The sequence below is a fragment of the Pleurodeles waltl genome, chromosome 3_1 (genome assembly GCF_031143425.1).
Source record: "Pleurodeles waltl isolate 20211129_DDA chromosome 3_1, aPleWal1.hap1.20221129, whole genome shotgun sequence".
Lineage (NCBI taxonomy): Eukaryota > Metazoa > Chordata > Amphibia > Caudata > Salamandridae > Pleurodeles > Pleurodeles waltl.
In genome coordinates, this window is record NC_090440.1 from 318,768,750 (window position 1) to 319,012,542 (window position 243,793).

Below are 243,793 nucleotides of genomic sequence, written 5' to 3' on the forward strand. Positions count from 1 at the left end.
GGCAATGTGCCAGCAGGAACTGGGTACTCCATTTCATATTGAAGAAATTCTTGAGTCTGCAGTTTAGGGTCAAATATGTAATCTACATCAGTGGCTGTCAAAGACGTAACCCATTGTATCCATCGCGGGTGTAAAGCTTTCGAATTAGGGACACTCGCTTTTGTAACAGCCTCTAAGGCCGGAATCGGGGAAACAACAATAATGCGTTGGCCTTGGGCAAGAGGTCTTTCTTTAATCACAGCCATCTGTACGGCAGTGAGTATTTTCTCAGTTTGCGCAAATCGTTGTTCTGCAGCAGAATACAAGTGGGAATTGTATGCAATCGGGACTGTCTCACCCTCATTAAAGGTGACATATGTAAACCCAACAGCCCCAGGTATCACCCTGATGACTAAATGTGTCTTATTGTCCCGTGTGTGTAAGTGTTTAACTGCTAAGGGATCAGTCTGCAAATCTCGTAGGATATGTGTATGCTCAATCGTCCAAAATCTACTCGAAAAATTCGGACGAATCAACTCGTATAAGGGTTTTATACGCGTAGCATATTCAGGAATGTAAGTTCTGCCAAAATTCAGAAACCCCAACAATGACTGGAGCTTCCGAGCCGTATTAGGAGGCTGCAATTGAGCACATTTCTCCAAAAAATGTGGCGCCAAGCTCCTGCCCTCTCTTGACAACTCATATCCCAGGAAAATGACGCTGAGGAAGGCAATCTTCGATTTCTTAAAATTAAACTTATAGCCAATTTCAGCAAACCCCACAACAATGCGTGATACACGCCTTAGATGTTGCAGAATCTCATTGTCTGTCAGATATATGTCATCAACATATGATAACGCTTCAGGGTCCAACTCGTACAGAATTTCAGCCGAAAACAGTCCTGGGCTATTCTTATACCCCTGAGGCAAACGACAAAACTTTTTCTGAGAGCCAAACGCACTGAAACTGGTATAGTACCGACTTTCGGGTGCTATATTTTGCCAGAAAAATTCTTTTGAGATATCTAAAGTTGTGTTGTATTTTTTACGCACTATATTATTCATAAGCGCTGCGCTATGTGAATTCTGTATTGCACATGTGCATGTATGACCATTTAAATGTCTGTAATCCACCACTATCCTATATGAATGGTCCGGTTTAGCAACCGGAAATAAGGGATTATTCATCGGCGAGACACAGGGCTCAATTACACCCTGGTACTCCAATTGTGTAAGAATATTCCTAACCGATGACCTTGCTTCAAATTTGATAGGATACTGCGGCTGCGGCTGAGGTTCGCCCTTTATTGGAATTACATGATAAGGTGATTGTCTATCCCACCCCACATTATTTCTATATAGAACGGGGGCCTGTGCAATAGTCTATAATTTACTATAGGACTCCGCTAGTTCTCTCGGAACAAGTGGTGAGAAGGAAGGTGCAATAACCTCTTCCCCCACTGGACAGTTGCGAACAAAGTCAGGCAGCCAATCTTGTTCGGCCAGCAGAACATCATATGATTTTACCACATGGTCCCAAAAGATGGCGTGTACAATGCGGTCAATGTCCCCTTCTAATTTCAGAGTCACTTTATATACTCTATCAGGATCCGAGACTCGCATATCCGCCGTTTCGACTTGCATGAAGTCATCAGTTGCTTTCACCTCCAGATGCTCTAGAAGACTCCGGCGAACTATTGTGACCTCTGCCGTGCTGTTTAACAGTGCCAACACCCATGTCTTGTTCGTCAAGAGAACTCTCTTCTTGAGCGGCATGACTAACTGAGACTGCTGCCACTTTCTTCTTTTTAAATTGCTGTTTTTGTTGCAGCGGTTTCTCTTCTTGTTTAATAGAAACCTCAGTTGAGCGTTGTGAATCCTGTCTTGGTTTCATGTACTCCGTTCTCCGCTCTGACCGCCCAACTCTCTCACTTCTCTTCTCTGAGGAGTCCTGAAAGGAACGAGATTGGCGTGTATCAGTATATTGATATCTTTCAGGCGTCTTCAAATTATCCCTATTCCTGAGATTATACCTATTCTGCGGGGTCTCCGGTTGCGGAGACTGTCCCCAATCTTTCTTAGGTGTTTGCTGTTTCTTTTCCCAGCGCTTTTTAGTACCCTCAGGTTGCTGTTGTTTAGCATTATCTTTATTATTTTTACCCTGTAATTGGGGTTTTTGCGGTCTAGCCCCTAGGCTATCGCGACCAATACTGGAATATGTCTCAGCTATTATTCTCGGAAGTTCCCGCTCCTGATTAATCTGCAGAACGTCCCGAAGACGCATTCGCACTGCTAGTGCTACTGCCTCTCCCTTGAGATTACTCAAAATAATAGAAGAAACTGCGGCAAAATTGCCCCTCAACTGCATGCCCAAATCTAAGACAGGGGCAGCCCCATATTCATCTTGAATTTGTTTAAGCACTTCCGGTAAATTAGCTAATGTCGGTGTACCGTGTGCCGTAGTGTAGAGCGCGGCAAACACCTATGCCCCAGGTATTACAAAGATCCACCGTTGGAACCATCCCATACGGCAAACACATCGTCAATATTCTATGTTTATCCTGAGGTCCCATCTGGGGAAATACTGCTTCCAGCGTATACATTTTTTGCGCCAGCCAAAATGGAGTTTCCTCACGTTTAGCCGGTACCTTACCCATAACTGAGTGTACAGTGGCCGGATTGATACCCAGAACCACCGCCTGTGGGTGCGCCGGAGCAGCACGCGCTGCATTAGTATTTAATGCATGCATTACAAACTAAACCAGTCTTCTGTATGTAGTTGCCAAGTCTATATATAAACGACGAACGTCAGCCACTGCCAAGTTAGCAACCGCAGGATATGGTGTGTAAGTAGCCAATAAAGGCCAGGTCGGACCATCATTACTCAGTGGACCTAACCTTACCTGTGCTACTGTGTGTGGGAGGGCGCCATCAAGCCAATTATGGTGTTCTTGATAAGATAAAAGTATCTCTAAGTATGCATATGCCCTGTACTGTCCAGGGACATTCGCAACAGTGTATTCGTGAAAAGTGTTTGTACCCCCATCAACTGCTGGAAATACGACCCAAGAATTAAAAAAGTTCTGTTCTATAGGCTGCATGGGCGTCCACCACAAAAGTGACCGGACACCCCTGGACCGTCAGGCCATGTGCCACCAGATGTCCTGTGAGCGGTTGTCGCATATTGATTGCTATATTCACTACATTAGGATTCGTCATTTGTAAAAAACAGCACTAGATTAGGGAAGGCACACCAATATCGGGTTTTCCTTTTAAAGTTCAAGCTTGAACAACCAACCACTAAGTAATAGGATGTACCTATCCCGTGGTGGCGGAAACCCTCAGCCCCACGGACGTCTCCGCTTATGGAACCGAGGAGTCAAAATATATATGAGACCGAGAGAGTCAGCCGGACCTAAACATTAGAGCCAGACCAATCGTTGGCGGCGCCATGTCGCGTGGGCTCTCATTATCCTAAATGAGACTACTGGATTTCTAGGCAGCATGATCGATCACGGTGTGGGGGACTGAGTCGGACCCATGTGTAAGGAACTCTGTCACCCTAAATCCTGTTTTTGCTCCGGCTAACTAGCAGTGCCTCATTTCTCCCAAGGGGAAGAGATGATTGGGCAGCCGAGCGCATGACATCTTTAGAACTTCTCAGGGAAGTCGTGGTCACTCAGATCCAAACCAACTCTCTCATTTACAGTATGATCTCATATACAAATGACAAAGGCAGTATACATTTTATATAATGTTTTAATAAAACGACTGCATTTTAGATAATAAGGCGTGAGCCGCAATAACCAGAACCATACAACACAGTAGGATTGAAATAGTCACCAGGAGAGTAAAACATAAGAACAAAGCTATCATGGTGTCTAATAGTTTCTACTCTCCCTCTGCTTGGTCTATTTCGAGCACAACATGTTAAGCTTCTAACTTGCCTTTCTGAATCCCTGGGGAGACATCAGTCCTCATACCTGAGCAAAGGCCTGTGATCTTGGTTCAGCATCTGCAACGAGGCAGTCAGCGTCTAGTTGTGGTTCCCTGGTCGGAATCTCCCTCCTGCGTGTATTGGGACAAGGAAGTGATTGTATAACTAACATGTCAGCGTGATCACAAAATGTCCCTACGCAGGAATGCCAAAGACTAAACTCCTACCACGTCTATCAGCAATGTACCAGACTGTGTCCTTGACTGAAGCACAGAGTCAACAGGAATGTGTTATGGAGAACTCCAGTGCTGAAGTAGGCTAAACAGTGTGATATGAATAAAAAACAAGACCGTAGAATTGGCTATTTGAAAAATAACAGTACGAAGCCTAAATAAAAAGCATTTAGAGCAAAGTGCACAGAGGCTCTAAGCTTCAAGCAAATGAATAAAATACATCCAGGGCAAAGTGCACAAAGGCCTAAAGCCTGAAGCTAATGCGCAAAGGATACGTAAAACTAACCACACTACACTCCTTCCTCGCCGAAAGAACCCAAAGAGTTTGCCTCCCTCCCTTCTGGTCTCCAGCCACCAAGATCATCTGCGGAGTCCCCCAAGGATCCTCCCTCAGCCCCACCTTCTTCAAAATCCACATGGCCCCTCTCGCCAACATCCTCCGCCCCCACAGAATCACCATCATCTCATACGCAGATGACACCCAGCTCATCATCTCCCTCACCAGGAACCCAGCCACCGCCAAGATAAACCTGCACGCCGGACTCCTCGACATCGCCAAATAGATGACAGCAAGCCACCTCAAACTTAACTCAAACAAAACAAAAATCATCATCTTCAGCCCCAACAAGACGGCATGGAACGACTCCTGGTGGCCCACCACACTCGGACCACCCCCAACACCCATCGCCCACACACGCAACCTTGGCATCATTCTAGACTCATCTCTCCCCATGGCCCAGCAAATCAACACCATATCATCCTCCTGCTTCAACACCCTTCACATGCTATGCAAGTCTTTCAAATGAATTCCTTTAGAAACAAGAAGAACGGTCACCCACGCCCTCATCAGCAGCAGACTGGACTACGGCAACGTCCTCTACGCAGGGACCACAGCCAAGCTTCAAAGAAAACTCCAGCGAATTCAAAACTTAGCCGCACGTCTCATCCTCAACCTCCCTCGCCACGAACACATATCCACCCACCTCAAATCCGTACACTGGCTGCCCATCAACAAAAGGATCATTTTCAAAGTCCTCGTGCACGTTCACAAAGCCCTCCATGACATTGGATCGGCCTACCTCAACGAACGGGTAAACTTCCACATACCAACTCGACAGCTCCGCCGACCTCGTCTGTGCTACAGTCCCTGCATCCAACCCACCCCCTTCGGCGGCAGATTGTTCTCCCACCTCACCCCCAAGACCTGGAACTCCCTCCCCACCAACCTATGCAAGACCCAGGACCTCCTAACCTTCAGAAAGCACCTCAAGACATGTCTTTTTGAGCAGTAACCGGCAACCCCCCCAAACACACACAGCCCTACTGGGTGAGTAGTGTGCTTAAGAAATTATTTGATTGATTGATTAATTGATCCAAGAACAAGGGACATCAGAAAGAGGTGGAACGACCTAAAGGGGAAGGTACATTCCATGGCAGCAAGGCACCAGCTTGCCATATGGAGGACTGGCGATGGACCCCAAACTCCTCCCACACAGCTCACAGCATGGGAGGAACAAGTCTTGGCATTACTGCAGCCTGAAGGACTCTCTGGAGTAGCCGGAGGACTGGACACTGGTAAGTCAGCATTTAACACTTATCACCCCCATACCTGCATGCCATCTCACACCCTCACCCTCACTCCACTCCATCCCACACACAGCACCTACACATATGACTAACCCCAATGCCAAGCCCTGCATGCCATACCAATACATGGACAGCCCTCCCAACCCTGCATTGACACCAATCACCAAAGCATGCACAGCATGGAGAACAAACAAGCACACAATACATAACCATGCACAAACAAAGGTGGCAGGGCAACAGCAACGATAGAGGGGAAGATAGGGATCTACAACATGTCACATGAATGAAGCATAACACATAACTTACATCCCCACAGGTGCCCCACACAATCTCAGTGGAGAGGAGGAGCCACGACTATCCAGTTCCCCAACAGAAGATGCCCCCAGTGATGACAGTAACTCTAGACTCCAGGATCTGGATCAACAACCTAGCCCATCAGGGACCACTGGTCAGTTGGTCACCCCAGCCCACTCCCAGTCCACCACAGAGCCTCCCCTATTAGTTACCAACACCACAGCACCCACCCAGCATCCCCACACCTCTGTCCCCAGGACACGTCAATTAGCAGTGTGCACACCTGTACAGGGACCCCAGTCCACACCTCATACCCAAGACAATCAGGGACCTGGGGTCAGTGGCAGTGGGCACACCGTTCAGGGGACAGGGGTACAGGGCAACAGGGACGCTGGGAGGACCTCCATGCACCAGGGGTAGGACAGGCCCAGGGAACCAACTCTTCAGGAGGCACTCACTAATGTCCTGGGTGCCTACCAACAATCGCAGGACATGGAGGACCAGATCCTGAACAACATGCAGGAAAACAAGCAGCTGCAGGATGAACACCATCAGGAGATCAGGGAGGACTTGCAGGCCCTCAACACCATCATGATCTCCATAGAAGGGATGCTGGTAGACACGGTCAACATCATGAGGGAATGCACTGCACACCAGTGGGCCCCTTCCACTAGCCAGTCTATTGACCAGCCCACCACATCTGCTGCAGCTAGTGGACAGGAGGCCCCACCACAGGACCCACAGGCCACTAGCACCTCTCCCCCTGCAGAAGGTGAACCACCCCACTAATGTTCCCTGTGAACCAGACAGAATCCAGAGACACTTGCCAAGACCAAGACCATTGCCAGGAAATGAGACTCTCCTGATTGGCCCCCCTGTCTCCCATTCTGTCACCTTGTCCACTTTGAACTGCCTTTGCTCCACTTCCTATGGCCCCTTGGTCACTGGACCTGTGGAACAATACCCTGGACTTTCCTCCACCCACCCCATTCCATTGCACTTTACCCTCAATTTGATAGCACTGCAATAAACACCCTCGAAGAGAGTTTGAGTAACACTGTTTTATGTGTCTTAAATGTGCATTTGTGGGAACAATCACATCGAGTGCAAATGATCTGAACACAGTGGTAGCTAGCAAATTATGACCTGTAACTGTCTGTAATGATCACATCAGGACAATGTTGCCATATCACCAACATCTGGAAAATGAGAAGCCATAGGTGACAGTAAGTTGAGATGCAAAGGAAGTGAATGCCAATATGCTACAGGCACAATCAATAGTCAGAGTAATGGTCAGCTCCACTGTCTCACCTGTGTGTCATTGGAAGTATTGTCGTCTAACTGATGTTCTGTTGTCCTTATCCTCATCCTCTGCCTCCTCATCCTCACTGTCCTCAGGGTCCACTGCTGCCACAGGGTCATCTCCTACCCCAGTACAGACTGCTGTATGGGCCTCCAGATCAACAGGTGAGTACACCATGGGCACGATGCATGTGGGAAGGATGCATGGAGATGTGTGTGCAAGCATTGTGTCATGGGGGGGAGATGTCATGTGGTGGTGTACATTGTGTGCACCGGGCGATGTTTGTGCCAATGGTGAAGGAAACAGGATTTATGGGCCATATGTGTGACATGCTGGATTGTATGTGTAACAGTGTCCTCCCGTCTGTATCGCCTATGCAGGTCAGCGGCCATCAAAAGAAGGGATTATCGCGTGCCATCGCCAAGGACATGTGGACCCTGGTGGTCTATGGCAGACGAAGCACCCACTGTTGGAAACTGTGGGAGGACCTGAGACGCTGGGAATGAAAGACTGCGGAGGCCCAGCTGGGGATGGCCTCCCAATGAGGAAGGGGTGCCCGTCGGAACCTGACCCCCCTGATGGCCTGCATACTGGCGGTGGCCTACCCACAGCTGGATGGGCGCTTGAGGGCATCACAGCAGGCACAAGGAGCTGAGTACAGTGGCCATTACAACAATAATTTGTAGGTGGCATGGGATCCGGGTGGTGTGTGTTAGTTAGTGGGTGCCCCTTAATGCCAGGCCACACATTGGAGCGTGATCAAGCTCCAGGGTAATGGTTGAAAGGGAAAACAAGGTAACATAGCAAGGTTGCATTCCATGTCAGACAGGGCTTAGTGGGTCCCAGTGTGTGCATTAGCATCATCGGCCGGAGGAGCAGGGGCACCGGTGACAGAGGGAGCTGCATCCCACAGGACCAAGGAAGCAGAGTCCACTGATGCCGAAGGAAGTAGTGGGACGGAGGGTGAGGGAAGCACCACGGCGGAGACAGGAGGTGACAACACAGACTCAGATACCTCCTCCGTTGGAAGTTCCCTGGTGGTGGGGACACCCCTGTGACCACCCCAGCTGCAGGTAAAGCCGCCACCCACTGTATCAGCACAGCCCTCCCAGTTGCCCCTCAGCTAGTTGCCCCTGCCCGCTCATCCAGTAGGGTGGGCATCTCCTTTGCTCCACGCACCTCAGGCCCTGCCCCAGTGAGCCCTACTGCCCTGAGTGAGGAGGCTATTGACCTCCTGAGATCCATCTCTGTAGGGCAGACAACCACTGTGAATGCTATCCAGGGGCTGGCATCTCAGTTGCAGCAATGTATTTTTGGAGGGCATCCACGTGAATTGGCGGCCCGACAGAGATCGATTCAGGCTCTGGCCTCCTCTCCAATGGCAGCCATTGTCCCTGTACCTACCGTCCCCCCTCCAACTACCACTCCCCAGTCCCAGTCTCCTCAACCCCAACCCATCCTATGAACACATACAAACGAGCATGCACACAAGACATCACACAAAAGTGGCACAGTCAAACACAGGCACCACACTTCAGCCCACAAGCCCCCATGCAAACACCAGACAGTTGCAGACACAATCACATCAACTGCCTCCACTGTCTCCTCCTCCTCCTTCTCCTCCTTCTCCACCTCCCTCACAGTCACATCCACACTCACACCTGCGTGCACTGAATCAATATCCACCACCAGCAACACCACACCAAGAAGCACAGACACCTCACTGTCTGCCCCCCCTCCTAAAGGACACAAACGCAAGCACTCACACACCCAACAGCCATCCACCTCACATCAGCACACTGCTCATGCACCTGCACCCAAGTACAGCAGACATACACCTCCAACAACGACTCCCTCAACCTCCAATCCCATATCTCCTCCCTCATCCTGCACCACTGTCCCTAAGAAGCTTTTCCTTGTCCAACTTGACCGCTTCTCTACCTCCTCCCCTGTCCTGCCCGTAAGAGCAGGGTCCCAAAGAACCAGCCCAGCACCTCAGCCAAACAGTCCACACGGACAGTGGTGGCACCACCTAGTCGTGGTGGCAAGTCAGTGAAGGATCCCACTCCACCAACCAGGAAGGTTTAGGATCCCACACCTCCTGCAAGAAGGGAAGGAGCCCACCCCTCCTGCCATGAAGGGGAAGAAGCCCTCAACCCATGCCAGGAAGGGTCAGGATCCAACGCCTCCTGCCAGGAAGGGGAAGAAGATCTTTACTTCAGTGGAGGCTATCAGGGTGGCACCACCACCACTAGTGGTCACTGGGCCCTCAACGCCAGCCAAGGAAGAGCAGCCTACTCCTCCTCCTGCAGAGGCTGCACAGGAGGCACATTCACCTTCTAACATAGTGCAGCCCTCACCTCCAGCAGAGGCTGTCAGGGTGACACCATCACCGCCACCACCAGTGGTCACGGGGCCCTCCCCACCAGCTGAGGAAGTGCAGCCTATCCCTCCTGAAGAGGCTGCCTAGGATGCACCTTCACCTGCTGATACTGTACAGCCCTCGCCTCCAGCAGAGGCTGCCTAGGAGGCACCTTCACCTGCTGACACAGTGCAGCCCTCAACTCCAGATGACAGTGCAGCCATCACCACCAACGGAAGCCATGTAGGCCACCCTCAAGGGACTGCTGTACAAGGGGCCCCCTCCAGAAGCAGTGGGCATGTTCCCCACCTGAGAGACTGTGGCCTTGCACTCCCCAGCAGAGAGAAATGGGCACGGAGCCCCCTCCAGAACCAGTAGACAAGTCACCCACTCCAGAGTCTGTGGCTGTGCACTCCCCAGCGGAGAGAAATGGGCATGGAGCCCCCTCCAGAACCAGTGATAGGTCACCAGCCCCTCCAGAACCAGTGATAGGTCACCCACCTGAGAGACTGTGGCCTTGCACTCCCCAGTAGAGAGAAATGGGCATGGAGCCCCCTCCAGAACCAGTGGGCTTGTTCCCATATTCGGCTGAGGTGCCCCCCATTCCCTTGAGGTACCTGCTGACTTGCAAACTGATGTCCCTGCAGAGTTCTATCCGGATGAAGTCAGGATTCGAGTTGGGCCTTGGACTGTGCCCTGTGGCTATGTGGGCCCTTAGTACTTTGGATTGGGCATTGGCCCTTTGTGTATATTTGTCCATATCCATTTTTCGTACAATTGTTTCTTTTGGTAGCTGTTTACAATCAATACATTCTAATTATTGCATTCTTGTTGCCCTTGCATTATTCTGCCTTGTATCGTGTCCCATTGTTTTTCGTCTGTAGCTGGTTGTGTGTATGGTGTGTGTGTGTGTGTCGGCTGTGTGTCATGCGCGTGTGTCTCACTCTCGTTTTCCTCTGTCCCTCCCTTGGGTGCTAGACAGCTGTACTCACCGTCGTCATTTTTGTCAGCGTTGGTGTTCAAGGTGGAGCATGACGTAGATGAACATCGGGAAGACTTGCAGTTCCGGTTCCATGGCGGTGTTGTTCTTCCCTGTGTCTCCGATGGTGAGTTTTTGCTCTTCTGTGTTCTGTTTTCACCAGGCTTTTGATGGCGTTGGTACCACCCCGGAAATCCTGGTGGATTGCACGGTCAAAATATGGTGGCCGTTACTTTGTCTTCCGTCTGGCTATTGTTGGCTACCGACGTGGTCAGGGGTGTTTACGCCCTGGCGGTTGGTGTGGTACATTGGCTGTCTATGCGAGTTATCGCCACCATGGTCATAATTTGATGGTAATTTCCGCCACTTTATCACTCACCCCCAGGGTCATTATAAGGGCCATAGTAAGCAGGGGAAATCAGCAATGGTCCAGATAGATTGATGGCGTTCCTGCAATTCATAGTGAATTCTAAATTATCCCTGTTAACTCTTCCAGCAGAGAAAATAAAGCAGGTAAGGCGAGAGTTGAAGAAAATTCTGATTAAAGATTTTTTCCCATTGAAAGATTTGGCTCTTATCATTGGTTTGTCATCAACACATCAAGCTATTTACCTGGGTTCCTTGCATTATTGGTCATTACAGAGGTTAAAAAGAGAATATTTGCGGAAAGGTTGGTGGTATTATCATCATGTAAGCTTGAATGCCGAGGCTAGAGAAGACTTTTTTTAGTGGTTGAGGAACGTGGAAGCCTGAAATGGAAAAGCTATTTTTGGAGCCAAGGTAGAGCTTTTAATAGATTTAGATGGAAGTCAGGCAGGTTGGGGAGGCAAAGATGGGATCTCGTTTTACAGTTGAAAAGTGGACAAGGGAGGAGGAATGGTTGCATATTAGTTGTTTGGAACTGGTGGTTGGTTCTTTTGCAGTGTGGGAGGAACAAAAAGGTCAACTCTTTTGGGAATGGCCAGTGTCTTGGCAGTCAGATATGTCAAGGAACAAAGTCAAGCAAATTATGCCATTACTGCACAAAACATCAGATTTCTATGAGAGTAGCTGAGAATCCAGGGAAGCCATTACTGCATAAAACATCAGATTTCTATGACAGAACAGGTTCAAGGGAGGCAAAACGTAGCTACAGATCAGAATTCAAGATATTAGGCAGGTTTCAAATGGAAATTAAATAGAAAGATGGTTCTGAGATTACTGGAGAGGAGGGGTCCTCTGGTTTTAGATTTTTCTTGCTGAGTGATAGGGTCTTAATTTGTTGCTCATTTTTCATGATAAGAGTTTCATTGGTTTCCTTTCAGATGGAGAGTGACCAGTTTTGTCATAGTTGGGGGCATATTTAAGAGCCCCTAGTGCCATTCCAGCACTACATTAGCATTATTTGTTGACGCTAATGTAGAAGGCCAAAAATGCAGCACCATATTTACAAAGTGGCGCAACACATGCATTGCACCACTTTGTAATCCTTTGTGCTACAATATGCCTGCTCCAGGCATAACGAATGCAAAGGGGGTGTTCCCACATTAGGGGGGCCAAATATTGGCACAAGGAAATCAAAGAGATTTCCTTGCACCATTTTATCAGCAATTTTAACCCCTGCTCGGAGCAGGCGTTAAAAGGAGGCTTCCATTGTTTACAATGGGCCTCTGAGTGCTTTGCAGGATTAGCGACAACATTTTTTATGTTAATCTTGCAAAGCACCGAACTAGCATCAGAAATTTAGACACTAGTCCCCTAACTACCACCATTGTGTGCCGTATTTGAAATACGGCACACACATGGTAGCGTTAGGGGGCGCAAGAAGAGTGCCGCTTTCTTAAATATGACGCCTCGTTTCCTACAGTGGTGACATTGTGCATTCTTCTCCCCATTGTTGATTCCGTGTGTTTCCTATCCTTTTGAGAAATGATCAAGGAGAGTAGATCACTGTCATAATACTGGAATCAACAATATTGTGTAAAAGAAATATAGGGGGTCATTATGAACGTGGCGGTCTGGACCACCACGCAGGTGATGATGGTCATTACCACCAACGGCATGGCGGTCCAGGATCACCATATTCTGAACATAGTAGTGAACTGGCTGCAAAGCAGCCAGTCCACCACCACCCACTGCAAGGCCAGATTCGACTGCCGGGCCGACTGTGAGCACATTCGACCCGGCGGTGGAGGCCAGACAGGCGGTTGGATTTTGATCCCCTTTCCACCAGGGAGTCCCTGGCGAGCTACCCCACCAGGTAATCCCTGGCAGAAAGCATACGGGTGACAGAAATAATAATTCCTGTCACCTGTATGTGACATGCCAGGCCTCTTCCCCCATTTCCACAATCCCTACCCATCCCAATCCCATAGAAACTCCCCCAACACCTGAACCTCACAAACTGACCCCCCAACTCCCCACCCCCAAGACCCCATGTAGGCCCCCCAACCCCGGCCCTCACCATCCCCCACCTCCCACCCCTACATACAAGTCCCCCAAAACCCCAACCCCCCACATCCACATGCACCCACTCAGTTACATGCACACACACATACATGCACTCAGGCACACATCCCCACCACATACACCCACGCACACCCCCATGCACTCACACACTGACACACACACTCCTCTCCCCCCTTTCCTCTCGGACAGCACTTACCTTTTCCGTCGCGCTGCTCCTGGAGGGAACGGGCTTCATGGATGCTGCTCCGCTGCCATTGTCGCCTCTCCATACACCGCCACACCTATAACTGCCTCATTATAGGCATGGCGGTGTATGGAGTGACGTGGCGGTGAGGATGGAGAAGCATCCACCCCCGCCACCGACCGCCAGCATGGCGGCCCTCACCGTATCAATGTCGGTGAGGCACCATGCGTCATTATTTGGCGGGATGCTGACCGCCAACACTGGCGGCCTTTTATTGACCGCAGGCACAGTTGGCGGCGGGGCATCCCGCCAAGTACATAATGACCCCCTAGAGTCAAAAATATTGTTTTACAATCTTTACAATGGAAAGTAAAAAAATATTGTAACTAAAATATCATGTCCCACTATTATCATTAAAAACATGAAAAAATATAGTTTCTCATGTATATATATATATGTACATACAGTATATATTTTTCACAGTAGTAAATCTTAAATACTCTGTTATATACCATCAATATAACGTTAATTAGTTAATTCTCACTAATATTTAATACTACATATATACACTCATATATATATATATATATATATATATATATTCATGTGTGTATGTTTCTATATATGTATATGCTCACACATATATAATTTAACATATATTTTACATTATATATTTTTTGTTTAATTATTTAAATGTACTGCTACATTTGACATATAGTTATATGTATATATATATATATATATATATATATATATATATATATATATATATATATATATATATATAGAGAGAGAGAGAGAGAGACTTTGGAGTGGTAGGATTTACTATTCTCATTCCAGTCTGTGCAACAGTAGAGAAAGCGTTGGACTTGGGAGGGGTAAGATTTACTATTCCCACTCCAGTCTGCGCAACAGTAGGGAAAGCATTGGACTTTGGAGGGGTTCAAATTACTATTCCCACTCCAGTCTATGCAACAGTAAGGACAGCTTTGGACTTCGGAGAGGTAAGATCTACTATTCCGACTCCCATCCGTGCAACAGTAGTGAAAGCATTGGAATTCGGAGTGGTTAAATTTACTATTCACACTCCAGTCTGTGCAACAATAGGGAAAGAGCTGGACTTTGGAGGGGTAAGATTTACTATTCCTACTCCACTCAGTATAACAGTAGTGAAAGCCTTGGACTTCAGTGGGGTTTAGTTTACTATTCCGACTCCATTCTGTGCAACAGTAGGGAAAGCATTGGACTTCAGAGGAGTTCAATGTAATATTCCCACTCCAGCCTATGCAACAGTAGGGAAAGCGTTGGACTTCGGAGGGGTAAAATTTACTATTCCCACTCTGGTGTGTGCAACAGCAGAAAAACTTTGGACTTTGGAAAGGTTAAATTTACTATTCACATTCCAGTCTGTGGAAGCGAAGAGAAAGCGTTTAAACTTTGGAAGGGTTACATTTACTATTCCCACTCTAGCCTGTGCAGTTGCAGGGAAAACATTGGACTTCGGAGAGGTTGAAATTACTCTCCCACGCTAGTCAGTGCAGCAGTAGAGAAAGCATTGTACTTTTGAGGGGTACGATTTACTATTCCCATTCCACTCTGCGCAACAGTAGGGAAGGTATTGGACTTTGGAGGAGTAAGTTTACTATTCCCACTCCAATCTGTGCAATGGTAGAGAAAGCGCTGGACTTCGAACGGGTTCAAATTACTATTACTACTCCGGCCTATGCAACAGTAAGGACAGCCTTGGACTTCGGAGGGGTCAGATCTTCTATTCTGACTTTCATCTGGGCAACAGTAGGAAAAGTATTGGAATTCGGAGTGGTTAAATTTACTATTCCCACTCCAGCCTAGGCAACAGTAGGGAAAGCGTTCAACTTCGGAGGAGTAAGATTTGCTATACTCACTTGAGTCTGTACAACAGTAGGTAAGGCATTGGACTATGGAAGGGGTATATTTACTTCCCACTCCACTATATGCAACAGTAGGGAAAGCGTTGGACTTCAGAGGGGTAAAATTTACTATTCTCACTCTGGTGTGTGCAACAGCAGAAAAAACGTTGGACTTTGGAAGGGTTACATTTACTATTCACACTCCAGTCTGTGGAAGGGTATGGAAAGCGCTAAACTTCGGAAGGGTTACATTTACTATTCCCACTCTAACCTGTGCAGTTTTACAGAAAACATTGGAATTTGGAGGGGTTGAAATTATTCTCCAACGCTAGTCTGTGCAGCAGTAGAGAAAGTATTGTACTTTTGAGGGGTACGATTTACTATTCCCACTCCACTCTGTGCAACAGTAGGGAAAGTATTGCACTTTGGAGGAGTAAGTTTACTATTCCCACTCCAGTCTGTGCAATGGTAGGGAAAGCGCTGGACTTCGAATGGGTTCAAATTACTATTACCACTCCGGGCTATGCAACAGTAAGTTAATTGATCCACTAATATTAGTTCTGGTAGCACTTGGTTATTCACTTGCCCTCAGCCTTGGACTTCGGAGGGGTCAGATCCTGCTGTCAATTATTTTAGCTAGTATTTTGGCATTACAGTTTATTAGATATGGACCTATATGAATCACAAGCTCAGCTCATTTACACAGTTTTTGAATAGTTACCAAAACTCGCGTATAAGGTTAGTAGGTCTGCATACAGTTCATAAAATGTGGATGGAAGCCCATCTTCTCCTGGAGCCTTTCATTTAGTAACCCTCATTTTACCTCCTTGATTTCCCCTGGCATTGGGGGCTGTGTCCTAAACTCATTGTGACCATCACCCAGTGAGTATTGTCTAATTGTTCCCTGATTCGTGCAGGCTCATTTGAGTATTGGGACAAATATTCTATATTTTGTTTCATATTTGTGGGTTTCATCCGCATTTATGCTACAGGCGGCATCATTAGCTGCCGGCTGCCTTTTTATAATGTTGGCTAGTGTGTTGCCGGGTCTTTCCCCCTCCTCGACTGCTTATGCTCTTGCATATTTACCTAGATAATTGACATCTCTTTCTTCAATATCTTTATATTCTAGTTCTTTACTTCTTATTTCCTCCCTACTGTTCGCATCTTCCTCAAGGGCTAGCGAGGGCTGTGTCTAGCTGTTTAATTCCTCATTGCAGTTTTGACAGGTGGCTCCGCAGTATTCTGAGGACACCGTTCTGTTTCGCAATACACTGTGCCCTCAACACTAACTTGAAGGCTGTCTCTTTTATTCACCCTTTATTACTTTCAGAAACAGTTCATTATTTCAGTGCGTATTTCTTATCTGAACACTTCGTCCAACAATATATCCTTAGGGATCACCTCCAAAGTGTCCTGGCTTGGGTCGTAAACAAGTTTTTTTATTTGTTAAGATAATCGACGAGTGGTCACATAACATGTTGTAGATGATATTCAATAAACGAAAAATATTATTTGGTAGTTTATATTTTTTCAGTAAATGCAATACAACCTGGAGCATTTGGATATACTTCATCTGAGAAAAGTTACTGCTTTTTTGTTTTAACCCCTTCGCTTCCAGGCCTTTTCCCCTCCTGTGCCGAGCCTTTTTTTGGCTATTTGGGGCAGTTCGCACTTAGACCCTCATAACATTTTGCCCACATAAGCTACTCACACCAAATTTGGGTTCTTTTTTTCCAACATCCTATGGATTCTAGAGGTACCCAGACTTTGTGGGTTCCCCTGAAGGAGACCAAGTAATTAGCCAAAATACAGAGAATGTTTTTTTTGTTTTTTTTTTAAAAGGGGAAAAATGGGCTTTAGCAGAAGGCTTGTGGTTTTATTACCTGAAAATGGCATCAACAAAGGTTTTGTGGCGCTAAAATCATCTTCCCAGCTTTCAGGAACAGGCAGACTTGAATCAGAAAACCCAATATTTCAATACAATTTTGGCATTTTACTGGGACATACCCCATTTTTACGATTTTTTTAAGCTTTCAGACTCCTTCCAGTTAGTGACAGAAATGGGAGTGAAACCAATGGAGGATCCCAGAAAGCTAAACATTTATGAAAATTAGACAACATCTTGAATTCAGCAATGGGTAATTTTTGTAGATCCTACAAGGGTTTCCTACAGAAAATAACAGCAGAAATAAAAAAAGAAATTGAAATTGAGGTGAAAAAAACAGCCATTTTCTCCACTTTATAATCTGTAAGTATTTCCTGCCAAAATGTCAGATTTTTGAAAGCAATATACTGTTACGTCTGCTGGACTCTTCTGGTTGCAGGGATATATAGGGCTTGTAGGTTCATCAAGATCCCTAGGTACCTAGAGCCAATAAATGAGCTGCACCTTGCAGTGGGTTTTCATTCTATACCGGGTATACAGCAATTCATTGCTGAAATATAAAGAGTGAAAATAGGTATCAAGAAAACCTTTGTATTTCCAAAATGGGCACAAGATAAGGTGTTGAGCAGAAGTGGTTATTTGCACATCTCTGAATTCCGGGGTGCCCATACTAGCATGTGAATTACAGAGCATTTCTCAAATAGATGTCTTTTTTTACACACTGTCTTAGGAAAAAATGTAGAGAAAGACAACGGGCAAGAACACTTGTTTTGCTATTCTATGTTTCCCCAAGTCTCCCTATAAAAATGGTACCTCACTTGTGTGGGTAGGCCTAGCACCAGTGACAGGAAATGTACCAAAACACAACGTGGACACATCACATTTTCCCAAAGAAAACAGAGTTGTTTTTTTTTTTTTACAAAGTGCCTACCTGTGGATTTTGGCCTCTAGCTCAGTCAGCACCTAGGGAAACCTACCCAACCTGTGCATTTCTGAAAACTAGAGACCTAGGGGAATCCAGGATGGGGTGACTTGTGGGACTCTCACCAGGTTCTGTTACCCAGAATCATTTGCAAATCGCAAAATTTGGCTAAAAAAAACACTTTTTCCTCACATTTCAGTGACAGAAAGTTCTGGAATCTGAGAGGAGCCACAAACTTCCACCCAGCGTTCCCCTAGGTCTTCCGATAAAAATGATACCTCACTTGTGTGGGTAGGCCTAGTGCCTGCGACAGGAAATGCCCCAAAACAGAACGTGGACACACCACATTTTTCCAAAGAAAACAGAGGTGTTTTTTGCAAAGTGCCTACCTGTGGATTTTGGCCTCTAGCTCAGTCGGCACCTAGGGAAACCTACCAAACCTGTGCATTTTTGAAAACTAGAGACCTAGGGGAATCCAAGATGGGGTGACTTCTGGGTCTCACCAGGTTCTGTTACACAGATTCCTTTGCAAACCACAAATGTGGCTAAAAAACACTTTTTCCTCACATTTCGGTGACAGAAAGTTCTGGAATCTGAGAGGAGCCACAAATTCTCTTCCCCCAGCATTCCTCCAAGTCTCCAGATAAAAATGGTACCTCACTTGTGTGGGTAGACCTTGTGCTCCCAACAGGAAATACCCCAAAACACTATATGGACACATCAAAATTATCAAATACAAAACTACCTGTTTTTGCAGGGGCACCTGCGTTTTTTGTTCTGGGCTCAGCAGCCATCTAGGGAAATCTACCAAACCCAGACCTTTCTGAATACTAGACACCCGAGGGAGTCCAGGGAGGTGTGACTTGTGTGGATCCCCCAATGTTTTCTTACCCAGAATCCCCAGCAAACCTCAAATTTAGCAAAAGAAAATCAAATTTTTCCCACATTTCTGTGTGAGATCACCGCACTGGGACAAATTTCCTACCACCCATTCTTCCCCTCATCCTCCCAGTAAAAATGATACCTCACTTGTATAGGTGGGCCAAGTGCTTGTAACAGGGAAGAGCCAAAAACATGTCGAAATTGAGGAGGGAACCAAAGTGGGTCCAAAAGGGCAGTTTGGAAAAAAAAAAATTTCGGCTGACAAGTGCAGCAGAATTTTTATCGGTATAGATGAGACAATGCTCGGTGGTAGGAATTTTGCAGATTCCTGCAGATTCCCAAAGTTTCCATCACAAAAATGGCGAAAAATGTTTGATTTCCAGCAAAGTTGGAGGTTTGCAGGGCATTGTGGGTAAGAAAATGGTGCGGGCTGCATGTGAAGCACACCACCTTGGACTCACCCAGATGTTTAGCTTTCAGATGTGTTTAGGTCTTGTGGATTTTTCTACATGGCAGCATCCCAAAGTCCAAAAAGTGCAGCCCTCACCATTCCAAGTGGGATGATTTTGAGAGTTAGCCAAGCTCTCATGGCCCAAATGTAAAACCAAAACCCCAAATAATCAAATGACTACTTGCTTGCTCTGGGATAAGATGTTTTAGTATGCGGAGGGAGCTGAAAGACTGTTACCCCCTTCAGTTGGGGTGGGGGCATAACCATGCCCATACTGGTTAGTAGCCACCACCACACAATTATTTTTATTTTTGTTTATTCCCTGGCAATAAGTGGACTTTCTGCCCCCCCCCCGCCGCCGGGTGTGGATCGGAGGTAATTGCCCCATCTGCCCATGGGTGGGCAGAACAACTTTGGCCCCATTTTTTGGGGGTGGGGGTATGGTCATACCCTGTATTGCTACATGCACTACGTGCATGTGGCAGCACTACGTGCAAGGTAAACAGTGGTGCAGAGTGTGGACCATTGGCCTCTGCTTTCATTGGCCTTCGCTTCCATTTTGGTTCACGACTCCATTTTGTCGAGTCTGGTTCGGTGCGTAAGGCACTGTTCTGTGTTTTTCCACAAGCTTCGGCAAGCTGAAGGGTGGGGTGTTTTTCTGCTCAACTTCGCTCCATCTGCCTGGTACGAAGGGCGCTATTTACATTCCACGAGCTATCAGTTAGAACAACAGGGGGATGCGCCTGTACACAAGGAGGAATGCAAGCTGCCTGTACACAAGGAGGAATGCAAGCTTCACCTTGGAGTCCTCTCCTGGGAACTTGGCCCGTTCTGAGGAGACGTCTCGAAGGGTGAACAAGGTACCGCCGATTGCACAATTTGTAAAGGAGGGGGTCTTTTTCTAGAAAAGACTCCTGGGAGTTAGTAAATACTATAAAAGTTGGGGGCCTGGATGGGCTGGTTTAGGAACTCTCTTCTGGGTTGGACGCAACGCCAGGAGGACTGATTGTCCCGAACAGAGGCTCCCTGTGCTAGCTGATTTGGGTTCCCCAGCTTTGTGTACGGCGGAGGGATGCAGACGCTCTTTTCGGTGAAGCTTTTCAATGTGTTAAGTGTATTGTGTGTGCGCGCGTAATATGTACTTATTCTTGCAGTCATTTTCATGCTATTGAGCATTGAAGTATATTGTGTGTGCGCGCGTAATATGCACTTATTCTTGCAGTCATTTTCATGCTATTGAGCATTGAGGCATATTGTGTGTGCTTGTATTATATGCACTTACTCTTGCAATTATTCACAGAGTGCTTATATCTTTATCATTATTCTCATGTTATTCTCCTGATGTATATATATATATATATATATTAGTGTGGTTTAGTTTTGCTAGCTGAGAACTGGCCCCTTAAATAAACTTGATTATTCTACTTACGAAGGTGTTTGAGAGTGATTGCTTTACATTGTGCCTTAAAATATCCTGAAGTGCATAGTTTTGATATTCTGAAGAGTAAAGCAGCACAAATTGGCGTAGTCGTTTGCAGGATTTGAAAAAAAAAAAAAAAGGGAAAATGCTTAATAAGATCAAAGTGAGCTCAAAAGCAGGTTCTCATGTAGCAAATCCAGACATAGAAATACCGGGGTGGGAAACTGCCCCGTATAAACTTTTAGCTCAGGAATGGTCACGTTGTGCTGGTTTGTGTGAAAATTGGAATGCGTGTATGTTGAATGTAGAACCTGAAGATCTTCTTATATGTTTACAGAAAGTTTCAATTGACAAGGGAAGGGAGATTTGTGCGTTGGGGAGGCGAGGCTGGATCTTGCTTTCTGCGTACCGAAAGTTGTATGAAAAATTTTTACAGTTACAAAAAGACCACGAGCAGCTGGGGAAGGAGTTAGTAGAAGCCCGAAATTCCTCTACCATGCTAGCTTGTCAAAATAAATTATTAAGTGATAAGTTGGAAATGTACCAACTGGTTGCAGAGAGAACGGCTGTTAGCGTAGCTAAATATAAACACAAGAAACGAAGAGGGAAAGTTAATAAAAAGAAGGTGCATTTAGCTATCTCTCAGGCAGGATTAGCCTTTGACCCTGAATTTTGGGATGGAAACATCTGGGATACATCTGATTTTTCAGATGGGTCCGGGGGCGATGACTGCCAAGATGTTAGACAGGAGAAGACAGAGCGCAGGAATGTTGTCCGTGCGCAGCCCATATATCGGCGAAAGTTACAGCATAGCCCAGCTAATCCTGGAGGGGTGATGTTGGATGCCCTGGAGGATTATACACAGCAAGAACTAAGTGATGTGATAGACAGATTTCGACAGAGGTCTGGGGAAACATTGCTTACGTGGTTGGTGCGGGTGCACGATATGGGGGGCCAGGGGGTCCAATTGGATCACGGCGACGCCCCGAGGCTTTGTATGTTAAGTACAGACCCGGTTATTCAAAATGAGTTTAGAACCTATCCAGGGAATGGTCCCATGACCAATTTGTTAGAGCTAGCTGCGCAAGGGTGTGCTCAGAAGTATCCGACAGAGTCAGACTGGCCGCCTAATGATAAAACTTGGTATACTTTGAGAGATGCAGTACAGAGATTGAAGGAAGAAGGGATGAAAACAGCTATCTTTATGGGTAATGCCCATGATTTGATGAATGGAATTTTAAGTGTGTCTGTGCGAAACCGGCTGATTAGGGCCGCTCCTCCTGCATATAAGCATGTCATCATGACTTTGTTAATTAATCAGACGGGTAACCCATTGTCTCAGGTGGTAGAAGCGGTGCGTGAGTTAAGTGATTTAGGAGAATGGGCTAAGCCAGAGAGGAATTCACGGTCTGAGAATCGTACTGATAACAACAGGGTGACAAGGCGAGACATATTTCAGGCCTTGCTGCGAGATGGGGTGACCAGGAATTAAATTGATGGGATAAGCACCAAGGACATGTGGGAAATGTACCGCAAACGCGGTTTGGATAAAAAGGAGGGGAGCAGGAAAGGGAACAAGAAGGATAACAAAGTGGTGAACCAGAGAAAGGCAGGAGGGGAGGAGCGTGAGGGTGAAAAGGGAGAGAGAGGGAGAGAACCCCACAGTAGAGAGAGATCCCCAGAGGACGGAAATTGGGAGGAAGAGCACCGAAGCGCAGAGGGAACCCGGAGCAGGGAGAGAGACCGGGAACTGACAGGTTCTGGGAAAACTCGAGGAAGAGAGTGGGAGAGGGAGCTGGTAAGCTCAGAGAGGTTGCGAAGCAGAGACAGGGAGGAGGAGTTCCCTGAGAATTACCGCAAACTGTATCCAGATTTGACTTGGGCAGACTCTGATGTGCGCAGAGTGAAAATAGATTAGGAAACAGGCCAAACTCCGGTGCAGGGATGGGCTCGCAAAGATAACAGACCTCATGTCAAAGTAGAAATTTATTGGAAACGTGGAAATGTTCAAAAAGTTCGAGCCCTCGTTGACACCGGAGCGGAGGCCACTTTGATTCATGGCAATCCAAGAAAATTCAGGGGACAGTACTTCACCATTACGGGATTGGGCGGAAAAGAAACCCCGGCAGTGCAGATAGTGGTTCCCATGAAAATAGGGGCACTTCCAAAGAGAGAATACACTGTCCTGATTGCGCCCATTCCCGAATACATTATTGGAATTGACATTTTGAAAGGGATGACCCTACATTTGGAAGATGGATGTTATGAATTTGGTTCCAAAAGATTTATATCAATAGCCGCCGCAAGGGTGGGGCTGTTGAAGATTCCTCTGGTAACACTTCCCCAAGCTACTAAGGTGATTCAAATGAAACAGTACAGAATACCGGGAGGACATGAGGAGATTAGCCAGACTATACATGATTTACTAGAGGCCGGGGTAATAGTTCCCATCACCACTGCGTGGAATAATGCCCTCTGGCCTGTTCGTAAAAGTGATAACAGTTGGAGGATTTGCATTGATTATCGCCAATTGAATAAACATACACCTCCTCTGACTGCAGCGGTCCCAGACACCATTACCTTGATTGAGAACATACAGAAACACAGTGGGACTTGGTATGCAACCATCGACATTGCCAATGCCTTCTTTACGATACCAATAGCTACTGAGAGCCAGCCTCAGCTGGCATTCCAGTGGGCGGGGCGTCAGTACACCTTCTGTAGATTACCCATGGGGTATTTACATAGCCCCACTATCTGCCACCGGCTGGTGGCAGAGCATTTGGATGAAGTACCAGTGGTTCCTGGAGTGCAAATTTCTCACTATATAGATGACGTGATGATGCAGGGAGAGACGCAAGAACAGGTGCAAATTCAGCTAGACAGGGTGGTGGAACATTTGCAGAATAAAGGGTGGGAGATTAACCCCGAGAAAGTGCAGGGACCGTCTCAGAGCGTGAAATTTTTGGGCATTCAGTGGAATCAGGGACACAGAGAAGTGTTGCCAAAAGTGAAACAAAAGATTAAGGAATTCGCAGTACCGCGAAATCGGAAGGAAGCCCAGAGTTTTATTGGACTATTCGGGTATTGGAGACAACATATACCCCATTTGTCTCAGATTTTGGCCCCATTGTACAAAGTTACACAAAAGAAAAATGCGTTTGAATGGGGAGAGCAGGAGCAGCGCGCGTTTGAATTGGCGAAAGACGCCATTCAGCATGCTTTGGATTTGTGGCCGATTCGAGAGGGAGACATTGAGTTGAATGTGACAGTCCAGGGGCAGTATGCCAATTGGAGTTTATGGCAAAAACAAGGAAGAAAGAGGGTGCCCCTGGGATTTTGGACAAAGAAGTTACCTGAGGCAGGAGAGCGGTATACTCCCTTTGAGAAGCAGCTGCTGGCCTGCTATTGGGCCCTGGTTGATACTGAGCAAATTACACTGGGACAATGTGATTTTAAGGCCTGAAATTCCCATCATGCAGTGGGTGATGAGTTCCCCAAAAACTCATAGAATTGGACATGCGCAAGAAGCCAGCATTATAAAATGGAAATGGTATGTCCAGGACAGGGCACGAGCGGGTCCAAAAGGGACCGCCGTTTTGCATGAGCAGGTAGCGCAGGCTCCAGTGGAGAATTCCGAAATGTTGCATGATGTACCTTCAGTGTGTGAATCCCCAGTAGGGTGGGGCCAGCCGTTCGCAGACTTGTCTGCAGATGACAAAAAACATGTGTGGTTCACAGATGGTTCAGCAAAATATGTTGGAGCGAAAAGGCACTGGAAGGCAGTGTCCTATAATCCTGTTACCAAGAAGCTTTTGACAACTACAGGACAGGGAAAAAGTAGCCAGTATGCAGAGCTTTATGCCGTGTATCAGGCTTTAAAACAGGAGCTACCCGGAAAATGTCACATTTATACAGATTCCTGGTCTACCGCCAATGGGTTAGCTACTTGGCTTCCCACGTGGCATGCACATCAGTACAAAATCCATAACAAAGAGGTATGGGGGAAGGAGTTATGGCAGGAGATCTGGGAAATGTTACCTCAAAGCACCGTGACTGTCTATCATGTGGACGCTCACTGTCCAACTGATTCATTAGACCGATGGTTCAATTGTCTTGCAGACGATCGAGCCAAGATTCAAGAGGCTGAAGTGGAGGCGCAGAGTTCTGATTTGGTGGGAATGGCTAAATGGGCACACCAGAAATGCGGACATCTTGGAGAAAAGGCTACTCACAGGTGGGCTGAGATTAGAGGGATGCATCTTCCCCTAGATTTGATTAAAACAGCGATCATTGAATGTCCCATTTGTCAGCATGCACAGCACAGTCCGGTCCCACAGGTGGTGAGAGGCCAGCTAGGTAGAGGTAAATTGCCAGGACAGATTTGGCAGATTGATTACATTGGACCAATGCCAGTGAGCAGAGGGTGTCAGTATGCCTGCACTGTGGTAGACACTTACTCTGGTTATCTCATAGCCTTTCCCTGCAAGCGCGCAACTCAGCAGAGCACCCTGAAAACATTAGATCTGTTGATTCTGTACTATGGAGTGCCACTCCAGATTCAAAGTGATAACGCCAGCCACTTCAAGGGCAGACTAGTGCAGGACTATTGTGCACAACACAATATTGAGTGGATTTTTCACATACCTTACTACCCACAAGCAGCGGGACTGATTGAGAGAATGAATGGGTTGCTGAAAGAACAATTGCGTAAACTGAATGATGGGACACTGAAGGGGTGGAGGGATAATTTGTATGATGCTTTGCAAATTTTGAACAACCGACCCCTAACAAATGCCGAGACACCTCTCATGAGAATGCTAACACCTGCTTTACAGATTAATCCGTTTACAACGAGCAATACCATTGTGTATTGGGAAACAGCTCCAGGAGCTTTGGCCCCATATCGAGCTACACCAGAATCTGCAGGACTTGACTTACATGCTTTACACATGCATCGATTGAAACCTAGAGACATCACTCTGATTGAAACTGGGGTGGGAATTCAGATTCCCCCTGAGCATTACGGTCTGATCGCCCCTTGATCTGGGCTTGCCTTGAGGGGCATCCAAGTTTTAGGAGGCGTGATAGATGCAGACTACCAAGGCGAGTTGAAAGTCATTCTCTTGAACAGTGGTGACACAGACCTAGTGGTGCAACCTGGTGATCGCGTTGTCCAAATTGTCATTATGCCGGTTTATGGAGGTGTTGTTAAGAAGGGGAGCGCCCCAGCTCTTCTCACTGTGAGAGGCAAAGGAGGGTTCGGATCTACTGACAAGAACCCAGGGGCCAAAGTGTGGATTGAATCCCCAAATAACCCTCCTCAACCCGCTGATGTCATCGCCACTGGACCAGACAATGTCCTGGTAGTTATGCGACCTGGTCAAGACAAATGGGAACATGTTCCCGCTGACAAATGCTATCTTCGAGAATGATAATACGTGTTTTGTCCTTTGTTCTTTTCAGATCATCCTGTGGAGTGCCTGTGCCATGAGTGTGGTGTATGGAGCCCGTTCGGGAGACTCCACCGGGGAGCGGGAGGGGCTCATAGCCCAAAAATTCAACCGTCAGCCGCAGATGCCAACGCTGCTGCATCAACCGAACAATGTTTGGATTCATCTAGCGCAGGAAGTGCTGAATATATCTCACTTCTGTATGAGTAACATGCAAAGCGTTCAAGATTTGATTACCACTTGTCTAGTGGCAGTGCCCACTCCTGCTGCTGTATTATTACACATCTTTAACAATACAAACCAGGATGGAATGGTGGATGTGAGTGACGTTCGCTCCCATCTGTCACTCTATGAGTACTGCCGTCATTGCCCGGAGGTGGGAAGGCGGTTGTGGAGGAACATGACATCTATACTTACGTTTAACATCTCAAATGGGGATGTGTGCTATTCATTGACCTGTGATCCTATGAAAATAGGTAAATGTGCTCAGCTCAAATTGGAGAAAAGAGACAAAAACTTAACTGCTGCACAACGGACGTTGTGCCACTCACGGAATGACCTAACCTGTTTGAATGTAAATAATTCGATGTTTTGCCAACATGTGGTGCCTGCTGCCAGCCACATTCAAAATGTTAAGTTGCCTAAAGGTTGGCTCTTTTCTTGTGGTAATCTTTCTTTTACTTATATTCCAGCCAATCTAACCGGAGGGCCTTGTGCCTGGTCACGCTTAGGCTTTCTCATGTTTCCTATGGATACTGCTCTACACCCTCGCTATACCAGAGACACTATTCAATTACCTACGGACTGTGATTCTGAAATTTCATTGCTGTCCAAAACAGAATATGTTAGTTTAGCTGGTTCTATCGTAGGGGTGCCAGGACTTGCAGTATATAATACCAGAGTTATTAATAAACTTGCATGTTTAGTAGTCAAGAATATTAACTATACATCAGCTGCCTTAGCTGAGCTGTTATTAGATGTACAGGGAATTAGAAGAGCTGCTTTGCAGAATCGCGCTGCTATTGATCATTTACTGCTTAAACACAACCATGGCTGCAGTGATTTTGAAGGATTATGTTGCTTCAATTTATCCGACCACTCCATATCAATCAACTCCCACATAGAGGCCCTGCATAAGTTGGTGAAGGGGGTGCAGCAGGATGTTGACAAGGGGTGGTGGGATTGGGCTTTTGGATGGCTGCCTAATTTAGGCCAACTGCGTTATATCTTTGGTGTAATCATTATCATAACAGTTATTTTAATTTCATTATGTTGTTGTATTCAGTGTGTGCCTAACCTTCTATCTCAGTGTCGCCCAAGAGCATTGCCATTTCAGCTTATAGGATATACTTAGTTGTAAGTTGGCCAAATGGTCCAAGGGTGGAAATGTATTGCTACATGCACTACGTGCATGTGGCAGCACTACGTGCAAGGTAAACAGTGGTGCAGAGTGTGGACCATTGGCCTCTGCTTTCATTGGCCTTCGCTTCCATTTTGGTTCACGACTCCATTTTGTCGAGTCTGGTTCGGTGCGTAAGGCACTGTTCTGTGTTTTTCCACAAGCTTCGGCAAGCTGAAGGGTGGGGTGTTTTTCTGCTCAACTTCGCTCCATCTGCCTGGTACGAAGGGCGCTATTTACATTCCACGAGCTATCAGTTAGAACAACAGGGGGATGCGCCTGTACACAAGGAGGAATGCAAGCTGCCTGTGCACAAGGAGGAATGCAAGCTTCACCTTGGAGTCCTCTCCTGGGAACTTGGCCCGTTCTGAGGAGACGTCTCGAAGGGTGAACAAGGTACCGCCGATTGCACAATTTGTAAAGGAGGGGGTCTTTTTCTAGAAAAGACTCCTGGGAGTTAGTAAATACTATAAAAGTTGGGGGCCTGGATGGGCTGGTTTAGGAACTCTCTTCTGGGTTGGACGCAACGCCAGGAGGACTGATTGTCCCGAACAGAGGCTCCCTGTGCTAGCTGATTTGGGTTCCCCAGCTTTGCGTACGGCGGAGGGATGCAGACGCTCTTTTCGGTGAAGCTTTTCAATGTATTAAGTGTATTGTGTGTGCGCGCGTAATATGTACTTATTCTTGCAGTCATTTTCATGCTATTGAGCATTGAAGTATATTGTGTGTGCGCGCGTAATATGCACTTATTCTTGCAGTCATTTTCATGCTATTGAGCATTGAGGCATATTGTGTGTGCTTGTATTATATGCACTTACTCTTGCAATTATTCACAGAGTGCTTATATCTTTATCATTATTCTCATGTTATTCTCCTGATGTATATATATATATATATATTAGTGTGGTTTAGTTTTGCTAGCTGAGAACTTGCCCCTTAAATAAACTTGATTATTCTACTTACGAAGGTGTTTGAGAGTGATTGCTTTACATTGTGCCTTAAAATATCCTGAAGTGCATAGTTTTGATATTCTGAAGAGTAAAGCAGCACATACCCCCACCCTCTTATTTTGAAAAAAAAATCTTCCCTGATCTCTGGTGGGCTTTCTGCCCCCCTTAGGCCCATCTGCCCCCAAGGGGGGGGTGGGCGGGGGCAGATATGGCCAACAGTAATGTGCCCCCATGGGGAACGACCCTTGCCCAAGGGGCTGCCCCCCCCCAAAATAAAACTCTCACACACACACCAATCCCTGGTGCCTAAGTGGTTTCTGCCCCCCTGGGCAGATCGTCCTAATAGAAATAGGCTGATCTGCCCCCAAGGCAAGCACAAATGGTCTAAAATAAATTTGCCCCCCAAGGGGAGCAACCCTTGCCAACCCTTGCTCCTCTTGCGTGAATTTGACACAAAAAAATCACTGGTGCCTAGTAGTTTCTGCCCCCCTTGGGGACAGATTGGCCTAATAAAAATAGGCCGACCTGCCCACAAGGGGGGCAGAAATGGCCTAAAATAAATTTTCTCCCCAGGGGAATGACTCTTGCCTAAGGGGTCGCTCCCCTCGCGTGAAATTGATGCAAAAAATTAAAATCCCTAGTGTCCAGTGGTTTCTGCCTCCCTTGGGGGCAGATTGGCCTAGTTACAACAGGCTGATCTGCCCCCAAAGGGGCAGAAATGGCATAAAACAAATTTGCCGCCCGCCGGGGTGTGACCCGTGTCTAGTGGTTTCTGCCCCCCCTGGGGGCAGATGAATAAGTTACTTACCTTAGGTAACGCTTTTTCTGGTGGATACAGTAACTACCTGTGGATTCCTCACCTAAAGAATTCTCCCCTCGCGCCAGCCTCGACTGAAATTTCTTAAGCTCTGCACGTCGACGATGACATCACAATCGCCCGACTCCACGCAACGCCGTATGACATCATCTAGGCAATAAGAAGCCCTCGTCGACGTGCAGACGCCAGTTATCACCATTTTTTACGTGCCTAAGAGGTGAACAGGTGAACAGTGACCTTAAAGGGAACATAGTCACAACAAATGGCATGAAATTACAACATTTATTATAATAAAGATAAAGATAAAGTCAGGTAACAGCAATAATTGCTCTATATGAAAGGAAAATATGTCAAACAAGTCCAAACATGTGTTCCTTGAACCATATATACATGCCCCAACTATTTACATAAGCCAGGTATATACATATATACAAGACAAAGGATGCTCACCCATGGATTTCATGGTATGACCAGTCAGGCAACGGGGAAGCGGGTGGGACCATGAGGAATCCACAGGTAGTTACTGTATCCACCAGAAAAAGCATTACCGAAGGTAAGTAACTTATTCTTCTGATGGATACACCTACCTGTGGATTCCTCACCTAAAGAATAGAGTCCCAAAGCAGTACTACCTCCGGAGGTGGGTGCCCGAATGGTCAAACCAAGAAATCCTGCAGCACCGAGCGAGCAAAATGGCCATCCCTCCTAACCTCAGATTCCAAACAGTAATGTTGACAAAAGTATGGGGGGACGCCCAAGTGGCCGCCCTGCAGATGTCAGCCACAGGAACACCCCTAGCCAAAGCCGAAGAAGCAGCCTTAGCTCTGGTGGAATGGGCACGAAGCCCCACAGGTGGTTCTTTCTTCGCCAAAGAATAACAAATTTTAATACATAGAATGACCCACCTGGATAGCGTTCTCTTGTGGACAGCTCTACCTTTCCTCTTCCCCACGTATCCAACGAAGAGCTGATCATCTTGCCTGAACTCCTTCGTCCTGTCGACATAGAAGCTCAGCGCTCTTCGTGGATCCAGACGGTGGAGCCTCTCTTCCTCCTTGGATGGATGAGGTGGAGGGTAAAAGGAAGAGAGAGTAATAGACTGCCACAAGTGAAAGGGTGTAACAACCTTTGGGAGGAAAGCCGCCTTGGTCCTTAACACCACTTTGTCTCTATAGAAAGAAAGGTATGGGGGCTCTACACTAAGAGCCTGAAAGCTCACTGACCCTTCTGGCCGATGTTATGGCCACCAGGAACACAGTCTTGAGAACTAGCAACCGCAAAGAGCAAGAATGCATCGGCTCAAATGGGGACCCCATTAAAAATGTTGATACCAAATTAAGGTCCCACTGAGGCATAACAAATGGTGATGGTGGAAATTTGTTAGTAAGCCCCTTAACAAACCTTAAAACAATAGGAGACTTAAATAAGGAAGGCTGATCAGGAAGGCACAGAAAAGCCGACAGTGCAGATAAATAACTCTTGACTGTGGCAACCGCACAACCTTTCTGCGACAGGAAAAGAGCAAATGACAATATGTCAGACAAACGAGCCTTTAAGGGATCAATTCTGTTCTCTCCACACCAACATACAAATTTAGCCCAACGACTTGCATAGATCGATTTGGTGGAGTGTCACCTGGCCAATAAAATAACATCCGCCACTTCTGGTGGGAGAGAAAAAGCACTCAGATTGCCCCGTTCAATCTCCAGACATGAAGGTGCAGGCTCTGGAGGTGGGGGTGTAGAATCTGCCCCTGCGACTGCGAGAGGAGGTCCACCCTGTAAGGGAGACGGAGCGGTGGGCACAGAGAGTTGGAGAAGGTTTGAATACCACACCCTTCTTGGCTATTAAGATGACCTGGGCTCGGTCTTGGCGGATCTTCCTCAGAATTCGAGGAATCAAGGGTATGGGAGGAAACGTGTAAAGCAACTGACTCTTCCAGGACATCTGAAACGCGTCCCCCAAAGCTCCTTGCACCGGATACTGGAGGCTGCAAAATAACGGGCACTGCGCATTCTCCTGAGTTGCAAACAGATCTCTCTGTGGATATCCCCACATCTGGAAGATGTACAGCACCAGATCTGGATGAAGACGTCACTCATGGTCGACCGAGTTGCGTCGACTGAGAACGTCCGCACGCATGTTCAGAGCCAAATGATGTGCTACCAAGCAGATCTTGTGATCCTGAAGCCAGGACCAGAGTCGAAGAGCTTCTCTGCAGAGAAGATACGGTCCCACTCCTCCCTGCTTTTTTATATACCACATCGCTGTAGTATTGTCCGTTAGGATCTGGACTGACTGACTGCGAATGGAAGGGAGGAAGGCATTGAGAGCCAGATGTACTGCCCGCAATTCCAACAGATTGATGTGAAATCTCTGTTCCACTGGAGGCCAAAGGCCTTTGACCTCCAGGTCCCCCAGATGAGCTCCCCACCCTAGAGTGGAAGCATCCATTACCACTGTGGCCACTGGTGGCGGTAGCGAGAACGGCCTTCCTTGTGACAGGTTGTCGACCGCTGCACACCACTCAAGATCCACTGCAGTGTCTCTGGAGATATTTATTGATTCCTCGAGATCTCCTTTGTGCTGAAACCACTGCCTGCGGACGCACCACTGAAGAGCCCTCATGTGCCAGCGTGCATGAGTGACCAGCAGTATGCAAGAAGCAAACAGACCAAGCAGACAAAGGACCTTGAGGACTGGAACTACCGCTCCATTTTGAAACATTGGACTCAACGCCTGTATGTCCTGAACCCGCTGGGGCGGAGGAAAGGCCCGATTCAATGTCGTGTCCAATACTGCCCCTATGAACAGGAGGCGTTGAGAGGGCTCCAGGTGAGATTTGGGCACATTGATTGAAAAACCCAGGTCGTACAACAATTGAGTTGTCGACTGGAGATGACGCTGCATGAGCTCCGGAGTCTTGGCTTTGATCAACCAATCGTCCAGATAGGGAAACACCGCTATCCCCCTTCTTCTGAGCTCTGCCGCTACCACCGCCATCACCTTTGTGAAGACTCGAGGTGCTGAAGTAAAACCAAACAGGAGGACTGCAAACTGATAATGCTGTGATCCCACCACAAACCGGAGATACTTCCTGTGCGATTTGAGGATCGGAATATGGAAATATGCGTCCTGCAAATCAACAGACACCATCCAATCTCCTTCGTTCAACGCCAAAAGAACATGTGAAAGGGTCAGAATTTTGAACTTTTCCTGCCTGAGGAACCAATTCAAAATCCTCAAGTCCAGAATTGGTCTTAACCGACCATCCTTTTTCGGGATCAGGAAGTACCTTGAATAACAGCCCTGACCCCTCTCCTGCTCGGGAACCAACTCTACTGCGCCTTTTGCCAATAGGGATAACACCTCCTGTTGTAGTAACAGAAGATGGTCTTCCGAACAGAAGGATGGGCGGGGAGGGAAGGGAGGAGGAAACTCCCGAAAGGGAAGAGCATACCCCCTCTTCACAATGTCGATGAACCAAGAGTCTGTTGTTATAAACTTCCACTTCGGAAGAAAATGTTCAAGTCTCCCCCTACCGGAGACAAGTGGACAGGGAGTGGTGGAGGACTAAGGTTGCTTTCCCTGCTGCACCCCTCCAGCGGAAGAGGCAGAGTGATGCTGGGTGGCTCTTCTTGTACGGAGTCTGCCCCTGCCCCTGAAGGATCTGTATGGCAGGGAGCTTGCAGTTTGTTGTGGTCCTTGGAATCTGCCACGAAAGGAGGTGCCACATCCAAAACCCCTAAACCTCCTATAAGACCTAAAGGAGGAGGAGGCAGTTGACTGAAGTCCTAGCGACCTTGCTGTGGCTCTGCTCTCTTTAAATCGTTCAAGAGCAGAATCTGCCTTTGTTCCAAAGAGTTTTTCACCATCAAAGGGCAGATCCAGGAGAGTGGCCTGCACATCCGATGAAAAGCCAGACGAACGCAGCCAAGATTGTCGTCTGGAAACTATGGACGTGCCCATCGCTCTTGCCACTGAGTCCGAAGTGTCTAACCCAGACTGGATCACCTGGGTCGCCGTCGCCTGAGCGTCCGTCAGCAATTGTAACACTTCCTGTGACAAGTTTGGATGGCCTTTTGGTTCCTCCACAAGGGCATGAATATAACGGACCAAAATGCAGGTTGCGTTGGTTGACTTTAAGGCCATACTACATGAAGAAAAGGCCTTTTTGGCAGAATGGTCCATTTTCTTCGATTCCCTGTCCACAGGGGTTCTGGGAAACGAGCCAGGAGAGGACCTGGAAGAACAGTAGACCTGAACTACTAAGCTCTCCGGTGTCGGGTGCTTGCGGAGGAAGACAGGGTCACCTGGTGCCGCCCGATAGCGTCGTGCTACCGCTCTGTTGACAGCTGCTGAAGACACAGGTTTCTTCCAAATGTCTTTGATAGGGTCTAGAAGAGCCTCATTAAAAGGCAAGAGAGGCTCTGCCGATACAGAAGTTGGATGTAACACCTCCGTCAAAAGGTTCCTCTTCACCTCTGCAGCAGGAAGAGGAAGATCAAAGAAGTCTGCAGCCTTCCGTATTACTGCATGAAAAGATGCAGCTTCCTCAGTGTACTCCCCAGGGGAAGCCAGATCCCACTCATGGGAAGTATTGATGCCACTTGCAGTATCCAGTCCTTGAAAGTCACCGGAAGGCTCCAAGATTTCACCCTCTTCCAGGTGTTGTCTGCTGTACTTTTCCTCCTCCAGAAGGCGCAAAGCTAGACGTCTGGATCAAAGTCTAGATTCGAGACCCGGCGTCAATAAGGCGTCGGCCGAAGATCTTCGTTGGTGCTGAACCTCGGATCCATCCGACGCCGGACCCTCCGGCTCCACAGGAACCTTGACTGTGGACTGGATCCGAGGCAAATCCATCGGCGCCGTAGAAGGTGTTGCAGGTCTCCTGGGCGACGTCAAGGGCATTGGCGCCACTTCGACTGCAGCAGACAAAAATGGCATAAAAGGCGTCGACTTATAAGACGTCGGACCTGCTTGTCCTCCACCCGGCACCATGGTGGAAAAAATGTTAAACATGGCATTCAAAAAAGCTGCAGGATCCGTACCCGGCGCCGGGAAAGCCGGATATTGCTGTTGCACCGGCACCGGCATAGACGTCGAAGATGGGCCAGGCAACTCCTGGCTAGGAGAACCCTCCGGCCCCTGAAGAGGCTCTACCTCGAAAACCGACCCAGGTGAAGTTGGGGTCATAGGAGGTGGAGGAGTGACGGTCGGGCTTATATCCCACATCGGACAGCGCCGAGCTGACGGAGATGCCGTTCTGGACCTGGACCGTCCTTTACTCGATCGGCACCGGGAGTCGTGACGGCGCCGAGAGTCTCCATGGCGATGATGAGCCCTTGAAGATCTTGAAGAGGACTCTCTCCGATGACGCCTCTCCTTTTTCTTGGAACAGGCCAAGAATAATTTAGCCTCTCTTTCCTTAAGCACCTTAGGGTTCATGCGCTGACAGGAGCTGCATGACTCGACCTCATGGTCGGAGCTAAGGCACCAGAGGCAATTCTCATGGGGATCAGTAACCGACATTAGACCCCCGCACTGGTTACAAGGCTTAAAACCGGGTTTTCTTGGTTGTGACATTTTAACCGTCGATACGCAACTGTAGCTCCCTGTGAGCCTCAAAGAAAAAACGTTACTTGGAGGCACGGAAAAAAGGGAACTGACGTCTGCACGTCGACGAGGCCTTCTTATTGGCTAGATGACGTCATACGTCGTCGCGTGGAGTCGGGCGATTGTGACGTCATCGTCGACGTACAGAGCTAGAAGAAATATTCGTCGAGGCTGGCGCGAGGGGAGAATTCTTTAGGTGAGGAATCCACAGGTAGGTGTATCCATCAGAATGGCCTAATAAAAATAGGCCGTTCTGTCCCCAAGGGGGTCAGAAATGGCCTAGAATTAATTTTGCCCCAGGGGAGCGACCCTTGCCTAAGGGGTCGCTCCCCACATATAAAAAAAAATAAAACAAAAAACAAAAAAAAAACTGGTGTCTATGGGTTTCTAATTATAATAGGCCGATCTGCCCCCAGAGGGCGGCAGAAATAGCCTAGAAATAAATTGACCCCCTGAGGAGCAGCCCTTGCCCAAGGGGCTGCTCCCCTTATTTCATAAACACAAAAAAATAGAAAAATTCCCTGGTGTCTAGTGGCATTTCTGCTGCCCGATCGCATCATGATCGGGCAGCAGACAATGCTCAGAGAGACATGAAAGGAGAGGAAATGCCTTTTCTCTCCTTTCATACCTCTCTGCCCCCTCCACGTGATCGGAGGAGAAATGCTTTTGCATTTCTCCTTCGATCGGCGCAGGAAGCTGAGCTTCCAGCACGGAGGCGAAGGCCTCTGATCCGCGCTGATGTCAAACGCTATGGGAGGGGCCAGTGTGGGGTGGAAGGGGAAGCGATTCCCCTTCCATCTCTGCCCAGGGGAGGGTGGTGCTTGGACATCTGGGGGAGCACTACCACTGCTGAGGGCGAGACCAGCTCTTCCTGTGCACCCTAATGGTTAAAAAAAGAACAAAGAAGACTTTTTCACATAAAATGGTAGCCCCCAGGTCAAAACGTAAGGAAGATGTAAAGTAAATGTATTGAAGAGGTGACATAGCACTGACTATCACTTGACCAGTCAATTGTAGCTATGCATGCAATGCTGCTTCAGCAATGCCGCAACCCCTATCATCACCTTTGTTGAGACACCGAAGCTGAGCTCAGGTTGAAAGGCAGGAAGTCTGCAGCCTATCACAGATCAAGGACACTTTTCTGTGAGGCTGCTGGATATTGAAATAGGCGTTCTTGAGACCTAAAAGGCTCAACCAGTATTCACAAGTACCTGGGTTGGAGAGACAGCTTGGTCACGAGACTGTGGACAAGAGTGAAACATTTCCTTGCCACAAAAAAATAGCGGGAAAAATAAACAACCAGATCTCTTTTGAAGAACTAATTTAATTATTTCCATTCCTATTTTAATATTCCATCAAAAGTTATTCTTATTTTGAGTGAAGAACGAGAGATGGGTGGCAGACAGGAAAGTGCAAATCATTGAGAACACCCAAGGGTCTTAAGACTTCCCGAGGCCATAAGAAGGCAGAACAAGGAAGGTGTATTTCTGCTCACCAATAAACTATGATCCCATTCTGTTTCCAGCATGCATTGCTGGTAGAGAGAAAGAAACAGAGGGCCAGTGAAGCTTCTTCCTGAATAGGCTAAAGAGCTGTACATGACATGGAGACCAATCAGAGAAGATGTGAAAATCCTAAGACACCCTACTAGCAATTAGATAGCAGTTAGATAGCACAGGACGCTGAGGCATAGTATGATAAGATGATTTTGCCTGTGCTTCTGAGGAAACACGCAAACAGGACGTGCCCCTCCTGTTATGTATGGATTCAGGACTTCACTGCTGAATATAAAAATAGCCCCATAGCATGCAATTGTTTTTCTAACTTAATAACTTTTGCTGAAATTAATGCAGGCGCACATTTTTATGTGCCTGGAACTATATCCATAAGTACTATGCCAGCTTCATCACTGGAACAGCTCAACATGTATAAGGCTACTCACAGCTTTAGCCTCAGTGCACAAAGAAGATAATCCATGCTCTTTCGCATTTGACACCTGCAACCTACCAAGATGGCACCTATATTTAAGAGTTACAGAAGAAAGGGGAGATCATACTTTCACATGGAGTTAATAAAAAAAGGCCTTTTTTGCTTGGAGGTGGGAATACACCGGATGTTGGGTATCTGTTCCTGACAGGCTGAACACAGTATGTTCAACTTCGGTGAAGTGGAAGACATGGAAAGGGACTCAGATATTGGACCTTTTATATGTTGCCCTCATATCTGGAGACTACGAGCTCAGAGTAAGTTTCCTGGCAATGTACACACCCGAACTTTGAAGGTTCCTTTGTAGGCAATAGCCCATCATAAAACAATCCTGTGGATGAAATTGGATAAAACTGTATCTTCCACGGGAGGTATCAAGCTGCTTTAAAATAAGGGAATAATGGTATTGATTAGGAGGGAAAATGGCCTTATTTCATGGAGACAGCACAGACTTTATTCTCTTTGTTATGAGTATGTGTCAAGGGCAATTTTCAAAGTAAGGTCTGCATACGGATCCAATTTAGGAGGACCAAACTGTCTGAGACTGTCCAATGAGGTGTAGTCATAATCAGCCCTGATTGGTAGGGTGCAGTCAATTACAAACTTCTTAAAAACATCACTCAGTTTGATCTTGAGGTGGTCCTTCCAATTTACCAGTCAATGGTTGATTTTCAGAACAGTTGGAAAACATCCTACTGTGATATATGACAATTCCATCCAAGATGTGTATTGGTAGGACATGGAGATATAAACTGCAAACATGTCAACAATCAATGCACATGCATAGACTCAACCATCTTGATTATTTTTAAATTTTCCTCTTGAAAAGCAGCTATGTTTCTCTTGCCCAGTATATTCACATCCATGTTTGAAGGCATTTTAAAAATAACACATTTTCTGTGCTAAAGCAATGCTGGATTGCACATTTCAGAGAAGATAGCTTAGTTTTCCCTTCTTTCGTATTGTGGATTCCACACATTCTCGATGGAACTACTACTAGAGCATGTGTTTTAATAAAAATATTTATGAATATTCATGTATTCTGAGTAATTGATTTGCGTAGAAAATTTAATAACATAGAGAAAAATAACGCACGCATTTGAAAATGTGTCCACGTGAGTGGCCGTCAATGTTCACGAAGTATACATATTAATGGCTTATTAATATGAAATATGGAGCTTATGTTCGATTAATGTAATAGTACATCATATTAAGGGCTATGCATTATGTCTTATCTATATTAATTGTAGGCCTTAACTTAGCGGAGGTTTTGGCCTAGTTGCATGGCCGCACGTCAAGCTGTATTTCTTAGGATTTAATAAAATGTCTGCTTAGAGAATTAAAATTGTAATTCTCCACTGTACTGGCCAAATGTGGTCATAGCTAAAAGTCTTTCTCATGAGAACCGCTTGCTGGAAGATGCTGTTCTTGCTCAATGTAACAATGTAAGTATTATGGGTGTAATGGGTGTAATACTGACTTTCTCAGGAGGAGAACAATGGAGACACTGACTGGAGTATAAGCTGCAACAATATTGTTACCTGACAAGCCGGGCGATGAGTACTTTACAAGAGAAGCCAATCAGTAACATCTGAACCGAGTACTATACAATTGTTTTTACTCTTGCTGATGGGAGATGAGCAACGCCCTACCAGTTGTACATAAGAATTTATTTCTTTATCGACTGCATGGTGACTCGGTCTCTCGTTATTACCATGGTATGTTTCTGCACATTCTGTTAGAGCAACTCTAACAGTCCCCATATGTCTGAAAACGCACATCGGAAACATCCCAAAGGAACCTGGACTTGTAGCTTAGTGATGGCAAATAAATGATAGGAAACAAATAAACCTTAGAAAACTTAAGAGAGGAGGACCTATTTCACAGAGAAGGGGAGGACAAGAACTCTATTTTCATCCAGAATGAAACAGACATTTCTATCTATGAATAACTACAATTATGTGTAGACCATGTTATAAAAATGATAGGGCTGCAGCAGTAGGATACCAATCATATTAACACATGGGGCCCGGCAGAACATGCAGCTGAACTTTACCTTGCGACTCCAGGCTCCCTGTGTGTAGTCCCTAGGGACTTGGATGGTGGAGCCCTAGGGACGTGCGGGCAGGTGGGGTGAGCCCCTGACTGGTGCCACCTATCCAGAGTATCCAGTGTGATCATTTTCTATCAGCCTGCACATGGGCAGTGTATCCTAACCTGCTGTCTCTTGCCCTGCTACATAGGACAGGCTCATGTGCCGTTTACTGTGTGATTACCATGGGGAGGGCTGACCATAAGCAGGCAAACCTTTTATTTGACACTCGTAAGAAGAGAGGAGCCTCCAGTAGACAATATGGGGATGACAGCGATGTGAAACCGTCTTCTAAGGAAGTGACCCAATCTGAGTCGATTTAAGACATGTTCTTTGAATTGAAGCAAAGTCTGTTGGGAATAGACTCCAAGCTTGTTCAGCTTACTGATTGGATGGACCATCTCATGGACAAGGCCGAGTACCATGATTCAAAGCTCAATCAACTGGAACGTTGCACAATAGATCTCGATGATGGTCAACATACTTCTGATGATCGACACCTTCAGATGGAGAAGGTACTCGAAGTTGTTCGGAACAAGAACAAAAACTTAGCGGCCCGCTCCAGAAGAAATAACCTCTGAATTGTGGGGGAGTCCTGAATTCATCTCCATGGGGCGAATGGAGGACTTGTGGTGGAGCGCGTGCATCGCTCTCTGGGTCCGTGCCCTCCAGCCGGTGCCCCGGCTCGTCCAATTATGGCTAAATTACTCAATTATAGAGATCGGGACACTGTTCTGTGCCTGACTCGAGAACAGCGCCCAATTATGTACCGAAACAACACGCTCACCATCTTTCCTGACTATACCCCCGCGGTCCAGGCCACATGCAGAGAATTTTTGCCGGTGAAGAGATCCTTGCATCAAACGGCTGCCACATACTCCTTTATTTACCCAGCGACGCTGCTGAATTTATGAAAACACTCCCAAAAAAACGCTGTAACTTCGCTGTTGAGAGAGGCTGATGACCCTGACTGAACATGAGAGGAGGCGGATTCCTGAGAGGGCTGACGGCGGCTGCTACTGGTTCTGGTCGGCCCACTGATCCATATCTTTTTTCTCCCTGCCCCCCAACCAACTTCTCCTTAGAGGGGGTTGGGAATCTATGGTCATCTGCCCGCCCCATGGGATGAGTCCACGATTGCTCTCTTACTCCCTTCTATATGGGAAAAGTTTCTGGGTGTTGTATGGGTGGGATCGACAAATCTGACATGATGGGGGGGTCAGAGTGGGTGGTGGGAGGTAGGTTGTGTTTCTGGTTGTTACCTGATGTTTCTGTGTTTTATATCACGTTTCCTTTCTTTTTTCTGCAGGGCACTCACATCCTCCATATACATGTCACTACAACTATAAGTGAACATGGTTAATACACGTCTTCATGCTGCCGCATAACACCCTTAACATACTGAAAAGCCTGTCATGGAGTATCCGCAGGCTGAATGATATGCGAAAGGTGCATCAGGTTTCGGCATACTTACATGATTGGCATATGCATGTTACAGGAGGTACACCTCACAGCTGATACCAAATTGTGGGCTGGGTGGATTGGAAAATGTCATGTAGCCACCTACTACCTAAAGGGCTCCTGTGGTGCTCTGGGGCAGTGTTGTGTGATCCACTGGGGTGCTACATAGTGGTGTCGGGTGTGCTGTTTGATCACCTGTTCCGCATGTTGTCGATATATGGTCTGAATGTGGATAATTCTAAATTCTTTACAGAGGTGTGGCACCTTGTAAAGGCATTAAGAACTCTCACCCTCCTATGGGGGTGATTTTAATGCTGTATTAGACCCATGGCTGGATCACGGAAGTGAAGCGAGGCCCCCACATTTGGCTGCAACCACGGCACTGTGCTCCATTATCTCAGGAAATAATCTGGTAGACTTGTGGCGTGTCTAAAAAAGACATGATAAGGAGGGTACATGCATCAACATCACAAACGACAGCTGGTGCCGCATAGACATGTGACTTGCCACCAGGGATGTAGACTCCTGGACCACAGAGGTGACGCACTGCCCACATACACTCTCGGACCATATTCCTGTGCTCTTGGAGATGCAGGTCCAGGGTGGTGTACAGCATACATTTCCGTGGTGACTCACAGCATGAGCCTTGCATGACCAGGCTTTTAGGATCAAGGTATGGGAGACCAAAGTAGACTATTTGGAAAGACGCTAATATGCCTGGGGCGACTTCACACTCCTGGATGAGGCAAGAGTGTGCCTTGACCAGTACAGAGATGCAGCGCAGCGTGAGGATTCCTGGGGAAGTCTACACAGGCTAGACGATATGGGGAAGGCGACAGACCATAGGTCAGTGACTTCATAGTGGCGTTGGAGGATGAGCAAATGGGACTACAGGTGGGAACGGCGGCAGTTCATCAGACAATGAAGTCCTTCTATGCCACTTTGTACTCCTCCATTTCTCCTTCCTGTGACGAAGCGTACACTGACCATTTTGATGCGCTCCAATTAGTATGGCTGGAAGATGGCTACAGACAATTCCTTGACTCCCCCTTTACTGAAGATGACATAGTTCAGATTATCCAGTGACTTCCTGGAGATAAGGCGCCGGGTGTGGGTGGCCTGACAGCAGCGTTTTACAAGGAGTATGCGAAACCATTGGCGCCGCGTAGAGATGTGAGCAGATTCACTAGAGCGGGCCTTCTCCTGCCCTCACTTCATGAGGTGCTAATGGTAACTATCCTCAAGCCTGGTAAGGACCTGGTTAAATGTGATCCCTATTGCCCATTGTCCTTAATTAATGTGGACAATAAAATCCTGGATAAATTGATTACATCCAGATTGCTCCCTCTGCTGTCGACCATCGTCAGACCAGACCAATCTCTGTTTATCTCTGGCAGGCCTACTGCTCATAATCTGCAGACTTATTTTTCAGTGGCACAGTCGGTTGAACCTGAAAGCCATGTGGTGACAATATTCCTGGACGCTACCAAAGCGTTCAGTAGATTGGCCATTCCTTTATGCACTATTTGCCCAACTCGTTTTCAGAGGCACCCGTCAAGGATGCCCTCTTTCACCGCTGTTATTTGCGGTGGTGATGGAGCCATTGGCTTCGCGACTCAAACAGCACCACACACAGAGGTTTAGCCTTCACACCCCAAACCATTCTGGTATCAATGTACGCATACGATGTGGCACTTTATCTTCGAGATCCGCAGACCAATCTAGATCCTATTATACATGAATTTCCCTGCTTCAGAGAACTCTTTGGTATGAAAATTAATTGGGCAAAGTCTGTGGTGCTACCACTGACGGAGGCCACTGCACGCCTCAGAGTGTCCCCTGTGTTGAGCGACAGAGCCCGTACGGTACTTATGGATCTGGCTATGAAGAGGGTTGGACGAGCTGTGGGGAGAAAATTACGGCGGGATTTCATGGTTGGAGAACAAAGTTAACTGCTGGAGTTCCCTGCCACTATCGCTCACTGATCTGATCGCCATCACTAAGATGCTGGTCCTCCCAAAATGTCTTTATTTATTCACTAATCTCCAGATACCGCTTACTCGGTGTTTCAGGAGGAGATTGCACTCACTATTGATCTCTCTCGTGTGGGGGGCAGACAGCCGCAAGTGCCATGGGAATTACTCATGTTACCTTTCGAGCATGGTGGGCTTGTGGTGCCGGATATGGACCTGTACTACGACTGTTTCCAGGCACAGTTTGCACACTCCTGGATACGCCCAATACAGTTATTACCTTACACGGCCCCGGAGCATGACTTGGTGCGGCCCTGCCGAGTGTCGAGAGTCCTCTATTTACCTCTGCGGAGGCCACGGGCTAGACTAGATACAGTTGCATGCACTGTACTGGCATGGCACGACCTACGTTGCAGAACAGGAGCGGCTATTCTCTATGCAACTTCTATGCCGCTTCTGGATCAGATCATGATCCCCATAACTAGTGACGCTGGCACACATTTAAGGCTCCTGACTAGGTGTTACAGGGAACATTAAATACCCCCCTTTGTGGGCACACTTATTTTCAGCTTCGGGCTGTGCTTCGAGCCCAGTACCTTGATTTCCCAACAGCGCCGAAGGTGTTTCAGGCTTTGGAAACACTTTACACCTTGTCGAAATCACACTGACTGGTCACTAGACTATACAAGGTTACACACTCAATGGCACCGGCAACTTGCCCTGGCTCATGGTTGATGTGGGAACGTGATCTGGGTACGCCTTTATCGGATGCTAGCTGGAACTACTGGTGTGCGCACATTTGCGCCCTTTCCATGAACTACTGACTCCGACTGATTCACTTCAAGTTTCTTCACCAGGTTTATTACACACGGGTTCAGCTGCACCACATGGGAATCCGTAATGATTTCTGCTGTTGACGATGCTCTGCTGTGAACGTGGACTTTTTTCATTCAGCATGGGAGTGTCCTGGGGTGAGCAGCTTCTGGCAGGAAGTATTTGGGCCCATATTTATACTTTTTGACGCAAAACTGCGCTAACGCAGTTTTGCGTCAAAAAAATTAGCGCCGGTGTAAGGAAATGCCTCCTTGGCATGGTTGCCCCCTGACTTTTTGCCTTTGCTGATGCTATGTTTACAATTGAAAGTGTGCTGAGGCCTGCTAACCAGGCCCCAGCACCAGTGTTCTTTCCCTAACCTGTACTTTTGTATCCACAATTGGCAGACCCTGGCATCCAGATAAGTCCCTTGTAACTGGTACTCCTAGTACCAAGGGCCCTGATGCCAAGGAAGGTCTCTAAGGGCTGCAGCATGTCTTATGCCACCCTGGAGACCTCTCACTCAGCACAGACACACTGCTTGCCAGCTTGTGTGTGCTAGTGAGGACAAAACGAGTAAGTCGACATGGCACTCCCCTCAGGGTGCCATGCCAGCCTCTCACTGCCTATGCAGTATAGGTAAGACACCCCTCTAGCAGGCCTTACAGCCCTAAGGCAGGGTGCACTATACCATAGGTGAGGGTACCAGTGCATGAGCATGGTACCCCTACAGTGTCTAAACAAAACCTTAGACATTGTAAGTGCAGGGTAGCCATAAGAGTATATGGTCTGGGAGTCTGTCAAACACGAACTCCACAGCACCATAATGGCTACACTGAAAACTGGGAAGTTTGGTATCAAACTTCTCAGCACAATAAATGCACACTGATGCCAGTGTACATTTTATTGCAAAATACACCCCAGAGGGCACCTTAGAGGTGCCCCCTGAAACTTAACCGACTGTCTGTGTAGGCTGACTAGTTCCAGCAGCCTGCCACACTAGAGACATGTTGCTGGCCCCATGGGGAGAGTGCCTTTGTCACTCTGAGGCCAGTAACAAAGCCTGCACTGGGTGGAGATGCTAACACCTCCCCCAGGCAGGAGCTGTGACACCTGGCGGTGAGCCTCAAAGGCTCACCCCTTTGTCACAGCCCAGCAGGGCACTCCAGCTTAGTGGAGTTGCCCGCCCCCTCCGGCCACGGCCCCCACTTTTGGCGGCAAGGCTGGAGGGAACAAAGAAAGCAACAAGGAGGAGTCACTGGCCAGTCAGGACAGCCCCTAAGGTGTCCTGAGCTGAGGTGACTCTAACTTTTAGAAATCCTCCATCTTGCAGATGGAGGATTCCCCCAATAGGGTTAGGATTGTGACCCCCTCCCCTTGGGAGGAGGCACAAAGAGGGTGTACCCACCCTCAGGGCTAGTAGCCATTGGCTACTAACCCCCCAGACCTAAACACGCCCTTAAATTTAGTATTTAAGGGCTACCCCGAACCCTAGAAAATTAGATTCCTGCAACTACAAGAAGAAGGACTGCCTAGCTGAAAACCCCCTGCAGAGGAAGACCAGAAGACAACTGCCTTGGCTCCAGAAACTCACCGGCCTGTCTCCTGCCTTCCAAAGAACTCTGCTCCAGCGACGCCTTCCAAAGGGACCAGCGACCTCTGAATCCTCTGAGGACTGCCCTGCTTCGACGACGACAAGAAACTCCCGAGGACAGCGGACCTGCTCCAAAAAGACTGCAACTTTGTTTCAAGAAGCAGCTTTAAAGAACCCTGCAACTCCCCGCAAGAAGCGTGAGACTTGCAACACTGCACCCGGCGACCCCGACTCGGCTGGTGGAGAACCAACACCTCAGGGAGGACCCCCGGACTACTCTCCGACTGTGAGTACCAAAACCTGTCCCCCCTGAGCCCCCACAGCGCCGCCTGCAGAGGGAATCCCGAGGCTTCCCCTGACCGCGACTCTCTGAAACCTAAGTCCCGACGCCTGGAAAAGACCCTGCACCCGCAGCCCCCAGGCCCTGAAGGACCGGACTTTCACTGGAGAAGTGACCCCCAGGAGTCCCTCTCCCTTACCCAAGTGGAGGTTTCCCCGAGGAAGCCCCCCCTTGCCTGCCTGCAGCGCTGAAGAGATCCGTTGATCTCTCATAGACTAACATTGCAAACCCGACGCTTGTTTCTACACTGCACCCGGCCGCCCCCGCGCTGCTGAGGGTGAAATTTCTGTGTGGGCTTGTGTCCCCCCCGGTGCCCTACAAAACCCCCCTGGTCTGCCCTCCGAAGACGCGGGTACTTACCTGCAAGCAGACCGGAACCGGGGCACCCCCTTCTCTCCATTCTAGCCTATGCGTTTTGGGCACCACTTTGAACTCTGCACCTGACCGGCCCTGAGCTGCTGGTGTGGTGACTTTGGGGTTGCTCTGAACCCCCAACGGTGGGCTACCTTGGACCAAGAACTGAACCCTGTAAGTGTCTTACTTACCTGGTAAAACTAACAAAAACTTACCTCCCCCAGGAACTGTGAAAATTGCACTGTGTCCACTTTTGAAATAGCTATTTGTCAATAACTTGAAAAGTATGCATGCAATTGAAATGATTCAAAGTTCCTAATGTACTTACCTGCAATACCTTTCAAACAAGATATTACATGTTAAATTTGAACCTGTGGTTCTTAAAATAAACTAAGAAAATATATTTTTCTATACAAAACCTATTGGCTGGATTTGTCTCTGAGTGTGTGTACCTCATTTATTGTCTATGTGTATGTACAACAAATGCTTAACACTACTCCTTGGATAAGCCTACTGCTCGACCACACTACCACAAAATAGAGCATTAGTATTATCTATTTTTATCACTATTTTACCTCTAAGGGGAACCCCTTGGACTCTGTGCATGCTATTCCTTACTTTGAAATAGCACATACAGAGCCAACTTCCTACATTGGTGGATCAGCGGTGGGGTACAAGACTTTGCATTTGCTGGACTACTCAGCCAATACCTGATCACACAACAAATTCCAAAATTGTCATTAGAAATTGATTTTTGCAATTTGAAAAGTTTTCTAAATTCTTAAAAGACCTGCTAGGGCCTTGTGTTAGATCCTGTTTAGCATTTCATTTAGAGTTTAAAAGTTTGTAAAAGTTTGAATTAGAACCTAGAACTAGTTGTAGATTCTTAAAAAGTATTCCAACTTTTAGAAGCAAAATGTCTAGCACAGATGTGACTGTGGTGGAACTCGACACCACACCTTACCTCCATCTACAGATGAGAGAGCTAAGGTCACTCTGTAAACTAAAGAAAATAACAATAGGCCCCAAACCTACCAAAATACAGCTCCAGGAGCTTTTGGCAGAGTTTGAAAAGGCCAATCCCTCTGAGGGTGGCAACTCAGAGGATGAAGATAGTGACTTGGAGGGAAATTCCCCCCCTCCAGTCCTACTTAGGGAGAGCAGGGCTACTCAAGCCCTGACTCCACAAATAATAGTCAGAGATGCTGGTTCCCTCACAGGAGGGACCAACAACTCTGAAATCACTGAGGATAACTCCAGTGAAGAGGACATCCAGTTAGCCAGGATGGCCAAAAGATTGGCTTTGGAAAGACAGATCCTAGCCATAGAGAGGGAAAGACAAGAGATGGGCCTAGGACCCATCAATGGTGGCAGCAACATAAATAGGGTCAGAGATTCTCCTGACATGTTGAAAATCCCCAAAGGGATTGTAACTAAATATGAAGATGGTGATGACATCACCAAATGGTTCACAGCTTTTGAGAGGGCTTGTGTAACCAGAAAAGTGAACAAATCTCACTGGGGTGCTCTCCTTTGGGAAATGTTCACAGGAAAGTGTAGGGATAGACTCCTCACACTCTCTGGAAAAGATGCAGAATCTTATGACCTCATGAAGGGTACCCTGATTGAGGGCTTTGGATTCTCCACTGAGGAGTATAGGATTAGATTCAGGGGGGCTCAAAAATCCTCGAGCCAGACCTGGGTTGACTTTGTAGACTACTCAGTAAAAACACTAGATGGTTGGATTCAAGGCAGTGGTGTAAGTAATTATGATGGGCTGTACAATTTATTTGTGAAAGAACACCTGTTAAGTAATTGTTTCAATGATAAACTGCATCAGCATCTGGTAGACCTAGGACCAATTTCTCCCCAAGAATTGGGAAAGAAGGCGGACCATTGGGTCAAGACTAGGGTGTCCAAAACTTCCACAGGGGTGACCAAAAGAAAGGGGTCACAAAACCTCCCCAGGGGAAAGGTGGTGAGACAGCCAAAAATAAAAATAGTCAAGAGTCTTCTACAGGCCCCCAAAAACCTGCACAGCAGGGTGGGCCCAGAGCCTCTTCACAAAACAATCCTGGGTACAAGGGTAAAAACTTTGATCCCAAAAAGGCCTGGTGTCGAAACTGTAGTCAGTCTGGACACCAAACTGGAGACAAGGCCTGTCCCAAGAAAAGTTCCACTCCAAACTCCAATCCAGGTAACACTGGAATGGCTAGTCTCCAAGTGGGAGCAACAGTGTGCCCAGAGCAAATCAGGGTCCACACTGAAGCTACTCTAGTCTCTGAGGGTGGGGTGGATTTAGCCACACTAGCTGCCTGGCCTCCTAACATGCAAAAATACAGGCAGCAGCTCTTTATTAATGGGACAAGTGTAGAGGGCCTGAGGGATACAGGTGCCAGTGTCACCATGGTGACAGAGAAACTGGTTTCCCCTGGCCAATACCTGACTGGAAAAACTTATACAGTCACCAATGCTGACAATCAAACTAAAGCACATCCCATGGCAATGGTAACTTTAGAATGGGGAGGGGTCAATGGCCTGAAACAGGTGGTGGTCTCCTCAAACATCCCAGTAGACTGTCTGCTTGGAAATGACCTGGAGTCCTCAGCATGGGCTGAGGTAGAACTAAAAACCCATGCAGCCATGCTGGGTATCCCTGAACTGGTGTGTGTAAAAACAAGAGCACAATGCAAGGCACAGGGTGAAAAAGTAGAGCTGGAGTCTGGAAAAATGGGCCAGCCTACCAAGAGAAAAGGAAAGTCAGTTGGGAAACCAACTGCAACACAGTCAGAAAAAGAGAACCTCTCTTCTCAGGAAGAAGTTCTGCCCTCTGAGGGAACTGAGCCTTTGGAGCTTGAACCTTATCAGGTTGAGCTCTTAGGCCCAGGGGGACCCTCAAGGGAAGAGCTATGTAAGGGACAAGAAACCTGTCCCTCTCTTGAAGGCCTTAGGCAGCAAGCTGCTGAAGAGTCCAAGGGCAAGAAAAATGGAACACATAGGGTCTATTGGGAAGATGGACTCCTGTACACTGAGGCCAGAGACCCCAAACCTGGTGCCACTAGGAGAGTGGTAGTGCCTCAGTCGTTCAGAGAGTTTATTCTGACCTTAGCCCATGATATTCCCCTTGCTGGGCATTTGGGACAAACCAAGACGTGGGAGAGGTTAGTCAACCACTTCTACTGGCCCAATATGTCCCAGAAGGTTAAGGAGTTTTGCCTCTCCTGCCCCACCTGTCAATCCAGTGGTAAGACAGGTGGGCACCCAAAGGCCCCCCTCATTCCACTTCCAGTGGTGGGGGTCCCCTTTGAAAGAGTGGGTGTGGACATAGTTGGTCCACTGGAACCTCCCACAGCCTCAGGAAATATGTACATCCTAGTAGTAGTGGATCATGCTACTAGGTATCCTGAAGCTATTCCCCTTAGGTTGACTACTGCCCCTGCAGTAGCCAAGGCCCTCATTGGTATCTTTACCAGAGTGGGTTTCCCTAAGGAGGTGGTGTCTGACAGAGGTACCAACTTCATGTCAGCATACCTAAAACACATGTGGAATGAGTGTGGAGTGACTTACAAATTCACTACACCATACCATCCACAAACTAATGGCTTAGTTGAGAGATTCAACAAGACATTAAAAGGCATGATCATGGGGCTCCCAGAAAAACTCAAAAGGAGATGGGATGTCCTCTTGCCATGTCTGCTTTTTGCTTACAGAGAGGTGCCACAGAAGGGAGTAGGATTCTCACCCTTTGAACTTCTGTTTGGTCACCCTGTAAGGGGACCACTTGCTCTTGTTAAAGAAGGCTGGGAGAGACCTCTTCATGAGCCTAAACAAGACATAGTGGACTATGAACTTGGCCTTCGCTCTAGAATGGCAGAGTACATGGAAAAGGCAACCAAAAACCTTGAGGCCAGCCAACAGCTCCAGAAGTTTTGGTATGACCAAAAGGCTGCACTGGTTGAGTTCCAACCAGGGCAGAAAGTCTGGGTTCTGGAGCCTGTGGCTCCCAGGGCACTCCAGGACAAATGGAGTGGCCCTTACCCAGTGCTAGAAAGGAAGAGTCAGGTCACCTACCTGGTGGACCTGGGCACAAGCAGGAGCCCCAAGAGGGTGATCCATGTGAACCGCCTTAAGCTCTTCCATGACAGGGCTGATGTGAATCTGTTGATGGTAACAGATGAGGATCAGGAGGCAGAGAGTGAACCTCTCCCTGATCTTCTATCATCAGACCCAAAAGATGGCTCAGTAGATGGAGTGATCTACTCAGACACCCTCTCTGGCCAACAGCAAGCTGATTGAAGGAGAGTCCTACAACAGTTTCCTGAACTCTTCTCCTTAACCCCTGGTCAGACACACCTGTGTACCCACGATGTGGACACAGGAGACAGCATGCCTGTCAAGAACAAAATCTTTAGACAGTCTGACCATGTTAAGGAAAGCATCAAGGTGGAAGTCCACAAGATGCTGGAATTGGGAGTAATTGAGCGCTCTGACAGCCCCTGGGCTAGCCCAGTGGTCTTAGTCCCCAAACCTCACACCAAAGATGGAAAGAAAGAGATGAGGTTTTGTGTGGACTACAGAGGGCTCAATTCTGTCACCAAGACAGATGCTCATCCAATTCCTAGAGCTGATGAGCTCATAGATAAATTAGGTGCTGCCAAATTCTTAAGTACCTTTGACTTGACAGCAGGGTACTGGCAACTAAAAATGGCACCTGGAGCAAAAGAGAAAACAGCATTCTCCACCCCTGATGGGCATTACCAGTTTACTGTTATGCCCTTTGGTTTAAAGAATGCCCCTGCCACCTTCCAAAGGTTGGTGAATCAAGTCCTTGCTGGTTTGGAGTCCTTTAGCACAGCTTATCTTGATGATATTGTTGTCTTTAGCTCCACCTGGCAGGATCACCTGGTCCACCTGAAGAAGGTTTTGAAGGCTCTGCAATCTGCAGGCCTCTCTATCAAGGCATCCAAATGCCAGATAGGGCAGGGAACTGTGGTTTACTTGGGCCACCTTGTAGGTGGAGGCCAAGTTCAGCCACTCCAACCCAAGATCCAGACTATTCTGGACTGGGTAGCTCCAAAAACCCAGACTCAAGTCAGGGCATTCCTTGGCTTGACTGGGTATTACAGGAGGTTTGTGAAGGGATATGGATCCATTGTGACAGCCCTCACTGAACTCACCTCCAAGAAAATGCCCAAGAAAGTGAACTGGACTGTGGAATGCCAACAGGCCTTTGACACCCTGAAACAAGCAATGTGCTCAGCACCAGTTCTAAAAGCTCCAGATTATTCTAAGCAGTTCATTGTGCAGACAGATGCCTCTGAACATGGGATAGGGGCAGTTTTGTCCCAAACAAATGATGATGGCCTTGACCAGCCTGTTGCTTTCATTAGCAGGAGGTTACTCCCCAGGGAGCAGCGTTGGAGTGCCATTGAGAGGGAGGCCTTTGCTGTGGTTTGGTCCCTGAAGAAGCTGAGACCATACCTCTTTGGGACTCACTTCCTAGTTCAAACTGACCACAGACCTCTCAAATGGCTGATGCAAATGAAAGGTGAAAATCCTAAACTGTTGAGGTGGTCCATCTCCCTACAGGGAATGGACTTTATAGTGGAACACAGACCTGGGACTGCCCATGCCAATGCAGATAGCCTTTCCAGGTTCTTCCACTTAGAAAATGAAGACTCTCTTGGGAAAGGTTAGTCTCATCCTCTTTCGTTTGGGGGGGGGTTGTGTAAGGAAATGCCTCCTTGGCATGGTTGCCCCCTGACTTTTTGCCTTTGCTGATGCTATGTTTACAATTGAAAGTGTGCTGAGGCCTGCTAACCAGGCCCCAGCACCAGTGTTCTTTCCCTAACCTGTACTTTTGTATCAACAATTGGCAGACCCTGGCATCCAGATAAGTCCCTTGTAACTGGTACTCCTAGTACCAAGGGCCCTGATGCCAAGGAAGGTCTCTAAGGGCTGCAGCATGTCTTATGCCACCCTGGAGACCTCTCACTCAGCACAGACACACTGCTTGCCAGCTTGTGTGTGCTAGTGAGGACAAAACGAGTAAGTCGACATGGCACTCCCCTCAGGGTGCCATGCCAGCCTCTCACTGCCTATGCAGTATAGGTAAGACACCCCTCTAGCAGGCCTTACAGCCCTAAGGCAGGGTGCACTATACCATAGGTGAGGGTACCAGTGCATGAGCATGGTACCCCTACAGTGTCTAAACAAAACCTTAGACATTGTAAGTGCAGGGTAGCCATAAGAGTATATGGTCTGGGAGTCTGTCAAACACGAACTCCACAGCACCATAATGGCTACACTGAAAACTGGGAAGTTTGGTATCAAACTTCTCAGCACAATAAATGCACACTGATGCCAGTGTACATTTTATTGCAAAATACACCCCAGAGGGCACCTTAGAGGTGCCCCCTGAAACTTAACCGACTGTCTGTGTAGGCTGACTAGTTCCAGCAGCATGCCACACTAGAGACATGTTGCTGGCCCCATGGGGAGAGTGCCTTTGTCACTCTGAGGCCAGTAACAAAGCCTGCACTGGGTGGAGATGCTAACACCTCCCCCAGGCAGGAGCTGTGACACCTGGCGGTGAGCCTCAAAGGCTCACCCCTTTGTCACAGCCCAGCAGGGCACTCCAGCTTAGTGGAGTTGCCCGCCCCCTCCGGCCACGGCCCCCACTTTTGGCGGCAAGGCTGGAGGGAACAAAGAAAGCAACAAGGAGGAGTCACTGGCCAGTCAGGACAGCCCCTAAGGTGTCCTGAGCTGAGGTGACTCTAACTTTTAGAAATCCTCCATCTTGCAGATGGAGGATTCCCCCAATAGGGTTAGGATTGTGACCCCCTCCCCTTGGGAGGAGGCACAAAGAGGGTGTACCCACCCTCAGGGCTAGTAGCCATTGGCTACTAACCCCCAGACCTAAACACGCCCTTAAATTTAGTATTTAAGGGCTACCCGAACCCTAGAAAATTAGATTCCTGCAACTACAAGAAGAAGGACTGCCTAGCTGAAAACCCCCTGCAGAGGAAGACCAGAAGACAACAACTGCCTTGGCTCCAGAAACTCACCGGCCTGTCTCCTGCCTTCCAAAGAACTCTGCTCCAGCGACACCTTCCAAAGGGACCAGCGACCTCTGAATCCTCTGAGGACTGCCCTGCTTCGACGACGACAAGAAACTCCTGAGGACAGCGGACCTGCTTCAAAAAGACTGCAACTTTGTTTCAAGAAGCAGCTTTAAAGAACCCTGCAACTCCCCGCAAGAAGCGTGAGACTTGCAACACTGCACCCGGCGACCCCGACTCGGCTGGTGGAGAACCAACACCTCAGGGAGGACCCCCGGACTACTCTCCGACTGTGAGTACCAAAACCTGTCCCCCCTGAGCCCCCACAGCGCCGCCTGCAGAGGGAATCCCGAGGCTTCCCCTGACCGCGACTCTCTGAAACCTAAGTCCCGACGCCTGGAAAAGACCCTGCACCCGCAGCCCCCAGGCCCTGAAGGACCGGACTTTCACTGGAGAAGTGACCCCCAGGAGTCCCTCTCCCTTACCCAAGTGGAGGTTTCCCCGAGGAAGCCCCCCCTTGCCTGCCTGCAGCGCTGAAGAGATCCGTTGATCTCTCATAGACTAACATTGCAAACCCGACGCTTGTTTCTACACTGCACCCGGCCGCCCCCGCGCTACTGAGGGTGAAATTTCTGTGTGGGCTTGTGTCCCCCCCGGTGCCCTACAAAACCCCCCTGGTCTGCCCTCCGAAGACGCGGGTACTTACCTGCAAGCAGACCGGAACCGGGGCACCCCCTTCTCTCCATTCTAGCCTATGCGTTTTGGGCACCACTTTGAACTCTGCACCTGACCGGCCCTGAGCTGCTGGTGTGGTGACTTTGGGGTTGCTCTGAACCCCCAACGGTGGGCTACCTTGGACCAAGAACTGAACCCTGTAAGTGTCTTACTTACCTGGTAAAACTAACAAAAACTTACCTCCCCCAGGAACTGTGAAAATTGCACTGTGTCCACTTTTGAAATAGCTATTTGTCAATAACTTGAAAAGTATACATGCAATTGAAATGATTCAAAGTTCCTAATGTACTTACCTGCAATACCTTTCAAACAAGATATTACATGTTAAATTTGAACCTGTGGTTCTTAAAATAAACTAAGAAAAGATATTTTTCTATACAAAACCTATTGGCTGGATTTGTCTCTGAGTGTGTGTACCTCATTTATTGTCTATGTGTATGTACAACAAATGCTTAACACTACTCCTTGGATAAGCCTACTGCTCGACCACACTACCACAAAATAGAGCATTAGTATTATCTATTTTTACCACTATTTTACCTCTAAGGGGAACCCTTGGACTCTGTGCATGCTATTCCTTACTTTGAAATAGCACATACAGAGCCAACTTCCTACAGCCGGCTAACGCCATTCTGAAGCGCCATGCGGGCGCCGTATTTATTGAATGACGTCAGCCGGCGTTAGCCGCCGGCGCCGTCTGGTGTGCGTTAAAAAAAACGACGTACACCAGGCAGCGCCGGCGTAGGGGGAAATGGGGCTTGGGCGTCAAGAAATGGGGCAAGTCAGGTTGAGGCAATTTTTTCGCCTCAACCCGATTTGCGCCATTTTTTTTTCACTCCCAACCCCCATAGAAATGACTCCTGTCTTAGCAAAGACAGGAGTCATGCCCCCTTGCCCAATGGCCATGCCCAGGGGACTTCTGTCCCCTGGGCATGGTCATTGGGCATAGTGGCATGTAGGGGGGCACAAATCAGGCCCCCCTATGCCACAAAAAAAATTCACAAAAAAAAAACACTTACCTGAACTTACCTTAATGTCCCTGGGATGGGTCCCTCCAGCCTTGGGTGTCCTCCTGGGGTGGGCAAGGGTGACAGGGAGGGGTCCCTGGGGTCATGGGAGGGCACCTCTGGGCTCCTTCAGAGCCCACAGGTCCCTTAACGCCTGCCTTTTGCAGGCGCTAAAAAACGGCGCGAAAGCGGCCGTACGTCATTTTTTTTGCCCCGCCCACTCCCGGGCGTGATTTTTGCCCGGGAGTATAAATCCGACGCACATGCCTCGGAGTCGATTTTTTAGACGGGAACGCCTACCTTGCATATAATTAACGCAAAGTAGGTGTCCATGCTAAAAAATGACGCTAACTCCATGGACTTTGGCGCTAGACGCGTCTAACGCCAAAGTATAAATATGGAGTTAGTTTTGCGTCGAAATTGCGTCAAAAAAACGACGCAATTCCGGCGCAAACGGAGTATAAATATGCCCCTTGATGTGGTGATACGGTCTCTGGCGCTGCGATTCCACGCACACCTTTGATTGCCCTCTTAAGGTTTGTAAAAAATCTCCTGACTGGGTGCGAAAACTGGTTGGCATGATGCTCCTAATGGCCAAGCGAGGATAGGCATGAGATGGGGACGCAAGGGACTCACTTGCAAATCTGATTGGCTGAAAGACACTGCACATTGCCAGGAATAGCTCCAATTGTAATGGGATATGATGGCATTGAGGTTGCGGCCCCCAAATATATGGGCTTGCCTGCTTAGCAACTTACAGGTGCATGAGACTGCTACACTTGCGAAGGGGGCAGTACACACAACTAATTCCACCACAATGTAAGCAACAGTACTGTAGTTACATAAGTGTGACATAAATAGATCAACATTTCTTTTGCTTCACATGTTTGTTAATGTGGGTGCTTTTGTTCTTTAATGCTTTTTCTCCCACCCACCGAATGTGATTCCCCCTTTTTCAGTATATTGTACCTATGTCTTGCGTCAGACATTGGAAATGAATTATAATGTGACAAGGAACAGTAGTATGTATTTACACGTTGATCAAAGCAAAAATGCTCTTGTGATGTTCCCAACTAAGTACATTGGTGACGTTTTGTAGAATGTCTTTGGTTCTGTATTATGTATGTTTTGTCTGTTGCTGAAAAGTTAAAAAATATATATATATATAAAAAAAAAAAATAGGAGATAGGGTCAATATAATCGTATACATGTGTTAGGGAGTTTAAAATGGATACTGTATGTGTAAGAGCTTTAATTAACATTATCCACATCGAATGAATAGGCATGAATTATAGTAAGTCACCACGTATGTGTAACAAGGGAGAGACAGTGAACTGGGCTTAGGGGTGGGCAGGCAGGGGGGTCAAGTCTTACATACAAAGTGAGAAGAATAAGACAGTGGAATGGTGGAGGCAGGTAGGTGGACAAAAGGTGGTCGTAATAACTGTGAATGTGGGCGATAAGAGTAGTCTGGGTGGGTAATGGTGGGGAATCCCACTGCTGGCGAAGTGGTCTCGATGTGTCCAGAGGGGGGGGGTTGTAATCATAGAGAAAGGAGATCATTGGGTGCTATCTTCTGTTGAAAGTGCTAGAGGAGAGTTGCCCATTGAGAGGAGATGGGCTGCCTAAGAAGGTGACGCACCTCCGTGTACCGGAGTACATACTCTTCTGCTGTGCCATATTTGCATACTGCTCGGGGGGGGGATTGCCAATGAAGTGTGAGTGTGTGCTTAGCAATCAGGAGCGCCAGGGCCGCAAAACAGGTGCACAGTCTTTAGTGCTTCCTGCGCCTGAAGATACCTATGGAGCATGCTTTCCATGCATTGAAATAGGGCAGCACGATCTCAAATAAGGTGGTATGAGCTGAGTGCCAGTAGCTTTGTAGACCAGGACAAATTCACAGCATGTGTGTCACATTAGCGACTGGGGTGTGGCAGCAGGGGCAGCTGGTATGCACCTCAGGAAAGTAACGATTTAGCTGCATTGGGGTTTAGTACGCCCTGTGGAGTATGAAGAACTGTATGTTGTTAAATCCGTCTGATCCCATCCCTTATCATGAAGTACCCTTCTAAAGTCGTCCACCCATTGTGGCGAAGTGTGGCGAGGGGGGTGACTGAGGTCACGGATGGCTTTATATAGCCATGTGATAAGGTAGTAGCCGTCTCCTATTTCCAGGATCGTCTGTAAGACAGTGTGTGTGGTGGGGTCTTCCTCTGAGACGCCCCAGAGCTTTTGGCAAGTTATGCTAAGTTGTCTATGGAGAAGGAATTGTCCTAGCGGGAGGCCACACTCCTCTGCCACTTGGTTAAAGGAAAGGTATTGGCTGTTGGAGAAAAGGTCACTGAGCATTAGCACAGAGCATTCAGTCCAGGCCCTCAGGTCACTAGCAGTGTAGGAGGACATGAGGGAGGTCCATCAGGGGCAACAGTTGCGTGTACACTGGAGTCACTCTGGAAAGGCGATGTGTCCGGGCCATACAGGTCCGAGTCACCGCCACTGGTAGGGGGCCAAGGAGAGTAGGGCAGAGCCTTTGGGAGGAGAAAACCCCTCATCAGGACGCTTGTAGAGGTCCCCATTCGGTGCAGGCTTTGCCCAGAAACTTCCAACTATCCAGCGGGACAGTCATTGAAGCTGTGCTGCTGGGGAGTAAGCCTCGAAGAAGGGGGGCGCCAAGGCCTTCTCAGTCCTCTGGTAGCTGTTATTTCATGCCAACTCTGTGGCGTTTGGAGCCCCATATAAGCGCAGAAAGGTGACTGTCAAGTTCCTTGAAGAAGGAGTGAGGGAGAATTATTGGGAGATCAGTGAAATAGTACAGGAGGCGGGGTAAGAGGATCATCTTCGCCAAGGCAATTTTACCTATTGGGGCCAGGGGAAGGGCCTGCCAGAAGTGTACCTGGGCTTTGATTCCCTCCAAGGCCTTACGAAGCTTACCCTCACAGAAATCTTGGAGATCATGATTATGTATACCCGCTAGGTACAGGGTTGCTTAAGCGTGCCAGTTCAGGCAAACGTTGCTAAGAAACATTTCCTGAAGGGGCTTGTCAGGACAGCGGGAGTAAATGGCAGATTTCGTCCAGTTAACGTGAAGGGTGACCGGGAAGGGGGCCAAGACAAGCTGACCCAGATGGATTTGAGAGGTCAGTTTACAGTACAGTAGTCTAGTATAGGCTAGAAGCCTGGGCCAAATCCCCATTTGTGCGACTAGCGTGAAAAGATAGTGCCATGTGAGGGTGTCAAATGCCTTCTCCAGATCCAAGACAAGGCAGGCTGCTTGAGGAAACTGTCCTCTCACCTGGCCCTGGACTTGAAAGACAGCAGATGTTCTGGTTAGTACTATGGCCTGGAACAAAGCTGTTTTGGTCAACGTGGACTAGTTCCGGGAGAATTTAGGCATATTTATTCGCTAAAATCCTGCCCAGGATCTTGTAATTGGCCTCAAGAATAGCTATGGGTCTGTAGGATGTTAGTTGTGTGCGGTCTCTGTCCGTCTTGGAGAGGGAGATTAAAAGGGACTCCAGGAGTGAGGAAGCTCGCCCGCTCATAATGTGGTTTCATACATTTTTGCGAGGCGAGCAATCAGGGCAGATATGAAGGTACTGGGGATATTCAAGTGGCATACCATCCAGTTCTGGTGTTTTTATTCTGGGCCAGGTTGCAGATCACTTGCGAAATATCAGTATATGTTATCTTGGCATCCAGGGAGCGTTTAGGAGGGGGTTGAGATGCTCGGCAGGGGGATATCCACCAGAAAGGCTACGGATTAGTACACCAAAGCATCAAATGTGGCCTAGTAAATGGAAGAGTAATAATCATAGAAGGCCTGCAAGATGTTGTATTACATACGGACAGTAACTCCGGTAAGAGCAGTCACTTCAGTGATGGGGCGGGTCGGGGATTCCACCCTGGCCAGCCAGGCCAAAAATCTGCTAAATCTGTCATCCTCCCTATGAACTTTGGGCACATGGGCTGTGAAATTATATTGGCGAAGGCAGTCTAGAAGGGCTACATAAGAAGTTTTTGCTTCTGCTAAATAGGTGTAATGGGTAGGGTCATTGTCCGTTGCCTTACTGTCTTTAGACAAAGTTTCCTCTGCAGCCAGAATGTCTCTGTACAGAATTCTACGGACCACCACTATCTGTTGAATACAGATCCCTCTCATCACCACTTTAAAAGGCATCCCACTACAGCGTCCTTTTGGAGGCCGTGTTGTTATTTTCAGAGAAGTAAAGGCAATTGTGGTCTCCCTGCTCCTTACAACACTCCGGGTCCTCCAAACAGTCACGCAGCAGCTTCCATGTAGAAGTTTGAGGTCGCAGAGGTACTCATCTGAGGTCAATGACATGAGTCTCATGATCCCAGATAACCAGAATGTTGGTCAAGGGGCACCAGGATTGTGGAGCAAAGGAAACGGTTGAGTTGTACGTACATGTTATGGGACATGGAATGTAAAGAGTAGACTCGGGACTGAGGGTTTTGGGACCACCATGCATCTATGAGTGACCAGTGGCGTACCTAGTTTCAGAATCGGTCAGTCTGTGCATGTCTGAGGAGCGGGGCAGTGGGTGGTAGGATCTGTCCAGCGTGAGTTCGAGCACACAGTTGTAGTCTCCCCCCGTACCTAGAGTAGTGTGGTTCTATAAGCAAAGGGCAGCGGGTAGGGTGTACCAGAACATTACTTGCTCTATGTTGGGGTCATATATGCTCCCGATGAATAGGGGGTCGGCCGTCAAGGTAACCCTCAAGTAGCAAAAAATGACCCCCCCCTTATCTACAGTGGAATTGGTTTCTTGGCGTGGGGAACACACACCAAAGTGCCTTGTGCAAAAGCGCATTAAGTAGTACCGTGGATAAAGCCCCTCCAGGCAATCCAGCCCCCGCTGTGATGTGTCTCCTGCAATAGGACAATCTGTGCCTTCTGTCTTTTAATGTATGAATAATCCTCATAGCGCTTTCTGGCAGTGTGCATTCCCCAGAATGAGAAAGCAGCTATCAGTCAGGGGGCCATGGTGATATGGGGACAAAAGGGGCAATGTAGGAGGAGTGGGGCTCCCTAGAATGATGCCACTCTATCATATTGCCCACGTCGCATAGTGTAGACCATAGCAGGCTCACCTGCCAGGGTGAGGCATGTTGGGGAAAGGAAGGAGGTGGTAGAGCAAGGGAAACGGGAAAAGGAACAACTTGTGTGCCCACCACAGCGGGTAGTATGGCCAAACTGAATATTATTCAGAGAACTCTAGGGTAACGAGGTGCTGTGGCTAAGGTCAAAAATAGAGCGTGGGGTCCTCATGCTCTGTGATACTAAGGTAGATGGACCTGGTGTAAGCCACCGGGGTCCTGGGGCCCCGGCTCATGTAGGGTATGATGGAGGATGTATGTATACTGAGGAGGGGGACAAAGGGCAATGTATGATAATGGCTGCTAGGTAGGTGTGGCCCTCTCACATCTTAAAATAACAAGCAACATAAAAATCAGTTGGTTAATACTAAGTCATGAAGTTCCTCCCCAAAGGGGAGAAAGAGGTAGAGAGAGAAATTATTCCAAGAGTGTCTGTGGTTTGAGGGGTTACCAGTGGGGGAGTCTGTGAGTCTATGAGAATCTTCAGAGGAGACAAATTAGCCTTTGGGAGGAGAAGATGTAAGGCCCCATCTCTTCATCTGTGGCCCTGGGAACGGAGTTGAGATGAGCCGCCACCTGCAGAGTCCGCTTCCGGTCCTCTATGATTTACTGAAGGTCCAGGGGATTCCCAAGCGTTTTTGGGACCTCTAAAGAAGATGGAAGTTCCATTCATCATGATCTTAAGACAGGCAAGGAACAGCAGCAAGTATGGAACACCCCCTCTTGGCGAAGGGGACATTTAACCTACAAGAATATGGAGCACCGGCGTTGTACTGCCCAGGTGTGGTCTGGAAACAGCATGATTGTTTAGTCCTCTACCTGGAGTGGGGCAGCTTGAAGGGCAGTCCGCAGTAGCGCATCATGATCTTTGTAACGAAGGAGCTTTGCCATCATAGGTCGGTGGGGTGCCAGGTGGGGGGCGGAGGGACAAGACACAATGTGCCCTTATCAGGAAGAAGACAGGTGTAATATCAGGTGAAGTAGTCAAAGTTTTGAATCAGGTTTTCAAGTAAGCAAATTGGTCTTGATTCCCTCCGGCAGCCCCAGGATTCGCACATTGTTCCCCCTTGCCTGGCCTTCCACGTCCTCCATCTTGTCCTCAAGGTGTCAAAAACATTCCTGTAAGTCACGAATCGCTGCATGATTGTCGTCAGCCAACATTTGCAGAGCAGCCAGGGCCTTTTCACCATCTCTTGGCTGCAAGCTTATGATCATCATTACATAGGAAACCAAATTCGATGACTAAGGATCCAAGCCTGGTTTCCACGGAAACTCTAGAATGTTCAATGGCGGCCAATACTTTGTCCAATTAATTAGACTCAAAAAGTTGTGAAGTAGTATCCAGCATGGGTGTTTCTGAAATGGTTGAGGAAGGGACCGCTGCTGTGCAAGAGTAGCATAGTGCAGCCTTCCTATGGCGCGTGGTATGGCAGGGCCCATTGGCAATGTCAGACAATAAGTTGCGTGGGCCTGTAGGTGCAAGTAGATGTGTAGAATGTCCCCGGGACTAATCAAATGGTCACAGCAGCTTCTCCTGATCATGTGAGAGGCAGTGCATACTCACGCCAGGATGGGCCACCCACTGCGCACCCCGATTTGGGTGTCAAGGCAGAGGGTAACCCAGGCCTCTTATGGGTGCTTTACTGTCCAGCTGCGTGGGTGAGAGAAGTCACTGTGAGCAAAAGAGTCATTGGCCGCTGAGGGCCAGAGAAAGGGAGAGTCCAAGGAAGGGCAGCTTTAGATGGACAATGGCCCTGTGCATGAAGCCATGACTGGTTTCTCCTCGACACCCATGTGGTATCGCCCACGGTGAGGACAAGTGAGTGAGCTGGGGCCTTGTGTGCAATTGCCACTCACTCGGAGGGCCAACCATTGCTCGCAGGGAGGTGAGCACTGTGCTTGGTTGAATGCCAGGCACTAAAGTTCACACACATTCCCGGTGGGGCCCCCTGAGAATATTATGTGCTGCAGGCCAGGCACAAGACAGGTGATGTCAGCAGTTGTGTTGAAGGAGTTGCTTGCCACCTCTGGCAGTATCAGTAGAGTGGCTTCCAGCAGCAGTCCCCCGGGGGAGGGTCAACAATTAAGGGGTGCTCCACTGCACACATTAGTACTGACAGGCTTCTGAGGAGCACTGCGGCCTGGCACCACTCACCTCTGTGTGGGAGTGTGCTGAAAGTCCCCTGGGCCCAGCTCCCTCTTGAAGGATGCAGTAAGGTTGCTGCGTCATGATCCAGGATGAAGTGAAGGTAGGAGGCGATCCGAGGCAGTGACGCAACGCTGGGCTCTCCCACAAGACTCTCCCCACCAGGGTTGGCTTCCTTAAAAGAGCTGCAACCTCGCAGTGTGGGCCCCAACCCAGTCGCTCCGGGCCTGCTCTATCAGCCCCGGGCAGGAGTTCAGTGGATAATATGGGGGCTCAACAATGAGATTCCGTGGACGAATTTTATCCACAGATAGACCCTCCGATGTGTACAGCTCTTTTTTACTGAGAGATCTCCCTTTAGGTCTTAAATCTGTAACTGTGCACGCTTTCTGACTATGGTAGGCTTATGATTAGTGGGTTCTTACACTGCCTCTAGACCACCCTATTTGAATACATCTTTAAAAATTATTTTTTCTATTCTAAACATTTTTTATGTTCCATGATAATCTCACAGGGGTTGCTGTTCCCCTTGAGTAAATTTCTATTGGGCCTTTTTTGTGAGAATCTTCCCTCTCTCACAGCACTTTCTGCATTATACAGACATGTGGTCCTTTTTCAATGTCTACTAATCGGACACCTCCGACTGAAGAGTCCCATTTGAGAGTCCTCTCTCTGTTTTCATGTTTTTCTTCCTTTATTAGGCTCCGCCCTCAAACAAACCCCCATTGTACCGGGAACATTAGGGACATGTAGGTGGTATCGTTACCCGTGGCATCTCCACAAGTAAGTGTTAAAATCCCCTTTTATCTCCCCTTTGTATGGTTTCTCTATTATTATTTTTTTTCTTTTAAGCCTATATGATTACAGGTTCTACCGTTTGGACCCGACTGGCTTTCTGTACCCAGGCCGCGTTCCGCGGCCGCGTCATCTCTGAGATGCACACCGCCTTAGGTGTTTTTGAGGGGCAGCACCTCTTTGACCCTTAAGCCTATGTGACAACGGGCCCGACCGGCTTTCTTTACGCGGACCACGTTTCACGGCCGAACCAGCTTTAAGACGCACACGTCCTTAGCTGTATTTATGAGGCCGTAGTTAGCGCTTCTCCGGTTTTATGTCAAAGGTACTCGACCTAGATTCTAATCTATTACAATCTCTCGGTCCGCCACATAGTCCATGCAGCCCGAACGCGGGCTCATGATGGGGTTAGAAATAGATGTTGCAATCCGTAACTTCTCCTCTTTGTTTAAACCTGGAGCTAGACGATATATATGGCAAATGTCACTTACCCAGTGTATATCTGTTCGTGGCATGGGACGCTGCAGATTCACATGCTGTGCATTATCCTTTAATATAGCAGGTCTGAATACATTTCACTAGCCATCTGGCAATGCCTTGTTTGGATATTGGGTTTCCTGCATGAGGTTTTTGAAAGGCTACAAACAATTGTTTTGTCTTGCGAAATTGTTTTGATCTATCAATGTAATACATTAATGCTCTTTTGATGTCTAGCGTATGTAAGGCTCTTTCGGCTACAAACAATTGTTTTGTCTTGCAAAATTGTTTTGTTCTATCAATGTAATACATTAATGCTCATTTGATGTCTAGCGTATGTAAGGCTCTTTCGGCTACAGAGTCTGGTTGTGGAAAAAAGACTGGGCGTTCAACTGTTTGGTTTAGGTGGAACGGTGATATAACTTTTGGTAAGAACTTTGGATTTGTCCGGAGAACCACTTTATGTTTATGTATTTGTATAAAGGGCTCTTATATAGTGAATGCTTAAATTTCACTTACCCTTCTAAGAGATGTGATAGCTATTAGGAAGGCTCCTTTCCAGGTTAAGTATTGCATTTCACAAGAGTGCATGGTTTAAAATGGTGGACCCATGAGTCGTCTCAATACAATATTGAGGTTCCACGAGGGAACTGGTGGTGTTCTCGGGGGTATGATTCTCTTTAAACCCTCCATAAATGCTTTAATGACTGGGATTCTAAAGAGTGATGTTGAATGTGTAATCTGCAGATAGGCAGATATTGCTGTGAGATGTATTTTAATGGAAGAAAAAGCTAGTTTAGATTTTTGTAAGTGTAGTAAGTAGCTTACAATATTTTTTGCTGAAGCATGTAGCGGTTGAATTTGATTATTATGGCAGTAATAAACAAATATTTTCCATTTGTTTGCGTAACAATGTCTTGTAGTAGGTTTTCTAGCTTGTTTAATGACCTCCATACATTCTTGTGTAAGGTCTAAATGTCCAAATTCTAAGACTTCAGGAGCCAGATTGCTAGATTGAGCGATGCTGGATATGGGTGACTGATCTGTTGTTTGTGTTGAGTTAACAGATCTGGTCTGTTTGGTAGTTTCATATGAGGTACTACTGATAGGTCTAGTAGTGTTGTGTACCACGGTTGGCGAGCCCAGGTTGGGGCTATTAGTATTAGTTTGAGTTTGTTTTGACTCAATTTGTTTACCAGATCCCGAAGGAGTGGGAGAGGGGGAAAAGCGTAAGCAAATATCCCTGACCAGCTCATCCATAAGGCATTGCCCTTGGAGTGTGGGTGTGGATACCTAGACGCGAAGTTTTGGCATTTTGCATTTTCTTTTGATGCGAATAGGTCTATTTCTGGAATTCCCCAGCAGAGAAAGTAATTTTAAGAAACTGGGGATGAATTTCCCATTTGTGTGTTTGTTGGTGATCTCGACTGAGATTGTCGGCTAACTGGTTTTGAATCCCTGGGATATACTGTGCTATTAGGCGAACGTGACTGTGAATCGCCCAATGCCAAATTTTTTGTGCTAAGAGACACAGTTGTGATGAGTGTGTCCCTCCCTGTTTGTTTAGGTAATACGTTGTTGTCATGTTGTCTGTTTTGACAAGAATGTGTTTGTGGGCTATCAGCGGTTGAAATGCTTTCAATGCTAGAAACACTGCTAACAGCTCTAGGTGATTTATATGAAGTTGACTTTGTTGAGTGTCCCATTGTCCCTGTATACTGTGCTGGGTGAGGTGTGCTCCCCACCCTATCATGGAAGCATCTGTTGTGATCACGTATTGAGGCACAGGGTCTTGGAATGGCCGTCCTTGGTTTAAATTTATAGGATTCCACCATTGAAGCGAGGAGTGTGTTTGGTGGTCTATCAACACTAGGGGGGTCATTCTGACCCTGGCGGTCGGTGATAAAGCGACGGCCAACCCCCCAACAGGCTGGCGGTTCCAAAAATGGAATTCTGACCCTGGCGGGAACCGCCAACACAGGCCGCCACATTACCACTCCGACCGCCACGGCGGGACAGAGAAACAGCGCGGCGGTCACCGCCAACAGGCAGGCGGCAGACAAAGTACCGCCCACCCTATCACAACTCACCAATCCGCCACCTCATCCGGGGCGTGAGCCCCGCCGATAAAAACACGGCGGAAACAGACTACGAACGGGAAAACGCTCACCTCTATACACTCCATGAGGACGGAGGACAGCATGGAGCCCGAATTACACATCCTACCCGCTCTTGTCTACCTGCTCATCTACCACGAGTACGAACTCCGGCGCAGACGACAACGGTGAGTACCGCACCTACGACACAGGGGGGGGGGGAGGAAGGGTTACGGGCACACACATACGCATCACACCCACCCCCCCAACTACCTACACACCAATGGAGAGCACCAAGTCAAAGTTACCCCACCCAAACCCCCCGGAATGACGAAAAGATATGATTCAAGTGAGAAACAACATTTATGTACAAAATAGGTTCATTGAAGACATGGCAAAATAGGAAAATGATGGAAAAATTATCTAATGTAAACATTGCGTGACCGAGAAATAGAGGCAGAAAGTCCTGCACAGTCACAGAAATTGCAAATGTCCGTGGGCCGAAGTGTATCAACACATGGGCAAAGCCCACACAGGAGACCTGAGTCCGTTGGAGAGAACACTACAGGGGCATCACATGACAAAACTACAAGCACCTCAGGGGGAAGGGAAGGGGGACACCACAGCCACATGAGTCTACGACGCCAGATCCAAGAAGGGGCCACCATGCCCACCGTCCAATCCTGGGTAGTGCAAAGCCACAGTCTCTCAAGTCCCTACAGTGGGTGCCTTGCCCACTGTCATATCCTGGGGAGTGCAAAGTCACAGTCCATCAAGTGGATAACAGTCTCCACAGGCAATGGAGGAGGCAGGGTGGGCCGAGTGCAGCGTGAACATTAGCACAACACAGAACCGGCACAGTCATTGGCCCAGCGGTGCATGAGACGGCGGGGCCCAGCGGAGCGGTGCTTGAGACGGCGGGGCCCAGCGGAGCGGTGCCTGAGATGAAGGGCCCAGCGGAGCGGTGCTTGACAGGAAGGGCCCAGCGGAGCGGTGCTTGACAGGAAGGGCCCAGCGGAGCGGTGCTTGACAGGAAGGGCCCAGCGGAACCGTGCTTGACAGGAAGGGCCCAGCGGAACCGTGCTTGAGAAAGCGGGGCCCAGCGGAACCGTGCTTGACAGGAAGGGCCCAGCGGAGCGGTGCTTGAGACGGCGGGGCCCAGCGGAGCAGTGCTTGAGACGGCGGGCCCAGCGGAGCGGTGCTTGACAGGAAGGGCCCAGCGGAGCGGTGCTTGACAGGAAGGGCCCAGCGGAGCGGTGCTTGAGACGGCGGGGCCCAGCGGAGCGGTGCTTGACAGGAAGGGCCCAGCGGAGCGGTGCTTGAGACGGCGGGGCCCAGCGGAGCGGTGCCCGAGATGAAGGGGCCAGCGGAGCTGTGCATGACAGGAAGGGCCCAGCGGAGCGGTGCTTGACAGGAAGGGCCCAGCGGAGCGGTGCTTGACAGGAAGGGCCCAGCGGAGCGGTGCTTGAGACGGCAGGGCCCAGCGGAGCGGTGCTTGAGACGGCGGGGCCCAGCGGAGCGGTGCTTGAGACGGCGGGGCCCAGCGGAGCGGTGCCTGAGATGAAGGGCCCAGCGGAGCGGTGCTTGAGACTGCGGGGCCCAGCGGAGCGGTGCCTGAGATGAAGGGCCCAGCGGAGCAGTGCTTGAGACTGCGGGGCCCAGCGGAGCGGTGCTTGACAGGAAGGGCCAAGCGGAGAGGTGCTTGACAGGAAGGGCCCAGCGGAGCGGTGCTTGACAGGAAGGGCCCAGCGGAGCGGTGCTTGAGACGGCGGGGCCTTAGCGGAGCGGTGCCTGAGATGAAGGGCCCAGCGGAGCGGTGCTTGAGACGGCGGGGCCCAGCGGAGCGGGGCCTGTCTTGGCGGGGCCCTCTTCAGCGGTGCCTTTCAGGACGGCGGGGCCCTCTTCAGCGGTGCCTTTCAGGACGGCGGGGCCCTCTTCAGCGGTGCCTTCCTGCACGGCGGGGCCCTCTTCAGCGGTGCCTTCCTGCACGGCGGGGCCCTCTTCAGCGGTGCCCTCTTCAGCGGTGTTTGTCCTGTAATTCCAGGGAGTCTGACCTGGGCAGGACTCCCTGCTCAGTCGCCCTCCGACCGTGCAGTTGCTGGACCCTTCGGTGACGGTGTCCTGAGCCCTTGGGTGTCCTCCCTCACACCCGGGATGGGGCTTGTGGGGCCCTCCTGGTCCGCGCTCCTGCTGCCTGACTTCTCCGCCCTGCTGCCCTTGCCCTCCTTCGCTGTGGCTCTCTGGGCCTTGCCTCCCCTGGATGTTGTGGCAGGTGAAGTGTCCGAACTTTGGTCCTTGGGGGCAGCCGTGGCACTCCTCCCGCGGCGGCCCCTCACTTTCCGGGTCCTCTTTCCAGAGGGGGGGGGGGCTGGCTGTCCCCTTGCTGCTGACCGATGTCTAACTGCTGGCAAAGGGGGGACTCCAAAATCCATGGACTACGCTGACACGTGAACCCGGGCTGGTGGTGGCTGAGGTGCTCTTGGGACTCTTAGCAGATGGAGGGGGTGGGTCAGGTGAGGGAAAGAGGTCAAGATTGGAGAGGTAACACTTTTTAGGACCAAGGTAAAAGGTAGGTGCAGTGGTTATGGGAGTGGAGGAAGAGGAGGTGGTTGTAGGAGAGTCAGGTGTGCTGTCCTTGGGTGAAGGTGCATGGACTGGAGGCTGTCGTGAGGTGGTTGGCTGTTGGGTGGGTGGCTGCCTGCGTTTGTGTGTCTTGGAAGAGGGGTGACAGACACAGTGGGAGAGGACACAGGGGACGTGTAAACGGCAGTGGGGGTGGTGACTGCACGTGTGCGGACTGTACTGGAGGGTGTGCTGGTGATGGGTGTACTGGCTGTTGGTGGTGTGCATGCAGGTGTGAGTGACGACGTCACAGGGAGGGAGGAGGGAGACGAGGAGGTGGGGGACACAGAGGTGGTAGTGGCTGTTGGCATGTCTGCATCTGGGTGTTGCTTGGGTGAATGTTTGTGTGATCTGTGGTGCTTATGTCTAGAAGAGCTGCCCTTGGGTGTTGAGGTGTGTGCAGGCTGGTCTGATGGTGTGGATGGGATAGGCTGAGGAACAGGAGACAGAGACAGGGTGGAGGGAGTTAGAAGAGGGAGGCTGTAAACAGGGACAATGGCTGCCGTCAGTGCTGAGGCCAGAGAATTGAACGATCGTTGATGGGCAGACTGACCCGAATGAATGCCCTCCAGGTATGCATTGCTACGATGCACCTCCCTCTCTACCCCCTGGATGGCATTCAAAAGGGTAGTCTGCCCAACAATGATGGTCCTCAGGAGGTCAATGACCTCCTCACTGAGGGCAGCAGGGGTAACAGTGGCAGGGCCTGAGGTGCCTGGGGCGAAGAAGACGCCCGCCTTCTTGGGCGAGCGGGCACGGAGCGTAGGCTGAGGGGCTGCTGGGAGGGCAGAGCTGGTGCGCTGGGTGGCGGCTGTACCTGTAGAGGCGGGGGGCACGGATGTTGCCACCACCGCTAGGGAGCTCCCTTCCGAGGACGTGTCGGTGTCGCTGGTTTCACCACGGCTCCCCGTTGTGAAGCTCCCCTCGCCCTCCGTATCACTGGTGGCCTCGGTGTCTGTGCCATGGCCCACCGGGGCATTGTGAGTCGCAGCTCCCTCGTGCTCCGGTGCCAAGTCTCCTCCGCCTGATGATGCTGAAGCACACATGCACAAGAAGATAAAGAAAAAGGGTGGGGGGAGACATAATAAAAGGTTGAGTACATGCATTGTCAACACCGTTGGCGGAGAGGACAGACACAGGAGCCTCATGCACTAAGCCGCGCAATCGGGGTACACTACTGAGTACTTGTGACTGGGCCAACAGGTCTAGGGACAACAAACGCGCACATGGGTGATGCAGGACCATGGCTAGCTGTACCTGGCACCGTACAGAGGTTGGGGGCGGGGGCACAGGGCCATGCCTAAAGGAGGGGACTACACTACAGAAAGCGCCCTGGCCTAATGTCACCCACAGCCCTCCTCCCCCACCCATATGCCTCCACTGCGTGTAAAGATAGCTGAATGTGCTGGTACTCACCCCCTTGTGTCTGCTGTGATGTCGTCACGCGCCCATCCAAATCGGGGTAGGCCACCGCCAGGATCCGGGACATCAGGGGGGTCAGGGTACGACTGGCACCCCTCCTAGGTTGGGAGGCCATCCCAAGCAGTGACTCAGCGGTCTTCCTGGTCCCGCGGCGGATGTCCTCCCACCTCTTGCGGCAGTGGGTGCCCCGTCTGTTGTGGACCCCCAGGTTCCGGACTTCCTTGGCGATGGCACGCCAAATGTCGATCTTCTGATGGGCGCTGACCTATTTGACATGGACAGGGTGGAAATTGAAATATCATCAATTTTCCGCATGATAGATGCGATTGGCCCCCCCTCCCCAACCTTGCCATGTGGCACATGCTCTCATCTGTCGTGCCTTGCACTCCTCATTCGCTCCCCACCCCACCATCTTACATCCACCATACACAACCCAGGCATAGCCCATTCAACGTGCACACAGTGTACTTACCTGTTGGTCTGGAGGACCGTAGAGTCGCGCATACTGGGGCAGGACCCCATCCACAAGTTTCTCCAACTCTTCTGTCGTGAAGGCAGGGGCCCTTTCCCCAGTCGCAGCAGCCATTGTATCTCCCAGACCGAGGTCACAGCAGCACTTGCAGTATAGGTCCTCTCCTGTGGATGATCAGGTCTCGAGTGATTAAGCAGATAGAAAATGGCGGTCACGCCCGCGGCGGCGCGTACCGCCGCGGTGCGTTCCGCCGGCGCAGCTAGTCATTGGCCCGTGAAACCCATAGGGTTCGATGTTAACCAATGCGGCTTTGCGCCGCGGTCTTCGACCGCCTACCGCCACGGTGTGTCACACCAGCGCATTGACCTCACATCCCATTGTCACACTTCTCAGGTCAGGCAGCCGCCATTACAAGGGACCACAGGGCTTAATTACTACTGCGTCACACAGGCCTAGGCCTTGCATTGCCACTCATACAAGCCAATCAATGCATTGAGAATCGTGTACTGTGCAAGCTGTAGTTACGTACCTGTGGGTTGTTTGACTCTGTGCTCCATGTTGTCCTTCCTAGGCACCGTCCGCTGGGACTTGCGAGGAGAAGGATGAATCCTCCCGTGTACCAACCGCTGGTGGACCTGTCGACAATGGAGGAACGTCATATAATACTTAGATACCGACTTGACCGAGCCACTATACATGAACTGTGTGCCCAGCTGGAGCCAGCACTGATGTCCCCCATCCGCCAACCCACAGGAATTCCCCCTCTGGTGCAGGTTCTGTCAGTCCTCCATTTCTTGGCAAGTGGGTCTTTTCAGACAACAGTGGCCATGTCATCAGGGATGTCTCAGCCTATGTTTTCAAAGGTTTTGTCCAGAGTGTTGTCTGCCCTGACGAAATACATGCGGAGCTACATTATTTTCCCTGAGGAGGGTGATTTGGCCACTGTGAAGGCTGACTTCTATGCCCTTGGACATATCCCCAACATCATTGGTGCCATTGATGGGACCCATGTGGCCTTAGTACCCCCAAAAGACGATGAGCAGGTGTACAGAAACAGGAAAAGTTACCATTCTATGAATGTCCAGGTGGTCTGTTTGGCTGACCAGTACATCTCCCATGTAAATGCCAAGTTCCCTGGGTCAGTGCATGACGCGTATGTAATGCGAAATAGCAGCATCCCCTATGTGATAGAACAGCTACAGAGACACCGTGTGTGGCTAATTGGTGACTCTGGTTATCCCAACCTGCCGTGGCTACTGACCCCAGTGAGGAATCCCCGGACCAGGGCAGAGGAACGGTACAATGAGGCCCATGGGCGATCTAGGAGGATCATAGAAAGGACCTTCGGCCTCCTGAAGGCCAGATTTAGGTGCCTGCATATGACAGGGGGATCCCTCATGTACTCACCAAAGAAGGTGTGCCAGATCATCGTGGCCTGCTGTATGCTTCACAATCTTGCATTGCGACGCCAGGTGCCTTTTCTGCAGGAGGATGGTCCAGATGGTGGTGTCGTAGCAGCTGTGGAGCCTGTGGAGAGTGAAGAGGAGGAAGACGACGGGGACGACACGGACAACAGGGACACGGTCATACAACAGTATTTTCAGTAGCACCCAGGTAAGAATCCCCCACGTCATTTTACATTTACTTCTGGCCTCCTGCAGCTCTACTTTCTGTGTTTCCCCCCAGTTCCTTTCAACTGAATTGTGACTTTCCCTTGGCTTTTCAGAGCTGTATGACCCACTGCGTGACTTCTGGTTTGTTCGGCAATGGAGTAAAGCAAATTGACATTGGTATGTTGTCATCACAAAGTAACTGCACATTTTTGACCCGTTATGCATAATACATTTGTTAAGAATACAAGCAGACTCCTGAGTGTTTTATGTGCAATAAGTGATTTATTTAAAGTGCTACATATAGGTCCATGATAGTAAAACGGTGATGGGTGGGGGTGGAGTGATGTCCATGGCAGAGTCAAGTTCTCGGTCGCACAGGTGCATTGTCCATATGCCTGTGGAAGGATGGAGCAGGGGCAGTTCAAGGTTGGACAGGGTGACGATGTGGGACAGTGGTATGACATCCAGGGGGATCTTAGGCTGGCGGGGGGATTGGCATCCTACTCTGTCTTCCTTTGTGATCTCAGGGTCCTCTTGCGGGGTGGTTGATCTTCAGCAGGAGGTGGGGTTCTGGTGGCCCGTCGTTGTGTGGGGGCCTCCTGTCCACTAGCGCCAGCGGAGGTGGTAGGCTGTTCCTGGTCCGGGCTGGTGACAGGGGCCCTTTGGGGTGCCACATGGTCCCGCAATGTGGTGACTATTGGGTTCAGGGCCTGGACGATGTTCCTGAGCTCCTCTCTGTACCCCATGTACCGTTCCTCCTGCTGTGCCTGGATCTCCTGGAACCTGGCCATTACCGTCGCCATCGTCTCCTGGGAGCGGTGGTATGCTCCCATGATGGTGGTGAGGGCCTCTTGGAGAGTCGGTTCCCTGGGCCTGTCCTCCCCCCCCCTGTCGCACTGCAGCCCTCCCAGTTGCCCTGTTTCCCCAGGCCTCTGTCCCCTGGACGGTGTGCCTGCTACCACTGCCCCCAGGTCCCTGTTGTTGTTGGGGTGTTGGGTCAGCCTGGGTGCCCTGTAGTGGCGGACACACCGCTGATTGACCTGTCCTGGAGACAGAGGCATGGGCCCGCTGGGTGGAGCGGTGCTGATATTCCCAGAGGGGGTTAGGTCTGCTGTGGCCTGTGTCTGTGTGGGGGGAACCGACTGTCCAGAGGTCCCCGATGGTCCGGGCTGGTCATCAGGTTCCAGGTCGACAGAGCTGCTGTCCTCACTGCGGGCCTGTTCTGGGGGTGGGATGGACATATCTGGACCCTCCTGGCCGGTGTGTTGGCATTCGGGCCCTGCAGGGGTGAAAGAGTATGGTTATTGCTTCTGTGTGTTCCATGGTGTGCGATTTGTGGGTGCCCTTGTCCCCCAGTGCTGGCATCCCCTTGTGGCAGGAGTTGTGAGGGTGGTTTGTGGGGGGGATGGGTATGTGCAGTGGTCATGCATAGGTGATGGGTGTCCATGGTTTGTGTTGGCATTCAGGGTTTGGTTTTGGGTTGGGTGGGTTGTGCTGGTGAGACATTGGCAGGGAGGCTGTGTGCTGGGGGGTTGGGGGTGAGGGTGGGGGTGTGGGTTGGCATGCTGGTGGTTGGGGGGGGGGAGTAGTTGAGACTAGACACACCAGAGTCCATTCCTCCACCTACTCCAGCGAGGCCCGCAGGATGCAGGATGTTAAGGACCTCTTGCTCCCATGCTGTGAATTCGGGAGGGGTGGGTGGGGGTCCGCCGCCAGTCCTCTGCACAGCGATGTTGTGTCTGGAGACCATCGACCGTACCTTCCCCCGTAGGTCGTTCCAGCGCTTTCTGATGTCTTCCCGGTTTCTGGGATGCTGTCCCACAGCGTTGACCCTGTCGACAATCCTCTGCCATAGCTCCGCCTTCCTGGCTATGGTGGTGTGTTGCACCTGTGTGCCGAAGAGCTGGGGCTCTACCCTTATGATTTCCTCCACCATGACCCGGAGTTCCTGGTCCGAAAACCTGGGGTGCCATGGGGTGGTGTGGATGATGTGTGGGGTGGTGTTTGCGGTGATGTGAGTGGTGGTGTGTGGTGATGTGTGCGTAGATGTGGTGTGGTTGATGATGTTGGGTTCCTGTGTGTGTTGGGGTTTTCGATTGCTGTTCTCTCTCTCTCTCTCGTCTTCTCTCCGATTTCCAACTAGTGGGGGTTTGTGGGTGATGTGGGTGTGTGTTTTATAGTTGCTTGGATGTGTGGGGGTGGTGTTTGTATGTGTATCAGGTGTGTGTATTTCAAATTGTCCAATGTGGCTGGGTTTTGGAGCCTGGGTGTGTATTTTGACCGCGGCGGTGTGTACCGCCAATGGAATACCGCGGCTGAAAGACCGCCGCGTGGATTGGTGGGTCGTAATGGCATGGGCGTGTTTGTGTTGGCGTGGCGGTGGAGGTTTGGTCATCTCCAGTTTATCGCTGCCCGCTGATGAGGCGGCCTTCCGTGGATGTCGGGTTTTTGGCGGCTTGGCAGTTGTTGGTCAGAATTACCGTGGCGGGTTTCCGCGGCGGTAGAATGGCGGTCTTCTGACCGGCGGTAAGAGCCTTTTACCGCCGAGGTCAGAATGACCCCCTAGGTCTTGAAGTTGACCCTGTGCTTGTGTCCATTGTGTTGCTAGGCACTGTTGTAAGGGCTGCATGTGTAGTCTTGCGTTTGGGACAATGGCTATGCATGAAGACATCATGCCTAGGAGTTTCATAACAAACCTCACTTGATAGTGTTGGTTTGGGTGCATGTTTAGTATTACATTTTGGAAGGCTTGTACCCTTTGTGGACTTGGAGTGGCAATCCCTTTTTGTGTGTTGATTGTTGCTCCTAAGTATTGTTGTATTTGACACAGTTGTAGATGTGATTTTTGGTAGTTTATAGAGAACCCTAGTTTGTGAAGGGTTTCTATGACGCATTTTGTGTGTAGAAGACACTGTTGCTGAGTGCTGCTTTTTATTCACAATCGTCTAAGTAAGGGAATACGTGCATGTGCTGTCTCCTGATATGAGCAGCTACTACTGCAAGGCATTTTGTGAATACCCTTGGTGCTGTTGCTATCCCAAACTGTAACACTTTGAATTGGTAATGCACGCCTTGGGTTACAAACCTCAAGTATTTCCTGTGGGAAGGATGTATGGGTATGTGGAAGTAAGCATCCTTGAGATCTAATGTGGACATGTAGTCCTGTTTGAGCAAGGGAATCACGTCTTGAAGTGTCACCATATGAAAATGATCTGATTTGATGTAAAGATTTAGTGTTCTGAGGTCTAATATGGGTCTCAGTGTTTTGTCCTTTTTTGGGATTAGCAAATACAGGGAGTAAACACCTGTTCCTTTTTGATGGTTGGGTACTAGCTCTATTGCTTCTTTTTGTAACAATGCTTGGACTTCTAGTTGTAACAGATCTAAGTGTTGTTTGGACATGTTGTGTGCTCTTGGAGGCACATTTTGTGGCAAATGTAGGAATTCTATGCAATAACCATGTTGGATAATGGCTAGGACCCACGCGTCTGTAGTTATGTGTTCCCAATTTTGGTAATAATCTGTGAGCCTCCCTCCCACTGGTGTTGTGTGGTGGGGGTTTGTGACGTTGGAGTCACTGTTTAGTTTGTGGTGTTTTTGGGCTTTGGAATTTCCCTCTTGTTTTGGGGAACTGTCCACCCCTATATTGTCCCCGAAAACCTCCTCTCTGATATTGGCCCTGGTATGTGGGTCTGGCTTGTGAATTGGAAGGCTCTGTGGTCTGTGCCCGAAACCCCCCTCTAAAGTGCGGCTTCCTAAAAGTGCCTCTGCTCTGTGGGGAGTAGAGCGCGCCCATGGTTTTGGCCGCGTCAGTGTCTTTCTTCAGTTTGTCTATTGATGTATCCACCTCCGGCCCAAACAATTGTTGTCCGTTGAAAGGCATTTGCAGCACAGCCTTCTGGATTTCTGGCTTAAATCCAGAGGTACGTAGCCACGCGTGTCTCCGAATGGTTACCGCTGTGTATACTGTTCTGGCCGCCGTGTCTGCTGAGTCCATAGCCGACCTTATTTGGTTGTTGGAGATTGGCCCTCCTCGACAACCTGCTGGGCACGTTTCTGGAACTCTTTGGGAAGGTGTTGAATGAAATGTTGCATTTCGTCCCAATGTGCCCTGTCGTATCTTGCCAGTAGAGCTTGCGAACTGGCAATTCGCCATTGATTGGCTGCCTGTGCTGCCACCCTTTTGCCTGCTGTATCGAATTTCCGACTTTCTTTGTCGGGTGGTGGTGCATCTCCAGAAGTTTGTGAGTTTGCCCTTTCCCGGGCTGCTCCTACTACCACCGAATCCGGAGTTAGCTGTTGTGTAATGTACACAGGGTCCGTAGGGGGAAGTTTATATTTCTTTTCCACCCTAGGTGTGATGGCTCTGCTCTTGACTGGGTCTTGAAACACCTGTTTGGCGTGTTTTAACATGCCTGGTAACATTGGCAAACTTTGGTATTGGCTGTGCATAGATGACAGGGTATTGAACAAGAAGTCATCTTCTATGGGCTCTGCATGCAATGCTACGTTATGAAAAGTAGCTGCCCTGGAAACCACCTGCATGTAAGCAGTACTGTCCTCCGGTGGTGATGGCCTTGCCGGGTAGCAATCCGGACTATTATCCGAGACCGGTGCATCATACAGATCCCATGCATCCGGGTCATCTTGGCTCATCCCTGTGTGTGTTGGTGACTGCATCATTGGGGGTGTTGCTACTGGGGACAGATGTGGCGAGTGCGGTGGCGATGGCTGTGGAGAAAACTGTGGTGGTGTTCTTTCCTTAGCCACTTTTGCTTTTGGCTGCATTTCCGCCTCATGGAATGCGAGCTTCCGCTTCATTTTAATTGGAGGAAGAGTTCTGATTTTCGCCGTGTCTTTTTGTATATGGAGCCTCCTCTGGGTATGGTCCGGCTCTCCCATGCCCAGTTCTTGTTCAAACCTGTGGCCTTGTAATTGTGAGGAAAGGCCCTGTTCGTCTGTATAGGAGCTTTGTTTCGGCTCCGAGACTGCGTGTTTCGGCACCGAAACCTTTTCGGAAGTCTTTTTTGGATCCGAAGAAACCTTTTTGGATTTCGGGGTGCCGATCTCTCTGTGCCGAGTATGGTCGCAGCCGGTATCTCGGTGCCGAGTCTGTACAGAGCCGGTATCTCAACCGGAGTTGGATGTCTTCGGCTGCTGGGAGGCCTTTTTCGGTGCAGATGTTTGGTCACTGTGCTTTCGGGTAAAGCCATGGCCTGTTGGCGGTGGCGTCCCCTGGGCCTTCATGATTTTAGAGTGAGTTTTTGCCGGGGCTGGTTTACTCATGGTTTGCTGCGTCTTCGACTGCTCACTCTCGGACTCGTCCGAATCTCTAATGGCTCCTCTTCTTCGACGTCGGTGTGTCCGGCCGGTGTCGATGCCATCTGGAGTCTTCGAGCTCTTCGATCCCGCAGTGTCTTCTTGGATCGAAATGTCCAACAGGCCTCGCAAGTATCCTCGTTGTGATCGGGGGACAAACACAGATTACAGACCAAGTGTTGGTCTGTATAAGGATACTTTGCGTGGCAGTTGGGGCAGAAGCGGAAGGGGGTCTGGTCCATGAGCGTTGAAGATGGATGCGGTCGGGCTGACCAGGCTCTGCCGAGGCGTGGAAACCCCGAAGGGCTGCCAGAACTTTGGTTTCTTCGGTGTCGATGTGCTAGCACTAACCCGGTACCAAGCGCAAACATTACCGTTGAATTTTCCGATGGATAACTATCTTTTACGAACCGAAACACAGAGCGTAGAGGAACACGTCCGAACCCGATGGCGGAAAGAAAACAATCTAAGATGGAGTCGACGCCCATGCGCAATGGAGCCGAAAGGGAGGAGTCCCTCGGTCTCGTGACTCAAAGAGACTTCTTCGAAGAAAAACAACTTGTAACACTCCGAGCCCAACACTAGATGGCAGGATAATGCACAGCATGTGTATCTGCAGCTACACATGCCATCGGATATATATATATATATATGTATATATATATATAGTATTACAGTAAAAAGGACTGTTATACCTATTCACAAGTATTTACATCTATGGTTTCGTTGAACCTTTATTTACTTTGGCCAGTATCTGCTAACTGGGGATATTTTGAGATTTGTTTAATTATTCAGACATACTATTTTCAGCGGTATGTTCATTATTCTTTTGATGACTAATACATTGGTCATTTATTTATTTAACTCTTTTTTCTACACCTATATATACTTAGACCTTGTCGGACCACGCAGGCCTGGTGCTTTCCCCGATGGGGCCCATCCATTAATATACAGAGGGTAAGCACTGTGGCATATTGGCCTTGTTGTAATTTTTAACACTGGCTTTATGTGCACTTCACGTAAGGGAGTTGACACGTGTGAGCGTTTGCTTGATGTTGACACTATGCACACCATGAATGTTTGGTATTTATTTGTAACCTATGCTTTTTGTCCTATTCTCCAGGTTCCTGAGAACTATATATTCCCTATTACGGGCTACCAATTACTTTAGGATTAGGTAGGTGTTAAGGTCCTGAAGAATCACACCAGATCAAATTCTTTTTTACTATTTAGCTAGAAACATGTTGACCCAGTTGTATAAGTAGTACAGGGTATCCTGTATCTACTCTCACTACACTCCAAATAGAGAGTTCTAGTGACTACTACGATCATTTTTGTTTGTTATGGGGAGTGTAGACATTGTCCTATATCTTCCCGATTCCTGTTTTTAACCATGTCAGAGGACAGATACCTTATTAAAATATGTTGTACCTCTAGGTATTTTGAACAGTTTTTGTCATATCAATCCTTGATTAGCACTTGTTTTGACCAGCTCATTATCATTTACTAAATATCTCTGGCAAAGACCCCCCCCTGTGGGGCCCGTCAGGCATTGCAGTGCCAGCCTGACGAAGAGCACATCCCTATGATGAAGCATGTCACCGAACGGTGAGTGAGGGCTTCCACTCCAAACAAATTTGTTTTCCAGTGATCTGAGATCTATAGGTACATACCTGTTACGATGGAACTGTGTATATCTTTTTGATGTATATATCTGACGGGAGTCATATACACAGGACCAGGACTTTGTTTCCGAACCTCCCGCTATTTGTTCAGACCCCCTTTTCTTTGTTACTGTTTGATAATATGGGGGCACTTTGCCCCAGATGGCAGAGAGGTGAGCCGTGTGGGCACCCGGTCAGGGCCAAGGGGCAGACACCGCAGCCTCTGTGGTCGGGCTCAGTTCAGGTAGTCCATCGCACTGCATGAGGGGGAGTGGGCAGAGGGTCCACAGGGGCCAGTTAGACAGCAAGCAATTGCATAGGGACATTGGACAGCCTTGACAGCTGCTGCTCAAGATCCCCAAGCAGAATGGTGGGCCACTGTGCACGATGGGTGACAGAGCACTAATGATGTGCGTCCGACCATCCTGGCCGACCTGGTCACACCCTCTATTGATACTGATCATCTTAAACATAAAGAGAATACCACAGTACTTTAGCAATTGAGACTGATCATCTTAAAAATAAACAATGTTAGAAGCCCCCAAAAAAGTATCTGAGCTGCCCTCTTTGAAAAGGTTCTCTAGCATAGAGACAGAATTAGCTGTTTAAAAAAAAAAAATCAAAACAAAAAAGCTTACATAAACACACACACGCATATTGGGTTGTTCAGCTAGCATTGACTTTTTTTACACCCATCACAGCATACAGCATGGGGAATGGGTCAAACCACTGTATCCACTGACCATATTGCACTATTAGTGATGGCATTTTGACTATTCACATGTGGACAGCTGCCTGAAAGGGAAGGCATTTCAGTACCAGGGCAGGTGTGCCTTCTTTATTCTATTATTTTTATGTTTGCCATTTTCTTCTGCAAATGTCTATGTACATAGGATACCCTGGCTGAAGTCTTCATCATGAAGTCAAAATAGGGCCAGTACATTTTAACATGAGATTAATTTGTAACAGAATAAATCTCCCTCACAAACCCCATTTTTCCTTTTTACACGATACAGATGAAGTAGAATATGACAGAGCATCCTCATATGCGGGCATTATATGGCTACAAAAGAGGCTGTACCTTTAAGAACTCAGAGACCGCCAGTACCCCCATCATGCACTGCTGGTGGAAGTTGCTTCAGTTCTTTTTGAAGACGATGTGAGACATATGTAGTTTGTATGGACACCTCTGTCTCTTCCACTGTGGAGGTGGGAGGGTTGCTTACGATTTATCATGGAAATTCACCTACGAGATAACTGGATTTACAGGTAAGCAACTGTCCCTTCTCTCGTGAGGGATTTCCATGTATAGTAATAAGCAGTGAACAGAATGGCAATCTCATTCCTACACAGCACGGAGGAGGAGACCGAGGGAAGTCTGTCCTACTTGAGCATCTGCTCTAGCATTAGAATCTAGACAGTGCTGCTTAGTGAATGTATGAACCGATTTCCAGGTTGCTGCTTTGCAAATCTCTGGGATTGGAATACTGTGCAGCAAAGTGGTACTAGCCACTTTACCTCTAGGAGAGTGTGCTTTTGGTCTAGGAGAGTGTTTTGTTAGCCTTTTGATAGCACAGTAAAATACATGGGAATATCCATAGCGAAATGGATTGCTTAAAGGTGGCTAAGCCTGTATGGAGGGGACCATAATTCATAAACAATTGGTCTGATCTGAGGATGTCCTGTGTCCTGTCAAGATAGAATTTCAGAACTCCTCTCACATCCAGGGAAAGGAGGTTTCTTTCCACTGCAGTACAGGGTTTCTGAAACAATGTTGGCAAAGAGAGTGTACAGTTGACATGGAAGTCCGAAACCACCTTAGGGAGGAATTTTGGCTGAGTCTTCATGACCACTTTGCTAGAATGAAATACGGTGTATGGTTTATGCGAACAGAGTGCCTGACTCTTGCTAACCCTGCGGGCAGATGAGATTGCCACAAGGAGAGCGGTTTTCCAAGATAGGTTTTGGAGAGAGACCTTGGGAATGAGTTTGATGGGTTCCTGTATAAGGCGTGAAGGAAGGACTATAATGAGCTCCCATGCAGGGGGAAGGGCACCTAACGGGAGGAAAAACCTTTTTTAAACCCCCTAGGAAATCCTTGATGAGTTGGATTCTGAAAAAAAGGTTTGTGAAGGGCCTTTTCTGTAGGCAGTAAGAGCTGCCAGGTGAACTTTTAGACAAGAAAATTGCAAGCCAGATTGTGCCAAATAAAGTATGGAAGAATGACATCTTCCTGGCAAGTGGTAGGGTCCTGGTTCTTAGGTGAACACCATATGCTAAATCTCTTCCATTTCAAGGCCTATGGGGAGCATGTGGAAGGCTGCTTCGCCTCTCTGAAAAGATCTGTGCAGTTTTGTGGCAGATTCAAATGTCTATACTGCACTAGACCAGGGGCCACGCTGCCAAATTAAAAGAGGAGAGACTGGGGTGCAACATCTGCCCTCCGAATTTCGTCAGTAGATCTGGTCTGCATGGCAGTTTGAAATGTGGATGGACGGACTGGTGAAGGAGGTCTGTGAACCACCACTGATGTGGCTACTCCGGAGCTATGACTATCATCTTGGCTCTAGAGTGGGACAGCTTGATGAGGACTGCCAGGATTAGGGGAATCGGTGGAAAAACATAGAGAAATCTGCCGGTTCAGTTGATCCATAGGGCATTCTTCAGTGTCCTTCGCATCAAGATACTTTCAGCCAGGCTTTGGCATTTTCTATTTTTGCTGTGGCAAACAAGTCAATGGCTGGAGATCCCCACGACTGGAAGGTGTCTTGGACAATGTTGCCATTTAAGACCCACTCATGGTTTTCTTGGAGGAATCTGCTGAGAGAATCAGTTTGAGAATTTTGTACACCTACAATGCAAATTGGAGTGGTTGAGAGGTCTCTGGCCTGAAGCCATGTCCAGATTGTTTGGGGTTCGAGTGTCTTGGGCCTGGACCTCACCCCTCCCGCTTGTTGAAGTAGTACATGGCTGTTGTATTGTCTGCCTGAACAAGCAGGGAGTTGGAGCTGAAAGATGGATGAAACGTTTTCATCACCTGATGGACTGCACAAAGCATTAGGAGACTGATGTAATATATCAATTCTTTCCACGATCACCTGCCCTGAATTTGGGGGTGGCCCATGTGGGCTCCCCATCCTAGCAGAGATGCATTCATGACTATGTTTTGTAGAGGACTCTCCTGATAGAATGGTGTACCTCGCAGAAGACTGGTTGGAGAGCACCACCATTTCAAGGACAGATTCACATGATGGGATAGCTGAATCCTGTTGTCCCAATTGCCTGTCAGTGAAGACCACTCGTCCTCAAGGCATTCCTGTAGGGGTCTCATGAGGAGACAGGCATTCAGTGTGAGAAATATGCAGGGGGCCATTGAGCCAAAGAGAGAGGATACTGGTCTCATGATAGATAAGATGTTTTCATGAGAGGTTGGGATTTCTGAAGGATTGATTAGAGTCTCTCCCCTGAAGAACACATGCTTGCTTGGAGGATGTTGATGGAGCCCCCCAAATAGTGTAATAGTTGAGCTAGGGCAGAGGTTGACTTTGCATGGTTGACATGAAGTCCCAGTCGTTGTAGGAGATTGCAAGTCGAATAGCCTCTTGAGACGTGGTCACCTTGATCAGCCAATCATCTAGATATGGGTAGACGAATACTTTGTGTCTTTGGAGATAGGCAGCAACTATTGCCATGCATTTGGAGAATGTCCTGGGTGCTGACTTCAGGCCAAATGGAAGCACTCAATACTGATAATGATTGAGGCCCACTACGAATCTCAAGAACTTTCTATGCTTTCTGGCTACTGGTATAAGAAAGTATGCACCTTGAAGGTCGATGGAACAATAAATTCCCTTGGTGTAGCCGACGGTAAATTTGGTGTACTGCCTGCATCTGGAACTATTCTTGCCAAATCTACTTACTGGCGGTTTTGAGGTTGAGAATGGGTCAAAATGAATTTGTGTCTTCCTTTTTCTCGAGATAGTACCTCGAACAGATGGAATATTTAGAAACCGGGCGTCTTGCATGATGTTTTGCCACATTTCCGACAATGTTGGATGCTCCCTCATACTGGAGTGGGTAACGGAAGAGGGGGAAGAAATGACTCAGGGTTTTGATGTTGGTTGCTTACCTCCCTGAGCAGGTCGCTGACTTGATCGTCCTCTAGCCCCGCTTCCCCTCACAAGGCTGGTAGGATCAATGGTACTGTTGAGACTGTGTACTGTTTTGTTGGCAACCCTGATACCAACGAGGGGTTTGAGCACTCTGTGAAGAAAAATGGTGTTGAAATGTCATGAAAGATTTTCTTGGCTATATAGGTTTCTCTAAGCTGACTGCTTTTAGCACCTGCATCTTCGCCTTTATCCCCGCCATCTCATCAACGGTATGAATGCCAAAGAGAGTGGTGCTGGAGAATGGTAAATTGAGGAGTCTCTGTTGTGATTCTGGCTTAAGAGAGGTAAGACTGATGTCATAGAGAGATGCAGTGGAAGTATTTGTGCACCCCCAGTAGGGAGGAATCTGCTGCTGCACCAAAGATATGATTGGAAACCATTAGGCCTTCAGTGAGCATTTCATTAAAGTCCCCTCTCTTGCCTCTAGGGAGATGTTCTACGACTTGCTGCTGTGATTACGAGAGAGCTCTGTCGTATCTACCTAATATGGCAGTGGTGCTTGCAGCTTTCAGTGTGGTGGCTGCAGTACTGCAGACCTTCCAGCCCACAGAGTCTAGGTTGTGACTCTCTGTCAGTAAAACTGTGGAAGTAGGATTAGTGCCATGTTGTTTCTTTGCAGCCCCTAAAATAAGTCTAGCGGTGGGTCTATACACAGGAAAGTCTGGTACTGTTCTGGGGGGGACAGTACTTCTTCTGAAGCCTTGATGGAGCTGGCTTGACCGATGAGTGAGTTAAGAAGAGGTCCACTGCAGGTTTTAAGAGACCTGTGAAAGGAAATGCCTCCTTGGCAAGGTTACCCCCTGACTTTTTGCCTTTGCAGATGCTAAGTTTTGATTGAAAGTGTGCTGGGACCCTGCTAACCAGGCCCCAGCACCAGTGTTCTTTCCCTAAACTATAGCTTTGTTTCCACAATTGGCACAACCCTGGCACTCAGTTAAGTCCCTTGTAACTGGTACCCCTGGTACCAAGGGCCCTGATGCCAGGGAAGGTCTCTAAGGGCTGCAGCATGTCTTATGCCACCCTGGGGACCCCTCACTCAGTCCACGCACACTGCCTCACAGCTTGTGTGTGCTGGTGGGGAGAAAAAGACTAAGTCGACTTGGCACTCCCCTCAGAGTGCCATGCCAACCTCACACTGCCAGTGGCATAGGTAAGTCACCTCTCTAGCAGGCCTCACAGCCCTAAGGCAGGGTGCACTATACCACAGGTGAGGACATATGTGCATGAGCACTATGCCCATACAGTGTCTAAGCAAAACCTTAGACGTTGTAAGTGCAGGGTAGCCATAAGAGTATCTGGTCTGGCAGTTTGTCAAACATCATCTCCAAAGTTCCATAATGGCTACACTGAAATCTGGGAAGTTTGGTATCAAACTTCTCAGCACAATAAATGCACACTGATGCCAGTGTGGTATTTATTGTAAAAATAAATCTTAGAGATGCCCCCTGAATACCAATCCGACTACTAGTGTTAGGATGACCAGTTCCTGCTAGCCTGCTACAAACCAGACGAGTTGCTGGCTACATGGGGAGAGTGCCTTTGTCACTCTGTGGCCAGGAACAAAGCCTGTACTGGGTGGGGGTGCTTCTCACCTCCCCCGGCAGGAACTGTAACACCTGGCGGTGAGCCTCAAAGGCGTTACAGCACCCCAGGGCATTCCAGCTAGTGAAGATGCCCGCCACTCCGGCCACTGCCCCCACTTTTGGCAGCAAGGCTGGAGGAGATAATGAGAAAAACAAGGAGGAGTCACACACCAGTCAGGACAGCATCTAAGGTGTCCTGAGCTGAGGTGACCCCTGCCTTTAGAAATCCTCCATCCTCAGTTTGGAGGATTCCCCCAATAGGATTAGGGATGTGCCCCCCTCCCTCAGGGAGGAAGCCCAAAGAGGGTGTAGCCACCCTCCAGGACAGTAGCCATTGGCTACTGCCCTCCCAGACCTAAACACCCCCCTCAATTTAGTATTTAGGGGCACCCAAGAACCCAGGAAATCAGATCCCTGCAACCTGAACCAAAGAAGAAGGACTGCTGACCTACAAGCCTGCAGAGACGATGGACGACGACAACTGGTTTGGCCCCAGCCCGACCGGCCTGTCTCCTGACTCTAAAACATGCAACCAGTAATGCATCCAACAGGGACCAGCGACCTCTGAAGCCTCCGAGGACTACCCGGACCCCTAGGACCAAGAAACTCCCATGAGCAGCGGCTCTGCTCAACAACAGCAACATCATTGCAACAAAGAAGCAACTTTTAAAGAACTCACTCTTCCTGGCGGAAGTGTGAGACTTCACACAGCACCCGACACCCCTGGCTCGAGATCCATAGAACCAACACCATAGAGAGGACTCCCCGGCGAATGCAACCCAGTGAGTAGCCCGAGACGATCCCCCTGGAGCCCCACAGACGATCCCCCTGGAGCCCCACAGTGACGCCTGCAGAGAGAATCCACAGGCTCCCCCTGACCTGTAACAAGGGACCCAACGCCTGGACCAAGCACTGCACCCGCAGCCCCCAGGACCTGAAGGAACCGAACCTCAGTGCAGGAGTGACCCCGTAGGCGACCCTCTGCCTAGCCCAGGTGGTGGCTGTCCCAAGAAACCCCCCACTGTGCCTGCTTGCACCGCTAGAGTGACCCCCGGGTCCCTCCATTGAAGCCTATTCAAAACCTGATGCCTGCTTTGCACACTGCACCTGGCCGCTGAGGTTGTGTTTTGTGTGCCTACTTGTATCCCCCCCCAGTGCTCTACAAACCCCCCCTGGTCTGCCCCCCGAGGATGCAGGTACTTACCTGCTGGCAGACTGGAACCGGAGCACCCCTGTTCTCCATAGGTGGCTATTTGTTTTGGGCACCTATTTGACCTCTACACCTGACCGGCCCTGAGCTGCTGGTGTGGTACCTTTGGGGTTGCCTTGAACCCCCAAAGGTGGACTGCCTATGCCCAGGAACGGAGACTTACCTCACAATCTAACCAATGCTTACCTCCCCCAGGAACTGTCGATTTTTGCAGTGTCTACTTCTAAAATAGCTTATTGCCATTTTAACAAAGACTGTATATGATATTGCTTTAATTCAAAGTTCCTAACTTACCTGTGTGAAGTACCTTGCATTTTATGTATTTACTTCAAATCTTGAACTTGTGGTTCTAAAAATAAATTAAGAAATGATATTTGTCTATATAAAAACCTATTGGGCTGGAGTAAGTCTTTGAGTGTGTGTTCCTCATTTATTGCCTGTGTGTGTACAACAAATGCTTAACACTACCCTCTGATAAGCCTACTGCTCGACCACACTACCACAAAATAGAGCATTAGAATTATCTCATTTTGCCACTATCTTATCTCTAAGGGGAACCCTTGGACTCCGTGCACACTATCTCTTACTTTGAGATAGTATATACAGAGCCAACTTCCTACAACCTGGAACTAGAGGTAGCAAAGGTTGTGAGGCTGACCTATTTTGTAGGGTCTCAAATATGACCAATGTCATCAGTGTTGGAGTGGACATCAGAATGTTTAATTTGTTAGCACCCCTGACCAAAACTTCTTGAAAAGTAGAAATGTAATCCACAGGTGAAATGCGTGGAGGTGGGGCATCTAAGAAGGTCGTTGAATATCTCCCAGTACTTGTAGAGGAGGTCCCAATGGCTTGTCTGGATCGAGACCTTCCTGAATGGTATCAATGGTGTAAGCACAATGACAATGCAGATGAGCACCTTGAACTATGTTGACGGTGTCTAGAGTAGCGACATGAGTGACGGCGAGAACAGGAATGAGATCTGGGTTTTGGCACGGAAGGTAGTGGCATTGGTGCTAGTGAAGCAGGTGTTCCGGGCCTTGGTGCTGTAGGTGGAGCATGCTGTGGAGGAGGAAGCAGAAAGGACGCTGGCAGAGGATAAGCTGGTGCGTCCCGTGATGGGGAGTAGGTGCGAGAGTACTCAGTCTGGCAAACAATAGAACTGTCTCCTTTTTCTGCGTAGTTCCTGAAGCCTGGAGGAGGCTGAAACAGTTATCAACATTGACCGTCCTTGCTCCCTTGAAGTTAATTTACTCTTTGACAGCAGTCGATGCCTGAGTTTGTCTCGATGGAGACTGAGAGTGCCTCAATATCAATCTTGACTGTGCCGTCGATTGATGGTGATGTGTCGATATAGATCGACGGAGAAGTGCCTTTTTTGCTCCTTGGCGTCGATTAATGTCTGTGGGACAACGGTGTTGTCATCGAGGTCGGTACCTGTTGTCTTGTCATCAATCTGTGGTGCTTCCTTGACGACCCATGGGTAGATGGCCAACAACTCAGGCTGTACCTCTTCTTGACGTTCTCAACTTCGATCTGGATCTATGACATTTCAACTTTACTTTTCTCGATTTGTCTTTTGTTCTGTAGATTTGTCTGGATGGGCTGCAGCAGCCTGTATATAATATATACCAGCAGAGCAGTGGGATGAAAAATCCACTAGGTGAGGCAACGCCAGCGTTTGTTACCACATTTGTATATGGGCTTCTGCAGCCCATCCAGACGCATCTACAGACCTCTTTTGTCTGTTGGCAGCAGGAGCCCATAGACAAAGTACTGACTGCAGCCAGATACTGCGCAGACTACTAAACACACCTGCAGAAGAAGAAAAGACAAAATGGGAAAAAGTAAAGTTGATGATGGCGCAGGAGAAGTTCTATGGCGGCAAACAGGGCATAGGTAGGGGTGAAGGACTGGGGAGGGGACAATATGAGAGAGCATCCTCTCAACCCCTCCAGGCACAACATGTTTCCACTGCAACCAGCAAGGACACTGGAAAGCTGATTGCCCCCTCGTAGGTAGGGGACCTAGAGGTAGGAACTGGTGGCGGACACTGGACTAGGGTGGAGAATGGTTTCCCGCCACCCCCGGAAACATACTTTTATGGGTGCATCACGAACAGAGAGTGTCTGATGGCCCCAGTAATATCAGTGGACCAAGAAGGCCCATATGTGGGTGGGACTGTGTTAAGTAAGACTGCCCCCTTTCTGGTTGATACAGGGGTGCCAAAGGTCAATGCTTAAGGCATCGGACATACTGAGTGCACCACAATCAGGAACACAAATATCAGCAGTGGCCATGACAGGACAACGAGTTGATAAATATTTAACACAGCCCCTGAAGTTAGTAAAAGGCCCCATTTCTGTGGACCACCAATTTGATTTCAGCTGATACTGTCCTGTTAATATGATGGGAAGAGACCTGCTGTGCAAGTTGCAGTGCACCATGAGCTGCTCACCCGAAGGGGTATTCCTAGAAAGTAGGACAGATGGAATACTATTAAAGGCATTCATGAGGTGTGGCCCCCAGGGAAAAGAACAGGGAATTCCCCCAGAATTGCAAGACTCCGTTCCTAGCGAGGTCTGGGCACAAAGAGAAAATGATGTGGGAGGGGTACTGGATTACCCCCCCGGTGCAGGTAGCATTACGTACCGGTGCACCGCTGCCACGAGTTCCACATTAAAAGATTTCAAAGGAGGGGGAACAGGGCATAGCCCCAGAAATTTAAGACCTACTGCAGCAAGGGGTACAGAGAGAAATAAGAGACAGCCCCCTGCAACACACCGATCCTCCCGATGAAGGACACAAGAACTCAGCAGACTGAACAAGGTGGTGGTCCCGTCATTTCCAGTGGTTCCAAATCCAGCCACCATCTTGTCCAGCATCCCAATAACAGCTACCCACCTGGACCTTAGCAATGCCTTCTTCTCCATAGGGATTGCCAGTACCTTTTCTCCTTTACATTTGGCAGCAGGAGGTTAGCTTGGGAAAGAATACCTCAAGGGTACTGCAATTCCCCTTCCATCTTTTCTAATGCCCTAAAGACAGATGTAGCACCTCTACAGTTACTCGGAGGATCCACCCTAATAGAGTATACTGATGATCTGCAGTTTGCCTCACGGGCAGCTTATTTTCAAGACACTATAGCACTCCTATGTCACCTAGCAAGGAAGGGCCACAAAGTGTCCCCCAAAAAATGGTAGTTCTTCCAAGAAACGCCACGGTACGCCGTAGGTCATGACTTTTCTCAGGGGGAAACGAAAGCTACTACCAGATAGGATAGAAGTCATTACACAATATCCCACACCACACACGCAGAGGGAGGTGAGGGCTTTTCTTGGAGTAGCAGGCAACTGCAGACATTGGATACCAACTTTTTCTCTCAACGCCCGTTCCAGGAACTCACCCATAAGGAGGTGCCAGACAAGCTCCCCAAAATGTGAGAAAGCTTTCCACACACTGAGAACTCTGCGCAGCACCTGCAGTAGGCCTTCCAGAGTATACTAAGGGCTTTCACTTATTTTGCCATGAGAAAGAGGTTGCTCCCTGGGAGTGTTGCCCCAGAAACACAGCTCCTTTTATTGCCCAGTGGCCTACTACTCTGCCACCCTAGACCCATTGCGGCAGCACTACCACCATGTCTGAGGGTGGTGGCCTCCGCTATTCTGGTGGTAGAACAATCAGAAAATGTGCTGGCACACACCTTGATTTTGCATGTTCCACACACTGCACACAATTGACTACCACAAAAACACAACACCTCACAAACGCCTCCCTTTCCCGATGTGAACTGACATTGTTGGCACCACATAACATTACCAAAAGATCCACCACACTGAACCCCTCCTGCCGACTGAACGTGACCATGATGACCCCTCCACAGACAACTCCTTCCACGACTGCATTCTGGCGGTTGATAGACACACGAACGTGAGACCAGATATCAGAGATACTCCACTCCCAGATGCAGAGGGAGACTTGTTTGTTGATGGGTCATGCATCAGGAACACACTGGAACACTGGAGGCTGCTTATGCTGTGATGGCATTACGATTATGCTTATGCTTTTGGCTCCTTCCAGCCAAAAGGTTGCTGGAAGGAGGAAGACTAACAACTGTAAAAAGTGCCCAGGCAGCTGAATAAGTGGCACGAACGAGGGCTTGCAAGTTGGTGGAAGGAAGATCAGACAATATTTACACAGTCAATACGCTTTTGGAGTAACACATGACTTTGGTCAGTTATGGGCAATGAGTGGATTCCTCACCTCAGCTGGCCAACACATACAGCATGCATCATTGATTGCTGAACTGTTGCAAGCATTGCTCTCACCAAAAAGGATTGCTTTTGTCAAGATGCAGCTTATACATCTGCCAAACACTATGGCCCTTATTATGACATTGGCGACAAATGCCACCTACCGCCATGGCGATGGCCACCAACATACTGTCGCCGTGGCTACCAGCTGCCCACCCGCATTATGACTCTTGACGGAATTCTGCCAGAAGGCTGGCGGAACACCGTTGACGGTCATGGCGGCGACAGCGGTAAGGTGGTGCTGCTGTCAGCAGCAGCGCCACGCCAGCAAAACACCGCATACCGAATCATGACCCATGATACGGCCTGGCGGTGTTTTGCTGGCGGACGCTGCTGCTGACAGCAGCGCCACGTCTAGTCTCCTGCCGGAGGACCCCCTGCAAGCAGGTAAATCAGATTCTCCGACAGAAGACGGGATGGGAAGTGGTATGTGCGTGTGTGAGGGTGTTGTGTGTGTGAGAGAGGTGGGTCTGTTTTTGTATGCGGGTGTGTCGCACTGAATGCGTGCGTGAATGACTGAATACGAGTATACGTGCATGTTGTGTGTTATGAATGCATGTGTGTGACAATGTATGTTGGTGTGTGCTGCGGTGTGTATGAGTGCATGTGTGGGTGGATGTGTGGGTGGATGTGGGTATGCGTGTGTATGAGAGTGTGTGTGGGTGTGTAAATGTGGGGGGGCAGGAGAGGGAGGGGGATGGTGGGGGTGAACTCTGGGAGGGGTAAGGGGGGGGGGGTAGACCCCTATCAATGCCAGGGAAGGAATTCCCTGGCACTGATCGTGCCTACCGCAATGGTTTTCTTGACGGTACGCTTGCCACGAAAACCATGGCGGTAGGCGGGGTCATAATCCTGAGGGTGGGATTGTTACGACTGCCGGGCTGGAGACCGAAGTCTCCAGCCCAATGGCCGTTACAACCCTGACGGCCGCAGTGGTACATTGGCGGTTTGGCTTGAGCCAAACCGCCAATGTCATAATTTGGGAAAAGGTACTGCACCAGCCTGTTGGCAGTACCTTTCACCAAATTACCGCCGACCGCCAGGGTCGTAATGAGGGCCTATATTTCCACAGGAAATGCGTTCATTGATAGGGAAGCCAGGAGAATAGCTCTAAGTGGGTGTGAGTATGAAATAGTGCAGGTGACATCTGCTGCACTGACTAAAGAAGAATGTACATACTTTGATCCCAAATGTGTTCAACAACAGGCTTAGGAACAGGTGTTAAATGAATGGAAAAGAAGAGCTTGTACACAAAACAGGGAGGGAGTTTGGGTAGCCCCAAACTGTGGGATATGCCTACCATCAATGCTGATGCACAGAGAGTTGCAAAGGGCTTGCTAAAAGTACTTATCCCATGGTTCAGGATCCCAGCCCTCCTGAGCTCGGACAATAGACCAGGGCTCATTTCTCGTGCAATTCAGAGGCTCTGCAAAGGGCTGGGGGTTACCCAGAACCTGCATTGTGCATACCACCAAACCGCAGCAGGAGCTGTTGAGAGGAAGAACGGGGTACTTAAGAATAAGATAGGAAAGATATGTGCATTCACTGAATTCTCCTGGATTGATTCCCTGCCATTGCTCGCCATGAGAAGCACCCCCAAAGTGACGTAGTTGAGTCCCCACGTGATACTGTTTGGTCGCCCCATGCACATTCCTGGCCACGCCTTTGGCGCCACTAGCAGTAAAAGATGACCTATTGTTACAGTATTGCAAGAAAATACCAGAGACACTATGTTATCCCCACCACCAGGTACTGCAGGCCTTACCAGAAGAAAAGACACCACCAGAACACGGACTGCAGACAGGTGACTGGGTGTGGGACAAAGCCTACACCAGATGACACTGTCTACAGCCCCGGTGGAAAGGACCCTACCAGGTCCTTCTGACAACAGCTACAGCGGTCAAGTGTGAGTGGCAAACTTCCTGGACCCACAGCTCCCACACCAAAAAGGCGGTGGGACCAACAGATCTGCAATAGCCATCTGTGGTGCCAACAAGAGCTCCGCCACCACCGCCGAGATACAACCCCCAATCCACAAACAAGACAACTGAACACTGGCAGGAATGCTCGTGCTGCACCTTCGCAAAAGCCAAGGGGTGCTAGCAGGTACTGTGGAGGCTCTTCATAGGGCTGCTCATGCTGCACACCTTTGAAAACACATCGTGCAAGAGGGACCTGGATAAATTTGTTTGCAGATGTACCAGAATGGGCATTATGTGCTAGATAACCTTTGATACCACATTCCAGGGTGCCACAGAGGGAGAAATAATTGAACACCACATACTGATTTGAAGATATTGGGATCAATTCTAATGGACAGACAGACTATAATACTGACAAGGGAACCTCTTCCTGTCTCTGACTTCATCTCACCATCGGCAAGCACAAAGCCTAAAGAAAGGAAGGACGAGAGGAAATGGCCTGCAGTGCTGACTGCTATCTGTACCCCGTTCCAGGAATAATATTGACAATTATATTGATAATGTTTGCAGACAAAATGTACATACCATTTTTGGATGCTCACTATTGTATCAATCGGAAAGAGTCAGGGACATTAGGAGAAGTGGGAAATAGGGGACAGGTACCGTGGAGTGAGAATAGGGAAATATACGCTGAGAACACATTGGTGCCATTGGTAAAGATGTATGTAGAGGCAGCAAATGTATCAGACTGCTATGTATGCACCCACTGGCCCTTGCACTTTCAAAACACCATCAATTACACGGATATTCCTCTCAGCAAATACGTAGGCTGTAGCATGGTAAACAGTCTTAACACACCTGTTAAGTCTAGCAAGAATACCTATGGAAGGGGCAGGCCCCGAAATGGCACATCATGTGGAAAACTGACCCCTCAGATAGAGGATCAGTTAATTGTGGCCCAACTTCAGGGGACTAGAGAACTGGACAAGGATATAATGATAGTACAAGAGGATGGACAGGCACCAGGTGACAGGACTGCAGGAAGTGTGGGAATCCCATTCCTAAGAATAGGCAGACAGAGGTACACAGAGGGGTCTCCCGGTTAAGGAGGTTGCCAAGGAGCACCAACAGTACCTGTGCCCCATGATTAAGTTCCTTAGGCATTCCGACGACCACTGTAAGACGGGAACTACTGATGCCAATGTTAATATAAATGTGGGCACCAGCGATTGCCTCAGTTATACCAACTTAGATCAAATTAGGGATGGCCCACAGTGGGCCTACCAGGGCCCGGGGGGGGTTCTCAATATGTGAAAATTCTGCATACTTAAGACTACTGGCCAGATGGTGCGGCATCTACTACCCAGCCTTAGTATTACAACGCATAACACGTGACAAATTTGCCACGGATAAGTGACTTAGCCCGTGGGAGAACGCATAGGAGGGTCCCTTTTTGGATAGATAAGGCCATAGCAATTATGGAAGTGACAGTGCCACCACTGGGACTATGCATCCTGAATTTAAAACATACCAACTAGCAGGATTGGTGGAGAAAATGGAGGGCTCCACAGCAACAGCTCTGGGAAATATTACAGAGGAGCTGACTGAAATGAGAGTTGCCGTGATTCAGAATAGAATGGTGTTAAGACATCATTCTAGCAAAGGATGGTGGGGTATGTCATGTGATCCATCAGGACTGCTGGGTGTATATATACCTGATAACGGTGGTAGCATAAATAAGGCCACAGGAAACATAAAGAAGGTCCAAAGGATGTGCATGTCTCAACAGACCTTGGTGAAATTTGGAGAACACTACGAGCATGGTTCGGCAATTGGGGTTCATGGTTCAAAGAGGCGCTAGTAATAGGAAGAGTGGCACTGATAATGTGTGTACTGATACGAGTGTGCCACACCTGCTACAAGGTAGGGCTAGAAAGAGGCTGTAGGGAGACTGCTGCATATCATCAACACCCGCATAAAGGAGATGCCCCAAAGGAAGCAGTCACCCCATAGCCAACATTTCTATAAGAACAAGTGTAGGTTGTCACTGAGTATCAGGGTAAAATGAAATTCCACATTCCGCCCTCTGAGTCCATTTGGAATTGCATTTTACCTTAAGTCCATTTTGGGCCTGCTACGCCCTGTGATACTCTATGATAACAAGGCGTGTTTGTTGAACAGCTCATGACCTAGGTGAACTTTGTTTATGTTCTTTTTTGTTTGCTGGTAACTCATTATGATACTCTATGATAACAAGGCGTGTTTGTTGAACAGCTCATGACCTAGGTGAACTTTGTTTATGTTCTTTTTTGTTTGCTGGTAACTCATTATGATGCAAGGCTTGCTATCAAGACAGCTCTCATGAAATATCATTGCACGGTAGCTAAAGCAATAAGTATGAAGAACTGTACTATCCAGCGTACATGCTGTCTATGTTAAATGGAAAGTTCCCCTTGCAATTTGAGACACGTAGGCTATATTCTGTAACTTTTTTCTGTACTGTACCTTACCTAATTTCGTGCGCTATAATATGTAATACCTTCTGCAATGTTCGAGAAATGATCAGATGCTAATGTTGAGAATTAATGAGACGCATGAACACTATGTAGGAAGCTGGCCTGGTGTGTGTGGTGGGTAGCCAAGGTACTTGTACCTTATACCAGGTCCAGGTATCCCCTCTTAGTGAAGTGTAGGCAGTGTCTAGAAGCCAGGCTCTCTAGAGCTAACTGTGGATGAGCAGCCAAGGTTTATCTAGGAGACATGCAAACCCATTGTAGTCACACAGCACTTACACACATGAAAGAAAACACTCAGTTGTACAAAAATAAAGGTACTTTATTTTTGGTCCCACAATACCACAAAATAATAGAAGGGCAACCCTCCAATAGGCGGTAAGTAATACACTAATGATATACACTAATAAACAGTAGTAGGCATGGAAAAGGTTAGAAAACACTGCAAATATAGATAACCAATAGTGACCTTTGGGGGAGCCCAAACCATAAACAAAAAAACTGAATGCGAACAGAGGATCCCCACCTAGGTAAGTGAAATGTGTAGAGGAGGGCTGGGAGTACCAGAAAAACACAGAGGTAAGTAACACAGTATCCCCCAGCGACCAGGAAAACAGGAGTAAGTCACTGGAATTTCCCCAAACCACCCAAAAGGAAGGAAAAAAGAAAAGAAGACACCCAGACAAGCCTGTAAGAAACCAGTGGTGGATTCCTGGAGAGGAAGACCTGTGGAGAGAGGGGACCAAGTCCAAGAGTCACAGTGGAGTCCAGGGGGATTAGGAGCTACAACCCACCCAGCTGTACTTGCAGGAGTTGGTTGACAGTGATGAAGATCAGGTCAGCACTGCAGCCCTGGAGCCGGAGAAGAGTTCCTGAGAGATGCAGAAGGTGTCCCATGCTGGAATGAAAATTGCAGCAGGGTGTCGGTGCAGGAATTCCACCAACAACCCTTGGGAAAGGCAAATTCGCAGTTAGTGGAAAAGTGGTGCTGCAGAGGGCCAACCACGAGGACTCAACCCAGAAGGGGAAGTCAGAGGGGACCCTCAGCGAAAGAAAGCCCACAGGACGGGGACACAGACGCTGCAGAAGAGCCCACGCAGCACAACTGAAGGGTCCCACGCCGCAGGAGAACCATGCAGAGGGCTGTGCTTCGCAGGAAGGAGTGCTGGGGGATGAAGCTACACACAGCCTGAAGATCCCTTGGAGGAGATACAAACAATCCTTGGCAGCTGCAAGAGATGAGGTGCATGGGGGTACTGTTCTGCATGGGAAGGCAAGGGCTTACCTCCACCAAAGTTGGACAGCTGGCAGAGAAAACCAAGAGGACTACACCAGACCACCCCCTGTGATGCAGGCTCCACACAGCTCAGGATGAGAGGAGATCCACGCAGCCGATCAACGTTGCAGTAGGTGCCTGCGGATGCAGGGGAGTCACTCCTTCACTCCAAGGGAGATTCCTTCTTGCTGCAGACTGAAGACTTGCCGCCCTCAGAGGATTCACAGTTGGAGAACTTTTGCAGCGGCTGGAAGGAGCTGGAGAAACAATGTTGCAAAGCAGAGTTGTTGCTGTAGCTGCAGATTGTAGGTTTCTGTGCAGTCCATTTGCGGTTCGAGTGGCCAAAGGTCTAAGTAAATGCTGCAGAGGAGTCCTACTGGAGTCTTGCATGTTAAATCTGAGGACCCACCCAAGAGACAGACCCTAAATAGCCCTGAAAGGAGGATTGGTCACCTAGCCAGGGGACCACTTACCTGAAAGGGGGATTGGTCACATAGCCAGGGGACCGCCTATCAGGAGGGGCTCTGACATCACCTGCCTGGCCACTCAGATGCTCCCAGAGGTCCCTGCCAACCTTGAATTCAAAACGGCAGAACCCAGGGACCCACGGGAGGAGCTCTGGACACCACCCTTGGTGGTGAACAGGGAAGTTGTCACTTCCCTTTCCATTGTCCAGTTTTGCACCAGAGCAGGGACTGGAGGTCACTGAACTGGTGTAGACTGGTTTAAGCATGGAAGGCACCAAATGTACACTTCAAATCATACCAGTGGCTTGAGGACGCTGCCACGCCCAAGCCATGTAACACCTATTTCCAAAGGGAGAGGGTGTTACCCCCTCTCCCAAAGGAAATGCTTTGTTTTGCCTTCCTGGGCTTGAGCTGTTCAAGAAGCAGGCGGGCAGAAGCCTGTCTGAGGATGGGGAGCAGCGTCAGCTGCCTGGAAAACGTGGAAGACTGGTAGGAGCAAAGCTGGGGGTCCTTTAAGGAGCCACCCAATTGCATGGAATCATACTTCCAATACTGGCAACAGTATTAGGGTAAGATTCCGACATGTTTGATACCAAACATGCCTAGGTTCGGAGTTACCATTATGTAGCTAGACATAGGTAGTGACCTATGTCCAGTACACACATAAAATGGCATCCCTGCACTCATGAAGTCCATGACAATGGCACTGAAGTTCGTGGGGGCACCTCTCCTTAGTGCAGGGGTGCCCTCACACACAGGTACTTGCAACCTGCCCTCTGGGCTAGGAGGGCCTGAAATAGGGGTGACTTATAATGATCTGGTGCAGTGACCTATGGTGAAAAGGGGTGCATGCACCCTTTTCACACGGGCTGCAATGGCAGGCCTGCAGAACACATTGCATGGGCTCCCCATGGGTGGCATCATACATGCTGAGCCTAAGGGGATCACCTGGTACCCCAATGCCCTGGGTACCTGTGTACCACATACTAGGGACTTACATGGGGGCACCAGTATACCAAATGTGGGGTGGAAATGGTACAAGTTACCAAGTTAGAAGCGAGAGAGCATAATCACTGAGGTGCTGGTTAGTAGGATCCCAGTGAACACAGTCAAACACACTGACAACAGGCAAAAAATGGGGGTAACCATGCCAAGAAAGAGGGTACTTTCCTACACACACCTTGTGGCTTGCAAAAATAAAAGATCATGTATGACTTCCTTAAATTGGACTACTTGGACTTGGCTTCTCAAGCCAGTGGTCTCTGTGCAAATATATTTCTTTATGCTTAAAGGACTGGTTGGTGTGGCAGCCATATTAAATCTCCACGTACAGAAAGATGTCTTGTGTATGGACATAACCGCTCTCAGCAGTGACTTTTGGCTTTAAAACTGGTACAGATCAGTCAAATACCTAAGGTGTGAGCTGCCCATTAATTTCTGGTGTGTGTGATGACTAAAATCATGAGAACTGTGATAAGCTTTGCATCCCCAGAAAAGATTTTGGAAGGTCAAACTTGAAGACATTTATTGAGAAAAATGCCAGATAAATACCACAAATTGTGGATTCTGGTGTGATAAGCAGCAAAATAAGTTACTATTATCAGGGAAAAAACTTGTAATTTGATGGTATTCAGGCAGCCGATAAATTTGGACTCTGTTGAGTCAGGTTTTATTGCTGTGATATTTATATCACACAAGGTATCTAACCACCATATTCTGCCTCTTACTGACCAGGCGTGGGCATACAGAGCAACATAAAGTGACTGGCTGGATGTTGCAGCGCAGGAGGATGAGTTAAAGGATTGATATCCCTGCTGGTGCGAACAATTTTGGCTGTTGCTACGCCCTCAACAGGCCTGGGTCGATTGCTGTAGTACAGGTTGGGAAGGCTGGCATAGTCTTTAAGCCAGCCACCTGAAGTAGCTCCTAAACATCTGGTATGGGTATGGTAGTTGTATGGCAGCCATATCTCGAGAATCTAGCTATGGTTTGATGACAGTTATTAAGTTCCTGGTTTGTCAGGATCAGTGTGGATTCGTGCCCAGAAGATCCACAAAACATAATACACACAGGTTCCATAACACATTGGTGCTTGTCAATAGAGTGCAGGGTCCACTAGCACTTCTAATGGTGGACTTTGAAAAGGCCTCTGCTTTTGTGGCCTGGGACTACCTTTTAATGCTCCTCCATAAGGCTATCTTCGGGGGTGTCTATCTCAACTATGTTCCCCTGCTGTATACTGACTTGTGGGATAGGGTCGGGCTCAACTGAGAGATCTCAGAGGATTTTCCCGTTCAGAGAGGGACGAGACAGGAGTCCTCTTCCCCCCTTTTGTTTGCATTGGTCATTGAGCCTCTTGCGGAGTGGCTTCGTATAGATGTCCTAGTGGGGGGGCAACCAAGGTCTCTGACAGGTGTCTTTGTATGCAGACGATCTTTTCATCTTCCTTCGTAGTCCACCAGACTCTGGTACTAGACTCCTTCAAATACTATGTATCTTTGGTAAATATGCTGGCCTTAGGATACAACCAACTAAACAGTGGTCAACTTGATATGAATCAAGCCAAGGGATTTGTAGTGAGCCTCCTCACTGCAGATTTTAACAACTGGCTTCAAATACTTGGGGTTGTAACTCACCAGCAAGTAGCACACAGGGCGGGATTGTAATATCCTAAACTAAGTACCCAAAATACAGAGTGATATTTATTTCTGGTGCCCTTTCTTAGTCACTTATAGGTAGGCCGGGCATCTTCAAGACTGTGTGGCATTACCGTGACACTTATCAACTCCAACACTACCCATTCAAGATCCCCAGATCATATGTATTAACTTCCTAGTTACTGCCTTGGTCTAGGAGGTAGGGCACAAAGTATTGCCATAAGCAAATGTTGTACATTAACAATGGATGGTGTTTTGATAAGATCTCCCCTCTGACTGCCTACAATGTGGGGGAAACACTGGAGAATTCTTTCACACTGCCTGATCTTGCCCAGCGATACAGCAATTTTGGAGTGAGGTACTGACTACCCTTGGAGGTAAGTTGGGGCCCAAAAACCAGCTCACCCTGCATATCACGGTTGATTTATATTCGAACAAGGCTGCCATGCTACTCATAGGCTATTGGTCTTTAAGAGGAAAAATGCAAGGGAGTGGAGTGGCAACTTTTCTCCACCACACAGGGTTAGATCTTTGAATGACCCTGGAGTTAGCAACGCATGATACCAAAGCTTGCCCAAATAAACATACCAAAATCTGGGCTAACTGGCAGGCCCACAGGGGTCTAAGCATTAAACCTATCAGAAGACAAGCTACTCATGATTACAAAGACCAGGAGGAACGAATGCCTGTTTAGGATTGTAGTCATAATATTACATGGTGCTTATCTTTGTGTTGCTACATGATACACCAGAGCTACGATGTAATCTGCTTAATATGTTACAGAAGGCTGAGTTAGCCTTAGGAAAAAACAGCCACGTATGTTGATTTGTTGCTAAATACCAACAAAATTGTTTTATTAAAAAATAATCTAGCTATGGTGTGACTATCTTTAAATTGTTCCAGCGCTGAAACTGACTTTTCCCCTAAAAGCCTGGTACCATCAAACTACATGTCCATCACAAGTATACTTGCACATTCCCTGAAAACCTGGTTCATCTCATCCGAGTGTGCAATCTGAGCACAACACCAGTACAAACAGCTCTCCCTATACAATCAGTAGTGTCCAGCACAGCTTGTAGCAAATACCTTAGAGCATCCGGACCATCATTTATAGAGAGACCCTGGAGGTCCTTAGAGATACCTGGCAAAATCTAGCTGAACTTACCTTACAATGCATGGGTGTACCTCCATAGGAGAGAAATTGATCAGAGGGCTAAACTAGTCAAAGAACACAATCTCTTTCCAATTACATTCATTCTTTTTGGAGAATATCCAAGGAAATTCTCAACATCTGTAGGATTGGTAAAAAAGGAATTTTGATTGAACTTACTTAGCTAAGGTAGTGACAGCAGGTTTTCTGGTGTAGGGTGTTTGGTTAGGAAATCCAGGTCACTGGAAGCTAGTCGGTCACCTAGACGTAGGTAAACTGACTGAATTGCATGAGCATGGCTTGGACCATGTCACCATAAGGGAATCAATAACAGCTTTATTGAAAGGCAGTAATAAGCTCAGATGAAGCTAGCCATGGCTGAAGAATCCCAATCAACAAATGTCTGTCTCAACAGTGGGCAGTTGTAAATATAGAATCTCAGAGCTACCCCCAAACTACCACTGCAAAGGAAACACTTTCTTCCTTTGGTGATCTGTGTGGCACATTTAGCTCTGTTTCTGGATGTGTGCCTAGCCCAATGCAAGGCACCACCAGTGGAATAAGGGGGAAGGAAGTTGTTCCCCTCCTTATCTTCATCAGTGTTCCAAGAGACATTAGATACATAATGCCTTGGATCAGAGACAGATCTAAGGAAAACCTCAAGCCTCTGGCAATACTGGTGTTGCCATAAAGGTCTTGATTAGTTTCAGGTTACATATCAACTGTTTGCACCTTTATGATCTTGTAGCAAATCAGGGTCGTCGAGTGGGCCAATATTGTTTCAGGGTCGGAGATTGGTGCTGGGGCCAGATCTTGAGCTGGCGCGACACTGAAGGAACCAAAGTTGCAGAGCGTAGGACCAAAGTTGGTGTATGCCCAGAAGCAGGTCTCAAGGGGGCAGTCGTTGATTTAAGACCAATTTCACATGGGCTTTTCGTAAGAACAGCTGTGAAACTGGGACTGGGACTGCGACTTGGAGCAGTGTTTTGACCACTACTGCTTCTTATATTTAGTGGTCTAGAGCTAAACCTCCCACTCCTGAATCACCTTTGGGTGCAGAAGTTTACACGACTTGGACAGTGGCCACAGCCTAAGCACTGCAACCATATTTCACGAAGGTAAATGAAAGCCATCTGCTTCCTTCGGTCTCAGCATGGCCTGAATCCAAAGTTTTTGGTTGAGACATCGTTCCATAGCACACCTTACTAAAAATTTGGAAGTCATCGGAGATCAATAGATTGAGAGTGCAGTGCTCTAGATCCATGCCAAAAAGCACAAAACAAGAGGCAGAGATATCACCATGCAGGGGTGGTGCTTATATGCGGCTCCACTCTGTCACTTCCACAGTGGTGCGGAGTCACCAACAAGCAACATGGCACTTATTAGTGAGAGGGAGTATTGCAGAGAAAAATCTTCTGATTCTGTCTGGCACCTACGGAAATTGTTAAGGTGAGGAATCTGCAGTTAGCATTCTTCATCAGAAGAAAACTGCAGTATTGACAGACATCACAGTGTAAAACCTTTACACTGCTGTGGGATTCTCTGATTGTCCAAGAAGTAGGCCAGAGTCCACTCAGCTCTAGAAATCTAGTACAATGAGTAAGCCACCATCTTCTAGCCAAAGCAGAAAAAAAAAATGTGTCACCACCATTAGCAATGTTATATTGTACGGAGTGGCAGGAAAAGCCAATTCTTGAATATTAAACCAAGCAGAGTCCCTAAACAAAGGAAAACCAATAGAAAAAAATGTTAAGTTTATTGTTGACAGACAAAACTTTAAATTGTGTACCAATTCAAGTTATTTCTTATCAACATATTTTAACTAAGTGTACTTACATCAAACTGTACAGATTTAAGAATATAATTTATAATTTACAATTCATCATCATCATCCTCATCAGAGTCCTTTGTTTCCTCTTTGGTGGTCTCATCTGCCTCATCCAGATCCTCCCCCGCCTCTTCCTCTGCCTCTGCCTCTGCCTCATCCCGTTCATCTGCCTCCTCTGGTTCCGCCTCACCATCCTCTGCTTCATCTGCTTCATCATCCTCCTCATCACTAATCACATATTTCTTCTGCTTTTTATTTGCTTTGTCCTCATCCTCGGCTTTTCTCTTTCCAGAAGAGGGTTCTCCTTCCTGCAACAAAGAATACAATTGCAGAATTGTTTTTCCAATGAAACATCAATTACTTCTAATGAAAAGAGAACAGTGACAGTTTTTACGTTCCCAGAACTGGAGGAGTCATTTGTTACACATTTTTCATCACTGCCGTCCAAAATGCCCAGATAAAGCAAAACTATTAGAGTTGTAGCTGGTTCTTTGAAGAAATCTCTAAAGTACAATATATGTGTCAATCCCTTATCTTTGGTTGGAGTAAGCTACAAAGCCAGTTCAACCACCGTTTAATATTTATTAGAAATCTTATTCAATGGGGAAGATAGATTTGTGATGAACATATAGGAAAAGTAACTTTTAAAAAGTTATAGTTTCCCTGCCTGACGTCCCTGCAGGCTACTTAGCATTAGCCTGCCCTGGACTACGAAGTGGACACCAAGGGTCAGTTGACTGAAAGAGGCCTTTAATGTAGAGTGACCAATTATAGCTGGAATATAACTGTAGACTGGTAGCCTCTGCTGAAGTGGGGGCTGGTCCTTAAGTGATGCTGCTGAAGTCCTCAGAGTATTAGAAGTAGCTACGAGGAGCTGTCACAGAAAATCTCAAACGTTAGGACTTCCAAGACCTCCAGAGCTTCAGCAAGACCTAGCTTCAAAGGTGTCCAATTTTGGACGGAATTTGCCGAATACAGCTGAAGACTTGCCCTGCTGGATTTTGAACTAAAAAAAAAAAAAAAAAAAAAAAAAAAAAAAAAAAAAAGAGGAGGCCATAGGTTAAAATCTAGGCCGGGCTTACAAGCAAAAAGTATCCATCTGACGAGAGAACATAGGCGGCAGCAAACGTTTCATTTTCTCACTTAGAGCTCTTCCCACCAAAACCAACAGCTTCTGCAGGAACTAGTCCACTAGCTATTGGGTTATGAAGGGATTTCTTCTGATATACCTTTCAACCTTGTTCTGCTGGACAATTTCTACTTCCTTAAAATAGTTTAGGGGCCCGATTTAGATCTTGGCAGAGGGGAATACTCAATCACAAATGTGACGGAAACCCTGTCTGCCAATGGATCCCATTATATCCTGGGGAGAGTGCAATAAGGAGGACATGATATCCGTCACATTTGTGACTGAGCATTCCACCTGCTAAGATCAAAATCGGGCCCAAAGTCATTTGATCAAGACAACATACTTGGTGTATCTGACCTCTACTTCAAAGTGGTCAGCCTGAAGTGGCGCCTAGATCACGGACTACAGCTAAGAGGTAGTTCTGGTTGCAGCTTTACCTTTTCTTGGCACCTTTTACCACAAAACTATAAAACTTCCTTTCTCCAGGCCAAAACTGAATTTTAGTCATTTTGATATCATTTTTTCTTAGTATATTATTCTTAATTGTTATTTTATTTTTTATTTGTGGTATATTTATTGTCTTGAAATTGACTTTGTGACTGTTTTAATGTTTCTAAATACCTTGTACATTTTCCTAAGGAAAGCCTGTCTGCTCAGTGTCATAGCTACAAGTAGCTGAGCACATGTTTAAGTTACTGAAACTATGTTTGACCTGACAGTATCTTCTGACTTATTAACTGGGCAGGACTCATATCCTCCCCAACCTATAAGCCATTTTTGTACAGCTTGGCAAATAAATAGCTAGAGTATTCTTATAGTCACATACCCAACAAAATACCTGATGACATGTATGTATGATGTAGGGACTTTATTAGATGAGTAAATTACTAAAGTAGGGATGTCTGATGTAACATGTTCTAGTTATTTCTAATATTCACTTTTGTAGAGGGTACGTTACGGATACATACTCTTGGGACATCTACCTAGATGTGCCCACCTGACCTCCACAAAGTAGGGGTCACAAAAGATCATGTCTAACAAAACATCACAAGTGAATTGTACAGAGAACACTTAGATTGGGTATTATCAGGCACTAGGGTGTATTTTCTTCTTAGCTGATACAAACAGTCTCATTTAGGAAAGGGTGAAAACTGGTCTAGCATCAAAACTCAGCATTCCTCTGCATTCCAAGTTTCAATTAGAGAGCAGAAGAAGATAAAAGACCAAATGGAGGATCCACTGTTGGATCCACCATTGGGCTGTGGTGAAGTAGCTGAAAACTGGACCGGCCATCAGATATAGTTAGCAAACTAGCTTCCATTTTAAATTTTCTGTTTAAGATTGACATGTAAGGCATAAGAGTCAAGGGGGAACCCAAATTCCTATGTGGCATAGTCAAGCTGACATTGGTAGGACAGCTGCCACAGACATTGCCACACTGCTCAGCCCGCCCCCCCACGCCCGTTACCCTCCAACTGTACTCTATGCTTAACAATGATAAACCATAGGAAAAGAGCCAATTAGGAATTGTGGTGTGTTCTAAGGTGAATGGGGGACTATTTTCTCATACATAGGCCTGCTGGCCTAAGTGGCAGCGGACTGCTCACAAACTGAACGGCCGTGATATCGCATGTCTGAACTCTATGCTATTGACGCTCAGTGGAGAGTGCAGAAATTGAGCAGCCACGCTGCCATATTCTATTCACCTGATTTCGTCAGTTCATTTCCTCTTTTGTAAAACACAGTGGACAATGAAGAGGGTACACATTTGTGTGACATGAGGCCTCAAACATGCACATTCTGACTTCATGCGTATGCTGTACGCTAGAATAACTGGTGGACCTCCCAAGGGTGTATAGCTGGTGAAGGCCCAATCTGTAAACACTATGGCAGCGAAGCTGTGCATAGGTGCAAAGAGAATGTGAATATTTACTGCACATATTAAGTTTTCAAAACAACTTTTGACACAAAGGCTATGTGAATTAAATAATTTTAACTACACAAAGTAAAAAAAAATAGAAAGAATGCTCCGATACTCACATCCTCATCACTATTGATTTTCTTTGCTTTAAGAAGCCTTTGAGTTTTGTCGTCGTCTGAGCCTTCATCGCTGTCAGAAGAATAAATTCTTGCACGTTCCTCTGAAGAAGAGAAAGAGCAATTAAGCAATAATCTAGGTAACAGGGAAACAGGGGATCAGACTGAATGACACTTATTCTCAATGCAATGAAGCCAGTTCCAAGGAGAGACCGACTGAAAATCATTAAATAGACAGGCTCCTACCAGGTCTACAATGAAAGAAATCTCGCGGGCAGAGGGCATGCTACCCTCTCCATTGCACTGCGCCACGTCAGAACCCACCCCGTTACAAGATGGTCGAATCTGCAATGTAATCTTGGGATTTCTTAGCCTGTGGGTGTGCATTTCAGCCCAATCTTTTTCAACCAGATCTCGCTAGACCGATTGGTTTCTGCTTAATGACTACATCTTGACATTGTTACCTGTTGCCTTAAGACATTCTTCAGCTATGCCCTATTGCGTAATGGAAGTGGTTTGTAATTAAATCACCAGATGCTGCTAATTTGCATTCTATAATGTTCGATATGAAGTGAGTGTCCAATGTAAAAAAAAAAAAAAAAAGGTATCTTTGTTAATTAGGCGGCACGACAAGAAACAGTGGAAAAGGCCACACAAGATGATAAAGACGACTAGAACAAAGAAGACAAAAAGTCCAGGAGACAGAGGAGATACAAGATCAGATAAAAATAGCCTATTGAGGGTGGGTTATGAAACCAGGACGAGAGGCTAGTTAGAGAAGATTTACTGACAGCAGTACTTACAAGACAGAAAGAATACAAAGAGTGCAATATCCGTCATTGCCACGTGTCAACTAACAATAAAACACGAGTTTAAGAAAGTATAAAACGGCCCACTCTATTATGTTATCGCGAGTCTCCCTCTAGTGGTTTTTGGCAGAACTTCAGGACAAGATTTATTTGGATACACACTCGGTCAAAAATATTTGATGATAACATTTGCTACTTTTGCGTCGTAAAGAACTAATCTTAACCATTTAGTCGAACGAGTTAAGCGTCCGGACCATGATTTAGGTGCATCCAGAAGTTACAGAACAATGCAAAACATGACCACGCCCAAAACGCAGGGTTGCTTCCGATTTTGAAAAAAAAAAAAAAAGAAAGAAAAAAAGGCGAAATCGTTGGCTTACTTCACAGCTGATGGTTTTAGAAAAGGCACACCAAATATAACCTATACGTACAAAATCTATAGCAGACATCACTTTTGTGACGTTAGACAGAGCTGACTGCTGCAAATCCTTTGTCTCTTGGATCTGGAGGAACGCTGAGTGACAGCTGGGGATGTGACAGAAACCCAATATCGGACAAGGTGCAATGAGAGGGGCGAGTAGGCTTTGAATAGGTGCTGAGAAAGTGAATCCTTGTGGACTCATTCCGTTCACAGTAAGGTGTTAAACTATTAGGGTCCTAACTTTTAGAAAGGATAGGATTCAGATTAACACATTACCAATTGGTTCTGCCGGGTTTAGAACAATGCTGGATGCACCACCTAAGCCACAAAATAAAAGCGAAGAAAATGTAGGGACGAAAGGAGACCAATAGACAGTAGCCATGGGAAGTGGACGAGAGGGCAAAGACAGGGTGTGGTAGGACAGCGATGTGTGGGGGGGAAAGCAGCACAAAGGACGGAGAATAAACACACACATGCACTCAGATGAGGTGCTAAAAGAAAAAAGTTGTTCCTGAATGCGAACAGTGAGGTCATGGCATCAACAGGATGGAAAAAATACCCTATTCCCCAGGGGAAGAAAAAATACAAAAAGGAGAATGAAAGCCATGGATTAAAATGCCAGCAAATGTGATTAATAAGAAAACCAATTAATTGTAAGCAATGTGAAAACCCAAATCTCACTGTAACAGTACTAGAAGTCTGTAAGTAGTGTGAAGACTCAAATCTCACTATAACAGTACAGTCCACAATGGGTGCTCGACAACAGAAGAAAAGATAGTATGTGGGCACACAAAAGTTATTTATAGATGACAGCTAAAACAAGCACTGTCAAAGCCGTTAGGCCTCGCTTTCTGGATCTAATGGCTTCGGAAAGGCCTTTTAGCCATGCTGTGCAGCCTGGCCAAAAGGAAAAATAAAAAATAAAAATAAAGGCGTGTTATTCTGAAGACGTGTGCATGGGTGATTTATGACATATGCTCTTGTGTTCGTCATCACGCAAGCATGTGGTTAGGAAATGAAGTAATCAAGTGGGCACAATTTGTTTTTCGTGCAACATTGGGCATGGGGGAAGGGAGGACACAAGGGAGACAACTGGAAAACACATGCACTTTTATGGAGTGCTTAACCAAAAAGAGAAAAGTTGTTCTCTTAAAGTGAGCAGTGGAAGAACACAAGTCAGCCAATCAAGAGGATGCAAAGAGGTTATGCTCCAGTGGAGGGACAAACACGAGATGGCACATGAAGGTCAAGGAAAATCATCAGAAAAGAAACAACAAGCATTTGCAATGTAATGGGTCTGGCATTTTCTCAAGTTAGAGCTATTGGCGTTATAAACTCCTAACCAGATTTTTCTTGCCACATAAATTGAAAGAAAAAAAAAAACAAGCGCGATCACACTATGTAAAACACAGCGTGAGCGCAATGAAATTGAAAAACAAAAACCCGAGCACAATCGCACAGAAAATAAAAAGATAAAGTAGTGCAGAAACCAGGCTGAAAACATGGATCCTCTTATGTTTTCAGTAGTTGGCCTGTGTGCTCGAGGAGGGCTAAACACCGGAAAAGGCATAACGTATGCATGCCTTTCATTAATTAAATCATGCGGATTTTAAAAGGCAAGCCCACTAACCAATGAAAGCCACAGGCGTGACATGGGCGTGGTTAAAAGCCCAAAGAGAGATTACAACAGGGACGGAGCTCTTGTGCACTCAACCCTAAAAAATGAGGGTTACAATAAAACAAAGAAATAATCAGGTTCTGAGCACCCTACAAGTTCTTGGAAAGCAGGCAATCAAATCAAATCAAATCAAATCATTAACATTTATAAAGCGCGCTACTCACTCGTGCGGGTCTCAAGGCGCTAGGGGGGAAGGGGGGGTTATCGCTGCTCGAACAGCCAAGTCTTTAGGAGTCTCCGGAAAGCGGAGTGGTCCTGGGTGGTCCTGAGGCTGGTGGGGAGGGAGTTCCAGGTCTTGGCCGCCAGGAAGGAGAAAGATCTCCCACCCGCCGTGGAGCGGCGGGTGCGAGGGACGGCAGCAAGTGCGAGGCCAGCGGAGCGGAGGGGGCGGGTGGGGACGTAGAAGCTGAGGCGTCTGTTGAGGTATTCCGGTCCCTTGTTGTGGAGGGCTTTGTGTGCGTGGGTGAGAAGACGGAAGGTGATCCTTTTGCTGACTGGGAGCCAATGCAGGTGTCTCAGGTGTGCGGAGATGTGGCTGTTGCGGGGTACGTCGAGGATGAGGCGGGCCGAGGCGTTTTGGATGCGTTGCAGGCGGTTTTGGAGTTTGGCGGTGGTCCCGGCGTAGAGGGTATTGCCGTAGTCCAGGCGACTCGTGACAAGGGCGTGGGTCACGGTTTTTCTGGTGTCGGCGGGGATCCAGCGGAAGATCTTGCGGAGCATGCGGAGAGTGAGGAAGCAGGCGGAGGACACGGCGTTGACTTGCTTGGTCATGGTGAGAAGAGGGTCCAAGATGAAGCCGAGGTTGCGGGCGTGGTCTGCGGGGGTCGGTGCGGTGCCGAGGGCCGTGGGCCACCAGGAGTCGTCCCAGGCGGACGGGGTGTTGCCGAGGATGAGGACTTCCGTTTTTTCCAGAGTTCAGCTTTAGGCGGCTGAGCCTCATCCAATCTGCGACGTCCTTCATACCCTCTTGTAGGTTGGTCTTGGCGCTGGCGGGGTCCTTGGTGAGGGAGAGTACAAGTTGGGTGTCGTCGGCGTAGGAGGTGATGATGATGTCGTGCTTGCGTACGATGTCGGCGAGGGGGCTCATGTAGACATTGAAGAGTGTCGGGCTGAGCGATGAGCCTTGAGGTACGCCGCAGATGATCTTGGTGGGTTCTGAGCGAAACGGAGGGAGGTAAACTCTTTGGGAGCGGTTAGCGAGGAAGGAGGCGATCCAGTCCAGGGCCTGGCCTTGGATCCCGGTGGAGCGTAGGCGGGCGATTAGGGTGCGGTGACAGACGGTGTCAAAGGCAGCCGAGAGGTCGAGGAGAATGAGGGCGACTGTTTCACCGTTGTCCATCAGGGTTCTGATGTCGTCTGTGACTGAGATGAGGGCGGTTTCCGTGCTGTGGTTGGTTCGGAATCCGGTTTGTGAAGGGTCGAGCAGGTTGTTGTCTTCCAGGAAGGTGGTCAGCTGTTTGTTGACGGTCTTTTCTATTACCTTGGCTGGGAAAGGTAGAAGAGAGATGGGGCGGAAGTTTTTCAGGTCGCTTGGGTCAGCCGTAGGTTTCTTTAGTAGGGCGTTGACTTCAGCGTGCTTCCAGCATTCGGGGAAGGTAGCAGAAGAAAAAGAAGAGTTGATGACGGTCTGGAGGTGCGGGGCGATGATGTCGTCGGCTTTGTTAAAGATGAAGTGCGGGCAGGGGTCCGAAGGGGCGCCGGAGTGGATAGAGTTCATGATGGATTTGGTTTCTTCCGTGTTGATGTGGGTCCAGTTGTTGAGGGTGATGTCCGGGGAAGCGGGTTCAGTGGTGTATGGTTGGGTCTGGTGTCCGAAGCTGTCGTGGAGGTCGCTGATCTTGCGATGGAAGAAAGTGGCGAGGGATTCGCACAAATCCTGTGAGGGCGTGACGGCGTTGGCGCTGGCGCTGGGGTTGGAGAACTCTTTGACGATGCTGAAGAGTTCTCTGCTGTTGTGGCTGTTTTTGTCTAGTCTGTCGGTGAAAAAGTTCCTTTTGGCAGTGCGGATCAGGTGGTGGTGTTCGCGTGTAGCGTTCTTGAGGGCGGTCATGTTGTCAGCGGTGTGGTCCTTGCGCCAGGCCTTCTCAAGGGCACGACAAGTTTTCTTTGATTCTTTGAGGGTGTCAGAGAACCAGAGAGGTTTTTTGGTGTTGGTCTGTCGATGCGTGCGTTTGAGGGGAGCAAGGTTGTCAGCGCAGTTGGAGATCCAGTTTGTGAGGTTGAGAGCTGCGTCGTTGGGGTCGGTGGTGAGGGTGGGTTGGTTGGCGGCGAGAGCGGAGAAGAGTTGCTCTTCAGGGATCTTGTTCCACTGTCGACGAGGGATGGGTTGAGTGCGGAGGTGGGAGGTCTCGCGTCGGAATGTGAAGTGGACGCAGCTGTGGTCGGTCCAGTGTAGGGCAGAGGTGTGGCTGAAGAAGACGTGTTTGCTGGCGGAGAAGATAGGGTCGAGCGTGTGTCCGGCGATGTGGGTGGCGGTGTTCACCAGTTGTTTGAGGCCGAGGTTGGCGAGGTTGTCGAGCAGGGTGGTGGTGTTGGGGTCGTTGTTTTGTTCCAGATGGAAGTTGAGGTCGCCTAGGAGGATGTAGTCCGGTGAGGCGAGGGCGTGCGGGGAGATGAAGTCGGCGATGGCGTCGCTGAAAGAGGCGCGAGGTCCGGGAGGACGGTAGACGAGGGATCCTCTGAGGGTGGTCCTTGGGTCGGTGCGAATCTGAAAATGCAGGTGTTCAGCGGCGAGGGGGGGGTCTTCGGTGGAGGTGGTGACGCTGATGGAGTCTTTGAAGATGATGGCGACACCTCCTCCTACTTGGTTGGTGCGGTCTTTTCTGGAGATCTTGTAGCCTTCGGGGATGGCGGGTAGCGATGTCTGGAGCAGAGCAGGCGTTCATCCATGTCTCCGTGATGAAGGCGACGTCCGGGGCTGTGGAGTCCAGGAGGTCCCAAAGTTCAACGGCGTGCTTGTGGACGGAACGAGCGTTGACCAGGATGCACTTGAGGTGGTTGATGGCGCGTGGGCTTGTGGTCGTGGTAGTTGCGTGGTGGAAGATGCGTTTGCAGGAGTTGCAGGCGAAGGGTCCATGGGTGCGTTTGGGGTGAGCTAGGAAGCAGGTTTTGGAGCGCCCTGGGTTGAGGGCGTGGAGGGTGGTGGGGTCGTAGCGGATCAGCGGGGCTTGGGGGAGCTGGGGACCAGGGGTCGTGGCGCTGGGCGCGGGCCAGGCGCGGGCGGGCGCCATAAGAGGTAGGAGGGGGGGGGAGGGGTCAGCTGGGGGCGAATGGGAGCTGGGGGGCGGGGGCGTGCAGGAGGTCGCGGCGGGAAAGCGCGAGGGGGGGGGACAGGTAGAGTGAGAGGAGCTGGGGGAGGGGGTTTAGGGTGGAGGAGGGTGAGTGTTAGGAGGTTTGGAGATTAGGGAGAGAGATAGGAGTAGGGTTGTGAAGATAGGGGAGGGGGGGTTGTAGAGGTGGGTGAGGGAGAGAGGTAGAGTGAGAGGATAGGGAGATAGGTAGTAGAGGGGGTGGCGGGAGGGGGGGAGAGATAGAGAAATAGATAGAGAAAATAGATAGAGAAGTCGATAGATAGGGAAATAGATAGATAGACAGATAGGTAGGTAGGAGGAGGTGGAGAGTGGGGGAGTTAGATAGTGAGATAGGGAGCTAGAGAGATAGGAAGATAGGAGGAGTGAGGGAGGTAGATAGCGAACGGGTTAGCTAGGGGTGAGAGAGGGGGAGGCGAGTGAGGGAGGGGGATGAGGAAGGAGCAGGAGGGCAGGCTCGGGGGAAGAAGACGGAGGAGGTAGAAGAGCCGAAGACAGGAGAACAGAAGACAGAAGAACAGAAGACAGAAGAACAGAAGACAGAAGAACAGAAGACCGGAAGAGCAGAAGACAGAAGAACAGAAGACCGGAAGAACAGAGAAGAACACAGAAGAACACAGAAGAACACAGAAGAACACAGAAGAACACAGAAGAACACAGAAGAACACAGAAGAACACAGAAGAACACAGAAGAACCGAGAAGAAGAACACAGAAGCACAGAGAAGAACAGAGAAGAAGAACACAGAAGACCGGAAGAACACAGAAGAACAGAAGGGAAGAACAGAAGAACAGAAGGGAAGAACAGAAGAACACAGAAGAAGATTGCAGAGGGGGAGCGAGGAGGAAGAGACAGAGAGGAGGAAAAGAAGCAGGAGCAGGAGAGAAGGTGAGTGGCGCGGGGCAGGGCGAGGGGCTGGGAGGAGGGGGGTACTTACAGTTAGGTGGGTCTCAGGAACACAGGAACTCGGGAACTTGGAGGAGCTGCAGGGGGAGCGACCTACCCTTGGGTCAAGGGTCGCTACCACTGTCGCGCAGCGGCCGCCATAAGAGGTAGGAGGGGGGGGAGGGGTCAGCTGGGGGCGAATGGGAGCTGGGGGGCGGGGGCGTGCAGGAGGTCGCGGCGGGAAAGCGCGAGGGAGGGAGGGGGACAGGTAGAGTGAGAGGAGCTGGGGGAGGGGGTTTAGGGTGGAGGAGGGTGAGTGTTAGGAGGTTTGGAGATTAGGGAGAGAGATAGGAGTAGGGTTGTGAAGATAGGGGAGGGGGGGTTGTAGAGGTGGGTGAGGGAGAGAGGTAGAGTGAGAGGATAGGGAGATAGGTAGTAGAGGGGGTGGCGGGAGGGGGGGAGAGATAGAGAAATAGATAGAGAAAATAGATAGAGAAGTCGATAGATAGGGAAATAGATAGATAGACAGATAGGTAGGTAGGAGGAGGTGGAGAGTGGGGGAGTTAGATAGTGAGATAGGGAGCTAGAGAGATAGGAAGATAGGAGGAGTGAGGGAGGTAGATAGCGAACGGGTTAGCTAGGGGTGAGAGAGGGGGAGGCGAGTGAGGGAGGGGGATGAGGAAGGAGCAGGAGGGCAGGCTCGGGGGAAGAAGACGGAGGAGGTAGAAGAGCCGAAGACAGGAGAACAGAAGACAGAAGAACAGAAGACAGAAGAACAGAAGACAGAAGAACAGAAGACCGGAAGAGCAGAAGACAGAAGAACAGAAGATCGGAAGAGCAGAAGAACAGAGAAGAACAGAGAAGAACAGAGAAGAACAGAGAAGAACAGAGAAGAACAGAGAAGAACAGAGAAGAACAGAGAAGAACAGAGAAGAACAGAGAAGAACACAGAAGAACACAGAAGAACCGAGAAGAAGAACCGAGAAGAAGAACACAGAAGAACAGAGAAGAAGAACACAGAAGACCGGAAGAACACAGAAGAACAGAAGGGAAGAACAGAAGAACAGAAGGGAAGAACAGAAGAACACAGAAGAAGATTGCAGAGGGGGAGCGAGGAGGAAGAGACAGAGAGGAGGAAAAGAAGCAGGAGCAGGAGAGAAGGTGAGTGGCGCGGGGCAGGGCGAGGGGCTGGGAGGAGGGGGGTACTTACAGTTAGGTGGGTCTCAGGAACTCGGGAACTTGGAGGAGCTGCAGCGGCAGGGGGAGCGACCTACCCTTGGGTCAAGGGTCGCTACCACTGTCGCGCAGCGGCCGCCATAAGAGGTAGGAGGGGGGGGGAGGGGTCAGCTGGGGGCGAATGGGAGCTGGGGGGCGGGGGCGTGCAGGAGGTCGCGGCGGGAAAGCGCGAGGGAGGGGGGGGGACAGGTAGAGTGAGAGGAGCTGGGGGAGGGGGTTTAGGGTGAGGAGGGTGAGTGTTAGGAGGTTTGGAGATTAGGGAGAGAGATAGGAGTAGGGTTGTGAAGATAGGGGAGGGGGGGTTGTAGAGGTGGGTGAGGGAGAGAGGTAGAGTGAGAGGATAGGGAGATAGGTAGTAGAGGGGGTGGCGGGAGGGGGGAGAGATAGAGAAATAGATAGAGAAAATAGATAGAGAAGTCGATAGATAGGGAAATAGATAGATAGACAGATAGGTAGGTAGGAGGAGGTGGAGAGTGGGGGAGTTAGATAGTGAGATAGGGAGCTAGAGAGATAGGAAGATAGGAGGAGTGAGGGAGGTAGATAGCGAACGGGTTAGCTAGGGGTGAGAGAGGGGGAGGCGAGTGAGGGAGGGGGATGAGGAAGGAGCAGGAGGGCAGGCTCGGGGGAAGAAGACGGAGGAGGTAGAAGAGCCGAAGACAGGAGAACAGAAGACAGAAGAACAGAAGACAGAAGAACAGAAGACAGAAGAACAGAAGACCGGAAGAGCAGAAGACCGGAAGAGCAGAAGACAGAAGATCGGAAGAGCAGAAGAACAGAGAAGAACAGAGAAGAACAGAGAAGAACAGAGAAGAACAGAGAAGAACAGAGAAGAACAGAGAAGAACAGAGAAGAACAGAGAAGAACAGAGAAGAACACAGAAGAACACAGAAGAACACAGAAGAACCGAGAAGAAGAACACAGAAGCACAGAGAAGAACAGAGAAGAAGAACACAGAAGCACAGAGAAGAACACAGAAGAACAGAAGGGAAGAACAGAAGAACAGAAGGGAAGAACAGAAGAACACAGAAGAAGATTGCAGAGGGGGAGCGAGGAGGAAGAGACAGAGAGGAGGAAAAGAAGCAGGAGAGAAGGTGAGTGGCGCGGGGCAGGGCGAGGGGCTGGGAGGAGGGGGGTACTTACAGTTAGGTGGGTCTCAGGAACACAGGAACTCGGGAACTTGGAGGAGCTGCAGCGGCAGGGGGAGCGACCTACCCTTGGCAATCTGTCTTTTGCAACCAGGTAGCTTGTGCTGTCTGGTAGGTGAGATCTATAATTGGGGTCAATACCAGCAAATAAGAATGGTGTGTCCAGGCCAACTAAGACGGGTCAATGTAGATGATTAACAAAGAAAGTAGAAGACGTAACTGATGTAATATGACAGGTAAGTATATAGGGCCTTAATCACAAAAACGTTGCTACTAGTAAGTGTGACTCTTTCTTCTATTAATCCTGGAATCCAGGCGTAATTCAGGTGAACTACATGACTAAGTCCCAGCAAAATCTTTGGGCTTCGAATCCAGTGAGTTTCCTTTCCAGGAATTGGTAAAACTAACTTGTAATAATTTTCAGGTTCATAGACTAAATAACAGGCATCATCTATTCCGGTTTACTCAAAAAAAAAAAAAAAAACGTCAGACCCTAATTGAATCGAATATTTCTCCTTTTTGTAAAAGTGAACAGAAGAAAAAAGTAATTGATAATTCTCAATATCCACTTTAGATTAAAAAGGAACACAAGACATTTCATCTTCCAATGCAGCAACTAGTCGTTTCACGGTGTAATTGAGCAGCAACGACGTCACATAATGTTCTAGCTGTAAATTAACCTATTTATTCATGAAGATCCAGTCATAAAAGTTAAGCAGTCGAGGCAAAGCCATAGGCACTAACAGCATTAACAGGCCACTGATTGACACTTTATTGATATTTATGATATGACCGCCTAACCTACTTTTTTATTTTTTTAGATTTTAAAAGCTTTCAGTGTGTTCCATTATCCAGTCAAAACTAGCCTGAATACGCCACCTGATCTTGCAATCAAAACTTCAAGACTATATCACATCGAAGCTAAAAGACCACATTGGCGTCTGCGGCATTTGGGACAAGGCATTATCCAAAGTGCCTTCTGGAGTACTGGACCGATCTACATCCAAGTAACAATCTGTCAATATCAGTCAAACGATCCCCTGACACGAAATAACACTGCACAAGTTATCCAACCCAAGATAAAGAAAATACAATATGGAAGCCATACCTTTGGCTACTTGTATGCATTGAGACCAAATCCACCCGTTAACACCTTAAATTATCCAACAACGAAAATCTCATCAATGATAACTACTCGGTTTGAAAAAAAAATCTTTCACCCACTTGCTTTATCTGCCACCTCCTCTTTTTCCTACCCTCAGATACTATAATACTGCTCTTCCATGCTCACATTTGGTAACTATTTTTGCTTTTGAAGTCATGGGGAAATTAGTTTTGCTACTAATGGGCATGAGTCAACTATTCTTTATGTTACAGTAGATATCTCGATGAGAGTAGTGCATTAGCGCTTGGCATCATTGAAGTAGAATACATAATGAAAAAGGGGACACAACTGGGGAATTGCCCGACAGAACACATCTACTTAAAAGCCTGGCAGAACACCATTTGGGGCACTGTTCTAGAGGCAGTGGATGATAATGCCACTGATCGCACGAAGGAATGACTGATGAGAATAAATAATTATGCCCCCCTGTCTCGCATTGGAAACCCGACGTGTGTTTGCACACTGCACCCGGCTGCCCCGAGCTGCTGAGGGTGTATTTTTTGTGCTGACCTGTGTCCCCCCCGGTGCCCTACAAAACCCCCCTGGTCTGCCCTCCGAAGACGCGGGTACTTACCTGCTGGCAGACTGGAACCGGGGCACCCCTTCTCCATTGAAGCCTATGCATTTTGGGCACCTCTTTGACCTCTGCACCTGACCGGCCCTGAGCTGCTGGTGTGGTAACTTTGGGGTTGCTCTGAACCCCCAACGGTGGGCTACCTTGGTCCCAAACTTGAACACCGTAGGTGGTTTACTTACCTGCAAAAACTAACTAACTCTTACTCCCCCCAGGAACTGTTGAAAATTGCACTGTGTCTAGTTTTAAAATGGCTATATGTGAATTACTTGAAAACTGTGTATGCTATTTTGATTATTCAAAGTTCCTAAAGTACCTACCTGCAATACCTTTCATTTAAAGTATTACATGTAAATCTTGAACCTGTGGTTCTTAAAATAAACTAAGAAAATATATTTTTCTATACAAAAACCTATTGGCCTGGAATTGTCTTTGAGTGTGTGTTCCTCATTTATTGCTTGTGTATGTACAACAAATGCTTAACACTACTCCTTTGATAAGCCTACTGCTCGACCACACTACCACAAAATAGAGCATTAGTATTATCTCTTTTTGCCACTATCTTACCTCTAAGGGGAATCCTTGGACTCTGTGCATACTATTCCTTACTTTGAAATAGTGCATACAGAGCCAACTTCCTACATCATATTCTTGGTTTAATTATTAAATGAGTAACAGATTACTTGCGCGCTACCATTTCTTGACATTTATATGGTAGTTTACAAATAGGCAAGTCGAGTGATTGGTTTCATAAAGGTTTGACTTGGTTATTCATTGCATGCTACCATTTCTTGACATTGGCATGGTCGCTTAAGAATCGGCAAGACGCGCGATTCGTTTTATGGTGTTTAAACATTGTTGTCCATTGCGCGCTACTATTTCTTGACATTTACATGATGTTTTACGAATTGACAAGACGCGCAACTCGTTTCATGAGGATTTAACTTTGTTGTTCATTGCGCGCTACCATTTCTCGACATTTACATGGTGGCTTAAGAATCGGCAAAAGAAGCGCAATTCGTTTCATTGTACTTTGATCTTGTTATTTATTGTGAGCTGTTACTGCTTGACATTTACATCGTGTTTTACGAATCGGCAAGACGAGCGATTCGATTAATGATGATTGGACCTTGATATTCATTGCGTGTTACCATTTCTTGGTAATTTACATGGTGACACTCGAATTGGTAAGACGCACAATTCTCTCCTCGAGTTTATTTCATGTTGTTTATTGTATGCCACTATTCTAAGATATTTATTAGGTAATATTCGAGTTGACAAGTTATGTGATTTTGTTGTTTCCTGAATCCATATTGTGTTATTCATGGTGCACAATCCTTTTATGGTGTTTACTATATATATATTTGCAATATGCGCAATTTGTGTTGAAACATTTTACACAGAAGGCCAGAGTTTCTAGATGCAATATTGTATGGTCCTAGTATACATTCTCAAAAACAGGATTTATATAACTGGTTTAAAATTTAGTCAGAATGTTTTTCTGATTCTCATGTAAAGGAAAGTACTTGAATAAGAAAGTTTTCATTTAATTCATCTTGATTCCCCTACAGGTATCCGGCCATCTTGAAACGTAATCATTTTAAACTTAACTCTTAGATTGTTCATGTTTTCAGAGTGACTAGGCTTATAATCATAGTCTAGTATTGATTTCAGGAGATATAATTTTCATAGCGCGTGTTCTAACCTTTTTCTTACTACAGGTCTCCTTCCCAGCTGTTCCCTTCCTAATCCCCTCTTGAACTCTCTCAGTCTCTGTGATTTATCTATCAGAGTCTTGGAGTTGTTCAGTGGTGGACGTGTTGGGAACGTGCACAAACCCCGAGGATCTGGTGACTCTGACAGTGGTGTAGACCATGAAGCTGCCTTACAAATGTCAGCTATGGGTATGTTTCCAAGGAAAGCCATAGTGGCTCCCTTCTTTCTGGTAGAGTGTGTTCTGGGACTAACAGGAAGTTGTATTTTTGCTTTAGCATAACAAGTTTTAATACATTTTAATATCCACCTAGCTATGCCGGTCTTGGATACTAAATTACCTTTATGAGGTAGTGAGAAAGCTACAAAGAGCTGTTTAATGTTCCTAAAGTCTTTAGTTCTGTCAATGTAGAAAATTAATGCACGTTGAAGTGTGAGGGGCTCTTTTGGCAACTGATTCAGATTGTGGAAAGAAGCCTGTTAACTAAATGGAATTGAGAGACCACTTTAGGGAGGAACTTCGGAATTGTGCAAAGAACTACCTTGTCCCTATAAATATGGAAGGATGGTTCTTCCAATATTAATGCCTGGAGCTCACTAACACATCCAAGAGATGCGATAGAAACTAAAAAAGCCACTTCCCATGAGAGGTACTGAAGAGGAAATGAGTGATGTGGCTCCAAAGGAGGCCCCCCGAGTCTGGTAAGGACAATATTGAGGTTCCATGATGGTGAAGGGGCACTCTTGGTGGAATGAACAGCTTAGGGCCTTTGGATAGAGGATGTGGATACCTAGAGGTGAAGTGTTGGCATTTTGTGTTTTCTGCTGTGGAGAAAAGATCTATTTGAGGTGTGCCCCAATTCCGAAATATTTTTGAAGGACTTGCAGCTGGAGTTCTCATTCGTGGACTTGCTGCTGCATCCTGCTGAGCAGGTCTGCAAAGTTGTTGGCTGTTCATGGGAGAAAATCTGCCAGTGGATAAATGTGATGGGGAGAGCCTGTTTCCATAACGACTCAGAGTTGTGACAATTGGAGTTACCTTGTCCCTCCATGTTTATGAAGGTAGTACATAGCCCTCATATTGTCTATACAGACTAGGACAATTTTGTGAGAGGTGATAAAGAGATGCTTCCAGGGCTAGAAATGCTGCTTGAAGGTCTAGGAACTTTAGGTGTAGGGACTGATGATGAGGATCCCAACGGCCCTGCACTGAGAGATCTCAATGGTGAATGACCCAGCCTGTGTGTGAGGCGTCTGTCATCAGAATGATCTGAGGCACAGGGTCTAGAAAAGGCTGCCCTTTCAACGGGTTGGTGGTGTTCCACCATTGCAGAGAGAGACGAGTATGGTAGTCTAACAACATTAGATCTTCCCAGTGACCCTGTGATTAAGCCCACTAACGAGATAGACACTGCTACAAGGGATTCATGTGGAGTCTGGAATGGGGAACAATGGCAATGCAGGAGGCCATTATCCCTAACAGGTACATCACAATCTGGACTGTGTATGATGAGTTCTCTCGAAACTGAGGGAGGAGCGACTGAAAATTGTGATCAGAAGCAGGATTGGGGTATGCAATCCTCAACTGTGCAGTATAGCTCTTAGATAGGGCTATATGTGGAGAGGTTAAAGGTGGGATTTGAGAAAGTTCAGTGTGAAACCCAAGTTGTGCAGAAGGACCACTGTCATCTGAGTGTGGCAGTGGCATTGTGACAACGTGCTGGCTTTGATGAGCCAGTCGTCTAGGTAAGGGAAAACATGTACATTTTGTCTCCAGAGATGTGCTGCTAATCACTTTGTGAATACCCTGGGAGCTGTGGTGACTCCGAAAGAAAGAACCTTGAATTGGTAGTCTTCTCCCGCAATCACGAATCTGAGAAAATCAAGGTGTGCAGGGTGGATGGGGATATGGAAGTAAGGGTCTTAGAGATCTAGGACTGTCAAAAAGTCACCCTGTTGTTAATAAGGGGATAACGTCTTGAAGAGTGGTGGGAAGACGTGGGTAGTCACTGTTTAGATGTTAATGTGGAGGTGCTGTTGTCTCCTTTTGCAGAGCTCCTTTGATGAGGAGGCTCCTTTAGCTCATCCCAGTGAGCCGATTATATCTCGCAAGTAAGGCTAGTGAGTTGGTGATGCACCAGCCTTCCTTTTACTTGCGGCATCAATCTATTTACCCTCCTTATCTAGGGGAGGAGAGCTCCCTGTGGCCTGACTATTGGCCCGTTTACGTGCAGCAGTAGCCACAATAGAATCTGGCGGGACCTGTGATCTTATGTATGGCGGATCAGAGTGAGCAGCTTTGTATTTTTTGTCAACTCTCTGGGTGATAACCCTAGAGCAGAATGGTTCCTTAAAAATGTTGCCTGCATGACAAAGCATGGCAGGGAGCATGGGAAGGAACTGGATATCCCTATGTGTGGACGACAGGGCATCAAAAAGAAAGTCCTGTTCAATAGGGTCCCTGTGAAGCTAGACATTGTGGAAGGAGGCTGTTTGAGCAATCACCTTCTGGTAGGATGTAGCATCCTCTGGCGGTGAGGGCCGTGTGGGATATAAGTTCAGATCTGCGGAGATCATGGAATCAGGGTCATATGCTTCCCATGGAATTTGGTCCTGCTGTGTCCCACCTAAATCCTCCCCAGTAAATAATGGGGAACAATGTGGTGTTAAATCTCCTGCAGTAGGAGAGGTAGGTAAATGGGGAGGAGGCTGGAGGAGAGGGAGGTGGTGGAGAGGGAGGTGGTGGACAAGGTGGTGGTGGAGGAGAGGAAGTGGGAAGAGGAAGAGGAAAAGGCTTGTGAATAGTGGAAGCCTTGTCCTTGGGTCTTTCTTTGGAGGTGGTGATGTGTCCAGAGCTCCCTGAAAAGATAGTTTACCCTTGAAGGTAATGGGGGGGGAGAAATGATGCGCCCTGTACCCTCCTGGATGCAGAGACGGTGCTGAGGAGTGTACATGGTCTCCAAAATGGGTTAAACAGGAGATGGTGGGCCAAAGATTGGCTAGAGGCTTTCCGCTCTGAAGAGGTTGATTCTCTGTTTTCTGCAACCAAGCTTTTGGTTGGTACCCTTTCGTCGGTACCAAAGAGTATGTGAAGTTTGGTCGACTCGGTGCCGAGGTGGTCGGTGCTGAGGGGCGAATAGAAATTGCTACGATGTCTCAGACCGACGATGTTGAGGTTGATGGCGAAGATGGGGTCTTGGCAATTTTCGGTGACAAGCTGGAAGGCGGGGCATCCAAGGTTGTTTTTCGGAGCTGGCCATGGTCTGTTGGCAGTGGCAGTCCGGTAACCTTGGTAAGGGGCTTTTTGGAAGTCTTAGAGGGAGACAGGAGGGGCATTGGTACTGGATGGAGTACTGGATGGAAAAGGCCTCCTCCTGTTCCGGCTCCTCTGGGGTGTGCTTCTCCCCGAAGATGTCCGGCAAGTCTTCTGGAGTCTTGTGTATCATCTCCAGTAGACGAGCTCTTCTGTCTAGAAGGGTCTTTTTTTTAACCGGAAGGATCTTCAGACGTTGCAGGTGGCTTCTTGAAGGTCAGGGGAGAGGCACAGTGTTAGGAATGGGGTCTCTAGTTGGCAGAGGTATACACCCTTGTCCAAGTAGGGACCATAATCCTAGTCAGGGTAAGTCACACACAATCCAAATTATCCTGTGGCCACCCTCTGGTAGCCTGGAACTGAGCAATCAGGCTTAACTTAGAAGGCAGTAAAGTATTTGTGCAATAAATCATAAAGTAACACAGTAACAAATATACAATATTTATCTGGTTAAATTAAGGTCAAAACGATAAAGATTCAATAAGCACAAATTGAGATATAATTTTTGCAAGATTAAAAAGAGTCAAATCTTAGGAATCAACAGTTTTCTCTTGTTTGCACAAAGTACAAGGTTTGCTTAAAAAATAACACGCACAGAGACCGCAGAGGAGATGCGTGGAAAAAAAGGGTGTCCATTGGATTTTTCTGGCACGGCACAGACGATGCGTTGTTTCTTTCCATGTAGCAAGGGGCTTTGCGTCGATTTCCGGCACGCAGTCTTGGTTCCTCACCGCGATGAAGGAATCTTTTTGACACCCAGGGACCATGCAGGGAAATCCTGGGCGTGCAGGACGAAGTCACAGGTGTTGCGTCGATCCAGTATGGCGGTGCATCGAATTTTCTGTTGCATGGCAGGCGCTGCATCGATTCTTCACTCGGGAAGTCAGGCTGCATCGTTCTGGTTTGGCTGTGCGTTGAATACCTGGTCACGTGGCAGGCGCTGTGTCAAATATTCACTCAGGAAGTCAGGCTGCGTTGTTCCAGTTCGGCTGTGCCGCGATTTTCTCATCGCAAAACAGGCTATGTGTGGTTTCCGGCAGGCTGTGCGTCGATTTTGGGCACACAAGTAGTTGCATGAAGAGATGAAGGGGGTTATTACAACTTTGGAGGAGGTGTTAATCCGTCCCAAAAGTGACGGTAAAGTGACGGATATACCACCAGCCATTATGTCCTATGGAACTCGTAATACAGCTGGTGGTATATCCATCACTTTACCGTCACTTTTGGGATGGATTAACACCTCCTCCAAAGTTGTAATAACCCCCGAAGTCTTTTTGGCCCGAGACTTCAGGAGGCAAGCTCAATCCAAGCCCTTGGAGAGCAACAGGGGGACAGCAGTGCTTCTCGGCAAAGAAGTCCAGATGAGTACTTTGGGCAGGCAGGCAGTTCCTCCTGACAGGTTGTAGGTTCATAAGTGTTTGATTTGGTGGGGTCAGGGACCCAGTTCATATACCCAAAAGAGTTGTTTTGAAGTGCACAAGTTCCTCTTTCAGTACAGGTCTGTCTGCCAGGGTCCCAAGTGGGGGGTTTGGCAGTCCATTGTGTGATGGCAGGCCACTAGCCTTTGAAATGTAAGTGTCAGGCCCTCCACCCTTCCAGCCCAGGAAGACCCATCCGGTATGCAGATGAGTGCAGGTGTGATTGAGTATCCTGTGTTTGTGGTTGTCTGGGTGAAATGCACAAGGAAGGTGTCAACCAGCCAAGCCCCGACTTTGATTGGAGACAGGCTGTAAGGCAGAGATGGGTTTGAGGGCAGAGAAATGCTCACTTTCTAAAAGTGGCATTTCTAAAAATTGTAATATAAAATCCACCCTCACCAATATTTCTATTACCAATCTGGCCATACTAAAGATGACCTGATTACCCTTTTCTGATCAGAATCTATCACTCAAACATGATGGTAGCCCTAATGCTATCCTATGAAAGGAGCAGGCCTCACAGTAGTGGAAAAGGAATTTAGGAGTTTTCTACTACCAGGACATATAAAACACACATGTACATGTTCTGCCTTTTACCTACCCAGAACCCTGCTTTATGTAGAAAAAGGGGAGTTTAGGGCTTGGCAAGTACTTTTAAATGCCAAGTCAAAGTGGCAGTAAAACTGCACACACAGGCCTTTCAATGGCAGGCCTGAGACATGGTTAAGGGGCTACTTAAATGGGTGGCACAACCAGTGCTGCAGGCCCACTAGTAGCATTCAATTTACAGGCCCTGGGCACATCTAGTGCACTTTACCAGGGACTTACAAGTAAATCAAATATGCTATATTCTAGACATGCTAATGTTCATCTTGAAATGAGGCTGAAAAGGCAGATGAATTAAATTATTTCTTACCTCTAGTGCCCCCTTTGTATTTGCCTTTAATAGCAGCCAAGCTAATGGCTTCATCTCCCTCCTCTTCGTCGTCATACCGGTCTGGTTCAAGGTAGTTTGCACTCAGCCCTCGCTGATGTTGCTTCTCTCTCATGCGTCGCTGTTGTGATTCTCTACGGATTGAGGCTCGTAACCTCTCTTCTTCTTTCTACAAAAGAAGAGAATACAGCGCTTTGAGCTTTAGGTTTGTGTGATTTGAACCAAGGTTTTGGAAACCTACTCGCATGGCTTCTTAGTTTAACCACTTTGGACAATAAGATCATAGGGCAGGTTTGCAATTAGATGGCAATACACTTCTAGAGTGACCATTGCAAAGTAGTACGTGATTACAAATACAACATTCAATACAGTTTTAACAGTGCATTCAAAATTACATATATCCAATATTGTTTTCTATTTCCAAATAACTTTGGGAACATATTTGTTCTTATGTTGCATATCTAGACTGTATAATAGTGGCTATCAGACACGCAAGTCACTTTCAAGATACAAATAATTCAATTACATTATAGCAAGCCATAAAGAGAAAAATATTTAACAAGATGAGGGCAACAGCAGGAGAATGCTGGGAAATTGAAACATCAGAAAACACATGCTCTATTTGATACACTCATATACGCATTGTATGGTATGTAAACATGTACATATTAGCATCACAATGTATACTTATCTGGAACAAATTGTTGGGCATTCGGTGATCGTTCTCAAGGGCTACGTCAAAGTGCGTGCCAACTGACGGGCATGATGCTACTATTGACCAATAGGAGGGTAGCAATGCAGTGGGGGCACCACACCTGTCCGAAGCCCTAAAACTGGCTGACAGATGCAGCATTTTGCCAACAGCAGCTGGAGGAATACTGAGAGTTGATGCCGTAAAAATGAATCTACCAAAAGACTTTTGGGCACCCTTTGTGATCTATGCCGCCAGACATGCACCATAAGCAAACACTCCACTTGCCCTGCAGCTTCACCCGGGAATTGAGGAGCGTGACTGATGAGAAATGAAACCATTCCTAACTCTGGTACAGTGTTACTTGCCATTATAGCAACACACACAACTACATGCAACATTGATGGAGGGAGAGTACTATTTTTTTAAATAAAAGCACTGGAGATGGAAATATTTAAGAATAAACGTTGTGGGCTGGCACCATCTGCTGTATGTTTTAATCTGCCTGTTTAAAACTTCAATAGAAAAAAACAACCATCTGCAATGCAATAGGTCTCACATTTGCTTGAGTTAGAGCTATTGGCATTGTAACTGCATAACTGGTCTTTTCTTGCCACAAATTGGTCAACCCTGCCACATAATTTGGTCCTCTGTGCCACATAATTCCAGTGGCCCTGCATATAACTAAAGATCTTCCATTTAACTTCTTCCTCTATCTGCTGCAAAAAATGAAAATATTGCCATTATTTATTGTATTTTTAAAAATTATTTTTTTTGGGTTCCCCCCCCAACCTAGTGTGGGACCCAGAGATGACCTAGACAGAAAGAGCACACAAATGTTTTGCGAAAAGAATTCCCTGCAAAGGGGCGAGTTTCCAAGTGCGGTGAAGTGGAATAGTAAGCCCTTACAGACCATAACCAAATGAAAAGAGAACAGCAGAATGTAATTCTGTGTAACCATATATTTAGCCCCCACAGGTCGTGGTGCATTACACATTTTCAGGTCTAGCAAGTCTACCAGAATAAGGTTATGAACAACGCCTTTAAAATACAAACTACTTTCAGCTGCAAAACAAAAGTTCCAGCCATTAGAGAACTTAAAAAGACACCAACTGGTGAAAGGGGTTATTTTGTGCCCCACCCCTAACCTAGTATGGGGACCCAGCGATCCCCTAACAGATAGTGTGTGCCAGGCTGAAGATTTTGATGCTGGTCCCATTGTCCTAGGACCATCACACGGTGAGTTATTGGCAGAAACGTTTTGTAAAAGGAATTCCCCGCAAAGCACTATGGGGCAAGTTTACAAGTGCACCAAATATTTTAGTATCCCGACTGTAATGCTCATAACAGCCCCTAGAGGACAACATAATAAAAATAGCATTTATAAGAAATATTGTCATGTAGCCATATAGTCATCCCCTAGAGGGCATAACGACATGAAAACAGAATGGCAGAAAGTAATGCCGTGTAACCATATATGTAACTCTTAGAGGGCAAAATGCCTTACACATTTCCAGGCCTACTGCAATGCTATTTTAAACAAGGCCCTTAAAACACAAACTACTCCCAACAGTAAAACACAAGTTCCAGCCATGAAAGATTAAAAATACTATGTATGGTGGTAGACATTACTATTTTGTGCCCACCCAACCTAGAGTAGGGACCCAAAGATGACCTAGATGGAAACAGCGCGCCATGCTGAACGGTTTGGCGGTGGCACCATTGTCGTAGGGCCACCACAGGCTGAGTTATGGGCAAAAATGTTTTGAAAAAAGAAATGCCCTGTAAAGCATTATGGGTCAAGTTTCCCCAAGTGTAGTGAATATTGTGTAATCGGCTCTCCTGTTGTGCCACGAAAGCAGCGTTGAGGATTTCTGTGTTTTTTCTGTTGTAAATGCTCAAGGTTGTATATTTTTTCAACTGCTTAACTTGCTAAGTGGTACGCATGTAAAGCGCTCCTCCGATCGAGGTTGCGCTATATGAAACTTCAGGTAGTCATGTATAGCGCTCCTCCGATCGAATTTGCACTATATGAAACTTTGCATTCTCATGTAAAGCGCTCCTCCGATCTAGTTTGTGCAATATGAACCTATTAAAAAAAGTCATTAAATAAGTAAAAAAGAATCCCCCTTCAGCTTGCAGCCTCTGTGCGCAGACACCACAAAGAAACAGCGGCAAGCCCAAAACAAGGAAGTGGAATAAACAACATACGGCCACGAAGCACCAAGGTAAAAGACAAAAGTAGTGCGCCACATTAAGGTATGTAGCCGATCGTGCAATAATCCATGTAACAGGGTCAGTCTTCAAGGTGGGACAAACAAACCATTTACCTACGAAATCAAAGGAATTTTGAAAGGCAGGCCAAGGAACAATTTAAAGTGAGGGGCGTGAGATGGGTGTGTTGCAACCCACAAAGGTAGATTACAGCATTTCGGGAGACCGCGCATACGTGTTGCCTAGGATCGACTTAAAAATGATCACAGACATGACAAGCAACTACAAGAAGCTTATTGCCACTGACTCATGCACATTTCATCCACAGTAGTTAGCAACAGTCATAACCATGTGTACTTGAAAGAAAATCTGACCAGTTTAACTCCTGCTCACATCTCAAAGCGTGTGTGTATATATATATATATATATATATATATATATATATATATATATATATATGGAAAATGTCACTTACCCAGTGTACATCTGTTCGTGGCATGTTGCGCCTCAGATTCACATGCTGTGCATTGTTCCTGCCATCTAGTGTTAGGCTCGGAGTGTTACAAGTTGTTTTTCTTCGATGAAGTCTTTTCAAGTCACGGACCGAGTGACTCCTCCCTTTCAACATAGGGTGAGGTAGGAGTGGTAGAATGAGGATACTAAATATGTCCATGCAATGGAATAGATATGTATGTACATAGTTTGTGGTAAAGGAATATTTATTTACATATATACAATTTAAATGCAACTTAAACGGCTACAGGTTCTCGGGGAGGTGGGAGGGCGCATGTGAATCTGCAGCGCAACATGCCACAAACAGATGTACACTGGGTAAGTGACATTTTCCGTTCGATGGCATGTGTAGCTGCAGATACACATGCTGTGCATAGACTACAAAGCAGTAATGCTCCTGAAAGCGGTGGTCAGCCTGTAGGAGTTGAAGTTGTTTGAAATAATGGCCCATATGTACAAACACTTTTTCCCATAGACACAGAATGGGGAAAAACCTTTGCTACATCTGGCCCAATGTTCTTAGCACAGACTGTCCTACTGTGACTTGTTGTGTTGCTAACACATCTACACAGTAATGTTTAGTAAAGGTATGAGGTGTAGACCAAGTGGCTGCCTTACAGATCTCTGTCATTGGTATATTACCTAGAAAGGTCATTGTTGCTCCTTTCTTTCTAGTGGAGTGTGCCTTTGGTGTAATGGGTAAGTCTCTTTTAGCTTTGAGGTAACAGGTTTGAATGCATTTGACTATCCATCTGGCTATGCCCTGTTTGGATATAGGGTTACCAGCATGGGGTTTTTGGAAAGCAACTAAAAATTGCTTAGTTTTATGAAATTATTTTGTTCTGTCTATGTAATACATTAGCGCTCTTTTTATGTCTAATGTATGCAGTGCTCTTTCTGCTACTGAGTCTGGTTGTGGGAAGAAGACTGGGAGCTCTACTGTTTAGTTTAGATGAAACGGTGAAATTAGTTTTGGTAAAAACTTTGGATTTGTACGGAGAACCACTTTATGTGTGTGTATTTGTATAAAGGGTTCTTCGATAGTAAACGCCTGTATTTCGCTAACTCTTCATAGTGAAGTGATGGCTATTAGAAAAGCTACCTTCCAAGTTAAGAATTGGATTTGGCAAGAATGCATGGGTTCAAAAGGTGAACCCATGAGTCGTGTAAGTACAATATTAAGATTCCACGAGGGTACTGGTGGGGTTCTTGGAGGTATGATCCTTTTTAGTCCTTCCATAAAGGCTTTATTAACTGGGATTCTAAAAAGTGACTTTGTATGTTTAATCTGCAGGTAAGCAGAGATTGCAGTGAGATGAATTTTGATGGAAGAAAAAGCAAGATTTGCTTTTTGTAGGTGTAGTAAGTAACTCACAATGTTTTGAATGGAGGCCTCTAACAGTGTGATTTGGTTTGCTTGGCAGTAGAAAACAAACCTTTTCCATTTATGAGCATAGCAATGCCTTGTTGTCGGTTTTCTTGCCTGTTTAATGACTTCCATAAACTCATTTGAAAGGTTTAGATAGCCAAATTCTAAGACTTCAGGAGCCAAATTGCTAGGTTGAGTGATGCTGGATTGGGGTGTCTGATCTGTTGTTTGTGTTGTGTTAACAGATCTGGTCTGTTTGGGAGTTTGATGTGAGGTACTACTGAGAAGTCCAACAGTGTGGTGTACCACGGTTGGCGAGCCCACGTTGGTGCTAAGAGTATTAGTTTGAGTTTGTTTTGACTCAATTTGTTGACTAGGAAAGGAATGAGAGGGAGAGGGGGAAAAGCGTAAGCAAATATCCCTGACCAACTGATCCATAGAGCATTGCCCTTGGACTGAGGGTGTGGGTACCTGGATGCAAAGTTTTGCCATTTTGCGTTTTGTTGCAAATAGATCTAGGTCTGGTGTCCCCCAGCGATAGAAGTAATCTTTTAGAATCTGGGAATGTATTTCCCACTCGTGAGTTTGTTGGTGATCTCGACTGAGACTGTCGGCTAACCGATTGTGAATGCCTGGTATATATTGCGCTATCAGGCGAATGTTGTTGTGAATTGCCCAATTCCCTTTTTATTTTGTTCTAGGAGGCATAGTTGTGACGAGTGTCCCCCCCGTTTGTTTAGATAGTACATTGTTGTATTGTTGTCATATTGTCTGTTTTGACAAGAATGTGTTTGTGGGCTAGAAGGGGTTGAAAAGCTTTTAGTGCTAGGGAGACCGCTAGTAGTTCTAAGTGATTTATGTGAAGTTGTTTTTGTTGATTGTCCCATTGACCTTGTATATTGTGATTGTTGAGGTGTGCTCCCCACCCAATCATGGAAGCGTCTGTTGTAATAATGGCGTGAGGCACTGGGTATTGAAATGGCCGCCCTTTGTTTAAATTTACAGGGTTCCACCATTAAAGCGAAGAGTGTGTTTGGCGGTCTGTCAACACTAGATCTTGAAGTTGACCCTGTGCCTGCGTCCATTGTTTTGCTAGGCACTGTTGTAAGGGCCGCATGTGTAGCCATGTGTTTGGGACAATAGCGATGCATGAGGACATCATGCCTAGTAGTTTCATTACAAACCTGACTGTGTACTGTTGGTTTGGTTGTATGCTTGACACTATATTTTGAAACGATTGAACTCTTTGTGGGCTTGGAGTGGCAATTGCTCTTTGCGTGTTGAGTGTGGCTCCCAAGTATAGTTGTATTTGGGATGGTTGCAAGTGAGATTTTTGGTAATTTATAGAAAACCCTAGTTTGAGTAGAGTATCTATTACATATTGCGTGTGACTTTGACACCGGTGTTGAGTGTTGGCTTTTATTAGCCAATCGTGTAGATATGGGAATACGTGCATGTGATGTCTCCTTATATGAGCTGCTATTACAGCGAGGCATTTTGTAAGTACTCTGTGGCTGTTGTTATCCCGAAGGGCAATACTTAGAATTGGTAGTGTTTGCCCTGTATGACAAATCTGAGGTATTTCCTGAGAGATGAATGGATGGGTATGTGGAAATTTGCATCCTTTAAATCCAGTGTTGCCATGTATTCTTCCGGTTTTAGCAAGGGAAATACGTCTTGTAGTGTGACCATGTGGAAATGATCTGATTTGATGAAAAGGTTTAATGTCTTGAGATCTAGAATTGGTCTTAGTGTTTTGTCTTTTTTGGGAATAAGGAAATATAGGGAGTAAATCCCTGTTTCTTTTTGATGGTGTGGTACTAGTTCTATGCCTTGTTTTGTTAATAGTGCTTGCACCTCTATGTGTAGTAGGTCTAGATGATGTGCTGACAGTTTGTGAGTCCTTGAGGGAACATCTGGAGGTAAATGTGTGAACTCTATGCAGTAACCATGTTGGATAATTGATAGAACTCATGTGTCAGTGGTTAAGTCTGACCAATGTTTGTGGTATTTTGTTAATCTTTCCCTCACTGGCGATGTGTGTTGGGGAAGTGTGACATTGAAGTCACTGCTTGTTACTGGGGGTCTGCTTGGCAGGCTGACATTTTCCCCTTGCTCTTGGGTATTGTCCCCTGAATGAAACACGAACCCCCCCCCTCTCTGGTATTGAGACTGGTAGATGGGTTTTGTTTGGGAGGTGGATGGCTCTGAGGGTTGCTGTCTAAACCCTCTCCTAAACTGTGGCTTTCTAAATGTTCCCCTATGCTGGGAAGAGTAGAACGTGCCCATGGCTTTGGCCGTGTCTGTGTCGTTTTTCATTTTTTCTATTGTAGTGTCCACCTCCGGCCCGAATATCTGCTGTTGGTTGAACGGCATGTTTAATACCGCTTGCTGTATTTGTAGTTTGAAACCAGAACTGCGTAGCCATGCATGCCTCCTGATGGTAACTGACGTGTTTACAGTTCGTGCTGCTGTATCGGCAGAGTCCAGTGCAGAACGGATTTGGTTGTTGGAGATGTCCTGTCCCACCTCCACCACCTGTTGATCCCGTTTTTGATGTTCCTTTGGTAAATGCTGAATAATATCGTGCATTTCGTCCCAATGTGCTCGGTCGTAACGGGCGAGGAGGTCCTGTGAATTGACAATACGCCACTGGTTGGCTGCTTGCGACACAACTCTTTTCCCTGCCGCGTCGAATTTACGTCTTTCTTTATCTGGGGGTGGCGCATCCCCTGACGATTGTGAATTTGCCTGTTTTCTTGCAGCTCTCACTACAACAGAGTCCAGAGGAAGCTGCTGTGTAATGAACACAGGGTCCGATGGGGGGGTTTGTCTTTTTTCTCCACCCGCGGTGTAATGGCCCTTCCCTTGACCGGTTCTTGGAAGACCTGTTGTGCATGCTTAAGCATGCCTGGTAACATTGGCAGCCTTTGATATGACGCATGCGTGGACGCCAGTGTAATGAAAAGAAAGTCATCCTCCACTGGTTCTGAGTGCATAGTGACATTATGGAATGTCACAGCCCTGGCTAGTACTTGCGTGTAGGATGTGCTATCCTCTGGAGGAGATGGCTTTGAAGGATAACACTCTGGACTGTTGTCTGAAACTGGTGGGTCATATAGGTCCCAAGGATCTACATCGTCCTGCGTCTGCACAGTATGTGTGGGTGACTGTGCAGTTGGTGTGCCAACTAGTGACCGTGTCCCTTGTGGCGAGTGTGGTGGCGACACCTCTGGTGTGAAATGTGGAATTGGTGACCTTTCTCTAACCACCTTTGCTCTTGGCTGCTCAGTTTCAGTCTCTGCGTGAAAAGCCAATTTTCTTTTAAATTGGAGCAGAGGGATGGATTGAATTTTCCCAGTGTCCTTCTGGATTTGTGACCTTGGTTGAGTTTGGTCAAGCTACTCCACATCCAGCTCCTGCTCAAACCTGTGCCTTTCTAAGTTGTTGGGAGAGCCCATGATCTTCTGTATAAGAAGTCTTTTTCGGCTCCTAAGCCGTTTTTTTCGGTACCGAAACAACCATGGTTACGGTTGGTCTCGGCTCCGAGAGGCTCTTTGGAGGCTTATTCGATTCGACCAATCGATGGCGACTCTTTTCGATGCAGTTTCTCGACCCGAGTCGGAAGACTTCGGCACGATCTTGGCCTTTTTCAGTGCCGAAGATGTTATTTGGTCACCGCTTTTCTTGTGAGTCGAGCCATGGCCTTCTGGCAGTGGCGTCCCCGAGGCATTCTGTTATTCGACTGTCTTTGGGGCTGGGTCGGGGTTGGTCAGGGCTGGCGTACTCACTTTTTGTCCTGCCATCGGTGGTCGGTCTCCCTCGGAGCATCCGATTCTGAACACTGGATCGAGATAGCCATCACTTCCTCTTCGACGTTGAGGTGTTGTGTCGATTTCAATGCCATCTCCAAGCTCCTTGCTCGTCGATCTCTCAAGGTCTTCTTCGACCGAAAAGCCTTGCAGGCCTCACAGGTATCCTCTCTGCGTTCCAGGGACAAACACAGATTACAGACCCGATGCTGGTCTGTATAAGGATACTTGGCGTGGCACGTCGGACAGAAACGGAAGGGGGTCCGGTCCATGAGTCTTCGATGACGGGTGTGGTCGGGCCGACCAGGCCTCGGTTGAGTGCGGAAGCCCCGAAGGGCCGCCGAAGCGGTTGTCTCATCGGTGCCGATGTATCTATAGAAAACCGGTCCCGAACGCAACAATACCGACGGATTTTCGATGTTTTGTTAAACTTTCCAGATTCAAATCACGGAGCGAAAAGGAACATGTCCGAACCCGATGGCGGAAAGAAAACAATCTAAGATGGAGTCGATGCCCATGCGCAATGGAGCCGAAAGGGAGGAGAAAAACAACTTGTAACACTGAGCCCAACACTAGATGGCAGGAACAGTGCACAGCATGAGTAGCTGCAGCTACACATGCCAACGAACATATATATATATATATATACACACACACACACACACACACTTACTTACATACATAGACACACATATACACATACACAGAATTCACTGAAGAAAAACAAGGTTAAAGTAACTTTATAGTTAGGTGAAATGTTCAGAAACAACAAATTTAAACGCTACAAAAAAATAAAACTAACTTGACATGCATATTACATCACTCATGACATCTTCTATGACAATACTGATATTACTCCAACATTTGCAATTAAATTACTCACAAGAAACTAAATATATAGCGGGAGAGGGATAGATATTCACTGAGAAAAATAACAGGGACGTTATAGTTAAATTCAGATTTTACACCCAAAGCCACAGAAAATCACCAGTTATAGTTATCTGAAGTAAGTGCAGTAGTGGTTTAATTGATCTGTGAGTGGGTGTGTGGGTCTGTGTGCCGGTTTGGTAGTAGTTTTGTGAGTCTACGAGTGGATGTGCGACTATGTGAATGGGTGTAACTGAATGACTGTATGGGTTGGTAACTGGATGTGGTAGTGGTTTTGTGGGTGTGTGAGTGAGTGGCTGTGTGAGTGGGCAAGGTAGTGGTTTTGTGGGTCTGTGAGTAACTGTGTGGATTTGAATGGGTGTGTGTCTGCAAAGGGGTGTAGTAGTGTTTCTGTGGGTCTGTGAGTAAGTGCGTGAGTAGATGTGTGGGTCTGAGTGGTTTTGTGGGTCAGTGAGTGGGTGGGCATGTGAGAGGGTGCATGGGTTTGTCAGTGGGTGTGGTATTTTTGTGGGTCTGAGTAGGGTGTGTGAATGGGTGCGTGAATGGGTGCGAGTGGTTGTGGGAGTGTGCTAATGGGTATGAATGGATTTACACTAAATAACAACAACCATTTGCAATGCAATAGGGTCTCGCATTTCTCAGAGTTATAGCTATTAGCACTTGAAAAACTCCCAACCGGATTTTTCTTGCCACATTGAATGGAAAAAAACAGCACGGTATAGCTGCTACAGTTCACTCGTAGTGAAACCTATCGGCAAAAGTGCTATTATCTACGTAACCGGCAAAAGTGCAATTAACTATGTAACAGGGTCGATGGTATACAAAGCGCTCGACTTCTGCCAAGCGAGATCACGCTGCAAACAAAAGATAAAAAGTAGTCCTCAAACCTGACGGGAAACAGCGAGCCTCGCATGTTTTCAGTATTTGGTCGCTGCGCTCGAGGAGGGCAAACCACCGGAAAAAGCATGACGTATGCATGCCTTCCACTAATGAAAGCAAGCCGGTTTTAACAGGCAAGCCAATGAAAGACATTGACGTGACATGGACGGGACTCCGAGCCCTTTTCCAACTCCTAAAGTGTCTCACATGCAGGCTCGACCCTAAAAAGGGCTCTTTCTGCCAAATTTGGTGTAATTCTGTACTGTGGTTCGGGCTGTAGTCATTTTCAAAATTCCCATGAAAAATTACATGGGCCAAAAAGCATTTCTGTTCCCCCCCTTCCTTACTTTCTTGCCCCCCCCCCCCGCTTGACGAATTACCCCAAAACTCTCAAGACAACAGCTCAAGAAGTGCCTGGCACACTAGTTTTGAAAAGTTTGTGAAGATTTGTCAAATGGCACCAGTTATTAGCAAAACAAAAAATGCTTTTCCTGTGGAAACTAGGTCCTAACTATAACTACCTGCTAGTGACCTCTAGTAAGAGACAGAGCTATATTACCTACTGGTAGTTGCCGGTAAGTACTTATAGTTAGTGTAGGAAAATGCCACTGTTGGCATGGTTACAACCTAACTTTTTGCCTTTTGTTTATGTCAGCTTTGATTCTGAGTGTGCTGGGACCCTGCTAACCAGATCCTAGCACCAGTGTTCAGATGCCAGTGTGGGATTTATTGAGAAATGCACACAGAGGGCATCTTAGAGATGCGCCCTGCATGCCAGCCCAACTGCTAGTGCTATTGCTAGGCTGATTGGTCTCTGCCAGCTTGCCACTTCCAGACTAGTTTCTGGCCACATGTGTTGAGTGCCCTTGTTCACTCTGTGACCAGGAACAAAGCCTGTCCTTGGTGGAGGTTCTTCACACCTCCCCCTACAGGAACTGTAACACCTGGCGCTGAGTCTCAAAGGCTCAAGCCTTGTGTTACAACACCCCATGGCACTCCAGCTATTGGAGATGCCCACTTCCTGGACGCAACCCCCACTTTTGGCGGCAACTCCGGAGGAGTTAATGAGAAAAACAAGGCGGAGTCACCCTCCAGCCAGGACAGCCCCTAAGCTGTCCAGAGCTGAGGTGACCCCTTCCTTAGAAAATCCTCCATCTTGGCTTGGAGGATTTAGCCCAATAGGATTAGGGATGTGCCCCCCTCCCCAAAGGGAGGAGGCACAAGGAGGGTGTAGCCACCCTCAGTGACAGTAGCCATTGGCTACACCCTCCAGCCTTAAACACACCCCTAAATCTAGAATTTAGGGGTGACCCTGAACCCAGGAAATCAGATTCCTGATGACCTAACAAAAAGAAGGACTGCTGATCTGAAAACCCTGCAGAGAAGAAGGAAGACAACAAGTGCTTTGGCCCCAGCCCTATTGGCCTCTCTCCTGATTCAAAGAACCTGCACCAGCGACGCATCCTGCGGGTCCAACGACCTCTGCCAACTCAGAGGCTGTGGACAGCGGCTCTGTCTAAAGAAGCAAGAAGAAACCATCTTTAGAGGGACTCCCACCTCACTACAGAAGCGTGAGTCCCCACCACTCTGCACCAGAAGCCCCCATCCCATGTCCAGAGAAACCGACGCCGCAGAGAGGCCCCCCCCCAGGCAACTCCAACGACGTGTCCACCCTGAGCCAACCTCTCTTCACCCCCATGACGACGCCTACAGAGGGAATCCAAAGGACCCCCTGATCCGGACTGGCCAGTAACAAAGAAACCCAACGTCTGGAAGAAGCATTGCATCCGCAGCCCCCAGGCCTATGAGGACCTAACCACCATTGCAGCAGTGACCAGCAGGCAGCCCTCACCCATGCCCAGACGATGGCTGGACTGAGAAGCCCCTCTGTGCCCTGCCTGCATTGTGTGAGTGACACCCGGGTCCCTCCGTTGATTTCAATACAAAACCAGACGCCGTGTTTGCACACTGCACCCGGCCACCCCTGTGCCGCTGAGGGTGTATTTTGTGTGCCTGTTTGGGATCCCCCAGTGCTCTACAAACCCCCTGGTCTGCTACCCGAGGACACAGGTACTTACCTGCTAGCAGACTGGAACCGGAGCACCCCTAGTCTCCATTGGCACCTATGTTATTTGGGCCCCTATTTAAACTCTGCATTTGACCGGCCCTGTGTTGCTGGCTCTGGCTGTTTGGGGTTGACTTGAACCCCTAACGGTGGGCTGCCTATGCCCCGGGGACTTGTAAGAGCTTTACTTACCTCAAAAACTAACCTGTACTTACCTCCCCCAGGAACTGTTGAATTTTGCACTGTGTCCACTTTTAAAATAGCTTTTTGCCATTTTATGCCAAACTGTGTCCATTACTGTTTTGATTCAAAGTTCTATCTTTACCTATGCAAAGTACCTTACATTTAATGTACTTACCTGCAATTTGAATCTTGTGGTTCTAAAATAAATTAAGAAAATAATATTTTTCTATATAAAAACCTATTGGCCTGGAGTTAAGTCACTGAGTGTGTGTTCTCATTTATTGTCTGTGGGTGTACAACAAATGCTTAACATTACCCTCTGATAAGCCTAACTGCTAGACCACACTACCACAAACAGAGCATTAGTATTATCTATTATCGCCTCTGTCAAGCCTCTTGTGGCTCTGTATATATTGTCTCAAACTGAGAGATAGTGTGCTCAGAATCCGCTTCCTGAAGTTGGCACCTAGTTTCCACAGAAAACACATGTTTTGTTTTGCCAGTAACTTTGGCGTCCTTTGACGAATCTTCACAAACTTTTCAAAACTAGTATGCCACTCACTTCAGCTGCTGTCTTAAAATTTTCAGGGTGATTCATCAAGAGGGGGCCAAGAAAAAGGGATGGGGTCCAAAAATGCTTTTTCACCCATGCAATTTTCCATAGGAATTTTCAACAGGACTGCAGCCCGAACCACAGTACAGAATTGCACCAAATTTGGCAGAAAGAACCCTTTTTGTTATTTGGTATAACCCCCATTCAGTAGTTTTTGAGATATTAAAGATAAAAAACATATAGATAACTAGGCACATGGATCCTCTGCAGATCCAACAGTTCCCATGTTGATATTGGATTGGCTGTCAACACATCAATCAGGAAGTGTTGGCAGACATTTTAGGACTCTGACTCAGCCGACTGCCAAAAATAAGGTAAAGTAAAAACAAAAAAAAGCAGGGTGGGGGGGGGGGGGGCTCCTGACCCCCTAGCCCTGGTGCTGGGGTCTCCCAGGGACCGTAACAGGGCAAAAAAAGTGTTTATTTTTCCATTTTTCGATGCCCTCCTTTCACTTTGCATGGACACGGGCTGGCACTGTGGAGGTGGTGGTCCCTAGGGCCGAATACAGCACAGGAGGAGGGCTGCGCAACCTTGGGGACCGCCATCCCACAGGACCGGCTCCCTATCTCCCGTGGTGCCAAGCAGATGTCAAAGCTCCCGCCAAGGGAGAGCAAACTGTAAGTCCACTCTCAGCAGACAGGAGGAAGAAAACTGCTCTTGCCCGCCCGGAGTGGACTTTATCTGTTTTCCCACCTGCTATCAAGCGCGCATGAAAACAGATGAACGGATTGCTCCCGCACACAGGAATCAGCATTTTTAGCTGCTCCCTGTGTACAGGAGCAATGGCAGCTCCCACTGGAGGCAGGGATCCCCGGGGCCCTTGAGGATCCTCCAGCGGTCCACATCCTGGTCAAAGGGCACGCGTGGAGGGCCAGGTCCTGCGGTCAATCCCTTCTGTGCATGGCCAAAGCCTGTGCATGGCATGGAGTTAGATGTTTACAATGGTGGCCCTTCTTGCAGATTTCCGTATGTAGAGATTGAAGGAACAATCACACGGCCAAAATTACAGACACAGAAGGTCATTGGAGACATTACCTTGGGGTCTTTTACGCAGCTGTAGCATGGAATATGCACTATACATTTATCCAATGAGGTAGCACTTACTAATTAGCCATTAGAAAGGGCTCCAGCTGGGTAGACATTTTGTGGCCTCTTCTAAACAGGTCAGGCTGCACCAATTGTCATTTCACAGAAATTAAACCTAAACCGCCACTAGCCGCCACCATAAGGTCCTAGATGCAGACCAGGCCCTGCGGTCAACCCCCTCATGGCCAAAGGCTGTGCATGGTATGGCGTTGGATGCCTAAGGGGGGTTGGCCTGACACGCACAGACATAGGCTGTGCTTGGTGCTAGGCCCTGTGGCCAACCCCCCCTCCATGCACGGCGCGGGGTTAGATAGCTACCATGGGTGGCCACAAGGCTAAACGTAGGCCAGGTCCTGCAGCCAATCCCCTGAGGCACACAGCCAAAGGCTGTGCGTGGCGTGGAGCTGGATGCATGCGGGAGGGTTGGCTGGAGGACCTGGCCAACCCCCTCACAGTTATAATAAATTTTTTTTTTTTAAACCTGAAATACATTGGGGGAAAAAAAAAAAAAAAAAAAAAGGAGGTTACAGGGACGTTATAGTTAGGAAATAGCACTTGCAAAACCTTAGAAATTAACTAAAAAAAAAAAAAAAAACAAAGGTTACAGGGACGTTACAGTTGGGTTCAAAATTTACATGCACAAAACCATAGAAATTCAGCTATTGTAGTTAGTTATTTCAAGTCACTATAACTTCTGGCCTCGCCATGCACAGCTAATTACTCCACATATTACATCATTGATGACATCTTCTATGGCATTATTGATATTATCACTGCAAAATTTGCTATAATATTATTGATGAGAAAACTGTCCATGGCGGGGGAATGAGTTATGGTTACCTTAAGGCACGAGTTACAGTCTCTTGAAATAAATAACTAGAGCAATTGAGTTTTATGGTTTTGTGAAAGCAGCCAACCCCACACTGTACAGGTCTTTCCGTTGTGCATGGTTGGGGGTTGACCACAGGGCCGGTGGTCTACCCCCCACATTCATCCAACCCCACCATGGGTTAGCCACAAGGCAAGGCCCTGTGGACACCCCCTCCCCCCCATCCCCTCAAGGCAACTAACCCCACACTGCACACAGCCTTCGGCCGAGAGCTGTGGGTGGTTGGACTCAGGGCCTGGCCCTGAGGACCCCATCTCCTGGGTCCCGGCATGATATTTATGGAGAGGGAGGCATGTGGACCCCGGCCCCTGGATGATTTCCGTCCTGGGGCCTCAATCCCTTGGGGCCCAGTGACATCTTCAGGAGGAGCACAGAACCCCTCTTCCTGGACGATTTCAGCCCCAGGGAGCCCATTCCCTGGGGTCTGCAAAGCCCCCTCCCCTTAAAACATGCTGTTGGGCCCAGGGGAAATGAGGTCCAAGGGGCACAAATTGGCTAGGGGGTGGAGGGCGTTCTCATTTTTTCCAAACGCAGTCCGGCCCAGAGGGATGGGGTTGCTGGGGCTGAAACTGGACTCGGAAAGAGGGGCTGCATGCACCCCTTCCCACTTTGCAATGTCTTTCCTGCCCCCTTGTATCTTTTTTTCTCAGAGAATGTTTCCTTAGGATTCCTAAAATGGCTGCCACCACTTCCTGGTTGAAGTGGTGGCAGCCAATCAGATCTCAGTTTGGGATCTGTGGAATCCGCTGAGCCTCCTTGTCCCTAGACATACTACGTTTTTGAGCATTAATTGCTGACAAACTACTGAATGGATTTACACCAAAATACAAAAAGCACTCTTTCTGGACATAGAGCTTTCGGTTACAATTGGTCGCAAATCTGTTCAGAAGTTGAGGCTGTAGCTGTATCTAAAGTTCCTATGTGAAAATGAATAGGGAACATGCGTTTTGAGAGCCCCCTTTTTTCTTGGCCCCTGTTTGACAGATTACCCTGAAATCTTCCATGCGCAAACTAGTCTACAAAGAGCACTTTTCGGGAAAGTTTCCAATTCGCAGATAACCTGAGCTTTGCTCTCCACCTTTATCTAATATCACTTGGCAAACAGATGCTGCGGACAAAGATGCCAGGTGGTCAAAAATCAATCATTTTGGAGTAATATCAGTTTCAAGACTTTGCCTTTATCGATTATGATTTTTGCTTTATCCTCCAGGTAGAGTAGTGGTGGTAGTAAATCAAAACATTCTAGTATTCAAGTTAATGCAAGTTCTGATCACTGCATGAATGGAGAATGACATAGTAGGCATAGTACTGTACCCCAGTAAACCTCGCTCTTTTTCCTACTCAAAAACGAGAAAAGGTGTGGATTTACAACAGCGCTAGGTCTCTTGACTTGTTGTAGGTAAACTGGGCAAGAGTAACACCTGCTATTAACAAACCGTGAAAGTGCATTAGGAAACACAACATTTAACAAGCCCATGAAGAAGTGATAGTGATGGGTGTGCGGTGGGTGTGGTTAAAAGCCCACAGATAAATTAGAACAGGTCGACAAAAAATGAAACAAAAAACTGAATACTGTTAATATCAATATTATCGTAACTCAATTAGGTTGATGAGCAATGAGAAGGAGGTCAAGCTTGTTTGGATCTAACTTCATCACAAACTACAAAAATAACTGTGTACATTTATCTCCTCAATTTTTAAAAAAACATTCCTAAAGAGAAGGACATATAGAAAACAAGCCTTTTTTATTTTTATAACTGGTAGCAAATATTCACAAAACACGTTATAAATTAAAAACACGTGTCCTTCACAATCACATGCCCACATCAAGCTTTTTCCTATATACATTTACAAAACATTGAAGAATTCACAATTTCACAATGAGCTTAAACACAAAGTGCTTGGAGGCTGCATGTCGTTCTTTTCAAACCAGGGTAAGTAAATACATATTTGCTTCGAGGAGCACTTAAACCGGTCCTACAGAGATGAAAGCCAGTTTAATCATCTCACTTGTTTACTCCTACCGAGAAAAAAAAAAACACTCCAATGTTGAAGGCCCTGAGACTGCAGCTCGTGCAGTAATTAACGTTTAAACGTGTTTGATGTGGATAGCGTGTCACGGCCCCATTAAAATGCAGATGCCAAATTCACAAAATACTATTGTTACTGCCCAACTCAGCTGAACATTAGGGAGGGACAATGAGTACTGTGGATGGTGGGATTTTATGTACAGTGTGTTTTCAATTCACAACAATGGTGTTCAGAGAGTACAGGAAATTAAGGTGGGCACTTCGGCGATTTCATAGCGTGAACCTTTATTAAAAGAACATGCAAATGAAACATAAAACGTCATGTAAAAATATGATACATATTAAAAATGGATAATTTATTGGTGCTTGTACTTCACTTTTATGCATCAGACATATGTAAATAAATTGATGTCTTTTACAAACACGTTTTTAAACCTGAACTTTCCCGACTCCAAATGTTTTGACAGCAGTGCCATGGGCGAACAAAGCAATGTCAGTATGTCATGTCCACTGTGCAGAAGGCCAATATTGCTACTTTATATGAAGCAACATTGTTAAACTATACATAACTGAGATTTATACATAGCACACCCCAGACAAGAATCCCACATTTAAGTGATTTTTGTAGAATCACACAATATGGTCAAGTGTGGAAGCTATGACTCGAAGCCAGATTTGTTTGTCAAAAAGTGCTAAGCACCAATGATAGCCTATACTCGCTGTAGACTCGGAACTAGGTGCGATTTAAACCTGACAGCGATGAAACACAGTTGAATACACCAACCAGGTTTGTCCCAGAAAAACATTTTACTTTCTGATTTAGGGACCAATCTAGATGTTGGTGGAGAAAAAACTCCCCTCTCTGCCAATACAGTGGTTTATAGGTGGGTGTACCATAGGTTTTGCTGCAGCGGCAAAACTTCTCTAATGGCCCAATGGAGTAAGGACTGCCAGAGAATCAGCTATATGTCCGTCCGCCCTTTTCGGACGATTGGACATCTAGCCTTTTTTTTTGTTTTTTTTTGTCAGTCAATGCCAGGCAAACCCTGGTGGTAAGAGACAGTTAAAAAAATAATGATAATAAAAATAAAAAAAAAAACACAAAATGCCCGCTTTGCCACAAGAGAGAACTCCCATGGCAAGGGGGACGAATTGCAAAAAGCATTGACAGGAACCGCCATGACAGCAATTCCTGCTAATGCTGTAGAAAGGACTGCCAGCTTGGCAGCCATTTCTATATTTGGTAGGAGGCATCTCAATCAGGGTAACAGAGTAATTTACTCTGTCACTCTGGTGGCATCTCCGTTAGAGTGACAGAGTAATTTACTTCCCCACCCTGGCGGAAAAACGGGTTGCTCACCAATATTTAAATCTGCCCCTTACTTTTTTAAGCCCCAACTTTTCAGGGTTTCTGGAGAAGCTTCTCTAGGCTACTTCTAAGACTCCTAGGATCTCAGAGGCTGCAGGTAGGAACCAGTACTCACTCCAGCAGAGGCCACCAGCAAGGTCGAGTTGCTACTGGTCAGTCCATGGAAAAGGCCTCTTGGAGCTTTTTGTGTCCCTGTAGCCACACAGAACGACACCCAACTGATCCTTTGAGTCAACATCTTTGCCCTGGACAGAAGGAGGAACAGTCTTTCAAGGTGCCTAACAGACCACAGACAAAATGTCCAGTCCTCTTTCTGTTTAGTGTTCTGTCCACGTGCCACATTGATGGTCTGCACCAGCTGGTGGGTTGAGGTAAAATTCCTGGAGGGCAACCCTATCCACTTTTTCAGTAGTTCATGTTTGCCTTACTACAAACAGGCCCAAAATGTCATGTGTCAGGACATTTTCAAAATGGTAACTCTTCTGCGACACTGGTGAGAGCTGCAGCAGTCTTCCTAGATACTACTAAGGCACTTGAGTCCTTTGTGTGGAAGAACCCATTCATGCTGCTTAGGCACCTGGGGTTCAGCATCTGCTTTGTTAAGTGGACTACATGACTTTCTGTATAAATAGCTAAATAAATCCCTCAATTTCAGTTGACAGAGGAACAAAACAGGGGTGTCCTGTCTTCACTCTTTTTCACAATTGCAGTGGAGCCAACTGCGGCAAGGTTTAACCAATACTACGCGCAGCAGCAGCAGCTCAACTATAGAGCCATGCCACTGAGATTGCATCACTGTACAGTATAAATTTGTTACCCTGAGGAAAATGTGTTGCTCGTAATCAGAAGATTCATTAAGTTTGGCATCACAATCACTCTGGTCTAGTTCCATACTTTTGCCCTTGACGTCGTCCACTTACAAATTCATCCCTTAGTGTTCACTGTGCTGAAATATCTGGGAATATAGAACTGGAGAGACATTAACATGCTATGGCAGGAACCTTACAGTAGAGCTATAACTTGTCTAGGAGATCGAGTGACCACATAGATAAGACTCTTCTATCCGTGGCTGGATGGAGAGTTGTGGGCAAAAAAAATAATTCTACAGAAATTCTTACATCTATTTGTTAATATTCCTATTCCACTAACCTTGCAGTTTCTCAACAGGCTTCAGTTATGTTTGGTGAGGCTAACCTGGTTCAATCAGTAGCCACGGGTGACCTGGGTACTACTCACATTACCCTTTGAACAGGGAAGTTTGTGCGCTCCAAATTTAGAATGATATCACTGTTGTGTCCAGGCCCAGTCCACTTGCTTTTGCAATCTTCTCATTGCCTTCTTTCCAAACACCGTCACTGAGGTAAACAACACTGCACGCTGACCTTGAAACACTGCCTTGTTTCTGTCTAGACCGCAACCCTGAGCTGAGACTCACACTGTAGCGTCCACAATCTGTGCTTAGAAATGCTTGTGATGCCCGGCTAAGCCATCTCTGACCTTATCTGCTGCAACATTTGCAGCTCACTAAGCTATGCGATTTATACCTTATGGTCTTGATGGTCGATATGCCCCCTTCCAGATCAAAGAAATTAATTACAAGTTTATATAAATGCATGCAGAACAATGCCACGGTATGTATACCAAAGACCAGTCTAGGTGGCTGGCAATACTGGCCCCTGCAAAAACTGAAGAACAGTGCCACTTCTGCTTGTCACAATCTGGTATGCTATCTCAACTGGACTGAAATTAATACACCAAGTTTCTGCATCAGATGAACAGTACTCCTCTATCATTGTACAGAATAGGCATTAAAGAGATCTCTATTGCCACATTTTGCATGACGAGAAGATGCTCCCCTTATCCATTTGGCTTGGTACTGCCTGGAGATAGCAGACTACTCACTGCCCTACTGTTGTTGGCCAAGTGCAAGATAGCCATGATATGGGGTAGAGCCCTTCATCCACCCACCCAACTGATATCAGACAGAATTGGTGACCCAGCATATTGCCAAGAGCAACTTGATGCATTTTGGAAATGGACTAGCCCTTCTAGATCTTTAAAAAAAAAAAAGTTGGGAACCAGTTAGGTTTTTATTTGGCTATCGACACAAAATACGTACTTGCAGACGTGTGGACTGAAACTGAATCATGAAGGCTCTTGACCGATACATTTATTATAACTTACAGATTGAGTGGTGGGGTCCAGCCCTTGCTCCTGTTGGTAAGTTTGTGACAATGGTGATGTGAGTATAAGATGATATAGCTGGTGGAGGATGCTGAAATGGTAGTTTTTAATAAACCCATATTGCACTTTGTATGCGTCCAGGACATCCATCAGAACATTTGATACCATGTGATGTACTAGTGTGGTCTAGTTGTTTTTTTTAGCCGGCTGAGGCTGCCATACATCAGTATTTAATGACTGACAGGCGCCGGCCGCTCAGCAGAAGAGATCACGAGTAGGCTATCTTAAATTGCTTTTACACTGCTCTGTATCACTGTTTTTTTAAGCTTTTAATGTTTTACTTGTGAATTGTGAATCCATTTCAGACGTCCAATTGTTGCTGCTGAATTTATTCTGTGAACGTAATTTATTTCTTTGTGAGCACCGGAGCCCGTGTTCAGTGGCTACCGGTTGCTCTGATCTCCCCTCCTTCCGGGCTGGGACATTTTTTGACCGCCATCTTTTTTGGCGTGCGGTCTAGTTGTTTTTTTTAGCCGGCTGAGGCTGCCATACGTCAGTATTTAATGACTGACTGGCGCCGGCCGTGCAGCAGGCGTGCCGCTGGCGCGTCAAAGGCAAGCCCGTCTGCGCCCGTCCGCGCCCGTCCGCGCCCTGGAGCACCCAGAGCCCAGAGATGCTGCCCTTTACACTCCCGCCAGGTTAGTCTATTCCTCTTCACAGTTACAGTCACTGAGAACCACTGACTCCTGTCCTTCCATTCATAGTAATATGAGCTCCCTCCCCCCTCCTCCCATGCCCTCACTGCCCATGGACCATTCTACAGCCGACATCCTCTGACGTCCCATTCCCTAACCTTGGCAGTATGATGCTGCTCAACTGCCGCTCCCTCCCAGCCCATTCCTTAAACATCTACACTCTCCTGGAGGAACTCCTGCCCGATGCACTATTCCTTACGGAAACCTGATTGGACAATGATTCTACAGCAGACATCTGCAACTCTCTGCCCCCTACATACTCTATGCTACATCTAGATAGACCTGTTGCCAGAGGTGGGGGAATAGCTATCATTCATAAATCTACTATTAAGTGCACTATTTCACCTTTGAACATCTCTGATTGCAAGAGCCTGATGTTTTCATTATACCTGTCCTCTACCTTCACTTTCTTGGGAATCTTGCTTTATCAACCCCCTGGACCTGTTTCCCATTTTCTGGACAGCCTACCAGAGATTGCAGCCAGCCATATTTGCAAATTCTCTAATTTAACTATTCTAGATTTCAACATTCACCTTGATAATTTGGAGTGCCCCTCGGCCAAACTATTAGTAACTTCCCTTTCGGCACTTCAATTAACTCAGCACGTAAAAGGCCCTATGCATCTGAAAGACCATACGCTAGATCTTATCTTTAGTAATATTGCTAACCTGACGGCTGCACCCCCTCTGCCACTAATATGGACTGATCACTCCCTTCTATCCTTCACCTTTCCTTATGACATTACTCGGGGACAGCTCCTCAGCCCTTCAACATCTGGGCGTATTTGGTCAAAACTCGACCCAGAGGAATGGGGTAGTGCCCTCCGGGCCCTCAGCAAAACCAATTACTCTCTTGCTCCAGAATCGGCTGATTTATTTGATAAATGGATTCTATCCTCCTTGGATGCTATTTTACCCATCAAACCTAGAGTAAAAAAATCTTCTTATAAACCCAAACCTTGGTTTTCTCCCCCACTTCTTGAACTTAGGAAGAACTGCAAAAAGTTAGAGAGGCGGTGGCAAAAACACTACAGTCTCTCTGATAGAGCTATCTATAGACAGTCTATCAGAGCATATCATCGCAATATTAAAATGGCCCAGTCCACCTATTATGGTAGCAAAATAGAAAATTCCTTATGCACCCAGAAATAAATTTTTCTAATTTTTAAAGAACTTACTACACCTCCCATAACCGCCCCCAGGACTGAAGCGTCTGTTACCCACAGTAATCTACTGGCATCATACTTTCAGGATAAAATCACCAGTATACACTCTGGGTTCCCCACCTCAGTGAATCTGCCCCATATTTGTCAGGCCTTAGATTCCTGCTTTGAAGGAGTCTCATTATCTACTTTCTCCCCTCTCACTGATGTGATAACTGACAACCTTTTGTCCAAAATTAAATCCGGCTCTCCCTTGGACCCTGCCCCTCCCTCTGTTCTTCTACGGGTATCGGATATTATTGTTCCTCTGCTTACTACAATCCTGAACCATTCGCTATCCTCTGGCTTCCTTCCTCAGTCTTTTAAACATGCTGTTATTAAGCCTCTTCTGAAGAAACCCAAACTTGACCCCACCCTACCCGAAAATTACAGACCTATCGCTCTCCTCCCTATTGCCACCAAGATCCTAGAGAAGCATGTCAATTCTGAATTAACTAGCTATCTTGAGAACCATGAGCTCCTACATCCCACCCAAATGGGCTTCAGAGCCTTGCATAGCACTGAGTCTGCCCTTCTCACTGTAACCAAGTCGGCTCGTCAGCTCTTAGATCAAGGGACTCATGTAGCCATTATCTTGCTTGATCTGAGTGCAGCCTTCGACACAGTCGATCACGATCTTCTTTGCTGCAGACTATCAGAAATAGGGGGTAGGAGGACGCTCTTTGTCCTGGTTCTCCTCCTTTCTCAAAGGGAGATCCTTTCAAGTTCTGGACCGCACTTTTTCCTCTGATATTCTCCCTTTGACCTGTGGAGTCCCCCAGGGCTCCTCTCTTAGTCCCACTCTTTTTAATGTCTATTTGTCACCATTGTCCACAGTGATCGCCCCCCACAACCTCTCATTGGTCACCTATGCAGACGACACTCAATTGGTGGTGTCCCTCTCCAGCTCTGGAGACTCGTCGGTGGATAACCTCTCCCGCTGTATGAGGGACATCACTAATTGGATGATCAATTCCAAACTTAAATTTAACAATGGGAAGTCAGAAGTTTTGGTTTTGGGCAATGGTTCCCCTGCCCTCCCTCTTCCATCATTCTCTGATACTTTTAATTATCTCCCCCCCTCCCAAATTTCAAGTTAAGAGTCTGGGCGTGTGGCTGGATCCTCGGCTCCCCATGGATTCTCAAGCAAACAAAGTCTCCTCCACCTGTTTTGGCCTTCTACGCGTGTTTAGGAAGATTCTCACTCTTCTTCCTCCGACCGCTAGAAGAATTCTTATCCAAGCCTTAATTCTCTCTCGGCTTGACTACGGAAACTCCTTGTTCCTTAGCTCTCCGCTCTAAGTAATAAAGAAGTTGCAGAGTGTGCAAAATGTAGCAGCCAGGCTCCTTACTCATTCATCAAAATACTCTTCTGCCAAATCGGCTATCTCTACTCTTCACTGGCTCCCCATCAAGGAGCGGATTCACTTTAAATCACTTTGCATTGTTTACAGGGCCCTACATGGTAGGGGCCCAATCCTCTTAAGAAATCAGATTTTTCTGTATACTCCATCTAGGAATCTACGATCTTCCTCTCTTAGGTTTGTTCACACTTTTCAGTCTAGGAGAAATTGGGGTAGCAACTCCTTTTCTAGTGAAGCTGCTCGTCTATGGAATACCCTTCCCTTGGAGGTCCGTCATGAATCTTCAGAGCGACTCTTCAGGAAAAAACTTAAAACTATTCTTTTCCGTAACTAACTTTTGTTTTTCTACCTGTACGTGATTTCGGCTGTTGTTAGCGCTGGGATGCCCTTGGGTAACTATGCGCTCTATAAATCTGAAAAAACTAAACTAAACTAAACTAATTGGAGTGTCACTTTTAATGTGATTAAGTCTCTGTTAAATGCTAGACATACATTTTTTTTTTTTTAAAGGCTTCAGCAAACAAGCCGTGGGCTCTGAGCATTGAAGGTGTGTAAACAAGTGCACTATGGTAATTCATAGTGTCCTCCCAATACTAAAACTAAAATCAAGTTTGAAGCAGACACTATTCTCACAATAAATGTAGAGACAGAAGTCTGCCAGGACAAAAGCAGGGTCCTTCAGCAACCAGACAGGGGATACTCAAGAACTGACCTTGTATTCTGTTCTCTCTCTCTTTCAAATTCAGCAGTGTGGCTCAACAAACCTGCCAGACAGGGTTTGACAATGTTGCGTCAACAGAATGCTTACACCCCACCCAGCATATTCTAGCCTATTGTGTGCTTCTGAGAAGAATTTCACACCTGTTTCACACCCCTTACAGATCGCAGCACAAACTGAGAGCTGCTGTAAAATATATGCAAATTAGCCTCGAAGGAACCTCCAGCAGGAAAAGGTAAATTTATAAAAGTTCCTTTTCCTTAATATTTTTAAAAAATATGACCATTAATGAATTGGATTTTTAATGACTATTAAAAATGATACTCAATTATTTTTCCTGCTGGTCCCATTCCCGATACAGTGTTCCCATTTTAATCTATACTCTAGGATTTCGAGGCCTGTCACAGTGAAAATAGATTTTTAAACATGGTCCCTGTAAGGACATGGCAATTTTCATTTTCTACCTATCCTACTTTCAAACACCATGAACCCCACGCTGTGGGGTACAAAACCTATATAGTGGTGACTTCCTAATATTTTAAAGGAAGGTTTTACCTGTCAAAAGGGTTATTTTTATAAGTTGCACTGAGGTTTTACACTGCAGCCGTCAGGCTACACAGGGTAGGTCTGTAGCCATGTTTATATGCCACTATGGTGGATTGCACAATAGATGATGTGTTGCACTAGTGCCATTTAACTTCGAGGCCTGGGTGCACAGCCTAAACCAGGGACTTGAAAACAAGTTAAATATGCCAAACAGGAATACGCCAATTGAACCATGTTCCAAGGGGGGAGTACAGGCTCTTTCCTGGTTAGCAATGGAAATATGCACAGAGTTTTAAAGCCAGCAAAATAGGGTTCAGAAAAGGCAAAAAAAAATCTGGGGTGACCATGCAGAAAAGGTAGATTTCCTACAGGCACACTTGTTAAAGATGTGTGTGACAAGGAAGCTTATAATGAGCAACTGGATCATTATGAGTAAGATGAATTTAAAGGCAGCCAACACTAACACTCCCATTGAATAAATGCACAGTGACTGAATAAGCCCACAATTATCCGATAACTTTTTTCCTTGATTGAACTGCAGCCTATCTGACTCCATCAAGCAAGCTGCCTCTGCCAAACAAGATACAAAGAACCCAAATCCTGCCGTTGGGATACCCTGCAAACACAGACACACCTAAGTGTCAGTGAAATAGTGACAGCACACCAGACAATTATCCTTGATCAACTGCATATACCCTTAAGAAATTCCACAGGAAAGTGAAATGTAGCAATCCTATGGGGTCTTGCACTGCATGAACTAGTTTATCTATTTTAATGTGAACAATGTATGTGGGTGTTTTACCCCTGACCGAACGCACACAAAGACTCTGTCTCACTCTGCCCCACCACTGATGGTGTGGTACAGAAGTTAGTGCTCACCTTGAGGTATCTATCCAGATGGAAGAAGAATTTATTTAAGGTAGAATGGAGACTGGCTGTCCGTTAGAGAGGATGCAAAGACATTAATCAGCTACTTTTAGGAGCAGATAACTAAAGATGTTTTTCAGCAACACTAGAAATGACTCCTGGTGAGAGGGATTTGCTGATAACCAAATGGGAATGGTCTGACTGCAGGAGACAGTCTGCAATGTATCTGTTCACTCACCTTAGCCAATCAACTATGGTGATCAGATAGTCTGAAATACTATGTGGCTTTCCTAGACCAGCGCTGCGATCTGGGAAGACGATGGAAGTTCAGCATTCTTGAGTTGTCCTATGGCTGATCTGCAGGAATCTTGTCTACAAAACTATTTTTCTTAAAGGTAGGAAAAGCTGTAGGGCAGTGGCTGCTCTTCCTAGCTAATCCTTTCCCAAGGTCACTTTTTCTGATCAGGAAGTCACACCTCTAAGGATGTCAGATTGCTTGGGACAGGCAATACCCAAAGTACCAAAAAACCAAGACGTCCTTATTTGCTCCAGTGTCGTCTGATCTGTAATGATACTGCATAGGACAAATTGTTTGGTTAAGGTTCCCTATAAATGAGATTTCTTCCTCTGGGACAATCAGTTACAAACAGTTTTAAACAATGCCCTCCTGGTTTTACAGATCTCCTAACTTTCGATGTTTTTGCAGACTTATTTCTTTACAGTATTGTGTGGATACTGACACACACAGGTCTAGAAGATCCATTGACTTGTGAGCTATTTACATATTGAGTAAACCTACATGACGGTAAATGTTTTCCATGCTAGCTGTACTTCATAAGGAACCCTTACTGTAATATCCTTGCGCTGGAGCTCTGTTATTAAAGCAATCTACTAATGAGCCATTTCAACTGTATCAGGTGTTCTTGTCTAGACAAAATATCAGGATTCACCGAGTGTTTTTATATCTAACATATGGACTACAGTGTACATTTATGAATAACAGACTATTTTTAGTGTATTAGTGCTGTACTGTCCCATATGACACAGCCACCACAGTCTGGCCATCCACAACTGGTACTGATCTGGCAGCATACTGGCAATGACCAGGTTTAAAAAAAACATGTACAGAGAGCTTCACATAGGGACAATACCTTAATCATTTCTGTACGCTGAGATTCTGGGTCCCGACCAGCCATTGGCAAGATTCTAATCTTCTGCGTCTTAGAGCATCTGTCTGCAAGAGACAGTGTCATTTTCCTGTGTGTGGCACTGTCAGTAGAGTGAGGTCTGGAAAAGAAAGGAAAAGAGTGTCATTTAGAAGATAACAAAATTAAGTGGTGATTACCATGATAAAACTGAAAGGGGCAGTAACAAACAGTCTTCTGGAACCTGAGAATTTGATAATGGCCCTTGCACAGCACCTACAAAAACCATGAAAACCCTTGTGTGGACAGGTTTGATGACTGTCAATGACTGAGCAGAGCAAACCTAAGTAGATGCAAAAGTGGGAGCATGCAGAACAATGTTAACTCGTGACAATTTGCAGGTACACATACAGCTCACACCTAGGAAACAAGCATTTAATAGCACTAGCCCCTTAAAGAACAGGCGTCCCAGGGGACACATTAAGACTTAAACGTTTATTAATCTTCCGGTGATAGAGTGTAGACGCGCAACATGACGACAGAAACAAAACACATTGCATACAGCAGGAGAGTTGAGTGCAGGTTGCCATTAGTCATCTGATCTCCTGATTACAGTAGTCTCAGCGGTGCTAACAGGTAAGCAAATCTTTTATTTCTGGAGACCAGGGTCCCAGGGAATTGGGCACACCTCAGGAAGGTGAGGATTCATTGTCTCAGCAGGCACTTTGGTGTCAGTTGTTCCTGGGCAGCTGCACTCTTGAGGGTGCAGGTTTCCTTAGTTTTTGGTGGTCCTGAAGCTTCATAGGAGATTAGCCAATTAGCCCTTGGAGTCACCTTTTCAGTCAGCGCAGAAGTGAAGCTCTTTTCCATGAATGGGCACAGCAGACACAGTCTGTGGGTCCCTCAGGTGCAGCAGGTGCAGTCCAGTAATTTGTGAAGCCTCTCTTTGCACAGTCACAAGAGCTATAGGGCATCCCTTCTGCAGTCTTATTTCCAGTCTAGTAGTGATCTGAGGACTGTGTGCCACTTTCATGCCACCTTTACTTTTGTGGGAGGGGAGGACTCACTAGGCAACAGCATCACTTCCTTAAGGATTGGCCACCAAACAATCCCAGGACAGCATTCCCTACCCAAATCCAAGGTGGAGTACGCCTACTTTCCCTGTGAGGAGCCCTGGACAGACCCCTAGGGTATACCCAGCATAATCATCCACTCTTCCTGAAAAACCAGTTCTGCAAAAAGTTCTCCTCTTTTGGAAGATACCAGCCTGTCTGTCATCAAAAAAGAGCATGCAAGCGAAGGTGTAATCACTATTTGCTTAACTGAGGGGGTAGCCTCTTTAGAAAATGACTCTTTTTGTGTGGTCACCCCTGTAAGTGTTTGGACTTCTGGACTGATGCTGCTGACTTTTCTACTCTGTAGTGCACTTTCTCTTCAAGCAGTAGGAGCTATGGATACACACAACATTTAAAGCTAAATACAGATATGGTTTTAAGGACCCAACTGCTACTACAAGGAAACTCCAAATTACACCAGTCCAGCCATATGACTATGGTGGCAAGAGTAAAGGAAATGTTTTTCTCATTTATTCCCAAACCACCCAGTGCTTAGACATACATACCCTTAAGTGGTTGTGAGTTAAGTATGACTGGTTATAGAAAATATGTGGACTAGCATTTCCCATTAAAATTGAGGAGAAGGTTTACAAAGCACTTTGCATTTGCTAGGAATTCCTCAGAGTTGCAATTTATTATTCCTTGGCTTGCCTGTGCCTTTAACAAAGACCATCTATAAGCAAACAAATCCCTGCTTTATCCCTAAAGAAGTAAGGCACTTCCTACTTTCTCTTGGCACAACTGCCCCAGACATATTATTGCCTCATTAGACCTAATTGTTAAGGTGTAGCTTAAATTACTATGTGTAGTGAGCTGAGAAACTCTGCATACAATTCCTACCAATGAGGCAGGAGTAGAGAAGGAAATTTATGAATAAATTAGTGGAAACAAGTTTGTGTCACCCAGCTACAGGTCACTTGGGGAAAGGTTATCAGAAGGACATAGGGAAAATGAAGGACAATGGCTGGTGTTAGGGAATTGAGCTAATGAGAGGAAATTGGGGACAAGAAATGCTCAAACAGACTTAATAATGCTGCAGACCCTTTGTAGGAAACCACCACTGTTGGCATGGTTACCCTTCCCCCTTTATGCCTAGTGTTGATGCCAACTTTGATTGAAAGCGTGCTGGGACCCTGCTAACAAGGTCCCAGCACCTGTGTTTGTTCCCCAAAATCAGTACCTTCGTTTCCACAACTGGCACACCCCTGGTACACAGTTAAGTCCCTTGTAAAAGGTACTCATGGTACCAAGGGCCCTCTGGCCAAGGAAGGTCTCCAACGGCTGCAGCATGTAGTATGGCACACTAGGGGCCCCCTCACCAAGCACATGTTCACCACCCTTGCAGCCTCTGTGTGCTGGAGGGAAGAAAAAGGCAAAGTCGACATGGCACCCAACTCAGGGTGCCATGCCCACAAACCACTGTCTGTGGAATAGATAACTCCCCCTTATAGCAGGCCTTACAGCCCTAAGGCACTGTGCATTATGCCACAGGTGAGGGCACAGCTGCATGAGCAATAGGCCCCAACAGTGTCTATGTCCATTCTTAGACACTGTAAGTGCACTGTAGCCATATTGAGGACATGGTCTGGGAGTTTGTAATTGCGAACTCCTCATATCCATAATGGATTCACTGAATACTGGGAATTTTGGTATCAAACTCCTCGGCACAATAAACCCACACTGATGCCAGTGTGGGATTTACTGAAAAATGCACCCAGAGGGCATCTTAGAAATGCACCCAGCGGGCATATTAGAGATGCCCCATGTATGTTAGTCAAACTGATAGTGCAGGACTGACCGGTCTGTGCTTGCCTGCCACTTTCAGACAAGTTCCTGACCACATTTGGTGAGACCCTTTGTGCTCTTGTTGGTCAGAAACAAAGCCTGTTCTGGTTAGAGGTGCTTCACACCTCCCCCTGCAGGAACTGTAACACCTGGTGGTGAGCCTCAAAGGCTCAAACCTTGTGTTACAGTGCCCTAGGGCACCCCAGCGAGTGGAGTTACCCACCCCACCCCGTGGGCAGCAAGTACAGTGGGAAAATTAGGGAAAACAGGTAGGAATGACCAACCCCAGTTAGGACCACCCCTCAGGTGTCCAGAGCGGAGGTGACCCCCCCCCATTCCTGCAGAATCCTCCATCTTGAGTTGGACACCAGGGACCAATAGGGTTAGGATTGTGTCCCTGTAGGAAGTTGGCTCTGTATGTGCTATTTCAAAGTAAGGAATAGCATGCACAGAGTCCAAGGGTTCCCCTTAGAGGTAAAATAGTGGTAAAAAGAGATAATACTAATGCTCTATTTAGTGGTAGTGTGGTCGAGCAATAGGCTTATCCAAGGAGTAGTGTTAAGCATTTGTTGTACATACACATAGACAATAAATGAGGTACACACACTCAGAGACAAATCCAGCCAATAGGTTTTGTTATAGAAAAATATCTTTTCTTAGTTTATTTTAAGAACCACAGGTTCAAATTTAACATGTAATATCTTGTTTGAAAGGTATTGCAGGTAAGTACATTAGGAACTTTGAATCATTTCAATTGCATGTATACTTTTCAAGTTATTGACAAATAGCTACTTTAAAAGTGGACACACTGCAATTTTCACAGTTCCTGGGGGAGGTAAGTTGTTGTTAGTTTTACCAGGTAAGTAAGACACTTACAGGGTTCAGTTCTTGGTCCAAGGTAGCCCACCGTTGGGGGTTCAGAGCAACCCCAAAGTCACCACACCAGCAGCTCAGGGCCGGTCAGGTGCAGAGTTCAAAGTGGTGCCCAAAACGCATAGGCTAGAATGGAGAGAAGGGGGTGCCCCGGTTCCGGTCTGCTTGCAGGTAAGTACCCGCGTCTTCGGAGGGCAGACCAGGGGGGTTTTGTAGGGCACCGGGGGGGACACAAGCCCACACAGAAATTTCACCCTCAGCGGCGCGGGGGCGGCCGGGTGCAGTGTAGAAACCAGCGTCGGGTTCGCAATGTTAGTCAATGAGAGATCACGGGATCTCTTCAGCGCTGCAGGCAGGCAAGGGGGGGGTTCCTCGGGGAAACCTCCACCTGGGCAAGGGAGAGGGACTCCTGGGGGTCACTTCTTCAGTGAAAGTTCAGTCCTTCAGGTCCTGGGGGCTGCGGGTGCAGGGTCTTTTCCAGGCGTCGGGACTTAGGTTTCAGAGAGTCGCGGTCAGGGGAAGCCTCGGGATTCCCTCTGCAGGCGGCGCTGTGGGGCTCAGGGGGGACAGGTTTTTGTACTCACAGTATCAGAGTAGTCCTGGGGTCCCTCCTGAGGTGTTGGATCTCCACCAGCCGAGTCGGGGTCGCCGGGTGCAGTGTTGCAAGTCTCACGCTTCTTGCGGGGAGCTTGCAGGGTTCTTTCAAGGCTGCTGGAAACAAAGTTGCAGCCTTTCTTGGAGCAGGTCCGCTGTCCTCGGGAGTTTCTTGTCTTTTCGAAGCAGGGGCAGTCCTCAGAGGATGTCGAGGTCGCTGGTCCCTTTGGAAGGCGTCGCTGGAGCAGGATCTTTGGAAGGCAGGAGACAGGCCGGTGAGTTTCTGGAGCCAAGGCAGTTGTCGTCTTCTGGTCTTCCTCTGCAGGGGTTTTTCAGCTAGGCAGTCCTTCTTCTTGTAGTTGCAGGAATCTGATTTTCTAGGGTTCAGGGTAGCCCTTAAATACTAAATTTAAGGGCGTGTTTAGGTCTGGGGGTTAGTAGCCAATGGCTACTAGCCCTGAGGGTGGGTACACCCTCTTTGTGCCTCCTCCCAAGGGGAGGGGGTCACAATCCTAACCCTATTGGGGGAATCCTCCATCTGCAAGATGGAGGATTTCTAAAAGTTAGAGTCACCTCAGCTCAGGACACCTTAGGGGCTGTCCTGACTGGCCAGTGACTCCTCCTTGTTGCTTTCTTTGTTCCCTCCAGCCTTGCCGCCAAAAGTGGGGGCCGTGGCCGGAGGGGGCGGGCAACTCCACTAAGCTGGAGTGCCCTGCTGGGCTGTGACAAAGGGGTGAGCCTTTGAGGCTCACCGCCAGGTGTTACAGCTCCTGCCTGGGGGAGGTGTTAGCATCTCCACCCAGTGCAGGCTTTGTTACTGGCCACAGAGTGACAAAGGCACTCTCCCCATGGGGCCAGCAACATGTCTCTAGTGTGGCAGGCTGCTGGAACTAGTCAGCCTACACAGACAGTCGGTTAAGTTTCAGGGGGCACCTCTAAGGTGCCCTCTGTGGTGTATTTTACAATAAAATGTACACTGACATCAGTGTGCATTTATTGTGCTGAGAAGTTTGATACCAAACTTCCCAGTTTTCAGTGTAGCCATTATGGTGCTGTGGAGTTCGTGTTTGACAGACTCCCAGACCATATACTCTTATGGCTACCCTGCACTTACAATGTCTAAGGTTTTGTTTAGACACTGTAGGGGTACCATGCTCATGCACTGGTACCCTCACCTATGGTATAGTGCACCCTGCCTTAGGGCTGTAAGGCCTGCTAGAGGGGTGTCTTACCTATACTGCATAGGCAGTGAGAGGCTGGCATGGCACCCTGAGGGGAGTGCCATGTCGACTTACTCGTTTTGTCCTCACTAGCACACACAAGCTGGCAAGCAGTGTGTCTGTGCTGAGTGAGAGGTCTCCAGGGTGGCATAAGACATGCTGCAGCCCTTAGAGACCTTCCTTGGCATCAGGGCCCTTGGTACCAGAAGTACCAGTTACAAGGGACTTATCTGGATGCCAGGGTCTGCCAATTGTGGATACAAAAGTACAGGTTAGGGAAAGAACACTGGTGCTGGGGCCTGGTTAGCAGGCCTCAGCACACTTTCAATTGTAAACATAGCATCAGCAAAGGCAAAAAGTCAGGGGGCAACCATGCCAAGGAGGCATTTCCTTACACAACCCCCCCCCAAACGAAAGAGGATGAGACTAACCTTTCCCAAGAGAGTCTTCATTTTCTAAGTGGAAGAACCTGGAAAGGCCATCTGCATTGGCATGGGCAGTCCCAGGTCTGTGTTCCACTATAAAGTCCATTCCCTGTAGGGAGATGGACCACCTCAACAGTTTAGGATTTTCACCTTTCATTTGCATCAGCCATTTGAGAGGTCTGTGGTCAGTTTGAACTAGGAAGTGAGTCCCAAAGAGGTATGGTCTCAGCTTCTTCAGGGACCAAACCACAGCAAAGGCCTCCCTCTCAATGGCACTCCAACGCTGCTCCCTGGGGAGTAACCTCCTGCTAATGAAAGCAACAGGCTGGTCAAGGCCATCATCATTTGTTTGGGACAAAACTGCCCCTATCCCATGTTCAGAGGCATCTGTCTGCACAATGAACTGCTTAGAATAATCTGGAGCTTTTAGAACTGGTGCTGAGCACATTGCTTGTTTCAGGGTGTCAAAGGCCTGTTGGCATTCCACAGTCCAGTTCACTTTCTTGGGCATTTTCTTGGAGGTGAGTTCAGTGAGGGCTGTCACAATGGATCCATATCCCTTCACAAACCTCCTGTAATACCCAGTCAAGCCAAGGAATGCCCTGACTTGAGTCTGGGTTTTTGGAGCTACCCAGTCCAGAATAGTCTGGATTTTGGGTTGGAGTGGCTGAACTTGGCCTCCACCTACAAGGTGGCCCAAGTAAACCACAGTTCCCTGCCCTATCTGGCATTTGGATGCCTTGATAGAGAGGCCTGCAGATTGCAGAGCCTTCAAAACCTTCTTCAGGTGGACCAGGTGATCCTGCCAGGTGGAGCTAAAGACAGCAATATCATCAAGATAAGCTGTGCTAAAGGACTCCAAGCCAGCAAGGACTTGATTCACCAACCTTTGGAAGGTGGCAGGGGCATTCTTTAAACCAAAGGGCATAACAGTAAACTGATAATGCCCATCAGGTGTGGAGAATGCTGTTTTCTCTTTTGCTCCAGGTGCCATTTTTATTTGCCAGTACCCTGCTGTCAAGTCAAAGGTACTTAAGAATTTGGCAGCACCTAATTTATCTATGAGCTCATCAGCTCTAGGAATTGGATGAGCATCTGTCTTGGTGACAGAATTGAGCCCCCTGTAGTCCACACAAAACCTCATCTCTTTCTTTCCATCTTTGGTGTGAGGTTTGGGGACTAAGACCACTGGGCTAGCCCAGGGGCTGTCAGAGCGCTCAATTACTCCCAATTCCAGCATCTTGTGGACTTCCACCTTGATGCTTTCTTTAACATGGTCAGATTGTCTAAAGATTTTGTTCTTGACAGGCATGCTGTCTCCTGTGTCCACATCATGGGTACACAGGTGTGTCTGACCAGGGGTTAAGGAGAAGAGTTCAGGAAACTGTTGTAGGACTCTCCTACAATCAGCTTGCTGTTGGCCAGAGAGGGTGTCTGAGTAGATCACTCCGTCTACTGAGCCATCTTTTGGGTCTGATGACAGAAGATCAGGGAGAGGTTCACTCTCTGCCTCCTGATCCTCATCTGTTACCATCAACAGATTTACATAAGCCCTGTCATGGAAGAGCTTAAGGCGGTTCACATGGATCACCCTCTTGGGGCTCCTGCTTGTGCCCAGGTCCACCAGGTAGGTGACCTGACTCTTCCTTTCTAGCACTGGGTAAGGGCCACTCCATTTGTCCTGGAGTGCCCTGGGAGCCACAGGCTCCAGAACCCAGACTTTCTGCCCTGGTTGGAACTCAACCAGTGCAGCCTTTTGGTCATACCAAAACTTCTGGAGCTGTTGGCTGGCCTCAAGGTTTTTGGTTGCCTTTTCCATGTACTCTGCCATTCTAGAGCGAAGGCCAAGTACATAGTCCACTATGTCTTGTTTAGGCTCATGAAGAGGTCTCTCCCAGCCTTCTTTAACAAGAGCAAGTGGTCCCCTTACAGGATGACCAAACAGAAGTTCAAAGGGTGAGAATCCTACTCCCTTCTGTGGCACCTCTCTGTAAGCGAAAAGCAGACATGGTAAGAGGACATCCCATCTCCTTTTGAGTTTTTCTGGGAGCCCCATGATCATGCCTTTTAATGTCTTGTTGAATCTCTCAACTAAGCCATTAGTTTGTGGATGGTATGGTGTAGTGAATTTGTAAGTCACTCCACACTCATTCCACATGTGTTTTAGGTATGCTGACATGAAGTTGGTACCTCTGTCAGACACCACCTCCTTAGGGAAACCCACTCTGGTAAAGATACCAATGAGGGCCTTGGCTACTGCAGGGGCAGTAGTCGACCTAAGGGGAATAGCTTCAGGATACCTAGTAGCATGATCCACTACTACTAGGATGTACATATTTCCTGAGGCTGTGGGAGGTTCCAGTGGACCAACTATGTCCACACCCACTCTTTCAAAGGGGACCCCCACCACTGGAAGTGGAATGAGGGGGGCCTTTGGGTGCCCACCTGTCTTACCACTGGATTGACAGGTGGGGCAGGAGAGGCAAAACTTCTTAACCTTCTGGGACATATTGGGCCAGTAGAAGTGGTTGACTAACCTCTCCCACGTCTTGGTTTGTCCCAAATGCCCAGCAAGGGGAATATCATGGGCTAAGGTCAGAATAAACTCTCTGAACGACTGAGGCACTACCACTCTCCTAGTGGCACCAGGTTTGGGGTCTCTGGCCTCAGTGTACAGGAGTCCATCTTCCCAATAGACCCTATGTGTTTCATTTTTCTTGCCCTTGGACTCTTCAGCAGCTTGCTGCCTAAGGCCTTCAAGAGAGGGACAGGTTTCTTGTCCCTTACACAGCTCCTCCCTTGAGGGTCCCCCTGGGCCTAAGAGCTCAACCTGATAAGGTTCAAGTTCCAAAGGCTCAGTTCCCTCAGAGGGCAGAACTTCTTCCTGAGAAGAGAGGTTCCCTTTTTCTGACTGTGTTGCAGTTGGTTTTCCAACTGACTTTCCTTTTCTCTTGGTAGGCTGGGCCATTTTTCCAGACTCCAGCTCTACTTTTTCACCCTGTGCCTTGCATTGTGCTCTTGTTTTTACACACACCAGTTCAGGGATACCCAGCATGGCTGCATGGGTTTTTAGCTCTACCTCAGCCCATGCTGAGGGCTCCAGGTCATTTCCAAGCAGACAGTCTACTGGGATATTTGAGGAGACCACCACCTGTTTCAGGCCATTGACCCCTCCCCATTCTAAAGTTACCATTGCCATGGGATGTGCTTTAGTTTGATTGTCAGCATTGGTGACTGTATAAGTTTTTCCAGTCAGGTATTGGCCAGGGGAAACCAGTTTTTCTGTCACCATGGTGACACTGGCACCTGTATCCCTCAGGCCCTCTACACTTGTCCCATTAATAAAGAGCTGCTGCCTGTATTTTTGCATGTTAGGGGGCCAGGCAGCTAGTGTGGCTAAATCCACCCCACCCTCAGAGACTAGAGTAGCTTCAGTGTGGATCCTGATTTGCTCTGGGCACACTGTTGATCCCACTTGGAGACTAGCCATTCCAGTGTTACCTGGATTGGAGTTTGGAGTGGAACTTTTCTTGGGACAGGCCTTGTCTCCAGTTTGGTGTCCAGACTGACTACAGTTTCGACACCAGGCCTTTTTGGGATCAAAGTTTTTACCCTTGTACCCAGGATTGGTTTGTGAAGAGGCTCTGGGCCCACCCTCCTGTGCAGGTTTTTGGGGGCCTTTAGAAGACTCTTGACTATTTTTATTTTTGGCTGTCTCACCACCTTTCCCCTGGGGAGGTTTTGTGACCCCTTTCTTTTGGTCACCCCCTGTGGAAGTTTTGGACACCCTAGTCTTGACCCAATGGTCCGCCTTCTTTCCCAATTCTTGGGGAGAAATTGGTCCTAGGTCTACCAGATGCTGATGCAGTTTATCATTGAAACAATTACTTAACAGGTGTTCTTTTACAAATAAATTGTACAGCCCATCATAATTACTTACACCACTGCCTTGAATCCAACCATCTAGTGTTTTTACTGAGTAGTCTACAAAGTCAACCCAGGTCTGGCTCGAGGATTTTTGAGCCCCCCTGAATCTAATCCTATACTCCTCAGTGGAGAATCCAAAGCCCTCAATCAGGGTACCCTTCATGAGGTCATAAGATTCTGCATCTTGTCCAGAGAGTGTGAGGAGTCTATCCCTACACTTTCCTGTGAACATTTCCCAAAGGAGAGCACCCCAGTGAGATCTGTTCACTTTTCTGGTTACACAAGCCCTCTCAAAAGCTGTGAACCATTTGGTGATGTCATCACCATCTTCATATTTAGTTACAATCCCTTTAGGGATTTTCAACATGTCAGGAGAATCTCTGACCCTATTTATGTTGCTGCCACCATTGATGGGTCCTAGGCCCATCTCTTGTCTTTCCCTCTCTATGGCTAGGATCTGTCTTTCCAAAGCCAATCTTTTGGCCATCCTGGCTAACTGGATGTCCTCTTCACTGGAGTTATCCTCAGTGATTTCAGAGGTGTTGGTCTCTCCTGTGAGGGAACCAGCATCTCTGACTATTATTTTTGGAGTCAGGGTTTGAGGGACCCTGTTCTCCCTAGATAGGACTGGTAGGGGGGAATTTTCCTCCAAGTCACTATCCTCTTCCTCTGAGTTGCCACCCTCAGAGGGGTTGGCCTTTTCAAACTCTGCCAAAAGCTCCTGGAGCTGTATTTTGGTAGGTTTGGGGCCCATTGTTATTTTCTTTATTTTACAGAGTGACCTTAGCTCCCTCATTTTAAGATGGAGGTAAGGTGTGGTGTCGAGTTCCACCACAGTCACATCTGTGCTAGACATTTTGCTTCTAAAAGTTGGAATACTTTTTAGGAATCTAAAACTGGTTCTAGAATCTAATTCAAACTTTTACAAACTTTTAAACTCTAAAAGAAATGCTAAACAGGATCTAACACAAGGCCCTAGCAGGTCTTTTAAGAATTTAGAAAACTTTTCAAATTGCAAAAATCAATTTCTAATGACAATTTTGGAATTTGTCGTGTGATCAGGTATTGGCTGAGTAGTCCAGCAAATGCAAAGTCTTGTACCCCACCGCTGATCCACCAATGTAGGAAGTTGGCTCTGTATGTGCCATTTCAAAGTAAGGAATAGCATGCACAGAGTCCAAGGGTTCCCCTTAGAGGTAAAATAGTGGTAAAAAGAGATAATACTAATGCTCTATTTTGTGGTAGTGTGGTCGAGCAGTAGGCTTATCCAAGGAGTAGTGTTAAGCATTTGTTGTACATACACATAGACAATAAATGAGGTACACACACTCAGAGACAAATCCAGCCAATAGGTTTTGTTATAGAAAAATATCTTTTCTTAGTTTATTTTAAGAACCACAGGTTCAAATTTAACATGTAATATCTTGTTTGAAAGGTATTGCAGGTAAGTACATTAGGAACTTTGAATCATTTCAATTGCATGTATACTTTTCAAGTTATTGACAAATAGCTACTTTAAAAGTGGACACTTAGTGCAATTTTCACAGTTCCTGGGGGAGGTAAGTTGTTGTTAGTTTTACCAGGTAAGTAAGACACTTACAGGGTTCAGTTCTTGGTCCAAGGTAGCCCACCGTTGGGGGTTCAGAGCAACCCCAAAGTCACCACACCAGCAGCTCAGGGCCGGTCAGGTGCAGAGTTCAAAGTGGTGCCCAAAACGCATAGGCTAGAATGGAGAGAAGGGGGTGCCCCGGTTCCGGTCTGCTTGCAGGTAAGTACCCGCGTCTTCGGAGGGCAGACCAGGGGGGTTTTGTAGGGCACCGGGGGGGACACAAGCCCACACAGAAATTTCACCCTCAGCGGCGCGGGGGCGGCCGGGTGCAGTGTAGAAACCAGCGTCGGGTTCGCAAGGTTAGTCAATGAGAGATCACGGGATCTCTTCAGCGCTGCAGGCAGGCAAGGGGGGGGTTCCTCGGGGAAACCTCCACCTGGGCAAGGGAGAGGGACTCCTGGGGGTCACTTCTTCAGTGAAAGTTCAGTCCTTCAGGTCCTGGGGGCTGCGGGTGCAGGGTCTTTTCCAGGCGTCGGGACTTAGGTTTCAGAGAGTCGCGGTCAGGGGAAGCCTCGGGATTCCCTCTGCAGGCGGCGCTGTGGGGGCTCAGGGGGGACAGGTTTTTGTACTCACAGTATCAGAGTAGTCCTGGGGTCCCTCCTGAGGTGTTGGATCTCCACCAGCCGAGTCGGGGTCGCCGGGTGCAGTGTTGCAAGTCTCACGCTTCTTGCGGGGAGCTTGCAGGGTTCTTTCAAGGCTGCTGGAAACAAAGTTGCAGCCTTTCTTGGAGCAGGTCCGCTGTCCTCAGGAGTTTCTTGTCTTTTCGAAGCAGGGGCAGTCCTCAGAGGATGTCGAGGTCGCTGGTCCCTTTGGAAGGCGTCGCTGGAGCAGGATCTTTGGAAGGCAGGAGACAGGCCGGTGAGTTTCTGGAGCCAAGGCAGTTGTCGTCTTCTGGTCTTCCTCTGCAGGGGCTTTTCAGCTAGGCAGTCCTTCTTCTTGTAGTTGCAGGAATCTGATTTTCTAGGGTTCAGGGTAGCCCTTAAATACTAAATTTAAGGGCGTGTTTAGGTCTGGGGGGTTAGTAGCCAATGGCTACTAGCCCTGAGGGTGGGTACACCCTCTTTGTGCCTCCTCCCAAGGGGAGGGGGTCACAATCCTAACCCTATTGGGGGAATCCTCCATCTGCAAGATGGAGGATTTCTAAAAGTTAGAGTCACCTCAGCTCAGGACACCTTAGGGGCTGTCCTGACTGGCCAGTGACTCCTCCTTGTTGCTTTCTTTGTTCCCTCCAGCCTTGCCGCCAAAAGTGGGGGCCGTGGCCGGAGGGGGCGGGCAACTCCACTAAGCTGGAGTGCCCTGCTGGGCTGTGACAAAGGGGTGAGCCTTTGAGGCTCACCGCCAGGTGTTACAGCTCCTGCCTGGGGGAGGTGTTAGCATCTCCACCCAGTGCAGGCTTTGTTACTGGCCTCAGAGTGACAAAGGCACTCTCCCCATGGGGCCAGCAACATGTCTCTAGTGTGGCAGGCTGCTGGAACTAGTCAGCCTACACAGACAGTCGGTTAAGTTTCAGGGGGCACCTCTAAGGTGCCCTCTGTGGTGTATTTTACAATAAAATGTACACTGGCATCAGTGTGCATTTATTGTGCTGAGAAGTTTGATACCAAACTTCCCAGTTTTCAGTGTAGCCATTATGGTGCTGTGGAGTTCGTGTTTGACAGACTCCCAGACCATATACTCTTATGGCTACCCTGCACTTACAATGTCTAAGGTTTTGTTTAGACACTGTAGGGGTACCATGCTCATGCACTGGTACCCTCACCTATGGTATAGTGCACCCTGCCTTAGGGCCTTAAGGCCTGCTAGAGGGGTGTCTTACCTATACTGCATAGGCAGTGAGAGGCTGGCATGGCACCCTGAGGGGAGTGCCATGTCGACTTACTCGTTTTGTCCTCACTAGCACACACAAGCTGGCAAGCAGTGTGTCTGTGCTGAGTGAGAGGTCTCCAGGGTGGCATAAGACATGCTGCAGCCCTTAGAGACCTTCCTTGGCATCAGGGCCCTTGGTACCAGAAGTACCAGTTACAAGGGACTTATCTGGATGCCAGGGTCTGCCAATTGTGGATACAAAAGTACAGGTTAGGGAAAGAACACTGGTGCTGGGGCCTGGTTAGCAGGCCTCAGCACACTTTCAATTGTAAACATAGCATCAGCAAAGGCAAAAAGTCAGGGGGCAACCATGCCAAGGAGGCATTTCCTTACAGTCCCCCTCCCCAGAGGGAGTGGACACAAGAAGGGTGTAGCCACCCTCAGGGACAGTAGCCATTGGCTACTGCCCTCTGACCCCTGTATCGCCCCTAAATCCAGGATTTAAGGGCTCCCCTAAACCCAAGTCGTCAGATTCCTGGCAAACTGAAAAGAAAGAAGAAGGACTGCTAAGCTGAAACCCCATCAGAGAAGAAGGAAGATGACAAGTGACTTGGCCCCAGCCCTATCGGCCTGCTCCTGCTTCAAAGAACCTGCAAAAGAACAGTGGGACCAGCGACATCCGCCAAGCTCCAGAGGACTGCCCTGCACCCAAAAGGACCAAGAACTCCTGTGGACAGCGGCCCTGTCCCAGAAGAAACAACAACTAAGGACGCCAACCTCACTCCAAATACGTGAGTCCTAACTACATTGCACCCGACGACGCCCACGGCCCGTGTCCAGGTGGTCCAACCAGCTAGAGGATCCCCAGGCGATTCCGAGCAAGTGTCCACCTTGGGTTGATCGCTCCACTCCTCCAAGACGACGCCTGCAGAGGGAATCCAGAGGACTCCCCTGACTGCAAAAGCTCCGGACGAAGATACCAAACGCCTAAAGACCCACTGCAACCGCAGCCCCCAGGCCTTGGAGAAACCGACCCCCGGTGCAGCAACGTTCAGCAGACCCTCCTCTCTGTCCAGCCTGTGGTTCGCCTGAGACGACCTCCTGGACCTCGCCTGCAGCCTCTAAGTGACCCATGGGGTCCCCTCATAGAGAACAATTGGAGACCAGACACCTTGATTTCACCCTGCACCCGGTCTCTCCAATATGGCTGCGGGTCGATGTTTGGTACATACTCTTACCCCCTCCCCCCCAATCCCCCTCAAGTGTTTCTCTAAAACCCCCAGGTCTGCCCTCTGAAGACATGGGTACTTACCTGCCTGCAGATCTGTCTCCATAGAAGCCCATGTTAATTTTGCCTACACTTTGACCTCTGCTCCTGGCCAGCCCGTGTTGCTGGTGGTGGGTGTTTGGGGTTAACTTGAACCCCAACCCGTGGACTTCCTTCCCCTGGTGACTGGAACTGTAAGTGTTGTACTTACCTGTAAAATTATCGAACTTTTCTTCCCTCCAGGAACTGTTTCTGAAAATTTCAGTGTGTCAAGTTTTAAAACAGATTATTGCCAATATTTCAAAAACTGTATTATTGATATTGATTTCAAACAAAGTACTGTTGATACAAGTGTGAAATACCAATCTATTAAAGTACTTACCTGCAACTTGAATCTTGTGATTCTAAAAATAAATTTAAAAAAAGATATTTTTGCTATATAAAAACCATTGGTCTGGAGTTAAGTCATCGAGTGTGTGCTTCTTCTATTGTCTATGTGTGTACAACAAATACTTTGCACTACCCTCTGATAAGCCCAACTGCTCGACCACACTATCACAAAAGAGCATTAGTATTATCTACTTTAGCCTCTGTTAGGCCTCTGGGGAACCCCTGGACTCTCTGCACACCTCATTTTGATATAGTATAGTATATACACAGAGCCAGCTTCCTACGCCCTTGTTCTCTCCAATGTTACAGCAATCCTAAGAACAATAGAGGTGTTGTATAAGAGAGACAACAGGACAGGAAATCAAATGACTGAGGGAGCAGTAACAATAAAAGGAAGGAGAACAAAGAGAAGGCGAAAGAAGAGCCAAAAATAGAAATGTTAAACAAAAACCATTAACCCCTACAGTGCCTGGGATGAGCTGGTTTCGCCCGTGGCCACGGTTACCGTGTGCAGAGACCAGCTCGTCCTGCACCTGGCCCATGGGTGGGGCACTAGCGCACTCCTCATGAGCCATGGGCAGGGATAGAAGGGGAATCACTGTGCATTTCTCTTCCGATCGTGGGGGGGACAGCACAGAGACATGGCCTTTCCTTTCATGTCACTTTGAGCATTTCTGCAGCCCGATCATAATGCGACCGGGCTGCAGAAATGCCCACTAGACACCAGGGATGTTTGTTTATATTTATTTATATATAAGGGGAGCGGCCCCTTTGGCAAGGGCCGCTCCGCAAGGGGGGCATTTTTTCATTAGGCCTTTTCTGCACACCCGCCCGGGACAGATCGGTGTATATTAATTAGGCTGATCTGCCCCATGGAGGCCAGAACCCACTAGACACCAGAGCTAGTTTTTTTTTTTTTTTTTTTACATGTGGGGAGCAACCCCTTAGGCAAGGGTGGCTCCCTCCAATTTTATTTTAAGCCATTTCTGCCCCCCTCGGGGCAGATCAGCCTATTTTTCAAGGGGAGCAGAAACCACTAGACACCAGGGACTTTTTTTACGCCAATTTCACACAAGGGCAGTAACCCCCTAGGCACGGGTCGCTCCCCTGGGGGGCAAATTTATTTTAGGCCGATCTACCCCTGGGGGCAGAAACCACTTAGGCACCAGGGATCGGTGTGTGTGTTTTGGGAGTGCAGGGGCAGCCCCTTGGGCAAGGGTCGCTCCCCATTGGGGTACATTACTGTTGGACATTTCTGTCCCCCTTGAGGGCATATCGGCCTATTTCTGTAAGGACCATCTAGCCCCAAGGAGGGGGCAGAAAGGCCGATTAGACACCAGGGAAGATTTTATTTAAAAAAAAAATTAAAAAATTTAAAAAAAGGAGGGTTGGAGTATGGCCATACCCCTGCCCCAAATAAATGGGGACACGTTCTGCCCACCGGTGAGCAGATGGGGCAATTACCACTGATCCACTCTCCGGAGGGCAGAAAGCCTACAAGATGCCAGGGAATTAAAAACAAAATAAAAAATAGTGGGGTGGTGGCTACAAACCAGTATGGGCATGGTTATGCCCCCACCCCAACTGAAGGGGGTAACACTCTTTCAGATCTTCCCCTGCACACTAAAAGATCTTATCCCAACCGCAAGCAAGAGGACATTTGATTATTTTGTGTTTTGGTTTTACGTTTGGGCCATGAGAGCTTGGCTAACTCTCAAAATCAACCCACTTGGAATGGTGAGGGCTGCACTTTTTGGACTTTGGGATGCTGCCATGTAGAAAAATCTACGAGGCCTAGACACATCTGAAAACTAAACATCTGGGTAAGTTCTGGGTGAGTCCAGGGTGGTATGCTTCACATGCAACCCGCACCATTTTCATACCCACAATGCCCTGCAAACCTCCAAAATTGCTTGAAATCACAAATTTTTCACACATTTTTATGATGGAAACTTCCAGAATCTGCAGAAATCCACAAAATCCCTACCACTCAGCATTGTTGCATCTATACTGATAAAGATTCTGCCCCACTTGTCAGCCTAAAAACGTTTTGTTTCCCAAACAGCCCTTTTGCACCCGCTTTGGTTCCTCCTCAATTTCAACATGTTTTTGGCTCTTCCCTGTTCGCTGCTGAGCCCAGGACCAAAAACACAGGCGCCGCCACCCCCTTGCAAAAACAGGTAGTTTTGTATTTGATAATTTTGATGTGTCCACGTAGTGTTTTGGGGCATTTCATGTTGCAGGCACTAGGCCTACCCACACAAGTGAGGTACCATTTTATCAGGAAACTTGGGGGAACACAGAATAGAAGAACAAGTGTTACTGCCCCTGGTCTTTCTCTACATTTTTCCTTCCAAATGTAAGTCAGTTTGTAAACAAGACATCTATTTGAGAAATGCCCTGTAATTCACATGCTAGTATGGGGACCCCAGAATTCAGTGGTGTGCAAATGACCACTGCTTCTCAACACCTATTCTTGTACCCATTTTGGAAATTTTTCACTCTTTATATTTCACCAAATGAATTGCTGTATACCCGGTATACAATGAAAACCCATTGCAGGCTGCAGCTCATTTATTGGCTCTGGGTACTTAGGGTTCCTAATGAACCTACAAGCCCTATATAGCCTCACAACCAAAAGGATCCAGCAGACATAACGGTATATTGTTTTAAAAAATGTTCCACAGCTGGGAAAACGTGGACAGAAATGGCTCATTTTCACCTCAATTTCAATATATATTGTCCGGGATCCAGCATTGATTTCACACCCATTTCTGGCACTAACAGGAAGGAGGCTGAAAGCACAAAAAAATAGTAAAAATGGGGTATGTCCCAGTAAAATGCCAAAATTGTGTTGAAAAATGTGGTTTTCGAATTCAAGTCTGCCTGTTCCTGAAGCCATTGGTTGATGCCATTTTCAGGGGGGAAAAAAACACAATCTTTCTTCTGCTGCCCTTTTTTCCCCATTTTTTTTTTTTTTTTTTTTACACAAAATTTTCGCTATACTTTGGTTAATTTCTTGGTCTCCTCCAGGGGAACTCACAAACACTGGGTACCTCTGGAATCCCTAGGATGTTGGAAAAAAGGACGCACATTTGGCATGGGTAGCTTATGTGGGTAGAAAGTTATGAGGGCCTAAGTGCGAACTGCCCCAAATAGCCAAAAAAAGGCCTGGTACCAAAAGGGGAAATGGCCTGGCAGCAAAGGGGTTAAACATGATGTGCACGAAGGTTGGTTTTGGAGAATAAGTAGCTGTGAGGAGAGGATAGAATGGTTATTGTGTGTGGTAATGGAAAAGGCAAGAATAAAAGGTGGTCAGACAAGCTACAAATTGCTCTACAGACAGAGGTAAGGGAGAAGAATTATTAAAATCTAGCAGAATGTTGGAAAAGAGAGAAAATGGTCTCAAGCAATAGTGCTAAAAGGGAAGTGCAGAAGGGTTGTAAAAACCCAAATCACAAGGCAGGAGCTTAAAACTAGGAGCGGCCGCGATACAGATTTAAATATGTCACAGCATAAACTAATAATGGAATAACTTGGTTCCAAAAGTGAAATATGCTTCACAAATTCTTCATCAACTAACCTGTTTTTTTTCTACCTCTTATTTATGCATTTAGGATTTTTCAAAGTGGTGCCACTCTAAAGCTTCATCCTTCTGTGGTCCATGTGTCTCCATACTTTTTATTATACAGTACTCAATTTCTCAAATACGTTTTGGTGATGACAGTGTTGCAATAAAATAGTTTCTATCATGTTAGCAGCGAATCATGACACCAGACAAGGGGAAAAATGATGGCACATCTTTCACACCAAAGTCAAAGAACATGGGAGACTGTATCAGACAAATGCATAAGGAATTAATTTCATACAAAGGCTACTCCTCAACAACCATCCCCTTTTCTGGAAAACACAATGTCTCCTTGAACATGTTCACAGGCAACTAAAGGTAGGTCCAATTTTAGACGCCTTTAAAATTATACGACAAAGGCAGAGTGGTTGAGAAGATCCAAAACGAATAGCTGCAAGTAAAACTCACCAAACGTGTTACCAATTAAAAAAAAAAAAAAAAAAAAAAAAAAAAAAGGAGTGAACTTCAACATTTAGTTGCTTACCTGAAAGTTAATTTGGTCTTAAATACGGCTTGGCCCTGAAGACCAGTTCCCTGTCTTATAAAGAGATGGTTGTGGTCCCCCTGGAGTGGTGCTTTGTAAACATCAAAGACTTCATTACCCAAATGTAATGACATGCTATGGGAAGAAAAAAAAATGATGAGCAATATTCTACACCTATTCTGTATGTTATCATTATTGACGTTCTTATGACATAAAATACATTGCTAACATATAAGGATCACTGATATTGCTGCAAAGCTTAGCTGTTACAGATATATTTTATTTGATGACGTTTTCGTAGGCACCAGCATTATTATTCTTTACCAGAACCTCTTTAACACTATATTTTGGTAGGTTAATTGGTCCAGAGTGCAGTATCAAATAATGTCATGCACTCCAATGGACATCTGAGAGTTGGGTACTAGTTCTGCAGTAGTAGTTCTCCCCCGAGAGCCCTTGACTCCCCTTTTTAAAAGTGATTAAGCACTTAAAGCATGGTTCAATGGAGGAGGCAAAGGGGGAGGTGAGGCAAAGGGGGGGGTGAGGCAAAGGGGGGGGTGAGGTAAAGGGGGGGGTGAGGCAAAGCTCGGCACAATTATCACTGTTGCAATAACGTGAACGTCCAATCAGAGTGGGAAGTAAACACGTGCCCCTAAGCTCCTCAACTGCTTCTGTATTCTACAGAAAATAAAAACATGAATGTTTCTTTGTTACCCATGTAAAGTGCTTCTAGTCTTGTTTGAAAAAACAATCTTGAATGTACTTAAAATTTGTAAATGACGAGTTAAACTGTAAAAAAAATAATTAGTGTGCATGAGCAATACAAAGTAACATGAAACTGAATTGCAACACAATACAGTGGTAAACCTCGGCGACTGTCTAAGACCACTACACACAGGTGTGCTAGAGCAGCATGAGGCATGATGGCAGCCTTCTAGGGGACACTCTTTAGTAGCTGTTGCCCTCTACAAAACCCCTCATTCATTCAAAGGCTTGACTGGCAGGATGAGAAAATCCTGCCTTATTCTTACACTGAAATAACCTTCCAACCAGAGCTACAATGTGCTAGGCTGAGGCCTGTGTGAGGTCACGGAAAGAGAGCTGGCCCCATGGTGCCCTGAATAGAGCTGTGGTGGACAGCGGGGACTAAGCCTACTGGAGGTCAGTCAGTAAGTGCAGTTTTGCAGGCCAAAGGAGACCCTCTTGCAGAGTGACATTGGAAAGTGCACTTGAGAAGCTATAATGCACTGATGACATTACATAGGGTGGGTTTTGTCTTGGCTCGTGAGCAGGTCTGGCATCAACCTTTCTCTAGAATGTGTAGTACGCAATTTTGATCGTTCATAAATTCCAGTATATCCATTGTGTAATCAGTTATCTGAACAGAGGTGAATGACTAACTACACACAATACAAGGATTGAGACATCCGACTTATAAGGTCTTTATTTGGTAGGATACTTGTGTGTATAAGAAAACCATTCTGACACCTGAAATTATCTAGTGCCTTAATGTAAACAGGCACTTTTAAGACATCTTGGAGAAGAAAAGGTAAGAAACAAATGAAGCTTGAGTTCAGTGATTGTAAGGATAACAGCAAGACTGGTGAAAATACAGGGGGAATTGAGGAGGAAAATAGCTGGGATCACTACTACATACATTCAGCAAGATGTTCAGATGTTGTTCCTAGAGAGGTGCAGGAAAGTACGGCAGGGTTTGAGACAAAACTGATGCTTTGTACTGCAACTGCAGACCAAAGTGAACAAAGAATGTCTGAAACCATGAAAACATTTGTTGTGCAAGTGTTTCAGCAGCTGATCACTGTGCTGGCCAAACTAGAGGACCTGGAGGGGTGCACTTAGAGAAAAAGTACAAGTCACATACCTTTGGTAATGATCTATCTGGTAGAGAGAGACATTCTAGTTGCTGATTCCTTACCTTAGAATTTTCCCCCAGGCGTCAGGCTAGATTGGGAGATTTTTTTTTTCTTCGAGCAATACCCTTGCGCTTCGGTCGACTCCATGGGCGGCGTAGTCACGTGATGACGTCGGGAGTAGTACATAGACGCCGCCTCAGCGCAGTGACATCATTTTCTTTTCACGACTTTCCACGCCAAAGCACAGAGCCGCAAAGAACACTGAAATTGTGTGCCAGAGCTAAGGCCCTGAATGGGGAAGCCCTGTCCCTAGAAATCAGTTTGTAAGCGGGGACGATGGGTGGGTCAGTAAGGAATCTGCAATTAGAATATATCTCTACCAGATATACTGTTACTGAAGATAAGTAACTTGTACATCTGACAGAGACTTCTAGTTGCAGATTCTCTACCTTAGATTAGATACCCAAGCAATGCCATCCTCGGAGGTGGGCTGCGAACCAAGATCATACTAGAAAGTCCTGCAGGACTGAACAACCAAAGTAGGCGTCCCTACGGACCAGACTGTCCAGGCAGTAATGTTTAGTACTCGTGTGCAGGGATGCCCCTCGTTGCTGCCTGGCAGATATCCAGGACAGGAACTCCACATACTAACGCTGTGGAAACAGCAGTTACCCTGGTGGAATAGGCGCACAAGCCCTCTGGGGGTTACTTTTTTTTGCCTAAGCATAGCACATCCTGATGCAAAGAAGTACCCATTGTGAGATGGTACATTTTTGCACCGCCTTCCCTTTCTTCACACCGACATATCCAACAAAGAGTTGTTCGTCCACCCGGAAATCTTTAGTACGATTGAGATAGAACGCCAACGCTCTTTTTGGAGCCCGGCGGTGGAGCCTCTCCTCCTCATAAGAAGGATGTTGATGTGCATAAAAAGTAGGCAAAGTGATGGACTGGCCTACATGAAAAGGTGTAATGACTTTGGGAAGGAAGGAAGCCTTAGTGTTGTTTGTCAGGGTGAACAGACAAAAATAAGGGCTTAGAAGATAGAGCCTGATGCCCACTCACTCTGCGAGCAGAAGTGATGGCAACAAGAAAAACAGTTTTGAAAGTAAGGAGCCAGAAGGGACAATTATGCATTGGCTCAAAGGGAGTACACATCAAGTAAGTAAGGACAAGATTGAGGTCCCTCTGAGGCATGATAAACGGAGTGGGAGGAAACAAATGGGCCAGGCCCATAAGGAATCTACTAATAACAGGAGACTTAAAGAGTGAAGGCTGGTCAAGCAACCTAAGAAAGGCTGAGATAGCCCATTAAATACCCCTTAAAGGTGTCCGAAGCAGAGCCCTGCTGAGCCAAAGTAAGAATGAATAAAAGAACCTCAGAAAGAGAAGCAGAGAGAGGATCAACAGATTTATTGGTACACCATGCCACAAATTTATGGCAGCTGCAGGCGTATACAGTTTTGATGGAGGGACGGAAGGACAAAGCCGTCAACTGCTGGCGCTCAATCACCACGCATGAAGGTGGAGAGTGGACAGGTTCAGGTGGAGTACAGTCTCCTGCTGCTGCGACAAAAGATCCTCCCAAAGGGGCAGTCTGAGTGGAGGATTGGTGGAAATGCTCAATAGCTCTGGATACCATACTCTCCATGCCCAGTCCGGAGTCACCAAGATTATTTGGGGCCGATCGTTATTAACCTTCTTGGGAATTCTGGACAGAAGTGGTATAGGCAGATAGGCGTAAAGGAGGCTCGGAGCTCCAGAAGACTGATAGGGAGTCCAGACTACGCGGGAGACCAGAGGCCTCTGATCTCCGCCTCTCCCACGTGGCCGCCCCTTCCCAGAAGTGTTGCGTCTGTCACTATGGATAAATATGGTTGGGGAAGGGAGAGGGATCTGCTGTTAACCCAATGCGGATTCCAAAGCCACCACTGCAGGTCTTTCGTAGTCCCCTCCCAGATCTGAACCATTTCGGAGAGATTTCCCTGATGCTGCACTCACTGGAACTTCAAGTCCCACTGCAGAGCCTGCATAAGCCATCTGACATCTGTCATCTGTCACTAGCAGGATGAAGGAGGCCTTGAGTCCCTGTAGCCTCAGAGTCAGTCTCACTGAAACCCAAGATAGAGGCTGAAAGATCGGAATCACAGCCTGAATATTTTGGACTCGCTTTTCGGGAGAATAAGCCTGAAACTGCACTGTGTCCAGAACAGCTCTGATGGAAGGGAGCGTCTAAGAGGGAGTCAGGTGTGACTTTGGAACGTTTATGGTGAACCCCAGCGTGTGCAAGAGGTTCGCCATAGTCAGAAGGTGGGAGATCACTTTCTGGGGTGAGTCCTCCTTCAACGACCACGCGGGATATCGCCTCCCGACCAAGCAGCGGCTGAACAGTATGGGTGGCACGGTGGCTGGGAAAAGGACACAACAGGAAGCCCCTTCTGCGGCCACAAAAGGTGGACTGTTGGGGACAAAGGGCAGTGGAAAAGCCGAGGGACCGAGCCGTAGCCCGCGAGTCCTTGAACCTCTCCAAGGAGACAGGAGCCACCAAAGGGCATGTCCATTAATAGTCTGTTGGTCATCCCATGAGAAACCAGATGTACGTAACCAGGCATGGTGCCTTAAGGTCACCGTCCTCACAACCGATCTACCTAGAGAGTGGGTTGTATCCAGCCCACATCTGCCACGTCCCTCCCATCGGTGACAGCCTGGGAGACAATAGCACCGGCCTCCTCCGGTAACTGCGGCACAACGGCCCAAAAGGCATGCGATGATGTTCACTGACCGCAGCATGAGAATGGAGGAAGAAAACATCATCTTCCCAAATTGTTCCAGCCTTTTTGATTCCCTATCGGAGGTGCAGAAGGGAATGCGTCCGAGGATGACTATGCCTGGATGACAAGGCTCTCAGGCGTGGGGTGTTGGGACAGGAATTTAGAGTCGCTCGGAGCAGGCCACAGGAGCCCCTGGGTTGGGTCTGCACCAAGTACCCAAAAGGATATTGGTGAGGGCTTCATTGAATGGAAGAAAAGGCTCAGATGTGGAAGCATCTGGTTGAAGCACCTCCGTCAGGAGATTAAATCTGACCAGAACAGTAGGCAGCTCAAGGCCGAGGACCTCAGCCGCTCTACTGATCACCATGGAACAAGTTGCTCCCTCTGCTGTAGCCATGGTAGACAGAGACAGCATGCCAATGTCTGGAGAGGTATCCACAACTCTGGCCTTGCCCAACTACTGTGCCCAGTCCAAGTTAGGGTCATCCTGGTATTCATAAGGGTCCAAGGACCCCTCCAATTCTTACCCAAATTCGGACCCATAAGAATAAGGGTCAGAATACAACCTGGGGTGAATAGGCCCCATCGAAGAAAAGCAGCGGTGTCGGCCCGACGCCTGTCTGACTCAGAGTCATTGGGGATAAGGATCAGGTCGATGGTGGGCACCACCAACAACGGGAGGGTCGACAATCGAACCAGCGCTGGGGAAGGTCTCAATGTTCCGACTGACACCGGTGCAGATCCGAGAGCAGATCCAGAGGGGACTTCAGTGGCTGTAGCCAGAGCCACGGAACCCGAAGGCCCCACCCAACAGAACCCCTTGGGCCTGAAGGCGCCATAGCGGGGGTCGGGCTGCCCAAAAACAAAAACAAAATCAGGCGCATGGCTGCATAAAGCTCCTTTAATTGGGCAGGGGTCACTCCAGCTCCCGGAAACTTGGGGAGGCGGACCAAGAAGCAGGCTCCAAAGGCTGAGGCCTCGAGCGTTGACGCTCCTCTCTCATCACATCAGCCGAGCAACAGGGTGAAGTCAAAGGATGACAGGATTTATTCAACTTCTTCTCCTTACCTTGACCTGAAGACTTCGAAGAAGACGAGTGGTGGTAGCTCAACGAACAAGCTCAAGACCTTCCCCTCGAGCGAGACCGGGACCTATGCGGAGTCGAGCACTGGGCCACCATTAACTTGAGGGACTGCTCCCTCAAAGCCTTTGGGTGCATGGCCTAGCACTCAAAGCACGACTTCAGTTCATGGTTCCACTCCAGGCACCACAAACAGACCCGATGCGGATCCATCACTGACATCATGCAGTGAAGTCCTCGCACGGTTTGAAGCAGGTCTTCGGAGACATCCCTTGATGCACCAAAAACTCACAAAAAGTCGACAAAAGAGTTGAAGTCAGTCAAAAATTGACCAAAGGTAACTCTCCAGATCAGCGTGTGGCACGGAATGAAAAGTGCTGATGTCACTGCGCTGAGGCGGCGTCTATGTACTACTCCTGATGTCATCACGGCAACTACGACACCAACGACGCCTGCAGAGTCGACTGACGACACCTATTGATGCACAAGGGTACTGCTCAAAGAAAAAAATCTCCGGATCCAGTCTGACACCTGGCAGACAATTCTAAGGTAAGGAATCTGCAACTAGAAGTCTCTATCAGATATATGCATATATTGGGCACAGAGAAAAATCACTACCGAATCACTTTAGGAACAATGCATTCTCAGGTCACCTTGCATTGGATAAAGTCTGATGCATGGTACGCTCCTGGAAGACTAGCTATGTCCATTATATTGCACCTACCATGAAAGGAATACAGTGTTTTGATTATGGACACAAACAAACATAATTTTGAAGGATGCATGTTATGAAATTTCAGGACATCAAGAAAAGCCTGTAGAACCACCACTGTGTTAAATACACAAGGTTGTTCTCAGTATAGTTATGCATTGAGCGTTTGGGTAAAACAAATTTCTACACTGTAACAGTGGATGCAAAAGAAATAACTCATGGCAATCTGCCTGTCATTGTAGACCTTGGAAACAGACAAGGTAGTCTGGAAGTTAAGGTGCAAAGGCAACCCACAAAACTCCAATGAAGCAGCTTCAAAATAGTAGCATTGCTCAAGGACACTAAAGTGCAGACTCAGCAATAACTTGTAAGTCGTAAGACTGACTATGGGTGTGGTACATTTGTTTGCAAAGTATACATTATGCATCTCTGCACAGTTTCTGACTAGTATAAATCAAGGGATTTCTGAATCAAGTTACTCTGCCCTTGACTGAGGGGATAATGAAGAAACTCTTGAAAGCACACCTTTAAATGGAACTGGCTGACCAATGTTATTGCCCATTGCAATGAAGGCAAGAAACCAGGGTAAGATAGGGTCACGTGTGGTTCTGCATATGTTAGTCATGGGTGAAAGGCACTTAATTAAAGAGCACCTGATAGTTCTTACTTCAAAGTAAGAAATACAATAACATTTATGTGACCAACTATTTTTAATCATAGGTAGAAAACAACAGACATTTTTTTTTTCTACTTATGGTGAAAATTATTTTTCACATGAACATGCTCAAAACTAACCTGCCATCTGACCATTTAACTATTCGGGCATTGCTTTCCTTTTGTTCATTTCCTTCATCATCTCGCCGTGTTCTCCATCTGATTGTGTTTTCAACCTGGAAAACAACAGAAACATATACATAAGCCCATACAATGTACTATTTTTTTTATTCCACACTACTTCCTTATTATTTGAAGGTTATTTGGTATTTATTTTTTTGTAGCAGCAACTCTATAACAGTGACTTAGACAGTACATGAGTCGCAAAGTTCAGAGAATAAGAAAGCCACTTACCAGTGACAAAAATTCTCCAGCAAGGTAAACCCTTTTAGAGTCACACATAGGACTATTCACAGATGTTGTAAGAATATATAAGTATTACACTACTTACTAAGATGGAATACAAGGGATCTCCTTCTCTAGCCAACAATACTCATTTTCAATACTTTAACCCATCGCAACGCTAAAAGTCACTTGGATCCAAAGATAAAACTATTTTGACAACAGAACATGAAAGACTAAGCCAAAAGAACATATTAATATTTTCACTAGCTTCTTAAACATTTTACCATTCTGATAACCAATGTATTTCATACTCGCAATCAATGAAAATCATTATAATAAAACATAGGCAAAAACGTAACTGTTCTCAGAGGAAAGAGAGCACACTTGTCCCTGGCCTTGGACCTTGAGATCAAGCTTTGCAAGGATGATCTGTCTTCAACCATGCTGGAGAGAGAGAGAACCATGGAGGTAGGGTACATAAATGAGTAATGCCTCAGCCAGCATTATGTAGGTCTGTAGGAAGCTGGCTTTTTATATGGTATACCAAAATGAGGTATACTGTGCAAAGTGTCTAGGGGGATGCCTTATGAGTGGTCAGGGGCTTGCTCTAGCAATCCCAAGGTGCTCTTTTTTTAGGGGGTAGCATGGTCGAGCAGCCTTAGGCTTATCAGAGAGGGGTGTTAGACACTTGCTGCAAGCACACAGTCAATAAATGATACACACAACTCAATAAGGAGATCAAAGCCAATCTATAAAAATGACACTTATCTTCATATAATTTCAGGTAACAAGATCATCATGATCAAGTAAGTATATTTCGAGTTATGAATTTTTACGGGTTTGAAAAATCAACACAATTCAATATCTGAAGCTATACTGTTATCCTATGGACGAAAGGCATATACTGCATACTGGTATTTTACAGCGACTTACAGGACCAATCTCCAGGAGTTAGGGTAAGTATATAGCAAGGTCCAAGGCAGCATCAACAGGTCACTTTGGGAGGCACTGGGGTGTCTGGATGCAGAGGTGCAAGCATTAGGTGCACTTATATTATCCTATGGGAAAAGGAATATATACTGCATTTGGGCACTTAGCAACGACTTATAGGACTGTTCTGCTGGAATTAAGCTAAGTATGGGCAAGGTACAAAGCAGCACCAACAGGCAACTTTGGGTGGCACTGGGGTGTCCAGGTGCAGAGGTGCTTTTCAGCCTTGGGTGCCCTAATGCTATCCTACGAGGAAGAAACAGATACTGCCTACGGGTACTTGACAGCCACTTACAGGACTGGCCTTCTGAACTTTGAGGTGAGTATGGGGCAAGGTTCCAAGCCACACCAACAGGTCACCTCAAGCGGCTATGTGGCGTCCGTTTGCACGGGTGTATTATGGCGTTGGGTGTCCCATTTACTTCAAAGGAGATTGGTCTGGTTAGAAAGAGAAAGCAAGTGGGGGGTGGGCAATCCAGGGAAACACACAGAGGGACTTGACCCTTGAGATCATCAGGCAGGTAGGGACAACATTGGCCCACTTCTCCTCAGGTGGTGGGGCTTGGGTGAAGTGGTGTCTTTTGGCATCAGGTTCCAGTGCGGGAGATACTCATGGTTGGAGGGAGCCTGCAGAAAGAGGTTGCAGGCATTGTCTAAAGTCCAGAGTTGGTCTCCATCTCTGGAGGGTCGGGGGACCACACTGGCACTGTTGGCCCTCTTCAACTCGGGCTTGAAGGGAATGGGTGCAGGGGTACTTTCGAGTGTCAGGTTTTGACAGTGCTTCTGGAGGCACAGACAGATGCAGGACAAGTCGTCTTTGAGGCAACTGTCGAGTACAGCAGACAGGCCGGCAGGAGTGTAGCTAAGTCAGCTGCTAGTTTTCTGTTCTTGCTTTTGTGAGTCTTCCGGGTCCATCTTTTTGTTTCAGGTAAGTAGGGTCCGATTTTCTGGTGCCAGGGGCTCCCCTAAATAGTGAATTTAGGGGTGTTAGGTGACTGTAGGGTACTAGCCAATCAGCTATTTATCCCTGGGTCATTACGCCCCTTACTTGACCACTTCTTGTGGGAAGTAGGTGTAACCCTGTCCCAAAGTTCCTAGTTGTGCCATCACCAAAACAGACTGACCTGAGAGCGGACGCGCCTCTCTGGCAACTAATTTTCCTGCATGTCCAAGAGCCAAATAAGCCCTCTGCAGGGTGGGTGGGGGAGGGCAGCATCTCCCTTCTGAGGGAAGCCAGATCTGCATACCAAGGCCGGTCGGCTCTTTGAAGCCCCGGCCTTGGAATGCAGATTCACAGGTTAGCCTGTTGGGAGGGGGCGTGTTAATACCCCTGCCTGCCCAAAAGCAGAGGCTCTCACTGTTGGGGATTAGAATCTTACCTGTTGGTGGCAGACTAGTTAAAACTAGTCAGCCAGCACACAGGTAGTTGGTAGGTTTTTCAGGGGGCATCTCTAAGGTGCCCTCAGGGTGCATGTACTATAATTTCATCACTGGAATCAGTGCGGGTTTATTAATACAAGATGTTTGATAACAAACATCCCTATTTTCAGTGAAGCCATCATTCAGTGTAGCTGGGGAACTCGTATTGAGCAGTGTCAGCACATGCACTTAAAATGGCTTCCCTGACCACTTACTATGTCTACGAATTGACAAAGACTTAGCAGGGGCATTTATGGATAGCAGGAACCAAGTGCACTTTCAGTTAAAATTGCATCATATAACAGGCGAAAGGTGGGGGTGACTGTCAAAAAGGGGCACTTTCCAACAACGTCTGTATGTCATATTTGTTTAGTGGGAACCTAGTCGAAAGTCAGTCTTGTGCTATACAGGGTCAAGATACAGCCCAGGAGTGACAGTACGGATATTTGGATTCTGAGAGCATACATAGATATTACTGCACCATGATGTAGTGTTCCACTCTGATCTGTTGCCTTTTGCCAAGTCTACTGGCCTTCAAGCTGACTACTAAGAACAGTCTTGGCTCCACTGTACTGTCTTTGTACTCATACCACTGCATACCTCCAATGTGTCTTGCCAATCACTATCATCAGAGATAAAGAGAATGCCTCAGATCCCAAACTTTGCTGAAAACTCACAAACCGCAAGCACGGTGGAATCCCTGGCCAGGGTGGTTTCTAGAGATAAACAATCAAAAAAGTACATCCCCAAAAACAACACACCATCCACTAACAAAATGGCATCTCTATTTAAATTGGTTTTGCAGAATTTAAAAGCTTTGCACTTAACTGTGAATCCAATAGTTTTGGAAAGAAAACTGTGCTTCATTTTTACCCGAGATTAAAGCTGGAAGACGTTTACTTGAGAATAAGATAATGGCTCAGCACAAGCTCCTGCATGATATATAATGGAAGACTGGTAGTCATTTACCACCTTTGCATTAAGTGCTTCATTTTCTGGCACAATTGACATGTTTTCCTTTGAGACCAACTCAAACCTATCTACCAATGTAGGTAATGCAACTAAAATGATTAAAAATTACTTGCAAATAAGAAAACAAATGAACTACATTGAATACCATTTTGTTGAAGCTTTAAGTACTTTATATTATGAAAATCGTAGAGAACTCCCTAAATAAAGCTATACATAGAAATGATACAAAAGCATTTAAAATTCAAATAACTTAATAAGGATAAAACCAAACAGGACTGGATTACCTGAAAACTGATTCCTTTTTTAGCACCCAGGTGTTCTTTTTCTCCGGTTCATCTAGGGCACAGATCTGGAGACAGGCCTCCTTTGATCCTATGGACATTGAAAGGTTTTTCCAATGTAAGACCCCCACACTACTATTGAGATTGCATAGGGAGAGGAGTAAGCCATGTGTAGTGAAATGTGTGTTTTGACCACTGACTTCGTGTTGTACCAATTTGTACCTGGCTTAGTTGTCCAGTGTTCACTAGTTACAGACTCCATTGTGTATTCAGTTTATCCTTAGCTTCATTCTTCCTATTGACTTTATCGTAGCATTAGACATTGCCATGTTAAAGGCTGCCTGTGATTTCCCACGTTGTCTATCTTGTTTTCATACTGTTTTGTACCTACTTCCCCACCAAGGGCTTTGGTTGATAAGAATGTACTCAGACGGCAGCGAATGGCCTTGCTTTGACTTGACATCTTGGGTTTATGGGCAAATCCCAATGTGTTATTTTCAAAGCATACCTAGCCAGCATGTTTGAATACTTTGTGTGCCAGCAGGAAGGGTTTTTACAGATATCTCCTTCCTCGGTTTTTTAAGATGTAAAAGAGAACCTGATCCACAGTATGAGATTCAGACGTCGGATGCCTGATATAGATTTCCCGTGAGGCTAGAGACCTCTCTTTCTCGCAGTCGAACGGGGTCATCGGCTTGCTGGCAGGAGAAAGATGAAGCACCTGACAGGCCCTACAGTGATGCATTTTTAATTCATTATTTGCTTTTCATTATAATATAGATACATATATTTGCTGAGTATATTGCAGTGGAAAATCAATCATGTATATTTTCATTTCACTGTTGTGACTATTTTTAAACATGTGCCTTCTACATGCTAATCTCCTTTTAGGAACCTTGCGTAGTGAAATAATAAATGTCTTCTTTGGACTAAGAAGTACATTCCAGAGATTTTTTGTCAGTGCATGAGTATTTCAGCTCGGTCATTAGTGAAAAGCAAAACACCATGATACTTTGAAGTACTGCTATTGACCATTTCTTGGAGTATGGCCAACAGGTTGAACTTTGTACAAGCTATCTTCCAAAGGGCTTCATGATGAGACAGAGATTCAATATATTAAAAGCCTAATGTCCCACTTGCAACACCACTCATTGGTCCAATCTTGCAAACAGGGAGCAGGACACGTGCTTGAAAATAGATTACAGAAGGGAACGCCTGAATGCATGGAGATATTAAAGCAATCAAAATAGGTCACAAGAAAACAATCTCTGCTTCCCAAATTATGGTTAACCTAATCTGACACACTATCACAATAGAATGAAAAAGAGTGCTTGGGGACACTGAAACAAAAAACAATTAAAATAACTGTAATTTACTGGAGGCACAGTCTTAAATAAAAATGAAGGACAATACCTAGAAGCTTTCAGCAGGAGAGTAAAGATCGAATTGTTTGTAACCCCAGATGGACAGGAAGTCAATAGTACTAAAGAAATGTACAGACGGCAAAGACAATCCAAACATGTATGGCCAGTTATAGAAGGATACTTTCCTCCAAGTTGCAGACAAAGGATGTGCTAGGTGCATTACACACTGGTAGGTGGGACTTCAGCCAGTGCAGTTATGAAAACCTATCTACAGCCTAAATATAAAAAAAAAAAAAAAAAGAGAGCCTTCACCTCCCTCCTCGGATGGTCAGGCCCACATGATTAGAAATAAACTCCAAACCTGCCACAGATCAAAGGTTAAAAAACATCTTTACCCATGTTGCAGAACTGCCATGGAGGTTTGTGTTGGGCCTATTCTATTATGATTCTCAACAGGTATTTCTTTCCTATTCTCTCCCTTCCCTATCCTGGCAGGGTGGGGGAAGGATGAGGGGAGGGGAGGGGGGGCAGTTGGGAGGCAGCCTATGGGAGGCAGATCTGGAAGGTTCATTATACTCTTGTTCTTGTCGCAGTGGAATGTGACCCTCCAGGACTCATCTCTGGGCTGGAAGGGTTGATTCTGCTCCGTGATCCCTACTGCCTTGTTTAAGGTGGAACTGTCTCCCTACACTACTCTCCTTGTAAATGGATGAGGGTATTTGGTGAACCCAATCCCTCCCACCTTAATCAAGGTTAGAGGAGGGACTGCTTCCTTTCACACCTCACCTACCAAGGGGACAGAGGTTGGGTTGGAATTTTGTACACCCCTAACCCATTGCAGCAAGGGTGTTTCTTCAACACTTCTGACCCCAGACTGCCTTGTCCAAGGGCAGTAATGATGACTACTGGCACACCGCAACTGCCATGGAAACCTGCTGGTATTTTCCAACAGTGCACCAGGAAGGCAGCTTGTCGTCCAGTCCTCCTTAAACAAAGTATGAGGGTGGGACAGCTAATAGCTCCAATGACTGCTGAACATGATCCAAAATATAGCTTTTAATTCATATACTTTTATTACATTGTCAATATAATGTGTTGTGTAGTTAGATGTTCTAATGAATCAGCAGAACTTGAATTAGAAAAAATTAAAATTTTAATACATCACGTAATATTTATAACCTCTATCGCTGTCCTAAAGAAACTAATTCGATTTTTAAAGTAACACTGCTACTTCACCTCTTACATGCATTAATACTCACTAAAAGCTGGCTGATGAGCATACGAGTCTAAAGGCATTTGTAGAAACATCCAACAAGTAAAAGAAGTGTTACAGATAATATAACAGTCAGTCAATGAATACCTTCAACTTTAATCTTGTTCTACCTTCTTCATCAAGCATCTCCTCATCTTCAAACTCATCTTCATAGTATTGAGGATCAAAGGGTCTGAAATAATATAAAAATCATAGTTTGAGTTGCCCGAGAACAGCATAACTTGGTTAATACTCGGCGCTGTTAACATGCTTTCGCACCCCTAAATCTGCATGATTTCTCCCCTTCAACATTCTAACTTTCCTCTTCTGCATATACATTGTGGACCTTATTTAGAATTTGGGGATAACTGAAAATCTAACACTTTCTGAAGAACGTGGTCTACAGGGAATAAATTCTGACCTGGTAGCTGAACACTTTCCGACAGTTTGTACACTCACTCAAAACGTCAGAAAGAATGGATAATAAAAGGGATATTAGCTCAGTAAAATTACCTAGGTTCCACACTGAGAAAATTAGGAAGTTTGACAAAATACAAATCATTTCCTAGATCTGTATTAACTTTTGGAATTTCCACTTCTATCCTTGTTTCCGGAGCAGGTTCATCTTGCTGGTCCAGGTCCATTCCCTCATCATCCTACCAAGAAAGCATCAAAATCTTATCAATTTGGCAATAGTTGGGAAGATCATCAAAACTCTTAAAATATTGGCATGTGCTTTTAAGAACAGCCCAACACTCTTCTCTTCATATCTCTCACCACAGAAGATTTTCAACCACTCACCTAGACAAATTCATCAATTCCAACTTCCTCAGTTATATCCAATCCTACACAGAACATACAAAAACTAACCCCCACAACCCCAACCTATGGCAATCAAATGCCTGAACAGTGAAAAGCAGAGCAGTGGCTTCAAACAGTCAGTCTGGTATATACTAATTTGCTGTACCTTGCGCAGCCACGAGTTAGGGGCAGTAATGGGGACAGAACATTCATGGTGACAGGGTGCAATGACCTGGTCTGTGCCCAGCAAACTCAGCTAAAATTATGTACAACGGAAACCAGGGCAGTGCATTCTAGCAGTAATACACGTCCTGGTGTGATTCTTTATGTATGTTTCACGGTTACCTTTAGGTAGTTGGTACATACTATAAAGGACATCTGATTTGGAATAGGATCCCTAAATCACGGGTTCAACTTGGAACTCTTTCTCACAAGCAAAAAGCCCTTGATTTTCTCAGAACTTCTCACTGAGTTTCTAGGCAATTATTCTACAGTAAAACCATGAATTACGGCCTCCCTAGTTCCATTTATTCATGCTACATTCAAGGGAAAATCAACAAAGCTTTCATCAGAAACCAACAGGTAAACTACATGGAAAAAAAATTAGATTGACAGATACAGTAGGATTTAGATTGCGTGCCCTATTCCAACACCTGGTTCTAAAGCCAAGGGTTTTTATGTGTGAGTTGACCAGCTGTACCCCACCACTCCAGACAAGTGAAAACAAATAAATACAAGGGTGTGATTTTCCCTTTCAGAATTCTTCGAAAGACTTCGGTGTATATTTGGTGTTTATTTAGTAATGTACTTTGGAAAAAAAAGAGATCACCTCTACTTTGAGACCTCAGATGTACCTAGCGGACTCATCTAGGCTTCTGTTTTACAGCAGTTTTCTATATGAACACATGTAGCCAGATATAATAGGGCTCAAAAGGTGAGGAAGAGACCCATGCAAGACCCAGTGTTTCAAGCTGATCAGAAGACCTAGAGTAGTTATCAACCTAATGTGGTGACCTCCACTATTTAAGAAACACTTGGACCAAGCAAGATCACTATTAATATGACCTTCTTCACCCTGGAGCCGCTGAACAGGGTGGAAGGGTAACTGGCAATCACCAGGAGTGGACTATCAAACTCTTAAAATATCTACTCACAAACTAGAGCTGTGCCTACTTTAATGCTTACAGCGGAGTCAAATCACCTGGGAGAATGAGAAATCTTTGAAAGGTCTGTCAGGAACTAGAAGCTGAGAAGATAGCTTTGTAAGTTAGAACCACAATCACTGCTGAAGAGGGGTTTAACCTGTCCTCTCCAATGGAGGAGGATTTTTATTTTGACTCTAAAGTTTGCATGCAGGGTTTCCTCCATAGCCACACTCCGTTCTCTCCATTAATAAATATTTTTGGAGATGCTTTTCACTTTCCTTTTAGGACCCATGCCATGAACATTGGCAGTGAACTTCTCTGATATGCCTGTGTGATTTACAAATAGGACTACAACTTAGAGGACCTTAACAGACTTTGATTCCTGGTCCCAGTTGCAAGGCTTTGTAGTACTACCAGGGCTTGAAAATGACAATGATCCAATCCCTCTCTGGAGCAATGTCTGCTCTAAGCAGGCAAATCTCTCTCACAGGTAGTCTGATATTGTAGAGTGGTTAGATGAGGTTCCTTATGTGCATTTGTGATCCTCAATTTCTGGATACACTGATATGGGTCAAGCCAGATAATCTTGGTCAATAAATAATACTGCACAGTTTCCCCAATTATTATGAAGGATGCATTCATTTGTTACCTTAAGCTATCACCAGCTGAATATAGGGCTAGACAGAAGTGCATCAGAGATCATAGCCTTAACAACAGCTACAGCCAAAACTCCATGAATGCAAAACCAGCTGTCACTGTTAGCTTATGCTATGTTATATGGATTTATCTAGTGCGACTAATCACCAGTGTGGGTATTCAGACACTGGAACAGGCATGTAGGCTTAAGACTGAAGGTGCTGGTTTGTCTGCCCCAATGAGTTAGTCAAACCAAAAGGTCCTCAGTTTCTTGCAAAATTCGAGAAGTGTAGAGGCTCTGGTGGGTTGAGGGAGGTTGTTCCAGATCTGTGTGCGATGCAGGAGAATGCTATGGCTACAGGATTATTCTGCCATGTCACGTGCAGTGTCTAGGTACCAAAAAGATACTGACACAAAATCAGAATTACACAACAGCATCTGGGAGAATATACATCATGCACTTAAACAGTACACAACAGGTGGCCAATCAGGAATTTGGTGAGTTGAAGGTAAAAAGACTTAGGTCCCTCTATGTTTTCTGTAAATTGGGAAGAGCGTTCATTTACCTATTCCTTATTCATCATTTAGCCTCCTGGAAAAAAACACCTGGGAAAAAATAATCCTTTCGTCTTTGTTGGTGAGGACTAAGGTGAAATGTTTAAAATAGCCAAGCCCCAATTAGAGTTCTAGCTGATTTACATAAGCAAGAGCCTGAAATCGGGTTGGTATATTTATTCTCCAAAATCAGATATCATGGTTGCAATTTATAGCAAACATTGGCAAATGTAATAGGCTTGACACGTTTTAGGTATATGTGCTCTCTGCTGTAACAGGATCAGGATCAAGAAAGCACTAATAAGCCAAACCAAGCAAATACTGTGCTTTTTAGGAAAGCCAATCTGCTTTCTATGCACAAAGCACCGAGTCCACCGACCAGGTGAAAATCAGGCAAACCACTCAAAATATTACACACTAGCCCAAAATGGGGTTCTAAATGATCACCACTTAGTAAAATTATTGCCATGTATCCTCGAGCAATCTTGTGCTGACTCAGGAAGTAGACTATGCACAGGAATCGGCATGCATAGATTTTTTTACTTTAAAAGGGATTCCCAAAGTAACCCGCCTTAACTAATACTAGAGGGCAACCCCGGCTCCCTTAACAACATCTGGGCACAGAACAATGTGGCTTTGTGCCAAACAAACAAGTTTGATTACGACTTCCCAAACTCTGGTGAAAAATTAAATGAAAGAAAAAGGCAGTGGGGGTTCAAAACTAACCAACTTCTGCAACGTGACGATTTTGAGCACAAAATTGTCAGAGAATTACCTGAATAGGAAACTGATTCTAGTCAAAAGATCTAATAATGGGGATCAAAGATCCTATAAAGTCATTTAAGAAGAAAGCTAGAAAAAACAACATTAGACTGAAAACGGTGGAACCTTTAGTCGATTTAGCTATGTTAGGGACCGGTGATGTTCATTGGGGGTTCCACAGCTGTTTCTCATATTCACAATTTAGGAGGCCAAAACTTAAATATAACATACTGGGCTTGGGATGAGGTGGATAATTTTACATAGAACAGGATGCAGATACTTTGAGAGCACCAATAAATATTTCAAGCTGATGCCATTTCAAGAACTACATTCGGATTCTATACACACCCCATGAATGAGCTCCCTGTATGTCTGTTTTAAACTACAAACATTTTAATTTAGGAGCAGTCCTTTCTTAATACTTCCCTGAAATTATGTATTTGTTGTTTTATTCCATTTTATAATCAAGCAAAAAGGAGGCGTCTCCTTTTATACAGAGAATTGTACATAAGGAGATTCACTGAAGCAGTTAATACAAGTTCTTCTACTACATTCACTGTGGTAATCCTTGTGAAATATATCTATTTGGCCTGAACGTTTCAGTCTAGATTGATGAAATAGCAACAAATGATGACATCAACTATTTGAGAGGACTAAATCATTTTAACCATAGTTGTAACTATGAAGGAAATTGAGGGAAATAGTGTGTTTCCCAATATTTATTTCACTGTAGTTTAACTAAGTGTGATTACAAATCAATTAACTTAGTATAAATTTTAGGGAAAACAATCTGAAAAATGTGGGACACTAAATCCAATAAAGGATGAAGAGACATTCCTGGAGATTCTTTCGACAACATAGGTTTATAATGTTGTCATTTTTTGTAATAAAAGTGAATTTAATAGAATTATTAATATCTATCTAAATTTGGGATACAAAGGTTGAGTTCTTATGGGCAGTATGTGTACCTGAAAAAATAAATAACAGAATTCTGCTTTGGGCTCCAATATCCCATCCAATATGCTCAGGTTACCGATGGGGTCCAAAGTCAGACTACTGGGTATCCAACAACAGGATGGAGTCAAGATTATCTTGGTGCTGCTGAATAACCATTTTCCAGCAATCCCCACATTTTAGGAAAACCTGCAATTAGCAGGCTTCTATTTAAGTAGAGAGGGCTTCCCTTTCAGACAATTCATTCCTGGAAATCAGATGGATTATTTTGGGAAAACAAAGAGCACTGATTCAGACATTTATATGGATTCTGAAACAGCACAGCAACAACATCAGTTGAGACTGCACATTTTTAAGAGAAATTGTGACAAAAATAGGTTGGAGAGGCCATTAAAGACAGAGAAGAGAATATACAAATTTAATATAAATATACAAATGTATATTTGCTCAGGAGAAACCTGCTAAGTAAGTGCAAATGATGTATTGAAACTTTTTCTTTTTCTTCAGTGGGAAAATATCTTCAACATGGAGAAACTCCTATCCCAGCTACCCTCCTTGTTTTTACAAGGTGGCAGGATCCATTCCTACCCTGGAATAGGTTTAACTACTGCCCTTGTCAGAAGAAAATTAATGAAGAGTTCTAGGGTTGGGGGGGAGGAGTTATTTAATACCCTTAAATGTGCATATATGTGAATGATTCACAAACTGACAGGGCGTGGCGTCCATCCCTGAAAAACACCCCCCTCTCACCTGCTTCCAGCCTGTTAGTAAATTTGCTCATGGAAAATCATCAAGCATTGCAAATCCTTAAACGAGTGTGAAACCAACTCTTATATGTGCCAAACTTACAACCCTTAACAGGTTTGAGAATCAGGCCCATTATATTTTGACTCTCTACTTGCAGAATTCTTCTAGTTGTAAAATGCAAATTTCCAGTCACTGATATAGCTGAGTATATACTCTCAATTATGGCAAGCAGAGGAACTGAAGCACACTTATAGGAAGTGATTTCCTCATGAATTACATAAATTAAGCACAGCATACAAAAGTTTCATTTGATGATGAAAGATATGATGGTAGGCTTTTGCAAACCAGCCAATGCAGGTGTACAGTCCTCCCACAAATCTGTGTTGCCCACAGGGATTGGTGGGAGGTACCTATTTTCTGTTGTTTTGCAGACGTATGTCTATATTCATAAATTTATGGGGGAAAGAAAATCTAGTCGGGGTACCTCTAAAAAGACTGTCACATTAGAACATACTAATGCATGTGCTGCTGGACTCATAGCTAAAAATGCACGAGCCAACTTTCCACTGAATATAGTTTCTGATGTATTTCCTGCAGAAGCGGATAACAATGACTACCACCATAAGACCATATGCAAAATTATTCTCCAAAAAGAAATGGCAAACTATCAGCAAAAGGAAGACTCGACACTTAGCCAACTGCCACATGAGTACCATAAAATATAGATGAGCTTGATGATCATGAAATCAGAGACTATGAATGTGTGTTATCTGTGCAAAAGATGACCAAATTATTGTTCATATTTGACCATAAAATTGAATCTACCTCTATTTACCTTTTATATATGAGCATGCTTCCTGGCACTGCCAAATCTTTACATATGGAGCTTCAGGCAGAGAATATTTGTGTGACGCTATCCAAACACACATTTAAATCACAGCAGATCATGCAACTGAGCAATATTTAAACTAAATGGAACAATGAAGAGGAGGTTTCATTAGCAAATACGCGAGGGCTGTACTCCAATGTCACTTGTGCCTTAAACAAAACTGAACATGGGCACCGTGACCTGTAGGTTCCGATGTGTTTTCACAGCAGCAAAATCAAGCCGGACCCATACGCTCAACTAATGGAGAAAAAGTTAGATATGATCAAAATAAATGTGGCATTGAACAGATCATGGAATTGGTCAACTGTAATACCAATCCATTTGTTATCCCAAAACACTGAAAGTAAAGTTCATAACATCACCTCAACGTTAGGATCTTCCTAGAAATATGCCTGCAATACCACACTTTAAAAAATGAAAGCATCTGATTTCAGGTTAAGTTTGATTAAGGTTAAACAAAATCTTTAACATAATTAGTACCACTCAAAACCTTTAAAAAACTTAAACATAAGGAGTAAAAATACATCTACATCAAGAAACTGCACATTTTAACAGGTTAATAAATCTAGTTTAAGTCAATGAGACTACTCAGACTAGTTTGACAGAACTGCAAAGGCTCACATTACCCAGAAAAACTTTCACAAATTAGAAACTGCCCCGTTTAAAGTTCAGCTATACTTAAACTGAATATCTAGCAATGAAATTACCATTTCTTTAGTTTCAAATCTGTCCCCATACCAAAAGAGCGCATCAAATTATTTTGGAAACCATACTTATAAGAGATTATTTGCAATATATTTCTTGGGGTACAATATCTGTAATGTCTAATGGACTTCAACACTAAGACCTAAACCAAACTGAATCAATAACCATCATAAAATGCCAAAATAAATCCGGAATTACAATTAGCAGCAGGGAATCTAGCAGTGGAAAAAAATTAAGCAAGTAAAGTCAAGAATGATTTAGACTGGAAATGTGGACTCAAAGAATTTATTAACATGTAGCACACATGAGGAGCTCCTACGCTGTTGGTTCCAGTAATGTCACATCACGGTTATGGCAAGTAACTCATCAGTGAGTAGAACAGAACAGGAACATACAGCGAGATAGGAACACTAATAGATTTACAGACCCAGATTTAAAATTAAATAATCAGTCTTCTTGTTTAGTTTGTTAAGGGTTGCTACTGGCAGCAGATCAGAAATCAAACTGATATCAGGGTATATGAGATGGAGACAAAGCCAGAACTTGTCTAGTTTGTATTAGAACAATAAATCATATGAAGTGGGCACCATTTTATATATAGCTAGGCATTTCTTATAAGGCTATGCCCTCTGTGCATACAACTGTAGTTCCACAACCTTCAATATAATTTGGTAATATAGATATTTGGAGGAGTAAATGCAAAGCATTTGCCCAAAGTGCTCCCTTCAACATACCATAGGCTGGCCTGGAGTAACAGGTTTTGCCTCCCCATCGCTGCCTGATGAAATGTCATCTGCATCTCCAAATAGATCTGCTGCATCTTTATCTGAGGAAAAACATACACATAGAAGTATATATCCCACAAACACCTGCCGGGTAGTGAAATTAGTTCTGCAATAAACACATTAGTCTTATAGTTCCTTGGGACAGTTGCACTGTTTGAGACCTTATTGCATTTAAAACAAATGTTCAAATAGGATAATACTTTGGGGAGAAGGGGCAAATAAAGTAGCAAACATACAGACATTTAAAAGTGTTATACATAGTCTGTAAGACTTCCCTACCCTGAGAAAATGAACAGACCTCTGTTGGTCCCCCAAGGAGGTTGTGCTGTATAGGTACCAAACCCACTGGTCCAATGGTGCTCACAAATGACCAGATAAGTGGAGCTGTGCTGAAATAACAGGGTTCTTTAAGAAAACATGAAGTAACATGGCAATGAAGTCTGTCGTAGTCAGACGCAGAGTGCTTTTTGCCCTTTACTAGATGCAGTAGGGTAAATAAAATGGTCAGTTCATTCACTATGTTAGCCCAGCAAATGTCCTGAAGCTACATAAACAATACAATTTATAAAATAATAAATTGCCTTGTATCAATATTGAATACCTTTGTGTACTTCAGTATCGCTATCCATATCAGAGTCTGATGCAATTACTTTCTTAGGCTTGTGTCGACCAATTTCATCCTCGCTGTCGCTGCCTCCAGCAGACACTATTATAAAAAAGGTACATAACTTCAGAAGTCAAATTAGAATACTGCAATATGTATTTACTTGTGTGTTATCCATTACACAACTTTCTTTCACACGATTGTTGTACATATTAATTTTGCTGATACTACAAGAACCCAAATCTGTGAAACTCCTGAACAGCTGCAGTGGAAAAGCAGATCAGAGAGAATCCATGTATAGCTATGTGCGGTGCAGAGGACCCACCCTGCGCACCACGCAAAAGTAATAAGATGCAGTCCAGTGATCCCATGTATACAAAATATAAGCTAATCATGGAGCTACCATCAATTAAAAAAAAGGCTTCCATATAATGAGTGTCGAAAAGGTTTACTGGAGTTGGACTCTCAAAAACAGAAGCTTAATTTAACAAAGCAAGCTGTGCTCCAGGAAAAAATGTTTAATTCTAAGGATTTAGCATCACAAGCAAGCCACAAAAACACACTCCACAACAGTTCAGATCCAAATTCCAAAAATGATAAACTTTAATCATAAGCAATCATTACAACATACCTTACATTATAATAATAAGCTAATACTGGGAATACACAAACATACTCAAGGCTACACATACAGAGAAGGACGGAAAACACACAGTGATACCCAAGGAAAACCATCCTAAGAAAAAAACGAACCATTTAAAGATGAAAAGGTATAATCTTCTTAACGCAGTGGAACATAAGACATCAGGCACAGGACAGTAGTTAAAGTTTTTTGACAACTGAAAATCTGCAAATTTCTGCAGTAACTGGACATCCCCAAATTTAAATTGCAAAATATAAATATGGTTCTAGAAACCACTGGCTGCTTATGGGCAGGAGAATGACAAAGTGATTCAAATTTTGAGCATTTTAGAAAGAAAGAACTCACTGTAGAAGTTTTGAAATGTAAATCTGAACCTAGGAAAGGGACATTATCTGGGTCATCAAATTAGCTCCTGCACTTTCAACAAAGATAAGATCAGATAATTTTTAAGTGCTGCAGAAGTTTATGCTATACATGCCAAGGGTTTTTCTGAACAGACTGTAAGACATCAAACAGTTACTTAAGAACAAGATTAAGTTTGTACGGGATGAAAAATGTCAGCAAGATTTTAGAACAATTACAAGTGACACTGTTAATGGACCATTTTTACAGAGTTCATACCTACAACCAGCTGTATATTTACCACAGACATGAGCAATAGAAGAATTGGTGCAGTGTTGTCATAGGAAAGAAAAACAGTATATTGTCACATTTGTCTCACATGCATAATCATCTATGAAGATGAAATACTCTCTAATCAAACATAAGGCAGTGGGTGGTGTATGAGCAATTCAATATTTCAGAGATTTTATTAGGGTAAGCCTTCAATTTTGTACTGTGTGATCATAAACCTTTGATGAAATTACTTACAATTTATGTTATAAAGAATGCATCAACTAGAACTGTGAGATTTTCAATTCCCTTGAAGGTAGTGTATGCTACTGACATTCAAAATGGAATTGCTAATGTTGTTTCAAGAATGGCTCCACAATTGACTAAGTGTAATACTAATGAATGGGGGGGGATGTCAAATAGTTTTATTTGTGACAATTGTATGCTGGCTATTTTAAAAGGTGACAAGAAATATGAAACTGAAAATGATTAAATGAATGAAGTGTAGACCTATGTGATGAATGGGTGACCAAAGAGCAGTAATATTACTTCCGGTGTGTTACCTTTCTGGGAAGTAAGACCTGAATTATGCACTGAAGAAGATTTGCACATGAGAATTGGAAGTCTTAAGAGAGACAATAATGTAACTATGACAAAGGTCATTTAAGAAAAGTTAGGACCAAACAAAGTATAAAAACATTTGTACTGGTTGCCTTCAATTGATTAATTATGAAACATATGGTGAGAGAGTGCAGGAATTGTGTAAGTGGAGAAAAACAATGAACATATTTAGACAGAAAATGAATGCAGAGAAAGGGCCAGAAGATCAATGGGTTTGAATACCATGGGGTTTGTAAGAAACTGTTATAAGTATGCTGTAGCCATGATTAATTTATTTATTTTCTAGGTGGCTAGATATATGTATTGTTGAAAAAGTAGAACCTGACAAATCTGTAGCAAAAGTTTTGCTAAGTGGCAATGGTGTGCAATTGTTGTCTCTAAACTCCAAGGAAAATTTCAATAACGTAGACAAGGAACAAACAACAACTTCCTCTTATAATCCTAGAGAGAAGGGCACTGTGCAGAGTTTTAATAGAGGTACTGGGGCATTCACACAATTGGCCAGGAGTAGCTAGATAGAGAATCACAAATTGGAAAAAAAGCTTTGTGGTCATTCAGAACTACTTGCTCTGAGGTACCAAAGGTGACACCATCTGAACGTACGAGAGGAACATTTCCTAAATCTAAGTGGTGTCCAGTATGGTTGGTTATTTAATGGTAGGGGATATCTGTGGTCCACTGAAGAAAAGACAAGATTAGTAAAATCAGAGAACATTTGAAAAGCCTACCATGACAAGAAAATGAATACACAAGAGGTGCAACTTGATATCAAACAGTGGGTATAGGTTAAGAAGTCTAGCAAGATCACTAAGGAAGAACGTTTTTTTTAAATCCAATGAGAGTGGTCAGATTTTTGAGAAATGCTGCATAATAATTGGATGATAGAGTTTGGCATACAAGTAGGATCACGAAATGTACTGAGCCTTGTGTCTGTAAGAATTTCCTCTCTGACCGCCGCTATGATTAGTTGAATGAATCTGCAGAAAAACATGGTCAGTAAAGACTGGTGTTTTGGAACTTGGTTAAAAAGTTTGTGGTGAAAGTGGCAGTGAGGTATATATAAAACAGAGTTTTGATGTTATGTTAGTAAGTCTGAAGGAGTAAATTGCTCTAATAAAGAAATAAGAAAGGGTGAAGATGTGTTATTGCAACAGGGTTTCTGTTGAAGGAGAAAATGAATGTGCATTCACAAAATGGTTAGAAGACTATCATTGCAAATGTGTACACGTTTTATTGCTATGTACATTAATAAAAAATGATATATAGTAATGTTCTTTTGCTTATATTTACTTTTGTTTGCTTTCTTTTATTTCATTATTGTTGTTGTATTTCTTTGTAAAAGGAACGGGGCATCTATTGTTGAGTAATTATAGTACGCTCCTGTCTGCCCTAAGTTAATTTATTTGTATTGTATAATCACTAGAATGGTAGGGAGAAGACATGGAGAGGGCTGAGAGGCAGAAAAAGGAGTGTTTGTACCAGACTGCATCTGAATAAATAATACTCAATCTAATAAGTTGTGAAGGCAATCATTCTAAAGGCTGTCCCTGCATTTTTTGCGTACTCCTGTGAGAACGGTCAAGCCAATGTCTGTAACATCTACTGTCAGCAGGAAGGAGGGATTGGGCTGGGTGGTCACAGTCTGAAAGACCCAATAAGGCATGAATAGTGAGAGGTTTCTTCACTCTGTTACTTCACAACCTGTTGGGAGTAACAGTTCCCTGGGGAAGAATTGGGTAGGAAAGGACAATAGGTGTCCCTACACTTTGTAAGGAACTTGCGTCTCCTACCCTCTGCCTCTTAAAGTATGGTTGAATTCACAGAACCTCACAAATGGTCTGCAGGAGAAGTGCAAATAACACTGCTGTTGCCAGGATCCCTTCAAACTCAATCTTCTGCATCATCCAGGCTAAGGAGATCCATAATGGATGGAGTCTCAGCCCCTCCAGTTTATCTCTGGGTCTCAAACCATTTCCAAGAAAGCTGTATGTGTTCAAAAATTGCTGTGTACCCAGAGGCTCAAAAAACGCAATTATAACCAGAGGAGGAATGCAGAAGAATGCAGAGCATGATGCAAACACTCCAGAGTCTTGCAGGGGACCTTTCAAGTACCAACAAACGGTTAAAAAAGAGCAGCAGCCTAATAAACGGATGGTTAGAAGGACACAATTGACTGACTTATCAGTTTGGCATGTTTTTAATTCCTCGCATTCTGTAATTGTAATTCTATAAACTATAGGATGGGGCGTGGTTTACTGTTATAAAATGGTAGCGGGATCAAAAGACACATTTTAAGTTAAAGAATATATTTTTATTAAAAAACAAGTGCAGTGTAGAAGGTGGAAGGATGGAAGGCCTTATGTTAGTTACTTTATCCTTTACAGATTGAAGTTGTGGTAGTAAACACTAATGAAATACCGTGTGTGTAGGACACTAACTACTTGTTTGTATGGCAACTTTTTACAGCTAAACTTCGACATTTTTTGTTTATACTTTCTATGAAATGCGTGTCATGTGGACTGAATACTGAAAGTATATGCCCTAGCCTGCCACGGTCAGACCATGGCTGATTAATTCCGCTGGGCACACTGACCAACCCTGCTCTACCTTTGATTAGATTTCAGTGCTTTAAGTGAAACACAAAAGTCACAAAAGCACCAAGACCCAAAACTCAGCTGAAGGAGCTACCAGACAAAATGGTCTCACTGAATGTATTAAACCACACAAAAAACGTTTCATATTTTATCCTTTCGTCTTTCAGTGTGAAACACTGTACATTTATCATCGTTTAGAGGTGAAACAATTGTTAATATTACAGTTACTGTCAAATGAACCATAACAAACGCAGCAGTGCCTGAAAGAGATTATACTTTTTGCTGTTCTTGACATAGGTTAATGGGGATTATTAACTGTATAAACCCTAGATTGGACTTCACTTCCCTGTAAGAAAGTAAATGCTTGAGAGGCAAACAAACAAATTACCAACTTACTGCCCATAATCAACTGCTTTTTCAGCTCATTCAAATGTCCCTTCCAAGCTGCTGCTGCTGGTTTGGAAGAACCTTCTTTTGTGACATCAGATCAGGCTGATGCAGCAGTTAAGAACCAATTCTGATTTGTTACCAGGGAGATGGAAAATGGTTAACATTAGCATTTACAAGGAAACAACTAGGTGAAGGAAATGGAGGTAAAAAAGAGAAGACGGGGAGTGCTCTGTGTGCTTCCTATATTCCCTAAAATACTAACGCTGGGGAGCAGCAGCAAGGCATTAATAAGTTAAATTCTAGTCTAGTCTGATTCTAGTCTCACTATCATGTTTTACTTCCAGTATCAACTCTCATTCATACACCTCACAAGTAAAATTACACCAAAACAAAATAGTCCCTAAATAAGATCATCCTCATAATATAAATACATTCAGTAATTCTCATACACATATCATGACTAGTAATCATATAAATAACATTAAGGAAATATCATTAACTTTTCCTGAACTAATGAATGTATACCTACTACATCGTGGGAGGTAGATGAAACTAATAATTGCAGGAAGGAAGAGTATAAACAAATACTGCCTGCATTTGGGCAATGTGGTGGGGATAATTTGCCCTCCCATTCTTGCATAAGGCAGGATGGCGCCTGTAAATTGCACTCCTAACCACCACTTAGGTAACGCCATTGAGGGGAACATGAAATACACTTCCAAACTAGCATCCATGGGCAAGATGAAGATTAAACTTATTAAATTCCTCCACGGCTGCTCTACCAGGCCATGGAGGGTTAATTTTATAACCACCCCAAGCTATTTTGTTTATGGCGGGAAGGGGGGGGGCACCAAAGACATTTTTCCTCATCCTAGCCTTCTGGAAATACTACACAGATCCCATATAGATACTTAAATTACCTAAACACCGTAGGCAGAAAAAAGTTATATGGAGCGCAAGGAAAGCGGGGAATACCAAGTCACAGTCAGGTACAAAATTAGGGTCACAGACTTAAGGTCTAGAAAAAGTAATGACAGAAAACCTTGTGCTGTTTTCACATACGGTTTCCTAGTGCAGGCTTGCTATTTCACAATATTTACTATTATCCAACGCAATACTAATGTTATCAAACAAACTAGGAAGGCTGAAAGTTGAACATGGCAGAATTTAACACAAATCTCGGAGGTTGGCACTTAAATCACTGACCTATTTTTCCTGAAATTAATTTGAATTTTAAACACTGCTACATACATTGATCCTGTAAACCCTTATATCTATCATCCCCATTTTTGGTATTTGTCAAAAAAGATTTGGAAACAGGTGTTCTGATGCCCTTTCTTCTAAAGGAATATTGCCTGCAATGGTTGGCATTGTTGTTATACATTTTAATGAAACCTTTTTATAGGCTTGTCACAATATAAAAAAAAGCGTTTGCCTGCGACTTTTTTCCTTCATTGAACACATTCAAACGTCTCTTTTTGACTCCATCTTTACCACTGTTGTTGAGTATCTTTACCAAAGCTGACAACTCTAAAGCAAACCACTGCAAACGTTGCTTCATTAGCATGGAAACATCATGTGTCACGGTACAATTTTTGATACGTAGTTTTGAGTAGTGCAATTTTGCCATTTTCATAGCATCTTTGTGCTGTAGGTTGTCTTTAGTGTCCTGGGGCAATCGGTGAAAAAGGAGAGGCTAATAAGTGAAGAGATGCAGTCCTGTGAACTTCTATCAATCCATGTGGGTATGTCCCAGTTTACTGTGTCATAGCCTTCCCCTTTCTTGTAACAGTGCCATCCCAGCCCCCTTATCTGTGTCCCTGACATTATTTACCATGTATTCTTGTACAAGTGTCTGTGTACTTCTTGTACTTCTTGCTATTGACCACAGGCTGTTGTAAACCCAGTGGATGGTCCCATGTAGATTAGTTTTTGAGGTATTACTTGTGGATATCTGGGTAGGTCTGTGTTGAAAAATATTAAAATAGCGAGTAGAGCATTATGGGTATTACTGCACTCCCTATGATTGTGTTCACCTGATTTCTGTTTATGTTCACCCTTGGTGAAGATGTGTTTCCTCTTCTCTCATGGTACTTTTTAATAGTGTGAACCTCCACACCCCCAATTCCACTTCATGTGTCTGTGTTAACCTTCCTGCAGTACTCCCTTCAAAAGATACCAAACTGTCTGTCCTAAATTAAGACTACAGGTATTCCGTGAAATTCAAATAACACTGTCACTTTGCTCTAGTTTTGTTTAGCTGCTCTTTGTGGTTGTTCTGTCATGGTGTAAGGCCCATCTCCTCCAGTGTAAAGTCTCCCGAGATAAGTGCTTTGTCTAGATGTACCTGCTGCCTTTCTACTCATCCTCTTTTCAGAAGTACTGTTGGTTGATTGTGCGTAGGTGCATTTGATTTATGCCTGCGCACGTTTAGCTCCAGGCTTACGTGCTTCTACACTGCAGCCATACAAAAAGAGGGACACTGCATGGGAGCAGTCAAATTTAGTTTTGAACATAGAACTTTCATGTCAGTAATCGGAATGTAAACACACACGTCTCTTTTGCGAACTCAACTTTGTTCCTCAAATAAGGAAACTGTTAGCTCATCAAATGAGGAAAGCCCTTTTGAACAAATTGCCCACCCATATGCCCCAATATCACTCTTCAGATTCAGGAAACAATCCCAAAAGTCAGATTTGTTTTCGACTAATCCAATCTGTCTTGCTCCTGGATAAGTCTAAAAGGGAAATTTTAAATACGAGTAGTGACCACATTGTGATTCATATACCAGTAATCATTTTCAATGTAACTCAAATTCACATTAGATTTAAATACAGCCCTGGTGGTTAGGCAGGTTAACACAGCATTTCGCTTTCTTTGTCATTGACTGCTTAAAGAGAAACTTAGTAAGCAAACAGCATAAGCCTAAATTGCCCACTAAAATGGTTCAAGCAATAGGAGATCTGGTGAGACACAGTTCTGCATCATGAGAAGCAGACGCCACAATCTATTTAATTTTATTGAAAAAAAAAAAAAAAAAAAAAAAAACGGAGTTAATACTTGGTGTTTAGTGGACTTTTCAGACATACTTCAAAAGGCAGACTAGTGCGGTAAATTCTAATCTATACTGAGAGGGGCTGAAATAAGGTGCAGACTGCAATCCTGATGGACCTCTTTGAATGAGCGCTACAGGGGGGTTAAGCAGTGAGTGGGGTTTGCTCCATTGAGGGAAACCATGACCTGTGCCAGAAAGAGTGTGGGTTGAAGTGGGAGGGGAACCACCCAAAAGAAAACAGTACCTCACAGTCTGTGGTGGCAATTCCTCCCGGGAGAGGATCTTTCCCTTACTATATCGAGTAGGAATTAATTGGGTAGAAAAAGCGTTGTAAAGGAACCATGAAAATTTCACAACGGCACCAAGAAGGACAGCTATATCTCAAATGTGTGTTTCTGTCAGCCTCTGCAGCCCAATGGCTTTGCCAGCTTCTGAGTTCAATTTCAGTTGTGTTACTAAGCAAAGGAATCAATAAACAGCAGCAGAAGTGACTCTGCTCCCAGTCAGGGGGAAGGATAAAGGGAGAAGTCCTCAAGAACAATACTAATGGATTTCTTAAAGTTATGGGCAAGAATGTGCAGAACACATTCTTGGCACAACAAAAGCAGTGCTAAGTATATGTTCAGCATGTCCTTAACATTGTAATAGTCAAACATGGTTCGTAGACAGGCCTATACTTCTAAGATCAGATATACCCTAATAACAAAGGCAGTGTAAACCACCATAAAGCTACAATGATTAATTGGTCGTTATTTGAACAGAAAGTGGGAAGAACCAGCTCTAAGAAACAAGTACCAAAGATGGTACTAAAGACTCCTGACAATTGTTGACTCATCTTCCTTTTAAGTATTAACAGCATCTGAAGTTATTGTTTTTTTCCCCAAAAGGAAAAACACTGTTAGTTCACAGCAGAATGTCAAGAACGAAAGGGAAAAAAAAAATCAGTATCACTTAAGAAACTAAGGTCAAGTAAAGTATGACAAGTGATTAATTTGCTACGTACATTGTTTTGAAAATTTCTTATAAGACGTTATGAGAGACTCGCCAATGATCAAATAACAATTATGTGACTAAATCTGCTCTCACCTGACTTTTGCTCATCATCTGACTGTCTGCGTTCATCATCAGAATCTTTCTTTTTCTCCTCATTGTCAGAGGACTGAAGCCTCTCCTCATCATCAGAGTGGTGCTGTTTTTTGCCATCAGAATGCTGCACCTTTTCATCATCCGACAGCAGATTTTCTTCATCATCAGAATGGTGTTTTTTGTCATCATCTGAATGATGCGTTTTCTCCTCATCATCTGAGTGATGCGGTTGTTCATCATCAGAGTGCTTTTCCTCATCATCATCTGACTGCAGCAACTTTTCATCATCAGAATTAAGTTTTTCCTCATCATCAGATTGATGGTGCTTCCTTTCGCCATCAGAATCTTGCTGCTTTTCATCACCAGAGCTATCCATCTTCTCTTCATCATCAGACTGATGCAGTTTTTCATCGTCCGAGTGCTGTAGCTTTTCATCATCAGAATGCTGCAGTTTCTCCTCATCAGAGTGCAGTTTTTCATCATCAGAATGATGCAGTTTGTCCTCATCATCGGAGTGTTGTGGTTTCTCCTCATCATCAGAATGCTGCAGCCCATCTTCATCATCTGAACCATGTTGCTTTCCTTCGTCATCGGAATGCTGCAGCTTCTCATCACCTGAGCTCTGGATTCTATCCTCATCTTCTGAACGCTGCTGTTTTTCTTCATCATCATCTGAATGCTGCATCTTTTCCTCCTCATCCGAGTGCTCCAATTTATCTTCATCGTCTGAATGCTGTGGTTTTTCCTCATCATCAGAATGTTGCGGTTGTTCATCATCGTCGGAATGCTGCATTTTCTCCTCATCATCAGAATGCTGACGTCTCTCATCACCAGAGCTGTGGACCTTATCATCATCAGAATGTCGTAGTCTTTCCTCATCATCAGAATTGCGTCCCTTCTCATCAGCAGAGCTATGAATCTTTTCGTCGTCAGAATGCTGCAGCCTCTCCTCATCATCTGAATGCTGTGGGTTTTCCTCCTCATCCGAGCTCTGCATTTTCTCGTCATCCGAATGCTCACTTTTGTCTTCTCTTTCCCACTTTTCGTCATCAGAATGGACATCTTTCCCTGATTCTTCTGCATCAGAATGATGGCTACTGATATCTGACCTGCGCTCTTCATCATCCTCATTATGACCTTCTGAACCACTGTGCTGTTCTGCATCCGACTGTTCATGATCAGTAAGAGGAGAAGCTTGAGAATGAATGTCTGATTTTTCAGATCGGTTGTCACTTCCACTATGATGAGATTCAACCTCCTCTTCGCTGTCATCACCAAACAGCTCCTTATTGCTGGGCTTTACTGCATCACGATCATCATCCTCTTTACCCCTTTCGCTCCCAGACGAAGGGCTCCCAAAGCCAGTATTATCTGGCTCAAAGTCTGATCCAGAGTCAGAACCTGAAAAACAAATTGCACTTTAAAACACCCATAAACAAATTCTTCAACTAAATAAAAGAACATGCAAACATTATGAATTTCAACAGACAATGGAAACATACTTACAACTAAACAAATAGCATCAGAGAAGTAATTAAGATTTCAGACATGCCCCACAGTGTATTAGTATTTGCTTTAATGGGAACCAGGCTAGTGTAGCTGCATACATACTGCAGCAGTATACTCACCTGTTGATACAGTAACATTTAATAACTATCTCCAGCGGTGGAGGCATGAGTCTAACATTACCTAACACTCAGCAGGTAACATAATAAAAATATTCTGACATTAAACCACAAAATATTATAAAGCAAAGAGGAATATGTCCAGCATTAACGCACTCTTTTTTTTGGAGCTTGGCTCTCAGCTAATCACTCATTTGCCAAGTAATTTCAACCCTTTTGACTAACAACATGAATGTCGACTCATAGGTTCACAACCACCATTATTTTAGTTATGCACTAGTCTCATTGATTTTGGACTGAATTATTTCCTCCTTTATTTTTGACCATTGTGCAATCCTTTAATGCATTATCCCATCTTCTCAATGTTTCTTCACACTTATCTTCCTCATGTTATTGTTTGAAAACATCATATTGCTTCATCTGCCAACCTACAGTCACACCCAGTCGCCATTTCACACTTCCACTTATCCACGAGAAACCAATGTTTACTGTAGTGCAGCACTGCATCCATGAGCTGGTGGGTTTGGCGCATCGTCTTCATTTTCATTCTCGGATGTAAGCCATGCTAGTACCTATGAGCCTTGGAGCTTGCTTGCTTCCTCACACAACTGCAAGGTAACCCCCACTGCAAAATCATGGTCTTTTTCAAATGCCACACTGCCAGTTTTTATTTAACTATCAGTGTCCGGGTTTATGTAATCTCTGTACGCACCTTTGTGGTCTGTCATTCTCCTGGTAACATCTTGAGACTTAGCAGCCATCTTAAGTTGGCATTTCCGATATTGTTTTAAGCAAATATGTTACATATCTTGCTTATGATTTAAATTTCAAAACGCTTTTACTGAGTTATAGCAATAAGAACGCAAGAGATACAATTTACACAGTAAGTAGGAGAAAGCGCAGCATGATCAGATCGGCTGAAATACACAAATCCCCAATAAAACAATTTACTGTGGATAAATAACTAAACTTTAAGATCGGATGTAGGGTAGAAAGGATCACTTGATGTTTGCACACCTTCCCAAAACTACTATATGAAGAGATGATTATACATGGAATTAACCAATATCACATTGGTATGAAAAACAGTTGGAATTGAGTGCAGAGCTACCGGTAGGATGAGCTGTGATTATCTGGCAGGATGCAACCATGCTGTAGGGATTATTTTATGGAATAGAGCTCTATAATTTCAGAGAAGTATTTTGTAGAAGATAAAGAAAGAGCTAGGGTAGAGAGCAAGGAGGGGGAGGAAAGGGTGGGTGTCAAGGGAAAATAAAGGACATGATAATCCAGAGTCTTTTATGACCTACTTAGTGTCAGAGGTGTGTGTATATAAGCCTCTACAAGGTTCCACATGTTAGGTGAGTACCTAAAGGCTACCCATTTGGTTCATGTGGGCAGCATGGGTGCTACATATAAAAGTAACCCATGTCCACCATGTGTGGAAGGAAAGAATGTGAGCGTATTCCCATTCAGACAGGCGTTTGGTCACAATCTGAAGCAGGAAATTGAGTAAATGTTGGTTATCTGTGTTAAGAGATAAGGGTGAGGAAGCTGCACGTGGTCCCAAAATAATACCCAGGAAATCCAATACTAAGTGGGCTTTAAAGATGCTGGTAAAGCAGGCGGAGATTTCCTCCCTGTTATGGTTTAATGAAACTACAACTGAAGAACATCTGCTTACAAGTTTTACAGTTCCAGCAGAGGCTTGATTTAATAAGCTTGAGCTTCAACTAAACCGTCAGAGCAATACGCATCAAAAAGAGTTTTGCTTGAGCTGAGGGAATGAGACTGTATTCTATGGCTTCATTACAGACTTAGCCCAGGTGACTTCTGAAGAATGGAGTATGCCCTTGAGTTCAAAGTCTGGTACCCATTTCTTCTTTAGTGGGTTTGAAGATATTATTTTTCAGGTATTTACAATTTTATATATTTATTGTAAAATATTGAGGTTTTTAATTTTTTACTAAGGTGCAGAATGCCTGTGTCTTTCAGTGGGCCAAGTTTAGATATTTTGATTTTAAGCTTGAGAAAGCTCTAAAATAATTTTAAAAAGTAAAGATTTGGGGAGGTTGTATAATTTTTTGGGGTTTGGCAAAATTAAATAAGCCGACGAGAAAGTATAGGTTCAAATTCCGGATAACCCCTTACCAACCCAAGAATAAACTGATGCAGATGTTGCGTCTATGCAGATTTAGTGCTAATAGTTTTGCCTTGATTAGTCTGTTATTCAACATTTTGTCTAATTCCAAGATTGTCCTGATTATATCTAAAATATCTCTTGTGGAGTAATAATCAAATACATTGTTAGAAGAGTGCTAATGTGATTAGGATGTGCTACTGCTTGTGCAATGAACAGCCAGTATGGCTGATTATCAGTGACATCAGTTAATCAGTAAGTACACTAACAGGAAGGGAACGCGGTTTGTTAATTAAACCAATTAGGGAAATTGCAGTCTCCTTGATAGCATCAAGTCTGAGGTTTTTTTTAGCACTATCCTTTCGGAAGTACACAAAAACGGAGTTGTAAGTTTGTTAATCAATTTGAAGAAGTTGCTCAGTAGTCTGATTGCCTACATGCTGCCTCTAAAGTTAATAATGAAGATAACCATAATCTTTTAGTGTTTCAAATTTACTCCACCAAGATATTTGTTTGGGGACCAAGAATCCAGGTGGTCTTTAATAATGGTTTTTCATTCGTTATATTTCACCGTTCTTAAAAGTCATTTGTACACCACATATCTAGGTAATACATATATTTTAATTGCCAGAGTAGACTAGTACCATCAATGCATTTCAGGAGGCACAAAAGGATCAGGAGGGGAGAGTTACTCCTTTTTGTTTTGTTCAGTGCATATCCAGAGACATTAGCGAACGGATGGATAAGATCTAAGAATGCTGTGATTGCAGTGTGGGCCTCCTCAGAAAAGACTAGGATATCATCCACCTGTTTTTAGCATGCCAATTTTGAACAGAAAGCCTTTGACTGATCTCACAGCTATTTCTGTTATGTTATGAGGATTTAAAGAGCGCGTGGCTACTTAAAGGCCTCCCAGTGCTGTACGTAAGTCTTCAGAACACACACTGGGGGCACAGATCAATGTAACCAAGTTTTAAGCAGACAACGGAAGGACAATTCGTGGCTGGTTAGTCGTAAGCCTATGGGCAGAGAGTTCCACAACTTAGCACCAAGATAGGCCATGAAGCTTCCGCCCCATTTAGATTTCTTTTATTAAAGGGATAACGGCCAGAGGGGCCGAAGAGGATCTAAGATGTCTAGCAGGATTGTGGAAGGAGGCAAGAGTTCGCAAAAGCGAGTGACCTTTGTTATGGAAGGCTCTGTGAATGCAACACAGTGTTTTAAATTTTATCCGTTGCTCAACTGGGAGCCAATGCAGAGTAGCGAGAGCTGATTTAGTCGATTTGTGTCTAGGAATATTAAAAAGAAGGCGAGCGGCAGTGTTTTGCACCACCTGTAGTTTCCTTTCAACATATTTTGGCGCACCAAGGTACAAGGCATTACCATAATCCAGGCGAGAAATGATGAGGGCTTGGATGATGAGCCTCTTAGCAATAGGTGGAAGTATTTTAAACACCTTTCTGAGGAGTCTTAGTGTATAATTTTCTTAGTGTGGTGGTCCATGGTTAGCCATGGGTCAAGCAATACTCCTAAGCTCTTGATGTATTCCTTAGGAGGGGGCAGTTCACCTAAGGAGTGAAACATAGGAGAGACAGAATTTGGCCAAGAAAGATAGCCTAGGATCATGACCTCTGTCTTATCCCCATTTAACTTGAGTTTACATTCAGACATCCATTCGGACACTGCCCTTAGGCAAGGGGCAAGAGCTGTCTCTGATTAATTCTGCTCAGTTGAGAAGGAGACTACCAGCTGGGTATCATGTGCATAAGACACTAGTGAAAGACCATATGGCCCCACTATCTTTGCCAATGGTGACATATAGATGTTAAATAAAGTAGGGCTAAGTGAGGAGCCTTGGGGCACTCCCCAGCTACTATTAAAGCAGCTGGAGAGGAAAGAACGGCCTTGTACCTGAAATGATCTTGCTTCTAAAAAAAAAAGAGGAGAACCAGCTCAGAGCCTTGCCTGTCACTCCAGTCTCCCTCATTCTTTGAAGTAGAATGCTGTGATCCACAGTGTCAAAAGCGGCACGGAGATCAAAAAGAATAATCACTGACACCAGCCCCTGATCAAGACGCTTCTTGACCTCCTCAGTAACTCCAATCAGCACTGATTCCGTGCTGTGTGGAGGTCTGAAGCCAGTCTGGGAAGGACGCAGAATATTGTTGTCCACAAGAAAATTGGAGAGATGCGTGTTTACATGTTTTTCCAATATCTTGGAGAGAGCTGGCAGCAAGGAAATGGGCCTGTAATTATTAAGCACGGACGCATCTAGGTTGGGTTTCTTGAGCAAGGGTTTCACTATAGCATGTTTCCACTGGTGGGGAATAATACTCCTGGACAACAACAGATTCAACATATCAGTCAGAATAGGAACTATATCGGATGAACCCAGTGCTAAAATAGTGGGAGGTGCTGGGTCTTGGGGAGAGCTATATTTTAAGGAATCCAGTAATGTTGCAATTAGTTCTGAGGAGAGAGGCGGAAACTGTGAGAGCACTGCTGTGCAGATTATACCTTCCTCCTTAAGAGTATGGGAACTGTGAGTGCCACTCGGGAAGGCCAAATAAATGTCTAAGATTGATGGCTGAAAAAAATATTCCAAATTGTTGCTGTGTTTATGAGATGCTTCCACTGAATCTATATAGGAGTGCGAGTGAGCAATTTCTCTTAACAGCTGAAAAATCTCTTTAGGAAAATTAGAGCTCTGTTCTATTTTAGTAGCATAATAAATGCCTTGTGCTGATTTAATTTCTGCATGAAACAATCTAATGGCCTTTCTGTATTCAACTTTCAGCGAGGTCTCATACGTTTTTCTCCATCTTCTTTCCAAACGTCTACAGACCCTCTTTAATAGACGTAGGTGGGGGGAGAACCAAGGAGCTCCTTTTTTTAGATGTCCTCTTGACCTTAATGTATAAGGGAGGACAAAATCTAGAGTTTTGGTAATCAAATCGTTAAATAGCTCTAGGGAACAAGTCGTGGTCCCCCTTAAGGCAGGTTTCAAGCTCTCTAAAGTGCTTATCCATTCTTTAGCGTTGAGCGTATGCCAGCCCCTAAAGGGCTGATTACAATTTGGGAGGTTTTGCTTGCTACTGAAGTAGGCAGGTTAAGAGTAATTAGGAAATGGTCTGACCAGGCCAAAGGAGTAGGGGGCAAGGCGGTTAGACCAGCGGCATTACTAAAAATGAGGTTGATAGTGTGACCTTTATTATGTGTTGGGCCTCTGACCAATTGTATTAGGTCCAAGGCGGCCATATCAGACAAAAATCTTTTAGCCGCAGCACTGTTGTGATTCTCTGCAGGAATATTAAAATGACCAAGAATAGTGAAATTTGGCTTGTTGCAGGTAAGTTCAGCAACATGTTCCGGAAATAATTGTAAAAACTGTTGTGCTGGGCCAGGAGGACGATATACTAAGGCCCCTGAAAAACTACACTGTGGATTTATTAAAATAGAAAAAGCCATACTCTCACAGTCGGGCAGCTGAAGGGGAAGTGAGGTGACCTTAACTGAGTCTCTGAAAATAATAGCAATTCCCCCCCAACACACTTTTGCATTAGCTCTGTCCAACCTGTTTATCAAGTAGTCTTTGGGCAAAGCCAAGGCTACATGTAGTGCCGATCCCTTATGGAGCTAGGTCTCCATGAGAAAAAGAGCTGTGGGTTTCCGGTCGCACAGGAGAAGATTGATATCCAGATTATGGGTGACAAGTGAGCGACAACTGGCCAGAAGAAAGGTACTTTGTAAGGCTATAAAAGGCGCATTGGTCCGTCAGTGCATTAGACTGTGCAATATCCATAGAATTTGATCTAAGGGTTCTGGTCTAAGTGACTGGAGGCGATCGCCACTATAGGATATCCTGTGCCTATTAAGATGAGCAGGGGTCCTGGCCCCGGCGCAGATGGGTTTGCCTTATACACACCCGCTGCGCACGTCCACTGCAAGACGTGCAGAATTGCAGCCCTTACATATGTTTGAAATTAAGGAGAGTAAAACGACTAGACCACTGACCTCCAAACATGGCATCTGAAAATGTCCAAAAGGTAAGGGGGAATGATGGCTGCCAGCCGGATACAACGAGGCAGACCAACACCCTGAATGTCAAAGCCAGAAAAAGCACAATCACGACCTGTGAGATTTGTAAAAAAGGTCAGGGGGCGGTAATAATAATAATAATAATAAAAATAAAAAAATCATAATACCAGGTGGGCAACCCTGACGAATACCGTACCCAAAATCAATAGGCTCAGACAGGTTTCAGCTGATTCTTAGTCTTGCTTTGAGGTGGGCATAAAAGACCTTAGTCATTGCCATGAATTGGAGAGCAGCCTCCAAATAGGGCCAGGCAAATTTATCAAAAGACTTTTACACATCTAAAGCGATAGCAGAGGCCAGAGAATGGGAAAAACATGCTTTTTAGGTTGAGCGTAAGCGTAAAACCTCAAGATTACTTTAGTATACATCTGTGGCTTAAAGCTACCCCCCTGCTTCCCATTTGTTTGTTTTAGTGTCTTTTAAAAATCCTTCATTGCTAGTGGTCGGCCCTGCTTCTTTGGCCCTCCTTTTCTTGTTTGTCCATCCCAGGGAGCACGGACCAACTACTGTATCAATACGCTCTGGTTGTTTCATCTGTTCTGAAGCACTATCTTTTTCTTCGTATGAATGTTTTCCTATGTTCAGCTTCAGTGATGTAGCTGCTTGATTTTTTGTTTTCTGCAGGGCGGCATGGGAAGGCTCTCCTTCGCACAGCTGCTCCCCCTGCCTTTGGAATTCCAATGTGATTGCAAATGGGGCTTTAAATCCCTATCTGGACCTCGCTGGCCGTGCTTCTTGTCTCCTGTTTAACATGAAAGAACTTGTTTAGTTTCTTTCACTGTTGGTTGTTACTTAAACACTATCTGGACATCGCTGGCTATGCTTCCTGTCTCCTGAGTAATGTGAAAGAATGCACCAAAACATGATGAATAATTAAGTTACCCCACAGCGAGCCTCTTGAAAACTGAGCTGATGGCATGCACATCTGGAGAGAATACAATTTTGTTTGTGGTGGTAGACCATATTGAGCCAAACTGATTACGTGTACGTGTGTTTTACTGGTGATGTCACTAAATGTATGATGGCTAGTTCTTTGTTTCAATAAGTTTGCCTGCATCTTTAAGTGCTTATACTTTGTCACCAAGCATCATGTACATGGTATTTTAGAACAGTAGGACAAATAATATGCTGTCCCATTAGCTTTTGGGTAATTAGCCACATTCTGTTCAATTTTCACCACCCCCAGCATACTCTTTGGTATGATGAAATGTGTAAACTTTAATTTAAAAAAGAAAAAAAAAAAAAAGTATAAAACATTGAACAGTTTTGTTCTTTGTTTTTGAGGGACGATTGGCATGGTAAAACTTTTGTATGCATGATTTTAATGTTTTGCATAGTTTTCAAGCCTGGAAGGAGTTTACTGTCCTGGGTGCTATTGCCTGCTCCATGTTTTTTTTTATTTTCTAGCAAGTCTGTGTATTTGTAAAAGCTTGCATGAGCCTTTATTTTCGAACTGTCTGTGGCTTGTGGGTTGGGGGAGAATGGGGTCATTTCACCTGAAAAGAAGGGACAAGGCTCTTCTGCCTGGTTTAAAACTAGAGTTGGGTCTGTCTGTTCAATGCGTTTCCAAGGTAAATTGCCTCCGTCCATGTGGTGTGCCAAGTGCTGTAAAGTGATGACTAAATGTGACCAGGAGGTTTATTGTGAAGGTGAATAAAGGTAACCAAGTCTTCCTAACAGGAAGTATTCCTTTCCAATCTGCATTGATTAGAATATCAAACAAAGTGGTGAGATGTCAAAACAAGACCTACGTACAAATGGGCCTGGGCTGTACTTCCTCCAGGTAGTGGGGCCAGCTGGTAGGTGCTGGTTTGTTTAACTTTGCCTGTCGGGCAAGGGCAAACCAGTTCAGGCTGCTTTGGTTTCTAGGAATACATCTTAAAATTGTAAATCAGTTGAGGGGTAGACTCTGTAGAAGGTGGGGAGTGCGGATAGATGCCAGGAGGAGTATTCTCTTTGAAAGAATGAAGTGTGGGGTCAGAGAATTGATTATACTTGAGTGATTGTGTCAGGTCACATTGGTTTTTCAGACACCCCTTGCTGAGTCCATTAAGAGAAACTTAAATGAATTGACGAGGCATCTCACTTAAAACTCCCCAAGAGCCCTCAATTACAATATTTTGATTGTCAGTGTTTTTACGTGGACTGGGTATCAAGAGTATAGTTTAGATGTTTAATACAACTGAACATTCAAAAACAAATTATTTGATCTGTGAAATGTTGGCATGGGAGAAGTGGTGTTTTGCACAATCTGTGGGAAACGTGACAATGATGTGACTAGAACCTTAAACTGAGGACTATCATATCGTTAGTTATAGCAGAAGAACCGTTCCCTCTCATTTCTCCAAATTAAAATAGTTCACCGTGAATGTCAAACCGCAGCTCTGTTAAAAATCAGACCCTAAAAATATGCCTGCCTGCTGTCAAGTGCAGCGGTACTCCTAACGTTTAGCAGTCGTATTTAAAAGTGCATGTTCTGTCACATGTATCAGTGCTGCTGTGGGACTCTTGTTATTTCTTTGTCAAATCTGAGAAGGGCCTGTCTGTGAAAAAACGACAAGTGTCTGACCACTGGGCTTAAAAGCAGTACAGGCCCAGTTGAACCCTAATTGGCACCGAAAGGATGACTAATACTGAAGTGATATTTTGACACAATTTCACATTAGCGTAGAATAAATAATTTTCAGGTTCTTTCCCTTGCTCTTCTTAAAACACGTTTGTAACTTTTTTATCTTGTGCTGTTTATAAGTGTTGTATAATATGGTCCATAAGTGCCTCTAACTTTTTCTGTGAATGAACTGGTTTTACTTATCACGTTGTCTGCTGTTACTTTTGTTACATTGCTGTCTTTCTGCTCGGTGGCTAGGCAAAAAGTACCAAATATATATTTTGGTAATTTTTCTTCAGCCATGCACACGTGTACACCACAAAATTATTTATTTATTTATTTATTAAGTACAGCTACTACCGAATATTACGTCTTGTAGACAAGCATTCATATGATCAATTTTACAAGGTGGTGAGACGACGCCACCATAGCTCAAACCTTTGACCTACAATCTGCACACAGCTCCCTGAGGAAAACTCATCCCTCCGAGTTATCCTGCATGTTCTTAAAGGGTCATAATTGGGGCCATACATTGTGTCCAGATTGAATAATGGAAATATATATATTAGGATAATGGTGCAGTGAAAGTATATTGCTAGAGTTTCTTTTGACAAATCGATCTACACCAGTTGGTTCAAATATGAGGCAGATATTAATATGTCAAGCAAAACCACTGTACTGATAAATATAACATCGCCCAACTACCACAGCAGTGCACTGGTCAATTTGCATGTTACGGGCTTACCATAGCAACGCCATAAGGCAATCCAGTGGCAGGTACTTGACTTTGCAAATATCACATTATATAACATACTGCAGCCAAAAACGACCCAGCTGATCTCTAAAAGTACCAAAGAATGCTTATCTATCAGTGAAAGAAAATTCAATCTATCAACACTGCAGGGAGATTTTCGATAGTCTGTCATTTTCTCCTTTTGCTTACAAAAGCCAGAAAATAAGACAAGTTGCAGAAAGAGATAATGAAAATATTTAATAAAAAAAAAAACAATGAAGGATTTTGAAGCATTTGTGCTTTTTCCAAAAAATTCTAACCAGCCAGGTTACCCAGATAACAGACGTACATGTATTATCTCCAAAAAATGTTGTATTGGAACGATTTTCACATTTTAATCTAGATTTTACGAGGAGGAGTGATAGGAGAATTGGAACACTGCATTATCCAGCACTCTTGGCAGTATATTGACATTGGTCTAAACCAGGACTGTGCAAATTTGGCCTGTTGAGGCCGTTCATGACATCTTTTTACAGACTGGCTTCACAGTGCAGCTGTTTCTAGACAAATTATGTGAGAACCAACAGGAGAGGGGTATTGGCTTCGCCCACATGTTGGGCAGATGTTTTGTGCTTTCACAAAAAAGTGCTTGCCCACCCCATAGCTGTGATCATTTTGTTAATTTATCCAGCTGCCTGGGCTTGAACTTTAAGGAGTACACACATGCTATTAAAGTTTCATAGATGGTGTTCTTTCACAGGAAGGAAGAGGCAGTCATTAACAAACATGGGGACATATTTACAGGAAAGTGGCGCATCCTAGGTGGTGCACCATTTTATTTGCACCCCCCTCCCCCAATGACACCATCTGTGTGCCGTAATTACAATACAAAGCACCATGGCGCATGTAAGGCCAATAGCGACAAACATTTTGATGCTATTGTGGCGGTTTGGTGGGTAAGTGCCAAATATTACGGCTCTAATCCACCAAAAGTCAAGCGAGAACCATTGAATACAATGAGATCCTCACTTTAGCAGCTGCCTAAGGCAGGAGTTAAAAAATGATGCTAAAAGTGGTGCAATGAAATCTTGTTGATTTCACTACACCATTTTTACGGGACTCCCTGCGTGGGAACACCCCTCTTGCATACATTATGCTTGGCACAGGCATAATGTGGCGCAAGGGGTTACAAAGTGGTGCACTGCATGCATTGCGCCACTTTGTAAATATGGCGTGACAATGTCTCTTTAACGCCACATTATCATACAAGAAATAATGTTAATGTGGCGCAAGTGCTTCTAAATATGCCCCATGGATTTTTAGGTCTGACTTGACAGTGTGTTCATAAGTAGGACATATTGGCATTGCCAATGTTTGTTTTAGCTTATGGAGATATATATTTATCTCTAATGCACCTAAGTGGGACTAATTTACATGGTCTGTGGTTATCCTGTAAATCTGTCAACCGCAGGACACCCAATATCAGATGAATGCCAGCCCATTCTATTAGGAAAAATCCACATGGGATATATTTATATAAAAATAATGTAAATGAGAATCTTATACTGGTGGTTATCCTGAAAAACATGTATAGGTCTGTCCCCTGTTGACTACATTTGGACAGCAGTTGTGCTTTCACTGTCCTGTAGACATGAGCCAGATTTATAAAAGAAAAATGCATGTTTAAAAGGGAGGAATTTTAGGTGAAGAAAAATGCTTCATATAACATTAAGACGTAATTGGCTTTTTTGAAAGTAGATACGGTTTCATAGAAAAAGATTTCTTGACTTTAAATTTCTCCCATTTTTTTTTTTTAAAAAGACCATTTTCCAGTTATGAGTACAAATGTTATGGTCATTTCAATTGAAGAGGTGTTCTCTGTAATGGCGGTAGGCTTCCATGCCATGCAGACGCCACGCTACCCCACTCCACTCTACTCTGCATCACTCCACACTGCATTACTGCACTCTTAACTGTACCACTCCACGCTCTTCTACTCTACACCACTCCTCTCTACGCCAATGCACTCTACCCCACACTACTCAACTACGCACCGCTGCACTCTACACCACTCCACTCCACTCCGTGCCACCCTCCCCTTGTATATCTCCCCCGCCATAAAAAAAAAATAAAAAAAAAAGCGCCTGGCTGCATCAGCGCTTTTTTTATTTACTTTTAATTTCAGTTCTTCACAATGAGCATTGCAAGGACAAGAAAACTGGAGGACATTTTTTATGTTAATTATTTTTTTAATAGGGTCGTTCAGTTGTACATAATGTCTTATTGGTTATATACAAGGTAACAAAAATACCTATAACACTTTTTTATTATAACTTTTCAACATGCTGCTGTACAACATAGCTTACAGACATTGGCGAAGCTCTGGCTGAACACTTATAAAGTCTGAAAGGTGAGACATATTGGCTATGCCAGTGCTTGTTAAATGATGCGACAGACGGTTTGGGTACGGTCACTGGCTTTGACAAAACCAGATTGTGATTTATGGATGAGTTTGGTAATTATTTTCTGTATGTCTCTGGCTAATACTTTAGCATATAGTTTCAAGTCCATATTTATTATTAGGGATATAGGTCAAAGGTTTCTTTGGGTCTTCATGTCCTTTCCTTCTTTTTGTAGGACTACAGTGGTCGCTTACACAACAGTGCCCGAGATGTTGCCCTTTGATGCAAAGTTCTTAGGCACAGCTGATAGATGGTCAGTAGTTATTTTATTGAATACCTTAGTGGGAAATCATCAGGACATGATGCTTTTCCTCCTGGAATGGAATGTATAATATTTAAAATCCTTTTTTCTTTAAGGGTCTATTTAGGTCTATTCTATTCAATACTGATCTTTTGTAAAGTAAAACAAAAGCCCAGCTTTTTTCTTTAGTTATGGACTTGCTAGCTTTTGTATAAAGTTACCAAAAAATACCTGAAGGCTTTTACTATTTCTGTGTGTTTGGACAAGACATTGCTGTAGTAATCCTCAATACTGGTAATTATAGCGTTATTCCTTTTGAATTTCAGGTAGGCAGCAAGGGTCTTTCCTGTTTTATTGAAATGATATAGTGTTTTCGTTTTTTGGGCTTGCACCCATAAGAGGGCCCTAATACTGACTATCTTACTGAATTCTTACTTGAGGTTTTGAGTGTTTCCACATTGTGACATGTTTTTGGAAAGGCAGTGTTTGTATTCCACTTTTTTTACCAGTTTGTAACAGGCCTCGAAAAATTATAAACATTTTACTAGGCCTGCCAGTCGAGTAACTTGAATAATCTACTTGTCCCAACTGTAGTGGACTTGACCCGTACACGGGTCTCAAATTGCGTGATCTTAGGCAAATATTTTATTTTACAGTGACCTTTTTCTTCATTCTAACATACGAGTGCATCCTGTATAAACCTTTTTTTTTATTAAACAGACTAAACGTTTGCTCTATGTATACTCAGAATCTAGCCAACATATAGGGTACACATGATCTATGATTTGCCTCATTTCTCAGTTTATGTTTAAATACTCAGTTTTAATAAATACATTACTAAAGCATGATGTGGTAGCGCACTGTCATTTACAGACAGTAAAGTTACAAGAAATGTCCAAAAACCTTTCCACTAACTTGTAGCTTTAATGTGTGCTGTGAAAATTGGGTTTCAGAAAGCATATTTTTATTATTTGCATATCACCAAATAAAGGGTTCTGATTAGCTGTCATCCTGTTAAAATATTTTTCCATCACACAAGTACAAAAATAAATGTGCTTTCACAACTACTCAAATATATTTTGAAATGTTTCTACAGTTGACTTAAATATTTAAATGTTGTGTGTTATAAAAATAAACCTGAAACCCTACAGTCTTTTATTTGAAACTCTTTGTACAGTAAGTCAGACAGGTCACCTTACAAAATCCAGGAGCTCTGCAGGCAGAAGGAAAAGTAATTGTAAGACAAACTGACTTCTGACCTCTGTCTCTAAACACAGAGCCAAGGTGACAAGAACAAGATTTAAAGGTTTCTTTATTGCTTGTTCACTTTCTGGCTGAACAGAACACTTGTTTTTTGTCAACTCACCAGAAGGCCAGTAGGTTCTAAAAATAGCTCAACCTGATAAAATATGAACTCACCATAGCGAGTGGGTGAGTAGATTTTGAGGCCTGTGTAAATATACCTAATTTAGATCCGATCTCTCAGTTTCCCTCTCCATGTAGCTTTTCATTAAACCTCTTGCACAGCATTTTAGGGTGTCCCAGATAATTGCTGGGGAGGAAACTGTGTCCTTATTGCTGACAATGAATGACTCTGTTTAATTTTTAGATTGTTGATGACAGCATCATGCTCCAGCAATTCTGAGTCCATACCCCATGATCTCTTAATATGATATTCAATGTATTATGAATTGATAGGGTAATGCAGCCTTGGTCAGAGATTAGTATGCATTTTAAGGTTGTGTCAGACATAGACTTTCTTAAGCTGGGGTCAACAATTATGATTTTACTTTGGTTTTCATCATTTTCTCTCTAGAGTAGTCACGATAAAGCTGCATTGTAAATTCCTTTCCACTACATTCTATTTTACACAGGGACAAAGAAAACAAGCATTTGCAATGCAGTGGGTCTCGTGTTTGTTCGAGTTAGAGTGACTGATGTTGTAAATTCCTAACTGGACTTTTCTTGCCACATAAATTGAAAATGAAAAGTAAAACAGTAGAAACAAGCCGATTCAAAGCACCATGGCTACCATGAGCGTGAAGGAGAGACACATAAGGAAAAAGAAGTTTCACTCACAGTCAAGAGTATCGGCAAAAGTGCACTTACCCATGTAACAGGGTCGATGGCCAAGACGGTAACAAAACCGCCCAAGGAGGGACAAACGGCAAGCAATGCTAACAAAGCATTTTTGAAAGTCAAGCCTATGAACGATAGTGATCGTGATCAGTGGGCGTGGTTAAAAGCCCACAGATAGATTACAACAGGCCAGAGCGCTTGCAAGCTCGACCTGCAAAGGAAAAGATGAGTAACTAATAACGAGAGGGGGAACCAGTCAGATTTCCTGGGCTGATGTGAAGTGTTCTCTTGGTTTTGAAACTCAGAAGGGGAGTGTACTGAACTAATCCAGCACAAGCGAGTCATCTTATATCCTTTTTGTATTTGCTCACTGATGTCTGTGTGCTGTGATATTTTTCCTTTCAGCTACTTCATGTTCTGACTTCTCAAAGATTCCCCTCCACCCGAAGAGGCAAATGCCCAGTACACCCTTGATTGTTCCAATAATTTGAAGGCCAAGCCAGTTGTTAAGGAGGCTCTCTCTTTTGCTAACAAGAGAGTGTCTTCTCTTCGAACCATCTTCTGCCCAGTAAGCAGGATCACTACTTTTTAGATCGACTGTCACTTCATCATGTGATGCAATCTCTCCTTCACTGTCCTCTCTAAAATATTCCTAACTGCTTCATGGTCAATTTCCTCTGTATTGCTCTGAGGCCATGCTAGCCCTTAAGAAGGCTTACTCTACATTATGAAAAGAAACAGCTCTCACCTTCCTGATCCAGTCTGCTGGGTGGGTGGAAATGTTTCATATTAGTTGTCAATTGTGAGATTCAGCATCATCTTCACTGTCACTTCCTCCATGATCCAGCAAGTTTTGGTGCACTTTTCTCCTCTTGTACCCATCAGTCGCAGGCTTCTAAAATTTTACCTGGAAAGTGCCATAGATTTAGCACCCTCTCTCAGTTAAAACAATGTGTGGGCATCTGGGCATCACAGCCCCTTCCCGACACTTTGGCAGCATTTCTGTGTGAGTGACCCCGTCTCATCTAGATGGTGAGGGTAATGAGAAACTAAGATGTGAAGAAATTACTATCCAACGTACCTCAGGCCTATGCTGATTGGTCCCTTGTTAGGTCATCACGATAAGGCCCTGGACAGGAAGCATCTTCCTCCCCTGGAATGGAATCGGCTGATACCCTGCCATGTTCAAAATACTGGGTATCATAACACATCAGCAAGTGAAAGCAAAATTCAATTCCAAAGGATGCATGCAGTCATATCCCAAGTTCCCCTTCCTTCCTTCATTTCTAATGGCTTATTATCTCCTGTTTTAAATATTAAGGTCTCTATCTTTGTACGGATTTTAGGGAGTTATCCCCTCTAGGATATAGTAAAGGGACAATCTCTGCAAAGATCCTGTCCTACTCGTTGCAGGTTCCTTGACAAAGGTTCTCGATCATACAGAGCATGCCTAGTCTGGGAACACCACAGATGAACTTTGCTTTTAAGCAACTCTAACATTTATATTAAGTGGCACAAGGGTGTTCCCAACTTGGTGAATTCTAAACTCACACAGGTTGCTATAAATAAGACTAGTGCTCATGCATCGAGCATGCTGCAAGGGAATAATTACTGAAATACATATTCAGGTATGCAGGGTGTTTAGGTCACTCAAAGTGGCCAGCTCAATATTTTGAAGGTATGTCAGGGCCATATGTTTGACAGGATCTCAAGTTGTAGATGATACATTTTGGCGGTGCACCTGTTGCCCCATCTTCCAAGTCTGGTTCACATGGTCCAAGCAGGATTTATCCCACAACAAAACACACTGTATAACCTCAACCAACTGATGCATGTTTTCATGCCCCTGACCTGGAAAATGACCAGCACACTCTTGCATTTTTGGGCATCGAACAAGCCTTCGATTCAGTGTGCTGGGACTATGTCTGACACGTACTGCATAGACTGGGGAAGGCCGATAGCTATATCAAGTGGATTAAGCTGCTATATGAAAGACCGATACCTCGAGTGCGAACCGGGCGATACGTCTCGAGTGAGATATTATTACAGAAGGGCACTCAACAGGGCTACACACCGCCCCTCCCCCCCCCCACAATCACTGCCCTTGCAGTGGAACCTCTGGTGTGCCATCTTTGACAGGTGTTGCATGGGTGGGGTATAAAGGTGACTCAGACAGTACACGTAGCCTCTCTATATGAGGAAGATGCTATGATTTACCTATGTAAACCCCCAATATTGCTAAATGTATGCGAAAATTTGGCGATTTCTCAAGGCTCCACATAAAGAGCACCAAGTCACTCCTGTTCCCACTGGGCCAGTTGAAAGGGCTGCCCATGGACCGGTTACTGGAGTCAGGGTTGCCATGAAAGCTGCATAGTGTCAAATAACTTGGCATGCATGTTGCGCACTGTAAACACCAGACCTATGACCTGAATTTCAGTAGGGTGATTTGCAACCTGCACCCCACAACTGCATTCTGGAATATGCTAAAAATTGTTTCTGATGGGCAAAATGGCACTCAGAAAAATGATGGTACTGCGCAGGTGCTTCTACGTACTTCAGGGAGCCAGGTACGAGATCACCCGGTGGGCAGTCCGGGAGCTGGATGGCCTTTTGGTGGAACTCCTGTTGGCAGGGAAATGCTGTTGGATTGGATATGCTTAAAAGAGAAAGGGAGATAGGTGGGGTGGAGGTCCCAGATCTAGAATTATACAATCTGGCAGCGCACCTACAGCTTACGATACACTGGTTGGAGGGGGACAATAACTGAGAAAGATCACTTCTTGAGGGTACTTACCATGGCTATCAGCTGGAGGCGCTATTGATGAGAGGAAGGGGGATCCCAAGCTCACTCTCACATGTGATCTGACAGTTATGACGGCTATAGGAGACAACAGTGTGGAAGGTGATACAGCAAGCACTGTCACCCCGGATTTGGACCTGTGGATTGTACAACCATTTGTGCAAATCGCGCAGTCTATAGTGGATAGATTGTAAGATGGAGGGTGCATCATGTTGGACATTTATCCGGCAGCCACTTTATCACAATGCAGGACGTATTCAAGTCGACCCGGGTCAGTTCTTCCAGTATGCTAAAATAGTGGCCACGGCACAACAGTTTTGGCCCTAGTTTCCTGAGGCTCCTGAACCCACGGAGACGTTAGCAACTATGACATTATAGTCTAGAGACCATAAGCCGATAATGCGCTTATATTGAGTTTTGTATACAGACAGAAGGCTGGGGCCACTGAATGTAGAGAAGATGTGGCAGCTCGTTAGCAATGACTCCATAAGCCCCAAAGGAAAAGGAAAATACATTATAGCATATGCAAGGTCTCGATCAATGCAAGATTTAAACTGTATAATTCTGTGCACATGGCCTACCTATTCCCTAAGAGATTGCAAGTTATCTACCACACCAGGATTGAGGGCTTCCCTAGATGCGGAACTGCTGTAGCTGTTTTCTTGCATACGGTGTGGCGCTGTCCAGTTAGTATTACCTAATGGGTGGAGATATGTGCACATCTTCAGAAAAAACTGGGTGGGAGGTCCCTTGCACGATTAAGCAATGTTTTTTTGCCCATACCTGAATGATTTGCTGTCCTGGGGAGTTATGATGCAGGCGTTGGCAGACCCTCCAGAGGAGGTCACCCACAGCTAGCTGTATCACAACCTGCACTATGCAGGTTAAAGATCAGAATGTGGTATAGTTGCTTAAGGCAATGGATCTACCGTGGTGGATGAGGTAATGGATACTCAAGTCCTATCATGATTGTAAATGACCTATGGCTGTCCTTGGGGGTGCTCCTCCTTGCACTGATGGAATGTTAACTGGAAGCCAGGGGTGGGGGGGGGGCAGAGGGGTTCTGTTAGTTATTTTGCTGAATATAAATCTGGTATGTGACGGGAGCTACTGTGGGCAGGTATTCGAGGTGTCCCAACATAATGCTATTTCTGACACTGAAATCTGATGTACTGTCCCGGAAATGTGTCATGGTATGCTGTACCTGTTCTTATGCTTGTTGAAATGCCAATAAAAATATTTATTTTTTTAAAACAAGTTGTAGACAATTCTAGTCAACTACCATTGGAGATTCAACAACATAGCCTTTTGAGGACACACACAAGTTGCACAGTGGAGGTACTCCCTCAAAGAACCAACAGCTTTGAAAAGTCTGTGGTGCTCTAGGCCCCGTGGAAAGCCTTCCATGGTTTTGTTCACTTAAAGGTCTTACTTTCACACTTTAAGAAACGGCAGACAGCTATTGTTTTCAGCACATTATTAAAATCGAATTATTTCAGATTAAAAACAAGGTTTCTAAACAGATTTCCCCATTGCCCATGTTCAAGCATGATGAACTCCCTGTTATCTCCTTATTGTATGACGGCTTCCTTATGATAGAGACGAGGTCCAGACCCCCTCAACCATTTCAAGGTGGAATGGAACCACATTATGAGAGAAATACCCCTTCAAGTGGGCAGGCTTTCATAGATCAACCTTAAGCATAACTATGAGACGATTTAGGTTCGCTATCACTACATTCCTCAGTTTCACTGGCATAAGGAAAGTAGTTGTTAACTAGCTTCCCCTTTCGACTTTGCTCTGCATGTTAGGGTTCTAGCGGGCTGATGTGCTATGCTCTAGGGCAGTGGTTCCCAACCTTTTGACTTCTGTGGACCCCCACTTCCTCATTACTACAACCCGGGGACCCCCACTGAATCATTAATGGAATCCGGGGACACCCACATTGAGTCATTACTGAAAGCTGGGGACCTAATATGTTAATATTATTTAATTTCTCAAGCAGTCGCGGACCCCCTGAGAATGCTTTGCGGAACCCCAGAGGTCCCAGGACCACAGGTTGGGAACCAATGCTCTAGGGCTACCCTCTTTCTCTACTTGTGTAAGATTTTGATTCTGGCACAGAACCTGATGACTCCCACAGCTCAAACCTCTCTAATCATTTTGTTTCATAATTGTTTGGGGTTAGTGATCACTTAAAGAAGTTGGAAGTCACTTGCTTTAAACCATTGTTCCTTGTGTACTATTGGAGACCACCTCTTGCTTTCTGAAGCTTCCTTCAAAGAAGCTAATTAAGCTACAAAGGGGGCTGGCTTTAGCCCTCAAAGCACTGTATTCCCACAATCCAATACACTGTTTTCACTCCACTAAATCAGCATGCTTGAAGCATCACACCTTCAAGCAAACTCTTAAACTGACTACCATTCCTTTTTTTAATCAGTTTATCTTTAAATTACATTAGTAACACACCTACTACAAATAAACTGTCTCTAGGTGCCAGTCCTATTAATAATGCTAGAACTACTTTGCTGATGAAAATCTCTTACACAAGTCTGTAACTGAAGAGCAATTTTTTCCTTTCTTCAGATCAAATAATCAAGGCGGGTTCTAGCTGAGATCGGCAGGGTTTGCTATGCTGAAAAGACAACTGGAGGGAAGTGGATGCTACAGGAGAGAGCACTCCAAATCAATTTGCTTGATCTTCTAGAAGGGCTCCTTCAGTGAGAATATCCTGATCCAGGGGTTTTCCCAGAGTTGCTAGACTTGAAGTGGAGACTTGGAAGCAGTCTGTTGACATGAGAAAATGTTGTAGAATATTCCAGACTATGAAGACTTAAGAAGACATGCCCTGATTGGAGTGGGCATCACCGGTAGCTGTGCCCATACCTGTTAACTGCAAACAGTGTGTGCCCAGGGGACTAAAGAGGAATTTGAGACTGCCTCAAAGGGAGTTTGAAATGTAACACAAAGTTTGGATTCTTACTTTAGTATGGCTGTGCTTCTCTTGTAGCTGCCAAGGCAGCCCATTACACTAATCTATGGATAGTGTGAGAAGATGGGGTGAAAAATGGAAGCTAGAAGGGGTCTTGGTATGCCGGGAGAGCAAGAAGCAGATACATTTAAGGGAGAACGTTTTGGGAGAAAATGTCAAGAGCTGCAACATCCATTTGTAAGAGATCACATACAGAAGCATCTGCAGAGGTACTTTGGGATCAATTTAGCCTGATGTTCACGCTCCAAAACAGACAGTGAATATCTGTCCCCACCCCCTGCCCTTACTGGAAATCAAGATGATGCCTCTCTACTTGCAGCCTTGATGGTGTGGCAGCAGGCCTGGGCATACCGAGCCCCGAGATCTTCGATCGATAAGGCAGATGTAAATGTTCCTTATATTGCAGATGTAGAACAGTGGCAGAGCGCATCTACCTCTGCTTGTCACTGTGGTCTTGGTCTTCCCAGATTATAGTCGGCTCACCACGACACAACCTTAACAAGCCCAACGCTTTACAAAAATGACTTGATTTTGTTAAGATACAATGCTTTATGGCATTCTGCGAAGCAAAAGGTGGTTATGAAGGTAAAATGTACCTTTTCATCTTGTGGACACTAATTAATTAGTCCTCATTGACTTATGTATTAAAAGGACACAGAAAGTGAAGAACGTAGGTGTTTTCCTATTGCTTCCCGAAGTTCATCATGATATTGGTTGCTCTGCGAAAGGTTGAATTGGGAGCTGCAGGACTACATATTGGTATGTTTTAGAGACAAATATGTGACTGTCCTGTTCCTGAAGGTTCTTTTCTTGTCTTTTTACCCGCTTCCCGGCATTTTCCTAGTTAGCTCAGAATGAAGGGGTGCTGAACTTGCCAGAGGAAATGAACAGCGACGGACTATAAAAATATAAGAATACATGCGGTACAACCTGCTTTGGATGGTCTATTCCCAGTTTTCAGGCTCTGAAATTTTGATTCGAATAGTTTACAGAACGAGGGGCTATGCAACCTCAATCATTTAAACCATACTGTGAGAGGGTCTGTTAAGCGGACCCAGTAAGTGGTATCTGTCCATGTGTAGGACCTTCTGCTAAAGCAAAGCCAGCATACAGAGGTCAGTAAGCGGTAGCGGCATGTCACTAGAACCAGTTCCTGAAGCTGTGCAGAGATTTGCCAACAGTTACTTAGCAACTTAAAAACAGGAAGAAGCGTGTTCCTTTTAGTCAGAGAAGCACACTCATTGGTATCTGGCCTATGTATGTGTCATGTCTTGGTTCCCAAACTGATTAGCCTCACCTATTTTGAAGGCATGCGCTGGGATTGAGTGCTGTATTGCTAGGTATGAAACAGATGTTTTAGAGCACAAGCCTCACATTTCGACGAGTGTTCTGATTGAGTTTCTGGTCCTAATAACAGTAATTTTTGATTGTTCTAGAAACATTTAGCTACTTCCAAGTTCTTTAAGAGTTTGGCATTAGTTGAAAGTGTTGCATGGCAGCACTATTTAAGGAAGAGCTTCAAGTCTTTGTTCTCACTACCAGTGGTCATTATGAAGCCCACGAAATATACAACAGTCCAGAAATCTCTTTGTGTTAAAATCATGTTAACTGCACTGGCATTCCTTTAACAGGTGAAGTAGTATGAGACAATCATCATGTCAGTTAATGGAGCCAATCATTATTCTGGAATTTCTCAAACAGGGTTTTGACATGGGTAAAGCTATTGTAACGCTACGTGCACAACAGGCACCACTAAGAACTTTCAGAGAACCATTCTTTGAGAATGTGGCTCCTTTGATTTCTAAATTGTAAAGTTCCTTACCCGAAGAGACCATGCTTCTATAATCCATTACCAGCTTTGGATTTACCAATGGTGTTACAGGGTCTGCCATTTGAACCTCCAGATCAGGTGAACTTGAAGTTTCTGACCTATAAGATGTTTTTATGGTGGTCATTTCCTCAGCCAGAAGGGCTGAAGAGTTTGGGGGATTTATTAGTTTCACATTTTCTGAGGTTTCTGCCTGACAAAGCAATTTTTTGCCCTTCTGCCCAATTTGTTCTCAAGGTTGTGCCATCCTTTCATTGTTGTGAGGATCTGGTTTTGTCTGTTCCGTATCGTTCCCTAAGTTCAAATGAAAAACACAAGCTACATGCTTTAGATGTTAAAAGAGCTGTAACAGTCTATTTAGCAAGAATGACAGGTGTGTGGTTTGCTACTTCTAAGTTAGCTGGACAGACACTGAATCCTTCAAATGCTACTCTAAGGAGACAGCTAAACGTGGCTAAAATTTCAGCATATGAGTCTTACGGGGAAAATCGTCCTAATAGGATTCAGGGGAGGTCGACCGGAGATACGGAGACCTAATAGGCTGCATTTAAGGGTGCAGATACCTGGTGTTATGCTCAATAGAAATCATTGAGGTTAATTATGACAGTATGACTTTATAATATAAATAACTTGATAATTGCATTAAAGTATGGTTTTGTTTGTGAAGCCAGTTGCATGCCTGCGTATCGGCTCACTGAAGTAAGGATTGTGATACTGAAGAGGTATAAAGATGTAATGCCCAGTTACTTACTAGTAATCTTCATTACTCAGAGTCCTACTCTTCCCCATCACAATCCAGTTTCCCATCCCTTTGGTTCTCGGCTTCAAATTATAGGAAGTGAGTTGGGTAAAGTTTCCTACAGTAACAGAGGCAAAAGAAGTAGAAAGGAAATCAACTTGGAAGGATGTGAAACATACAATTAGGTTTCACCTGCACAGTGCTTGTGCTGTACTTGTGAAATCTACTGTTAATATACAGCTTAAAATGGGCTTACATACCCCACTCACTTTTTATTGGTTTGCATGCTTGTCACTTACGTTTCCGTTTCTATTTGCTGTAGCATACGATTTCCTGTTTTTCCTCTACTGTGTTTCTCCTATCAGTATCTCAGTGCCCAAGTATTGTTTTCATCCACTTGGCATTTCTGTTAGAACAGTGGTTCCCAGGACACTCGGGGTCCAGGGACCCCCAGGGGTCCGCAAAGCCTCCGCAGGGGGTCCACGACTACTTAGAAAATTAAATAATGTTAACAGATTAGGTCCCCAGTTTTAAGTACTGACTCAGTGGGGGGGTCCCCGGATTCCAAAAATGATTCAGTGACGGTCTTCGGGATCCAGTAATGATAAAGTGGGGGTCCACAGAAGTCAAATGGTTAGGAACAACTGTGTTGGGAGGCTTTATTGGTTACCCAAAAGTTTTTGTTGGCCATCCAATTCGGTGTCTTTCATTACACTTGTTTCTGCTTCACTCTGCGCTATAACTTTCATTTGTTCCACGAGGCTTGGAACGCATTGTTCTCCAATCCTCCTTTTCAGCTCTAATCCCCTCACTGGTACACACCCCCACCTAAATGCCACCCTGACTTCGGCATCCGAACCCATTCACTGAATCCCAATGAACCTGCATTTGTTGCATAGCAGGCATTTATCTAAATTCAAATTCCTATTCTGAACGAGATGCCTCTCATGAGACTGCCTGTGTAGCTACCACCACTTGTCCTCATTTCCCAGATCCTGGGTGTGTGAGGTGACTAGGTAAATAAGCAAAGAAAATGAAAGTGTGATGTGCTAGTCAGATGAGGTTGCATCTTAATAATAGTTATTAGCGATTCCATTGCAAATCTGTTGCCTCCTGTAACAAGACGCTCTAGTGACACATATTTCAAAGACACCACAAAGAGACTGCTCCAGGCTTACGGAAAAACAAACATCAGGAGCAACAAAGAATAGGGCACTGCAGAGTTAATGTCTTCAGCTCTAGTCATAGGTTATGCTAAATGCATGGTATTGTTACCAAGTTTATTAAACTCTTTAAACAATAGCAAAGAGTGCCTGTGAGTTTCCAGTCCCCCACGCAGTGGAACATGTACATTCCCGAACCACAGGAGTCTGTGTAGCACCACCCCCATCTTCCCATCATTGGTTAAAGCGTGACACCTCTCTCGAGTTGTAAACAGGTCAGCCAGCCTATGTTTTCAAGTCTCGCTCATACCTCAGTATATGTGCTGCCAGGATATGTAGCGAGTGTGTCTCTGTCGACGTAAAACTCTTCACCCTTTTGAACACACCGTGAAACAAACAAAAACAGGAAAAGAACCAATACTAAGTGATTTGCAATGCGTGGTAAACTATACTTCTTTTGCCAATGGTTGAAATGTTTGTTAGCCTTTCTCTCAGCAGAAGACTACTAAAACTCAATGCACCAGAATTGCTATCGCATCCCTCCCAGATTTGTTCAGAGAAACTGTTGCAAGACTAGCACCTCAGAACCTTTCAATGCTTTGTAAATATCAGGGCAGCTATTAGGTAGCAAACTGCCTCTTATAGATGCACCACAGATACCTTAAGCATTGCTTGAAGAAACAAGCCACAAGCAAAATGCGGGTAAAGCCACCCGCCCGTCAAATATGGGGTTCATCCTCTCAGAGGGAGCGTAGGAAAGCAGGGCTCGTTCTCTCCTGTCCGCGGCTGTGATGGCTGACTCGTGTCTGAGCAATGTGGTGCTGCTGGTGTCCGTGGAGTCACTGCAGGTGGTCCCTGGGTTGATGGCAGCCGCCATAGTAGTAGGAGTGCTGCTCGGGGTCATCGCTGGTGCCCTGCTCTGCTTCTTCATGTTCCTGCCCCGCTTAAGAAAGAAGGTAGAGTGCTTCCCATCTGGGACTGACTCTACCCTGCTCAGAAAAGCCTGCATTCACAGATTTTATCCCAGTGAAAATCAGACTGTGTAATTAATGCCTCTCTCTTTGTAAGCTGTAAGTACTCTTTTACATTGCTCTATTAAAGTGCATATTTATAGACTTGCACATGTGTGCAAATTGTAGTTGTTCTTAACAATACAAAGACTGACTAAACTTAAAAAAAAAAAAAAAATCAAACTTGCAGTCTACAATTGAAAAGCCGGAAGTTCAGGATAGTGTGCCTTTATTTGCAGCATTTCGTAGACTAGGAAACAAGGAAGTACGCTTAATATTAAAATAGCTCCCACATTGAACCATATCTTAAACAGCATCAACGGAAAAAGAGTCTAACACTCCCTTGAGGACTTTACTATACCCTTTCATCGGTCCCTCCATTCACTTGTCCTGTCAGGTATCCATCTACATATCTATCCATCGATTCTATCTTCCATATTTGCATGCTTCCACCCCCAATCCACTCGTCGGTATATACATGTATCCATTTATCTTTTTAGCCATTGATCCTATCTCAAGCCCATCACCCATCTTTCCACCAATCATCCACACACTGTTATTTGTCGTCCTGTACTCATGCCTCATTCACAATAGTGTAATTTTATTTACAAAAAAAGGAAATTATTAATAATCACATAGGCGAAACCTAATGTTTACCAATGCTCGTCTTAAACATTCATTGAAGTAAGGATAGTGACGGGGAAGGGAGAAGAGGTTACATAGCTTCATGGTAGAAACCATACATTTTATGAGAGAAGTGTACTCCTTTTCGGGAGAGATGCTTCTCAAATATTAATTCTGTCCCACACGCTGCAAACAATTAAAGCAACTATGTAAAACACTGAAAAATGTTCAGTATCACAGCTTTAAAAAGTTTGCACCCACTCACAGGGGAGCCTCGCACATACTGGAGGTGTCAGGGAAGCATAATTCACAGGGCGAAAGGGGTCTAATGAAAAGCGTCGCAGCATTCTAAAGAGCCGCATATGTATCAAGATAACATAATTTACAAGTCTGAAACCTCACTGGAGCAGTTAAGACCAGTGCGGCTGTCCCTAAATCAGCCTTCCTTATAAGTGAGACTATCTGAGTAAAAAACGAAAATGGGAAGTCTGCAGGGCAAATGACTTAACGGGATGCCAAATAGGGCAGCCAGATCGGTACGGCGAGGGGTTGGGGATGGGGGAATAGAATGTGGCAGCAATACCTTTGGGTTCAGCTTCGCTCTCCGCATCGCTGCCGAACAGATCTTCCAGGTCAGCCATCGTTGAAACAGCCCAGATGCTAGTTACAGGTTGGGAGTCACAGCAGTGGTAGAACAGGCAGTCGTAAAGCACAGAACCGCTTCACGTCGCCCTTCGCTGAAATAGAAAACGGACACGAACAATTTCAGAAAATGAAGTGGCCATGTTACAATTGGCAACATTTCTGTAGAAGTAAAGATTTCAGTTCTTTCCGGAAGGTTTAAGCTAGCTGATACACAATAATTTGGGTTGAAAGCATACTGACGTTTCCTTTTAACTTGAATTATGCTTTTAAATGTAAGTTATTACGTTATATATTGAGTTATAGATAAGTATTTTGAAACACATTTGTTTCTTAAAAATAACAACTTCAGAGAATTAATTACGTGTATTTTCAAATATGACAGTGTGTGAATTTCAGCGTTCGGCTTAAATGTACTCAGGCGCTTACTTACTCTGCTATAGTTATATGTCTATATTGCTATAGCAATATGTCTCGAAATGGCCGCCACGTTTACCCATTCCGGCTACGTCTGTCAAAATGTTTTGATTCAGGATGTAGACTAAGGATCTGAAGTTGAGGACTCACTCATGTGTTGTGGCACGAATGATAGAAAGGAAATGAAGTTCAGCCGTGTTTTCTATGGAGAAAGCTGACTTCTGCGGACCGCACGCGTTTTAATGTAGCTTGCTTCAGCCCGTGTCTTTCGCAACCGGTCTCTTTTTTTTAGGTTTTATATTCCCCCTCCGCCCCCCCAAAAAAATGGCTAAAGCAAAAGTGTTTTTCAGACACTTTAACATGGTGCATCTAGCACTGAAGGGAGCTACCTTGTGTGGATGTGCTCCTTGTGAAAGGGCATTCCATAACTCATAGTGTAGCGCGTGAATGGCTGAAGTGGGCTAACATTTCCCCTTGATGCATGCTTGAATGGGTGGAAGAAAAATGTGGATGACACAATCACAGACAAATGGAAGAAGTCTGGCTGAAAACCCATATAAGTAAATATGTTATACATACTTTTAGTAAAATCAAAAGGTCTTGTCTAACATAGACCTAAAGAGGCCATTGGTCTGGCATTGTCTGCTAGCCTCGCATTTGAGATAGCCTCGCCTTTCAGAAAGAAGAGAAGGAAGGAAAAATAGGGGTGAAGGCAGACAGGAAAGGATGAAGGCAAAGAAGGAAGGTAAGCAAACAATGAGAGAGGGAAGAAGAAAAGGGGACAAAAAGAAAGAAGGGATGAAAAGAGGAAAGAAGGCCAAAAAAAAGGCAAAAAGAAAGGTCAAAGAAAGCAGGCAAAAAGAACAAAAGAAAAAAGTAAAGAAGGCAAAAAAGAAATGACAAATAAAAAAGGAAAGAAAGGAAAAGAAGTGAAGAAAAGAAAAGAAAGAACAAAGCAAAGGAGGCGAAAAGAAAGACAAAGAAAAATGAAGGCAATAAAGAAAGAAAAAAGGAAAGAGCAAAAAGTAAGAAAGTAAAGGCAAAAGTATAGAAAGTAAGAAAAAAGGCAAAAAAGAAATAAGAAAAGAAGAAAAAAGTAAAGAAGGCAAGAATTAAAGATGTAAACAAGGAAAGAAAAATGAAAGTAAAACAAAGTAAAGAACTAAGGAAAGAAGGCAAAAACAAAGAAATATGAAAAGAAAGAAAGGAGAAGGAAAGACAAAGGAAAGTAGGCAAAAAAAGAAGGAAATAGAATGAGAGAAGGCAAAAGAGAAAAAAAATGAAAAAATAAGAGAGGAATGAAGAAAAAAGGGGAAAAGGCAAACAATGAAAGAAGGTTAAAAAAAGAAAGAGAAGGTAAAAAGAAATAAGTAAAGAAAAAGGGAAGAATAAAGGAACTAAAAAAGAAACGGCAAAAAAGAAAGAAAGAAAAACCAAGAAAAGAAGGGAGAAAAGAAAGAACACAGAAAAAAATAAGGCAAGAAGGAAAGATAAAAGGAAAGAAAGAAGGAAGGAAGGAAAAAGGGTTCACAGTATAAAAGTTTGGATACTAAACTTAAGTTACACCCCACCTGTGTTTAAATAAAACTATTACCAATGTATAGCAAACTAAATACCATAAAATTTGCTTCTCTTCCTGGGCGATGTTTATCAAAGAACTATTGGTGAAGTTGAGTCCACAGACACAATATGGTATGTTGTGAAATAGCAGCAGTTCACTTCAAAAGGAATTCACAACAGCATTGGAAGGAGACAAACACTGATAAATCTGGAATGTGCCCCGTGCTCACAATGGTATTGCTGCCACACCCAATTCTCCCACCCTGCAGACCTACTTTCACATCAGGCAACACTGTCAGTAAAAGGAACTTCTTGTGTGTAGATGTGCACCTTGTGAAAGAGCTTAATGCAATCACTCAAAGTGACCTAACCAGAGGCTTAAGAAGCTAAATCATTTCCCCATGCTGTATGATGTGGAAGGTACCAAAATGGGAATGACACAACAACAGACCAATGGTTGAAGAGGGGTGTCTGAAAGCCCCTTTATGTAAGTATATTATCCATACCATTTTAGTAAAATCAAAAGGTCTTGGCTATCACCAAAACTAAAAATGCAGGTCAAGTCAGGCGTTATCTCATGAAGATCAATGGGGAATTAACAATTTTTAGAGGATTATATAGTTTTGAAGAGCAGGTAGTGCCATTATAGTCTTTTTAGGCATTTTTTTTTCTTTGCTACCTTTGTTTATTAGGAGGAGGCATTTTGCTTGTCAGGCAAGTGATTAGAATTAAAAAGTGGGTGACATCTGCCAAATGGCATGAGTCGACCAGTACAGCAGACTGACTTGGTATATATATTTTCACACTGTCCTCGTCTATATGTCTTTTAAATGTGCGAGAGCAAGGTTGACAAAATTATTTGTGGGGTCTGGGTCACATGACCTAATTTTGAATATAAATTGGAAAAGACTGCAGATGAGAAGGCAGTGTGGTGGCATATCTACTTGTGATATAGAAGCAATTTGTTCTATTTTAAGAATGGATTGATTTAATTTCCAAATGTCTGTTCCTTTCCCTATATACACACACTGTTCCTACGTCTTACGTGTAGGGTGACCAGATGGCTCCATGGCTACCTGGTGAATAAACTGAAACTCTCTGGGGGCTCCAGACCATCACGTAATGCAGAAAAGTTATTGCTTGAACCTCCCATTTTCAAGAAGGAAAGATTGATGGCCCAATCCTTTTCAGGCAACGCAGTGAGAATCTGGAACTCACTTCCGCCTCAGCTTCGGACCACCACCTCTTCCCAGGCCTTCAAAACTGACCTCAAAGCTCTCCTCCTTCAAAGACACTTCCAAAGTTAATTCAAGCCCTCTGTTTTCAGAAGGAAGTCCTTCCATTATAGGATATTCTGTTCTCCATGCCTATAAAAGTGCCTTCCCAGGGTGTTTTTGTGTTTTGAGTGTCTGCCATTTAGTGCAGTATTTTACCTCTACCTGTATCTTGTACTCGTTTGTAACATGCACACGGCACCTTTCCTTTTCAACGTATCATTTGCTACCTCTTATATCTTGTTTGCTTTTGATACATGCACAACGGCCACCACTGCCTCATGTAACGTAACTATTGTTTTAGTGTTTTGAGTGTCTACCATTGATTGCAACTTTTTTTTACCTCTATTCGTACTTTATTTGCTCTTGTAACCTGCACACGTCACTTTTTCCTCTCATAACGTATCGTTTGCTACCTCGTTTATTTTTTGCTCTTGATACGTGCACAATTATCACGATTGCCTCTTGTAATGTAACGCTTGTTTTTGTAACAGGCTCACTTGTAATTCTTCTCCTCTTGTATCTTTACTTTGCCTATTGTAAAGCGCTCTGACACCTTCGGGTAAAGTCCGCGCTATATAAAAACGCATTAAATAAATAAAATAAATAAAAAACACCACTTTTCTATTGCTGGGTTTTGGGATATCACTGGGAGGAGTGTGTTAGTTAAATTTGCTCAAATAAAATGAACCATGATTATAACTCCTGGAATACACTGGTAGGTTAAATCGAAACCCAGAACTAGAAAAACGTGTTCTGGTGACATGAATGTCATGGTAAAGGTCAGGAAAGTAGCATTAAGGTGGCTTTTTTTTTCAAATAGTTTATTGCAGAGTGAAAGGGCACACAGCATCTTTTTGGTGACTGTTCCCAAGCTCAAATTTATATTTGATTCAAGCTCTGAACGATTCTCAAGAGATACCACTAAACAAGCATAACATTCTAATAACCTTAAATGTGCCATGCACAAATGTAAACATGAACACAGCACCACTTACATTAGCATAAACCACTTCCAAAACATAAGCCCACAACAATGGAGTACTTTGGTCACCCTGCTCAAACACTACTGCTATACACAAGAGCCTCCTCTTCGCTTCTTGAATTCCTCAATTTTAATTGTTTTGGATTTTGACTTTGGTTTTGGTAGTGGATAAATACTTTACACATAGCCCTCAGTTAGGCCTGCCATAGCTATCAGAGGGCTGAACTCAGGTTAATTTGGTGAGTTTGTGGGTTCAACGTGGTAAGGTTTGTGTTTATTCTTTGTAGTGGGTAGTCACCCACCCCAAATAATAATCAATTTTCTTACATTAATGTTCAGCTGTGGCATCTAGGACGTGTGTATTGCAATACGATACAGAGATTTAAGATTAAGTTAGAATTCTCTTTGTAAACTGATAGTAAAAATTGACTTTTATATTTTTAATCAGCTTTTTTCTTCAATTCATTCTTGCCCTCAATTATTGCACTTAGGTTTTTGAGAACATAGAGGTGGATTTGGCCAGCATGGAAAACACCAGCATAGAGATCCTCAGGATGGCAGAGCCGAGGAGTATGCAATCAAAGAGGGTTGAGACTGAGCAGGAAGTCCCACAGTGCCCTCAGTATTTGGGGGGAAGTCCGTCAGTCATAATATATCTCACTGGAGCATGAACGGGAAGAAGGAAATGAGGATGGCATTGAAGAAGCCCCACTAACAGAGGAGTGTGCCTTCCAAGGAGCAGCATCTTCTGCCTTGTCCAGGGCAGGAAGCAGGCAGTGAGTCTTCACAAAGTCTGTCTCCATCAGAACTGTAAGACAGGCAGGCGTAGAGGGAATAATATTGCAGCTGCCTATCCTTGCCCTAGAGGTGAAAAAGATGGCCTTGACTGCTGAGGAGAAGAAGGCAACAGCAGCCCTAGCTGCAGAGAAGAGAAAAGCTGCAGCAACCATTGCACTGTAAGAAAAAATGTTGACCTTGGCCTTACAAGAGAAGAAGGCCCTGCTGCTGGACTGTGAGAGGAGTCAGTGCAAAATGGACTCTAGTTCCCGGAGGGCCTCTGAGTCCAGTGATGATGGTCACAGCGACACTGGTGCCTAGGAGAGGTAAATGCAGGGTCATCATCCTCAGAGACCTGGTGCCTAGTTCTATGGTGGGGAGCTAGAGTTGTAAATGGTTACAGATTATGAGGTGACTTTGCAGTTCCCAAGTGTCCAGGAGAAAGGCTGGGGGCACAGCCTATGGAAGCACATGCCCATTTCTGGGAGGGATACCCTGTTGGCCCTAGGTGTAGATGACTGGCTTACATATGGCCCAATGTAAGAGCCCCTATAGCCAAATTTGGCCTAATGCCAGAGAAGTGTCACTTGAAGTTCAGGGATAGGAGAAGCAGGCATACCTGTCTTGGGTGCACTTTGAACATACCTCTAGCCAAGCATTGGAAGGTTGAGTGAAGAGCAGTAAAGTAACTGATTATGATAGGCTGTACACTTTATTTATAAAAGAGCATATCTGATAGAGACTTCTAGCTGCAGATTCCTTACCTTTGAATTTTCCCAGGCGTCAGACTGAATCCATAAACTTTTGCTCGAGCAATATCCCTGCACCTGTGCTGCAGTTAGTGTAGATCTGGAGAGAGCTACCCCTCTGTCACTTTTTTGACAGGCCTTTTTTCACCATTTTGTCAAAGCTTTTTTTTGTTCTTGTGTCGAGGATGTCAGCTAGGAAGGCAGGTTTCAAACCATGTGGCGCATGTCACTGCGCCATGCTGGGTACGGACCCTCAACTCGACTCCCTCCAGGTCTCGAGCGCAACCACAACTCCAAGTCATGCTTGGACTGCCGGACCATTGTGCCGAAGGCTTCGAGGGAGCGGTCCCTAAAGCTGCTTGTGGCCCAGCAGTCGACAACACTGGCACCCGCAACTCCTCGGAGGTTATGGTCGAGAAGGAGGCTGCAGGACCGCTTCAGGAGCCCCACGTCCTCTTCGTCGCACTCACGGTCCTCGGGATATTCAGGCACAAAAAGAAGAAGTCCAAGAAGACTTCCCCTTCACCTTGTCCGTTACCCGACGAGACATGCAGGGAACATCGGCTTTCCTGGCACTGTTCTGCAGAGCCATTGCCCAGTTTGACTTTGCGCCTCCCCCTGTTTCTGGGATCCGGATCAACACCAGCTTATATAAAAGAACTTTACAAGGCAATGCACCACGTATTCAAGTGGGCTTACCGCTCCAGTGTGCCTTTGGGCCCTGCGGGTTCAGAGGAGGCCCCACCAGGTTCTGCACTGGCTGCTTCAGCCTCGGCTTCAATGGGGTCTCACGGATCTGACTCTAGATCCGGACCGGCACCGGTCATACCCAGGTGACCTTCTCTGGCACCAGTCCCAATGCTGATGCTCCCGGTGCTGACGGTGCCTGCCCGGGGCTCCAGCACCATTCTGATTTGGGACGATCCAGAGCCTGAACAGCGTCACACAACCCCGATTCCAGCACCCACGGGTGCCAGATTCTTTGCCTGAGCCTTACTGTTCACGGCCAGGCATAAGAGAAGATTGGGAGGGGTCAATGGACCCTATCGAACACAAGTTAGAAAGATCTTTGGACTGGTATGAGGAACTAGGAGAGGCCAGTGGACTGGACACCTCTCTAGATGCTGGCTGGCTCTCTCCCCCATTGTGGCCAGGGAGGAGGGCGATTCCTATACAATGGTGGTGGTAGGACAGTGGAGGTCCTCGACCTTGAACTGCCCTTATGGCGGTCATGATGAACATCTTGACTGAAGTGCATAAACCTGTGGAGTCCAGTGCCGGACCCCTCGTGCCCTTTAATGAAGCACTTATGGATGCCCTGCTGGGAACCTGGTCGAAGCCCAGCACAGGGGCTCCTGTAACTAGAATGATTACCTGCTGCCATCGCACAGGGCGACCCTAGTTTCCTCAGCCAACACCCCACCCCTGAGAGCTTGGTAAGCCAAGCCTCAACTTCCCTCAGCACATTTCCTTCTGCTCCCCCGGGCAGGGAATCCAAGAGGCTGGACCATCTTGGGAAGAAGATGTTCTGTTATACCAGCCTGGCACTGAGGTTGTTTCTCACACACCATTTGGGATATGGTTGCGCAATTGCTGCCTTAGGTCCCAGCGGAGCCTGGGCCATTTTCTCCCAAGCAGTAAAAGGCGGGAGGGATACAGCGAAGTTCACCATTCGGTGTGGCTTGGACAAGACTGACTCGCTGGGCAGAGCGCTTGCATCGATGGTGGCCTTATGGCGCCATGCCTGGCTGAGAACATCAGTTTTTTTCGTGGGATGTCCGAGTAAACCTGATGGACATATCCTTCAATGAGACTCCCTTGTTTGGCAAGAAGGCAGACTCGATACCGGAGCACTTAAGGACTCTCGGGCTACGTCCAAGTCCTTGGGCTTCTCGGTGATTGCCTTTCACCTCTTACATGGCTATGGAAGGGGCATGACACCGTGCCAGCCACTGTCCTTCGCAGCCACCCTTGGCTTTGTGAGGACATGGGTGCGGTGCCTTCAGACCTAGAGGGTCTGGCAGCCAGAAGTCATTCACCACCTAGGCGCCGGCAGCCTCAAAGCCCTACTAGTTTGGTTCAGCAGGACCATGCCTGCCCAGTTAGAAGGAAAATTCACCATCATCTCCTCCACTGGCAGTCCATTACTGCAGATCATTCGGAAGGGCTATGCCCTGACTTTCCATTCATTTCCTCCCCCCATACTGCCAACATTTGAGCAGCTGGCGGAGGATCATTTGTCTCTGCTCCAAAAGGAAGTTATGGTTCTCTTGGCCAAGGGAGCCATAAAAAGGGCCCCAATATCAGAAGTAGGCAGTGGTTATTATTCCTTCTACTTTCTAATACCCAAAAGGAACAAGGGTCTTCACTCTAATTCCTTCTACTTTCTGATACCCAAAAGGAACAAGGGTCTTCACTCTATTCTGGACCTTCGGACCATCAATCTTTTCCTCAAGAAGGATATGTTCAAGATGCTCACATTGGCTCAGGTCTTGTCTGCCTCAGACCTAGAAGACTGGTTGATAGCACTGGGCTTACAGGATGCGTATTTTCATATTTCCATCCCGTCGTCCCACAGGCGTTACCTGCGGTTCAAGGTAGGCCACAAATACTTTGAGTTCACCATGCTGTCATTTGGTCTTACCAATGGCCCTCGGGTGTCACCGAGATGATGGGGGTGGTCACAGTTCATCTGCACAGGTCAGGGGTTTCAATCTCAAACCTACCTCGACGACTGGCTGTTGAAGGTGGGTTTGCCCCAGGTAGTTGTCTTCCACCACCAGACTATGGCAAACCTTCTGCATTCGCCGGGGTTCACAAAAAATGTGCAGAAGTCAAACCTGACTCCTTCTCAGACGCTCTCTTTCATAGGAGCTGTACTGGACATGGTGCAGTTTCTGGCTTATCCTCCCGAGCAGCGAGTCCAAGCTATTCAGGCTATGATACCGATGTTTTGGCCTCTATCTTGGGTTTCGGTGAGACTGACTGTGAGACTGCTGGGCCTCATGGCCTCCTGCATCCTGCTGGTAAATCATGCCAGATGGCATAAGTGGGCTCTGCAGTGGGACCTGAATTTCCACTGGGCGCAGCATCAGGGAAATCTGATCCTGATTCAGATCTTGGAGGGAACTGCAAAAGACATGCTGTGGTGGACTACGAACTGCACCTAGGTTAAAGGCAGACTCCTCTCCCCCCCCCAGCCGGAGCTCACAGTAGTGATGGATTTGTCACTTCTGAGATGGGGCAGCCATCTGGGAGAGGTGGAGATCAGAGGATTCTGGGGTCCGGCAGAATCCAGACTCCACATCAACATGTTGGCGATCCAACTAGCATTGAAGGCGTTTCTCCCCACTGTCAAGGCGAAGTTAATGCAGGTGTCCATGGATAACACCACGCCCATGTGGTACTGCAACAAGCAGGGCAGGTTGGGGTCGCGGACCCTTTGTCAAGAGGCCCTGCATCTCTGGACATGGCTGCAACAGCAGGGCATAACCCTGGTGGTTCAACACCTGGCTGGTTCTCTGAACCCCAGGGTCAACAAACTCAGCCATCAATGCCTAGCAGATCACAAGTGGCATCTCCATCCGGAGGTGGTACAAGATGGTCTTTCAGCTGTGGGGAGAGTCTTGGTTAGATCTATTCACCTCCGAAGAAAACGCAGTGTCAGCAGTATCGGGCATTGGAGTTTCCAAGGCGGCAATCGCTCAGCGATGCTTTTCGTTGCAAGTGGAGCTCAGGCCTCCTGTCTGTCTTTCCGTCAATACCATTCCTGCCTAGATTTCTCAAGAAGATCAAGAATGACTGGGCCCAAGTAATCCTTGTGGCTCTGGTCTGGGCATGGAGAGTCTGGTATCCCAAGCTTCTGAAGTTTAGCATTGATCCTCTGATCAGGCTGCCCCTTTGGGGGAGGCGAGGAGGATGCTCCACCCAAACCTGTCAACTCTACGCCTTCATGCATGGAGACTGAGCGACAGCAGTTGACAGCCTTTGACCTTCCTCCTGAAGTCTGTAATGTTATTTTAGCATCCAGGCATTCCTCCACAAAAATGGTCCACGCCTGCCAGATTAGTAAAAGATTGTACAGAGAGGTCTTTAGATCCTCTTTCTGCTTCTCTTTCTGATGTTCTGTTTTTCATTCTGTCTCTTGTCTGGCAGGGCTCTGCTTAGGGCACTCGTAAGGGCTATCTGTCTGCTCTATCTGCTTTCCTGCGGCTGCCTGACCAACCCTCTTTATTTAAGTCCCCTATTGTAAATAGATTTCTAAAAGGGCTTGTACATATGTTTCATCCCACGCTCTTTACCATGCCTCAGTGGGATCATAATTTACTTCTCACATACCTCATGTGTGCTCCCTTCAAGCCACTGCACAATTGTCCCCTCTGGCTGCTTACCATTAAGACAGCCTTCTTAGTGGCAATAACATCTGCCCATGGGGTGAATGAGATAAGGGCCTTGTCCTCCAGGTCTCCGTATCTTATTGTATGTCCTGATAAGGTAGTGCTTCACACCTGTGCCTCTTTCCTCCCGAAGGTGTTGACCCCATTTCATTTGGTACAAACTGTCACCCTGCCCAACTTATTTGCTCCCCTGCATCCCTCTAAGGAAGAGGAGCAACTCTACTGACTGGACCCAAAAAGAGTGTTGTTGTTCTACCTTGACCGCACAAAAGAGTTCTGGGTGGACAACCAACTCTTTGTAGGGTATGTGGGAGCAAAGAAAGGTCGGGCAGTAGAGAAACAAACCAATTTGCACTGGGTCATTCTCTGTATAAAGATCTGCTATGCCCTGGCTAAGAAGCAGCCTTCTGAGGGCTTATGAGCCCATTTCCCCAGGGGAAAAGCTGCAACCATGGCATTAGCTTGTGGAGTCCCAGTCTTTGACATCTGTCAGGCAGCAACGTGGGCGTCCCTGCACACGTTTGCCAAACACTCCTGCCTGGACAGTCAGGTCTGCAGTTTGAGGAATTTCACTTGTTTGGTCCTGCAGGACTTTCTAGTTTGAAAGAATTTGCCCACAGCCCACTGCCAGGAGTATATGGCTTAAGTATCTATTCAAAGGTAAGGGATCTGCAGCTAGAAGTCTCTATCAGATGAACAAGTTACTTACATTTGGTAACAAATTATCTGGTAGAGACTCTATCTAGGTCAGGGTGATCCCTCTCAGGGACTTAGTTTGGACACACATATTCATCAGTTTTTGTCATGGCTCTGTGCTCCTGGTATGGAAAGTTGTGATTAAAGTAACTGACATCCACGCGCCTGGGTGGTGCCTATATAGGTGCCCACGTGCCAACAATGCCACATGGAGCCATTTGATGGCGTGTGCAGGGGTATTGCTCAAGCAAAAGCTTCCAGATCCAGTCTGACTCCTGGGGAAATTCAAAGGTAAGGAATCTGCAGCTAGGTAGAGTCTCTACCAGATAATGTGTTACCGAAGGTGAGTTACTTGTTCATCTCGAATAATTGTTTCACTCAGTTAAGCCAGCACCTGATAGATTCCAAGCTCACTGTGCCCATGGAACTTGGGTCCAAAGCAGACCTCTGGTTCATCACCAGAGTGTTTAAGAAGGCACCTGGCATACAGAGGGTTTGAGGGGAGTTCAACAAGAACGGTGGTTCGGGTCCCCACTAGGATAAGGAAGGGTGAGGCTGAGATAATTCCAAGGGGTTGTCTAAAGGGCCCCAGAAAAAGTTTTAAGGGGAGAGATTCCTAATCCTATCCTTAGAACAAGAAGGGTGGGTTTAGCTTAAGAAATCTATGGTGCCCTACCAGCCTCAAGTGCTATGATTATTTATAAACCGGGCACAAAATAGGGGACTCAGGTTGTCCCAATATGTCCCCGACCGGTGGACCTACACCAGGGATTGCCAATATAATGCTTGGGGAGGAGGTTGCCTTGGTTTGCATTGAGAAGTGGGCTAAGATCACACTAGTATCCCTGGGTGACAAAGGGATTGGTGTCTAACAACAAAAAGTACATCCATCAATGGAAGGAGGATGAAGGATCTGCGAGACACAGGTGCCAGTATGACTATTGTATAGTGTCAGCTGGTGTCTGAAGAGCAGGTTATTCTAGATGTACTTCACCAAGTAGTACGTGCTGACAGCCAGGTCAGCCACTGTGCTGTGGTGGTGGTTTCTAATGAGTTGGTTCTCTGAAGGTAGCAGTGAATTCAGCTATGCTTGGTGATTGTCTGCTGGGGAATGACCTGGAGCATATTATTTGGAAGGACATAGAGCTCAGTTCCCATAATGAGATGTTGGGATTGCATGACTGGGTCCTCATAAGCATATGGTCCATTGCAGCCCAGTGGAAGTCAGAAGTAACTGAAGCCTGAAACAGTGGTTCACGTTCCTGTCAAAGAATTGGGGGTGGGGTGGCAAACCCTAGGATTCACGCAGTCTGTGTGGAGTTTAACCTAGAAGGAGAGGATCCAGTACCTATTACTGGGGAGGATGTATCTGCCCTGGGAGGCCTGCCTGAGCTGGCCAGGTGGCAGGAAGACTATCCCAGGCAGAGTTCAGTAAGACGCAGGAGTGCCCCACTCTTGAAGGTCTTTGATGAGAGGCTGATGCCCAGAAGGACAGAGACACCTTTGGTGATCTCTGTATTTACTTGGAAAATTACCTCTTGTATAGTGAGCCTAAAGTCCCTGAGACTGGGTTAACCAGAGTGTTGGTGGTCTCCTTAGTGTTATCTAGACTTCTATGTCAGGGCTTCCTACTGGAGATCACTCATAATATCCCCTTAACAGGACATCTGGGACAGGCCAAAACTTTTGACAGCCTGGAGACACACTTTTATTGGCCCTGATGAGACCACAGTAGATGTTTTCTGCCTGTCCTGTGTGACTTGCCCTAGCTCGGTGTCAAGGAGAGTTCAGCATTTTTCACTTCAGGAGTACTTTTCCAATTTGGGTAATGTCCTTTGGATTAAAGAATGCCACTGCCACCTTCCAGAGTTTGATCAACTAGCTCCTTGCTGGGTTGGAGGAATTCAGTGTTGTCTGTCACCATTGCTACAGTCCCTGCAACTGGCTGGTGTGACTGAAAGGCAAATAAGTGCAAGATAGGAAAGTGTTCTTTTGTGTACTCAGGCCACCAAGTTGGTTGCTATGTGCAGCAGTGCTTAATTTGTAAAAAAAAAAAAAGAAAATATGTGCCAGGGCCCTCACCAGGAGGCTACTGCAGCTTCCATCACATATTGTCATCGTCACAGCTGCCAGTGGCTGTACCTACACAACTCCTAACAATTACACTGTTACAAGTGTGACAATCCATACTGTTCAAGCCCCCCTAAGCTATAAGAATGACTTGCATGGCAAGTATTAGTTGTATATTGAATTAGTAAACAACTGTTGTTCTGCTGATCTTTAAATTACAAAAAACAGTGCCACCATGTAGCAGCTGTCAAGTGCCAGTGTTGGCAATTAAGTGCGTGTGCCGAGCACCAGAAGCCACCGGCTCAAATTAAGCACTGACATGCAGCCTCTCCAGCCCAGGATTCAGCCCATAATGGTCTGAGAGCCTCCAAGAACCAGACCCGATAGAAGCCTTCTTGGGTCTCACAGGTTATAACAGGAGGTTTGCGAAGGGGTATGCGAGCATTGTTGCACCTGTGACTGACTGTAAACAACCCAGTGAGGTGAGCTGGACAGAAGCGTATCAAAAATCATTTGGCAACATGAAGGAATGCATTTGCTCTGCACCAGTCCTCAAGGCACCCAACTTCAACGATGAATTTGTAGTTTAGTTAGATGCTTCAGAGAATGGCATTGGGGCAGTTCTCTCCCATTTAAATGAAAAAGTACTAGACCAACTTGTGGCTTTCATCAGCAGACGGCTATGACCCATGGAGCAGAGGTGGGAGTGCTACTGAAAGAGAACGATATGTGGTAGCCTGGTCTCTGAAGAAACTGAGGCCATACCTGTTAGATACTCATATAAGGGTTCAGACAGATCCCCGGCCTTTCAGGTGGCTTGTGCGAATTATTGGAGAATCCAAAACCGTCAAGCTAATCCATTTCTCGAGAGGATATGGACTTCACTGTGTAGCACCGTCCTGGGACTGACCAGGCTAATGCCGATAGTCTTTCCACCTTAGCGATTAGAACTCTCATGGGGTTGGGCAGTTGTCCCCACCTTCTGCTGGAGGGGAGACACATGCGGGAAATGAGCCTCTTTTGCCCCCAGAGTTTTGCCCTGTATTGCTCACTTTAGAATCCTGTGTAATTTACCCCTGCTAACCTGTAGTAAAGTGGCTGTGCTCCCCCTTCAAACATGGTCAAATTGGCATACTCCTAATTGGCATATTTAACTTGCCTGTAGATCCCTAGTATATGGTACAAAATGTAACCTAGGCCTAGACGTTAAGTGCCCCTAGTGAGTGCAGCACATATGGTGCCATCCAGTATAGTGGCACTGCAAACATGACTTCAGGCTTACCATTGTAGCCAAACATGCACTAAAACCTGTCAAAATTTACTTTTTGACAGGTAAAAGCCTTCCTTTTAAGTATTAATAAGTCACATATTTGTAGGCCTTGTAGCACACAAAGCAGGGTGCATGTTATTTAAAAGTAGGACAAGTAGAAATTTAAAGCTAACATGTCTTTTCAGTGAGTAGCACCTATAAGCTATTTTCACTGTAGGGAGGCTTGCTGGGTCATACGGAAACAGTGGGAAGCAATATTAACCCCTTCTGTGCCGCAGACGTAGTGGTTACGTCCTGCGGCACAGTGCTGCTGTGCCGAGGACGTAACCACTACGTCCTCGGCACACAGCCCAGAGGGAGCGCTCTCGCTCCCTCTGTGTGCTTCCCCCCACCCCCCCAAAGTCAGGGATGGAAGGGGAAGCCCTTCCCCTTCCACCCCCGACCCCCCCACCCCCCCATAATGACGTCAGCGCGCGATCGCGCGCTGACTTCATTATGGGGATTTCGCCGCACAGGAAGCCATTTGCTTCCTGTGCGGCGACGAGGAAAGAGGTGAGTTCCTCTTCCCGGTGGGTGGGGGGTTTGGGCTAAAGAGGCACCGGGGGAAAGGAAAGGCTTTTCCTTTCCCCCGGTGTCTCTTTGAGCATTCCTGCTGCCCGATCGCATTGCGATCGGGCAGCAGGAATGCCCACTAGACACCAGGGATTTGTTTTTTTTGTTGTTTGCTCGTGTTTCTTGCTGGCGGGGAGCGGCCCCTTGGGCAAGGGTCGCTCCCCTTGTGGGGGCAATTAGTTACGGCCATTTCTGCCCCCTTTGGGGGCAGATTGGCCTACTTTTTAGGCGGATCTGCCCCCAAGGGGGGCAGAAACCACTGGATCACCAGGGATTTATATTTTCTGTGCAGGTATGTTGGGAGGGGGTGCCCCCTTGGGCAAGGGGCG

At 46.0% G+C, this 243,793-nt stretch overlaps 1 protein-coding gene across 1 annotated transcript; it reads right to left on the reverse strand.

Annotated features, from left to right (window-relative positions):
- Positions 1–101,152: 101,152 nt before the first annotated feature.
- Positions 101,153–228,734, reverse strand: LEO1 (LEO1 homolog, Paf1/RNA polymerase II complex component). Its single transcript, XM_069222467.1, has 12 exons — positions 228,599–228,734; positions 200,871–202,271; positions 191,867–191,971; positions 191,215–191,306; positions 183,800–183,942; positions 183,395–183,479; positions 176,745–176,839; positions 169,512–169,646; positions 150,395–150,530; positions 122,990–123,176; positions 104,413–104,513; positions 101,153–101,551 (listed from the first exon to the last, which is right to left on the reverse strand). Exons 1-12 carry the CDS (start codon positions 228,654–228,656, stop codon positions 101,288–101,290), a joined length of 2,802 nt encoding a protein of 933 aa, XP_069078568.1. The 5' UTR covers positions 228,657–228,734; the 3' UTR covers positions 101,153–101,287.
- Between the last annotated feature and the right edge of the window lie 15,059 nt (positions 228,735–243,793).

Excerpts from the sequence above, each read along its gene's own strand:
- LEO1 (XM_069222467.1), bottom strand. The coding sequence starts at position 228,656 with ATGGCTGACCTGGAAGATCTGTTCGGCAGCGATGCGGAGAGCGAAGCT. Across the intron at positions 176,840-183,394 it reads GAACAAGATTAAAGTTGAAG|GTTGAAAACACAATCAGATG; the intron begins GTATTCATTGAC and ends GTTGTTTTCCAG. Across the intron at positions 150,531-169,511 it reads AAGACCAAATTAACTTTCAG|ACCTCACTCTACTGACAGTG; the intron begins GTAAGCAACTAA and ends TTTCTTTTCCAG.